This window comes from Ricinus communis, chromosome 7, assembly GCF_019578655.1.
Source record: "Ricinus communis isolate WT05 ecotype wild-type chromosome 7, ASM1957865v1, whole genome shotgun sequence".
Taxonomy (NCBI): Eukaryota; Viridiplantae; Streptophyta; class Magnoliopsida; order Malpighiales; family Euphorbiaceae; genus Ricinus; species Ricinus communis.
This window is the reverse complement of record NC_063262.1, coordinates 25,874,488-26,154,542: the sequence shown is the minus strand read 5'-3', so window position 1 is coordinate 26,154,542 and position 280,055 is coordinate 25,874,488. Positions and strand designations below refer to the sequence as shown.

Below are 280,055 nucleotides of genomic sequence, written 5' to 3'. Positions count from 1 at the left end.
ATTAAAATCATTATCTAATTAAAAATTAATTTATTAGTTAATATAATATTAATATATAATTAATATATTTTAAAATCATCATATTATCTAATCGGAAGACTAATTATTATTTAGTTAGAAAATTAATTTATTATTAATATACTAATTTTATTAGTATTATAACTTATTAATTAATAAAATTATAATTTATAGAATTATATATAAATCTAAATTTTATGTATTAAAAATAAATATATATTTTTTATAAAAATAAAAAATTTATTTATAAATAAAAGGAGACTGATCTTATCTTATGAATACAAAGGGCTGAGCAAAATGGAATATACCATTGCAATTATTTCTCTCCTGAAGATAAGACTCACGTGTTCAACATCCCAATCTATTATATTTCCATTTCTATAAAATCTTCTCAATTATAAACCCCAAATTAATAATTAAAAAAAGAAAAAATGGACGGTGCTAAAAATTCCTGCAGTGCTAATTCAACAGCACAGCACTAACACTCACACTCACACTGAATACCATGTGACCGTTGCTCCTTTTGCACGAATGACAGCCACCAATTTATCATTATTTTATTTTATTTCTTTTCTCTCTTATTTAATGATTATATTTTATTTTTCTTTTAGAAGAAAACAATTGATTTACGGATGCACCCCTGATACTGATGCGGTCACTCTCTCACAGTCCCGCCAAATCACGGCAAACAAACCCGTAAATTGATGCAAAAGGAATGGGCAAAACGGATCCCAAGAACTCATCAAATATCAGATCCTCACTCCACTCCACTCCACAGATTACTATTATAAGGATTTTTCGAGTAACAGCAGACTGATACAAAATTTTACATTCCGTACTGGTTTTTTTTTTTTGTTTTTTTTCTTTTCTCTTGAATCTGTGTAAAGATGGCTAGTATGGCGGCGATCGGTGTTCTAAAGGTGCCGTCCGCGTCTTCTTCTTCTTTTTCCAATTCGTCGAATTGCAGCCGGAGGCTTGGAAATCTTTCATTTTCGTCCTCTGTTAATGTTTCTGGGGACAAGATTTATTGTTCAAAATCGTCTTCTTTTTCTGGTCATTACAATTACAATGGGAGAACTCCGATGATTGTTTCTCCTAAGGCCGTGTCTGATTCCAGAAACTCCCAGACTTGTCTTGACCCTGACGCTAGCAGAGTGAGTCTTTTTCCTCTCCTGTTTTCAGCTCAAGACGCCTGCAGTTTTTAAAATTCTCTTTTTTTCTTTCTTTTCAATATGATCTATTTTAGGAACATAAATTCTGTATGTGATGTATGGGTCTCATTTAATTAATGTGTTTTCTATTCAATACTATTGCATTGGTTTGTGACAGTTTAAATCTATAGACATTGTTTATTTGTGGCTGTTTTAGTCAAATAAATTATTGGAAAGAGAAGGTTTTAGAAACTATTGTTTAATATTAATGGTTAGCTATTTTATTTAATAAACAATGCTGCTGGAATTTCCTAATGTTGATTTTAACCTTTTGCTTTCTATGGTCCCTAACAGAGTGTATTGGGAATTATACTTGGAGGTGGTGCTGGGACCCGACTTTACCCACTTACCAAGAAGAGGGCAAAGCCTGCTGTTCCTTTAGGAGCAAACTACAGGCTGATTGATATTCCTGTTAGTAATTGTTTGAACAGCAATATATCCAAGATCTATGTTCTTACGCAATTCAATTCTGCTTCTCTCAATCGCCACCTTTCTCGAGCATATGCCAGCAACATGGGTGGCTATAAAAATGAAGGTTTCGTTGAAGTTCTTGCTGCTCAGCAGAGTCCAGAGAACCCTAATTGGTTCCAGGTAATCATTCGTTCAGGCTTTCTTTCAGGGGTGGTTGCATTTAGATAGGGAATTCAGATGATGTACATATTTTTAGAGTTTTTCTTATTGTTGTATTTTTAATTTTATGTTCAATTTGTGCAATGCAAAACATAGTTAAAACTTAATTTAATGAGTGCATTTTGAAATTACAGCATTGTAGTAGCTGTTTTAAATTCATACTTATATATGTTATCATCCAAATTCATGAATGACTCAAGTTTAACCAAAAACAATATATATATATATATATATATCATATCTGCACAAAGTAATATCTCAGGCCTTTTTCTTTTCTCTGTTTGACCTGCCTGTCGAACTATTGAAATCTGTACCTATTAATATGGACGTCCTTTCATTTCTCAAGTTTGTTGCCTCTAGGTCTCTCTCATGGAATTTCACTGACTGATTCTCAGGGCACAGCCGATGCAGTTAGACAGTACTTGTGGTTATTTGAGGAGCATAATGTTTTGGAGTTCCTCATTCTTGCGGGGGATCATTTGTACCGTATGGATTATGAAAGGTTTATCCAAGCACATAGAGAAACAGATGCAGATATCACTGTAGCTGCATTGCCAATGGATGAAAAACGTGCAACTGCCTTTGGGCTGATGAAAATTGATGAAGAAGGACGCATCATTGAATTTTCTGAGAAGCCAAAAGGGGAGCAATTGAAAGCTATGAAGGTAGGTCCTTTAGCAAAGATTACATCCATCATTTCTGTAATATGCATTTTATGCTTGATTTTTTGATACCGATAAGAGGGAGGTAATTTTTCTATCTTTTGTTCCTCGTTACTTTCTTTTAGGTTGATACTACAATTTTGGGTCTTGATGATGAGAGAGCAAAAGAGATGCCTTACATTGCTAGCATGGGAATATATGTGGTCAGCAAAAATGTAATGTTAGATCTTCTAAGGGATAAGTTCCCTGGAGCCAATGATTTTGGAAGTGAAGTTATTCCCGGTGCTACTTCCATTGGGTTGAGGGTGAGTATCCTTCTTGCAGTCATATTTGTAAATGTTCACTTGTGAGTTAATATCAAGGATGGCCTATTGTCTTGCAAGCATATAGGCATACACATAAACATTGTGTTTGACCCAGGAAAACCATGATTTATCTTTGTTTGAGCAATAATTTGCAGTAATTGGGGGCTTTATAAATTATAGCTTGCTTAAACTGGCAAAGAATGCCTGAGCAGGACATGCTCATGAGTAGTATAGTCCTTAATCATTTACTTTAAAGCTGTAATAAGATATCATAACTCTGATCTACTTATATTGTTTACATATTAGCATCTTCAGTAAAATCTTATGTTCTAAATAGGACCCTTTTGACTAATCATATACATCAGGTTGGAAGTTTGGCGTGACAATTAATTCATTTTGTTTTGCTGGAGGTTTCAACATCAATGCGTATTCTTAATGTATGTAATATATTTAAAATTCCAGACATTATGAATCCTAATAAAAATAAATTTTACAGGTGCAAGCTTACTTGTATGATGGCTATTGGGAGGATATTGGTACGATTGAGGCATTTTACAATGCCAATCTCGGGATTACTAAGAAGCCCATACCAGATTTCAGGTAGTTTTCTGGTTCTACTCGGTGTGATTTACAAAGATTTGCAATACATTACCATTTGCAGTCTAGGCCTTTCATTATGTGTGATTTACCTTTACATAATTAGGAACTTTGGAATTTTTTCTGCAGCTTCTATGACCGTTCATCTCCAATTTATACTCAACCTCGCTATTTGCCTCCATCCAAGATGCTAGATGCTGATGTTACAGATAGTGTTATTGGGGAGGGATGTGTTATAAAGGTAAGCTCCTGGCTAGAAAGTTTGGCAAATGCCTCGAAGTCTTTCTAGCGAAAGATAATTCATTTGTCATATTCTAGTCCCTTGGTTTATTTGTTTGATGCTATAGTGTTGCTCATTTCCTATTCATTAGACTAATCTGAATACCCATAAAAGTTAACTCTTACACTATGCATGGATGAAGAGTAATTTAAGGGGAATGGAAGGGAATAGATAGAGAATTAGTTTTAATCGTATTTGATTATTAAAATTTTTTAGCAGGGAAGAGAACCATTCCCATTGTCAAAGTTGAAATTGATTACACCCCAAAATTATCATTTTTATCTTTGTTATTGTATTAAAAATTAATTAATTCCCTTTCTTTTCCTTCCCTTTAATAATTATTTTTATGTAACTAAACACTATAGGGTAAAAATTTTCTCTTCCTTTCCCTTCCCTTTAAAATACATTCTCCTCCTCTCCCCTCTTTGTTGCCATGCTTAGTGTTAGAGAATAATCTCTCTCCCTCTCTGTTCTTTGCAGAACTGTAAAATTCACCACTCAGTGGTTGGGCTTCGGTCTTGCATATCAGAAGGTGCCATCATAGAGGACACATTATTAATGGGAGCAGATTATTATGAGGTAAAGCCCCTAAGAATTTACATCTTACTGTCTATTGTCTTTTCATTATATGCTAATCAACTGTTTAGGATTGAATTGGCTGGCAGAAATGATGATTTTCTTTTTATTCCATCTGTATTGGTATTAATGGTCTGTTTTCCAAATGTCTTTCTCCAGACTGATGCTGACAGGAGGTTTTTGGCTGCAAAGGGTAGTGTTCCAATTGGTATTGGCAGGAATTCTCATATCAAGAGAGCTATTATTGACAAGAATGCTCGTATTGGGGACAATGTGAAGGTAATAGATGTAAACATTAGCCTAATTAAAGATCTGCTAAATAAATTAATTGTCTGTTGAAATCTAAAACATCAGTTGCTTTTTTTTTTTTTAAATAAAAAGAATTCTTGATATCACGACAACCCATCTCCCTCGTAGAAGTTTAGCCAATATATATATATATATATAGAAAATCTGCAATTCTGTTTCGTCAATTCAATTTAGCTTTTCAGTGATTAGTAATTTTTTGATTGTCTTTTCAATTGTTGTGAAACTCGTCTTCAGCATTGTAGTTACCATGAACTTGCTGCATGCGGTCATTGTGCATTGAACATGCATTGTTGACTTGATTTGATATGTGTATGTTAAAGTACTTCTGTGGTAGAGTATTAAACTTTTCTTTGTTATTATTTGGCAGATCATTAATAGCGATAACGTACAAGAAGCCGCCAGGGAAACTGATGGATATTTCATTAAGAGTGGGATTGTCACAGTAATCAAGGATGCCTTGATTCCCAGCGGAACTGTAATCTAGACAGTTTTTCTTTAGCATGGGCATGCCAAAGCTTCTTAGAAGTGCTCTACTCTTGCATCTTGGGATGTGATAGCAGATATGCTTTCAGTTTATTTTAGGCTCTGTTCTTTCAATGCATGATGTGTATGTCCTGGTTGTAAAATCTTGAGGAGCAGAGTACGAGAGAACCCCTGAAATTTTTCTATAGAGGTCTTTTTCTGCTTGATTTAAAACTATCCACCATAATTGTCTTAATCTTCGTTCTTAGAGTGTCCAATAATTGACAGAAAATAAAATACCAATAAATACATAGAGAAGCTTGTAGAACTTGTGTCAAGATTTATTCATTTTTCATAAGCTTGTGCTTCTCAATCTTGCAAACAAAAGAGGCAGGAGCTGGAGAAGAGAAATGCATAGCACGAAAGCCATGCTTCATCAAAGGAATTGGGAATCTTAAACTTAAGCTGGATATCTTATGTGAATAGCAGACGGCAAATTAAATGTTTTTTAAATTATGCATTTTTAAACTATAAGTTATGAATATTTATGAATCTATAGTTTATAAATTATAATTTTTATTTTTATTTTTAACTTATGCATATATATTTTTTTTATGAAATTTTAAGCTATCTTATATAAATCTCAAGTATACATGTAATGAATTTATAGTTTATACTATATGAAAATGTTGTAAGCCTATAGTTTTATGATTGAAATTTATGGTTTTTACTAATAAATTTGTGTTCATATCCTATAATGGTATTTTATAATTATGAATATAGAATTATTAATTTTAATATTTTATTATTATTTTATATTATTAAATTTAAAAAATCATAATACTATTATGTAATGATAAAAAATAACTAAAATAATATTTTTGTAGAGTAAAACGTAATATAATCTAAAATATAAATATATACTAAAATATGATTAAATAATATTCTTATAGAAAAATTAAATTACTAATAAAGTCTCCTATTTATATATATATATATATATATAATTTCATTTTAATATATGATATTTTATTATGAAAACACTATCATATTACTAAAGTATAAATTTAGTATTGCAATAAAAGAAATTGAAAATACAAAATAAAAAATTATTTGTAATAATATAGTAAAAGAATAAAAAGATGAGACATAGTAAAAGGAGAGAAGTGTTTGTGTAGTCTAACACAGTCTCTAACGTTTAAAATAGAAATATTAATTTTCACACGTATACTGTAACAGGCTATGATTTAACTTTAAAGAAATTGTGATAAATTATAAGAAATTAAAGATATGTCTAGTGATACACTTCAACAAAAAGAATGGAGCATTAAAATAACGCTATTTCGAAGAGATTTTATAGAATTATACAATAATAGAGTACATATAGAAAAAAAAATAAAAAAGAATTATCTTAACAAATACAAAAATAATTATTTTATATGCTCATATTTTATTTTTTTATAAAAATAGGTTTGATAATTTTTTAACAAATACATTTACCGAGGTTTTAAAGTGCAAACTATTTTATTTAAAGATACATTTATAAATTCTCTTCAGACAAAACAAACGTATATAATTGGTGAGATACAACAAGTATAGCGTGAGAAATTACCTTTTTTAATTTTATAGCATTCAATAATGTGAAGAAGTATGCTAAAGAGAAAAAAGCTTTAGCTAAATTTTTATAATTTATTTATATATTTTTCTTTTTATTATAATTATTTTTATATTATTATATATTTTTTGTAGGTATTAGTTGTAATTATCTAAGTAAAATTTTTATTTACAATAAACAGAGGCAAAAAATAAAATTAGAAGGAGAAAAATTCTTATTCCAAGTGAAAATTACAATTTCGAACTTAAGAATTTTTATTTATTTATTTACTGATATTTTTAATATAATTAATTTATTTAAATAGAGATTGGATAACTTGTATTTACTATAGAAGACAACAGTCGGATGTCAGAACTGAGTTATTCCAAAAGCACAACACACGCCCAGGTGATGAGCTGTAATTTAAGTGGTCTAATTCTAACATATGTTTATCCATTAAAAAGCTGTAATTTAAGTGGTCTAATTCTATTAGAAAGCGTAAGCCTTTTTTGTTAAGCCACGCATCTTATCTTACAGTTGCTTTCCTAATTCCTTGGAAGTCCTAATTGCTTCTGGATTTTTTGAAGCCTTATATATATACATCCAGCTGCTCATTCACTTCTTGCAAACAACAATTAATCTAGGCTTTACGCCACTTTCTTTCATTCACAATCACAGCAAGTAAGACAGTTAGTGGTTCCCTTGTTTCTTATTACCACCAGCAGAAGGATTCTTTCTTGATCATAATGGAAGAGCAGCTTGTTGATTTGTACACAGTTGCATGGAAATCTTCTAGGAGTGCCGCTCTCGAATCTAAATGCCTGAATGCCTTGTCTCGGCTCAGGTGTTTTCCAATCACTTTCGATGTTCTTGCTTCCATTCCGTCTGTCGATGTTTTCAGGGGTTTCAAAGCTCTCACGAAGCATCCTAATGTGAAAATCGTGGATCTGTCTGCTCGTGTTATTGCAGCTTGGTGTAAGAAACTTCTGAAGCAACTTCATAGATACGAAGATTATGTTTCGTCGATTCAAAAGCAGCCATGCACGCGTACAACAGCACCTTCAAAGGATCAAACTTCACAAGTTGTGGCCACGGTGTCTAAGGAAGCCAAAATTGATATCAACGCAAATCCAAGGACTGTCAAGGCTCTTAAAGTTCAGAACAAGAGTTTCAAGAAGGTTTCACGTACTCAAACGCCAAAGATACTGACCCCTCACCCACACTCCAAAGCGGCTTCTATACCTAAGAGCAGCAACTCGTTGAGGGACAGTATCCGGGAACAAATTTCTCAAGCTCTTTCCATGGTGTTTAACGAAGCTAAGCATGATACGCTGAAGACGTGCGATCCAATTCAGATTGCGGCTTCTCTTGAGTCTGCACTTTTTGTCAAATGGGGAGTTTCTAATACTAGAAGTCGCACCAAGTATCGTTCCCTCTTGTTTAACATTAAAGATCCCAAGAACCCTGATTTTCGGAGGAAGATACTTGTTGGAGAAATCAAGGCAGAGGAAGTAGCAGAGATGGATGCAGGACAGATGGCGAGCGATGAGATGCAGCGTAAGAATCAAGGGATCCAAGCAAAATCTTTATGGAAATGCATTGTCGGACGCGAGCAGGAAGGCACAACGGATCAGTTTAAATGCGGGAAATGCGGAGAAAAAAGGACCACCTACTATCAAATGCAAACCAGGAGCGCTGATGAGCCTATGACAACTTATGTTACCTGCACAATTTGCGATAATCACTGGAAGTTTTGTTAGGAAGGAGCAGTATCTATTCTTTAAATGTATTTTATGAATTATACTAACTTTGTTCAAGTACTCTGAGATTAGTATAAACAATATTGAATGGATGCCATTTTAAAAATTTCCCGAGTAGTTTTGAATGATGTTGATGCTATTTGTTAATATTGTCTTCAAAAGCTGCTTCAGAAGCTTTTAACTTTAAAGCCAAAGCTTGGACATTGTCGTCAATGTCAGGAACTCAGTATCACCTGTTCCTGCTTTTCATAATGCAAATATTCCAAAACATTTAAGTGATCAGTTTAATGCATGCAGAGTATAATTTCTGAGGAAAAGGCATATTCTTTGTGGGTCCAGTTTAGTTTTAAGTTTTTTTATCCTGCCACCCCCAATGACCGTTATGCCCTTTTCCAAGCCCCAAACCAAATGGTATATCATCGACATTAACATCGCGTGAGCTAAATTCAATCAATGGCTTCTCTCTCTGTCCAGCTTCAGCTAACTTTCATCCTCCTCATAACGGCATCGTTTTGGCTGATAGAGGCACGATCAGGACAGAGAGAGTTTGACTATTTCAAATTGGCTCTTCAATGGCCTGGCACTTTCTGTCAACGTACTCGCCATTGCTGCTCTTCTAATGCTTGCTGCCGAGGGTACTTCTCCCAACATTCTCTTTTCCTATTTTGCGTATTGCTCTTTCAAGTTTTTTTAATTTTGGGGTGTTTTTTCATGTTTGCAGTATTCCTGTTTTGATTTTATCACTGGTATTACTAATATCCCCATTCTTTATTTATTTATTTACAGTTCGAATGCTCCAGCTGAATTTACAATCCGTAAGTATAATTTTCTCAGATATGTTTTTTTTTGGGGATATCATCAAATTATTATCTGGTTGGAATAAAATATGTCCAAAATCATGTCTATTATGGCATGATTTCATTCTTTCAAAATGCCTTGTGTGTTCTCTTAAGTTGAAAGAATTGAATTCTTGCTAGTATGACCTCTGCAAACATGAGAATTTATTATCTAGTTGAATCAAATTTTTGAATATTTATACTTTCCAAACAAGCCCTATATTCCTCAGATTCTGGCTTCTAGTATCCCTTTACTGGTTTCTGGAACTTTCTTCTTGAAGATGGAATATGGGGCTTTGGGTTTTATTCTTTCTTGTTGCGTAGCTGTATGGTAAGCATAAGTTGCATCAAAAGGATTCTGCATCTTTTAACTACACATTGTTCTGCAGATGGGCTGTGGCCTGACTATAATGATGGAACCTGGCCTGCCTGTTGTAGGCGATCCAGTTTCGATGAAAAAGAGGTATGCTTTCATTATGGATCAATTTTTTGCACACACAATATCCATATGGGTCTGCAGCAATTTAATGGAGTTTTACATATAACAGAATAGCTTGCTGAAATATTTATCTGATTATGGATGATGGGACTGAGACATAGTTCTAGCAAGCAATAAAAATATTGCCAGATCATGATCCGTTTTATGTACATTTCCAAGTCACAGCAGAAATCACGTATACAACATAGTATATTTAATTTTATGCCAGTTGCTGTCCTATATTTTGAACTAGTATTTTTTATTATATACTGGTTGTGAATTGGAAGCTAGTTCTGTCCTGTGTATTGTTTAGTTTTAGTTTTCATAGTAAGATTGTATTGTATCTTAGAACATTTAATTTGATAACCTGCAGATTGCAACATTACATGATGCGCTAGAGAAACATTGGCCATCTTTAAGTTGTGGATCACCATCAACTTGTCATGGTACCAAAGGATCATTTTGGGCACATGAGGTGGTTATTAACTGTAGAAACTCTTTGTAGTTAAATTATCGTTGACCATGATTCAATACTAACATGTTTTGCTTTCTATGCCTGATGATGGCTGAATGGGGAAATGCGCATTGGCAGTGGGGTAATTTCTTCCACTTTTGCTCTGTTACATCGTATAATTGGCTTGTAGGGTTCAAGGTCTAGATTTTATTTTGGACATAAATTGAATGGGATCCATATTGTAAGGATGCACAATTTTATTATGTTATGCATATATCACATCTGAAGAAGTTGAGATTGCAGACGCCAAAGGGCAGTTTGCAATGCTAGCATCCCCACTTTCCTACTAATTTGTTGAAATAAATGATTAGCAAACTGTATCTGCTTTAAAGTTTCTTAATTAACTCCGAGTCTCTGACTATGTTGGGAAAAAGAAATTGGAGGAATTGGCAGATGAAAAGAAAATATTAAGTACATATGTCTTGCTGGAAGAGCGTACTCTATACATGATGGTTAATGATCAGATTGCACATGATCATTAATTATCAGATTGTTTTCCTGCAAAAAGGGGGATGCCATTTGGCTGCCATTTTGTGGTGAGAAAAAGTTGTTGTGCTTAACCTGTGTTCACTTAAAAAATTCGTTATTGATCTTCGATATTGTTATGAAATATGTGAATTATGTTATTCTAATCATGATCTGCAAATCTGTTACGAAATATGTGATTGATCTTCAATGTTCTTATGAGAAGAGTAAAAACTGAGAAAAATGTTTAATATGATACTCTAATCATGATAATGCAAATATGTTTAAGATGATGTTTCAACTAGAATAATTAATGACCTTTGCATGTGCACTGATTTTTCCAGTGACTTTTTTACCTTTAACTAGTGGAACCTTTGCTCTATATCTATGGCTCTTCGTCAAGAAACTGCGGTAACATGAGTTTTTTATTTGAAACTCAAATTATACATTTGTTATTATTTTTTTTGTAACATTGCTCTCTGTTTTCTTTTCTGGCATTGTATTTGCAGAGAAGCATGGGACTTGCTCCTTTCCAGTTGTTCATGATGAATACAGTTACTTTTTGACAACCCTCAATGTGTACTTTAAGTACAATGTCACGGTGAGTTGTGGGAAGCCAATTTTGCACTCTCACTATGGCTTTTAATGTATTTACAGTAATCTATGTTCACTTGTAACATAAGTAAGAATCTTGAAACATCATTTTTTGTGGAAAACAAAGAAGAACAAGGAAAGTACAACTTATGGTGGAAGGCCTCTGAGAAGATTAAATGTGTGTGTCTATGTCATAGTATCACTATTTGCAAGTTCAGGATCTTTTCTATTTCTTTACCATAAACATACTGTTTCCTCAACTTGAAAAATCCCATCAGAGTCTAGACTTCCTAGGTTTTCTTCTTTGCAGAAATTTCCAATCTGTTGTCAATTTGCCTATACATTTTGCGTTGTTGTTGAAATTGTATCCTAGATGGTCAACCCTGACTAGAGTCTGTAGCATATTTGTTTAAGTTGCATGGACTATTTTATGTTATCCTGTAAATTCCTAGTTAGACCTACAAGCTCAAGGTACCTCTTCAATCTGAGCCTGTAATTCTTGAACTACCTACAGTTCAAGAAAGTGAAAATCCATGAATCTTTGGTTGCAAAGGTTTTCATTTTATAAACTCCATTTAAATCTGATTAGGAAGCGACTTCTCTTTTCTTCTGAATGTTTATAATACAGTTAATTGAATATAACACCCTCAAACCCTTGTTCATTTTGCAAAGTGTTAATGGTTAATTCTCTCTCTTTCTATCGCATACACATTGTTGATGTCACCATTTCTTTATACATTCTCCTTCTCTTCATCCTCACAGAAACCAACAAACAATAGAAACAACCATTTATTTTTCTTCCTTAAGTTCTCTTTCATAATCATTTCAACGTTTCATGTTTCTCTTTATACTGACACATTGTAACTCAGTGACAGAAAATTGGTCATGTCCCAAAATTTTCTGTAAAGTGATGTTTCAAAATTGGTTCCCATGAATCTACTAGGTTCTTATCTAACCTTATTATTAAATGTGAATTTGGTATTTTCTATTAACTTCCTCTGTTTTTGTTTCATACAAAAATTAAACTGAGATTTTGTTGTTTCTTTAAAATCTAATCTCTAATCTCTGTGTAGTAAACTCAAGTATAAAATTGTGTTTTTTGATTCTACTGCAATTGCTAATGTTGTTGAGATTGATGGTTAATTTATTAGTAACTTTCTGCTTTTGTAATTCAAAATTATCTGTATTTCATTCCATCTGTTAATTTTATGGTCAATTTTGCCTAAACGAAACTGAGCGACACACAAAGTGCTGATAAAACCAACCTGAATACAGACTTGCTTCTGTTGAGAATTCATTGACTTATCCAATTGACCGATGCTTTTTATGCTCATCTCATACTAGAAAGTACTGAATGAAGCGGGATATGTTCCTTCGAATACCGAAAAGTATCCTCTTGGAGGCATTATCTCCGCCATTGAGAATGCTTTCCATGCTACCCCATCACTGTCTTGCTCAAGAGGTGCTGTAGAAGAACTCTATTTATGCTTCTACAAGGATTTCAAGGTTAGGCTCTTTCAAGCTTCCTAGATTTACTGTTCAATCTTGCATTTTAACCGGCTACAGACGAATATAAATCACGAATTGTCTATAGTGCCAGAAGGCCAGCTAAAAGTTATGACAATGGTTTAATGATGTTAAAAATCTGCAGTTTTTATTGTGCTTAATGTCTGATATCATGATGCAGAGGGGCTCAATAATCTGATCCCAAAGTTTTCTGAATATCTACTTTGTTTTGTTCTATACTTCTGGCAATTGTCGATGGATCGTTGGATAAGAATAATCTGATATTGGTGTTATAGTCCAAACCCTAATCTGGAATGATCATGTACTCAAGTGCCTGTATAACTAACTACCTTGCTTTTGGAACAATATGTGTTTCCAACTGTTTTCCTTTTCACGTAGAACTTTTTTCTTTTTACTGTTATCTTTACAGCCTCGGAACTGTGCTGTTGGATCGATCATTCAAGACAATTTTTCTTCTAAAAGCTCATGTCCAAAGTTTGTTAGCCTACCGGCATATGTTTCATCAGGTAAGTCTCTAATTTTGTCGCATTATTATTATGTCTTGACTCTTGAGTACAGATACATGATGATAACAGTCAATTTTCTCTTTACAGTACTTATTATGGGTCATATCTTTGGAACATATGCCTGTAACTAATTCCTAGAGTTCTCGCAATAGTTTATTTTGCAATTGTCAAAATAGTTCTATCTTAAGACTTCCCATTCCAAATGCAAATACTCGGATGAACTTTAACAATAATTTGGAGCACGGAGTAGAAATATTTTCATTTTTGTTGACCTTTGGCATATATTCTTATGTCAATGCGTATGCACCATATATTCATGATCACTATTTTCCTTCGGTGCTGAAGTTTCAGGAATGACTCTTTCCTATAGTTCTTTGCTGGTATCATATGAATAAGCACCCCGAGACTGGCATTTCTCATTGATGGCTAATGATGGGTTTGTCCTTTTCAGAACATTCTTCATGTTCTGAAGATTCAAGCAATCAATTTATCTTCTTTTTTCATAGAATTTGAGCCTTTTCGTCTCCAAAGTAACTGCTCTAGACACTTATGTGAGGCTTAGGCTTTTGTTTTTTATATTTATTGCAGCAGGATTGTCTTCCTTACTTTTCTCGAATATTGCTTTTTCTAGATTTCTTGGAGAGTGGTAGGCTAAGGAGTCCGGAATATTGTCTGTTCTGTCCTTGAGGCTTCTCTTGTGTAGTTTCCATGGTACTTGGTTGTTGCCAGTCCACGATCTACTGTTGCACTTCCATGAAAAGGCCTTTGTGATATTTTGCAAACAACCTCCATTTTTGTCCATTTCTCTGTATTTGCTATTGTCATGTTTGTCAATATCTGACAGGCTTTGTCTAAAAGACTTGGTGGAATGCAGGACAAAGAGACCACATTCTGGATCCAGTTCTGTGTAAACTGAAGCCGTTTGTTTACGAGTCTTTTTTATTTTAATTTTGAGGGCTATCCAATACAGAATAAATGGAAACATTAAAACTCATGAATTGGTTAGTTGGGCTATATACCCCACCTCGTATTTAATAGGGGAATTCTCATGTGCATCGTATGATAAAATGCACATCATTTCAAGCCCATAGAAGCTAAGGTATAATTTAAGAACTGTAATGCATTTTTACTGTTAATTGTTAAGGCATTGAAGTAGGCGTAGGAATTGAGTTTTTACTTGGTTGGATTAGATTTTTAATTTATATTTAACATTTGTTTGCTCTGTTGATAATGAGATCTGCATCCAAAACAGTAGTTAGGGAGTTGATTTCAGCAGGATAAACTGTTTCAAGTCTGCTCCAGCTAGATAGACGGCAATTACTGCTTAAACTTGTTTATCCACCATATATATTAGTGCATTATCTGTAATCTACCCATACACAACACATGATAACTTGGAAGGATGCTGCCTGAGGTTCAGCTCCACTCACGTGTATGTTTGTTTGTTTATTGTAGGCCTTGATGGTGCTGAAGCTGCTTCATTTTAGATACCTGATACTGGTGCTCCCTAAAATTTTGGCACATGCATATTGTACGCTGCCAATCAGCCTTGATAGTTGACAGATGCTATAAGATTATTCAGAGAATGAGATGCCACTCTATGAGGCGCCAGCAACTCATGTATCGTCATTTACATAATTGTAAATTATAAATAATGGATGAATGGCAGTAAAGCTGGATATAAATTATCAGAAACTTAGGTTGGAACAGTATCCTGCCTCCAACCTCACCAAATTCTTGCAAAGTTGTGGAGGAACCAAGCATTGTAAAATAATTACTTTCTGTTTATATGAGAATGCATGCTCATATCTGCTGACTACCTCTTTGGTGTGAAAGGCATATTATATTATATAGTAAATAGGTAAATTGAGTGAAGTCCAGAGCTTTATAGAAGAGTAAACATGATGTATCATGACAGTTATTTTTAGCTACTTGGCAATAAGTGGTAGTGGTTCCAACCAATCAGGTATTTTTAGCTTTTAGGAACACCTAAAAGCTGTTGTAGTCGCAACACCATTGAAATAGGCAAGACGAGGGAAATTTCCACAGGCGTCACAAAAAGAAAAACATATGATAGCAGTCGCTGACCTGCAGAAAATTATGGGCACGGAAACCTCTTGCAATGTCACAACCATTTTTGGACTCATGAAATTTAGTATCAAAATTGGGACTCAAAAGTTGACTCTTGTTATGAAACAATTGAATTCAATCCTATGCACATCAGGATAGTAGAAGCAGACTGTAAGTGGCTCTATCGGGCTAAGAAATTATACGTTACAGATATAATTGGCATTCACCGAAAGCTGAAGGATGCAATTCGTATGTAATCTGCACAATGAACCCAATAAGCTTGTAGCCCGCACAAAAGAAGGGCATTACATGGATGCTAAAAAAATAAAGGGGCCTCTTCTCCACTTCTGCAAAATCTGATCCACGGTTTTTGAATCTGCAATTTTTTTCTGTGCAAATGCTGCTTGTCCTATTATGTACTGATTAATAGGCAGTCCTATACTTTTACACCCTGCACAGAACCCAAAAAGAAATATGTAGATTCAGTATTCAGAACTTAGAAGGCTAAAATATAGCCGCAAAAGCACGAGGGACAAACCTTACGGAATAGATGATTGCTGATGTATGTTCTTCCAATAAAATCTAAACCCTTAAATCTCCAGCAACGTACCAACATCATCAGGGGATCCCAAGTTACTCAGTTGAGAGAAGATACTACTCATATATGTCCAGAAAGAGTTCTGCTTCCTACTTGAAGTATTGACCCTATGAGAAAGAATTTGATTGAAAAAGAAACTAATGGAAATATACATCCTCCCACAGAATCTGATACTTCCTCCGCAACTTTAACAACTTTGCAAAATGACCAAAATCCTGGGGAGGGAGAAACAAAAGACTTTGGAATCACATTTGCGCTCTAACAAGATAGCAAACTACAGATGTTATTAGATATCCTACCACAGACTGCGTGAACTATGCCACTTTCAGTCAGCAACCACTTCATCCATGTCGAAAAGCAAAACTTTGCAAGGTGTTCAGGCAAATCCACCTGCAAACACATAATGATGATTAGACGATCTGCAAGTGCACCATTATTCCTATACATGTTACCTAGACTAAGAACAGTAGTTTTCATGCACCAAACTACAACAAAGCAAGAATTAGAACCAACGAGGAATAGTTCAGATGATGTACAAAAACCTGTCTACTTAGGTAAAGCTTCAGGAATACTGGTGACGAACTTAGCATTCGGAGAAGATATTGCTTCCTTAATACAGGTACAGAAACAATTATATATGACTATTTTAATAGTCTCTTTCTGTCATAATCTTTAAGGTACTGTCTTACCAAATAGAGATGCAATCCAATCCCGTGATAACTCTCTATCAAATCCTGCTTAGATGCATATTTTCCAGTTTTACTCAAGACCCTTGGGCGAGCAGTTAAGCATTGTTCTTTGCTGGAAACAGTAACAGCACTGGTGTGTATGAGATAAATTCTACGCTTTGATTAATTGAACCCTCAAATGCCATATAGTGATTATATAATCACTGGTAAGAAATTATTGGGTGGGAATGGAATATCAATTCAGCATTTTCAATTTTTGTTACTGTCACTTGAGTAAATATAAGTGTTGGGTAAGCATAGATATAATATCTTACGTACTAATTAGACAATTAAAGAAACTTCTAATACTAAATAAATTCTATACATTGTACTTATTTCCAAAAGTACAATTTAATGATAGAAAAAAGAAATTGAATTAGCATTATAATTATTAATTCATTTTTAGACACTTCAGACAAAAAAATTTCTTATTATATCTTTTTTCTGATTCAAAAAATAACAAAAGACAAGAAGAAAAAAATAAAGGGAGATAAGAAATTAAATTATAAGATTTTCTTCTCAAAAAATAAAATATTAGAAAAAATATATAATATTAAATCATCTATTTTATTTAATTTATTTAATTAAAATATGTCATTTTTGTTATGAAATAAAATAATAATTATAATACTAATTTATTTTATTATTATTATTGGAATTGCAGCTACATTAATAAATTATGACTAATAATTTCATTAAATACTAAAGTAAAAAATTAATGTAAGAAATATCTATATATTAATTTTTGATATTTAAATATTTTTTAATATATATATTTAATTTTTGACACATAAAATTATTTTTTTAATATGTGTACTTTCTTTTTATACGTAAAATTTAAATTTATGTATAATTTTAAATTTTTATTAATTTATTTATTAATAAATTATATTTTTAAGTTAATATCTATTATAATTCTAAAAAATAATAATATTAATAATAAATTGATTTTCTAATTAGATAATGATTAGTTTTCTAATTAGTTAATGATTATTCTAAAAATAGCATATTAATTATATTTTAACATTACATTAATTAATAAATTAATTTTTTAATTAGATAATAATTATTCTAAAAATAATATATTAATTATATTTTAATATTATATTAACTAATAAATTAATTTTTTAATTAAATAATTATTTTAATTATAAAAAATAATTATTTTAAATATTATATTCTGTAATAAATTAATTTTTAATTATATAATACTTTCTAATTTAAAAATATAATAATATCAGTTATATTAATAATATTAATCTATATAATATTTAAATCAACAAATAATTTTTAAAAATAATTTTTATATTATTATAGTAATAAAATTTTTAAAAAATTAAAATATTTAAAAATAATTAATTTTACTATTATTTTTTAAAATATTATAAATTAATATTAGATTATATTTATAAATTTAATTTTATAATTAAAATAATAATAAAAATAGTGTGTAACGTACAAATAAAAATTAATATTATTAAAATTTAAAAATAAAAAATATATAATAAATTTAAAAATAAGTATAAAATATATAATTTATTTGGAAATGAAGCCTTGAAAGGCAAAAAGCACCTGTAAAAGTCGAGCATTGTATAAGAACTGCGATTGCAAAGTTGAAAAAGACAAGCAAGAAATCGAGGCTTTCAATCTCAATTAAAAACCCATAAAATCAACATCTTTTAAATCTCATTGGCCAATAATCATTCCCCTTCACCTAACTTAAAACTAACAATCCAACACTTTGCTTTCACTTGCAAAAGGAAAATCATTTAAAAAAAGTTAAAAAATAAAAAGTCAAATGGGATCCAAGAGAAAACCTTAATCTGATAATCTAACTGAGGATGTCCCAAGCTGACGTCTCTTACAGGTGAGTGATTCTGTTCATCTTATCTTTTTTGTTTCTGGGTTTTGTTTATGTTTTTTTGTAATTTGAGTTCTTTTGATGATGCTTGCTTTTCTTTCTTCTTTTTTCTTTTCTGCCTTCTCGGGCTGTGTCAATGTTTTGGTTTCTTTTTGAGGTCAAAAGGGTTTGAAGCTGCTTGCTGGAATTGTTGGCATTTTGAGGACATTGATTTGTAATATGGGTTCAGTGAGAATTTATTTGTGAAATTAATATAAGGGGAAAGCAGAAGATTTTATCATTAAACAGATCCTGCAATTGGAATAAGGAAATAGTTTGTTTCTGTCTCCATGTTTTTTAACAGCTGACCTTGATGATTAGTCATTTAAATAAATGAATAGAAGATCATGTTGTTTGAAAAGGTTATCTTGTAAAGGTATGTTTTGTTAATGTATGGTTCAACTCCATCTTCTGTTTTTGATGATTTGGATTGTGGATTTACGAGTTTTCTTATCAACTGCCTTGGCCATTGTGTTGCTAATTTTCTTAATGTGGTCTTTTCAATAGAATGAAACAGGGCCTCCAATATATTTTGCAGTTCTGTTATGATGAATTCTATTGAATAATGAAGAACCTTGTCTTTTAGATTCACCGTGAGAAAAATATGGACCTCTTGTCTGTTCTTAATGAGATCTATAGATAAAAGATTCTATAATAAAAGCATTCTGTACAAATCAAGCTACTGTCAACATCATCTACTAATATGGTTATACGAGTAATTCTAATATTTAGTAGTTTTTTCTTTGTTGGATTATCTACAGTCTTTTCCAGAAATTTCTGTAATATATGCTACTGTATACAATAAATACTCTGTTTTCCTATTCTCAGACAGCAGTCGATTATTCTTCTCAAGGGAAGATCCAGAACAAGTAGCCACCCCTAAGTCCACAATGTGTATATTATCATCAGACTGCATCAGAGTTAGCTAACTTGGTTTAAGACAAAGCAGAAGTGATGATGATGTTTCTTGATGAGTGACCATCAATTAGTTTGCTAGTTTTGGCATCATGTTCTAAAATTGCAGACTTTCATGTTACTTTGACTGACTGATTAAGTGATGAATAATGAATCAACTGAGTTGTTTGTCGATGTTACTTTTGTATTTTGACAGTTCTATAATTTGTTGTGAATTACTTTCCCAGTTTTTGTAATTTGAATTTCTAATGCATTGATAATAGTTGGCTGACAGTTTTTCAAAGTTGAGTCTTGGATTCTTCAGTGTGCAATAGATTTTCTACCACAATTCTGGTCCAAGCTCCTCCATCCTTGAATTCTAGTTAAAACGTTTCCAACTTGTAAGAAGTCAAAGCTGAGGTTTTTAGGACACCTTAACATTTGAGATATCCAACACTGGCAAGTAACTCATTTCTGCAGTGCCTAGGAGAAAAGTAATACTGTGCAGTCTCCTTATCTCCCATGTTTGGTAGTTTCATTTTTCTTGTTATAGACTTTTCTTTAGTAACTACCTTCAGGTTAATTGCAGTGGCCCCTTTATCCCTCTTGTGCCAACTGATTTTTCCAGTCTGCCAACAATCACAAACTTTATACCGGAGTATATTTTGTGTCAATTCTATGCAATCCTTTCAGTTTTTCACCTATTAAAAACTTTATTTGTTACAAAGTTGCCCTTTTTTGGGTATTAGTTCTGCTTTTCTTGGATAAATCTTGATTGACCCTGAAGAATCGGGATACTTTGATCAAATTACTTACGAGTCGAAACATGTTAGTGAGATATTGTTCTTTTCTGCTATATCCATATAACCATCATCAATATTGGTGTTTAGTTTCACACTGCTTGTGGTGTTTGTCAAGTGCATATGTTGTTTTATTTCTCTTCCTGTTGCGCACTATGGCTTGCTTCTTGCTGTTTGTTAGTGATAAATGTTTCTGTTCTCCTATGCAGTTGTGGGTCTTGTGGATACCCGTTGAATTTATCGTCTTCCAATCGCATCACTTCCAGCATAGATTCTGAATATCGTAAATCCATAAAGAAAGGTTATATCTCCTTCCTGTCTGTTGACCTTAGTCGATTCACTCAGGTTGACGAGGTAAACTGTATTCCTTTGTACTGGGGCCGCTATCGTTCAAAAACTAAGCTCCTCTGTCGCAAATGTGGGGTTCATATAGGCTATGGTTATGGAGATTCTCCTGCTCTGTGTGGTTTTGACTCTCCAAGCTCATCTAACTCAGCTTATAAGAAGTTTACTATAAAGATTCGAGCTTTACAACCTTCCGAAGAGTGCTAACAGAGTTGACATGGTAGATCATTCAAGTGATGGTCCTACCTCTATCATGCACTTGTCAGATGATTGCCTCTCTATTATTTTCCAATGGCTTGACTGTAATTCTGATCGTGAATCATTTGGGTTGACTTGCCGTCGCTTGCTTGATATTCAAAATATCAACCGTCGATCCTTACAATTCCAATGCTCATTCACCATTTTCAACCTTACTTCATTACCTCAAAGAAGCCTTTTTATAAACTCATTCCATATTCATAGGCTGCTCACCCGTTTTCAGCATTTACATTTCTTGTCACTGTCTGGTTGCACTGATCTACCTGATTCAGCCCTCATCCCATTGCAATTTTATGGCTCAAGGTTGCACTCTCTTCATCTGGATTGCTGTTTTGGACTCACAGATAATGGGCTTTCCCTAATTACTTCTGGGTGCCCCTATTTAACAGTTATCAGTCTTTATCGATGCAATATCACTGATATTGGATTACAAACTTTAGCGAATGGATGCTCAGCTCTGAAGCAGATAAATCTGTCATACTGTCCGCTTGTTTCTGACTGTGGACTGAGATCCATTTCTCAAGCCTGCTGTCAGCTTCAGGCAGTTAAGATATCTTGTTGCAGGGAAATAAGTGGAGTTGGCTTTACAGGGTGTTCACCCACTTTAGCTTATATAGATGCGGAGTCTTGTAACCTTGATCCAAAAGGGGTCATGGGAATTGTTAGTGGAGGTGGACTGGAGTATTTAAATGTTTCTGGTATAAGCTGGTCGATTAAGGGAGACGGTCTGGCAGCAATTGGTTCAGGTTTCGCTGCGAGGCTTAAAATTCTTAACCTCCGGATGTGCAGAACTGTTGGTGATGAATCCGCCACGGCAATCGCAAAGGGGTGCCCGCTGCTACAAGAATGGAATTTGGCACTGTGTCATGGAGTTCAAATTTCAGGGTGGGAATCAATTGGGTTTGGTTGCAATAGATTAGAGAAACTCCATGTGAATCGCTGCAGGAATCTGTGCGATCGCGGCTTGCAGGCTCTAAGGGAAGGGTGCAAAATGCTCTCTGTTTTATATCTCAACAAAAGTTGTCGAGTATCCTCTAATGCAATAGAGCTGTTTAAATTGTATAGAGGTAATGTTGAGATAAGGGAAGAAGAGGTAATGTGTATCGGACCTGCCAGAACATTTAGATAATGGCCGGCCGGAGATCAGTCGATCCTCACGGGCGTCCATAAACAGAAAGGAGCCTGATTGTCGGAATTTCTTAGAGAATACAAAATTTTGTCTGGCACTTCAATATATCTGTTTGCAGTGTTTGATTTTTTTTTTTTCTTCTATTAATTAATACGATAGTTGACTGTATTGTGGACATCCTCTTTGATATTTGATCTGTGCTATGAACAGAGCAGAAATTTCAGTTTTTCTTTGGCTTAACTCTCTGATTTTTCATGCTTTTTAATTTGAAGTTTAATTTGTGCTATTAAGATCATCAAATTTACTAACATACTAATCATTTATATCCCTTTCTTTCTTTACCATAATCAAAATCAAATCCCCTTTTCTATAATCAATTCTCACACTGTTCGACTATTTTGAGGTAGTTTTACTGAAACTTTCTCGAAGTTCATGGCTGTAGCGGCGACAAGAAATGACCACAGGGGGACATTCCCTTGCCAAAATATTATTTTAAAAAATGAACTTGACCATTTTTCAACAAACTAAACTAAATCCATTTCTCAACAAACTAAACTCATCAAATCCTCCACTGTAACCGCCACCAACACAAACCCATCGCTAACGAACTTTAACGGCGATAGTAGACTGATGGCGAGGGGATTAGAAGAGACATCGAAGGTTTGGATCTTGATGCATCAGTGGATGGTTATGGAGGGTTGAAGGTTGTTGCGGGGATGTTGAATCTTAAGTAGTGATGAAAGTTGCTCTTTATCGTCAGCAGCAATGTTGATCCTTTAGCCATGATTCTTAGTTGGGATGGTAATCGAGTTGGTTTGATGAAGCATAAGGATGGATGGTTGTGGAGAGCTGAAGGTTGTTAGTGGTGGTTTTGGCAAAAGTGATGGTGGTCATGGTCGTGATTTTGGCGAGAGTGATGGACGTGTAAAGCGAAGAAGATGAAACCCAAAATAGAAAAGAAATGTAAAATGCCGCCGTTTTATTTTCATGATGAATTATAAGTACGTTGTTAAATTTGATAATTTTTATTTACACAGGATTTTTTAAGCAATTAAAATATATATATATATATATTTTTTTTTTCCGCTAGAGAGAAGAAGGTTGATACTGTTGTTTGTCCCTTGATATTAGCCTATGAAATAAAAGTGAGGTTAAAACGAATTTCTGAAGTGGGGTGTTGCAAAGGAGGAAGTCAAATCACGTTGTTCAAATATATATATATCCTTCATTCATAATTTGAAACAGTAATCATTATTTATTTAAATAGAATAGAATGTTATATATTCCAAATATCTCCCATCATTTCTAACATTTATAATATCTCCCCCCTTTCCACAATTGGTACAACAATCAGGCACGAAGAAAATTTTGGCACAACTATTTTGTTGTGGATGCTTGCCTTCTTTTGAGAGACAAGAGTCTATTATTTCAAGCACACAGTAGACTTGGTTCAGCAAGAAAACCTCCTTCAATGAGCACTGCATCCATCTCAACCCCTCCTTCCATAACACAGCTCTCATCTCTAGTTTCTTCCCTAGTAAATTGTATATGTTCAGCTTAACTGCTACCATTGTCTCCCCAAACATTATCCCATCCACCACTTGGAGCACCCTTAGGCCCCTCTATGTAGTTCTGATTCCCATGGGGGTTGTGAGGAGCAGGAAGTCCATCAGGTCCTGGTCCTTGAACCTTCCTGGGTTTTGTTTTGATTCCTAACAACCTCAACACAAACCTGGCCAACTCTCCATACAACAAGCCTGTGCGATCAAAGAGCTGCACAAGACGAGGCCATGAGTCAGTATGTGATAATTCCAAGGCCACACTTTCAGCCAATATTACATTCAGTTACCAATACATTTAGGTCTAATTTACAGAATAAAGAGCTAAATATTAGTTACAAGAAGCAGAACCTGAAGCATCGCAGTCATGAACATGTGAAAAGCCTGGGTGTTCTGGTCTATCAGAATTGATATACGACCAAAAAAGTTGACAACACCTTGCATCTGCGAGCGTCGCAAACCAGATGATTGTAAATTAATATTTGAAGGTAGTATGAACACTATCCACTATGTAATATAGATTTTCTGCTATTAATTCAGGTAGCAAATTAAACAATATGTACAAAATTGAACATCGGACATAGCTTCTTTATCTGTTCTAATAATCTACTTCCTCATCCTAAATACTTTGGAATGACAACAGTTTCAGCCAACTTGTTACAGAGCAACATTACATCAAAATACTCATACTACGAAAATCAGGCTTGAACTAATCATGGTCCATCAGATCACCCTGAAATATTCTACATCCCAAGTGAGAAGAAAATACAGGCAAGCATTTCTTTTGCTTCCTTCTAGTTCCACCTATTCTTCCCCAGCACTAATTTTAGGGCTTCTAGTCTCATTAAATATTCAAACAAAGGAGATACATGTGACAAAGTGATTTTCATAGTTCCACAAAAGAAACAAGGGACGAAGACCAGAGATCCAGAAATGGTAAATAACTTCCTCATGCTGGAGATTTCCAGTAAATGGGACAAGATATGAGAGAATGGAAGGCATATCAATCACACTTTGCGATATCCATTTCAAATATCCATGAATGCAATCATTTTTAGCAACCTTGCAGAATCAAAAGTTTAGGGAATGATACAACAGCATAGAACGTGCAACAGAAAAACATTGAAGCTTTCCCTTTTACTAAAACCTCAGGCATTGAGCTGGTGATATTTTCCAAAAAGCAACAGGAGATAAAGAGTGAGAGGAAAAGATAAAAGAGAGGAGGAGAGATATCTACCACTCGAAGAAAAGAAATCCAAAATCCAGGAGGAGATGAAGGAGCACCATATGGATTATTCGGATCTTGATCACCATAAGGCCCCATTCCTCCCATTCCACCCATCCCACCCATCCCACCCATTCCCCCCATTCCATAGCCACCACCAAAACCACCACTATACGTTCCCCCACCATACATGCCACCTCCATACAAACCGCCATAACCTCCTCTATACATGCTGTTTCCATACAATCCACTGCCATAAGACCCTCCCAATCCACCATATGAAGAACCATACATCCCAGAACCATATCCAGAGTTATAATTCATGCCGGAGTTATATCCTGCGTTGGACAAAGACGACAATTAGCTCAATCAATAAACACTAAACATGCACCAAGAAAGCTGTAACCCACTCCTATCCTGTGTATTTACATTTACTGAAAGCTGTTTTCAAAAATATTACTTTGCCTAGTAAACACTGCATTAGAAAAGTGCAGGGGCCCATTAGTTTCTTTCTCTAGAAATACAATGTTTTAAGTATCAAAATAATTCAAAGACAACAAACACACTAAGAAACATGCCCAGACATATACAAATAATTATAGAGATCAGTTGATACCTCCATATGAGCTACCATATGTTTGCTGCTCCCACGGCCTGGTGGGTACAGGTCTACCAAGAGTATTAGTGTTGTTGACAGCAGTAGTCCTATTAGCAGCTGGAACAATTTCACCTGGTCTTGCTGTTCCAGATGCCTCAACTACATCACTGGTACTGCCAGGTGTTGGCGGTTTAAAAGGCGTAGGGCCAGACGACGAGGTCCCTGATCTTTCCCAAGGTTTTGCAGGAGGACTCCCACCTACAATAGGATAATAAGAACTGCAATAAATTACTCAACAAATCACATATTTTATTAGGTTAGTCTTATATTCCCTCTAGCAGGGTTAGTTTTACTCCTAGATGTTGTAACAAACCTGCTGACTGGGTAGCTTCAGCAACTCTGAAGCGTTTGATTCCCAGTGGATTGTTGGGTGGCTACCCAGTCTTGTAAAATTTTTTGGCCCTTTAAAGGGAAGATTGCAATAGTATTCAGTTCAATCGATTAAAAAAGAAAACGCATATTATACGTAGCCACAAACACATTACACATGCGTGCAAATAAGAAGATAAAGATTCCCGAAACTGCTAAGCATCAAAATCAAACACTGAAAGTAAAAAAAATTGGTCTCTACAACACCCATTCATATGAATAAAGAAAAGGAATTCCTCAAATTACTTTCATTTAATTACTGATTTTTAATAACGCGGTGTTATCAATTATCACTAAAATTATCTTCAACTTTCATGGTCAAAGTCACAAAACAAGAAAATTGAAATACAAGAACTCGAAACCCTAACGAATCGAGTATAGTGATAAAGAAACCCTGACAAGAACTGGAAAGGGAAAATTGAAATCGAAAGAATAGTCTAAAATTTAAGACAAACAAAAAGAAAAAGATCTTTAATGTTAAGAAAAAAAAGAAAAGATCAAAATCAGAGCGAAAGAGGGGCAGAGAACAAAGAAATCGAACCTGCCGGCTGGGAACTGGAGTCCATAGACGGTGAAAAATTATGGGCTGTGTGTTGATCTCTGTGCCCACCTTACACGAGAGATAGACAGGGAGAGAGAGAGAGGTTCGTGTGAATAATAACGCGTGTGGAAGTTTCGATTTTGGTACAAGCTTTATCTCTATTCACTTTCCTTCCCAGCGTTTTTGACCTTTTGACTTTTCCTTTGAGCACATATATATATATATACGTTCTTGCATTAGCTTCTATTTTTATTTTTAATTTTTTTAAGAAAGCTTTTATTATTATTATTATTATTATTATTATTAATTATTATTGTTATTATTATGATAAACTTGAATTTTGATCTATGAGCCTAAAAATTCTTTTAACATGTCTTAAATATGTTGTACTATAATTTTAACATTTATCTAAGTTATTTTAAATTACATTAATTTATAAATATATTTACCATATTAATTACTAATATAGAAGATAGAAATAGTTTAAAAATATTAGAATTTATTTACATAAGACTTTAAAATATCAATTTTAATTATAATATTATCAGTTATTTCATTTATTAGATTTCAGTATACTAATAATTAATTTATAATTAGACAAATTTATTGTTACAGATTTATGTAAATGAAAAATATAATTTGAAATTCAAACTAAAAAATATTTGTAATCAAAATAATAGTAACAATTTATGTATTAGTATGTACAAAAATTGGATTCTAAAAGTATGTTGACATATACTTAATTTATTTTACTAATATGTAATAATCTTACTAATGTATTATAGTTTTATTTTTTGTTTATATATTTAATTTATTTCGATACTGATTTTTTATTTATTTTAATTGGATAATTATTTTTATTTATATAATCTGATATAATATTATATTAATTTTTTATATAATTAAAAATATATATATAATTATAATAATATTACGACCGAAATAGATTAATTACTAATTAGTTCTATTAAAATTAAAATTAGAATTAGGATTAAAAAATTAAACTAATTACATATAAAATTAAAATATATGATACAATTAGTAGGTATTAATTAATTATAAAAATATTTTAGACATTTAAAAAAAATCCATCATTCGTGCTTTTATTATATTTTATTATTTATCAATAACATAGATCAAAAAAATATTTAATTTAATGCAATCTAAGGAAATTAGTATGACAGATCCTATATATCCCTAGGAGCTTTTCTTAAATCAAAATTTTTATCTACTGTAATTCTAAATTATTTTTCTTTTAGTTATTCACCCATGGATCTAATTTATTATTATTGATAATGATACATTTTAGTAGTGGATATTCTCCTCTTTGTGGGACGCTGTCAAATCTAAAAATATATATTATTTTTATGCAAATCATACACTTTGGAACATTTCAAAACAACCCTACACATTATAATTGGAATTTAGTGTTAGAATTTCTGATTTTATGTTTTCTTACATATACTAATAACAACTTTAATTTCATTTGTGAATAGTTTTGTATGTTAAAATTTGTTTATTGGGTGATGGTTTTGCAATTTTTATTCCTATTTTTTGTATAAAGGAGTACTCTATGTTTTATTTTTTTACCATTTTTATGTAATTAATTTAAATTATCACTAAGTTATATTTTTATAAGTAATATAATATTTAATAATATGTTATAAAATTAATAAATATTTTAAAATTTTATTTTCGAATTTAATTAAAATTAAAAAAATTATATTTTAACAATTTATATCATCACGTATTCATAATTTTAGGCAAAAATTGAAACCAACTGTTACACTAAATCACTTTTTTTTATTAAGCGATTCGAGTATTAGTATGCACTATTGGCCAAGTGAAAAAGTAATTATATTTACCATTCTTTCTCTCCGTGGAAGCCTCCATACCTTTAAGTTATAGCACCCTAATTTGGGGTGTTCCGAAATGGGTAGTTTCCGGCGGCTCACAACGCTGGAAGCTTACCCCATGGTGTTGTTTGCTTTTCTTTTGTCTGTTTTGTATATCTTTTGGGTTTATGTTGTTGGTTTAGTTTTAGGATTTGAGTTCATTTATGTCTTTATCGCTATTTTAGTTTTAATGTTTGGATTTGCTTAGTGTGCCTGGAAGTGTATCTTTTGTGGCTGATCTACCTCGATCTCGGTCTACTCCGGTGAAGTCAGAATCTCAACAGATTTTTGCCCTATAAGGCGCTATGTATGGACGGATATTGACGGAGATAAGGAGATGAAACTGGACTTTTGGCTAATGTTTAGAGAGAGAGTGGCTACAACAACTTTTGAAGACCTTCACCCACCAGATATTCATCTACGACAGTGGATCCTATGCAGCGTTGACATGAAACTCATGTACTTCATAGTCCTAAGCCTAAAATTTTAATGTACTTCTTTCAGCTTGTCCGATGTTGATGTTGGGCTATTCAATCATATTAATACTGGTTTATTTTCTTTTGACAAAGAAAGAGTACGCACTAATAAGCCAATAAAATAAAGGTTTAAAAATTGTAATTATTTTTATAACATTTGATTTGTTAAAATTTCATTAGAAAAGGGCAAAATAGCACAAATTAAATTATTAAGGACTTTACTGACATACTATTTCACTTGAGCGGCTCAGGGGCCAAAAAAGAAATATAAACTTCCGGGGGGGCAAATTATAGGTCCTGCAGAAAAAACAAAAAAAAAGAGATGGGCCTCCGTCACTAATAAATAATAAAGGATGCGTGGCATCTTCCTCACTGAGACGGAATCTCGCGATTTTTACGGCGGATACAAATAAAATTTTCCAAAATACTAAGAAAGAAAAAAGAAAAAAATCTCCGGACAGGGTAAAAAAGATATATATAGAGAGAGAGAAAGCAGCCACTTTTCTACATCATTTCAATTATACGTACCTAAATTTTGTCATTTTATATCTTTCTAATAACGCAAAAGCACTCCACTTCTCTTCAATCGCACAGTATTTTTCTTAATTTATTTTGAGTTGGTTGGTAGTGGCGGCGGCGGCGGCGGCGGCGAAATGGCTGCGAGTGCAAATCCCTCAGCGAACAATAGTAATAATGAAGAAGGAGGTGCTTCAGCGCAGAAAGTAGCGTCTTCAGCAAATGGCGGTGGTGTAAATGCAGTAAAAAATGGGGGTAGTAATTCAGGAGCTGAAAACTCGCAAACGGAAGCCGCCCTGAGACACAGTCCTGGTATTTCCGTTGAGTGGACTCCTGATGAACAGTCTCTTCTTGAAGAGTTGCTCTCTAAGTATAAAGCTCTTTCCTTTTTTCTTCTTCTTTTTTTTCTTTTTTAAATTCAATTGAATAACGCTTAGTATATTGAATTCAAAATTACCTTTTTTTTTTTAATTATAAAAATAAGATATGCATCCGAATCAATTGTTCAACGCTATGCGAAGATTGCTTTGCAATTAAAGGACAAAACAGTTCGTGATGTGGCTCTGCGTTGCCGGTGGATGACTGTAAGTTTCTCATTTTGTTTTTCTTCTCCTAATTGAGGATATGTTTTCAGTTGAAAACTGGAAGAGTGGAAACGAAATTTAGGGCAAACTGTTATTTGGACTACATTTTTTTTAGAAGGAGGAGAATCACAAGGGAAATCTGAAACATGTTCTTGTTAAGGGTGAAAGAGTAACAAAGATTCAAATTATCATATAGATAGCAATTAGATTGCTTAACGGATTTTGATGCCTGCCAATTATGCAAGTATATGTGTCATATATATTTGTCAAATGCTCATTCCATCAAATCTATTTGAATGCAGAATTCATTTATTCTACAGATTAAGCAATTTATTATGGTACAAAGCTAAGCATTTAACCACACTTTAAAGCACCTGCTTTTCTTTTCTTTTTGGATTTTATAATGGGAGTGCTGGTCAGTGTGGTTGGTTATTGGGAAAGATAAGACCTTTATATGATGAATTGATTTTTGATTTATTACAGAAATTTTTTTGAACTGCATTTATTGGAGATATCGTTTTATCTTGGTTTTTTTATCATGTTTGGGAGGTTATTTAACGAGTCTGAATGTCTGTTTTCTTACCCTAATTAGTCCTACGTTGTTTTCAGAATCTTCTCTGAATGATTCCTTGGTCTTTTCTCTCTTTTTTCTTTTTGTTCTTTTATGATGCTGGTTTAACTACAGAAAGATATAAGCTTCTTTATAATTGGGAGTAACTGTCAAACCGCATCTATACTATAATGTACCATTGCATCATGTGGAATGTTTGTGCAATATACTGCAGATGCATGCACGTGTATCATATATGCTGACTTTAGCATATTATGTGTGAAAGTAACGGGCTATATCTTTTATTCTCAGAAAAAGGAAAATGGAAAAAGAAGGAAAGAGGATCATTCAGCTAGGAAGAATAAGGACAGAAAGGTATAATATTTACTTCAAATAATGTTTCCGTGATATATGTATTTGCTAGGGAAGGTTGACATGGATACGACAATTTGGAGGCATGTAACGCAGATTGACTTGAGAAACTTTCCAACTAAAAGACAAACACGACAGTAAACATTTTCAAATTTATGCTAATGTACTTTTACTTATTTCATCTATTTTGCAATATTTGTTAGAACTTCTTTGAATATTTTTTGTCATGAAACAGAAAGTTACTCGAAGGGAATAGAAGAAACCTTCACTAGTCATAGTTCGTTAGTAGCCAATAGAGTACCTTTAACTCCATCCTTAGTAGAATGGAAGCTGCGATTGCTCATGAGTATCTTGGGATATCTAATAGTCCAATAAATGCCTACTCAACGTCTGGAAGTAAATAACCATGAAAAATCATCATTAGATTATGTATATATCTAGACTTGACTGTTGAAGAATTGGCTCTTGATGCATTTCTGGGATGGAGAGCTGTCCTAATAATAGATCACTATCTGGGATTATAATCATACGGAGATGCAATTTTCAGTTAGCCTACAAGGGTCTCATCTATTTTTTGTATGGCTCGGATGATAATTGGCCATAGGCATCTCATTTTGCGGAAAGCTTCTAGTTATGACCATTGTATTCCACATGACCCACCCCCCTCTCACGACATATAGTACTGTTTTAGACCAATTAATTGTGTTCTTTATTTTAGCAAATGTACTTCTTTTCTTGTATATTGCAAAAGTTAAGTTAGATGTGGGCATTTATGTCTCAGGAAAAAGCTGCAGATCCTTCAGTGAAGTCATCATCCCATTTGACACCTCGCCCTAATGGTCCCTCATATGCTCCGCCAATGATCCCTGCGGACAGTGATGATGGCATCTCTTATAAAGGTTGGTTCCTTCCTATACATTAGCGACACCAAAGGAGAGAATTAGGTGACCAATAAAATGATGTGAAATGTTCTTGGATTAGATTGCAGTGCACTCTTATTATGCCTGCAGTAATAATTGGCCAGCTTATTGTGACCTTTACTACCATATCTCTGGGAACTGTTAATTATGAAATGAGGTTTTTTCCATACTGAAGAATGTTAATATTCATGAAATCAAGGAAATATTCTGCTCGGAAGCATGGGCACTAGTATGGTGATACTGTTATGTTTCTTGACCGAACCTGACTGTTGAGTTCATAGTTCACTCTTACTCTTAGCATGGGCATTTAATTGAGCGTCCAATCTAACTCTTACTCATGTTCTGTTGGTGGTTGTTGTAGTGATTAGTTGAGATATACCAGCGAATTTCCTCTTATGATTTTCTTGTTCCATATCCTCTATTCGACATGATTGCTTGTACGGACAAACCTCTGCAGTTTGGGAGTATTGCCATACACAATCTCCTTTAGCTGAATGATGTTGTTCAAATTCAGAATTTTTTTTAATGCCTACGGTTTGCTTAAATGATAGTAAGTTCTATAAAAATTGCAATGATTGCTCTAGCAATCTTTTGGAAATTATTTGGCATTTAGTTGTTGGAGAGCCTTCAAGCCAGAGGTAGCACCTATGCTTTATTGTTCTGATGCAACTTTCTATAAGACTTGTTCAAGATAAAAATGACTTTTCCAAGTACGGATATTGATAGGACTGTTTCGAGGAAATTTGTTCCGTTCTCATTGGCTCTATTACTCATTTATTGTGTGAATTTTCAAGTTTCAGTAGGTGTCCACCTATTTTAGTTTCTTGCTTGTTGGATTTTTTTCTTTTTTTTTTAACTGATGATTGGAGGATTACGAAATAATGCATTTTTTGGGATTGACCACACTTCTCTTAGTAATTATTGAATTCATGGAGGCCTAGGTATTGATGGCATTAATAACTTAATTAAGATGTGCTCCGTTTCTTTCCATTTGTTGCTTGATACTTACAGCTGATGTGCATTTGCAGCCATTGGTGGTGCAACTGGAGAGCTTCTCGAGCAAAATGCTCAAATTTTGAGTCAAATTTCAGCAAACTTTGCATCTTTTCAGGTGACATGTAGATTTTGACACTGAGTTGATGCTGACTAATTTTGATGTCATGTGATCTTTTTACTATTTTAAGTGCACTGGTGCGCATACCACCTATATAACATGTTATTTTGCATATTGTTTAATTTCTTTGTCTTTACAGCATAGAACTACATCTTTTCTAATGAGAGGCACAGACAATTATTTGATCTATGTTAATAGGCCATTTAGACTCTTGTAGAATTTTCTTCCTGCTCGAACCAAAACTATGTGAAATGGTTTTATCACTAGTTTTTGCTGACGACATCATGGAAATATGGAAGGGTTTTGTTTCTATCATGCCAAAAGTTGCTAATATCTTTAGTTGAGTGCTCAAATTCTATGAATGATGCATCATGATTCTGTTTTGCTAAGCTACTAATTATTCACCTTTTGGCAGCTGGAATGAAAATGGGAGGGGATATTTGTGGTCATAGAAGTTAAGGAGTAATGATCTTTTTAGATGTGCTCATTTTGTTACAACCTGATATTTAACAAAGTATTTGAGCCATCTAAAGCCATTTTATTGTTGATATAGCTAATCAACATGATTCACCTAAAATTCTTGCATATGATTCCCCATGATTGCTTTATCTTCTTTGGGCAGCATCATCGTGTAAGACATTTTCCTAGTCATGCCATAATTTTTCTTTTCTGTTTTTTTGCAGATACATGATAACCTCAATCTTTTAAGCAAAACGCGGGACAACATTTTCTCCATCTTGAATGAGTATGTCATTACCTATTTTGTTGTTATACAGGCATTTTGTATGTGGAGTAGCTGTTTTGTGTTTGTGCATCTTATGATCTATTACCGAGTAATATGGTTTGCCAAATATTTTCTCAATCCCATTTTGATAATCTTCATGGTATTATCACTCAAGACTGCGTAATAAAGGTGAAATTTGTAGGTGGTTTGTTTCACATGGGAAGGGCATATACTATAGTACTATATGTTTGCAGGAACTGAAAAAATATATTAAAGAGATAGCAAAACTAAGTAAGAGTCTTTTCAAATAGACAATTACAGAATGAACCTTAAATAATGAGAGAAAACATGTTACAGTGTGTAGTTGCCCTCTCAGTGTCTATAATAGCAACCTGATATAGGATAGTCTTTCTAGTATTAAATAAACTCTGAATACCTCAATTAGATAGGATTTGGGTTTGATGTGGTCATTAGGATCAGTAGGGACTGGTTTAACAAGTTTTGGGGCTTAAATATGAAGCTATCACATTCTGTTCTTTGGGCATAGGATCTATGTGCATGAGATTAGAAAAAAAAAAAGATTGAGAAGAACATATACTCAATTTAAAATAAGTACATAAACTATATATATAGTTAATACCAAAGAAAATAAAAAGAAATTTGGAGGTTAGAAGGATAAATACCAGGTAAACATGCCTTAAAACGATGGTTCTAAGTTGTAGTTTTTATATATCCTACTTCTATAATACGCTACAAAGGGAAAGATGTAGAACTCTGTGTTCTCAGGCCCCAATGTTTTAATTCAACCAAAACCCAGGTATGCCTCTGGAGGCTACAACCATATTTTATGGTGCATAAGGATAAAGTTATTTACCAAGTTTTCTATTACTAAAAGAAGAAGAATAATTGCAAAGGCCATTCTTTTCATCACAAGCTTGGGTCGTGGTTAGCACTCAGGGTGACACCTTGAGAAATGCAAACTACATCATCAACGGATAACCTTAGTTGATAGCCATACCTCTGCCTATATAGGGTGGCTATGAGTTCAATTCCTCCTTACATGACTACCTAAAAGAGGGGGGAAAAAAGGAGCAAATTACAATTCTGTTAGTCAGCTCCAAAATCAAGTCATTATAGCTAGTCATAGACACTACTATTGATTAAAACCTCAAATTAAGAGAACCACAAAACCGAACCTTGTATACTGTGGTAGTTTCAGTGGTAGCACAATTGCACGGACAGTAAATAATACTGCATTACAGTAATTCTAAGATTTGATTAATCATAAATCATGATAATGATTACCTGGACATTTTCAAATCGGTGGTGGACTCGCAAAGGAAAAATTAAAATGAAATCCCTAAATTTATTATGGACCGTAAATAGTGAATAAAAAGTCCTCTTGATTCGTAGGCTCTAATAAGTAGCCTTTTCTAGTGCTTTGTCACAGCCTCACTTAGCTGACAAATCTGCTTCTGGATTAATTACTTAAAGTGGAACATAGTATTTAGATATCCAGACTTCAGAGATTTATACAGAATAGGAACAATTCCATAGTAAAAAGTATTTGCTATTGACCTTCCCAAGCAGCTACAAAAGTCAGGTTCAAGTGATCGAGAGTGAAATCTTCTTTTGTATACAGAACTTCATCAACAGCCCAAACTATTCTCCTCGATGCAAGCAAAGAGCTGGGCAGTCAAAACTGAGAAATTTTGCTCTGTGTCATTCAACAAATGCCTGTTCCCTTTTGTAGGATCACTTCTGCCTTTCTTAAATTCTAAAATCATATAGGTCTTTGAGGCACTTGTATATTATTCTGGGTGAGATTATTAACTTGGTTTGCCACATGGAATTCTTGCATTGAAGCTGTGTGCTATATAGATAGATGCATCTCCTTGCCTCGTGCACAATCCAATCTCATGCATGCCATCATGCAACAATTTCTCATTGATCAATTATATATATTCAAGTTTTGGTTCTAATTTGAATAAGTTGCGCAGCTTGAATGACATGCCAGAAATAATGAAGCAGATGCCTCCACTTCCTGTGAAGGTGAACGAAGAACTTGCAAACTCTATCCTTCCCCCATCATCCCATCACATGAAATCATGATGCATTCTTGCTGAGGGTGCCTTTTGACCTTTTGCCCTCAAGTGGGATCTCTTAGCCAAATCTGATCAAAGACGCCGCTCACTTGGTTCAAGTTCTTCTGTCAATCCGGCAGGTGGTTACAATGGCAATGGTTTTAAATAAGGAATGTTATTTGTTTATTAACATTCTTGTGGGGGGGGGGGGGGGGGGGGGGGGGGTGTTGATTTTAGGAAACCAGTTGTAGCATATTTATACTTAGCTGGCTAGGGGAAATTCTGACTGCAGAAATGATACTTTGTAGGCTTGTTTCAATGGAAAATAATAAATAGTTAAATTGGGCTGCCTGTTACCATAATTTCTCTTTGTTTATAAGCTTTGTTTACTGTCGTTGCAAGTTATTTGTGAAAAAGTTTAATCTATTTATTGATCATGAGCTTTCTCTATCTGCAATCATGTATGTACATTAGCCTAATCTGCTCTGTACTGAAAATGTTTGATATTCACTTCCGAACGATGATGGAATTACTCCTGTTCGGATACATATCAGCCAACTCAACTTTTTCCTAAAGCTATGAATTCTGTGGAACTTTGGTTTTTTAGGATGATGAAGCTGAAATTGGAGAATTTGCTGTCCCAAGGCAAAACTCCATGCTACACAATAGTTCCCTTGAATCAAATTTCCTCTTCATAGAACAGTGAATTATGAATAAACATAAAATACACGGACTTTTTCAACCACATAAAATTGCAGAGTTCTTATTTCAAAACTGGGACTCTCATATGAGAAGACTAAGAAACATTGCTCCAATATTTTTACTAAAATGCCAAATGCTTAGAGCAAGGCAGGACTTCAACATGATATTCACTAATTCATTTCAGCTTCATGTAAGTTCTAACCTTCAACCTGCCGGAGAGAATAAAATCAATAAATAACTTGCTTAATATTGCTGCACAAAAAACATCATGTATATGAAACAATTCTTAAATGCACAGATAAATGTACTAAAACAAACCAACTTTCCCAAATGGACTAGTAGCCCAGCAGTCGAGCCTTGCAACATAGTGTGGCAGGAGGTCAAGGATTCAAACACTAACCTCCCTTGAATTCACCCTGCCACATACCTTTTCAACATACACATGCATGTGGCATTCTTCAAATGTTCTAAAGTAGGTAATTATATTAAGAAAGTTCTCCAGCAATAAAGTACTACGGGAGATAACTAATTAAGGGAGTAGAGTTGATGACATCTGAGGGAAGTAATATTTACACAGGTTTTTGCGTATGCTAGTTTGTGCTTAAATATAACCAAGTTAACCACTAAAAATAGTATAAACCTTGAAAAGTTTTTCAATTTTTTCTAAGTCTGTTGATTTCTGTATTTTATTTGAGAACTTCCATAATAACTGTTTCAATTTTAAGTAATTATTACCCAGAATTAGCTCATGAGCCGGTCCTCTCATATGGCTGTGGAGCCCAACACATGGGATTCAATCACTTTTCACAAGACAAGTTTTAATAATAATAAACCTGCAATTATAAACTCTGCTATGGTTCCAATAGTAAAATGACCATTACATAACTGTGTTGAATGCTATAACCAGGTGATAATTTGTCAGTTAGGACTTCATATAGATAATAGACACTGTGAAAATGCCATAAATATAGTTCTTATACCTATGGTACATAGCAATTGTGGTACCATAATGATAAAGGGCGCATGAGTTTGGCTTGCTTAGCTGAGTTGCACTCTCCCACACCCCAAAAGCAACTTTAACTTTGACCATAGGAGATAAAAGGATCTCATATATTTATACCTTGTAAAATGACACGCTAGAAACATACCCTGACCAGTTCTCATAGATTCTAACCTGGTTGACCACTTAACTGGTTAACGATGGAGTGCACAGTTACTAGTTCTGGGCCATTGAAAAATAGAAGTACTTATCTCAGCTCAAAAGCATAATTCTATAGCTTAGTTATATGAAATGTTAAAAAGGAATTAAGCACACAAGATCATTTAATGACAATAGAATGCATCAAACACTTCTTCAAGATTATGAAAAACAAGCGTAAGAATAGCATAAGATGAACTTCAAGTGTAGCCCAATTCTCATCTACGGGGTAGACTTCTCGTCTCAATGACCTTTTCCCATTTTCCTTTAAGCTGTTGATAACTTTGTCACCCATAAACAAATTGCTATTTGCTAGCTCCATTATGGTATAGCTAGTCTAAATAGACCAGGATTAATGCTATTATTTGCTAGTATCAGGCTACGATGTTTGCCTTTCTCTAGATCAAAATAAGCCACAACTAATTAAATCCTACTGATTAATGTATTTGCATCTGCATAAGCCCTAAACTCCAAATCCAACATTTACATAATTTGAACAAACAAACGCTCAATTATAATTCTACGAATACCACGAATTACCAATTTTATCAAAATTAACTGAATCAACAAATAACAATATCATCATTGACCACTCGTTTTATATTTCCTATTCCTGGGCATCAAGCTTCAAAATAATTCAATTAGCAGTAGTAATAAATAACTCAAGAAAAAACATAAATAAGCCAACCTGGGCGGGATTTGAGTTGATAGTCTCAAGATTCAAGACTCTGGCTTCAAGTGCATCAAAACTCTGCTTTGTCTATCAGGAAAAGGAAAAAAATAAAAATACAAACAATCAACACTCTTTGAAGTCGAATCAATAAAAGCATTAAAAGAAAGACAACAGAAAAAGGAGAAGAGAGATACATGAGAGGAAAGGGCATATCTATCAACCAAAAGATCTCTCCAAATGAAATGACCAATTGCTGCTGATGACACAGAGAAACCAATTGTAAACCATAGCAGCCGAGTCCTCAGCATATTCTTCTTCTTTAATGCTCGAAACGACAATGGTCACTCAATTCCTATTGACGCTCTTTCGACTGATGAATTTATACATTGACAGAATCGGCCACGGTCCGGCTCTCGGCATGGTCAATAGTTTCGGTTCATAAACCGGCTCAGAACAGTGAGGAGAGGAAAGGTCCCACCAAAAGATGACTAACGGGCAGGTGGAATCGGGTTGGAATAAGATCATTGTGGATTTCAAATTGTATTAGATTCGGTTATCTTAGGTCTGGATTTTTTCGGATTCAGGTAATTTCAGGTTTTGGCTTGGCCCGGTTTGAGTCTTTGTGCCCTGTTTCTTTTTTGGATACGGATTATTTCAGGTTTGGTTCGAGTCAGTTTCTGACAAAACCTAGTTTGAATTGCATCGAATTTTAGATCGAATTTTAAATTAACTTATCAAGTTTGGATTAATTTATTTGATTTTATTTTTTAATCTCATAATTTTATCTAGTAAAAAAATTTATATATTTAACATTTTAAAATTTCTTAATTGAGAATTCAAAGTTTAAATTTTTTTATTGTAGTAGACCATTTTCTGCCATATATTTGCATGACCGTCTCTTGAATCAACTATCATTTTTATTTATTTTTTTCTTTATAAACTAAAAAAAAAATACTAGCTTTATTAATTTTAAAATAATTAATTTAATTATTTAATTTACTTATACAAGTGATGTAAATTAAAAAAATTTAAAATGGTATCAAGATTAAATATTTATCTAATTATTTTTCATTATCAATTGAATTTTTTTGACATATACAAGAAAACTGCTTAATATATTAATTTAATTTTTTACTTAAAATATAATTTTATTTTCAGTTTTTCATAAACATAACATAAAATAATGTTATTTTTTAAAATAAGAATTAAATTAAATTACAAAATTCTTAATTTCAATTATTTAATTGGATCACTTTTTAATTTTTTTATTTTTTAATTTTATATATTTAAATTCAAGCTAATTATTTTATTTAATGACTAATAATTTATAAAATAATAATTTTAATAGATTAAAAATTTAGAAATAATATTGCAAAGCATAATTTTTTAAAATTCTAATTAAAAATAAAATGTAACACCCGGAATTTTTATATATTTAATAATGAGTTTTTATTTAAGTTAATTTTAGCTTCATTATTATTGGGTTTAATTTGAAATGATTTAATGAAAAATTTAATATTAATCAAATAAATGAGTTATTTTCTATACCCAATTAGTTTGAAATTTTAAGAAATTATTCAAGTAAATTATTTGAGAAATGATTATATTTTGGTTATTCAAAATTTTCCCAAATGCATATTTATATAAGTAAAATTATATATTGAAAAATTTTGGAATAAATTATAAAGGATGTTTTTATAAAAGAATTTTGGGAAAATCGATATTATAATTGATTAGTAGTATTAAATTTTAAGTTGGAAATTGATTATTTAATTTAATTGTGTGTTAGGACTAAATTGGAAATTTATTTTGGTATAAGGATTGAAAGTATAATGTTATTTTTTATGGGATTTTAATGGAAATTTGTGAGCTTGGTATTTTTGCAAATAAATATGTCGGTCAGGGGTATTTGTGTAATTGTGTATTTTCAATAATTCGGTTTTGGCCCAAATTAATTAGTTAAGGGCTTAATTGAAAGGCTAAAGAAAGTTTGAGGGTTAAATTGAAATTCTGCAGGATGAGATTATAAGTAATTGAGAAAGTTGAGGGACCAAGTTGTAATAAGGAAAAGTTCGGGGGCCTAATGTCGATATTGAAAGGAATGGAAGTCGAGGAAGAAGAAGAGAGGAAGAGAGATGTCGGGGGAGAGAGAGGCCGGAGGAAGGAGGGGCCGTCTATCCGGCCGGCGGTGCGGCGGACAATGCAGCGAGGAGGAAAATGGCCGAAGCTTCCGGCTTTCACGGTGGTCGTTGATCTTGGTGCCGATCGACTCCTCTCGGCCTAGCCTTTGTTTTGGCGGCGGCGGTGTCGACAGTGGTGGCCGGAAACGGAAGATCCGGTGGAGAGAGAAAATGGAGGCAGCCGAGGTTTTTGGGTTTTTCCGGCGAGCTTCGGCGAGCTATGGAAGATCGGAGGACGTATCCCGACTCTCCTCAGCTCAAGCTTCGAAATGGCACCGATTTGGTGGCGATCGGGCTCCGTTTGCAAATCGACGGTCGAGATCGTCCGTAAATCTCTCCGGATGATCGGGTGTCAGATTGGAAAATCGAAAGCGGGGATCGTCTTCAGCGCGTCGTTGTGAGTTCGATGGTGTGTTTGGATCGTCGATCGAACTCCGGCGGCCGGAGGCGAGTCGACCGAGCGATCGAGCGTCTCGGTAATTATCTTTGGCCCGTTAATTTTGGAATTCTTGGTTTAATTGTGTCTATTGGATTATATTGAGTATTTAATGAATTTGTGAGTTAAGAATAATTGTCTGTCAGTTTGCCTGCCTCGTATTTTGTACTGTGTGGCGGAGTCGGGAAATAGTGAAGTTTGGGGACCCGACTCCTGTTGTTTTAATTGTTGGATATTTGGAGTGTTTTTCTGGCAGGTCCTGAACCCGTTTTTACGGGGGGTAATGTTCGTGTTGTAGGGGAGGTTCTGCCGAATTTTCGGTAGAATTCTCCCGAGTCGAGATTCTTAGACAGTTAGTCCTAGGAGTCTAGACCTAGGATTAATGATCGATTGTTTCAGCGTTTTGATAAATTATTTTCCGTGATTAGATGATCTGTCTGTTCGGCTCGCTCCAACTGAGGCACCGGAGCAGAGCTAGGAGGTCGCCCAATTCTGTGAGTTAAAGTCATTTAATCATTGCGCTATTGCTAAGTTTGATTTTAATATGCTATTTTGAAAGTTCATGCTTAATATGGTTATTAGTATCGGAACGTAAATAATTTCACTGAATTATTCATTATTAAAGGTAATATAAGTATTATTATAGTAATGTTATAATAATACCAAATATAGTCAGTTTTCCACATGAGTTGCCTGATGTCATACTCTTAATTGTTAATTGTTATTTTGATATGGTTGAATGATTTCATTATACAATGATATTTATTTAATGTGATGATTTCGATTTGGGGATGTGGCTTTCGTAGAACATGCCACTTTGATGGGTTACATCGGGACGGCGTCATACCGGTAATGATCATGGACATGTAATCGGATTTTTATGGGTTTGCCACGGTCGAGCATGGCTCTCCGGGCTGTTTTGTGTAAATTGCCTGGAGGTAAGGTCCCTGGTCGAGCATTGCTCTCGGGGCGCCGGCTTATTTGGATATTTAAGTGACCAGACTGGAGGTAAGGTCCCTGGTCGAGCATTGCTCTCGAGGCGCCAGTCTTATTGGATTAAGAGAGCCGAATGGCTACTAGATTTCTTATTTGGATACTTAAGTGACCGGAAGTAAGGTCCCTGGTCAAGCATTGCTCTCATGGCCTTGATCTTATTGGATTAGGAGAGCCAAAATGGTCATTAGAATTTGGGGTTAGGGTTCTCTTGAGCCACTCGTCCCGTAAAAGTAAATATATATTTTTATTTATTTATTTATTATGGTATTTGATTATAATGTGATTTGTATTTACGTGCATGGCTTGATATACTGATTTGAATAATCTATATTTTCCGAGAAGAATGCAATAGTCCCCGGATTATTTGATTTTAACTCACTCTAGACCCATACCTCATTTTACTGTTTTCGATTCGTGATCATAGTCCTCTCGCTCTTATTCAAACTCCTTCATCATCGGGTGATGTATTTGATTTGGTATGTAAATTGGTAAATCTTAGATTCTCCGCAGTAGTGATAGTAGATGTATCAGTTGTAAATTTTCTGAGTTTCAGGTCTCGCCTAGTTTTTCTGGCAGACCGAAGTATTTATGTAGAATGTAGCTGTTAAGATAAATTGTGGCTTTAATAATATTAATTTGAGATGAGATTTGTTTAAATCAGTGAGTGTCAGGCTTACTACGGGTTTCGGTGGCCTTAAGCCTACCCATTCCCTAGTGCCGGTCACGGGCCCACGGGTGGAATCGTGACAAAGTTGGTATCAGAGCTTAGGTTTAGATTTCCTTCTACCTAAATTAAGATTTTTCTTGGTACTGCGGAGTTAGGATCATGTCTGTCTTGTTGTTTTTATTGACTCCAGTGTCTCAGCCTTCTTTGTTGGAGAGTCTGTCATTCTTTTCTTGTAAGCTTGTCTTTGGTGCTGTGCTGAGAATGAGCTTGTAGCGATGGGAAGATCCGAAGCGCGATAGACTCGTGCTGTTTCTTCAAGTGATTAGTGTAGTCCGCCTTTAGAAGCTTTGATTGTTGTTTCGATGGTGGGCACCGCAATCAGTTTTAGTGTAGAGCGTGGTTGCAGTTGTGTCATGGACTGCCTCGTCATCGCACCAGGCATCGTCTTATTGAGTAGCGCCTAAGGTAGTGCCTGGGAAGTCGAGCGGAGGTCGGCTGTTATGGTTGAGTTGGTGATTGTAAGAAGCTTAAGAAAGGTGGCAGGAGTGTTTTCGGATGCTCAGAATCCAGAGAAACTTAAGCGAACATTATTTATTTTTCTAAGTAGAACAAGTGTTTTAAAATACAATATTGCGCCCAGTCCCGTAAGAATGCATTATGGCATTTCACTGTTAGGCATGCATAAATTCATTTTAGGACATGCATCATACATCGTGCATTGCAACCCTTGGTGATAGGGGCATCATCACCCTGGTGCGCGATATTGTAGAATTTTATATATAGAAAAAAATGGCTAGAGATTTTACGATTTTGTAAAAGTGTTTTTCAAGATAATAATAATTTCTATCGGTGTTGATTATAAAGTAAATAAATAAGTAAATTTTTTCAAAGTAAATTGTGTTAGCTTGAGAATTCTCTGGATGACAAGCTGAGTTGATGTGGGAATGAATCTGTGGCGTAGTAGGCCCCATGTTAGATAATATAGGACGCTTTTGGATTTTAGTCAAAGAGGAATCTTGTGTCAGGATGGCATGGTTTATATCGGTTGATGCGATCAGATGGATGGTATGTCGTGGATGATGTGATGTAGATGTTAAGGATTTTTCTGTTCGTCCAAGGGACACGTCATTAGGAAGGAAATTAGGTGAGTGGATTTTTGGCAGGATCAGAATTGGCCCTTCTTGTGTGGAAACCCTTGGTTTTGTCGGCAGGTTGGTGAGGTGGAATGTAAGTTGGACTTGCCGCCAAGTATTAGTAATTTTCTCTGAGGTTAAATCCAGTTGTTCGTAGGTCTGAGTTGAGGAAGTATATTTCGATCCTTTGCTCATGTTGGATCCTCAGTGTGTGAATGTAAGTAAAGATTTGGTTTCCGAGGAGTAGTAAGTGAGGATCGCGGATTTTTAGGTTCGCCAGTTTTATTTAAGGGTTTTGTCGATGAGTCTTGTGGTTTATTTCTGCCGAGAAAAAGTTTCCGAGAAGCCGGGTTGGAGATGAGAGGTTCCTAATTAGTTTCAGTCTTAGAGTGTAGCCCCTTTTCTTTTAAAATTCGAGGTCGAATTTTTTTAAGGGGGGGAGAATGTAACACCCGGAATTTTTATATATTTAATAATGAGTTTTTATTTAAGTTAATTTTAGCTTCATTATTATTGGGTTTAATTTGAAATGATTTAATGAAAAATTTAATATTAATCAAATAAATGAGTTATTTTCTATACCCAATTAGTTTGAAATTTTAAGAAATTATTCAAGTAAATTATTTGAGAAATGATTATAATTTGGTTATTCAAAATTTTTCCAAATGCATATTTATATAAGTAAAATTATATATTGAAAAATTTTGGAATAAATTATAAAGGATGTTTTTATAAAAGAATTTTAGAAAAATCGGTATTATAATTGATTAGTAGTATTAAATTTTAAGTTGGAAATTGATTATTTAATTTAATTGTGTGTTAGGACTAAATTAGAAATTTATTTTGGTATAAGGATTGAAAGTATAATGTTATTTTTTATGGGATTTTAATGGAAATTTGTGAGCTTGGTATTTTTGCAAATAAATATATCGGTCAGGGGTATTTGTGTAATTGTGTATTTTCAATAATTCGGTTTTGGCCCAAATTAATTAGTTAAGGGCTTAATTGAAAGGCTAAAGGAAAGTTTGGGGGTTAAATTGAAATTCTGCAGGATGAGATTATAAGTAATTAAGAAATTTGAGGGACCAAGTTGTAATAAGGAAAAGTTCGGGGGCCTAATGTCGATATTGAAAGGAATGGAAGTCGAGGAGGAAGAAGAAGAGAGGAAGAGAGATGTCGGGGGAGAGAGAGCGGAGGAAGGAGGCTGTTGGGGCCGTCTGTCCGGGGGCTGGTCAGCGGCAGCAATGGCGACGGCAGCCTCGCGAGGAGGAAGATGGCCGAAGCTTCCTTGCCGTCATGAGCGTTCCGGCGTCGGTGGTCGCTGATCTTGGTGCCGATCGACTCCTCTCGGCCTCGGCTTTGTTTTGGCGGCGGTGGTGTCGACAGTGGTGGCCGGAAACGGAAGATCCGGTGGAGAGAGAAAATGGAGGCAGCCGAGGTTTTTGGGTTTTTCCGGCGAGCTCCGGCGAGCTATGGAAGATCGGAGGACGTATCCCGACTCTCCTCAGCTCAAGCTTCGAAATGGCACCGGTTTGGTGGCGATCGGGCTCCGTTTGCAAATCGACGATCGAGATCGTCCACAAATCTCTCCGGATGATCGGGTGTCAGATCGGAAAATCGGAAGCAGGGATCGTCTTCAGCGCGTCGTTGTGAGTTCGATGGTGTGTTCGGATCGTCGATCGGACTCCGGCGGCCGGAGGCGAGTCGACCGAGCGATCGAGCGTCTCGGTAATTATCTTTGGCCCGTTAATTTTGTAATTCTTGGTTTAATTGTGTCTATTGGATTATATTGAGTATTTAATGAATTTGTGAGTCAAGAATAATTATGCATCGGTTGCACGCCTCGTATTTTGTCTTTGTGTGGCGAGTCGGAAATAGTGAAGTTTGGGGACCCGACTCCCGTTGTTTTAATTGTTGGATATTTGGAGTGTTTTTCCGGCAGTCCCTGGACCCGTTTTACGGGGGTAATGTTCGTGTTGTAGGGGAGGTTCGGATTTTCGGTAGAATTCTCCCGAGTCGAGATTCTTAGACAGTCCTGTGAGTCTAGACCTAGGATTAATGATCGATTGTTTCAGCGTTTTGATAAATTGTTTTCCGTGATTAGATGATCACGGCCGCCCAACCGAGGCACCGGAGAGCTAGGAGGTCGCCCAATTCGTGAGTTAAAGTCATTTAATCATTCGCTATTGCTAAGTTTGATTTTAATATGCTATTTTGAAAGTTCATGCTTAATATGGTTATTAGTATCGCAACGTAAATAATTTCACTGAATTATTCATTATTAAAGGTAATATAAGTATTATTATAGTAATGTTATAATAATGCCAAATATAGTCAGTTTTCCACATGAGTTGCCTGATGTCATACTCTTAATTGTTAATTGTTATTTTGATATGGTTGAATGATTTTATTATACAATGATATTTATTTAATGTGATGATTTCGATTTGGGGATGTGGCTTTCGTAGAACAGGGTAATGATCATGGACATGTAATCAGATTTTTATGGGTTTGCCCTGGTCGAGCATGGCTCTCTGGGCTGTTTTGTGTAAATTGCCGGAGGTAAGGTCCCTGGTCGAGCATTGCTCTCGGAGCGCCGGCTTATTTGGATACTTAAGTGACCAAACTGGAGGTAAGGTCCCTGGTCGAGCATTGCTCTCGAGGCGCCAGTCTTATTGGATTAAGAGAGCCGAATGGCTACTAGATTTCTTATTTGGATACTTAAGTGACCAGACTGGAAGTAAGGTCCCTGGTCGAGCATTGCTCTCGGGGCGCCAGTCTTATTGTATTAAGAGAGCCAAAATGGCTGTTAGAATTTGGGGTTAGGGTTCTACTGAGCCACTCGTCCCGTAAAAGTAAATATATATTTTTATTTATTTATTTATTATGGTATTTGATTATAATGTGATTTGTATTTACGTGCATGATTTGATATACTGATTTGAATAATCTATATTTTCTGAGAAGAATGCAATAGTCCCCGGATTATTTGATTTTAACTCACTCTAGACCGTCTCATTTTTACTTTTTTCGATTCGACTTAGTCCTCTGGCTCTTATTCAAGAACTCCTTCATCATCGGGTGATGTATTTGATTTGGTATGTAAATTGGTAAATCTTAGATTCTCCGCAGTAGTAATAGTAGATGTATCAGTTGTAAATTTTCTGAGTTTCAGGTCTCGCCTAGTTTTTCTGGCAGACCGAAGTATTTATGTATAATGTAGCTGTTAAGATAAATTGTGGCTTTAATAATATTAATTTGAGATGAGATTTGTTTAAATCAGTGAGTGTCAGGCTTACTACGGGTTTCGGTGGCCTTAAGCTTACCCATTCCCTAGTGCCGGTCACGGGCCCACGGGTGGGGTCGTGACATAAAATATATTAAAATAATTAGTATTATGATTAGTTACACAAAATAATTGAAGGTCACTAAAATGTTATATTTATTTTAATAAGAATCTATATTTCAGGTTATTTTAGATTTTGAATTGGACTGTAGCGATTATTAATTCAGATATTATTGGGTCTCAGGTCGTATCGGTTTCAGATTTGGATCATTTCGGATTTAGATTATTTTTAGCTTTTACTGTTCCATATTCGAATTTCGAATCACTTCAGTCTTGAATTGCTTCGAATTTGAGTCATTTAAAATTCGGGTTGTTTCAGTTTCAGATCATTTCGAATTCGAGTCTTTAATTTTATATTAAAGTTCGTGTTTGAACAAATCAAATTTTAGGAGATTCAAATAAGTTAATCTAAAAAATTTATAGGTATATATGGCTTTTATTTGGTTTATTGTAAGTCATTACTAAATTAATTTAGTGGTATCTTTTAAGAGAAAAATTGATTGGGTTCAACTTTGTTATATACTTTTAGAATAGTTTTATTTTTGTAATTATCACTTGGAGAGTTAATAGCCATGTTTCTCTTCTAATCATATTCATACATGAGATTTTGAAATTCTAAAGTCATTAATTTTAAAAGTAGACTAATGATTTGATTTTGAGCTACTTTTTCATGCTTATTGGAAATTTTGTATGTTTGTATTAAATTCTAGTTTCGTATTATCATGATTCTTTATGAATTTTTTGGTCGTTAATTCATTAGGTTTTACACAAGTTAAAAAAATATATAATTTAATTTAAAAAAAAAATTATTTTACCAGTGAAAATATTACACAAGTTTTTCGTCAGTCTAATTAACAGGAATTGACATATAAAAATTTATTATCATATAAATAGAAATTCAGAGAATTTATTAATATAAATTGAAATTTATGTTACTAAGAGGAACAGTGAAGGTTATTTAGCTAAATATTCAAAAAAAATTATTTATTAATCGTACTAAAGAAGCTCATGTTTTGAGTAAGTTATCCACTTAATATCATATTTTTCTCTATTAGAAAGTTCTATTAATTAAGAATCTTTTATTATTATATATAAAATTTGAATATTTCATAAATTATTAAAAAGGTGAGTCTAGCTAAAAATGAATAATAAGATCCTAATATTTTAGAAATGAGGAATAATATTCTAATATTTATTTCTAATCGAAATTCTTTTATTTGATTGCAAATTTTCAGTAGCTTTGTCATTTTAGTCATTGAGAATTATACAGGCAAGAAAATTAATTCCCTTTCTTATAGAACTCTCTCTCTTTGGAAAAAGAAAAGGAAAAAGAAAAAAGAAATAGTTACTCCCAAAAGAAAGAAACCAAATACTTGATAATTAACCATCCAAATTGTCCTGAAATTATAACTGGAAAACAAAAACAAACCAACTAGTCCAGTTTAATTCAAATTAAAGGACTAAACAGCACCAGGCTTTTTTTTTTTTTAAGAAAAAGAACATACATGAATTCCATTAATTAGGAGTAGTACCCATGTTGATGGCTGTACTTTGAAATTATTAGCTTACACCCCCCAAACTGCAGTAGTTATCATTGCTTTCTTTATCATCACTTGAATAAGGAGGAGGGTTTGCAATGTTATTAGGATCTTGAGCAATGACTGGTTCCTGATCAGAAAATGGTGAAACTTCTTGATGCTGCTGAAGATAATCATAAGGGAGCAGCTCCTCCAATTGATATTGTAGGTGGTGATTCTGCTCTTGACTTTGAGGTTGCTGCTGCATCAGGTCTTGATATGGGGTAGCTTGCTGAGTTTGGGGATGATCAGGTTGAACTTGCCATGGATAATATTGCTGCCCAAGATTCATCTGCTCAACTCCATTCTGAAGTTGATCCATCTGATATGGATATGGAACTTGGTTCTGCAGGTGAAGGAATTCTTCTCTGCCCAAAGGCAAGGATGCTTGATCCATTGCAAGATCAGTGCTGTTATTGTTGTTTGTAGAATCTCCATTGTTGTTGAGCATCATTTCATTTCTTGGAATCATTTGTGTTAAAGTTCTCAGCTGCATGATCTCATTTCTTACCTCTTCGTTCAATGCTGCAGTCAGGATAACTTTCAATATCTAGAATTGAGAATGAGATTGTGAAAAACAATCCTGCTTAAAATCATATTCAAATCGATAAAAGGCCAGCTAACTTATTTGTAAATCATGTCTTTCCTGATCTAAATAGCTAGCTGAAATATCGTAATTCATTAAGAAACATCATTACTGATAAAGGTTGGGACTTGGGAAGAAAAAAAAGAAACCATTACTAATACATGCAATCAATAACTTTTCGTAAAGCTTGTTATCTTATAAAGTGGCATGTATATATGTTAGTCAATCCAAAATTAAGATATTCATGTGAAGGAAAATCCTTACATTCTTGGAAGTGAAGCTGATGCAAAACCAAATCTGTCTGTTCTTTAAGCTTGACATTCTCAGCGTTCAAGCCTTTACTTTCTGTCTGCTCGATCATCCATAGATAACATGAAAAGTTCTGTCAGCTATCATTGATAGATTACATAGTATAGCACTAAGCCTTGTTAAAATGGAAAAGGGTCCTTATTCAAAACCTGCAAATTCTTATATATACACTCTAAATCACTAGTATAAAATTAAAGAAATCCTGAAATTAAACAGTAATGGTGACTTAAATTTACCTGCAATAAGGTCAAATGAGCCTTTAGTGCAGCTCTTTCAGAATTCAATGATTGTATTTTATCCTCAAGCATACATATATACAACTTCTTCTTCTCCTTAGCCTTAACAGCAGACGTTCGGTTTGCAATAATTCTGTAACAAATTCCAAAGAAGAGAAGAAAAAAAAAAGCACAAGTTATTAAGTGAAACAAACAATAAACCATTAGATACACTATCAACAAATACATACAAGAAGATTTTATATCTATCTTTTTACATGAATTTAAATAAATAAATAAATAAAAAATCCCTATCATTATAAATAACAATTCATTTCATAAGGAATTATCTAATGCTGAAGATTTGAAAGAGCATGTGTTTATATATTCAAATTAAATTTAATAGCAAAATAAGAATAAGTAAAACTTAGAAAGTGGTCTAAATGTTATTAATTGCAAGATCGACCTTTTACGTGGAGTTATTAGATTCATTTATTTATGAAAGCTCAAATAATTAAATCACGTATAATATATATCATTTTCTAAACTTTATTTAAGATATAATAATAATGTTGATCGAGATTATTATATAAATGTATACAAAAGCCGACAAATTTCAATCGCCATTGCTATATTTAGAAGCCAACAATAGAATTTGAGATTCTAAAACAACACTAGAATATCTCTCACAACATAAACGTAATATATATATAGTTTTTGCACATTATTATAGTTAATTAACACCCAAAATCCTGCAAAGTAGATATATGCAAAGGGAAACTTAGAAGCTAGATGAATTTAGTTTATCTTGAATCATAAATAATTTTAAAAGTACACATTTCTTTTCAAAAACACAAAACAATCAATCAAATACAAGCAATGATGATCAAAAGCCTCAAGAATTATTTGATTGATAATGTGGTGGGAAGATTAATGAATAATTTAGCATATGATGAAAGTGTGTATATATATATATATATATAAAGAAGTAGGAGTAGTGGAAAAACCTCTTTGCCTTCTTTGGATCTTGCATGGCAAGTTCTTCAATCTCTTGAGTAGACATGACCTTTCCTTTTGCTCTTCGTAGAGCTGATCTGTTGGTTGCTGCCGGTGCCGCTATGGCCGGTGGATGCACAGCCACTTCTGGCGGTGCAACAATCCTCAAGTCCATATCATCATCAGCCACATTTTCAGTTGCCGGTGGCTTGAAAGATTCATCAGCAAGGACAGAATCCTCAGTGCTCATGGTCAACAGCTTGAAAAAGAAATCATCATCATCAGCACCCTCCAGTTTTTCTTGTTCTCCTAGAGCAGAATCTTGTTTTGATGATGGTGAACCTGATGACGATGAAGATGATCCTTGAAGCAAAATAGTTTCACCAGAATTATTGGTTAATAAGCCGTTTTGGGTAGCCCAGAGAGGTGACAAGGGTTGAAAAGGTGATGAAACATCAGGCTGATTAATAAGCAAAATACCGTCATCGGACACATTTTTAGTTACCGGTGGGTTGGAAGATCCAGCAGCAGCAAGATGGAGGACAGAATCATCAGTGCTCATGGTCAACAGCTTAAAAAAGAAATCATCAGCATCGGCATCCTCCAATTTTTCTTGTTCTTCCAGAACAGTATCCTCTTTCGATGATGATGACGAAGATGATCCTTGAAGCAAAATAGCTTCACCAGCATAATTGGTTAATAAGCTGTTTTGGGTAGGGTTTCTTGCCCAGAGAGGTGACAATGGTTGAAAAGGTGATGAAACATCAGGCTGATTACCATGATCCATCAAAAGTTTCAGAAGATCAACATCTTCTGCTTCATACATTGCTCTCTTTCCCTTGTCCTTCTCCATGATAATAATCTACATGTATCAACAATTTCTTCAAAAGGTCACAAAGAATATATATATGTGTTTATGTATATAATAGAGAAAAATGATTTGAATATTAATCAGAATTATGTACTGTATATTTGCATCTGGATTTCTTACTATATTAGTTAGTATGTGTAATGTCAAAAAATAGCTAATGCAATTAGTAACTAGACTTAATAATGATGCAAAGCAAGATAACAAAATCTTCAATTGCAAAAACAAAAACAAAAGAAGATTTTTGTTGTGTGTTCTTCATTTCTTAAAACACCAACTTATCTAATTAAAAGCTTAAATACATGATAAAAGAAATGTTTAAAAAGAATGGTGTCTCTAAAATAACAACACAAGAGTACAGAACTACAGCTTAATTGGTCTGTTAAGTTGAAGAACTGATTAAGGAAAGAAAAAAAAAAAAAGAAAGGCCACATTCTACATACCAAACATTAGAAACAACAAGAGAAAGAACTAAAGAGCTCCCCCTACATAGAAAATTGAACCTGATGTAAACCCCCAACAAAAACACAGTGCTTAAATAGTGAAGAAATGGCATCTGCCAAATAAGTAAGTAGGAGAGACAACATGGCAATGTAAAACTGACCAGGAAATGGACAAAGTTTGACATATATATTGGGCAGAGAAGTGAAGAAGGATGACATATAACTTGCCTTTGTATAAATCCTCATCATCATCATCGGGTCCACTGCAAAACCTTAAGCCAAGTTTATTGTAGGCCAGGATATGGATGAACTCTTCCTCTCTTCTCTTATTCCTTCTTGGTTTATTTCTTAATAGTCTTTGGAATAAAATAGATAGCCATATACAGTACTGGTTTTTTTTAAATTTCTTTTTTATAGATGGCAGAAATTAAAAAATCATTATTAATTCTTAATCCAGCTAGTTTTCTTTTTGCAGTATTGCAATTCAAGTAACTTATTTAATTTGCCACCAATGCTATATAAACCTTTCTTATTTTGTGTAATAGAATTTGTCCTTCATAATGCTTTTATAAGATTGTTAGCAGAGCTGCTCAGTGGGGTAGGCTACCAAGATAATTGCATAAGGCTCCTCAAATTATAAAGATTTCATATATTATAGTCTATAAATTAAAAAAAAATACCCTTATTAAATTAAAATTGAAAAAGAAAAATTTTAAAAACTTAACTTAATAAGTCGCCAACAAAATAACAAATCTTTGAATAAATTATTAACACCAATTAACTTATGAAAAGATTTTTCTAAGGAGAAAAAACCTTATCTAAATTAAAACAAGAGGATATCATGTAAATATATAAAATGAAAAAATTTAAGTTCTAAATATCTCTATCTTAACTTCTCAAAATATTTTAATAAAAATAAAGAAACTAAATATCTCTAAGAAAAAAACTAGCCGCAAGCATTCTTTTTTCTATTTTTTTCCGCTGCCATCCACAGCTTTTTTTGCCGTCGACGGTAATTAATTTTAATTATTTCTTTCTTTCTTAGTAATTTTATATGATTCATCTTATTTATATGAATTGGTAAGAATTTATAGATTTTGATTGTAAATTTTTATTTTATTTTTTTATTAATGAATTTGGATAAATATATGATAAATCAAAGATGTATGGAAGAAGATTCCATGACTGCTAAAGTTTCAACAAGCCTTCTAATAATGAAGATGGATTTATTTGGTTAAAATTTTGTTTAGGATCTTATTTTATATTTAATTTTTTTAGTTATTTGTTAATTTTATTGATTAAGTATTATGAGTATTTTATTTTATCTTTCTTTATGCGAGTTAGGTGAATTTGATTATAATATTCAAAAGATTGGATTTTTTTAAAGACTCATCAAATGACGATAAAGTAGATTTGTGGCTCAATATAGCCACCAAGTAGAATGTATTTCTTGCCGATGAGCCAAATACAGCTAAGGTGTTGTATATAATTGTTCTGTCAACACAATTAATAAAGCTTACAGAAAAAGTTTATCTTTATAACAATATTAGTATTTATTTCTTGAACATAATCGTATTTACTCGTCCATTATAAGTTGCATTTTTTAATTTTTTTTAATAAAATACTCTTTTTAAAAACATAGCAGATTTGGTAGAGGTGTTAATAATTAATCCATTTGTTAAACAAAATTATATAAATTAAATTTATATTATCTAGAAAATGAAGAAAAAAATTCATCACATCTTGTCAACATAATTGAAATTTTGATTTTTAAGTTCTTTAAATGTATAACAGTGCCTGTTGACAGAAATTAATTATTTTAGTTTTTATAATTGTCTTCAATTATGTAGCCTACAATGTGTTACTCAGTTTAGCCTCAAACTTCTTCTTTTTTTTAGTCACCAATTATTATTAAATACTTTAAATATATCATATAAATTAACATAGTAAAAAATCTGGCAATTAAAAAAAATGTAATTTAAACAAAAATTTTATGGTGAATTAATTTTTGGTTCATAAATATTCATGGAAATTACACATTGTATTTTACTAAATTTATTTTTCTTTTTTACTTGTTTTTCATGTTTTTATTTTATTTTTCCTTCTAGAAGAATTGCTCTGGAATGATTTTAATTTAACAATTTTATGCAGGGCAATTGAAACTCTGTAAATAACTATCCACCTAAACAAGAGAGCAAAAAGAATAGAAGTGCTTGCCATTATAATCATAAGGAATTTGAAAAATATATTTGCTGTTGTTGCTGTCACAGAGGCTGTGACACAGTTCATTTATATGGTAATTATTGACACCCATAATCATTTCCAAATTTGAGAGAGACCAATTAAGGTACATGCAATCATGCATTTTTACTCCAATTACCTAATAAAAATGTCACATTACTAAAAGAATTTCATGTTCCGGTCCACATCCCCAACTACTCTTTCAAGTGTATAGACTTAAGAAAAGAGCCCTCCAATTCTTAGGTGGTAAGAATGGTAACAAAAAAGAAAGTACATAAAGCAGCAGTACAGGTAGTTCGTTACTTTCTATTTCCTCATCCAAAGCCTAATTTCTAAAATCAAAGAAATTATGAACAAGATAGCTAGAGTAATTCCATATCCAGCATTCCATCCAGTTCCTTTTTCACCCAAATGGATTCCATAGAACACATTTGCTATTGCAAATACCATCAGTATTCTCCCAACAGTATGGTGATACCAGTTCCAGTACTTGCGCACCTTTGATGACTTATCCGGTCGTGCCAAAATTGCCATCACCTATACAACATTTAATTACATTAGAATCCACAGTCAATAAAAGATCGGAACCCGTTCGACTTAGTAAAAACTGAATCGGAATAAAATAATAATAACTTTGATTTGAATTCGCTTTTAACTTATAAGAAAAATCTAATTTTTATTTTTTTTAATTAATAAAATGATATAGGCTACCAGGCCCTATCCTTATTCATAGTTTAGAGGTTAATGTGCAAACCTGAAGGCATCCAAGAGCAAGAATGAAAATTCCGAGGCCTTTGTGAGTAGAGACATGAGCACTGAGACGATCTTCCAAGACAAATCCACAAATTACACCTGATAATCCTAGTGTAAATCCCAGAGATTGAATCCCAACATGAGCATAGAACCAAACTGGATCCCATTGCTTGCAGTAGCGACCAACCATTCCTCCAATTATCATCAAAACACCCCAACCAAGCATGTTCAGTATTCCATGGCTCTTTCTTAGCTCACTGTGTGGGTTCTGGTTGCTCGTCTGACCTGTTTCATACAACCAAAACCTTAATTAGAAAAACCAACTGATTAAATTACAATAAATTGAGTTACTAATCTTTGTAACTTGCTGACGTTTTTTAAACAAGGGTGGTTAATTTTTTTATTTTTAACGACGTTTTTTAAAAATATTATTAAATTAACGTCATAATATTTTTCTTTTTAATGTCGCCTTAATTAAATTCTAATCAAGCATCTCTCCTACATAATAATTATTAATTTATACCTAAACCTCACATTTGATTCATACTTCAGCAATCAACTGAAATTTTCTAGCTAGATAATTGATGACTATTGATTAACATTCCAACCAATCTAGAATATTTAATTTGTTATATTAAATATACTTAGCAAATTAATGGGACCCGGAGATAAAAATATAATATGTTGTTATACTTGAGTTGATTGTTTAAATTGAAACACGTGTAACTAATTGATTTGCGAATCAATGAATAACGAAAAAGATGAATTAAAATTAATAGCAAATTGACATTTTATAATTATTTGCCTTTTAATCTGCTGCTAACAAAAAGAACATAATAATGCATTCAAAGTCTTGGTTTCTTTTTTCTTTTCTTTTTTTAATATATGGGTGTATATTTTATTTAAATAAGAAAAAAGAAAAGATAAACGAAAACGTATATTTATCATGGCACAATTGTTCATGTTGGCAAGCAACCTGGAAGCATACCTGTAATTAATTATGCAGTACTCAAGTCATGAACTAAGATTCTTGGTTGAATAATAAATTTCCCTCATGTAAAATGTTATTATATAAAAAAAAAAAAAAAGTAGTCTCTCTTTAATTTACCTGTATTATAATTCAAAGCAGTGGAGACCTTATCACGATGCTCCGTCAGCTGGTAGCTTGGGGCGGAGGGCAACCTACCAACCGGTCCGACAGAGTAAATCAGCCGCGAAGATGGCTGATCGATGAGCAACTGGAAGGCTAAGTAGAGGCGTGAAGATTGAGACATGGCCATGGAATATGTGATATTTAAGTTTCCAGAGTCGGGCAGTACTTGAGTTGGAGATTGTTCTCTGAGAAAATACTGTTTTATTTGTGCAGAACCATCAGTGGCCGAAACCCAACCCACAACTGCGCTCGATCCCACCATGAAGCCGTTGTTTGAAAACCCTATTGCCACGTACGAATTTGCATCCGGTGCAGAGAGAACAAAGCTCCATAAATTCGGAGACGTTTGAACATACTGTCCGAAAATTAAAAAAGAAAAATATATATCCAAATTAATAAAGACTGACAGGACTGGAGTTATACACGTTTACAGTGAGAGACATGTAACAGGATTAGCTTGTTGTGTAGCCTACGGTTAGCGAAGGAAAAGCAGCAAGGCATGAACTTACTCGAAGAATAAAATTGTGGGAATTCCATACAGGAGCGCAGTGGAGTGCTGTGGGATCAAAAGGCAGCTGCCTATTGAGGTTAAGATTGGAGGCGCAAGAATCCGTCTGTGAATTTACAGGAATTGATGAAAAACAACAGAAGATGATGATGAAGACGATGGAAATGGAAGATGTATTCATATCTCCCTATCTTTCCTTCTTCTTCTTCTTCTTCTTTTTTCTTTTTTCTTCTGTTCTTTTGTGTGTGTTGTGGGTTTGGTGATGTGGGGAAAGTAATAGTGGTTGATCAAAGACAAAGAAATTATAATGAAGCAGTTGAACTTGAATCAGTCTATACTTTTTCTTCTTTTGGGTTTCTTTAAAAATACAAGTTGTTGGAGTGATCATGACATGTTGATGTAGCCAGGTAGTTCTAAATATGAAACATGGGCGCAGTGGCCAGCATGTTAATGATGAATTAATTGGTTGAGAAAATTATTAGATATGTATAAAGTTTGCAGCTATAAATTAAAAAGTAAAAAAAAAAAAAAAAAAAAAAGACAAATATTTACTCTGCTTTTTAAAATTCATAAATGTGACAGAGAAAACATATTGGGTAGGAGAAGAGAAGAGAAGAGAGAAAGAAGACCAATATGGAATTTCATGCGGCCAAGCAAAGGAATGGCTTACTAATTTGGAGCTTTGACTCAATGTTTTCTCTATTTTTTCTTTAGTAAATGTTGTCTGAGTAAATATCCATTAAAAAGATATTCATAGAGGTGCATAATTAACGAGGGAATATAGCCAATTGTTGCTCTCAACTCATATTCAGGGCTCTTTGGTGCAATTACTTGACAACCACTTGAGAAAACACAGAAAAGTTCAACTTAAATAACCTAGATCCATATCTAGTATATGCCCAATAACAACAACAACAGAAAGAAAAGAGAGAGACACACCATGAAGTAAGGTTTTGGTGGCTGAAGCCATCAGCAGCTTTTCCTTGATGAAAAACACATAAAAAGTTTGGAGAGAGTAACCCAACTTCTTCTAAAATAGATAATTACTAAATCTTAATTTTGCAAAAAAGAAAAATAAAATGGTGCCCAAATATATTAGGCACTTTTACATATATAGGGAAAGAATGGGCAAAATTTTATTTTTATGTTCAAGATATTTTTTTATGATTGTTTTAAAAAGATATCTTACACTGTTTTTTAATTTTTTTTTTTTTAATCCGTAGTATGTTATTTTTTAAATATTTTATCAGTATTTTCTTAGTATATTTTTGTTATTATTATTTGACTTTTTAATTTTATTTTCATATATTTTAAACTGTATTTAGTATTTTTTGGCAACATATTATAGTATATTTTTTGGCAACATATTATAGTATATTTTTTGAAACATATATGTTCATTTTATCAAAATACACTAGTTGGTAAAGAAAATATAATCATTCAATTCGCCAATACCAAATATAAAAGATATAAAATAAAAACGATAAATCAATCTTATTTGGTCAATTTCACAATTATACAAATTAAAATATTATCATTTAAGTATTTTATAGATATATTTTTAATATTATTTTGGATTAAATTCGAAAAAGAAAATTTCATAATAATACAAATAGAATAATAAATTCTTGGTATTTTTAAGTATATTTTTATTATCTTTTTTTTTATAATATTTAAAAAAATAAAAAGATATAAAATATAACTAAAATTTACAATAATATAAGTTTAAAATAATTTCATTTCAGTATTTTTTAAAATATATTTTTTTGACCAAGATTTTAAAAAAAAAAATCATTAATAATACCGACTAAAATAAATAAATTTTTAATATTTATACTTTTATTAGCTAGATTTTAAATAAAATAAAGTAAAATAAAATTTGACTTTACAATAATATAAATTAAAATAATATCATTTTGATATCTTTTAGATATATTATTAGTATCTTTTTTCTAATAAAATATTTAAAAAATTGTACAAATAAAGATTTTAAAAAATAAATTGACCGTGAAATCTTTTTTTTTTTTTTTTAGAAGAAATAGTTGCCCTGAATATATTAACTTATGAATCTGATGTCTGGTCAACAATTCTTTGTAGAGTTGGGCTGGCCCAGAGGAAGAAGGAGGACAGCTTGGCAAAGCCTGTCCCATTTGCACATAAGAAAGTCAACATTATTTTACAGAATCTAAACATGTAAGAAATATATATCAAGAAAACAAAAAGTAAAGGGAATTTTCTTTTGTCTTTTTTGTTCTTTTTGGTCATTGTTCGAGTGTCCAATGAAGAAGTTGTTGTTATTATATACTGTTTTAAGTGAATGAAATAGTAGGGTATAATTATGATATATACTTCTTAAGTTTGTATCATGTGTATGTTCGTATTCTATTTGTTGGAATGTCAGTATGAACATTCATCTAAAGAAAACCACTGTTTTAGTAGAGTTAGCTTCAATTCTAGGTTTATTATTTTCGCCAGTTTAATATTATGGTGAAATTGAAGAAGAAGAAGAAGAATGGTGAAACTGTTAGTATTAATACGAGTGCTAATAGAGAAACATGGATATGTTTGGTAGAACGGTAAATCTAAACTCATGAATATTTTCCTTCATTTTGTCATATTTTTTTGGAAATGGAATAAAGTTATGGGAATTGAGGAAGTGGAGAAGGCAGAGAGAAAGCAAAGCTTTTGAATTATATTTTATGTCTTTTGCATCAAGAAAATTTATAAAGATGGACGATGCTTAGCTTCTATAATGCCTCCCTCACCAAAACCATGTCTAACTCCTTCAATTTCACGTCAAAGTCCTTACATCTTTTTTTCAAAAAATTTTATTCATTTGAGTAAAGCTTAGAAAGAAATGGCTGAAAATTTATTTCAAATCCATTTGAATATTTTATCAAACACTTTACCTACAATCTGAAAGAATAATCTTAAAACTAAAACAATATGAGAGTAACATCAATTGCGACTGACCCTCAAATTAGTTTTCTTCTTTAGATGTCGAAAGAGAGATAAAATGAGAGATTAGTATAAATTCATTTTGCACATACATCAAATTTAAGAAGATATCAATGCCAAAAAAAAAAGATATAAAATGAGAAAGAACAATATGGCGGCAGTAGTAGCTAATCCAGATGGCGTGTCTTATGTCAAGTAGCCCTTTATTGCCTCCACCTTCGAGCTGTGGAGGAAGCTTGTTCAACTATCGCCAAGCAGTCCTCTCTTTTATGAAGTGGTGATTGGTTTTGGCTACAGCAGACTGCTTGGAGCCACGACGCCGAAGTGGGAGGCGGAAGAGGAAGCAGATTGTGACTGAGAAGAACTCCTGAAATATTTTTGAAGCGTTGAAAGAAAATAAAGGAAGTAAGAAAATGAAAAAGAGTACAGAAAGAAGGAAATTTATAAAAGAGATATTGATTAACCTTTAACGGTCATTTTTGGTAAATGAATAAGATATACAACCTCACCATTTAGGTTAAGAGTTAAATTTGTCTTTTTTAGTAATTTCATACACTACTAACACTATAACATAGTGCAATTAATGTGAGATATGAAAATATACATTATTAAAAAATAAATAGTGCAATCGGATCTATTCATTAAAAAGAATTTGAGTCAATACAGTTTTTATATACTAAGAGGTACTATATTAAATTTGAATCATATGACTGCCTCTATTACGTTGTTGTTAGCAAATACCACTATTTTTTATTTAAATCTTTAAAATTATTCTCAAAGGACATTTGTAACCATTTTTTATAATCTTTCGATACTCGCGGTAGAAATATACATTATTAAAAAATAAATAATGTAAAACCTCAAATATATTTATAAAAGATATATGAACTATTATTTTTATCAATATTAAAATCTTTCCTTCTTACTATTTACAGAAATACGAGTTGAAGGACCTTTTAAAATACAAATAATAATTTCAGAATTCAATGCTCAAAAATCAAATATTCTATTATGGATTCATTTATCATTGCCTTATAATTGTTTTAGATATTTATTAAGACACATAAAAGTTTCTAACATTACATCTATATTTAAGTGCTCTAATTGCTATTAAGTAAAATCTAGCAACAAATACATATAAACATTTATATTTTTTCTTTATAAATCAAAATTGGTCAAAGAATAAGTTGGAATAATAAAGCCAAATCGAGTTTCAATTTGCGCCTAAATTTCCAAGCATGATTAAGCTTATCTGAACTCAATTTCTTTTTCTATTTCTATGCTCTTTTTTTTTTGGTATAATGTATATTTAAATATTTGAATTTTAATTATTTTTTCAGTTTGACACTTTAATTTTTAAATTGCCTAACAAACAATTGAATTCTGCTTTTTTAATATTTTAAATAGATTCAAATTATTATCTGATCAAATAGACACTTAAACTTCTTTTTAATAATATTTAAGCATACATGAACGATATATGAGAACATATTGAATAAAGTAATAAGTCATAAAGTGCTTAAATATTTTAAAAAAATAAATAGAAATGTCTATTAGAATATCATAAAGTCAAAGTATTAAAATAACTAAATGAATAAAATTTAAGTATTTAAATATATATTTAGCATTTTCTATAATGGCATGTGATAAAAGATTGAATTATTTTTGTTCCGAGTAAGTTGTTAGATAACACTGAAAATTCAAAAAAAAAAAGTTGCTTTTTGGATATGATAATTATCATATAGTAAGATGAACTAACTTATATACATATAAAATTTATATGGGATACTCATTTTATTATGTTTATGTTACTGGAAAAAGAATTAATTGTATTATCAATTTTATAAAAGATTTATCTAAAAGGTAAATAATATATATTTATCATTTAAGTGTTGTAAATCTATAATTTTGAACATTTTGAATTGATTAGACTATTACATAAATTGATTTTTCATAAATATAGTCTCATTTATTTATCAAATTATTTACATTTACCATATTGAATTAAAGTTTTAAAATAGATTCAATTTTATTTAGATTAATCCAGAAAAAAAGTTAGAATTAAAAAATTAACAAAATTATAAAATAAAATATTATAAAAAAAGAAAGTAAAAAGAAGTCTTAGCAAACTCTTTCATGTGGCTTTAGTCTATCCATGGAGCTATCATATATGATAGATTCACTTTTTCTTTTCTTTCGATATTCATGCTTTGTTGGGTACACTAATTATATAAAAGGAAAAAAGAAAAAGTAATTTACAAATTAATATCTTCTTTCATTATTTAAATGCAGCAGAAAAGATAAGAAACTCAAATCTATTTTCCTTTTTTAGATAAATTCCTTTTTTTCTGATTAAATTAATTAATATTTAACTTATTTATTTTATGTCTCCTAATTTCCTCCTTATTTTTTTCTTAAAATGATACTTAAGAAATATAATTCTTTTTCTTTCTTTTTCTTTTTATTTAGTCCCAAGTATGATTCTATTTTTTTTCTTTTACTTATTTTTTATTTTTCTTCTCACTTCATCTAAATAAAAGAAATTAATTAATAAAATAATTATAAAAATAATATTTAAATTTATTAATATTTGACAATTAAGTATTAAAATTTTTAAAAGTTATAATTTGGTATATAAATCTAATAAATATTTACTATTGAGTGTACGTAACAAGTCAACAATATGTTATAAACTAGCTATATCAACTTATTTTAAAGATAATTATAAAATGGTGTACCAATTTATTAAAATATAATAATTAAATATTTAAATTTTTAAAAGTTATAATTTAGTATGTAAAATTAGATATTATTAATATTTTAATGTGTAAAATCAATCATTATATATATATATATATATATATATATATATATATAATATGTAGAAAAATTAAATTTTATTATATTTTTATAATGAAAGATAATATTTATATGGAGAGTAAATATTTCATTTGAACAATAAAAATTAGATAAATAAATACTATACATGTTATAAGAAGATGTATCTGTAATTAAAATTATAGTTAAGATTATCATCATAAGTAAAAATTGATTTTCCTTTAGATGTATGTAGTGATGAGTTGAAAAAAATAATATGTTGCTCAAAGTGAAATAGAAATTCTTTAAAAAGAATTGATAAAAATATAGTAAGAACAATGTAATGGTAGTCGCAGTGCGAACTTGTATTATTCTATTAAAAATATATTTTTAAGGATTTTTTCATTATTTTATATTTTTAATAGCTAAATTAATAATATGTGTTTTAAGATTACAAGTCCGTAATTGCTATTTACATATTATATACATTCAATTGTAAATATTTATTAAATTTATACATTAAATTATAATTTTAAAATTTTAAATATTTAATTTTCAAATTGTAATAAATATATATATTTTTTAATTATTCATTTTTTTAAATATGTGATCGGTTTTATATATTTAAATGTTAATAATTTTTGATTTCATTCACTAAATTATAATTTTTAAAAATTTAAATATTTATTATTAAATTTTTAATAAATTTATACACTATTCTTACATTTATTCTCTAATTAATTAAGCTTCGATAATTAAAGGGTGCTATATTCTTTAATATTTCCAAATTACAAGTATCCACGTAAAATTACAACAATCTGGCGGGCCTTTCACGGTAAATTAAACAGAGAACCAAAGCCAAAAAAAAAAAAAAGAATAGATAGAAAAAAGAAAAGAAGAAGAAAAAGCAAAGAAAGGCACACACAGAGAAACAATCTCAGAGAAAAGAGAGATAGAGAGAGAAGAAGAAGAAGTTGCAGAAACCCAAAAATTTCAAGATTTGATCGTCTCTCTCCACAATCTCTCTAAAGAACAGAATTCTTATTTTGTATTTCATCCATTATTACTATTCATATACAAAATATCATTTTTGTTTTTAAATAAAATTAAATTTAAATACCTTATTTATTTGATTATTGACCAGTCACCCTTTCTCTTTATTTGGTTTCCCCTGTTGTTGTTGTTGTTGTTGTTTTCTCTTTCTTTTTTACCATTTTCCCTCTCCTCCTCTTCCGTGTCTGCTTCCTTTCCTTTCTTAGATCTGAAAAAAAAAAGAACTTAATTAAATTTAATTCCCAGCAAGCACCAATACCTGTCACCAAACGGCGTCACAGATCCAATTTATAGAAAGATCTATGGATGATGATTTCAATGGTTTATTAAGCCGTGACTTCGGTTTCAAACCTCAAGGTAAATCTGCTCCCATGGCACCACCTCGCAGCAGCAGCAGCAACAACAACAGCAGCAGCTTCTCTTCCGTGGATTTTGGTCTCGGATCCGGTGCTGTTCCTACCAAATCTGCTCCTATTTTTGATGATCATCATCATCATCATCGCGGCGGTAGTGACGGACTTTCGTTTAGTGATGTGTTCGGTGGGCCGCCTAAGCGATCATTTGATTATGACTCGGTTTTTAAGGACCAGCAGAGTAAAACGTCGTCGTTGCCGGTTTTTGACAAGCCAGTCTATGACGACGACGATGATATATTTGATGGATTGCCAGGGTTGAAGAGTACATCTGTGACTCCAAACTCGTCTAACTTTGATGATGTGTTTGGTTCGATCGGGACGACTACCACTACTGCTACTTCGCCGCCTAAAACTAGGTCGCTAAATAATAACACTTCCTCGTCGTCGCCATTTGACGATCTCTTAGGCAATTTTGGTAAATTAGAGACCGAATCGAAGAGAGAGACTACTCCTGAAGTGGAGAAGGATTCTGCTATGTTTGATGATTTGCTTCCTGGTTTTGGTCGCAGTAGCTCCCCTAGTATTGCCAGGTAATTTCTTTTTTCCGATTTTACTCAATTTGGATATTGTGCTGTGGTTTAGATTTCAGTGACTTTTGCCAAGATCAATTAGTTCATTTATCTATTTTTGACATTTGCCTTTATATAACCAGAATCGTATCTATATGTAATTGGTAGCTAAGATACTGTCGTCAGCAAGCTTGATCGGATTTCGGACAATGAGACTAATTTGATGTACAATTTTTTTTTATTGATTATCTGCCCAACATTTTCATTTCATAATATATTTAAGTGTCTTTAAGTATTGATTGTGTTGTGTGTGTATATCTTAGGTGTCAATGGTAACGGTTAGAATTAATGTAATTTGTGTTCTGCGTGTTCAGGGTCGATCAAATGCGAAAGTGACCAAGTAGATTTGGTTAAATTACTGAAATTGAGACTCCGTTTACACTGTTAAAACGTCAATTGCTTGCAATCCTAAATACTGCATTCCATGGCTTTTCCTTTGAGTTTCTTGTTGTGACTAGATACTAGCTGGAATGAGCTCAAATGTTACTAAATTTTGGTGATAAAGAATTTTAACTATTATCTCATGATAAAAGAGAACTGAAAAAAGAAGAGAAGTGAAGTCTCTGGTTGCTTATGGTAGCAGTAGCATTTCTAGTTCAGAGCTAGAATTGCTGTGTGTTTAGTGATCTTATGATGCATAATAAGTAGGTGATGACATTAGCTAATGTGATGAAAATTAAATCTTATCAAGTTGGTCTTTGATTTTAGGCCTGGTCATGCTCCCATTTATTTCAGAGGAATGCTATGGTGGTGAATCAGATGGTCATGACCCAACATGGAAGTTGTTACTATTGCTGATTCTTTTTTATTTTAATGATAATAGGATACTGTTCAACCTAGTGTGATTCTTAATTTGACATGCCTAAACTTAGGACTTGTAGTTTTCAGCCAGTTGCTATGTAATTTAAAAATTTTCTTTTTTCTAATTATTATCTCTTTTTGCTGCTCCTGTAAATAAGCTTCTCCTTCATTTTCTTCTATTTATTATTGTTTACAACCCAACTTGATAAAGTTGAGGGATATAGTCTGCGCAAAAGTTCGTACTTAACCAATAGGTTGTTGTTTTCATTTTGTTTCATTCCTTTACTTGTCCTAATTCCTAATGCTAATTCTTTTTGAATTCTAACCATAAGCAAAATTAGGAGCCACTATATGAAATCTTGGTTACATAAAAAGAGAACTTTGATCCACATTATGACACTTCGTTTCCACTGGACTGGTTAAATAATCGCACTTGTTTGTTTGTGCCTTTTGTTTATGAAATAAATATCAGTTGATATTTTTGTTGCATAAACTGCTCTGGCCAGATCAACTTCAGAGTCTACTCGGGCCCAAAAATCATCTACAAATTCAGTGAAGACAGCTTCCAATATGATGGAAGACCCCTTTGTGATCTTACAGTCAACTTCAACGCCTGCAGCTTCATCCTCAGGGTTGTATACAGATCCGTTGGACGAAATTAGTAAATTCAGAAGCACTGGAAGCACAAAGGTTGATAGTTCATCAGTTAATAGGGGAATATTTGATGATATAGACTCTTTTGATAATCTTGGAAAATCTGTTCCTCCAGTTTCATCGGGAATCAATAAGAGAGGAAAAGATAGGAGCCCTTTAAGAACAGGACCAAGCACAGGGGGCAATTTTTCTGCTGCTAGTAATGAGTCGGTTGACAAATATCCTGTGGATGAAGCTGCAGCTCCCTCACAGAAGAAGATGTCTAATGATGATTTCCAAGAATATCATGAAACCTTGTTTGATATGCCTAATGCTACAACTGATTTTCATAGATCCGTTGGTCAAAATGTCTCTTCTCCTTCATATGTAAATGCTAGTCCTAACGAGACAAATTCACCTCCTAGATATGAAGATATTTCTGAATCATCCAATGATATATGGCTTACTGTATCTGAAGTTCCTCTTTTTACTGCACCAACCAGTGCTCCACCCCCTTCAAGACCCCCACCTCCTAGACCACCTCGGATTTCAAAGACAGATACAGGTTCTTTTTCATCAACAAACTCTAGGAAGAAGGTGAATGAATATTCGTTCTCAAATTCTGCTTCCTACTCTCAAAGCCCTAGATCAGCACGTGCAGGTAGAAGCATGGTGCCTACTCAAATAGAAGAACTTGAAGATTTTGCTATGGGTAGAACCCCAACCAATGCTAGCGAACATGCAGATGTTGTTTATGGGGAAGATATGGATGCGAATGCATCTTCTGCTGCAGCATCTGCTGCTGCAATGAAGGAGGCCATGGATAAAGCAGAGGCTAAATTCAAGCAAATGAGAGAGAGAGAATATCTAAAGGCTGCTAGAAGTAGAGAAGGTGGTCAACTAGATAAAGATATGCAAGAAGCTCAGCCGAGAGAATTAAGAGAAAGACAAGAGAGATTGGATCGTGAAAGGTTGCAAAGGGAAAGGGAGGAGCAAGAGAGAGAACAGAGGAGACTTGAGAAAGAGAGGGAGAGAGCACATGAAATTGAGAGGGAAAGAGAGGAGAAAGAAAGAGAGCAGAGGAGGCTTGAGAGAGAGAGAGAGCGAGCAAGGGAGATTGAGAGGGAAAGGGAAAAGGCCAGACAAGCAGTAGAAAGGGCTACTAGAGAAGCACGTGAAAGAGCAGCAGCCGATGCACGCCTAAAAGCTGAAAGGGCTGCTGTAGAAAAGGCATCTGCTGAAGCTCGAGAGAGAGCAGAAAGGGCTGCAGTTCAGAGGGCACAAGCTGAAGCCCGTGAAAGGGCAGCAGCAGAGGCAAGAGAAAGAGCCGAAAGGGCTGCTGCAGAAGCAAGAGAAAGGGCGAACACAGAATCAAGGGAGAGAGCTGCTGTTGCAAGGGCTGAAGCTGATGCAAGACAGAGAGCAGAACGAGCTGCTGTCGAAAGGGCTGCAGCAGAAGCTCGAGAAAGGGCAGCTGCTGCGGCTAGAGCAAACCAACAAAAGAATGAAAATGATTTTGAATCTTTCTTCAATCCTCGAGCAAGCAGTGCACCTAGGCCTAGGAACACTTCGGTGAGGATCAAAGGCTTTTAATATTTGTGTGATCTACCAACTTCTTGTAATATAAGTGGTTAATTCCTCAACCTACATTTGCAGGAGCCTTTCTTTGATACCCAGACTAAGGGAGGGTCTGAAGCTGCCAGAAGGACATCTGTTGGAACTACCCCTAACATGAAGAAAGCATCTTCAACTACAAATATCGTTGATGATCTATCTTCAATTTTTGGAGGTAGTTATTCTTTTTAGTTAGAACATGATTCATAATCATGTAACCAGCATTCACTTTTCTGTTGGCTTAAATAAAATATTATTTTTGCTGGCAAAAGGGACTGCAACTGGGACATCCGGAGACTTCCAAGAGGTTGAAGGGGAGACTGAAGAAAGGCGAAGAGCTCGGTTGGAACGCCATCAAAGGACTCAGGAGAGGGCGGTATGTTCTTTTTTTTTTTGTTTGGTATTTGAATTATGAGTTATGGAATGCACTTCTTTGAACAACATGCGCATTGGGTTGGCCTCTTTTGATAGTAAAGTCTGTGTATTGTATTGTATGTTCAGGCAAAAGCTCTGGCTGAGAAGAATCAACGGGACCTTCAAGCTCAGAGAGAACAAGCAGAGAGACATGTAAGTACTGCAATGAAACTTTCTTAGCATCATTGCTGTTCTGATTCTTGTTGTAACCTTTCTTTTCCTTTTGGAGTTTAAGAACGGGTGAAATAAGCCTGTCTAACTACCTTCAGGTTGGATTCTCATCTCTATATGAATAAACGGATTAATAATGTGATTAAATAATTATAGGTGATATTAGTTTCTTAGGAGCTCTATTCTTTAACAGCTACGATTTGTTTTTTGGACATAAAATTGAGGTGCCACCCATCATCTATGTGCATTCAGAGTATAAACTGTATTTTGAATCAAACTAAAAGGCCCATAAAACAAGAGTCACAATGTCAAAGTAATCTGTAAAAAATATTCCAATCATCTAAAAATGGTTTCCTGTTCAATTTTGTTTACCCTTTTAGGTTTTCTTTTTCTTAGTAATGGCTTCCGCTTTATCATAAAACAACCAAAGTAAGAGCCTACATTTTTTTTATTATATTTTGACTTACAAAAAGAACCGCTTTGAGCATTATGCTCTTCCCCTTTGTGCTCCATTTATTACCCAATTTGTCGCTAGAGCCGCTTATGCCTACTGTCAAAAACGCTATCACCCATTTGCAATACATATGCAGATGGTTTGTGTAGGTTCTCTGGTGGGTTAGTTGCTTGCCAGTAAAATAGAGTGAGGCCTCCATAATATTTACAAGTTTTATGGTGGATTATGGTTGGATATGTCTTGTGTTCACATGATGTTTTACTTGAAACTAAATTTAGTTCGTGTTGGTTGTTAATATTTCATTCTTCTATGAACCCTGCCAATGATGGTTGTCTGAATCCAATTACATTGTAATTTTTGTTACCATTGCAAACTGGCAACTAATGCAGTTTAACTTGAGTCTTAATTTGATCAGATGGAGTCAGTTTTCCCCCCTAAGTTTAGCGCTAAATTTACTGAAGGGTGCAATATTGTATATTCCTTTCGTCTTGTTGTCCCAAGTGATTTTGGTGTATGGGTGATTATAATTTGGTTATAACTGAAATTCGGACCGAATGGAGGAAATTCTATCTTCTTGTTAACTTTTTGGTTTTCTGTTCAGTTAGGTTATTTGAAAATTGTAACTAACACAATTATGTAGAATTTGTATTATATCAGTAGCACTTATTTTACATTAATTGTTGTGTAATTTATAAGCTTTTTTTTTTTAATTATTTTTATTTGTAACCAAGTAACCAAACTGATATATTGGTGTGGTACGATTGGATTTGCTAACATATTCAGTCTGATTTATTAAACCACCCATATCCTTGATTTTAGGTTCACACAACTTTCACTTGGTTAAGCACAGACTTTTGTGTTGGTGCACCTGCTGCATTGGACTTGCCCAAACCATCTTAGCCTCTTTCTATTAAGTCATCTTCAGTAGTCACCCCTTCTGCCTTCTTACAAGTTAAAAATTTTCTTATATTGTCATGCATCCATTTAATAATTCTCATATTTGTCACATTTGATTCTATAAATATGTTTCTTCACTGCCCACATTTAATATCCACATTTAAGGATATTCGTTATAATATGTTAAATTATAGTCTTGTAGAGATTGCTATTTAGTTAGCTGGAACATACTACATTATGATTGCATATGACTTACTTATTTAAACTTGTCAACATGCTTATACCCGCCGTCATTTTGTACAATAGAACCAAGTATAAAAATTGTGCATTGTAGGACCGCTACACTGTTCAAATAAACATAACTTACTCACGTTACTGAAATTGGAATTTATGCTCCATTATCTTAGGGCTTAGCTTGAAAGCCCTTGTATATACATGCTAAAGTCATGAATGCTCCATGAGGCGGTGTCTATTTGAACTATGTCATCAATAAATCACATTCACCAAGGGGGTAAACTCTTGGATAAGCTCAAGGCTTATTGCTGGTGCAAGTCTACTCTTTACTGTGATAGGAAGTTTCGTCTCATCACCCCTAATAGCTTGCATGCTAATGGTGTGGCTGGCTTTTAGATAACAATTTATCAATGAACAAATTTTTTTGTTAATGATGAGCACTTATCTCCTTCCATTCATTCAAAGGCTCAAATTAAGGGAAAAGAAATCAATTTAGTTTTGTACTGTTTGTGCTTGCCTTTTGTGTGGGTTTTGATCTGGAAATGGTCCTTGGTTAGATTGTTTAATTAAATGTTGTTATACTGATATTATTGAATGCTGATTCCAGAGAATTGCCGAAACATTGGATGTGGAGATCAAGCGTTGGGCTGCAGGGAAAGAGGGGAATCTACGTGCTCTGCTCTCAACATTGCAATATGTGCGTTTCTTTTATATATATATATTTATATATCATCTGCTATGTGTTATTCATATACAGGCAATTATTGATAAGGATCAGTTGTAGCTCCATCATCTTTATTGCAATGAATTTTGCGTGGTATCTTATGCATCAACCTGCAATTCTATATATCTCTATATTTTATCATTTAGGAGTTAAATTCCATGTGCTACACAGTTTTGAGATGGGCAATCATAGGCCTTCTGACATGATATCGCAGAGGAATAAAGTTGAATTTGTTGCGAGCGTTCGTTGCATCATTCTCTGTTACCAATGTTTGGTTGTCAAGTCAATTATTATCACAACCATGCAGTGCCTAGCAATAGAATTTCTATTTCATCCAACTATAAACTTTGTTTCACTTGCCTTGTAACAAATGAACAATATTGAGAATATCCAATGCTTAGGGTAAATATCTGAGTTGGAATATTGGACCCTTCAGAAAATGCTTCTGCATCTGTTTTTATTTGTTAGATCTCTTTCTCTGTCTTGCATGCGCATGCGGACATAGATTCTTGTTTTATTTTCTACATACTTTAAACCTTTAATATTCCTGAGAGTGAGCACTGAATCTGTGTGTGTGGCATTAAGTTCATACATTTTTATACTTATCAGTATTGGTTATACCTATTTTCTATGATTTCATTTATTTCCTTCTAACACTCATTGTACAATGATCAGGTGCTGTGGCCTGAATGCGGTTGGCAGCCTGTTTCATTGACCGATTTGATTACTGGTGCCGCTGTTAAAAAAGTTTATAGGAAGGCAACTTTATGCATCCATCCTGATAAAGTGCAACAAAAAGGTGCCAATCTCCAACAAAAATATATTGCCGAGAAGGTGTTTGACTTGCTGAAGGTAATTTCTATCTCTTTAATGCCGCAGGAAATGTAGCCCTGGAATCATATTTTGTGTTTACCATTATTCCTGTACAGTTACTCTTGTTGGCTTGTTCTCATTTTGTTTATTATATTGAAATAGGAAGCATGGAACAAGTTCAACTCTGAGGAGCTATTTTGAGTTCAATACAGTGAATATTTTGCGTCGAACTACTTGATTTGGCCTATTACACTATTCATTGGGAGTGGGAAATGCGCAACTGTTCCAGCAAATGTATTCTCATGTATGTCGCCGACGGTATTGCATCATTTACGCTTGCTTGATGGGAGTCGTGCGGAGGAGATTTTTTCTAATGCAACTGTTGAGATGCCCAAGTGTGAAATATTCTCCTGTAGTTCTGGTTGTAAACCGAATACCGCCTGCATAGAGCACCTGAAAGCTGGAATTTCTGCTCCCTGTAGAGTATCATCCTGCATACCCCCATTTGCATTAGATAAAGGGGGGGCTTTTTTTGTGTCAATTCTTTCCTATAGTTATATATATATATATATATATATATATATTTTTTTTTTGTGGGTTTTCCTTTCGGCGGTAGAGCATGATATGTTGATCGGATACAAATGTCTATTGATATGAAAATGACCTTTATTGGCTTTGTATGATTGTTGGGCTGATAATTCTGAGCTGTAAGTCTCATACATAAATATATATTTTTTTCCTTCCAGGTGTTGTTGCCAGCAGAACTCAGGACATGTAATCTGTTTTCTTATGCTTGATTTATAAATTCTTTCATAATTATTGCAGGGCTCCTGTATTTTGTAACTAGGTGACTTGTCTTGGGACAGGGAACAGGTGAAAATGAGTAAGCAGAATGGAGTATCATTTTTTCCTTTTTAAATAGTAATGTTTCCTCACTTTTATTTTTATTTTTCCAACTATGCTTGATTGCTTCCTATTAATTCTCAGTATTATTTCTATCTAGCATGCCACATCAGAGCTTCTAAAATATGAGAATAAATCATTGCAAAAATAATCAAATATGAGAACAGTGCCATCCAAATATACAAAGATAATGAATAATGATAGGAGATGACGATTCAGTATTTACATTTCCCTGGCATAGATATTTCCATATTAAACACCATTAACAAACATGCGTGGTAAATGTGACGTGAAATTAAAGGAAGAAGGCTAGTATTTACAGAAGGTTGTGCTATGATCAACAAATTAACCAAAGCACCTTACAGTTCAATTAAAACTTAAGAAAATCGGCTTCCAGGAGTATATTATAAAATTAAATCCTCCCGAAGAATGATAACAGTGATGTAATGTAGATATTGTTTCTTCTGACCAACTATAAAATGAAACTACATAACAATCTCCAGCGTTTTGCAGACCTCACAGGAAGCGTATAGTGCAGTTAAACCAAATCTAGTTTCAACAGAAAACTTAGGTTTTAGTCTACAACCCCGATCAAGATGTTCTGTGTGCACTTCGGCCAGTCGAGTCGGCAATGTCTCCAAATTAACCTGTAAGGAACAAACCAAGGTACAGATGAGGCATTGATGGTGATGGTGGTGACATCCCCAAGGATTTCAGTTGTTCAGCTATGTTATTATATGCTTCTTTCAATACATATTTGGCGTTGTGCAAAAGATGGTGAATATAAATATTGACATTCCAATCTCTGAGCCTTACATAAAATACAACAAACTGTCAAGATGGTCAACATTATTTTTCTGATGTCAAAAACAATTGGAACTGCTAAACCAAGGGTCAGACAAGGTGGATATAGAAAAAAAGAAAAAGAAATAGGAAAAAGAAAAAGAAAAGAAAGAAGAGAAATTTAAGTTTTCTGAACACACAACATATCCTAAATTTATGAAAGAAACTACAAGAAAACTACTTATTCACAACTTTAAGAGCTTTCTTCCAATTAATTATGCAAATAATCATAATTCATGTTAGGTTAGGAATGTGGTTTTGAGTGCACCTAGAAGAAGAAAAGTTTATTGAGGCTATATACTTGTCAGTATAATCTTTTAGAAATTTAGTGAGGGAGTCGGAGAAGTTAAAATCATCCATAACCAGATAGCATAAATTTGACAATAAAAGTACTAACTTCCTTTTGCCAACAATGGACCAAAAATTAGTTCTTGGCACTAGCAAACCCCTCAATGTATAAGCAGAAAGAGATGCATTCAAAAATGTATTCTTTCTTCATATGTTGCTTGGACAGCCAAAGAGATAAATAGCAGAGACAATATATAGTGTGCAAGAACAAAAAGATTACAAAGTGGCAACAGTATAACCTCATCGCCTTTACTGAGTTGTAATTCACAAAGACTACAATATATAAGTTGGTAGTTCTCTTGCAATTGTCCTTGCTTACAGATAGGACACCAGGTCTCCTTGTGCACCTACAATCAACATCAGAAAGCTTTGCCAATTTAATTTCTATTAGATAGAAACCAGTAGCAACAAAATAAACTTCTACTTCTGACATGTACTGAAGCACATATCTAATATTTCAAATACGAAAAGAACATTTTAGAAATTCTTAATCTCAGCAGTTTTACCCATTCTAGCAAGTTTAAGTGCAGAAAGCCAGAGGCTACTCAAAATGGGTGGGCTGTTTAGGCATATATATATGACTTACCAAAACAAGTTTTGCAATTGAGCATATACTGAACTTGAATGAGTTATTTTTTATATTTAATTAACATATTACCAAGTCAAACCTATTAACCAGATATTTATTCATCTAAGCTGTGCACCTTCACGTGTTTGGACCAAGCAAAACGGTCAAAATATGATAGAGAGCAGTATACCAGCTTATCATTCAATCGCATGTTCTCAAAAACAGCACGAGCCAGGTATTCATCTTCTTCATCCTCCCAGATTTCAATGTCGTTTTCAGGTTCTGCAAAGAGCTATAGTGACCATTTAAGCTCAAAAAGGATGATTCAAATAATTATAACCTGACAAAGAAACAGGCATATTCAAAGACTGAATTGTTTAAGAATTCAGTTTGTTATCACATTTATTAGTTATATGCACTCTTCTCTTGTGCTTTAAGGAACAAGGAGATAATAACAAGAGATCGTGAAAAATCCTTCCCAACTGGATTTGCACACACAAAAACACACCACATGGATTTCCTTTTCTAATTGATATACGTAAAAGTCCTTTAAAAGTTATATTTGTTAATGAGCGACATTATACCTTTTCTAGTTGGTTCTGCCCTGAGATCTTCATAGAAGATCCTCTGCATCTCCAACAACATGTCTTCGCATTCGCCTTGATAAGCATCATGAAGGCCATCATATTCCCATAATATATCACTTGGATCGGGGGCAGAAGTTGGAATCTTCAAATCAGCATCTAATGACGAGTGCCTCATTTTCTTCAGTTCGTCAGAAACTATGTTCTGGAAAGCAGATTTGATAAAATCCTGAAACACAAAAGGGTATTAATAAATAGATGATTGAATCAAGACTTGCAAAAAAATAACATAAAAAGTACTGAATTCAAACCCTTCAAAAATAAGATAGACATAAAGGGGAAAATGACAATCATTGTCAACAACCGCATAAAAATCCTTTTAAGTTCAAGGTAGACCTCTAATGAATTAAACCCAATCAAATGTCCTCAATCCAGGGTTCAAACAAGTGTAAAAATGTATTAACTTAATCCCACACCACACAGCAATTATTTCCCAGCGAGTAAGACCAACAAACATTGAAAAGCAAATAAACAAATCTTTGAAGTCCCAAAACGAGGCATCAGATGATCAACATTAAAAAAAAAAAAAAAACACACACACACACACACACACACACACAAGAAGACCAGTAAAAAACAGCATATGATTCCAACACAGGAATTTAGTTAAAAGAAATAAAATAAAAAGAAAAAGACCTTGTCAGAAATAGATTTATTAGGAGTAGGTAACCTCATTTTCCAGAGCAAGCGATTCCTGTCTTCTCTAACCCTTTTGTAACAATTTTCCCTCAGCTAAAAAGCATCATAAAAATCAACAAAAACAAAACAAAAACATAATTAGTCTTATAATCACATACAGAAGTAACAGCGTATTTCAATAAAATTGAACCAAAACACAACAAACAAAACCTTGTCTTTCCAAAGAGGGTATGTATTAAAATGCGACTGCGTCTTAATTGACTGTCGTTTTGGTGGTGGCGTTAAAAGCTGACAGTCTTTCTCCTTCTCCATTCTTTTCCACAAACTGCAAGGTTTCAGCTTTTCTCTACGAAACCAAACACCGAACAGACCCACAAAAATACATATACATTCATATATGTGATAGATGAACCCGACCCGACCCAATGTAGGTGGCGCCTATTCTTTGCTTGGCGGGAGATGAAGTTGGGTTTCCATGGAATGGGCTTGGGTTCTCACAAGGCCCAAAAAATAGCAAGAAATGACTGAAACCTTTTCAAAAGTGAAGATATTGAGAGAGAGAGACAGAGCTAGCAGCAATAGATATTTTTAGAAAACTTACAAATAGGTCCCTAGAATTTAGCATATTAACAATTTAATCTTTATACTTTCGTCTTAAAATTTATAAAATCATTTGACACTTTAATTATTCGTTAATCTAACATTAAGTCAAACCTATTTTTGCAAGCTGGAAATTGAGATGTTAGACTAAAACTAAATAAAATGACCAAGATTTGTTTTTGACAGAAAATAATTATCTATTATTATGCACTAATTTATGTCTAATTTAAGTTAAAAAGTATTATTTCAAATTAAATTGTCAAAAGCGCGAAACCTCGGGAACTTGATTGTAAATTTCCTTTTCTTTCGATTTTTTTGAATAAGTAAAACAATTAATTAAAAAAAATAAAAGAAAATGGGAGAAATAGAAAAAGATGATAAAACCCAAAACCCTACAAAAACATTTTGGTAAAATCTCTCTACTGAGAACTAACTCCTTCTTCTTCTTCTTCCAGCTGAAACCTCTATCAGTCTCTCTTTCTCTCTGTGTTTTTTTTACCATCTTCTCTCATTTCCATAATCATCTCTAAAGTAAGTGCTCCTTTTACTCTTTCTCACACTCACACACTCCACACATAAAATTCACTAACCTCTCTTTGTCAACTATAATTGCTTCACTCTTTGCTACTAATCATTATGTGATGATTGTTGAAGTACAGAGTGGCGGCTTAGTGTATTATAAGAATAGTTCTTGCTTCATTTTCTTTATAATCTAAATTTTGTTCATTGATTCTTCGTTTTTGGAGTGTATTTGATTTTTTTTGTTTTTAGTATTCAAATTTTTGGTTTTGGAATGTGAAGGATGGTTTACTTGGCGTGGTTTAGGTTATGGAGATTCCAGTTTAAATAACTCAAATACGGCTGTTAAGTTGACTGATTGATTGAGAAATGGAAATGAAGAGAAAATCGCCACTTCAGCTTCAAGCCCTTGAGAAATTCTATGCTGGTACTTTCTTTATTTTTGTTATGTTTCTCTCTTCTTTTTGTTTATTTTTTTCTTAACGTTTTTGGTGAATTCCAATTTATAGTTTCTAATATTTAAATCTGTAGTTAATTTTTCCAAAAGCGATATCTGGCCTTTTCTTGGGATAAAATATGAGCCTGTTGAATTGAGTCGAATTCTTGCAAATTCATGACACTTTTAAAAAATTGAATTCTAGCAACTATGAGCTTATAGTTTGTAGAAAGCTAGTTTTGTTGCGTTCATTTTGCCTATTATTTTATTTTTATTTTTGGTATTTGGCTTCTAATTGATGAGGGTAAAAAAAAAAATTGAATTAATATTGAGTTACTGAAATTTTATCTCTTGTTGGATGGGTGCCTAAGTAATATATTGTAGTTATGTAATTCATTTTCTAAGGTAGTGGTGTTTGTATGAAGCAGAGCAGAAGTATCCTTCGCAAATGGTTATGGAAGAACTTGCTGGGGTCTTGGACTTAACATTCAAGCAGGTTCAGGGATGGTTTATAGAAAGGAGGAGGAGGGATAAAAGTAAAGATATACCACCCAGTTTGAACAAGGAACACTCTGTTATTAAAGGAAGAAACTGTCTGGGAGTTGCGGCTGCTACTAGAATGATTAGTAAGACTAAGAGGAAGAAGAAGAAATTGATTCCTTCTCAGGATTTGTTGACGCCAGATTATGTTCTATGTAAGATTTTCCGTAAAGATGGTCCGCCCCTTGGTGTCGAGTTTGATTCACTTCCTTCTAAGGCATTTCTCAATTCTATAGGTACGGAAGTGGAGTTCATGATGATGTTCAATTTTGTTTCGTTATTATATTTTATGGTTGCAAATGATTAGTTGCTGCTCATTTAAAATTATATCCATCGGTAGGATTTTTTTGTTCTGTTAGATAATTACAATTGTCTTCTGTTCACAACAAAAGGAAATATGCACAAAAACCTTAATTTTTTCTATTGATTCTTTGTGCTAATTTTGCAAGTAAGAAATGCAGTGACCAATATTGTTTCACACTTTCTCTTTCTTGTTGCTCTTGAAGGATTTTGATAAACTTTATGACTTTTTTTATTCTTTGAACTTTTTTCTTCTTGTTACATTCGTTTTCCTCTAAATTTTCGTGGCACTAATACTTTTTTATATATTTAGATTCCAGAAATTCTAATCTTGCTAGCCAAGAGAACCAAAGAGCAAACAGAAAAAGAAAGGTACTGAAAGAAATTTGTAATAGGCATAACATGGTCAATTTGTGATGAACTTTTTTTATTTTATTATTATTATTATTATATTATTGTTATTATTACTTCTTTTCCATCTTGGGATGTTGGTTATGAGGTTTTCACGTGTATTTCACACTTTGTTTTGAGGTATCCAAGCAGGACACTTCAACTTGTCAGGATTACAATAACAGTGATCCAGCAATGAAACATGGTATAGGGAAAGGTTTGATGACAGTATGGAGGGCGACAAATCCAACGGCTGGACATTTTCCTCCGCGAATCCCATTCTCTCAGAAAGAAATAGTACCTCAAGTACCTACTCCTACACCACGAAAGTCACTGTGTCGGAAAAAAAAACAGCAACTGGTTTCTATAATGGTTAGTGTAATTTATTCCCTAAATCTTTTTCCCTTGCGACAGATAGAATAGCTGATTTTCTTGGGTATATATCTATGGGTCTGATAAATTCTTACTTTTGTGGTGTTATGAAACACTCTTGACTTGGGTGTTGTCTTTCAGAAACAGAAAAGATTGGAAAATAAAACTCATCATAAGAGGAAACCTTCTGTCAAACAAAGAGTGGTAATAATGAACTTATTGCTGCATTAGTGTAGTTGATTTGTTTTCTGGTGCAGCAGTTTCAACTGTTATGTTATTTGCAGGTGGAATCTCAAAGAGATGAGTTCCAGAAGCTTCCCCTCAAGGAAAGATGTGAACTGGCTTTGGAAGGAGTGATATCTCAGGAGCGCATCAATCAATTTGCAATGCTAGCTGATGATGAAGAGCTGGAGCTGAGAGAGTTACAGGCAGGACCAAATCCACTTTCATGTTCTGATAATTGTGCAATCAACAAGTTGTATGGCTGTTCACTTTGCAAAGGTTAGCTTGAACTTATGTGTTCTAAAATGCTTCAAGAACTTTTGCGGCATTTAATTGTATTTAAGATTTACTGAAGTTCTGTTTATCATAAATTCGTGATTTTTAGATTTGCTGCCTAAATTTCCTCCAAATTGTGTTAAGATGAAGCAACCATTTGCCAAGCAGCCTTGGGATTCCTCAGCAGACACTGTTAAGAAACTATTTAAGGTAATAGAGGATAACTAACTTCTCAGTGAATAATAATGCATTATGCATAGACTTTTTTTTTTTGGCTGAGAATTCAGTTTCTTATTTGTTAAATTGCATTTTTTGAAGTAAGCAACTTGCAGCATTTCTCTATTGATTCATTCTAACTATTTATGCTTGGAGAATCATATTTCATATAGCTCTTTTTTCTTTTCTTTTCTTTTTTTTTTAAAAAAATAATTCCTGACTGCTTGTTGTTTAGTATGTTTTAATGATTTCGCCAATAAATTTTTATTTTTTAAATAAAATTTAATTTGTGAAGATATGGTGCTTGAACTTGAGTTTTCTTTACAATGACTTGCTCCTCTGAACTCTAAATTTTATTTCGTTTATACATAAACGCTTTATTACCTTTATGTTTAGGCCACTCTCTCTCTGTTTTTAGAATGCATAAAGAGAAGTGATTGATGAAGTATGATTTTTACTGCTCTATTATTTATACTTTAAAATGGAATCCAAGAGAGTGTGATATCTCCTCTTAGCTAAAATTTCTTCTGTTAATGTTTGTATTGTCATTTTCTTTTTTATATTGGTTCTGGCACTTTTCTGGATTTGCTTCATGATCTAAATCTTAGGCTTTGTCTTTTATTAGATAGGTTCCCCTATACTTTATTAATAAGTCTCTTGCTCGCGTCTCTTAGGATGCATGAGTGAGGGGGAGAGAAACTTCAATATAACGGTCCTCACCTGGTTTATGACCCCAAAGAGAGAAGTGGATTCTCTCAGCCCTTAAATTTGCACCCTTCAGTTGCAAGCCCAAAAAGTTTACCATTGCACTTGACACATCCCCTTACATGATTTACCTAAATGCTCTCTTCAACAATTCTACATTAACCATTTTGAAGTCAGTCTCTCTTTGCTCATGTCTCTGGCGCATTATCCTTATTGTAGTGCACCTCTTTGCTGACTGGAAAATAAAGCCTGCTTAACAGCAGATTCAATAATGTTAATTTGGCTATAACAATCTTCACACATGTCAAGACCAATGATGGCATTTTCTCAGTTGTTACTATTGGTTTAAAAATTATTTGTAAGAGCAGAATAGAACCTTGTTCTTCATGATTCTAAAAACATGCGAAGTGATGCATGATTTATCACAAGAATTTGGTAATTTTTCAGTTTCCTTGATGTTTATTTTTCTCTCAGTTTTCCCCCATCTCATACTCTTGAAGTTTTTAGATTCTCACTGAAGTTAGTTTGACATTTTGTGTTGCAGGTTTTCCATTTTCTTTGCACTTACTCTGTTGCTATTGATATTTGCCCCTTCACTCTTGATGATTTTGCTCAAGCATTCCATGACAAGGTCAATTCTCAGATCATGTCTTTTGTTTACCTTTTACTTTAACTTAGTTTTTAATACCAGTTTTGGTGGCAGCGCACTTGTATTTCTCTTTGTTGGATTCATCTTTCTCTATATTCTTTTCAGGATTCTTTGTTACTTGGGAAAATTCATGTCGCCCTACTGAAGCTTCTCCTATCTGATGTCGAAACAGAGATTAGTAGTCGATATCTGCCTCATTCAAGTGTATCTTGCAAATTTCTTGCACTTCTTCATTCGGTGAGTATATGACTCTGCTACTGTTGGTTATAAACTTTATTTTCTTTTTATTAATTATACAGTTTGTGAACATTATCCATTCCTAGTTGCAGCAATTTTTCCTGGAGTCTGAAACATGCAAATAAGTCTATGTTTAGCCACATTATGTGCTCTATGTTCTCCTCTTTGTTGGTTTCTTTGAATAAAAGACTGACTTGTTAAATTTAAGCGGTCATTGTTTAATTAAAGCAAACTTGGTATCTTTTTTTCCTTAAAACATTACTTCTCCAAGTGATATGTGTTTCCTCAATTGCTATTCTTTGGTATATGCATTGAGGTTACTCATTGGACTAGAATGATAAATGTTTCTTCCATTTCTTTTTGAGCTCGTTTCTTTTGGAAAATTCAATTATGACAAATTGTCGTCCTGAGCGATAATGTCTCTTGTGGTTTAGGATGGTACTTTCCGAGTGTAAAACTGATACAACTAGCTGCAAAAGATTTTGATATGGTTCCTATTCTGTATGCTGTCAGTGAAAAATGTGACTTTTTTTTGGTAGTTTTGCAAAATTACTTTCTGGCTGCAGCAAGTTATATATTTGTTTCTATCTATTGACCTGCAAGTGCAAGTATGCATAAAAATCAGCCAAGATTTTTGAATTTGGGCTTTTTGCACAGAGCTGACTGTGGGACCAGTTAATGATAATTGAAGGAAAATTTTGCAAGATTTTGTTAGTTCTACAAGTCATTCTAATGTTAACAAGTATCAGTTGACATTCAAAACCATCAATATGCATATGGATGAGGATTTATTCTGTGTTTGAGATTGTGCTCCATTGTACAATAGGGATGCATTTGAAGGTTTAGGGATTTTGAGGGTAGTACTAGTAGATATATAAGGTACTCTGAAGGGAATTGTTAAATAAGCATGGGAATTTTAGAATTGACATATCCCGAATGTCTAGGGCTTCTTCGGAAATATGGGGATCTGAATCTCACATCTTACAAGTTAGGAATCTTTGAACATGTACACATGATAAAGTTGAAATAGACAAGTTGATGTGTCTATTTTACGTCTTCCTATGTGTTGAATAGTGGATTTTTATGATGTTCAATACAGTTAAAAAACTTGCTTTTGACTAAAATTCCAAAAATCCCTTCTTGTGGTCCTTTGCAGACCCTTCCTTTGTAATATGTGATCACATCATGAATATGGTGAAGAAGAAAAATTAAGAAGGTTCATATACTTGGTACACAAGGCATTTGATTTCCTATTGCTTTTGTTCCTGCCAAACAACTATTTAAATTATTTTTCTGGTCCTGGGTGAGGTTGGTGGGAGTTGCAAAAGGCAATTGCCATATTTATTGTCACTATAATAAGAAACCATTACATGTTTATATAATTATATCCTTACTTTGGCAGGTTGAAGATCAAGAATTTCTCATGGAGTTTTGGAAAAAGTCTCTTAACCCTCTTACATGGATAGAAATACTGCATCAAATCTTAGTTGCAGCTGGTTTTGGTTCAAGGCAAGGTGCATTTCGTAAGGAGTCTCTTAGCAAGGTAACATTTGATTAGGTTTCAGTATTTATATTTATATGCATCTTTTATTTGTTTATATGTAATATGATCTTTCCTTTATTGCTATTTAGTCTTTGTATATACCAATATTCTTAAGAAAAATGAAAGCTTAAAAAAGATCTAAATTCCTTTTCCCTCAGGAGATGAATCTCATGATGAAGTATGGCCTACGTGTTGGAACTTTGAAAGGTGAACTGTTTACACTTTTATCAGAGAGAGGAAATAATGGACTGAAAATTCCTGAGCTTGCAAAGTCTTTGCAGGTAAGTTGCTGGAATTTGAAGAGATCCTGATTTGCTATTTTTTTTGTCTTTGATGCTGAATGCATATTATGTTTCTGCTTATCTATAATGACGAGTTTTGGTTTTTGTTTTGAAGATTGCTGAATTAAATCTTACGAATACGACTGAGGAACTGGAACTTCTAATAAGTTCTACTCTTTCAAGTGACATTACTTTATTTGAAAAGATCTCACCATCTGCTTATCGTCTGCGTATTAGTACTCTTTCAAAGGAAGCTGATGATTTTCAATCTGATACTGAGGACTCTGGAAGTGTTCATGATGACTTCAATGATAGTGGAACGTGCAGCAGCAGTGACTCTGAGTGTGAATTAGAGAATCCCAACTCAAGAAAATCTAAGCGGAGTAACTCTCATAAAAATAAAAGCCACATGCTGACAGTTTACAATGAAATTGATGAGAGCCATCCAGGAGAAGTATGGTTGTTAGGACTCGTGGAAGGTGAGTATGCAGATTTATGCATTGAAGAAAAGTTGAATGCTTTAGTGGCTTTGATTGATCTACTCAGCGCTGGATCCAGTATTAGAATGGAGGTAATACAACTAACCTTAGCCCAGAAGATTTTGAGGCCTAGCATTTTGATATTCAGGTTTAATAATTTCTTAAATTCTAGCTTCCTACAGTTACTTTTTTCTTCAAGTGAATATTGGATTTTTTTTTTAAGAGTTGCTACTGTACAAGCTGTGTTGTGACTTATGATGGATATTAGATTCTCTTCCTTTTTTTTTGTTTTTTTTTTTTTTTTTTTTTCCTGAATATTGGTGGACAAACTGGTATTGTATGTAAGGATTTCAATCATCAATCTTCATTGAACTAAATCAATTTGTTTTCTTCTAACATGGCGTTTCACTGTCTTTACCTTTGTTTAACTGATTCCATATCCTTATTAATTGTATAACTATGATTTTCTCATGTGTTTGGAGGAGATGATCAATCACACTTGTCACATTTTAACTTGGAGACAAGTCTAATTTTTTCATAGATTTATTGACATTTGACTTTGGTTTTCGCCCTCTTTTCAGGATTCAACAAGACCCACTACGGAGTCTGTTCCTAACACGCTTCATTATGGTTCTGGAGCAAAAATTAAAAGATCATCATCAAAGCAACATAATTTGCCCAGGCCATCGTGGATCCATGTTGGACAAATCAATAATGCAACAGAACTACACACATCTTCGACATCTCGCCCAATTGATTCTTCAGTGTCAATCCTAAAGTTTAATGAAAGGGAAAAATCCTCCAGCAAAGGGAATGACACACAAGAGACAGAACTTGGGGTCAATTTGCATCCAATGCAATCCATCTTTTTGGGTTCTGATCGTAGGTACAATAGGTATTGGCTTTTCTTGGGCCCTTGTAATTCACATGACCCTGGACATAAAAGGGTTTATTTTGAATCTTCTGAGGATGGCCACTGGGAGGTGATTGATACTGCAGAGGTATCCTTCTCAAGTTATGTTATGATGCGTATTGAATATCAACCCTTGAATTTGTCTTCTGATTCAGAAAATGGTTAGCATTTATATTAACCTTGATGTGCTTGTGCAGGCTTTGCGTGCCTTGTTATCAGTTTTGGATGACAGAGGAACACGGGAGGCTCTTCTTATTGAGTCTTTGGAAAAGCGGGAAGGGTTTCTCTGCCTGGAGATGTCAAGTAGCATTGCAAATGATTCTGAAAATAGGCATTTGACACTGCCAGACCATTCTGAACTGGAAATAGTTAGAGAAGACAGCACTTCTCCAGTTTCTGATGTAGACAACAACCTAAGCCTGAATGAGGTCACAAATGATTCTTCCCCTCTGTGTGGTGCAATAATTCTTGCTGCAGGGAAGAAAGAGGAAGATGAAAACCAGAAGTGGTGCCGCCTTCAAGAGTTTGATGCATGGATATGGAATTACTTTTACTGTGATCTTAATTCTGTGAAACGTAGTAAAAGATCTTATTTTGAATCGCTTGCCCGATGTGAGACTTGTCATGATTTGTACTGGAGAGATGAGAAGCACTGTAGGTTTTGCCATACAACATTTGAACTTGATTTTGATCTTGAAGAAAGATATGCTATTCATTCAGCGACATGTAGACATAAAGGAGACCATGAAATGCTCCGAAAACATAAAGTTCTGTCATCACAGTTGCAAGCACTGAAAGCTGCTGTTCATGCAATTGAGGTGTGTTGTTACTGTCTTTTTATCACTGTTTTATGTGCATTTGTTGCTATCATTATATGCATGAGCATCTTTGTTGTATACAAGTTGATTGTGAAGATTAGATTACTGTCTCAGTTTCTGATTATGAGAAAGATTTACTTGTGATATTCTCCTTTTGATACTCCCGAACCTGCAATCAAAATTAAACCTTAAGTTTTACTAATTTCATCAAAGTCTTCTTTAACAATCAAAATGGTTCCTGGATGTGAATCCTCTAGAACCCAGATTACTTTCTTCGTGAATGAGATCTACATTGGTTAAACATTTGAAGATTAAGCATTTCTAAACTGAATTGATCATGGAGAAGCTTGAATTATTGAAGTTGTCTTGTATTGTCATAGGAATGTGAATAATTGAGTTGCCTTGGAAAGTCGATGAAAGCTGTGTAATTATAGTTCTTATCAATCGACTTATTTTGAGGAGAAAAAACACTGAAAAGTTTTGAGACTAACCAGCTTTATTCTCATGGGTGGAAACGATATTTGTATTACGAGTGTTGCTTCAGAGAATGGAAGAGAATTAATATACATGAAAAAGCAAATCAATACAGCGAGTGGTTCACCTGTGTCTGTCTTGAGTATTTCAATGTGTTTTCTTTTTCCCTTCCCTTCATGTTTAAAGCCTTGAATGCCAAGATACTTTCAAGGCTAAGACACCGAGGATGCATGCCAAACTAGTAAGATATTGATACTACTGAAAATGAGGTGATACTTTTTTGGCTAAGGAAAAAGCTAATAGGAGTTATGCAGGCAACCTGAATCGTCGGTGAACACTTGTGGTTCTACCAGAACTTTTGTTTTTCTGTTATGATCTTCTCTTGTCAATGAAATTATTTTGCATGCCTCGGGTGATAAATGTGGAGAAAATTATGCATACTAATTTATTACATACCAATGTGGTATTGTTGTCTTTCATTCGCCAATCTGTAATCTGACATCGCATGCAGTCAGCTATGCCGGAAGATGCGTTACGGGGTGCTTGGACAAAGTCTGCTCATAGGTTGTGGGTCAAGCGGCTCAGGCGCACCTCATCTGTGGCAGAGCTTTTGCAGGTATGTTTTCATATTACCTAGAAACATTTTGTCAAAGTAGCAAAATGACATGATGTTTTCTAGGTCTAGCCCTATTTATTTTCTTATTGCTGCCAATGCTAACAGAAATCTTTATTTACACTTGCAGGTTGTTGCTGATTTTGTTGCTGCAATTAATGAGAACTGGTTATGCCAAAACAGTGCCCAAGATTCCAATAACTATCTGGAAGAAATTATTGCATGCTTTCCAACAATGCCTCAGACATCATCTGCATTGGCTCTGTGGTTGGTGAAGTTAGATGACTTAATTTGTCCATATCTGGAAAGGGTTCAATGTGAGAACAACCAGGGTACCAGAACTAAATGTACAGGTATCCTTCTGTTATCAATAGCATCTTACTCTATTTTACGCAGCAATGTGTTTAAGCTGAGATAGTGGAATTATTTTTTTTTTTTAATCTTAATTGGTGGGTAACATGTCTATATTTTGTCTGGTTTTTAACTAAAATATGTACTTGATTATTAATTTGATTTTATGTAGTTTATCTGGGACTACTACTAAGTAGATACTATACTATTGTGATGGTAAACGGCATCACAAGTTGATCTCATTGCATATGATATAGAACAACAGAAATTTTGATTAAATGTTATCTTGAGTAGTTTGTGTGGCATAAACCAAGAGCTTGAGATCTTGTCTCGGTTCTGTAACTATTATCAAAGAAAAGTAATTTGTTTACTGTGTAGTTTCTACTAGGAAAACATTTGCCTAAATGGTAGAACATTAGATCAAATGACTTGATTGCTACTGCATAATGAAAAGCAGAAGGCGCTAGTGTTAAATGACTATCAGATATTTAGTTTCTCCATGCAGGAAAATAGTAATTGGAATATGATTTACTTATTTCGTTGTTTAATGGGGTTGAGAAATGCAAGCATGTTATCCTGATTGAAATATTAGGTATGATATTTTTTGGCTTCTAATTTGTAATTCCATTTGTTGAGTTTCGCCGACTTTAGGATGATGTACTGCATTTCAGGTGAGCATCTGTCTGCACAGTAGATCCAAAGAATGGTTGGAGCTCATGCACGTTGCTCTTGATATTTGCATATGGAGAGTATAAATGGGTGCTTCTCTGTTGTATTTGTCCACGTTGCAACCTTCACCACCTTTTTGTTTTGAGGATGATTTTCAGGGTTGAACGGAGAAGAGGAAGAAGGCAATACAGCAGAAAAGTTTGTATAGAGCAGAGCTTTGTTTATTTCCAATTTTTTTTACTGTTGCTGTACTAAGGCAATGGAGTGATTATATGTTTGTACAGCATTTAATAGACGTCAATTTTCAGGAAGAGATTTAGTTTTAGTACATATTTTTACTATGACCACTTAGCAGCAAAATAACCTCCATACCCCTGTTTTCATGTAGAAAAAGGATATGTTCTTGCTACCCCTGGTAATGGAGGAATCAGATTTTGTCCACCTTCTGATGAGGGAGAATAAGATGATGTACACTGTCAAACAATACAGATGCTGAAATGAATTGAGGTTACTTTTTCCTCAACTAGGTTTTCTCGTCCCTTTTTTTTGTTCTTAATCCAGTTGATTATAATGTATATAAAGAGCAGGGCAAAGAAATTCACTGTTAAACTTCAATTCATAAAAGGGCATTTTTTGAATCATGGTCCTTATGCACCATTATCAATTGGACAGTGATCATTCAGTGCAAGCTAATAAATTATTGTATTCCATGTATTATATGTTGTGAGGCATCTTTACTCTGCCGTCATATCTCTGTTCTGCTCACTCCCAGAAGTTGACGATAGGCAGGTGCCTGCCACAGTCATGGTATCCACCTGAGCTTTTGATGGATTTTGTTGTGCCATGCTAAATGATCCTGGAAAAGTAGGTCCCTCAAGGACATGAAACTACATCTCTACTTGCTGGTTGGTTGCCTCCTGTGCTTTGTAACTTTTTTTCCACAAAAAGGTCTAAAATTTCCAGTGTGGCTGCCACGTGGGATAAAGACATCCCAATTACTCCATATATTTAGGATAGAATTGGCAATGAAATTAGGATTAATTGATACTACCTTTTTGAGGTTTGTACAAATTAACGAGTCCGGCCCTATTCTTTTTGGAAGGTAATCTATTATAATATCCCTTTGAGATTTGGTTTCCTTAACTATTATCCCTTTTGTCTCTTTTTTTCTCTATGTAAGTCAACTTAATTGATAAAATACAAGTTCAAGTTGATTTTTATATTTATTATAAATTTAATTTTATCTAATAAAAAGTTCAATCTAGTCTTTAGATTTATCGAGTTTTAATCTTGTTCAAAATATTATTTTTATCAAATTTAAATAAAATTAATTCGGTTTTTAGATCAATTTAATCTCATTTTTGGACAAAATAATAACTATATTTTTTTTTATTTACTCACAAAACTTGATAATGTGAAACCTCATTATTTTTTAAAATAAAATCTGTTCTTAGTTAGTATTTAAAGAAAAATAAAGAATGTTCATCTCAGTTTTATATCTAGATAAATAGATATTTAATTTTTTTTCTTAAACTTATGTTTTGAATTATAATGAAGAATAATAATCTATAACTTATTCATATTTGAACAAAAAAAAAAACTATTATTCTTTTGCTGTCTTTTATTTTATATAATCTAAAGTATCTCAAGTTTCAGTGTAGCTACTTCCAATACTTGCTACCATCACTATAATCATCCTATTTTAGTCACTAAAATTGCTAACTAAAATTCAGTTTGAGGAACCCACTATCGTATGTTGAAAAGAATTAATTTCATATTGAATTCATTAATTAAGTTGCATAAGTTATTTACATTATATGTATTAATTAACTTTGAATTAGTTCTTATCTTTGAATTAAGTTGTATGAATAATTTCCATTATAATTAATTATTATTTAACTGGGGTGGACAAATATAATAATTTTTTATATTGATTTTGATTATGTATTCAGATTCATTCTTAATTAAACTTTCGCTAAAACATACAAATAAACCTTCATATTTAATGCACTTACTCCTATCTTTTACAGATTAAGAAAAAGAGCTATCATGATTTGTTTGAAATTAGTAAATAAAAGAATGAGCCACATAATTTTTTGAAAAAAGAATCAGTAAATAAGAAAGGAGCTATTTATGATTCTTCTCATTAAAAAATCATGCTAGGAAATCATAGCAATTTTGTAAATACTAGTTTAATTATTTTATAGGAGTTTAATACTTAATTTGAACTTTTTATTGGGTTAAATTAAATTTTTAATAATCAGAAGGATCAGATTGAACTTTTATTTTATCATTTTAGTACTTTAACTCTTTGACTTATAAAAAAATGATTGGAGATTAACAATCACGGAACCAAACGTTAAGGAATTACTAGTTCACTTTTGAAAAATCAGGGTTAGATTGTTAATTTGTTCAAACCTCAAGGGTAATAGTAATTAACTCATGAAATTATCGTATTAAGATAGAATTGTAAAAATTGAAGAATTTGGCTAAAGTTGGAAAAAGTCGAAAAAGGTTTTTGATTATTTGGATCATCAGACCTTATAATTTCACTTCCAAAGAGTTGCAGTTCTAAAGGAACTAAAATATGCAGAATAGTTCTACATCACAGGGGACAGCCAATGCTGATAAAATATTATTCACAACCTCATCACACTGTTCTTTAGTTGTGCAAGAACCACACCAGTGAAGTTTTAAGAAACATTGTGTTCTGCAACTCTACCTACAGTAACCAAGATTAGTCCTTGCGCATCTTCACAATCTCATAAACAGCTGAAAAGTCAAGGTCCCCTAACCCCATGCTCCTTGCCTTCTTGAAAGCCTGCAAGCACATTTAAATTGATAAATTTCAGTACAATGATGAATCTAGCGTTTGATCGCTAGCATCAACATGAATTCATGGAAGCTGACTACAAGGAACATTTAGCAGATGAATGAATCCAGGGTTACTGAACTTAAATGTAGGATTCAAGAAGAAAAGTTTTAAACCCTTATCAGGAATTCTGTAGGAGACTTGAATGATTTCAGGAAATTTAGATAGGACTGTTGGAAAGTTGCAAATTACAACAAATTCAACCAAAGCCATCCTTCACCATAGGATAGAGCTCATGAACTAACAGTTGAAGACTGAGGAACATTTCCATGATATTTCAGTTCTCATTTTTTGCATTTATATGTTCAGTTAATCAAGCGTATTCAATTAAAAACATTTTATAGCAAATCATATGACTTTTCTTTTTAAGTTCATTGCATCATGCTAACTCAAATATTAATATAATACTCAAACATTTTTCTTATTTTGTCTGAAAACAGGTAACTAGATTGAAAAGAATGGTGTAACCTCGTTTGCTGCAGCTGCTACTGGCATTGATACAGCATTTTCATCCCCAAGTGCGAGAGCCAACCTCATGTCCTTCTGCTGATGTTTCAGAGGAAACGAAGTGGAGTGGTTTCCCTTAAGCATGGCTGGTCCTTTCCCCCTGAACATTGGATTGGCAATTCCGCCAAGATCCTGCAAGAAAATAGGTCATCAACAGTTTAACCCCAAATCCAACTTAGGTTAATACAAAACTTCCCGTTTTGCCATCTCACCACAACACCAAGGAGATCATAAGGGTCCAGTCCACTCTTTTCTGCCAGCACCAGTCCCTCAGAAAATGCATTCATCATACTGCAAAGAACAAGATACTACAATATATTAACACTTTCCACTCCAGATCCTGGAAAACAGGAGTAATTTTGCTATGTCAGCTCACAAAAACCAGACCATTCCATCATACAAAAGTTTTAACGTTACAGGCACTTTATCACAAAGACATCCTCATCTAAGAGTGACTTGTTTAGCCCACTTATGCTCATAAAATCAAGCACAATAAAATGGCTTTATCCATATTTACAAGTGCAGATCCAACAGGTCTCTGTTGTAGGGTTAACTCTGTGTTTAACAATAGCTAAAGACAGAATATTATCACTTGATTACCTGCCCATTATCATGTTGACCACAAGTTTCATTTTTGCTCCATTCCCAACCTCCCCTAAGAAGAAAGACTTTTTCCCCATCACATCAAAAGCTGGGATTGCTGCATCATACAATGCCTACAATTTCAAAAATGGGGAGAAATAGCAGTTAACAATAGAGGAATACAAAAGTATGTATGCACCTTGTGCACAATAACACATAAAATATAGGAGAAGCCTATAATTAATCACAAGTATAGTGACATACTGACACTCAGAAAATATATTGCCTAATAGTCCATACTCAGCAGTCCCAAGATAAGGAGTCGGCTGGAAATTAATTTCTTTTAGAATCTTGTATGTTTCTCACTTTTCCTCTCTATTGAGAAAAAGCAAGAAAATCACTTGCATATCACATGTGATGTGAGCCTATATTGTCATCCAACAAAAACTCAAGAAATATTATTTTCGAAGAGCGTCTGCAGTGATAAATAATTTCTAGCAAGTGCCTTCTGATCAGAGTAGGTAGAATAATGATCAAATGATTCAAAAAATATTTTAACTAAAGAAAGTAATAGAGGTAAGCAAGTGGAGAAGATGATGATGATGGAGTCATCTGAGACTTGAAACTAATATTCAACTTTCTACAATGGGCTTATATCCATATCCCCAAAGCATTTGTCATACGACGGCCAATAACATGTTATACCCTTGTCATCTGCAGAGGAAGTTAACCATTCTACTCTCTTCAATATTTTTTATCCTACCAAAATTAAGTATAACAGCTCGCACGTAAGTTTACCAGACACTTTACATGTGACAGGTCTAAAATGTAAACCAATCTGTCAATTTACCTTGTCCCCAGCAGCAAGGATTACTAGTTGACCAGCTTCAGCAGGCTGCTTGCTGCCTGAAACAGGAGCTTCAAGAAAGGAACCACCCTTTGCTGTAATTGCCTGTAGAAATCAACAGCATCAATAATACAATTTTGGCTCTAAGGTTTCTTGCTATACTCAAAAGAAGCTACCTTTTTCATATGTCACATTAACAATTTAGATATGTCATGGAAAACCTTCAATAGATTTTAGCAATAGTAAGATTTTTCTTTTTTCAAGAAAAGATTAATTATTCAAAACTGGATTTGCTCAAGGTCTCCAAAGCTTTTTCTTCACGCATCGTTAGCCTAGAGAAAAGGTCATGAAGGTAGAACAGATCTATACAACAGCACAGTTCAACCCTGATGTCAATGGTATAAGCAAGAGAAGATACAGAAGCAAATAGAGAGAATATTCCATGCCATTCCTACAGATTGAAAAAAAAAGGGGAAAAGAAAAGAAAAAAAGAACGCACCCTGTCATCTGAGCTCTAACAAAGATACCATATCATTTCCAGGTAGACTAACATGAGCATTTGAAAATCTCTAAATAAGTGTAGCAGAAACATATGGCTGCAGATCATAGAAAAGCACATGAAGAAAGGAATTGAGTACAAACCGAGCTGATTTTTATGGAAGTCTCAGGAGAAACAGTTGACATGTCAATATAACCTTTTCCACTGCAAATTTCTTCAAGAACTCCATCTTTGTCAAAAGCCACCTAAATAATCACCACTAAGTTAAAAAGTTCGAATATTTTTTTCCCCTTCTTGAACTGAAACAAAGACCAAGAATCAATAGCACTGACCGAAAGAGCAGCAGCAGGATCAGAGATCATAGCAATGGTAGTCTTACATTTCTTGACCACAGCTGCAGGACTTTCTCCAATGGAAGCACCTAAATTTACCAGTTCACTACACTGCAATCCAAGCACAACCCGAATTTGAAAATCTCAAACAAAAAACAAACAAATAAAAAGAAAAAAAATATATCAATCAAGAACAAGATATAATAGTAGTAGTAATGGAAATGGAGGCGACCTTAGAAAGTGTTCTGTTCCAAACAGTGACCTTAAATCCACTCTTAATCAAATTAGTGGCCATGGCCTTCCCCATTATCCCTAACCCCAAGAATCCTACCTCCATTTTTGCTGCTCTCTCTCTAAACTCAAATTCCTCTCTCCTCTGTATCTCCTTCACAGTATGTAATACTAATAATACCACTCTCTATATTGTATTAGGACTAAGCCATTAAACAACAACTAATAAATGATTTTTTTTTCCTACCAATAAGCTTTTCCTGGACAGGTAAGGTAAAGAGAATATAATATTGAAAAACCAATTAGAGGTTTTTTTTTTTTTTTCCTTTTTTCTTATTCTTTTGAGGCTCAACCTTAAATTTGCAGATAAATCAATATCCATTTTATACAACTTTTACCAAAAAAGAAAAATTATTTAATATTGATAAATATTTTAATTCAAAAGCTTAGTTTTTCTTTTAAGTTCATTAGTGATAGTTTGAATTTAAACCTGAGAACTCATAGCTTTGAAAACATATGAAATTGACGAAATAGTTTAAATCAAATTAATCTTTTCCAAAAGAAAGGAAAAATAAATGTAATAAATAAATTAGTTTTATGATAATTCAGAATCATAATATATATTTTTATAAAGGATAAAGACAAATGAATTATTGAAAAATCAATGTCATTATCATCGCCACTAACCTAAAACCTAAAAAATACTGTTTCAGATAGCGTTCACATGCAAATAGGAAATTATTATATAAAGATTGTACTAATTTATGGGGTTCATTTTCCGTGTTAGACACTAATACTATACCACAAAAATCCACATGAGGAATCCGTTTCATGATTTCATCATTTGTACTGGGTCAGATTAATTGACGGATGGATGCTTGCCACGTAGGTTTTATACGCGTGTCTTTCCACATATATAGGAGCAGCCCCCTATCTGGAAGTGAATCAGAAGCCTGCCCTTATGTCGTCATTGGGCTACGTCTTTACCCAATTGGGATCTCCCACGTTTTTCCTTGTCACCGGTCAGTGTCGGTGAGGCTTAAAGCCTTAACAAAATATTTTGGGCCATTTTATTTGGCCCAAAAATATTTGAAACCTCACTGAAAAAGGAGAGAAGATTATTAACGTTATAGTTTTATCACATTAGATTGTTAAAATGCATAATTTTTAAATAAAAAGTATTTTAATAAATATTTATATATAAAAAATAAAATATTTTATTTAAATTTAATAAATTCTTTATATTTTATTTTATATCTTACTTCTATTTTCATAAGTATTGATAGTTTTAATTTTTTTTTACTTTTTTATTTTTACAAATAGAAAAATAAAAATTACAAATATCAATTAAATTAAATGTATAAAAATTTAGTATATTTATTAAATATAAAATAAAAAGTGAAGTCTAACTTTCAATATCCAGAGAGCCAAATTGATTTTCTATTTAAAAAATAAAAAGTACATTAAAATATCATTTTATGACATAAATCTTTAAAATAAAGAGTTTAACATATATAAAAGTGTATTAGAAATACTCTCAAAGTAGGTTTTTTTTTTTAGATTATTTAGTAATATATTTCTCATATAGTGAAATTAATTATTACTTCTTTCTTCATACATACTTTAACTTTTTTACCTAAAATATTAATTATATTTATCTATTTTTAATAATTAATTACAATACTTTTTATTTAATAAAGTTAATTGTTATCTCTTTTTTCTAATAATAAAACATCATTTTTTATCTAAAAATAATAATTGTACCATTACAATTTTACTAAATTATACTAATAAGTCCTTATGCTTTTAACTTTCAATTTAATATCCTCCTAAAAAATTGTCGGGATAAATTAGTGCCATACAAAAAAAAAAATTATCTGAAAATTTACCATTAAAAAGAAACCTTGAAAAAAAAAAGGATGAATAAATTGCTTGTTATGATATATGCATGTAGTGAGGAGATGGAAATTGTAGTCGTCATATTGTCAGGGATTGTAAAATTATTTTTAATTTAAGAGATTTAGTTCAATTTTAAAAATAACATCTATTTGGAAATTTTGAAATAAAAATTTAAAATAAGTTAACAATAAGCCAAATGCATCAAATTTTAAACTAAATCGATTATAAAAATAAGAAAAAGTAAAGTTGATTCCAGGATGACTAAATTAAATTTCATTCTCTTTATAAAACCGTTTATATATTTATAAAGAAAACATAAATTTATGACAAAGAAACACACACGGACTCATTTTCTTAAAAAGAAAAAATAAATGCTTGACTTTTGTTTCAAAATATAATTAATTAGACTATGTAGAACTCAAAGTTTTTAAAACAGTAGAGTAAAATTCAAAACGTGCAACCATCATTGGTGGTGACCATTAAAGTGTGCACAAATAGCATATGTAGAGTGAGTGGCTCTACAGTAACATAAGAAGCTCAACAATGTAGCTAATTTATAGATAAATGACACAAATAAAAAAGAAACAATGATTTAAAGCCTTCCATTTTAGTGATTGAGGCAAGCAAGGGACCTGTCAATAACCCATGATAATCGAATTAATGAAGAGAAGATCGATCTTCAACTTCATTGAAAAGACGATGCTTGGACTTCATGTGCTAAGGGCAAACAATGGAGGTTAGCTTTTAGGATGTAATTGAACTATTTTAGTATTATTTAGGGCTTAATTGAACTGTATTATAAATATTTAAAACTTAAATTAAAAAAAACTTAATGATGAGTAGTTAATTGTGGTTTGAGATAAAAATCAAGAGCTTATCTGTCATTTTTCCTAAATTTGCAAACTAAACATTGGGACTAAAATGTAATTTAACCGAGAGAGAGCAAGAGTCCTCAAATATTGCTCTTCCATGTGTAGCCTAGTGAAACCGAGATTGAGAGTGCGCGTCTTTGGCAGATTCGAATTCTCAAAGCCAAAAGTCACTCCAACTCCTATTATACTTACCCGAATACCTCATTTTGCTCCGATTTCTGCAGCAATGGAGGACTCGAGAAAGTTAAAGAACAAGAAAAGAAATGTTCAACTGATTAGCAAAGAACAAGAAATAGTAGTTGACATTGAAGATATATTTATTGACAAAGAGACCCAGAAAATAAGGGAGTCATTACTTGAGTGGTATGACCAAAACCAAAGACAACTCCCATGGAGAAGGCAAAAAACAACAAACCCATCTCAAGAAAGTGAAGAAGAGAAAGAAAAGAGAGCCTATGGAATATGGGTATCTGAAGTAATGCTTCAACAGACAAGAGTTCAGACTGTCATTGATTACTATAATCGTTGGATGTTAAAATGGCCCACTATTCACCATTTAGCTCAGGCTTCTCTTGAGGTATATATGCTAAAATTGAAATCTTTTTTCTTTGCATGGCTTTAATTCGATGATTCTATGAGGCTGCGTAATGATTTTGTGAAGTTTGTGTTCACGGTTTGTGCAGGAGGTGAATGAGATATGGGCAGGTCTAGGGTATTATAGGCGGGCACGTTTTCTGTTGGAGGTGAGACCTGATTAGTAGCTTATGCTTTTAAAAGTATTTGCTTTGATTTCTTACTGATGGTTTCGCTTCTTTATGCAAGAATAATTCTTTGTAATATAAAAATAAGAATTTTAATTTAAATGTGAACAGAATGTTTGATTGCTTTATGTTAAGCTTGTTCTCAATTTCTTTAGATGCACAAGATTGAATATTTTCTTTTCTTTCATTTTTTGCATGGTAATCTACAGTTTTTTCTTCTTTTTTTTTTTCTTAAAGTTCTGATTCTGATTGTTTAATTATGGAAACTTTATACTCAATTATTAAGTTATTGCGGAATTTAAAGGCAAATCAGGAAAAGTAAACTGAAAAGGGCACATGTGCTGTCTCAAATTCAGGAATTAAAAGAGAGGGGAGGTGTTTTGGGTGGAGAGTAGAAGCTCCAGTCTTGGTGCACTCTTCTTGTGTTAGAAAAAGTGGGCAAAAGAAAAAAGAAAACCTCAAAAAGTCTTGTGTTTTACACTTAAAATTATTTATTTAAGATGACTAATTTCTAGCTGATTTTTGTTCATACAATTAGGGAGCTAAAATGATCGTCGCTGGGGGTGGATTTCCTAATACAGTGTCTTCATTAAGGAAGGTCCCAGGAATAGGAGACTATACAGCTGGTGCAATTGCTTCTATAGCATTTAAAGAAGTGAGTAGGTTCTGCATTTTGTCCTTATGAATTATGCAAGGGGGAAATTTTTCAAGGTCTGATATGCCAGGTGGTACCTGTGGTTGATGGGAATGTTGTAAGAGTGCTTACTAGGTTGAGAGCTATTTCTGCAAATCCGAAAGACTCCATGACTGTCAAGAAGTTATGGTAAGCCTTTGTTTTTGTGGAACTTCTTTTCTACAATATAGAATTTTATCCTCCTGTAGGGATTTGGAGACAGCATTATCCATCTTTTTGGGTCCATCAGCATATAATATGAGTTAACAAAAAGGGTGTCCCTCCCCTTCCAATGGCCCCTCCCATATAACCTCAGACCTCCTATGGAGTCCCCGAGATATTACTACTTGACAAATGATGCTGTTTCATAGAGCATGATATCAGTTGTATACTCTTGCATTTCGAAAGAATGTAGGTAGATCAATAATCATCTCCAATGGAATTAATTACTTTGCAAGAAATACTGATATGAGTATTCATCAAGCACACCTTCGCAAGACAATTTTTTTGCTGCCAGCTTTTTTATCTAGCGAACTACCTTTTCTTTTTTCTAAATCTCATATTACCGGCATTTAGTTGCCATTTTTGAATCAGGTGTCTAGCTAATTATCGGGTCTTCTGATTACATACAACACCTGCAAAGTTTTTTCTGTTCTAGGTTTTGGGATTAGATTGTACTTCTTAGTGCTTTAAGCGTTAAAAAATAATGTTTGTGGCTTTACATATTATCATTAAGCACTTGTAGTGGTATTCATGATTCAGAAAAATGTGCTGATCTTTGATAAGAGATTTTTTCTGCAATTGCTATACTTGTTTATCTGGAATACTGTGGATCAGGAAACTAGCAGCTCAACTAGTTGATCCTTGCCGTCCTGGGGATTTCAATCAGTCTCTGATGGAACTTGGTGCAACTGTCTGCGCTCCGTCAAACCCAAGCTGCTCTTCATGTCCTGTTTCCAGCCAATGTCGTGTACTTTCAATTTCCAATCAAGATAAGTCAATTTTGGTTACAGACTATCCTACCAAGGTTGTAAAGGTGAAACCAAAACATGAATTTTCTGCTGTTTGTGTGGTGGAGATACTAGGAAGCTGTGGTCCAGTTGACAATCAGAAAACTGATAGCAAATTTCTTCTCGTAAAGAGGCCAGATGATGGTTTGCTTGCTGGTCTCTGGGAGTTCCCAACTTGCAGGTTGGATAAAGAAGCTGATTTAATTACAAGGAGAAATGAAATTGATCACTTTATGAAAAAATCATTCAGACTTGATCCAGAAAAGACATATAGCATGGTTCTGAGAGAAGATATTGGAGAATTCGTTCACATTTTTACTCACATCCGTCTCAAGGTTTACGTGGACTTGCTGGTAATACGTCTTAAAGGTAAGAAACCTAGCTTAGATTCCTTCCTCATTTTCACCCAAAAGTTTGTAGTATAGACCAGAAGCAAATATGAACCCTCATGCATTTGGCTACTGTATTCATCTCTAATGTTTAGATTGTATGTAGTAGAATAACCTGGCATATTCACAAGAGAATTGTTCTTGTTTTCTCATTAAAAGCCTCAACATTACCTTTGTATCATTTGCTTTCTCTTGACGTGAAGGTGGGATGAGTCAGCTCTTCCGTAAGCAAGAAAAAGAAGCTACAAACTGGAAATGTGTGGAGAAGAAGGCCCTTCCAAATTTGGGATTGACATCTGGAGTAAGAAAGGTAATATGGTGCGATGATTTAGATTTACATGATATGAACTGATGACCAGTAGAAGAGTGTTTAAGATAGAACTTTTGGGGGACTTGAGGGATACTGAATAGTGAATGATATCACTTCATACGTCAAATTGGAAAATTATTGGATTAGAAAATGCTTAATGTTACATGATTTTTGAACTTAATATAATTACCATTCACCATGGCTCTCAAATTCAACTTGCAACATAATATCCAGTTAATCTTAATTTGTGTTTCAATGAGATCAACTATTAATTTGACCAGAAATTTGATGTACCAGTTTTAAATTTATAAAAACTGAACTTGCTTACTATGTCAGAAATTCAGTTGAAAATTCTACCAAGAATTAGAAATAGTAACCTTATTGAGATGTGATACAAATTCAAGCTGAATGAATTTTTATGCTATAAATTGATCTAAATTGACAACGCTGAGAAATATGAATCAAGCCAAGACAAAAAAATCGCTTGTTTTCTTTATTCCATAAAATTGTATGGAAGGCATGAATTAAAATTTTGACATGCTTGTTTGAATTTGCTCTAGTCTTCAATGGTTATAACATGTAAGTAGACAATATGAGCACATGAATTGATATTTTAAGAGGCTGATATACTGGCTGGTGAAAAATAGTGAGGAATCCTTGTGAGCTGTGCAGTTTTGTGATCAAGTTTCACCTTCAAGAATCTCATGTTAAAAATGAATTAGTAGTGGCAAAATAGTTTTAGAATCTGTCAATTGCAAAATTAGCACCCAGTGAAAGGTCATTCTGGCATCAATTCTTGAAAACTGAAGAATATTCCTTAAGCATTGTTCTTTCTTGTTCTGTTTCCTCTTTCAACTCCTGTGCAACTTTACCATTGTTTCATAAGTTTTTGCCCTTTGCTTCTAGAAAACCTTTTTTTTTAGTAAATGTTTGATTTGCCTATTACATACAAAAGGCATTAATTACTTTACAACTTAAGGCATTCTTTGATTCCACTTTTTGCCTTTTGCTTCTGAAAAAGACAATCTCTATTTTACTATACTTGCACAAAGGCAGTGATTTCCTTACATAAGCAATTTGATTTCAGAAAAGTTATATATTAAAAATATTTATGCTGGTATTGTCTATGCTAGTGCAGGTCTACACTATGGTTGAAAAGTTTAAACAGCAGAAGCTATCAACTGATTCTGGACCACCAAGAAAAAGAATGAGCTCCAGGACCAGGAACCATTGAAAATTAGATCTGATTTACCCATTGTTTGAAATCAGCAAACAAAAATATTAATGCTAGAACATCTTTCCTTTCTTTCTTTCTTTCTTTTTCTTTTCTTTTCTTTTTTCTTTTTCTTAGTTCCCCTGACAACTAACTACCACTGGCATAATGACATATAGGCTTCACGTCCCACCTACCAGTCTATTGGCTTCACCTTCCTTAGACTTTCAGTTTCATACACATCTTTATTGCTTTTATATAGAACCTCCTTCAGATAGCTCACACAAGCAAAACTCGCCTCTCAGTTCTCCTATGGCTTCAACCACTAATGAAACTGCCCATGAATTTCCACCCTTTTTCAAAGTCTTTAAGGATGGCCGCATAGAGAGGTACATGGTCATGGACCATGTTCCCGCAGGTCTAGACCCAGAAACAGGAGTCCAATTCAAAGATGTTACGGTCTCCATTGACACCGGTGTTAAAGCTCGAGTCTTCCTCCCTAAACTCGATGGTTCAAGTCGTAGGTTGCCACTCCTGGTCCACTATCATGGGGGAGGGTTCTGCGCCGGATCAGCATTCGACATTGTCACAAAGAAATTTCTTACTTCTATGGTCATTCAAGCCAATGTCATTGCCATTTCAATTGACTATAGGTTAGCTCCAGAGCATCTTCTACCAATTGGATATGATGATTCATGGGCTGGGCTCCAGTGGATTGCTAGCCATTCAAACGGGCTAGGACCCGAACCCTGGCTCAACGAGCACGTTGATTTTGGGCGGGTCTTCTTAACAGGCGAGAGTGCCGGGGCAAATATCGCCCATTACGTTGCAGTCCAAGCTGGTGTGATTGGACTGGCTGGTGTCAAGATTAAGGGTTTACTTATGGTGCATCCATTCTTTGGAGGCAAGGAGGAAGATAAAATGTACAAGTATCTGTGTCCGACGAGTTCCGGGTGCGACAATGACCCAAAACTGAACCCAGGAAGGGATCCGAATTTGTCAAAAATGGGGTGTGATGAAGTGTTGGTTTGTGTGGCAGAGAAAGACTGGCTGAGAAATAGAGGGGAGGCCTATTATAAGAATTTGGATAATAGTGGATGGGGTGGGAAAGTGAAACTCTTGGAGACTAAAGGGGAAGACCATTGCTTTCACTTGTTCACAACCAACAGTGCAAGCGATGCGTTATTCAAAAGACTTGTTGATTTTATAATCCAGAAGGAGTAACTGTTTGTTATGAAAATGGATATGTAATTTGTTTCTGCCAGTATTAGAGGCTTGGGAGTAGTAAAATAATAAGTTATTGTATCTTTGGCCATTAATGTTGTCTCAGTAAAATAAGATGTAATCTAGGTTTAGTTTTGTTATAGTTATTGATGAATAAAGATGAATGCTTGGCACATTATTTATGGGGCTTCCTCTCCATCCTGACCACCCCTTTGTTTTTTTCAATGAAAAGGAAGAGGGGCCGGCCATGGTAGCCACCAACTTATGTGGTCTGTCAGCAGACATAAATGTCTCAGGAATGGGCTCTCTGAAATTTGGACCCGAGTTTCTGTAGTTTGGTGAAAATACGGTCTTACAGAAGACATAAATAAATGTCTTAAGGACCGGCATCTTGAAACTTGGAATCAGATTTTTATAGTTTGGAGAAAGCACTTCTCTACCACAAGACTTTTTGTATTTATAAATTCGGCTATTAAAAAAAACTATTTTCTTTTTTTAAATAAATTTAAAATATTATTTTTCTAGAGTAAATTGTTCATATATATATATTTTTAAAAGTTAAATAATTAATTTATAATTTAAAATAATCACTAAATGGGGGCATATTTTTTACCAAATAATAAGTTATAACACTATAATTGCAATTACAAAATATAAAAATAAAATTATTGTCTTTCAAATGAAATATTTAGATTAATGTTTCTTGTTTAGATCTATCATTCTTAATTGTGCTAGATTATCTTTGAAGAACATCCCTCAGACTTTCTTTGGATCACTAAAGAAAGAAAAGAACAGAAGAAAAATTAGATTCCCTTTATATGGTATGAATGTGTTATTAAAGAAGAAGCAAACTGAACCTCTTTTTTTTTTTTATTATGAGATGGATTTTGTTTGTTCAATCTTATCAAAAAAAAAATTTAGTATAATTTAATTGTAATGTCTAATGATAATCATAATCTTAATTAGGAGTATTTGTTTTATTTAATAATGGTTAAATAAAACATACAACAATTTAATAATATTGCTACAAAATATAAGAAATTTTATTAAATTTTTAGATTAAATTATGTAAAAGAAATAGAGCAAATAAAGAAAATGTAACAATTATATTTCAACACTAAATTTTTTTATGCTAGAAATAGATTTTATTCTAATTAGATTAAAAAAAAGGTTTTATTTTAGATGAATTTAATAATTCATAGTAAATTTAAAGCTTAAAATGTAATTTTGAATTATCAATTTAATCTTTAACTATATTAATTTTATATGAAAAAGAATAATAGGTAGGATTGACAATTTTTGACATAACCTGATTAAACAATACAACGCGATACACAATTAAACGAGTTTGCATTTAGAATTAATGAGTTCGGATTATAAATGGGTCAATCCATTAATGATACAAAAGTAAACTAATTTTAAACGGATTGACTTGTCTAATCTGGGAGTGACATGAATAAACATATTTGTTTAAATGGATTCATAAGTTAATAAGTATATACGATACATATAAATATGTTTAAATATATTTATTCTCTTTTTATATATTTATATAAATAAGTTTATTATTTACAAAGACATAATTATATTTTAAAATAAAAATAAAAATTTAAGTTATTTTATAATTAAATAAATATATTTTTTAAAATTATAATAGTTAATTTTTTGAAAAAACATATTTAAAAAAATTAAATTTATTAAACAGATTATATAGGTCAATCATTTTAACGTAGTTAGTAAATATGTGCATGTTTAGATTTTGATATTTTGATACGATTAATTAAACGGATCATATATTTAGAATAATTCTTTTTATGTTATATACATATTTTTATACGATACGATTATATACGATATGTAAGGTGGTTCTTAAAATTTTAGCTGTAACTCAAAATATTAAATAGTAAATAGAAGTGGCTAAAATAAATAAACGCATGGAAGTGTTTAAGAAAAAAAGAAAAGAAGTGGAAGAAGCTGACAGGCAGTGGATGGTACTGGACCAGCAAGGAGTCAAATATTTCATTTGTTATTGATATTTTATAATATTTTATGAAATATATGTATAGGAAAGGAAAAATAAGAAACCAGTGGCATATATTTTACCAAACTTTGTGTGGATCAGAATGCTCTCTTCTCTTCTCTTCTCTTCTCTTCTTGAGTGCCTCTCTTCCATTTCTGAGTTTCAACTTCTGCTCCTCCTGTCTGTTTTGCTTCTCATGTTAAATAAAAAGAATCTCACAGAAATAGGAATATGATTGATGACTGAAAAGAAGAAAGGAGAAAAAGGAAGTACATAAGTTTCTTGAATGCACTCAATATTTAATAACATGGCAGCTAGAGGTGGGGCTATGGGAGTTTCAAGCTTCCCTTCATCACCTTCTTGTTTTAATAGGAAAGCAAGAACCACTTACACACTCTCTTTGGTATGTATATATATTTCCATATTTCATGCAAATGTTATTTTCTTTTTTGAATATGTTGGCTCTGTTCCAGGAGAAGAAAAAAAAGACAATCATGAGCAGAAGTCATGCTGTCAAACAATTCTTGAATTATCCATGAAACAGAAATAACAAGTTCAGTTCAAGAGAGCTCAAATTTTTTATTGGTTTTTTCAACTGTCTCAAGCTGTGCGTGTCTTGTAACATATCCAATATCTGGGACCTTTACAGGAAGACAGCTTCTGTTAATCATAGACTGCTACGACTAGATGGCTTTCCTATAAATGCAGTTTCTTTCTTTATCGCATACGATTTTTAAGGATCAAGATGCAGGAACATTGACTCAATTTCTTTTTATTTATTGGAGATTAGTTCGACTGGGTATACGATTTTATTAAAATTAGTAATATGGTATTAGTAGATAATGAGGACCGAGGAGAAGACTTGAACTCAAAAGTCCCTAATTAAGTACAACTAGCCTACTCCCTAACTGGCACTCAATTTACTTTGTGGGTTAATTTCATTTCAGTAAATAGTACATTATCTTCCATAAATGTATGCAGCAGATTGCTAGCAAGTCAGCAATATCAAGGAGAAGTATCACCTGTTCTGCGGTGCAAGAATCATCTACTTCTACTTCCACTTCCACTTCCACAGGTAAGTTCTCGCACTGCCTGCAGTTTGCACTTAATTATGCTGCCATTGCCCAAGAAAGTTCTAGCCCAGTTTGATATTGATTTGCTAGTTGCTGCTGATACAAAAGAAGTAAAGAAAGCTGAAGAGAAGACCCCAGCAGCAAAGCCCAAACCTGCAGCAAAAGCTCCTGTGAAGCCACTGCCTCAGTTGATGGAAGAAGATGTAATCCCTTCACTCAAAGCAATTTTTGAAACTGAACAAGATATCACTGAACTTGAGCTGTCTTTTAATGACAACAGAGTAAATTTTCTACTTCCTAATTATTTTTAATTCTCCCCTATAAATCAGCCAAATTCTTCTTGTGCATCACTCCTTTCCTTTTGAATTAAAAATGACAGTTAGAAGGCTCCTTCAGAAAGAAGGGCAATCCCTACTCTTTTTGGGCATTCTTTCCCAGTGGAGTCCTTACAGGTACTTGTTTTCTTGACAATTTGGTACTATGCCCAAATGTTCTTTTTCTTTGTTATTATTTTTTCAATAGGTCGTCATCTCTTTTTTTACTCGCTTGATAGCTCGCTCACTATGAAAAAAAAAAGACTTAAAATCCCACCACTTGAAATGTCTCATCACTGTTTACTCCATGCATAATAAAATAGCTGTTTGATTGTTTTGTCTGAACTTTGAACAGGTACAAAGGGGTTTTCCCTATCCTCCTATGGATTAGGAGCAAGCACTGTTGAACCGTTTCTTATAGACGAGAAGAAAATCACAGCAAAACATATTGTCTTCTGGGTGGAAAAGCGTTTGGCAGCTCAAGGAATTATACCTGTGTGGAAAGAATGATATTAAAAAGTGTTTAAAAGTTTCATATTCTTTCCAAATAATGTAACATGATCGACCCCTGTATCACATTTTCGTTCAATGGGTATGACATAAAGCATCATCATTGTATATTTTGATCAAAATTCGTATTACCATCCCCTTCTACATAGATAGAGATACCAACATGAATAAATCAAATAAAATACAACACAGAGATATCGAGTTCCTCCACATTTGCACTCTTAAGAAGTCCTCTGAACATAAATCACATGACTATATATAAGTATCATATGCAGAGTCTGAGTATACTTTGGTCACATAAATCACATTTTTGTTAACAAAGCAGCACAATTCTGGGGTGTTTTAACAACACAGTAGAACATGTAATTCTGACTCCTAGCGCCAGTACAGATGAGATTTTAACTTAGAGTAGAGATGTGGAACTTAGTTATCGGAATTGGGACTGGCGTCCCGAATTGCACGGCGGAGTTCGCTTAAGAAGTCCATCTGTGATCCAGAGGAGGGTCCACTGTTTGCTTGCAGCATAAACTGAAAAGGCAACCAGCAGCATATCAAGCGGGAGGAAAGGAGGAGAAAATGATATAGCAGGGGAAGATGTGTTCACCTGATGAGGAAGCCTCGAGTGTCCCCATGCTGATGCACTACTTCCTGAATACATTGCTGGTCTTTCTGGATAATAGTAATCAGTGATTAGTACATGCAGCACATAAGATATTTGAATAAACTAGATAGCTACAATAGATTCTACATATTGTGAATTTGCAATCTAAACATTCTTCTTATTTCAATATTTGAGATTTTAAATAGATAGAGACTGAAACTTTGGTTGCTCTAATCCAACTCTGGTATGGGTTTTATCAGTTTGACACCTAGATTGGTCCCAGAAGAATATATATTGAAGAAAAAAAAAATTGTGCAGAGTTTTAAAGATTTCCACATTTCCAGTAACAAAGACTGGAGAGTGTGAAAAGATTGCCACGTTACAAATGAAAAAGACCTCACTGCAGATGAAATGTTGACAAAATAAATACCTGAAAGTTACTAGCAAAATCCAACATCTACAAGCAGTGTTCCTAAATTTAAAACTGGGTTGGGTTTTTACCATATTTCAGCTCAGAGTCCAGTAACAGAGCAAAAAGGCGAAAAGGAGCACCAAATTAGAAACTGAGCAAGCCAAGACAATAGAGCAAAAGTGTTGACACAGGACATACCCAAATAGTTACTACTCAGATGTAAAATCTTTAAGCAGCATCCATCTATTTAGTAAATTTGGGCTCAATGTGTAACTTTACCAATATCTATTCCAGTTTATAGAATATAATATCAAGGACATTAAAATGTATTGGCAATTACTAATATGTCCAAGCAACACTACAAATACTAAAAGAGGACAATAGAACACATGGCCCACACATTGTATCCAACTTTAAGTGTATCCCGCATTGTTTTTCACTAGGACCAAACAAAAGCTTTACCCGTCTTTTCAGTCTTGATGAGAGATCTTACAGTCTGTACCTATCTTAGAATCCAGTTCACCACTGATGAATATTAAAATATGATCATCTCTTTTAAGAATCGACACAACAGTAAATTGTACCCCCAGTCATGTCAATGACATTGCTTCTCATATACAAGCAAACATGCAAAGCAACATGGAGGAAATGCTACTGCTTTTACATAAGCAAGCAGTTCAAAAAATGACAGATGTCCAAACATCATAGGTAAACCAGTCAAATCGGTGATGGGATGAAAGAGTTCCGAGAGAATTCCACTCACCAGATAAATCTACAGATGTATCATTGTAGTTATGCATTGCCTGTGCCCAACCTGCACTTAAATAAAATGAAGCATGGAGGTAAATGGGTCGCACAATATCATATTTAATGCCTTGCAATTGTCAAGACAACTCGAGCAATAAGCTATTTTTCAAATTAAGTCACTAAAGCATGCACAAATTTTAAACCAACTATGATGCGAATCAAAAAATATAAAGCCGCAATAACTGCAAACTAGAAAGAATTTCATTAGTAAGTGAAATTTTCTACTAATTCACAGCAAATAGGATCAGAAGGGAACCACAGTAGACAAGGAAATCAATCCAAATTATTCTGATATCTAATGCCAACAAACTGGGGGTTCAAGTCCATCAATACCATTTTATAATTCCACTGCACCAGAAACCATGCTTTTCTATCCATCTAATTATCATGTTTGCCCTGCTAGAGGACAAAAACCTATCTCTTGGGAATATATTCAAGTTCGTCCATGCAAGACACTTTTACACTATTCAATAGCAACTTCATGATTTCATACTTTTTAAGATAATTTTGTAAGCTTACATGCACTTCGACTCACTCATTAAATGGCTAACGTTGTTTTCATCGTCATACATTAGACTAAAGTCAGATTAAAAAAATTGCTAAAACTAAAAAACAAAAAACAAGAAATGCAACAGTTTGGTAATTTTTGACAGTAGTCCTATATTTACTTAATATAGGAAGTCAAACATATCAAGGTACTAATTGACCAACATATGCGCAAGGCCTATTGCCTTTTGAATCATATAAAGAGTTCAACCCTTCTCCAGGGAACTGTGTTATTGTAAATGTTGCAGAGATTGGTACCCCAAACATTTTAACAGCATGATTGAGATACCAACAAGGTGATGAATTTAATTGATTGATTAACATAAGAAACTCTTTTAAAAGCAACTGCAGCATGCACTTACGTTCATTCAAAAGCTGGGACGCTTCACTGCGATAACACCCCTCCAAAGCAATCAAGCGTGGATGAGAGTTTTCGTGCATGAGATTGCTGCTCCCTATATCAAAATGATCTAGAACAGGAATATTCCTTGAAGGAACATGTTGATTCTTCTCTGCATCATTTGCAAAAAGACTGTTACTTCGATCTAATCGGTCTGCAAAATGAAGAAAAGCTAAACTCCTTCAATGTTTAGGGTCCAAGATATATTAGGAACATTAACATAAAGAATGTTTCTACAATTTGGAAGCATATACGTGGACAGAATCTTCATTTTGGCAGAATGTTGGGGTACATAGAAGAAGAATAAGGAATATCACATTCAAGAATGGGAAGATGAAACAAGTCATGTAATAACCAGCAGTGCCACCAAACAGAGATTGAGATAACAATCACAATAAACACCACAGCGAATTTAATTCGCACCAACCAGCAGTACCTTCAAATGATTCAATAGAAGAATTTGGGACAATCGATGTACATAAAGCATAAACAAATACATAAAATAGCAGATTCAGTAATAAATGTAATTCTTCAATATGGTATTTTGGTCCAAACACTTAAATATGGCCTACACTTACTAATCAAGGAAGAAATGGAAAAAGGTAGTGAGACACGACCAAACTTGGTAATAGGATGAACACCAAGTGATCATATTATGTTCTATCTTCTAATAACTAATTACCAAAGCTAAGCTTCTACATTAGAAATGCTTTTGATACATTATCTCCTATACTGTCCTAGTTAATGTATTCCAAAAACTCACTTTTTTCCCATTATAGTAAGGAGTTCCTCCCAGACAATTAAAGAGCTGACTCCTCCTAAGTCCAAGATTCTTATACAACAAAGGCTGTTATGAAGCAAAGCATTGTATGCCATGGCAATAAGATTTAAATATAGCATATGCGCAGTGGTCCACCAAGCCACCTTACAACAATCTATGTCCAAGATATATGAAGAAACCAGATTTAAATGGAGTAAGCTTCGTATTATATCATTCCATAAGCATATATTCTTGGACATATTGCATACAGAAACTTAAGAAATTACAGATCCTTAAATCACAGCCAAACTGTTAAGAGCAATGTCCTTATGAATAAATTAACACTGCTGGTTCCAAATTCCATAGACAACATGTATTTCAATTGGGAACTAATATTTCCTTAATTTGATGCTTCGAGGCAAAATTCACAGCTGAGAATAATACATATTTTTGGTACAAGACAATTGAGAAGCCATTTTCTAACAAAGGTGGCAAAAAATAAAATAAAACAAAAAAAATAAAGAAACACACACACACACGTCCATTGATCAATTGCGGTTTATTCCCCCTCATTAGAGATGATAAACAAACAAAGAAAGAGAAGCCACAAAATGAACAAAGAAGCAAAGGTATCAAAAAATGGTCTGATATATCTTCAAATTGAGCTATACAAAGCACCATAACTTTTCTTTAAAAAAAAATACAATGAGTAACAAGGAAGTCTCACGTGAGAAATTAAGCTAGTTAGCTGCAAAATTAGCAAAATTGTAAAGTGCATTTCAACAATACTTCTTCTTGATATTTTAAAAGTATAACACTTAACTTAGACAAGCTGCATATAAAGAAACTTAAAGATCTAAAAGTAATAAGAAAAGAAATAATCAAATGAATGGAAAAAAAAAAAAAGAGAAGGAAAAACTGACCTCCCGATTTGCGCCTGTTAAGAGAACGATTCCTGTAAATTTTTTGAGTCCTTAATTAAAAGGCTCATGTAACACCAAAATTCAAAAGAAAAGAATAATTATAAAAAGAAAAAGAGAAAGATACCTTTGATTGGGAGGAGCATAGCGCTTGACGACGGCGCTAGAATCAGGCTGAGGAGGAGGAGGGTTTTCCAGCATCTCGAGCCTCCTTCTCTCAATCGGACTGTCTACCGATGTGGTGCTAGTCTAGCTTCTGGATCCACAAGGGCTGCGCTGCGGGTTAGTCTCCCCTACCCGCCTCTTTCTAAAACGCTTGCCTGGCACTTGGCCCGATCATTTGCTCACCTTGTAAAAATTGCATTTTCACCCACTTTTTTACGTCTCTTATTCCTATTTACTAGTCTTCCTCAATCTCTAACTAGTTGCATTTTCATCCTTATCCATATGTTATCTTTCCTAATTTTCTAAAATAAATTCGGGCTAAATTACTTTCACTCTCCCTAAATTTAGAAAAGATTAGCATTAAAACATCCAATCTTTCATTTGCAACACTAATCTCTGTAAATTTCAATTTCAGTATCATAAAACTTGAACATATTGAACACTAAACTTTCTTGATTTTGATTATTATAAAAACTCTCTATCGTTAATACAAATTAAACATATTGATAGAATGCTGACGTGACAGTATATGTGTCAACTTTTGTTTAAATCCGCATTCATTTAAGTAAAGCATAAGTAATAATGTCTTACTTACTTCCCCTCTTCTTTATTTTCTTTTCTTCTCACTTTATTGCAATTTTTCCTTCTTGGCAAAAGTCAAGTTTTTGCGCAAATAGCAAAAAGCAATTTACAATGCAAATAGTAAGTTTCAAATACTCTACAAAATGGCACAAATAACTGACTTAAATTAAATTAAAAAATTAGTTAATTTCAGTTTAATATAATCTATATTGGATATGATACGATGCTAATCTTCCCCTTTAAGAAAATTACAGTTTGATTTGGCCCTATTTATTTTCAAATAATCGAATTGAATCAAACCATACCCACCACTAACAGTTTCTAAAATATATGACTGCATTTGAATAATTTCATTTAGAAACATTAAAAAATCTTTTTTTATCTTAAAGTAGAAAGTTAGTTTTTTTCTAAATTACTTAATTACACTTTCTACAAAAATATTTTTGACTTCATAACTTTTCTACGCGTACTAAATATTAAAAAAGAAATGATTGCAAAAAATGAAGACACTTTCTCTAAAATAAATAAAACCATGTATGTAAGATTATAGAAATCATCATAACTTGATAAATAGTTTAGTTAGTATGGTATGTTCGTGCAATGATTTGATATCCTGATCACATTGATATTGCAAGCAATATATCCATGTCGTTATGAAATTCTTATGCTTGATTATGAAATTCTTATCCTATCATTGATAAATAGGTGTTCAATCCACTTATATACACTTCCTCGCTCTTAGCTTGTCATATAAATGGATCGGATCCAAACCTCTCACGCTTAGTGTCATATAAATGGGTAAAAAGAGTTTGTGCATACCACAAACTAATGCTGAAGCAGGTGGAAGTTTATACATATTGCACCTAAAACTCGATAAACCGTGAAACGTGATTTTGAACTGCTCCACTTGCATCGTCATTGAGATGCCAAAACTAGATTATGATCGAAGCCGGACACTATTTGTAGGACTTCATAACCTTCTAAACTATCAAGCAAGATTGGCTCAGCTTCGTCACTCGAACTCCCTAGCCCAAGTCTGCCATTCTTACCACAGCCCCAAACCCACACCTCCCCTTTGGATGTGAGAGCAATGGAATGTACTCGCCCTCCGGACACTGAAACAGGGATCTCCCCCGCCAAACCCTCAATCTCCAAGGGGATGCCTTCTGGCCCTAGTCTTCCAAGCTGGGAGCTCTGATTCCATCCCCATGAGACAATGTTTCTAGCATCTCCTTCAGCATCTGATGATGCAGCCCTGCAAATTGCCAAAGAATGGCCCAGGCCAGCTGCTATGGATGAGGGATGGATGTTTAAATCAACTGGAAACAATCCTATTTCATGATTTGCTCTGCCCAATTGGCCATATATATTGCTTCCAGAACTCAATAATGTACCATCACCTTAAATAAGACAATCAGAATAAACAAACAGATTATATTTGGTTAGTTACTTTGGTGATCTAAATCTCTAGTACATTAATTCTAGCCAACCTACTAGCCAAGGGAGTATGTAGCATTACTTACAGCAAAGAACCAAGGAATGATCAAGCCCACAGGCAATATCTACAACTTTAGTACCATGCAACTCTTCTACTAAACAAGGATCCCAAAGTATTGGCATATCATTTTCCTTCTCCATCCCTTCTAAAACCAGCCTTTCAGAAGCTTCCAGCATTAATTTTGGCACTTGTTGATTAGCATTAGAATCCAGAGCTGACACCTCTAGAGCTCCCATGATTTTTCCTAACCTGCCATCGGCCGAGTAACCCCAACCAAATAGTTTTCCTTCCTCAGAGAGTGCAAGAGCATGGCCCCAGCCAAATGATACCTGTTGAAACAAAGAATGCAATCAACCCCATCAACCAATTTAAAAGAAGACTCTAAACCCACTACATCTGAATCAATGTAAAGTGTAAGTTCAAAGAAACGTTATCTACCTTTTCTAAGTGTCTACCTTAGCTATCTTTGTCCCTGCAAGTGCCTCAATTTTAGAAGGTACGAAGGCCTCTGTAATTCCTTTCCCAAGACCAAGCTGACCCCTCTTAGATTTACCCCAAACCCATAAAGAACCATCATTTGCAATGGCTGCGGAGACAACACCAGATGCATACGCGGAAAGGATGTGAACCTTATTCAACCCTTCTACTCTTTTTGGTTCATTCCATGTATCTCTGCTAAAATCAAGATTTGCAGTCGGTAATTCACTCTTCTTAATTGTTAATTGTAAATGATGAGAAATCAATGTGTCAATTTTGGCATCATTATATTTCTCTCTTTTTTTTTTCTCTGGAGTTAAGAAGAAATGAATTCTAGCAACTATAAAAATGACAATTGAGTGAATAGAACTCAATCATTTAGTTTCAAAAAAAAAAAAAACTCAAGCATTTAAACTTTCCAAACAAGGGGAAATCACGAGATTCTTGAATTAGTTGCTGCAGTTTACCGTGTTACTCATAGCGACAATTAAACAAACAGTTTGCAGGCAGTATAATAATTTAGTGCAGATGACAGTTTTTCAATTAACCTCGGGGCAGGAATGCAACGGCCAAGTTGGGCTTCGTTGTTGCGACCCCACGCCCATAGCTGACCTGTGGAAGTGACAGCAAGGGAGTGGTAATGGCCAGCGGTGACTCCCACAATATCGGAAGGAAGGCCAGAAACGATGGTGGGCTCATAGGCATCGGTTCCAAGGCCAGTAAGTGAATTGGGTAATCCAAGAGCGCCATGGCTTCCATCTCCAAAGCTCATCACAATTGTATCCCTATGATTAAAAGAGCTAATACATCTTCGTGTTGCATTGAGGAGGTTTTGCTCCTTTCGTAGGAGTGCTCGAATTCTTAGCATCTTATATTTGTACCGTTTGGAGGCTGACCATCAGTTTTGGTTTTGTTTCAAATTCGTCAAACAAAAGTACAATGAAGTACCTTATATTTTTCACTGATCTCTTCACATTAAGGATTGCAAATTTTGTTTTCTTATGCCACTTCAGCACCCTATATTTTTTATTTTAAATAACAATTTCTTATATAACTCCTTATATTTTTAAATCTGTAAATTGATTTATTAAAATTTAAAATAAATTTACATGTATCTTTAGTTAGTTTTTCTTTATTTAAAGAATCAATCTCAACTCGAACGTACAAATATTAAAACTAAAGATGAGTAGATAAATTAAAGAATATTAATAAACTAATATGAAATATTTCTTATTTTGAACTTAAATTTTACATATTCTTAAAAAATTTAATTACCATTGGATTAATATTTGAATAATTGGATTACTATCTAATAATGCAGCAATATGAATAATTGCATATAATAATATCAAAACATCCTTCTTAGAAAAATGAAGTGGAATGCAATCTGTATTTTGAGTGGAAGTGGAAGTGTGAAAATGGGATCCTGGAGCTATCTTACCAATAAGCTTACTTAATCCAAAACCAAAAAGCATGTGAAATGAACTATTTCCACTATGAAGCAATTGTCTCATAATTCTTTTATTTTAGCAATATTTTAAAGAATATGTATTTACTAATTTACTTAGTGGAAAATACACATAATTTAACCTTTAAAAGGCTAAATATATATTTTTGCTTTTAGATTTTGATCATTTAATCAGTTTAATGCTAATTTAATAAATATTTAAATTTATTTTTTTAGTTAGATTTTAATATATTTTTACATTTAATTATTGCACGAAAATATATAAATATTACTAAAAAAAATTTATATATTTTTTAAGTTAAATAAAAAATTTAAAAAATTTAAATATTAAAAAAGTTTTAAATGTCTATTAAACTAAATTAAAATATTAAATTAACTAATTAATATAAATTCAAAAGTATAAATATATCCTTTCATAATTATTTACCAAAGAAATCTTTAACTTTCAAAAATTAAGTGATAATTATTAAAATAAAATGTAAATTTAAATAACTTGTACAATATTATTAAAGTAATTAAATTTTAATTATTAAAATAATAGTGGACCTTTGCGCTCATCCCCAGCTTTTATTTCTATTTTCAATTAAAAGGAAAAAGAATTTCTTGTTTTCCTATTTCAATTTCTGTTCCGTATGGTTTTCACAGAAGCTTTTATTCTTAAATATTACTGAAACCATCTCTTCAAATTTTCAGTAAACCCTTTAATATTATTTTACTAATATATATTATTAAATTATTCATCTTTAGAAAATTCTATCTTCCAATCACCAAAAAAAGAAAAAAGATTAAGAAAAAGAGGAGGAAATTAACCTTGTTGTTATTAGCATCTTCATTATGATTTTTTTTTTATAATTACATTTTAATAATTAAATTTTACAATTATTATTAATATTAATAAGTACGAATATCATATATTTTCTCTCTATAATGTTTCTCATGATAAATACGAGACATGCAATTAGTATGAAGTTACTTTTGTAATACTTAAATATTAAAATGTATATAAAATGATTTTACAGAATATTGTAATTAATTTATTATTTTTATTTGAGATATTTGTGTAATTTAAATTATTTTACTTTTAAGGCAAGAGATTTTGAAATCTATTCATTTAGCGGCAACAATTCAAAATTCTAAGTTAATTGTGATATTAATATATATATATATATATATATATATATATATATATATATATATATATATATATATATATTGGATCCCAATAAACCCAGTGATAAAGGATTAAAATAGTTGATAATTATCCACTAATGAGAAATGAAAGTATGTGTGTAATTTGAGAGGTTAATTTAATTTAAGCTCTCAGCTTCTCATAACCCTGATAATGGCTTTCTTAGGCTTCAAATATTTTGTACTCTATTTTTCATTGTTTGATGAATTTACAAAAATTGAGTCCAAGAAAAATAGTCATTTTTAAGTATTTATTGTAAACAAAAGAAAGGATCATATAAAGACTAACTAAACATATGTCAATTAATTAATAAATCAGCTACTGCCTTATATTTTACTAAAAGGGATAAAAACACATAATTCAACTTGTATTTTACTAACTTATATTTTACTTTTTCACATTTTACATATTTTTATCTTTAATAATTTAATGGCCAGATTTTTATTTTAAAATATAAAAGACCCGTAAATTCAACCATTCAATTCCATACTGAGAGAAAACCCTAAACACCATGTCAACTGAAATTACCTCTCATACTTCCACCCTTCAATTATCTCCCTCTTGTAAGAAAACCATATCTAACAAGATAGATCATCTTGTTGAGATCTCCCATATTTCTGATAACGTACAAATAGAAGATACTCTAGTACCTATCATCAACCCTTACAATATATTCAAGAAACAAAATTTTGTCAGAAAAACCTTTAACCAAATCATCCACAAAAAACCCCTCACCATAAAAGAATATGTTCAATCCTCCTCCCTTTCTCAGTGTTCACTTACTGCTACTTCTCAAGAGCAGTATGTTACTTTAGAAATTCCCACCTCTTTCATAGAACAATGGCGGAAACAAGGCTATTCTCATCTCCATCTCGGAACTGTGAGACTTGTCCTTTCCTATCATGGAAGGATGGGATTGCCTGTTACAGCACGGATGTCGCTTCTGGACACTCGTTATCTCAAGTACGAGCATGCAGTGATTGGAACAATAGTCACAACACTCAACACTGGTAGTGTTGTTCTGACTTTCTTCCCAAACTTTAACCTCTCTTTGAGCGATCCTTATCTTTCCACTGCCTTAAAAGTACAAGTCCAAATCACGGGAGCTAGTCAAGTTGAAAATGCTCTCTCAGCGACTCTTCACCATCAGATCGTTTATCGATTGCAGGATCATGCACTTAACTTGCAGATCCCAGGCTTCCAAGCCTCATCAGATGCTTTGTACATCATGGCTGATTCTGGTCAAACCCCTACAATAGTTCAAGCCCCTCGACAGCTTGACAAGGAAGATCTACAGAAACTAATTCCTATTGAATGGGTAACAAATTATGAGAAGCTTCAGGCAACTCAATCAAAACCAGTACAAGCCACAGATCCCCTCTTTATTCAGCAAAAGGATGGGACTGTTAAAACGATCTTTACAAGAACTGAGGAATCTTCCTCAGCACCGTCAATTTTTCAAGCATCAATGATACAACCTGTATCACGGCCTAGGGAGAAGATCCCTATTCACTCCTTTCAAGTATCTGGCAACCAGATCTATGCTGCACAAGTCAGAGGACACTTTGTCTGGGATGTAGCCCCAGAAATGTGCAAGCCAGAATGCCTATGTCATGATGATATGGATTATGCTGAACCCTGCTTTCAGCATCCACAGAAGAATCCAAAGAAGATGTCTCTGGATACTTCTTGTTCAGAGATTCATCCTAAGCCAGATGATCGGGATCCAGATGGTTCCCAGAGAAAGAATAAAAAACAACTGCCAATGTTCGATGAGGCAATTGAGTTTCTTGCCAAAGAAGGAAAAACAGTCATTGACGTTTCTTATGATGAGTTCAAGGAAATTATGGCACAACTCAACATTGAATATGGCAAACCCCTTCCGCGAGCGGAATTGATCCAAAGGTTTATAGGCTGGAAACCCGGTACCCGTCCAGTTTAGTACAGGAGGTACAAAACGTTGGGCCAGGTATAACAATGCCACGAACTTTTGGACCTACTTCATCTCTGTCACCTATATCAGCGGTACAACCCTTGGTTCTAGAATGTTTCATGTTACAACCAGAGGATTTTCCTCCCTTGGGAAAAACAGAGAACAAAAGATCTGAAATCCTTCCTACACGGATTTCACCCTCTGGAAACTTAGAACCGCTGACACCCCCTGAAGAAGTTCTCAACTGGCAGACATCTAATTCTATTGTCCAAAACACTTATTTAAAGAAGATAGATGGCAAACTGGATCAAGCACTGCACTTGGTTCAAAACATAGATCACAAGCTGGATACTTTTTCACAAGAAGTCCTACAACTGTACTCATCCCTGACAGCAAAGTATCAAGCTCTGGACAAAGAACTCCGGATACCTCAGCCGATTACCCACTCTTTTATGCAAAAGCAAAAGGAGATTTCCCGGCTGAAGAAGCAAATAGATCAAATTGAAAATGATCTCCGGAAAGACCAGTCTGCTGCAATTCCAACATTCATATCGGCAGCTTCAACCTCATCAGCTATTACTCCTTCATACTTTTCTTCTTTCCCTTTTCTTTCACAACCAGAACAACCACAAGAAACCCTTTATCAGCCCTTTGGCACATTTTCTCACCTTTACCCAAAAAGCTCAGAAACCCAGCAAAAGAAATCCTCTCATCCTCTAGCCTCTAAAGACAAACTTCCAGAGCAATCTCTCATCAGTCCGTATGATTCAGAATCCTCTTCAGACAACTCAGAGATGGCGGATATCACTGAGATTCTCATGAACACTTCTGCTACTGATCCCAGTCCAGAAGTAGTGGAACCTGAAGATGAAGATGCTCAGTCATTCTTTGCTCCCACTGGAGCTCCAAACCCAAGGTCAAAACCAGCTAGCGCAGGACCTTGGTTCACTTTTGATGACTTGCCACCATCAAAATGGAAGGATAAGCTTTCTGAATTCTTGGCATGGATTGATCTCCAGATGACCCTTGAAGGGGCCACACTCAAAAAAGTTCTTGCCGAATTTGTCACAAGGTTTACCGGAAGCTTAAGAGATTGGTTTCAGTCTCAGCCTGAATACATTAGGCTTCAATTTGTCACTCTGTCGACTCCATCAGCAGCAGTAACGATCCTCCATAACCAGTTCCTTGGAAGTTATGACATTGTCATAAGACAGCAGAAACAAGAGTTCTTTGATCGAGAATGCTGTTCATTCAAGATGAATGATCTGGAAAAGCACTATTCAGCTATGTCCAAACTCTACTATGTCATTGGAGGACACGATGGTGATGATACTCTAAAGTATACCTTCATCACCTCTCTGCCGGATGAAGTACAACCTGAGGTTAACAATATGATTGCGGCTACAAAGAGACCAGTCACCTCTATTACACTTGGAGAAATCTGGCAATTCACACTCTCTTCCATTAAGAGACTGTGTGATCAACAGGAGTTATTCAAAAGGTTTTCTCAAAGGGACTTGATAGTCCAAAAGGCTTGCAACAAAAACCACCTCAAGATTAAGTGCAAAGCCGCCAACTGCGTCTGTACAAATCACAAGAAGAAATCTGGACATCATTTCCAGAAATACACGCGCAGCAACAAGAAGTTCAGGGAAAAGAACCCAAAGAAATTCAAATACTTCCGTAAAAAACGGAACCAGGGGTACAAGTCTGACAGATGTTTCATCTGCAAAAAGAAGGGACACTATGCAAAAAATTGTCCTAGGAATCCAGAAAAGTCAGCAAAGATGATTCAACAAGTCAGCATGTCTTTATCTCTTGCAGACCCTTTTGAAGAGGAAATAGAATCTCTACTTTCAGAGCAAGAAGATCTTACCCCAGAAAGCTTATTTGGGTTAGAAATGGAGTTCTCAGACTCCACAGAGTCTTCACAAGAATCTTCTTCAGATTCAGATGATAGTGAAATACCAATCTTGATGATTGGTCTGCATGAAGAAAGTCAGAAGAATATTCTGGAAGATGTAATATAATATCCTCTCTCTCCAACCCTATTATCTTCCTTCTTTGTTTCTCCTCCACCTCCTGAAACTTTTCAATTTACTACAAAACCCCCTCCGGTCCATATATTCCCACATGAGATCTGTCCTCAAAATACTCCAAGCCCGGTAATAGCTTTCTTTGACACTGGAGCTCGGAGAAGCATGATGAACCCAATGGTTCTCCCATCGAGTATTGGAGGCCCCATGATCGATTCTTTAGGGCGGCAACGGTCAAACCTTCAAAACCACTCGATCACAAGATGAAGATTCGGTTCTTTCCCCGATTGCGTTGTATGGACGCACATCATTGGTTCAGATCTTCCAAACAAGGATATCCCGATAGGATTTGATGTTTATCACCAAGCTCAAAAGCTCCAAATCCTTCCAACCGGTATAAAGTTCAAGAGACAGTTTTGGCCATACACTCAAACTTCAAATCATTTCGTGATGATACTATTCCTCCATTCCTTCCATACACAGAAAAATTCCTTCAGTTCTGTCCGAAATCTCATTCACATTTCCAACATCCTCTTCCTCTGTGGAAAAATCCACAATTCTATATCAGCCTCCCCTTCAAACTTAATGAAGACATTAACCCTACTAAAGCCACACACATGGGAATGTCTCCCATGACCTAGCCCTTGCCCGATCGGGAATGCCCGACACTACATGAAGGTCTAATTGAGCCCACTACTTCACAATGGGCTTGCCAAGCCTTTTATGTGGAGAAAAGGTCTGAAAGAATCCGAGGAAAGAAGAGGCTTGTCATAGACTACAAACCCTTAAACCATTTCCTTCAAGATAACAAATTCCCTCTCCCTCGAATCTCAAATCTCAAGGTCCACATCCAAAAGGCCCAGTACTATTCCAAATTTGACCTAAAAGCGGGCTTTTGGCAACTCGGTATCCGACCAGGAGAGATACAAAACTGCATTTTGTATCCCTAATGCCCAATACCAGTGGACTGTTATGCCTTTTGGGCTTAAGACGGCCCCATCTCAACTCCAGAAGACAATGATTGAGATTTTTGGACCGATCCTTTACTCTTCTTTGATCTACATCAACGACATCCTTCTATTCTCGGAAATGAGAGGACCATCACCAATCGTTACAGCTTCCTTGCCATCATCCAAAAATATGGCATTATGCTATCCGAAAAGAAGAGCTTTATTGGCCAACGAGAAATTGAATTTCTCGGAATGCATTTCAAGAATGGCCAAGACATATGGTCCCCACTGACAAAGGAACTTGATAATTTTCCTAAGAGAATTTATCGAAGAAACAAATTCAACAGTTCCTTAGAATCCTGAATTATGTTCGAGAGGCCATTCCACACCTGTCTAGTTACACGTGCCACCTCTCAAAGATGCTCAAGAAGAACCCTCCTCCATGGGGAGCGGAACAAACAACAGCTGTCAAAAAATTAAAAGAGCTGGCCCACAATCCACCACCTCTTACAATCCCGTCAGCAGGAGAACTTATTCTCCAAACAGATGCATCTGACTATGCATGGGGGGCCATCCTCCTAGAAAAACTCCACGACAAGGAACAATTGTGTGGATATGCATCGGGTCAGTTTTCCTCTTCAGAAAAACATTATCACACGACCTACAAGGAAATTTTGGCGGTTAAGTACGGGATAAAAAAGTTTGAATTCTTCCTGATTGGACAGCACTTCCTGGTTCGGATGGACAACTCTTCCTTCCCAAAGATTCTTGAATCCAACCAGAAGACCTTGCCTGAACCCCAACTATTGAGATTAAAGTCATGGTTCAGCAGGTATGACTTTAAGGTTGAGCATATAAAAGGGATAAGAAATCTAATCCCGGATTTCTTATCCAGACTTTCCAAGCCTCAGAATCAGCCTATAGTTCTTCTCACCTCTACAATAAATCTTCCCATAATCTTTATGGCTTCCTCATCCTCCAGATCAAACCTGCATCCTCCTTCACCACCAGATCTTTCCAACAACCTTACAACCAAACAAGTCACAGACTTTGCCCGGAACATGATGTTCCATTATTTGGCAACTTTTCAACAAACCTTCTCACTCCCAATACGACCCAATTTCTTCTTTCCAGACTACCCTTGGTGTTTGATTTACCACTTATCCCCTGAACATCCAAAGCATGAAAGTGAGTTATGGTTTCTATGGTGCCTATCTACAGTATGTCATCATGCTATAGAGGTGCCTATTATGAATCTCTTACACTTCTTCAACAATGAAGCTAACTCGGGGTCTTATCCATGGAGATTCCTTACCTGGTTCAAAACTCCATATCAATGGACAGGAGATCTCCTTAAACTTATTCATGAGCACCAGTTATTCTCAGTCAACAATTCCAGAGCTTCGGAATACAATGCTATTTTCATATTGCACAGGCCTTATCTCCGACTATCAGAAGACACATATGCAACTCAAAATATCTGTCACTATTGGAGAAAACTTGATAGTCCTTTACATCTTGCTCCTCCAGCAATCACAGAAGAACTAAAGCGGGCCCTGCAATACAGGAATGAATTAAGGACAGCTAATGTCTCTGCTCCATTAGTCTGCACTTTCAATGGACATCAATCAACTGGACAATCCATTGAACATTTCTATTTCTCTGATCTTCCAACTCCTCTGGATGACCCTACCTTAACCAGGGCACAGCAAGAAGCTCTCATGCAAGACTCCCAGCCAATGGATGATGACTCATATGATGACGTCTTCTGAGCACATGCAATTGTCGGCCACTCTTCTGTATTATTGAGTTTATCCTTCACATGCAACTGTCGGCCACTCTTTTGTATTATTGTGTGTATCTTTATCCACTCAGTAAGTAGAATGTATTATTGATAGTGGTAGGCCGCCGTAGGTCGCGATAGTTGTGGTGTATTATTAGCCTTAGTGGAATATCTACTAACTTTTGTTTGTTAGTTTAGTGGGATATCCACGCTATAGTTGTGGTGTATTATTAGCCTTAGTGGAATATCCACTAAGTTTTGTTTGATAGTATTAGTAGGATATCCACTAACTTTTGTATGTTTCTACCGACTCTCCACTCTATATAAGGAGAAGTCTTTGGTAATAAAATCCAAGCAAGTTTCTCTAAGAAAACCTCTCTATCTTATATACTCTCTTATGGCTTTCTAACTTTCTCCTTTCTCTTCTCTTGATCCAATGGCAATGTTTCAATAGTTCATGATCGCTTCACAGTAATCCAAAATTTAACTCAAAGAAATTTAAAGATCCGAAAGAGTAGAAAGACCGCATGGCAAGAGCATGTCTTAACTTGAGGATCATGCTTTGAGTTCTGAGGTTATCGGCATTTCTACTACATATGTAACTACATAGAAAAATATTTATTTAACACAAAATTTAAAAATGTTATACTTTATTATAATATGAAATTTATTTTTATTTACAGATTAAATTAGGACTAAAGTGTTTTATAACTATATAGAATATTGCTATAAATAAGTTTACCATAAAATTTAAAATGAATGTATAGCTTTACTTATAACCAAAACATAGAACAATTTATCCTTATATGCTAGATATTGAAATCTGAAAAGCAATAGATTTTTTGATGGCTTGATCAAACCAATAAGAGGAGTAATGGTGGGAAACTTGCCATGTGGCAGAGGAGCTGATTAAACCAATTAAACAGAGATGGCAATATCCTTTATCCAATTCTAAAGCCAGGTGTGAAATCCTTGTTGGCCAACCAGATCCTAACCTAATCTGAAGCTTCATACCAGCCAAGATTTTCAAGCTCGCAACTAGTGGTTTAGCTGAGCCCTTATTTGCTGCCATTTTTTGTTTATTGTAGGCACTGCTACTACTTACTATCTTTTAGTTCAGTAGCACAACAGATTAGAAAGGGAAGACAAAAAGAAAAAGAAAAAGAAACATATTGAGAAATGGCAACACAAGCACTTGTGTCATCTTCTCTTACTTCTTCAGTTGAAACTGCTAGACAAATTCTAGGTGCTAGATCTTCCTTTGGGTCTTCAAGGAAGAGCAGCTCCTTTGTTGTTAGGGCATCTTCTACTCCTCCTGTCAAGGTATTTGGATTTTTTTTTTTCTTACCTTGAGAATGTTATTGCAGAAAAATAACATGCATGCGGTGTTTGAAGTTATAAAAAGAAACAAATCAAACTTGATGCCATAATTTGTCCTAATTGATGAACTTTGATTATGTGATTTTTCAGCAAGGAGCAGACAGACAATTATGGTTTGCTTCAAAGCAAAGTCTTACTTACTTGGATGGCAGGTAATTGTGCAAGATTAAGAGTAGACTCTGTTAGTAAGCACTTAAGTAACTCAACCATAAAACTACACAAAACTGTAATGGTCAGATGTTGGCATTTATAGTTGACTTTCATTCTGTTATACAGCCTTCCAGGTGACTTTGGATTTGACCCACTTGGACTTTCAGACCCAGAAGGTACAGGAGGGTTCATTGAGCCCAAATGGTTAGCCTATGGTGAAATCATCAATGGAAGATTTGCCATGTTAGGAGCAGCAGGTGCTATTGCACCAGAAATTCTTGGAAAGGCAGGCCTAATTCCACCAGAAACAGCACTCCCTTGGTTTCAAACTGGAGTGATCCCACCAGCAGGGACATACGACTACTGGGCAGACCCATATACACTGTTTGTATTTGAGATGGCACTCATGGGTTTTGCAGAGCACAGAAGATTCCAAGACTGGGCCAAACCAGGATCAATGGGTAAGCAATATTTCTTGGGATTGGAGAAGTTCTTGGGTGGTTCTGGTGACCCAGCATACCCTGGAGGACCATTGTTTAACCCACTTGGGTTCGGAAAAGACGAGAAATCAATGAAAGAATTGAAGTTGAAGGAGGTGAAGAATGGAAGATTGGCTATGTTGGCAATCTTAGGTTATTTTGTACAAGGTCTTGTGACTGGAGTTGGACCATACCAAAACCTGCTGGATCACTTGGCTGATCCTGTTAACAACAATGTCTTGACTAGCCTCAAGTTCCATTAGAGATCATATCTTCTCTCCTTCCTTTTTATCTCTTTGCTTCTCTCCTACCCATTTGTAACCACTGTGTGAAAATGCCCTTTCCTATTATAATTTTATGTAAGAAAAGCACATTTCATGATCAAGATAGACCTGTTAATGTTACTATACTCTTGTTTCTATAGGAATAATCAGGCAGTTCCATGACTACCTAACTATAATGGGGTGAACCAATGACAATAGAACCTGAAATGAAGCTTAACATCCTCAAATCCTAAACTAATGTATTCCTAGTTTTAATTAAGTTGCATCTTTTTAATATGTTCGTGGATAAATAGTAGCTTTCATTAGCCCGCCAAACGAACCAAACATATCTTGAGCTATTTAGAGTTTGATTTGACATTGTTTATTAATTTAATTAAACTGAGCTCAAGCTCACTTTTTAACTTGGTAATTTCATCAAGGTGAATATGAATCTGACAATATTTGATTTGGTAGCTAGATTGTTTTTCACCTCGAGCAGGTTTGCAACCAAGTTTGTAGGTTTGAATTTCAACTAGATTTGTTTAGGAATCTTGCAAACGAGCTTGCGACATGACTCATGAGTATATCCATTTATGAGCTCGTTTATTAATTCAAAGTCAAATTTGAATTAATTTTATTTTTAAATATATATATATATATATATATATATATATTACATATATTATCTATATAATATATACATATATTTATATATAAATAATAACTATAATTATTTATTATCTAATATAATAAATATTAAAAATACTTAATGAGAATTCATACTTTTCACGTTTAGTATAATAAATGAGTTATTTATGAATCGAGTTTTAGCCACTCGTGAGATCATTAATCTTAAAACAGAGTTAAGTTTGAGCTCGTAGAATTTCAACGGTTCATTTATAGCCATAATTTTCATTAGACCATAATTCTTTTGCCAAAAATACTAAAACAAATATATGTTTATTTATTATTAAATAAGAATTGGCACTACAATAATAAATTAATATGACAGTAATTAATAATTTTCTGAAACTTAATAAAATCTTGTAAAATCAATCATATTTTGTAGCATAATTAAATATTTCTACTATTTAATAATCAATCAAAATATGAAAGAAATCAATTTCCAGAATCACATTTTTTAAGAAAACCATCTATCTAAAGCAATTTTTTTTTTTATTTGTAGTAATCTCAAGCTAATACCTTGAAATGCCTTATGAGCTACAACATGGTGTCACTTGAAAAGTCAAGAAGATAAATACATGAAGAAAGGACATCTAATTTACATACTTGCATTTAATTTTTTTTATTGGAGATGTATAGATGTATATTAAGGTAATTAGTAACTTAATAAACATATAATATTACTGTAAGAAAATATAAGATTAAATGAGCATGATAACTTTCTAATTAGCAACAATATACATGAAAGTAATTATAATTATCTTCTGATTTTTTGTTAAATAGAACTTTTCTATTTTATAAAATTAATTACTACCCATTTTCTAAATCGTCAATGCAGTAAATAAATTTTAATTTTTAAATTCGTTCAAAATTATTATTTTTTATTAAATTAGAGTGAAATTATTAATTTTAGTACAACTGAATCTTAATTATCTAAATATTTCAAAAATATTTACATTTAGAGAAATATTGTTAAATTATTATAGTGAAAAATTATTAATTATTATGATTATTTTATTTATACTAAAAGCAACATTTTTCCTGATCCGATAGGAAAATTAATTTCAAAAATCAAATTACAATTTTTTTCTCATCAGTTTAATACTTTGACTGCATTGACTATAAACAAAAGAAGAACGAGAATATATAGTGATTACTTTCGCAAGAACACCAGAAATCTTGATATACTAAAAACAACACAAGAAGCAAGTCATATAATAGACCAAAAATCAAAAGCTAAATTGTAATTATCCCAATATCTTTTTAAAATAAATTTGTCCTATAAAGTAATAATTTATAAAACAAAAAACTCAATAACAAATAGGTAGAAAGACCATTGAGGAGCAATTTTGGGCGGGGACTACAGAATAGCTCAGGCCTCAGTAAAACTTTTCTGAAGTAAGTAGGATTACTCAGTTCTTGCGAAATACTTGTTTGACATCTCCAAACAAGCAGTAAAAGATGAACCAAATTACAAATGTCACTGAAGTGATTATAGGATATCATTTTTCTTTTTTCCTCAAATTGCAGAAGAGTTCCTATAATAAAATCTAAAACAGCAATTCATTGTTCCAAGGTGATATCAAAACTCTTACAAAAAGAATCGGCTGGGTATTGCACTAGCTTGGATGTCTGATTCCAGAAAATTTCCCTGAGATCATCAAATGATTGTAATCTAAATATGCCCTCAACTTCAGAATGACATTGTTAAGACTAATGCCTCCCGACGTAGCTGAAACGAACTAAGGAGCACAAGCACCTCAAATTATGCAGCCTGAGCCACAGGTTCATCTGCACTTGTTGCCTCTAGCCTGCAAACCACATTTCTCAGTAACAGATACAAAAGATTACCCCCAAAATCAGAAAAGCTGACTGTTGTTTCTGCTGGCTATATACTAGCTCAAAGCTAGAGCAGGCACACATTTTACAACAGCCACCAAAGAGAGAAACAAGGGACAAGAGCATATCGGCAGAATACAGACTCACAGCAGGCATATTATTAAATACAACATTATACACTATATTACGATCTAAATCGGTGCACCCTATGAAATATCACCAGACTTGCTGACAAAGCTTTGAAAAGTTTATACTGGACAAGAAATTAAATCCCACCTCCACTGGGTTTTGTTTTAAGCATAGGGAACAACTCTTCGTTGCTGAGCAGCCTTCTGAAGAATGGTTCAGGCAGCAAGCACGTAGCAACGAAAGATTAAGGCATAATTATGGATAGAGTTACTAGCTAGTCTCTATTTCTTATCTATTCAGCCAAGTAAAACAAAATGTGTTACTCCTACCTTTGAATTCCTTCTCCAACCTCCATTCTGAAAAAGCTCCCTATCTTCACAGGTGAGCCCACTTCCTTGGATAGATTGTTTAGTACTGTCTGTAAATAAAGCAGAGCAGAGAGCGCAAATTTTATAACAGCATTTAATACATGATGCATAATCATATGAAGATGTGAGCCTGCAAACAGACTCAAGAGGGAGATGAACAGAAAGCAGACCAACACACATGCAGAAAGATTTTATGCAATGTTCTCCACCATACCTTCACATTTACAGCATCATTTATTATAAATTTCTGCTCCATAAGAACAACTTCCTCATAGTATTTACGCAAACGACCTTCTACCATTTTCTCTATTGCCATTTGAGACTTCCCCGTGCTTTCTGCCTGCCGCATAAAACTAGATTGATGATTAAAATCCTTAAATAGTAAAATAAGGTCATTAAAATCAACAAATAATAAGGTTACTAGAAATTTAGAATTAACCCCAGAAAAGGTCACTAGAAGTAGTTAGACTGAATAACATCCTCATAAAGACTAATACTTAAAGAACCTCCCCACCCCTGCACCTGGCACAACCTCCTCATCGAGAGACAGAGAGAGAGAATATAAAACCCTTCAGCATAACCAATATCATTCACTAGATCTCCTTGAATGAAAAACAGATCTAAGGCAATTAACACCTCAATCAATTTATCTTAAACAGCACTGGTGAATTCAAGGCTTTTCATATTTAAGCTGCTGTAAATAGGCACGCATCTGCCAGAATTGGTAAACTTGAAACTACATAAAATCACAATGTCAAATAAAGACCTTGACATCAGTGAGAGGGAGGAACAACTCTGTAATAGCTGCAGCAAACTAGCACCAAAGAAAAATAACAATTGAATATTCCTTTTGCCAACCATTACTTCGAAAAAACAAGAAGAAAAATAAAATATTTCCCACAAAAATTTTTGAAAACTGTAGTGATGAAAACTTAACTAAGACAATCATTTACTTAATATAAGCTATCCCAATCCTCTAGATTATATCTGCTTTGAGGTGCAATCTTCAATTGATTCAATTCCTTTCACCTACTCGAACCCTTAATTCTTTTTGGCCTGAAATTCTTCTTCTTTATTGGCCATGGCATCACCACAAAATAACTTCCCCGCCCTCTAGCTAATAATTGATAGCTAATTCCATAGTATCATGTTTCATAATTTTCTGCTGCCATATTATTACCATGATTTAGAATTTCTAATAGGACTCTAAGCTTCACTGATTGCATATAGCATTAAATCTAAAAGTTCAGTCATTTCTCCAGTTTGGTAGATGCTATTGATTGATTTTATCATGCGACATCCAATGGCAAGAGGTAACCCTGAAGGGATAAGAACAGCAGTCACCAAAGCAAGTATTTCTGAAAGGCTCAAAAAAGATAATAATAATAACAACATTGAGAGATATATGATGACCAATTGTGCAGAAAAATTAGCATTGGATTTTTTAGCAGTCTTCATCTTTACTTTAATAAGGGCAACTAACAGCTGATACTGAGTCTTACTATACCTGAGACTTGAGAATTTCACGTTCGCTTTCTAAAGCGTCACTAGAAACAAGTTCCTTCGTCAAGAATAATGGTTTTGCTGCCACCACATGCATTGCCAATTCCGATCCAACATGATGGAGCACATCCAACTGCGAATTTCCATCCTCTATCTCAAGAGATAGAAGTCCAGCAATACGGCCCAAACCTACATACATGCAATGATGTAAACCAGATTAGATAAGACTCCTCAGTTCTAGATTCTCTGGTACACAGTATTAGCTCGACATCATGGTGTTTCCCCTACACAAATAGCATTCAACGAGCTAAGGACTGCAGGTCTGCACCATCTACCTGCATGAGCATAATCTTTCACAAAAGAGAAAAAATGCAGCTCTTAAACACAGTTTACCTGGTTGCGGACTTGTATGGAGATAGGTAGACAGAACACCAGGCAAAGATGTAGACATGACAAAACCCCTTCTAAGTTTCACATTCTCACCCATCATAGCAGCTACTTCAGTAATTGCATTTTGAACAGTTGTTTCTCCACTTATTTTTGGATGTTCAAGATTTATCATCAAGTCCTGATTAAGATAATATATTAGAACATAGTTACCCACAAATCCAATTTCAGTTAAAAGTTCTAAACTGGTGGAAGACTGATAAGGACCTGCTTGCATTAGCCTCACTGCAAGCTCATCAATACAAATTTATCAGATTAGCCAAATTCTTCTATCAGTAGATGAGACTAGGAAACTTTCACAAAGAGAATTGAAGGTTAATATTGGCAGATTGTTGGAGATAATTCTTAAAATCCAGGAAGATGGAGAAATAATTTACGTGAAACTCACTACATATTAAATCAATAAAATGAGAATAATTTACGTGAACCTCACTACATATTAAATCAATAGAATGAGCTTCAAAAGCTCCTTAACAATGCAATTGTATAAGGCCCTCAAAACATAATTGTTCTTTCTAAAAGGGGTTAAGGGCATACTTAAGCCCCAGGCAGGTATTTGAAACATGACTGATCATTTGAAAGAAACATCTGTATTATGATTGCTGTAGGTGAGATAAAACATTATCAATTAATGCATTAAGAAATAACAATTAAAACTGCAGCAACAACAATCAAGACAAGAGAAAAGAAAGGCTCACCTCCAAGCACTCAGGTCCAACAGGATGGATTCCAGAAGCCTGTTGAGCAGTATTCTCAGTCAGCAAAGCTTGCTTTGCTAAAGATAGTGCCTGCAAGAGAAGTCAAAGTATACAGTAATTAAGCATGTGCAAGGGAAAAAAGTATAAATTTAAAAGATAGAAGTACAACTTTTAAGCAACATCAAATGGAAATGGCAGCATAAAGGAAAAGTCTTAATACCCACTGACCAAGCACTGAAATATATCATTTCTGGCAACAAAGTCAGTTTCGCAATTAAGCTCAATAAGAGCAGCCTTCCCTTCATTCTGTGCCAATGCAAGTAACCCTTCAGTTGCAGCTCGGCCAGACTTTTTCGAGGCCAAAACCTTCCCTCTTTTCCTCAAATCCTTCTGTGCAGCCTCTACATGAACATCCCAAATTCAAGAAAACTGCCAAAGCATCAAAATCAGAAAATCAAATCAAACTTCTTGATCCATACCAATGTCCCAATTGCAATCAACGAGAGAAGCCTTGACATCCTTGATTGGAGCACTAGTCCTTTCTCTCAATTGCTTGATGAGACTCATTTGCTCTGCTGCAGCAGGAGCATGAGCACTAAATAGCCTAACAAACATTCCAAAAGCAGATTGTGAAGCATCTTTACGTGCCCAAGAAGAATAATTTTGCTCAGGGTTACCCAGTCTACTAAACAGCATCATTTGAAGTGGACGCCTCGCAGTTCTATATAAAGCCATTTCTATATATGAGCTCTGTAAATAAACACAACAAAAATCAAAACTTTTCGAAAAAAGAAAATGAATGAAAAAGTTAAATAAATAAGCAATTTACAGTGCGCAGCACAGTTACTAGGGTTTAACAATAAAGGTTTTTTTGTAATAAAAGTAGATATATTTACTGAATCTATAAGAACAAAGTTTTCGACTTTCTAGTCAGGTGCTTACCTTAGAATAATGTATCAATTGAAATTAAATTAGGAACTGATGAGAAGTGCGGCTGATTACAGATTTCAATGGTGTAAAATGTAACTGGTATGCAAAGCTGGATGCTTTCTCTGTTGTGATCTTAACATTTCAGCGTCTGCGTGTGACTGGAGATCGGCAGCTGCGGTCTTCGGGCTGGGCCACAATCACCGAACTGTATAATCAGCCCACCACATGCTCAAAAAATTGTCACTGTTTTTTCTTAAAACTTTTTTTCTATAAATTTATTTTCTTACATTTATATTTATACAGTGTAAAAAAAAAATATTTATACCATAATTTTATCTTTATCTTTTATGTGTATTTTTTTTTTGTTAATTTAAACACCTTGTTTTGTACGCGTTTCTTTTTTTTCCTTTCTACTCTTCTTTTTTTCTGTTAATATATCTATCTTTCAAATTAAAACCTTATCTTTTTTTTTTTTTATCTTTTTTGAAATTGAAACTTGAATTTTTTCAATCTATTGTATAAAATTAGCAGTTATGATGAGATTTTAGTAGATAATAGTTCTATAAATTCATCTTTGATAAAATTATAAAATATTTAATTAAACCTAATTTTTGTTGAAATTAAAATGGGTGAAGTAATAGAAGTTGGATTTTAAAAGAGAATGATGCCGATGAAGAAGTAAACAAAAAATCTATTAAAAAAAAAGCACATGCCGCTAAAGATTCTCTTGAATCGTTAAGAAAAAAAAAAGATGTTGCGTTGGAGGAATACTAATATTACTTCCATTTATAGAAAACATAATTTTAAATAAAATTAATTGCAGTATATCAACAATATATTATTAATATACTATTAGTTATGTATTTATGATTATTTTAGTTAAAGTTATAATATATGAAATAATTACTTATTTGTATAAAATATACAAATGAAGATATTTGAAATATATTTTATTGCGTATTTAAAGTTTTTATATTAATTTAATATGTGTAAAATCATTTATTAATACACATATGATTTTAGAGAAATAATTTTAATATATTTTATGCCCATTATTGTAAATATGCAAAAGATACTAATAAAATAATAAAAAGATTTTGTTCATATACCTATAATGATATACAATTTTGAAAAAATACAGTGATACATTATTTTTAAAAATTTAATTAAAAGTCACAATAAAATAATATTGTATGATAGTTTTTTAATATTTTAATATAAAAGTACACATATAGTAGTTGCTTTTGCTGTTTTTGAATAATAGAAAACATATATTTTTCATTTTTAAAAATAATAAACTTTAATTGAAGTTTTTTAATATTTATCTTGATTTTGATAAATTTTGCTGAAATTTTCTAATGATACACTGTATGAGCTTCAAAAATATCTGCATAGTTACTGAATTATGATTGTAGCTTGATTTGAATTTGTTCAAAATTGAATATATACTTTAGTTTGAACTCGTTTTCTTCTTTGTTGTTCTATTCGGCAATCACAATGATACTTTTGTTAGATTAATGTATGTTATTCTTTGATTTTTTGTTTTTGTTTTAGTCTGAATGATGCAATGAAGTTAATTTTATAGCTGATTTATTTACTTTATTTCTTGTTTTATAAGAGCAGTAGTTTTATAAGAGAAGAATTGTTTTCGATAAAAAGAAACTGTAAATTTGGAAATAACATAAAAAAAAAAAAAGTATCCGGCTATAAATTTTGAAAAAAAATAATTATTTTTAATAGTAAAGAAGCTGAGAAATTAAAAATCATATAAAGAAAATTCTTTAAATTAATGTTCTATATAAACAGATTTTATCAATTTATACCGTTTATTTTTGTGCTTTTCCCAAAATTGTTGGCATAAAGGTACATAAGTCACATAATATTTGACTTAAATCCTTGAATTTTAAATAATTTAATTATACTTTTAAAATTAAAAAAGTTTAATCCAGTTAGTTTTATACAGTAAAAGAATTATTTAACTTTACTTTTTAATATGTAATAATTATTAAATTAATAACCTACTTCTCACTTTTTAAAAAAAATATACTGTTTATTAGTATTACTATAATTATTCCGTTAATATTACTACAACTCTTTATTAAGAAGAGCCAGGCTTAGTATTCCACACATACATATATCGCGAATCTCTGCATCTTCTTTCACTACTCTTCGGTTCAACTGCACATTAATAATAAGAAACCGTTTGTTTCTTCTGCTTTTCTGCTTCCTCTTCACGCTACTCGACCCGCTCTTCTCGGAATCCGGATCCGCTCCGTTTCTACCCGAACTATACTTCGCTTCTCCAGATCTACTTTAGGTAATCTCCTCTTCGAGTGTACTATTTTTATACCTTTGATTTTTAGTTACCTGTTTAGATCTGCTGTTCTTTAATAATTTAGTTTTTTTTTCTTTTTCTTTTTGTGTTTTCTCTTGGGAAGCTTATGTTTATTCCTTTGATCTGCTATCACTATAAGCTTTGATACGATTTTTATTTTTTTAGGAAATGTAGTTATGTTCTGTAATTTTGCATTTTTATGGATTTTTTGTTGACTTTTGTTAATGGATCTATTGCTTGATAGTTGCATATTGATATTAATTTTGTTTGAACTATTAAATATATGTGATTTATTTGCGAAACTAGTTCACTCAGACTGATAATTTAGGTTTCTTTTTTCTTCTTCTAATTGGTGTATTTCTGCTTGTCTGTTAATGGATCTTGATAATTTTGTATTGACATTATATGTAGTATGTAGGCTAAATTTTTAATTTAGTTGCAAAATTAGTTCATTGAGACTGATAATTAATTAGTTAAAGTTTTCTTTTATATTCTGTATCTAGATTTGATTTCTAATGTATGTTTTGTATGGTCAGCTTAAGTTAGATCGAGCAACTGATTCCAAGGATTTGGTTTAAATTTGGTGCCTTTCTCCTTGATGGTGAAAATGAGGATGCCCACAGTTCACTGGGCTTCCCTTTTGGTGGTGCTTTTTGCACACACTTGCAGTGCATTTTATTTGCCTGGTAGCTATATGCACACATATTCAACTGGTGAAAAGATCGTTGCCAAAGTCAATTCATTAACTTCTATAGAAACTGAGCTTCCATTTAGCTACTACAGTCTCCCTTATTGCAAGCCGCCCGGTAGAATTAGAAAAAGTGCTGAAAATCTTGGGGAACTTCTTATGGGAGATCAGATTGATAATTCTCCATACCAGTTTAGAATGAATATCAACGAGTCTGTTTTTCTTTGCACTACACCTCCATTGAGTGAACATGAGGTAAAGCTTTTGAAGCAGAGAACTCGTGATTTGTATCAAGTGAATATGATTTTAGATAATTTGCCTGCTATGAGGTATGCCAAGCAAAATGGAGTTAATATTCAGTGGACTGGGTTCCCAGTTGGGTATACACCGCAGAATAGTAATGATGATTATATCATCAATCATTTAAAGTTTACTGTCTTGGTTCATGAGTATGAAGGGAGTGGGGTGGAGATAATTGGTACTGGGGAAGAAGGTATGGGTGTGATTTCTGAAGCTGATAAGAAGAAGGCTTCTGGTTTTGAGATTGTTGGTTTTGAGGTTGTACCATGCAGTGTTAAGTACGACCCAGAAGTGATGTCAAAGCATCATATGTATGACAGTATCTCATCTGTTAACTGCCCCATGGACCTTGACAAGTCTCAGATCATAAGGGAGCAAGAGAGAGTTTCTTTCACATACGAGGTTGAATTTGTGAAAAGTGATACTAGATGGCCTTCTCGTTGGGATGCTTATTTGAAGATGGAAGGTGCTCGAGTCCACTGGTTCTCTATTCTAAATTCTCTTATGGTGATATTTTTCCTAGCTGGAATTGTTTTTGTCATCTTCTTGAGGACTGTGAGAAGGGATTTAACAAGATATGAGGAACTAGACAAAGAAGCTCAAGCACAGATGAATGAGGAGCTTTCAGGCTGGAAGCTTGTTGTGGGTGATGTGTTCAGAGAACCAGAGTGCTCAAAGCTTCTCTGCGTCATGGTCGGAGATGGAGTTCAAATTACAGGGATGGCAGTTGTCACTATTGTTTTTGCAGCCCTTGGTTTTATGTCTCCAGCATCACGAGGAATGTTACTGACCGGAATGATAATTCTTTACCTTTTCTTGGGTATTGCTGCAGGCTATGTTTCAGTACGTTTGTGGAGAACCATGAAGGGATCTTCTGAAGGGTGGAGGTCAATTTCATGGTCAGCTGCATGCTTCTTCCCTGGAATTGCCTTTGTTATCCTCACGGTGCTGAATTTCATTCTGTGGGGAAGCAAGAGTACCGGTGCTATTCCCATTTCCTTGTATTTTGTACTTCTGGCCCTCTGGTTCTGCATCTCAGTTCCTCTCACCCTCTTGGGAGGATTCTTTGGGACACGAGTTGAGGAAATTCAGTATCCAGTTAGAACCAACCAGATTCCAAGAGAAATTCCTGCTCGCAAATATCCATCATGGCTTCTTGTTCTTGGTGCTGGAACTCTTCCATTTGGAACCCTTTTCATCGAGCTGTTCTTCATCCTTTCTAGCATCTGGCTTGGACGGTTTTATTATGTCTTTGGTTTCTTGCTTATAGTTTTATTGCTATTGGTAGTTGTTTGTGCTGAAGTGTCAGTGGTACTAACTTACATGCATCTCTGCGTTGAGGACTGGCGGTGGTGGTGGAAGGCTTTCTTTGCCTCTGGTTCAGTTGCCCTCTACGTGTTTCTATACTCCATCAATTATTTGGTTTTTGACCTACAGAGTTTGAGTGGACCTGTATCAGCTATACTCTATCTTGGCTACTCACTGCTTATGGCAATTGCAATCATGTTGTCTACTGGCACTATTGGCTTCCTCATGTCCTTCTACTTTGTGCATTACCTTTTCTCATCAGTAAAGATTGACTAGAAGCAGTTGGTATGTTTTAACCAGTCGGAGAAAACTGCAAATGCAAGTGCATTAGCTTCTTGCCATAATTCACATTTTTTTCTTGCTTTTTTACTTAATTGTTAAATTTCATATGATAGCTGATCTTGTTGTGCCCTACTGAAGACTCCAGATTATATTATGCTAAATGCATCAAGGCCTGTCATGTCAGTTTTTCTATGCTTCTGAGTTTAGGACATTATAGTAGTCCTGAGCTTCATTCACATTACGGGTTCTGGTCATTCCATCTTTTACTCTAGATGCTGTAATTGGTGACCTTTCTGTTCTGTACTATTTTTATTTTTTTTTACTTCTATTTTATCATTAAAAAGGAGAAGTCAATGGCATATTTACTTTAGGTGAGCCTTTCTTAAATTCTCCCCCTTGAGTAGCAGATCATTTTGGTCCAAGGCCGAATGGTAATAATGTGAACAGTGAATACCCTAGTAAGTTTTTTGTCCTTGTACAGGGATGGCAGCCCAGTGAGGCTTTATTTTTAAATTTTGTTTTATTTTATAGTATTCAGGAGGAAAAACTGTTCAGTAATTGGGGAATGAAAGACTGAGTCGCATGAACAATTTTCTTCAATTTATGAGGCCATAACTCATGAAATTAGCTAATAATTGGTCTTTCACTGAAGTACACTAGCTTTTTTCTTCGGCCTATATATATATATACTGAACAGTACACAACACATTCAATAGCTCTGTTGTGGTAATTGATCATCCAAGTCAGTGGTTGTGTATCTGTCCCATAATACCGATTAGTTAGTCTTCCAATCAGTCTTTTTTCCTCAAACTAAAATAGATAGCCTCACGTGTTTATCACAATTTCTTCGGCTATATCTTTTGGCAAATGCATAATAGAAAACTGCTGAAAGCCCTACTTAAGCATGAAAAGCATCCACATGAAACAGAGGTAGGAGAAAACATAGAAAGCTCACTGCTGAAAGTTTTACACGAGGGGTGGGGGTCAAAGTTTAGACGCTTTATTTTATATTTACAGACAACACCAAAGGTTAGCCTCTCTAAACCAACCTGCACCCGTCGATCTTGTTGCGATATTTAGGAGTCCCAGCACCACAATCATTGTGGTTGAAGGAACAATAGTTGTTATCCTGGATAGCTGGAATGCTGTAATCATGATTCAGAGAGGCATTCACAGGGGCATTATCCAGGATGCTTTGACATCACATCCGCACCCTTCTACTTGCTTGTCCAGGATTTGCATTGAAACGTTGCCGAGATGAACTTGCTGAATTCATGGGTGAACGGAACTGGCCTTGAGGACCGGCAGCAAATGGAGCTTGAGAGCTCCGACTTCGCTGTTGAGCTGAAGTTTGTGCCCTGCCAGCCTCCATTGAATTATATTCATTATGTATATTTAGCTGATTTCGGGAGAAAGTTGGCCTCGGTGCTATAATTCCAACAGTAGGGGGGTAACTTCCACTGCCTATAGTTGCATTGATTCCATCACCTGAGAGGTAGCTTCCACTGGCTATACTTGCATTTGTTCCACAATTAGAGGGGTTGTGACGGAAGTAGCTTCCACTGGCTATACTTGCATTTGTTCCAACATTAGAGGGGTTGTGAGGGAAGTAGCTTCCACTGGCTACAGTTGCATTAGTTCCTCCACTAGTGGAGTTCTGCTCGTAGTAGCTTCCACTGGCTATAGATGCATTTATTCCTATACTACTGGGATTCTGCCTGAAGTAGCTCCCGCGGGGTATAGTTGAACTAATTCCTACACCAGTGAGATTCTGCCCGAAGTAGCTTCCACGGGGTATGGTTGATCTAATTCCTACTCTGGGGAGGTTCTGCCAGTAGTAGCTTCCACTGGGTATAGTTGCACTAATTCCCACTCTAGGTGGGTTTTGGCCAAAGTAGCTTCCACAGGGTATGGTTGCACCAATTCCTACACTAGTTGGGTTTGGCACGAAGTAATTTCCATTGTTAGTAGTTGCACTAGTTCCTGCACTAGTAGGGTTTTGGCTGATGTAGCTTCCTCTGGCTATAGTTGCACCAATTCCTGCACTAGAGGGATTTTGGCTATTGTAGCTTCCGCTGGCCATGGTTGCACCTCCCGAAGACTGATCATAAAGCATATTAGATGCATTGTGCATTGCAAGATCCAGGAAACTAGAATAGTCTTCTCAGATTGGACAAGTATGAAAATGGATGAACTCTTCCAGTTCATTACCAAATTCACAACGTGCAACTAAATCTGAATTTCTTTAAGAACTATGAATCAAGTATCTTCTGGCAATTAAACTATACATTTCAAATATCTCTTTAATAAGCGACAAGCAGCCACAAAACCACAAATATTATGGGAAGGAGTTGAAATTTATAAATCAAGTTCATTTTTTAACACTCAAAATTTAGACTCCAACATATTGATCAAAACAAAGTATGCTCAGGCTAAAAGCTTTATTAATGCGAAAGTATATTCCTTTGTTAATTAAAGATCCAAAAGTTGCTTCATATTGAAGAAAATAAGCTTACCTGCATTTGCATTTTAGGACTGCCTTGATTATCTTTTTTGGCTTTTGCTTTGCCTTTGGATTTACTGCGCGTGGAACTGCAGCACCGAAAAAAAGAGAGTTGCAGCTGTTAGCTTGATTGCAACTTTAAATTAAAAATTTTAAGCACTCATTTAAGAAAACTGCTTTTGTATATTTTATAATGAATAGTCTTTACTCTTTTTTGCTGACTGGTGATAAGCTCTGAGGGTTGCTTGACCTTACTGAGACTCCATAACTTTTTGTGCTTTTACCTAATGGCATTCCAAACACAAAATCATCTTCAAAATGAGACACGTTATTCAAAATCACATACGTATATGTCTAGGAGTATGACCAAGGTTTAAAAGACTTTTATTTCATCCACCAGGGTGTCCCTAACGTTCTACATTCTTAAGCTTTCTAGTTTATTCTTTGTCCTTTTTAATAATTGTCATACATTTGAATTTCAAAGAATATAAGTAGTAATTTGATTCTGTTACTCACAGGGTCACTTCTGTACTAGGAAACTTTTTAAGATATTACACCCATTATGGGCTACACAGAAAGAGCTTGACCATTGTCAATATGTTGCAGAGAACTGCATGCTATTGGCAATTAAAATAATCATGGCCAAAATAAGGCATTTCAAGTAGAAGCTTGGAAGGGTCATTTGCACCTTCAGTACTGCCTAGAAGTAGTGGGATTAAAACAAGTTCAAACTTAGCAATCAGGGCCTTCCTTTCCCAAACATTTACCTCTAAAACTGAACTAGGAGAAAGCATCTGTAATTCTTCCTCTCGTTCCCATCTAGTGGATGAAGTGAAATTAAAGTCCTCCTAAGTCCTTTATGCTTAAGGCTTTTAATTTCCATTAGTGTGACAAATAATTCTTGTATGTCCAGGGTAACTTTCTTGAAATGGAACCAGAAGCAAGTTGCCTCTAGGTAATTTCATTCCCTTCATCCTCTCTCTCTCTCCGTCTCTATGTACAGACAGAGATGCACACTTTCTGCCAGGCTCGAAATAGTATGCAACTACGACACTTGGATTTATATGGTAGAAATTCTAAGTTCCTCAAGTTTTATTGCTTCCATCATCAGTGTTCAAATCATAACTTGGATCTGTTATTTATATCATTATGAATGCAACAATAATATTAATGCAAAGAGAACAAAGGTTGTTTAGTCTTACAAAAGCATTTCATGTTGTAATTGATCTCTCATCTTGTGGGATGGAACAGAAATATTTAAAAGAAATACAATTCAGCTTGCACCAACTATACACGAAGGTCTTAGTTGGTAAGGCCTTGTGTCAGTTATCTTGTTAATTTTCTCTGTAAAGTGCAATTGAGTTATACACGAAAAACAAGGTTATGGGCACTAGAGGTAAAATAAAAGGTATTGGAGACAAAAATTACTCCCAAGGGATAGTCACAAGGTAGTTCAGACAATTAATGATACTGCATTGAGAATCAGTGTCAAACATTCAATATGCATTAAACAAATATTTGCATACACCACTTTGACACTGATTCTATAAAAGACCTCTCCTTCCACTTGTCAACAAATAAAGCAGTGCAAGCTCAGTTTTAAGCTTAGAGCCCAGGTTATCAATTGTCAAATATTGTCTAAATACTACAATGTTCAAGATAATCCTGATATTCATTCTAATTCATAATTTTTCTTTTTCATATCACTTGCCATAAATTTCAACACAGTTCTATTATTTGTCTATTTGTTCTGATCAGTAGACCATCTTCTTCTGCAGTTTCCTGGTATTGTGGATGATCTCTATTAAACTTCTAGATGTTATGATTGTTATCATTCCTCTGTTTGTTCTGATTAGTAAACCATCTCTTTCTGTAGTTTCCTGCTATTGCAGAAGATCTCTATTAGATTTCTAGATGTTCTAAATAAACGATTCTTTCTCCTTTTCCCCTAGATATATGTCTGTTTATAATTTAGTAAACAAATCTTTTAATGCACCTACCTTATTGTTGCTCTTCTATTAGGACTTATTTTAAAAGCGAACTCTAATGCTTTAACTTATTTGAGATGGTCCTTTCATGCATATATTCTCAACCAGGAATTGTATAAAAAAGCGCACCATTTTTTATGATCCGACTCCACCCCCTGACTGTTTGTCGACCTTGTCTGTATTTCTGCAAAATGTCACACCCATAAACTTAGTGCTGCAAAGTAAATTTCAGATTTCCTATTATTTTAAGCTGTTAGCATTTCAAAATATCTTCTAAAATGGTAATATTCATGTCAAGTCATTGAAATAGACCTGGAGGTGGCTCTTCACATGGAAAAGATTTAAACCTTTAACAGCCATTACGTACTGAATAGACCTTGGAGTTGCTTCTGAAAACATGCACAAGTCATGACAGGAGAAGCTTTGAGTTATTAAATATTAGAACTTTCAAAAAGAAGGTATGCTTTGCATAAATATAGCAAGTTGCAAGAATGCACTGAAATATTACAGAAATCACTTATAACAGAAAGAACAACATGATTCATTCACCAGATAATATTCTTTTCCTGATTATTTACACACATGAGTACATAAACTGCTACATAGGAACAACATAATAACACAAGTCAACCACTGAATGGAAAGCTAAAACAAATTCTACCGTTGATGATGCATATGAAGAAGATAATACATGTTAACTTTAATTCAGATAGTGGTCATGCTGCATCCATCACTCTTACCATATTATGTTTATAAAATTTATAATTGAGTGACAGATCATAAATAATCATCACAGTTGCAGTTTTCCTTTCTGCTATTAAGAAAACCAAGTTAGGATCCGCCTTTACATTTTGGACTCCCTCCTTGTTACGTTAGATGCCTTAATTTCATTGAGAGTGTAATTACCATTATATGGTTTAGAGACTTCTCAGTTATTTACATTATAGAAGCTTTAATTTCATTGCAAGTATAATCACCATGATATGGTTTAGGGACTTCTTCAATTATTCTACTCAAAGGCTACAAGTATCTCAATGACATCCTTCCATGCATTTCATTCATCTCAAACATTTAACTACTTGAATGTTCTACCACAATGACTGACCATCAGTGTACTTCATACCACAATGTTCTACTGTCTTCTATGTAATGTTCTATTTCTATTTTTAATTACCTTTTCTTACTTCATAACTAATTTGCAGTGACATTCCACATAATAGATATGCTCCTCCTAAAAGGAAACGCAGTGATTTGCACTATAGATAACATGCATTCTAAGCTGTCATCTTTTACTATCTCCACAATAATCTACCATGCATTAAATTCCCTAACAGTTTCAACTAAAAAATTTAACTACTTGATGCATCAGTTGCTTACTCAAATTACAAGAACCCACTAATCTCTTAGTTTTCTAAGTTGGGATATGTCTATCGTCTCGCTTGCTGTATATTATTACCAATTATCTTCTCTTGTTTTATTACTAATTTGCACCTATATATCAACAGTACTTGGACTAACATGCAGAATAGCATATACAAATATGCTTGTTAACATTATCAGCTGAAAACTCTAATTTTAAATAGCATAAAATTAGAATTGCACAACAAGTGAATGCACACTAAGCAAGATTTACAAATAACTGAAAATATGAAAAAAAGAATTAAGAGATTGGAGAAAGAAAAGACGCCAGGAACTCTAGTTGATATATAATGGACCATTTGGGAGAAAAGCATTAAGCTGAAACTCAACTGGTTAGAAACACAAAAGCGAAAAGAAAGCACAAAAATGGTCGTGCAATGCTGGATGACTAAAAAGATGATATAAAGGAGTGTACTAATGATCCAATATGGAAAATTGTCGTTTTCGCAATCAATTACTAAGCTTTTCTAGCATATAATCTAACCAAAACTACCAGATCATCTCCCGAAGAATGTGCATGACGCAACACAAACCGACAAATATACAATCAGTATCTAGAAATGCTTTATCAAGGAAAATTTTTCTCATAATTCACGACAACAACACGACAAAGTATTTAAAAAGGAGAGGAAATATGCATATAAATAGAAGATGACAACTTTCCTTACGTGCATGGCAAAGAATCAACGATTTTCAATGAATGTAGTATAACAAACTACAAGAATATTCAAAATCCATAAATGAAGATCCAATACAACCCAATAGAAAAGAAAAGAGAAAGAATAAAAAGCTAAGCAGCCGCCAAAAAACTACTAATTTCCAATAACTATCAACGGAAAACAAATATGACATGGCCCTCTATGAAGGGAGAAAAGTCTATGAAACTGAAATCAGAAATGTTGTTGCATATTAAGAGAAGAAAAGGAGAATCTCAATAAAACCACATTATTAGAACTTTGATAATAGAGAAAGAAAGAATACCGGTACCTCATTGCTAAACCAAATTTGAACGTTCTTTGGAGAATGATAGAATATAATAAAAACAACTAGGAGAATACAATAAGAAAAATGTAAATATTATGTGTACTGCAACTAATCATACAAGATAAAAATATAAAAGGGAACAATATCTTAGATTCTATTGACCTAACCTGAAAAATTATGAAGATGAAACTCAAAACTAATAAGTATAATACAGTTCAAACAGAGAGAAAATTCACTTGCATGCTAGGAAGGATCCAAAAGATAAAAGAAAAGAACATTATGATCTTAGAAAGTAAAAATCTCAGGGAAATTATGATCTCTTTCAACCTATCACCTCAATATGGAATCTCCCACAACTTAGCTAATAGGCATTTTGATGTGTATGTTGAGTAGTTTAAATGGTAGGATAATGAACATGGTTCCATATGCAGCTATTTCCTCTTAAGGAAATAAGCTAATACAACGATTAGAGTATGTATAAGTGAATGCAAAGGAGAATTCAAACATTCATCAGAAAAATCTAATGAAGCAACCTGATATCTAGATACAAATAAATGCTGATTCAATAATACAAGATCTAGCCCTCAAGTCATTTCCACCCTTCTATGAGCAGAAGAATTAGTGATCCTCCAAGCATAAAATATTGTCCAAAATTGAAACAGGAAAATAACTTACTTTCAAAATTCAATTCTAAGTCTCTGCCTAACTTTATGTCAATAACTTTGCCTTGTTAACAAGAGGGAAAAGAAAGGAAAGAAAATCTCTCTTTGTTGTTAAAAATAAGGAAAGTTCAATTAAGCTAATAGCCTAGTACCAAAATCAGGTTGATCAATCCATCAATTCAAATGCATGAAAAAAGGTATAAAAGTGTCATAGTTATAAAAATGGTTACTGACTTATGGATCCACCAAGCTGTCTAACAGCTCTAACAAAACATGCATGAAGTTCAGGGGTCCACCGAAGACGAGGTTTTGGATCAGTAGTGAAAACAGCACTAGGAGGAGGAAAATACCCAAGGTCTTCCTCCTCCTCCGACAACACACCATATCCTTCAGATAAAACAACATGGTCATGAACCATGTTATTAGGAGTTGCATTTAATTCCTTCATCACTGCAACCAACTTCCCATCCTCAGATGAAGCAACATGGTCCTGAACAATGTTATTAGGAACTGGAGCTTCAAGAATTTCTTGGAGTTCAAGAAAAGCATCATCAATGTTTTTCCATCTCTTAAGTAATGTAGCCAAATCGAGTTCAGGGTCAAATTCAAGTTGTAGCTCAAGCTCATTGGAGTTACCAATCAAATTACCTCCATTTCCACCTCCATTTCCCCCTCCATTTCTAATGTCAGGACCATCTATAATCTGTTGGGAACTCACTGGGACATTTCCAACTCCTCCTCCTCCTCCTCCTTGAAATTCCTCCATCAATTTTCCTCTCACTCACTACTAACAAAATTTAGTGTATAAGCAACTCAAAACGAAAAGACCCTGGTGATGAAATACTAAAACCAGACACCCCAAGAGAAAGACTGACACATTGGACCCCATAGAAATTTCTATGGGGTCCATATAAATTTTACACGCTATAGCCACATTCACATAAAGTAAAAACTGCCCATTAAATAAAAGCAAACAAAGAGCCAAATTCAGACTCAACGGCCAGTTTGTATGCATTATACAATACAAATAAGAATTGTGCACTGACTACTGAATACTGATACATTAAGGAGATGAAACCGAGGTATAAAGAAGAAGAAGAATTAAGACTTACACGAGTGATAATTGAGGGTGGACCATGAAATAAAGTGGCACCGTGTGATTGTTGCTGATAGTGATTGAATAGGGTATAAATAAGAAGAAAAGAGAGCGCTCTGCTATGGTCTGTTCTGCTGCATGTAAGGAAACGTGGATGGCTACTTTTCTGGGCTTATTTGTCTCTTGCACTGATAGTTGGGATTTTCGAGGTAGATGTCTGTATGTATATAATTGTGTCATTGCCATTGTTCATAAAAGAAACAAAAATTCTCGGGTGATTTTTACTTCTTTTCCTCTGGGGTTTTACTTCATCTGTTTTAAATTTAGCACACGAGGGACTTTGATTTTTCATGACCCAACAAAGAAATCAAACTCTCTCTCTTTTCTTCTTTTTGTTTCCTTTTACGTTTTAGTCCTTTTTCTTTAATATGGCCAAGAAAAAGATAAACTTGAATACGCTACCGGTACTTGTCTCCTACCTGGAATAGATAATTCCTGCACAGACACCTCACCTCACACGATGAAATATCTGAGTCCCTCCATTCAATTCTACATTTAATCAAGAATGCTGCTTTTGCATTCATTTGATGCACGTAGGAAACCAACACCACTAGACGTATTATTATCATTAGTGTGGTGAAGATAAGAAGAAGAAGAAGAAGAAGAAGATTAGAACATGTGTATAAAAAACTAATTTAACGCTCTCATTTTTACTTAAAAGCTTGAATGTTTCATCTTCTTAAAGTTTTTAAAGGTCCTTTTGATAATTGTTTAAATTCTAAATTAGTAACAAGATAGGAAAGCCACTGCACCTCATTGACGATGATCACATAAAAGAGAAATTGAATTAATGTTGTTAAAATTCTACTATTGACTGTCATATAATATTTAATTTTATTAAAATTTATAGATTTATTTATAAATTTTAAATTGATATAGAATGAAAATTAATTTAAAATTTAAAATATATTATTTATAATTAATTATATTTAAATTAAATTATATAATAAAGATAAATAAAATTTTTAAATTAATTTTATATTAGAAAGTTAATATAAATTATGACAATATAGTATTTTTTTAGTATTTTTATTTTTTCTTTTTAAATAAAATATTTTATATATATAATTAAATACATTATTAAAAATTATTCAGATATTGCTAAATAACTAGAGCTTTTGTTATATTGCTAGTTCTTTTTTTTTTTTTTTTCTGACAGACAATAAATTTATTGAACAAAATCAGCCCTTAACATAGCCACAGTATTAAGAGGGTCCAACCGGGAATAGAGTTTATGTAAAACTTTGGTAAAATGTGATATTTATTTTAAATAATATAATTTTTATAATAAAAAATATTCTAGAAATATTTAAACTTTTATTTTTTATTTTATAAAATTAATAATTTTAGTTTATCTTTTTCAAAAAGAATTTTTACCAATAAAAATCTAAAAATAACAAATATAATTAAATTAAATATATAAAAATTTATAGTATATTTATTAAATATATAGTAAAAAGTAAAATTTGGTTCTCCGCATATGGAAAGTTAAATTAAATTTTTATTTTATATTTTAAAAATAAAAATATATTAAAATTTTAATTTATATTATAATTCCGTAAATAAAGAGTTTGAGATATATAAATAGTATACTTAACGAACAAATAAAAAGAATAAGGGCAGTACCCCAAGGACAACAGTTAACAGCTTTAGCTAAAATAAGACTGTTAAAATCTAAAAACTGACTATTATTAAATATTTTTAATTTTTTAAAATTTTAAAATTTTATTATTACAGTAAATAAAATTATTTATTAATTAATTTAAATTGATATATTAATATAATTAGTATTACTACTTTTTAATATTAAAGATTTATTATATAATTAAAAAATTAATTTATTATTAAATAAAATATTTAAAATATAATTTAAAATGTTATATTTATATTAGAATTATTATCTAATTATAAAATTTATTTATTAGTTAATATAATATTAAAATATAATTAATATGTTATTCTTTAGGATAAAATTAATATTATTATCTGATTAGAAAACTATTTATTATTTAATATAATATTAAAAAATAATTAATATTTTTTTTTAAGATTAGAATCCATATTTAATTAGAATATAACTTATAAATTGATAAATTAATTGAAAAAAATTATAAAATTATATATAAACTTAAATTTTATGTGTCAAAATTAAATACACGTATCAAAATAAAAATTTCATATATCAAAAATTAAACATACATGTCAAAAAGATTTTAAGTCTTATAAATTAATATAATATATATATATATATATATATATATATATATATATATAGAGAGAGAGATATCGAATTTGACAAAGGTATTTACTAATTTAGCTAAGTTAATCCTGATCATACTAATTTTATCCGACATACTTATTATCTATATATTACCAATAAGTTTAACATATATCTTTAATGAAAAAATAAAAAACAATAATAGTACATATGTCCGAATATATAAGGGTTACAATAATTGTAGTTAAAGAATAATTATTATTACTACTTTAAATGATAATTTGTATGGATGAATATAAATTAAATATTATATGTATAGCACACTAACTGAAAAAACTATATGTTACAGGTGTACATTTAATTTTTTATTATATATTTAATTTATATTTCCTTTAGCTTTCATATTTAAATAATCTTAAAATTTAATATCATCAAAGAAAATAATCAATAAAAAGACATAGTGAAAAGTACGAAAAGTTACTAATATTATCTTTAGTTTAATTATGTATCTCATTTTCTAATTATATTTAATTATTATTTTATTTTAACTAATGTTTAATATTATCATTTTATTTAATTAACATATAATATTAAAATACAATTATTATTATTATTTTATTTATCAGCATCTATTATTATAATACGATTAATATTATATTATATTTTTATTATAATAATTTAATGCAAACATGTCATATCTAACTCGTGAACATATATATTGGAGATATCTCTAATTTAAATTTACTATCTATTATATAATATTATGTGATTTTACCACATATGATGGTGTAAGAATATTATATTAATTTTTCTAGATGTCAATAAAGGGATTGGTAATCTTTTTATGAGAATTAAAATTGAGCTTAAATTTATGACAGCATTTATAATAATTATATTTATTTGAGTATAAGAGAGTGATTAGTAGGGGAGGAAAATCCATCAATAACTTTTTTGGAAAAAGAAAAAAAAAAGGATTCGCCCTTTGTATTATGAAAGGGTTTCTTTTTTCTTTTTTTTCCTTAAGAGAGAAAAAATGCCTTTATTAAATAATGTCAAAACTAGCCGTTACCTTTTAAAAATCCACTACTCTAAAACGCTCCCTTTTGTTCTTCAACTCTCTCTGGTCACAGCTCAGCCATTTGTTACACTTTCTTATTATTGAATCAAGCTCTTTCTCTGCTAATCCAAGACAAAAGGGAAAAAAAAAAAAAGAGAAGAAAAAAGGAGAAATGTTCACTGAAGGTCTAGATGAAAGCGCAATCAACTGGATCAAGCAGGCATGATCATCTTTCTCTTTATAAATTTTCAGTTTCTTGATTATATCTTGTGGTTCTTAGATTTACATGTTTAGCTTTAGTCTGGTGAATTTATAGTGCGATTGAGCTAATTTTTCATTTGTCTTAGAGCTTGATTTGTAATTCTGCACAATTGTTGCGCACAGGGATCAGATTCACAAGAGCCCAGAATTCGGTCACCTTTATCTCCATTAACAGAGAAGCAATCTCCACATGACCCATTTCCAAAATCTCCAATAAACCCACTTCCAAAATCTCCACTTCTATATAGTACTAATAGTTTTAGTTCTACCCATTTCTTGCCTCCGCTTAAATTCCACTCTGGGTTATTAACCCCTCGTAGTTTAGTAGCTCCATGTCTTGATGACAATGATAACGAAAGCATGGCGTCAGTTTCGGACTGTGTTGGTGGACAATATTCTGAGGAAGAGGAAGAAGATTTTGATTACTTAGAGAAGCCAGTTATGCAATGCTACGAAGAGGAGGAGGAGGATGAGATGTTTGGGAATAGACCTAAAATTAAGTTGAATAGAGGGTTTCTGAAAGAAGATTTGAAAATTGAAGTTCCTGGTAATTTTAGAAGGTTTACAACAGATGGTGAAGTGGGTGTTAGAAAGGGTTTGCTTAAGGGTTCCACTCCAGGTAGTTGTCCACTGAGAGAGAGAGTCCAGCTACGCAATGCACACATGGAATTTAATGTAAGTTCCATCTTTAGAAAATGTGGGATTTGTTTTAAAATTTTATTTGGATTTTGGATTTTGAGTTTTAGCTTTTGATAATTTTATGGAAACATGGGTTTGTGTTGGACATGATTGATTGCAGGGTGGTTCCAGTAAGTTCAAAGAGATCAGAGATTTGGGGACTCCAAGTGCTCCTCCAATTGCAGAAACTAGAGGAGAAGAAAAGAAATTTTTAGTTGAACATGAAATTGAGCAAATTGGGACTGGGGTTTCTAATTCAGGAGAAACAGAGATATTTGATGGAAGCAAAGAAGGTTTATTAGATCGAACATCTCAGTCTATGCCTACCAATGAATTTGTTGAAAGGTATTGAAATCTTAGCCCATTAATTAGTTTTAAAATCTGCAATTTCTTTGTTATACTCTGTAGTTAGAGTCTACTGAAGCTTTTATCACGCAGACTAAACAATAACATGGCTGAAGAAGCAGACGAGAAGATGCCTTATTGGCAGACAAGCTCTTTAGATCATTCATCTTATTATAACACAAGGTATAATTCTTTCGACTTACTAGTATCAGAATTTTATTTGGTAGTAGCTATATCCTGTCTGTTGTTTGCATTACATGTGTTGACCCTTCTGGAATGTGAATGGAAGAATATATTCTAAACTCTAGATGAATATTGAATGATATATTTGTGCAATAATTTGAGCGAGGTCAACTGTAGATTTACATTTGAAGAATATGGTCAATCGTAATTTATCAATTTTAACCTTCTGATATTTGGAATGGATGTGCCTTTGTTTGCATCATTGTCTATAGATTATTTTCTCATGGATTTCCGATTTACTAGTTGCAGTGGTCAATATGCCTGGCAAACTCTAATTGCCTATGATGCATGTATCCGCTTATGTCTCTATGCATGGGCTAGGGGTTGCACCGAGGCTCCTGAGTTTCTGCGAGATGAGTGTCTGCTTCTTCGAAGTGCCTTTGGGTAAACTTTATGCTTGCAAATTGTCATATAGCTGCTGGAAAGTTGCGAACTGTCTTTTAAGTTTACAGCTCTGAATGTTATCTTCTCTTGCATAAAATAGACTACACAAGTTCTTGTTGCAACCACGAGGTGTACAAGCTGTAGAAGTCGCAACTAGCAAGAATGCAGAACAAATATGCCCTTTGAAGGTAAAAAAGGTGGTTGGGAAGATAAGAGTAGAAGGTACGATTTTCTAAGCTAGCTAAATTAGGATATTGATAGTTGTAATTGGTTACCATGTTTTGACTCCAAATCTTTCTTTAACTTATTGAATGACTTTGTTCTCAATTAATGGTGTGAAAATGATAATGGATAGAATCATGGCAAACACAAGATCGAGAAAGATTAGTACTCCTTTAAAATTGAGATTATGAAAAAAAATAATTCAGTAATTAATGCAAGCTGTATTTGTTGACATTGACAGTGAGGAAACTTCGAATAATACCTAGGCGGAGACTTATGAGCACATACTCTCAGCGTAGTGCAATCTACATGCAGGTGGGAAAGGAGTATGTCCAACAAGTTTCATCACTAGTGAAAAATGGAATGAGTTCTCTCAAAATAGCTTCATTTCCAGTGACATCAGAAGGTTTGTGTTTAGCTTTGCCAAATTGTATATTTGCTAGAAACTTTCCTGACTAAGATTCTATATGTAGCTAATTTAAACCTCATTTCAATCTTGATTACTGATCCCATTGTCAATCTTTTTTTGTTTGAAAAATTTTGACAAGTTTATTCCAAATTCTATGATGGAAAATTAGAAAATAGTATCTTTTTCCCATGTCTGCAGAGAAATTTTCATGCTCGTTCCAACTGAAGAGCACCAGTGATGATACTCAGGTTGAATCAGGCTCTACCATTTGCTTACACCCAGGGAGTGGGGAGTATCATGTCTTGTAAGTCTTCTATTCTGTGCCTTAATATTTTTTATTGCCATGATATTGGCTGCCATTGTACTTTTGTCACATCATAAAGTGATAACAATATTAGGTGGTATCAGTAATAGAACTCCAGCAAGGAGAGGATCCAGATTATAAACCATATAAGTAGGATATCTTTCGGTCAAATACGGTATGTAATTAAGTGATAGGTCATATATATGGACAAAGAGATGCCTTATTTCTGCTCATATATGCAATTGAATTTTATACTTTATTATACATCAGTCTTGTTTATAAAGTTAACACATAGACCACCCCAATTTGAGGACTACTTATAGTTTTGGATACACTTGTTAATTGTTATGCCAGGGATAAAAAATGGAAATTTTGACATGTGAAATTTAATCAGTTTCCCAGAGAATGAAGGAGATGCTCTTTTAGTGGAAGTCCAGGACGCAAAAAGATCAGTCCAAGGCCGAGCTACAATTCAAATATCGTCACTGAATGAGAATCTTGTATGTACATTTCCTTCTATCTTTCAGTATCAATTGTTTATTACATTTCCTTCTATCTTTCAGTATCAATTGTTTATGGAGAAATATTTTCCTTCATAGTGACTAGCTATTTTATGTGATTGTCCAATTCATATAGAGTGACAGAATTAGATGGTGGCCCTTGTATCATGATGATCAAGAATGTACTGGGAAGATAAAGCTCTCAATTGGCAGTACAATTACATGTGATGAGGCAAATAATATAAAGGTCGCATGCAAATCTTCCAACTCATTACTTGAACTTTCAGAATCTCATTTTTCCCTTTTGAAGAGAAGTTTTGTGATAAAAAAAAAATTTGTTTTTGATGTGTATATGTTTGCAACTGACTTCTTGAGTTGCTTGTTCCTTTTCTTCAATAGATCTGTGAAGTTGTTTTGATGTGATTTGAAATTCTGCTGAGACTTGAAAGTCATTAAGATCTATGAGTACCGAATTCAGCTATTCACAATTGCGACATATTAATTGTAATCTTAACATTTATACCCAAGGAACTGATTAACAAGTTTTAATTGCACTTTGGACATAGGATGGGTTCGTTAGAAGATCCTTATTCTTCACTCTTAATTAGAATTCATATCATGATGAGACTGTGACTGTTCACTAGTGTGTTGCTGGTTTTCCACCAATTGCAACCCTCTTCTCCTCATCTATTTTAAGCTTAGAACTTGTGGCACAAATGCAAATGCAGCATGATTTACAATTAGTTCAAAAGACATTACAAATTTGGATCATTTGATCTTTGGTCGGACTTGATGCTTGTGTGCGTGCTGCACAGTGTCCAGCTTAATTCACATTCATTATGGGCTGATTTTGGAATAACTTTATAGTTTGGAAAAGTTCAATACTGAAGGATAATAACTGCACGCATCAAAATAAACAATAAACAGGTTGGCATGCTTGTTTGCTTGTATGGTACATATGGTTGAGTAATCGCTTACAAGTGTGATTGCATGTTCTAATGTATATTATTATTTATATCTGCCCTCCTTTATTTATACTGTCATGCAGAGTGCGGCTGTTGTGGAAACTCTAGCTTATGACATACTATTGGAGGCTGCTATGCGTGCACAACATTTTCATTCTCGAAACTTGAGATTACATGGACCTTGGAAATGGCTATTGACTGAATTTGCAGATTATTATGGTGTTTCTGATTCATACACAAAATTAAGGTACTTCAAAACAAATGTGTTCAATGTAGCCTGATTATTCCTTTTACACATTACCTTCACTTTTCTTGTAGATATCTTTCACATGTCATGAATGCGGCAACCCCAACCAAAGACTGCTTAGAGCTTGTCAATGAGTTGCTTGTGCCCATTATAAAGGCTAGAGGAGAGAAAAGTTTGACTAGACAAGAGGTAGGCCCTCCAAATTGCAGATGCATCCGTTACCTTTGAAATAATCCTTTAAACAAGATATTTGTGTTTCTTAATGCTTTGGGATGAAAGCAACAAATGTGAGATAAATTTTTTACTAACAAGTGGTGAGCATCTCTTGATGCCAGTTTAAGGCAATTTTTATCATCATTTTCATTTAAATGCCTCTCATTACTTTGTTCTCGAACTTTATGCTGTGAGACCTGTTGCTTGTAAGAATATGTAAGTAATGATTGACAACAATGTTAAGCTTGGGCCGTGCTGATAATGAGAAAGGAATTTACCACTCAACGGATGTTTATATTAATAATATATTAATTGTTTAGGCAAATATTCCCAGCCTATTTTGATATTAGAACATATTTTGATGTGAGTATTGGTCAACAATTTTTATTTGCTACAAGAATGCAGTGGAAAATCTAATTTTCCTTTAGTTATGTGGATATTTACGTACTTGGCAAAGTTACAGTCAGGTTGAAAAATACCACATAGATCTTGAAAAATTGAGATTTGGCCGTAGAAGGATCGAATTGTATGATCATGGCCGATGTAGTTGATTTTGGCCATACTATAAACCAATTGGCATGCTTAAATATTAGAATTTGCTGGCAGCCACTATGAACAAGAGATTTTTTGAATCTAGCTGTGTTTTCCTATTTGCTATTTGCTATTTCCTACAACACCATGAGCAGAAGTTGGCATTGTTAAGCTAATTTATGCTTCAATTAATATTATTATTATATTTTTCTGTAGTTTAAGGGAATTGGTCTTGTGCTTTTGCAGAAGAGTTTGTTATTAGATTGTGAGACACGGATAGAGAGCCTTTTGGCGAAAGTTTTTGAGAACTACAACTCTCTGGATGAATACTCTCCCACAGGGTTGGCAGACCTGTTTGGTCCAGTGCAAGAGTCTGTAGCACCAGCGTTAGCTCCGGCTGTTGAGGTCTACATTCTTCTCCATGATATACTATCTCAAGATGCACAGAGCATGCTGAGAAACTATTTGCAGGTTAGCCTACTATGGGATTTCTCAACAATTCTACCTCTTTTGACCTACCACTTGGTCATATTGAGTTGTAGACCTTCACTACAGAATTTCTAGCCTCTTTGTGCATATATAAGTGTTAGTAACAGTCATTTGATTCAGCCTAGAGTATCCATGCTTAAGAGTCATTATATTTTCTCAACACATCTTACATCCTGATGATATTAACAGTCTAATTCAGATAGTAATTTTATACAGACTGCAGCTAAGAAGAGGTGCCGGAAGCACATGGTTGAGACTGATGAGTTTGTGTCGAGCAGTTCTGAAGGTTTCGTCATGGATTCCATTACAATTTCCACAGCTTATTTGAAAATGAAGAACCTGTGTGTTGGTATTGGAAGAGAGATTCAGACAGACATCAAGATCCACAACCAGCACATATTCCCAAGGTATTTGAAGCTTTCACATAGAAATAAACTTACATCTTTAAAAAGCTTTGTTGCCAATGAATCGGGAGATGATATGGCAGAGAAAATGATTTGAATTCTGACTGTTTAACTCGTGAGACCTGCATAATTGCTTCAACCTGTAATTCTCAAGTCCTAACTGCAAAAGAATGCAATTAAATCCCTGTACAAACTCAGCTTAATCACACACACAGCTTTTTTATCTTTTTCATAGTCAAATATTTCTTCCTTGGTTAGTGTCAACTTTCATTCTTAAACTAATTGAACAAATGTAATCCTCAACTACAAACCAAAAGGAATGCAATTAAATCCTAATACAAAATGAGTTTCATCACACACAACTTTCTTTTATCGTTTTTGTAGTGAAATATTTCTTCCTTGGTTAGTGTCAACCTTCATTCTCGAACTATTGAATATATGTAATTACTAGTCAAAGCATAAAGTTCTTGATTTGGATATATTAAATTAATCATTTTTGTTTCTTTTGAATTTTGAACTTGTTTATCATTTTCAGTTCAATTGACTTGTCAAACATCGCTGCCGCTGTCTACAGCACTGAGTTGTGTAATAGGCTTAAGAATTTCCTTTCTGCCTGGCCTCCCTCTAGCCCACAACCACATGTAAATGAACTTCTAATAGCAATTGCTGATTTTGAGCGGGATCTAGAACTGTGGAATATCAGGTTTGTGATATTAACAGAATTCACAAATATCCTTTATTGACAATTGCTTCTCATATATTCGAATAAATGATGACAGATGTAACAATTGAATCTGTCTTTCTGACATGACATTTTCTGTCTCTTCAGTCCAGTGCCAGGCGGTGTAGACTCTAGGGGCTTATTCCACAGTTACATAATGGTGTGGGTGCAGGAAATGCAACTTAACTTGCTTGAACTTTGTAAAGCAGAAAAGGTATGCCTCTCTCTCTCTCTCTATCTCTCTCCTGCCTGCCTCAAAATTTTCTCCTTTATACAAACGTCAGAGGAAATGCATACCAAAAAGGGTTTTGAACGGAGATGTCCATTTAACTATGTTATCAGTAGAACTTTTCTCTGATTTTTATCTCTGACTTTCAGGTGCCATGGGCCGGAGTGACAACAAATCATTCCACATCTCCATTTGCTGAAGAAATGTATGAGAAAGTCAAAGATTCCCTTGTTGAGTATGAACTAGTGATCAACAGGTGGCCTCAATATTCATTGATTTTGGAGAATGTAAGTCTATTATGTTAGTATGTCGCCAATAAAAAGTTAACAGACTCTTCTTCACATGCATGTGTAAATCCATAGTTCTTCTATTTTTCATTTTATGCTACTTTTGTGACAACATAATATCATCCTTCCTTGACTTCTGCAAGGCTGTGGCTGATGCGGAAAGGGCAATCATTAAGGCGTTGGAGAAGCAATACAATGACATATTAACTCCTTTAAAAGATAGCATCCCGAAGAGGCTTAATATGCATGTTCAAAAACTAACAAGAAGACAATCTATGGCACTCTATTCTGTACCTAATCAGGTCAGTGAATGGCCTATGTACATATTTAGGTTTCTGCACTCCATGCTTGCTTATACCTTTCCGTGATTCTTCTTGTGCCAGTTGGGGATTTTTCTGAATACAATCAAGAGAATTCTGGAGGTCTTGCACTGTAGAGTGGAGGGCATCTTGAAGTCATGGGCATCATATCTGCCTGTCATGGGAGATAGAAAGTCACTCTTTGGAGAGCAGATGAATGGAATAACAGTTCTTTTGAGAACAAAGTACAAAAACTATTTGCAGGCTACAGTTGAAAAGCTTGTTAACAATGTAAGCTCTACCTTAAACCAATTCCCCTTTTTATTGGGTGACTATTCCACCAAAAAAATTGCTCATACAGTGATATGTTGTGCTTGCATAATTAACAATCACTTTAAGCATAATACAGGCTGCCCAGATGATTGAAAAAAAAAAAAAATTGAAATAGATTGCAAAATGTGGGAGTAAAAACACAGCATAAAACATTACTCAATCTGATTTATGTTTCAGATGCAAACTAATCGTAGCACACGGCTGAAAAGAATCTTAGAGGAAATAAAGGAAGAAGATGGAGAGGCTGAGGTCCGTGAAAGAATGCAGATGTTGAGTTCACAGCTCATTGACTCCATATCCAACTTGCACTCTGTCTTTACAAGTCGGATATTTGTTGCAGTCTGTCGTGGATTCTGGGATAGGATGGGCCAGGTAAAGCAACACATGTTTATTTTCAGCTTCAGCCTCCGATGTAATTTAAGGCTTTCATCACTCTAATGTTCTTTTCTTAATTGTATTATTATCGTAGATTGTTTTAAAGTTTCTTGAAGGAAGGAAGGAAAATAGAGTGTGGTATAATGGCTCTTGTTATGCTCTTGGGGTAAATATCATTCTTAAGACTTTATTCGGACTCTCTGCATATGGTTCTTCCTAGTTAAGTTATAGCATTTCCATAATTCATGGTGAACAATCCAAAGCGTTTGATATGTTAATATCAGTAGTCTTTCCTTGTTCTGTTGTTTTACAGATACTAGATGACACCTTTGCTTCGCAAATGCAAAGACTGCTTGGAAACTCATTGCAAGAGAAGGATATAGAGCCCCCTCGGTCGGTTATTGAAGCTAGATCCATTCTTTGCAGAGATACAGCAAATGAAGCGGACACATCTACTTACTTCTATGTTTAGTAGCTGCTGCTTCCCCAATATCGAACAGTCTATGATAAACTCGGCAATTGATTCAATGGTTAAGGGGGAGTTTATTGGCGTTACACATGTTTTGATATTTCACTTATATGCATATACCCTTCTAGTGTAGGTTTATACAGATGCTTCTCTGCCATCAAATTTCATTGTATTCTTTTTGTAAATGGTTTAAACACTGTGTAGTATTCAAATTCTTTAGGGTTGTAACTCAACAAACTGTTCTGGTATATTTCCATATTGAAATCTTTTGTCTTTTAGTTTTGCTAAAGAAGGAAAAGGTGAGTACAGTTTCGAAGTTCTGAGTTGTAATTACAAATGCAATCATAAGATAAACTGCTTACTCCTTAGTCTGGGATTTTACCCAGTTTTAAAGTTTTTAAGATTTCTGGTTTTAGGATAGTTTGAGCAAGAAAAATTCCATTGTAGAGTTATGTTTTGCTGAAGTGGAAAGCTGGGTGTTAAAAGAAAAATATGTTCCCTGTACATATTGCTGATACCATCTGATTAAATGATATACATATAGTTAAATGATTTTGATTTTGGATGACCCAAGTCAATCAGTTTACGACACAATAAAAGATTAGATCTAAATGGACTAATATGTTAACCGGTTATAGACAGAATTAGACCCATTTATTTCATGGTTAACATGTAATATGTTCCCTGTATCATTTTCTAACATAATGTGTTAAGATATGCTATAATCTATGCAACGTTAAACAAATTACGGAGTTTCATATAACCTGTTTAATAAACACATCAAGTCAGAATTTAAAATTTATTATGTAGAATGATTAGTTAAACGGATTATATTGGACTTGAATATTTCTGTGTTAAACATATGTCTCACGTCACCAAATCATGTTTGACACTACACGAATTGTCAACTCTATAATATATAATATTATAGATTCTTAAAGCCCAAAATTGAATCCATCCACAGGACCCTGAGGATTATTTTAATGTGCACTTTGAAACTTAGGACAACTGTAGTTCTATTTGACAAAATTCTAATTATGAAATCTAACGAACTTTAGGGTGAAACTAAAACAGAGAGTGAAAGCTCACGGTGCGAGGAGGCACAGTGCACAAGGAGCATAGTAGCTTCAATTTTCCAGGACTCCTGATAAAAGACTAGATAGATCTCATTCCTTAAATGAAGTCAAAGGAAAATACTACACAAGAACCACATCTCTGCATAAGATGCAGCAAATAAGTCAGTACAGCACCTGCTGCTCAGGGAATCCCCACTGATGAAGTGTAACAGTGCTCGTTTAATTCATAGAACTACTTGCTGGGTATTCTGAGCCATTCTCTTCAGGAAGCTGCTCACTCCACCCACATGGCAATGAATGAAACGAGTTAAGTTCCTTTTCCTTGTTGAATCTGCTGAAGAAGAGCTGCTGCTAGCTGTAGTGTTGCTTGCAGGCGTTTTTGTGGATCTCCGTCCGCTTCTTCTTGTGCACTGGTATTTTGCATCTGAGAACTCACTGACTGAACCTCTCTTTGGACTGCGGTTGGCACTGGTTTAGGCACATTAGAAGCTTGGTGCTGCTGTTGCTGGAATTTTAGTGGTTGACCAAACTGAGATGTTGAAATATCAGAAACCATGCGACTATTCTGAAAACCATGTGCCTGTGCTGTTCTAACCTGGTTCTCTGGCGGATTCATTGTGTTTGTTTGCCGAATATCTTCCCCCATAGATACATTTGGATTGCTCCCTGGTTGTCTCTGCTGCCCGAGAAGAGATGATGCTAACTGTGCAAGTTGTTGTGGTTGCAGGCCAGCTATAGGCAAAGATGAAGGAATTGAAGGTTTGTTTTCCTGAAGAGACGATTGCCTGTTTCCAGATAATGTGTTACTTGACATGCCACTTGTATAATGAGCTAAGGCATCTTCTTGGACTGCCCTTGGTATGGCCGAATGATGCTCCTGTGAAACAGGATCAATTGCAGTATTGTATCCTTGTGATGGTGTATTTCTATTACCAGAAATCTGTGGGTGGTGAGGAGACCAATTGGGTCCATGCATGGGGTTCCGCTGTTGAATTGGATAATCATGCCTGCTCTCATTGTAAGAATCGGATATCCTTCCAACTGCATGGGATGAACCTGAAAATGCTGCAGGGGTACCTGATGTAGCTACATCCCTCAAAAGAGATGGATCGCCTACAGATCTGCCCAATTCTGTAAGAGACTGCATTGAAGGAAAATGACCTGAAGGTGTGGGTGGTGCATCTCCATGGAAGGACAATAAATTTGTATCCCTCCTTTCATTTGGATGGTGAATGGGACCAAGATTCGGACCAGGAAGCTCCAACCTCAGAACCACACCAGAAATACAGAGTTTCCCAGGTACTCTCAATACTTTCTCTGAGAAATCAGATGGGGGTACAAGAAACAAGGTGGTCTTATCATCCAATTTAGCCACTGCAGCACGCTGCTTCTCACCGAGATAATGCATGAATTCATTGTAATACCCAATGTCAGCATCGCTAGCAGGGGCAAAGAAAACAACCCATGCAGAAGCTGCTTGATAGTAGTGCTTTGCAAGCATGTCCAGACCAGTTCTTGCAGTGCAGTCGAGAAATTCGGGCCTGGAGCATAAATTCAGTGTTAAAATGCCAGTCCAATTAGAAGAACAAAATGAGGCTGTACACTACAAGCTTTGCTATGAAAATTACGAATACTCACAAAACTGCTCTAACTGTGCTCACAAATAATTGCATGTTCAAATGTCACACTCAACAACTATTTGGAAACATTTGGAGTAAATTAATAGTCAGATAAGATCCAGGAACAAAATTTGGCATCAGAATAAATTAAGCCTCAAAGTTGGCACGTCTTTGACAAAGAGCATGACAGAAATGAAAACATCAAAATCAAATCTAGATTAATTTGGGGGTTCAATCAGACTTGGTCGAGCAAAAAAAGTTTATCAATGAAGTCCTGGTAGATCAAAGGTCAAACATTGCTGGATAAGGGCATAATTGCAGTCTACATGCAAACTTTGTCCCCTTATGACAATACAGAAGCACTGTGATTCTCAGTTACTTCAGTCACCTTATTAATGCATCTTTTAAAATGAGGAAAAATTCATGTAAAAGGAGAGGGACAGCCTGCAAAAATGGCATATAGATAGACAAAGTGAGAAAAGTAAAGGGATATTGCTCATGTTTCACAACAGAAGTATTAGCATTCCTGGATGCTTCAGCCATCTTACTGCATATTTTCTTTGGACCAAAGGTGAGATAAAGAACAAAATAATGAGAACATACTGCAATCATGTAAAATAAAAGGCGAGCCAGCCAAAAGAATATCTTTCTTTAGATAGACAAAATGAGCAAAAAAGAAGAAATCATATTGTTGATCTTAAAGCAGTCCAGTAAACAATTGAAAGCCAAAAGTAAGGGATATTCACTACTTACAACATGATGTCCAGGGCTTTTCCTACAGGAAAGCCACGAGCATGACAGACAGGAGTTCCACCCTTTGCGATAGTTCCTTCCCATTTCCACAACCTTAACGAGGATGGTTCTGGCTCAGGACTGAATCTTTTCCTCACACCAGGATTTGAAAGCACAGTAGCAGAGACAGGCTGGAAGTTGTCATAAGATGCTTTCCAGTGGTCAGTCCTTTCTCCATGAGGAAGAGTAGGGCGATCAGAGTTTGGTTTATATCCATAGTTTTTGTCAAAGACCTCAGGTTGGGGAAATTCAGAAAAGGCTCTTGGAAAAGCATGTTTTTCCTGTTCTAGGTCTGAGAAAGGATACTCCGGAAGCTCTTTGTCAGGAAGAAAGGAGCCAGTCTTCAGTTTCTTGGCTCCATGGAAGAGATAGGACTCTTCCGGCAAGTCCCACGGTTCTTCATATAATGAAGCCTTCTGAGGAAGTTTTAGGGAAAATTCATCAAAGTGAGAGCCCCTTTCTCTTGGACTGCCATGGCATTCATACACATCTGGTGGTGGTCGTAGTTCTTCCCCAAACCTCCAATCATCAAATGTATTGCTTCCACTAGGATGCAGCATGCTCTTTCTTTTAGAGCCATACACATCAGAATCCGCATCCAAATTAGATATAAGAGAAGGAGATCTGGAATCCGAAGTTAAGTTTCCAAAAGTCCTATCCTGTCGGAAGTTCTCAGAGGCTCCAGGGTGACCATTGGACTTGAAATGTGGAGAGAGGGGGGTCCTTCCACTACCTGATGAGCCACCTTCATTCCTGGCAAAACAAATGTGTACACGAGGATTCCCAAACAATTTTCCCTGAAGGGTTTCTTTTGCCCTGCATGCTGACATTACATTCCTAAACCGAACAAAAGCATAACTACGACCCGGAAATACAGTGATCTTTTCAATGTCACCAAATGGCGAAAAAGCCTTTCTTAAGATCATTTCATCTACTTTCAGTAAGGCTGGAAAACCTATCCATAATACCTCACTGGGTTCTGCACTTTTATCGCTTACCTTGGATTTGTCAGCATAAAAAGGTTCAGGACTAGCAGCGCGCAATCTAGAGTCTCTCTGTGAGAAAGGGGATCCTTTCATTGCAGAGCGTTGTTCATCTCGCCGTTGCAAGTAATCTTCATCACGTGATGGCACTGATGATTTATCCTGAGATGAGAATCTCATCAAGGTGAGAGAACTCTAACTGTTATTTTAAGTAGTCAAATGTTATTTGGATTTCCATTGGGAATTCATTGAAAAGGAGTGAATAATTTGAAATCAATCAAGCTTCATTGCAGGTGGTATTGTCACTGACCTAGGACAAACCACATGCATCAAGGAAAGATTAGAAAGAAATATGCCATCAAACTTCTGCTTAGGAAATTAAGATAATTGGCACTTCTTAATCAGTGTAATGAAGTCAATAATGGCCAGATAAAGCCTCAATTTGATGGAGTGGTTACACCAAACGTATGGCTTACCTTGCAGAAAGAAAATTTTCAGAACTTACTATATCTTGTAAAAGCTTTAAAGCCTCGTAGTTGCATTTTCTTTCCAAACCAATTTTATACTTTCAAAAATACCAAATTATCATCTCCAAGTGAATAAAGAACAGGCTAAGTATGAACAAGGAATGCGCAGCATTGACTAGATTTTCTAATTCGACTAGTCAACATTTATATGAATTAGTGAGCAAGATATTGTTTAGATGGTATTTACAAACTGCTAATAAATAAGCTAACCAATTAACCAAAAGCTCCAAAGTTGTTTGTCATAGAATATGACCTAATTTAAGCTCCAACTAGCACAAAAAGAACACGACTTTAAATGATTAACATCTCACCAACATCATAAACCTATTAAATGCTATTAAGCTTATAATGGTAAGCAAACAGTTGTGCTCTACTACCATCATAAGTTCACCAAGCAGACTGGCTGGTAGGGGCAACCCCCTAAAACTATCATAGTCCAGCCTCTTCTCCCCACAATCAGAAGTATCAACAATGACTGAAATGATTTGATAACTAAAAAGATAAGCTCTCAGGCTAAAAACCAAGCATTAGGCATTGTTCTTGTACAAGCAGGAATAGCACAAGCATGACTATGGCCATAATTACATGAACATGAATGAAAAATGAGGGCACTATCATATGACATTCAGTAGAAGGAGTAAGCTAGAAAATAATAATTTTGTTCTGTACAGCTATGATCATTACTAGTTCATATCATTTATCTTGCAAAGGAACAAATCCCTCCATTTCAAAGAGGCTCTTTTAATCTACTTAGTGAATGCAAAAAACGTTTTAAATTTATCCTGAATTTAGCACCTCTGGAGATGGATCTCTAATGATTGGCACTCAGAAACTATTGTGAAACATCATACATCCTGATTTTTATTACTTTTGACAAGTAGTTAATTGATTACATATTATTAGAGAAGATAAAGGAACTCAAAGGCTTAGGTCAAATACCAATTTTTAAACCTTGGGCAAAAAAAATTCTTCTCCACAATATGCTTCTTATGTACAAAAGTTAACTGAGGTGCCCAGAGAAGCTCACCTCAGTTTTGCTGCTAGACTTAGTTGGTAATTTTACATTATATATGTTGTTGAATACACCAAGAATTGCTTACGATCCAAGTGAAAGATGATTTAATAAGATTAACATCATGAAGCCAAAGACACTGAGTTGCACTTTAACTCAATTCAGATATTTCTATTTTCGAAGTTGCCATTGAGTTTTACCGCCATGTTAATAATTGTATCATAACTGAATATCACAGTTGCACTTAAACTTATACTGTAATGGCTTATGATTCGCATCATTTCTCAATCTAAGAACAGTTGTCTGAATGATGTTAGCACACATGAAGATGTGTATGTTAGCAGGTAAGATATATGGAATAATAGTATAAACAATTGATATGTGCAAAAGACCTGGTACTCATTTCAAGAGATTTTGCTTATGAGGTTTTCTCTCTAAGCAACATCATTGAAGCTGCAGTGACATGAATCTGGGAGGAAAGAGATTATACAATATATCCTTGGAAATTATTTTGGAAGCCATTAATGATTGGCATGTTCTTCTATGCAATGCTACTCAAGATTATAGTTTCAGAGTCTTTTCTTACAACATATGCATTTAAGGCAATTTGGGAAGTATGTTGAAAACATGATGCTTGTGTTGTTTGCTTGGCTTAAAGGAGTTAAGAGTTGCAACCATCTCATCTAATGTTGAAAAGTGAAACAACAGATTGTTATCATTGGATACATGATAGATAGAAACCTTGTGTAATGAGGTTGGTGATATTTATCTAGCATGCCTACTTTCCGTTAAAGACACTGCTGAGAAATTGGACAGAAATGTGACCTGAAGATAACCTATAACCCATCGGAATTAATTAGCAAAGATTTTCTTTTATCTACTTCTAATTCTTGACAAATCCAAGTGTAATTGCTCACCAAATATGAAAAGCAATAGTCAGATCAATCCATAAATAAGTCAGCTGCTGGATGGAAAGTCAATAAATTTACTTGTGCCTAAGGTTTTATATCAATACTAACGTTGGAAATTAGAATCTGTACACAGGATGAAATCTGCTAAGTCTTAACAACAGTAAGATAACAATCAATATCTTTCACACACCAAATTAGATATATTTTCAATATTTGTTTGGCAGCTGATCTTGAATATGCTGTATTCAAAAGTGGAAAAATAGGAGAGACATGTAGCAAAAGAAGAGCCTCCACTTTGAGCCATATATTGGTTTCAAATCTCTTAATTTATTACATAAACCTTAATTTCTTTGAAGCTTGACTACTCCAACGACAATATTTGTTTCCCCACAAACATGATGATTTCGCAACATACTTGTTAAGATTACTTCCCATCACCAGATAGATTCCATCAATTTATATGATTTAATGTAATATCATATTTATGAAATTATTAGAATTTAACTCCAAGGTGTGAGCACTCGAGAACAGAAGTGGCAACTGGAAAGCCTGGAAGAAACTGTAAACTTGTGCTGAATTGAGTAATACTAGAGACCACTTCAAGCCTCAACAAGAAAATGAAAATGCTGTAGTTATGGGATACACACAATGCTGTGGAGTGAAATGCATCAGGATTGGAGTGAACTTGAAAAGTAACTGCTATGCGGTCAAAGATGGTTTAAGTTACTGCAGCCGCTTATGCAAACTGGAAAATGTAAATGCACTTGGCTCAACACTGTTATTGCTATGTGGAATTTCTTTCACAATACGAGATTGTTTTTAACTTGTAAATATCATTTGTTTTATCAGTACTGCCCTTCTTTTTAATTGGGGTATTTCCATTAACCCTAAAATTTTTGGGCATCACTTGTGTTAATGAAATCTCAACCCTAAATTCTGAATCATTATGATATTCACGTTCATGTCGAATTAAATAAATCAGCTTAAATTTAATTTTACATAGAACTAATTAATTTAAATTAAGCGTATTAACCAGTGTTGCTTCTTTCCCATTTTGATTAAATAGAAGTTAAGCTCAAGTTGCAGTTAAGGACAATAATAAACAATGAATTAAATTAAACAACTCATGTAACAAATATATAACTACAAAATAACAAGTAGCAAAAAAAGAAGGTGGGCAAAAACTAACCGCCTTAGCAAACTCAATCCTAAGAGGATTGCCGGCGAGAGGAAAACCCTGAAGTGCCTTCAATGCGGCAATAGCCTCGTCATCATTTTTAAAATTAATAAAGGCGTAGCTACGCCCAGGCTGGAAAGCAACACTATCAAGCTCACCGAACCTTACAAAATGATCTGTCAAGTCGTTTTCCATTATACTGTGAGATAAATTTCCGACCCATAGATGCCTTGATGGTGGATTACTACTGCTTCGTTTGTTACTGCTACTGTTACTGTCTTCGAATCGAGAATAATTTGATGTAGAAGATACAAAATCTCTTCGAACTCGGTCTCTGCTTCCTCCTCGGCTAGCCTGTAAATTACATTAAAAAAATTGTAAAAAAAAAAGTGAGCTATTGAGTATATACCAATGGAGTTACTAAAAGAAAACTGACCATGGCAGCGGTGACTGCGGTGGCGGTGGAAACTTTTTCCTTCTTTTTTTTTCCTGAGAGTGATAAAGAGAGAATGAGATAGGGAAAGAGATCGGATTGGAATATTATCGGACGTTAAAGAAAATGATGACCTTTATTTATTTATTTATTTATTAGGGTTTGGAACTGCGATTGAGGTGTAAAAATGAAGAATCTTTCAAAAAGTCAAAAAAATCCCGTGGTAACTTTTCTCACCGGCGATTATTTTTACCATTCAAACTACGTGTTTTACTCTCTTAATTTATCAATTACAATTGTGACCAAATTAGGGAAAAGTTTATAATTTAATAAAAGTGTGGTCATAGAAAATTTGTATTTTAATTTAATTTTTTTAAATATAAAAATGGTGTAAAAATTGAATACATCGTCATTTTAATATAATTAATTAATAAAATATACAATAATGAAAAATATAATTATAATTAAAAATATTGTAATACAATATTAGAAAGAGACATATAACTTTTAAATATATTTTAGCTAAAATATAGAGATATCATACTAACAAATTATAAAACACACACAAATTCAGAAACATGATAAGAACTCTAAAAATAAATAAATTATTATACTAAATTACTTTATATAAATAATTTATATTTTTAATTTTTAATATAATATAGCATATTTTTTAAAAATATATAATCATTATGATATAAAAATAAAACAATATTCTAAAAAAACTATAATTTTATAATATAGAATTTATTTTTATTTATTATGTACAGATAATATTTATTATATTATACATTAAAGGAAAAATTATTTTTTTCAAATGGCGAAACTACATTTATAATTATTATATAAATTTAATTCTTATATTACATGACATTACAAAATAATTTTTATAAAATGAAAAAATAATATAAAAATATTCTTATTAATGATTTTAAAATGTAAGCTTGTGAGTAGAAAGAGAGATAAATAAGAGTTTTAATAAATAAAAGAATATATGGATGGCATAAAAAAAAAGGGATGGCCCTTAGTCTCATATAACATTATAGCACATACTTTATTTACAAGGTACCAAACAAGACATATCTTATAATGAAATATTTAAGCAAGAGAATAATGGATATACGTTACAAAGGTTAGTAAAACAAAGAAAAAGAAGAAGAAAGAAATTTTCTTTTCCCTTCAGATTTCATACATTTTGACCTTCACTATTAATTCTACACTCTAATTTTGCAAGATAGCAAGCTAAAGCCTATATCTAGCCATCTCCCTCGCACCATTGTAGTCATACACAAGAAATCCCATTGTCAGCAGCTGCCAAACTCAGATACAACAAGGTGAAACTGAAAAAGTGTTTTTTGCAAAGGAGGACTCTCAGGCTACAGCAGAAACACCTGGTAGAATTGTTCCCTCTGATGACAGAGTTTGATAGAGCTGAGCTTCTCTGCAGAATAGCTGCATTTTATGTATCAGTGTCCTCAAGCTCAAAGTATATATCTCCTAACTAGTCCATTTTCTTCAATCACTAGGTTTCGGCGGATCCTCTGCAGAATCACATGGAGGACATGTTAAAACATTATATAAAAAGTTCATGTGTGCATCTTCGCATGCTTTGCTTCTTGTGTGTGACGTGCGGGCGTGCGTGATTGTAAAATACTTAGCCATATGGAGAGCTTATTTCAAGTAATGATATTCAATATCCTATATAATAACACAAGATGTCCACAGGAGTTGGAGACGAATTGGTTTTGCAACTAGTGAGCTAACTGAGGCTACATGAGAGACAGGCCATACCTATTGAAGTAGGGTCCATATGTACGAAGAAACTTGCAGCAACTATCAGGTAGCAGAGGATGAGCATTAGTCCTTTAAAGTAATTCGAAGTTCCCTCCTGCAAATGCAGTGAATTAAAACATATAAAGACCAAACGAACATGCATGCCCATGTGAGCTAATGCTGAAACAATACGTGCAGCTCTGAACTTTGATCCCTTTGCAGCTGAAAAAATTATAATGTTGTAGAAGATTCTTTGAAAGATAAATATATTTTTGCAATTGCAGTTTTATAATTGTTGAACTGTCTGTCCCTATTACCAGTATAATTGGTGTAAAATAGATGGAAAGCAAACCTGCAACATGAAGGCCACCACAAGAACAGTTATAAAAAGCGTTGCTGTCTCAAAAAGTTGAAAATTTAAGTCCATGGGGCGCCCGATGATCCACCCAACGACCACGAGGAAGGGTATCTGCAGTCATCAGCAGAGAGAAATGAGTAAGAAGGTAAAAGAAAGCAACAAACTCACAGTTTGTGGGCAGAGTATGCCTAGATTGTATCGTCAGAAGATAAAAGAAAATACTTGGTCAAGAAACAGGTATACATTTGATATGTTTAGGACACTGTTAACAATAAGGTTTTGATACTAATGATATTATGATGAGAAGGGTAAATATTTATCACAAGTCTAGAAATATTATTAAAAAGTCTTGCAGAATGCATAAGGATTTCATTCCTTTTGCACTAGCCCAGTGGAAGAGACAGACCAGAATAATACAGGATCCCAATTATGTTTCTTAGTTCTTTTAATGCTCTTCTCTCTTTCTCCAGCCTTAATAACATAGAATATGAATTTTACTCGACAAGGAAAATTCAGGAAACACATATACAGTTTCAATTATAAAAGACAAAAGGTCTATAGGCCAGGGTATCTACCCCAAACATAGATATCTGCGTTGATGAGCCTATTGCCACTCCCAGAGATATATCCTGCACCAGATTGATTGAATTAGAAAAAAAGCAATAGATTGTTTCCTCCATGGAGGTTGCGGCGGGTGCAGTACTGATTAGCCATCTACAGAAGTTGCAGGATAAGAAACACTTACAAGCTTGTCTTTCATGGCAAACATAATAGCACCTGCATGTTCTGCTGCATTTCCAACAATAGGGAGCAAGATAACACTAATAAATGCTACTGGTATTTTCCATTCACTAGATGCACCCTGCAATATATTATATTGTTATAAAAACAAAAGATTTTGTACAAACCCATAAATCTTGGCAAACATAACACTAGGAACTTTGCATCTTCTAGGATATAAGGGTACATGTGAACTGTGAATTGTTTTAGCAAGTGAAAGATTATTTTCCATGGCTAAGATTTGATAGGCTTTAGTGTTTAGCAAATATTCCTATACTGACCCACTAAAGAGAATAAGGAATATATTATAAAGCTTTCTTTACATGAAGAAAAGGACAAAACAAAAGATATGGACCTGATCTTGACAATTGCCCTTGTCATTGTTTTGGTAAAGATACAAAAGAGATGTGTAAAATTACTTGTCAAGAAATAACGACATAAACTAACAAGAGAACTTTACCTGTATGGCATCAACTAAATATTCTGAGAGGACTGATATCCATATGGTTAGAAGAAATAGCCATATGATCGCTTCCCATTTTGAGATCTCGGGAGCTTCTTCATCATCTGCATTCCAAGTTTGACTCTCTTGCTGATTTTAGGCCATGAATACATTATTATCAGACAAAAGAAAAAATAATAAAACTAGAACGGATTGAGTTCAAGAGAGATCAACTGATAAACAACAGAAAGTTCATTAAATTATACAGTCATTCCATTTGTATAACTGATCATTGAACTAGAATCCATTCAATGAAAAGTTTTAATTGACTATGCTCATGCGATGAAAGATCTAATAAAGTCAACAAGATACGAAGTCTCATACTCTGCTATAAAAACAGACATCAACACATATCTCAAGGAATGTAAACATGGTAGTTTATTGGATATATCTGAGGGATAAAAATAGCTTCTCCTGCTGAGTATCCTAAGCCAGCCTTAGAGAGCTAAAAATGCTATCCTGCCTATAGAAAGACTAATGGTCAAAATTTGCATTGCCCACTAGTTATTGATCAAGTTGTATGTTAGGAAATGCAGAGGGACTCGAGAAATGTATAGTTCATATAATAATGTATACTAGAGAGGATGAATGCATCAGAGAAAAACAGGTACCATCTACTTTTTTATAGAACAAAAAAGAGACTAACCTCATCATTTACTGGGATGTAAAGATTTTTCTGGCTCTTCAGCTGAAAATAGAGAAATGCAGCATATGCAACCAGCATGACACAACTACTAAATCTTGAAAGAGCCAACTCAGACTTTCCAAAATGCAATTCTGTTCGTGTAGAATGGAGTACAGCAGGGAATAGAAGGCCCATGACTGCCATCAACAGCAAACCAGAATTCATAGTAGCAGTTCCCTAAAAATGAGAGTTGAACAATTTAGAAGACTTTGTCAAGTAAATCAGGAAGGCTGGAAAAATTCAGTGAGAACAAATAAACAAAAGATATGCTTCTTAGAATGACATACCTTGTTAAAAACTTGTTCCCTCTCAGCAACCACAAGTCCACCGCTGAAGAATGCACATCCAAGCACCAGCAACATGTTCGACAAGATTGATCCAAGTAATGACTGTTGAACAACACGGATCATCCCATTTCTTAATGCGTAAATTGATATTATTAGTTCTGTTGCATTCCCAAAAGTAGCATTTAATAGACCTCCAACTGCAAGGTTCATTTGGGATCATTATCAGTTAAGAAGAGGAAAGGAGTTACTTAGCATGTGAAAACATTAAACTAACAAATTGACTGGTACTTGCTACTGTATCAATATATTAGATCTTAGACTTTCTTTCAAGAAACCTAATGCCTTATGCTAAAATTTAAATATGAGCATGAACAAAAAATGAAGTTGATCTTTGCTTAAACAATATGTACCTGTAGGTCCAGTAAAGAAAGCCAGCTGCCTACATCAGAAGCAAGCCAATGTTGCATTAGGTACTAGTCAATCCACAGAAATGCTATAATAACAGAATGCAGTTTAAATTTAGGTGCATTCCCAGATTTTAAATCCTTGAATCCCATGAATTTAGGCATCTAAGCAGAAATTAAATTTTAAACAATTTCACTTTTTGCAAATTATTCAGTATGATATTTAAAACACGCGGACAATACTCCTTCCCAGTTTTTAGTGAAACAAAGGTATCTAGAGAGCAAATAATATGTTGCCGTGTCCTACCACCTCACAAGGTGGGAAAAAATTTATAAGTACATGTGAGACTTATCTAACAGAAATGATAGTTAAAATGCCATTTAATCAGTAGCCTATTGGACAAGTGCATGTCTTGTAGTTCAAAAAGTCCAGACCTTTTGGAAACAAAATTGAAAACAATTGCAAAATGCATGAAATCTTACTCTGTCACAAAACCCAGACGCTCAGCCATAGGAATAATTCCCAACAAGCAGAGAAGAAAAACCCAACCCTGAAACAAAAAGAAACAAATGAACAGAGGAAGTACAATCATCAGAAAATCCAAGTGAAATCAGCAGACAAAACGCAAACAGAAATAGAAGCTAACTCACATGATTGCCAGAAATTGCATCAACCAGGATTGCTAATGGACCAAAAGGCATAAGTAAGTTAATTTTGGCAGAGAATACCACAATCTTTATGCTATCAAGAACACTATTTCTTGGCACATCAAAACTAGTGCTCAAATCCAAAGCAGATAAAGACCCTTTTTCAGAGCCATCAAAAGATTGTTTCTTACTGCCAATTGAGTCTTTATTATCATCCTGAAAGTCAAGTACAGCTTTATCCTCTAATGATTCCATCTACAGAGCAAAACCCATTTACCAAATATCAACATGAATATCAAGAAAAACTCTACATGCAAAACCTCATAAATTTGTTCAGTTTTTAACATCAGTAACAATACAAGGAAAGAAGAAGAAGAAAAAAATAAACCTCAAGATTAGAATGGATTCGAATGATGGGTGGGTCGTCGTTAGTCTTGTGGGTATCCATTTAATGGTTCTAAGCAACAATAATTCCATCACCCAGAACAGGCACTACTGTTGATTCAAATTGTTCATGAACAAACTAAACAACTGCACTAGTAATATATATATATATATAACCCAGATATATCTTATTATCTTCTAAACTGAGAAAACAAAGGCCAATAAAAATGTGCAGAAAAGAATGACTTTTTTATTGCAAGAATTTGAGAAATTTCCAAGAAAGTGAAGAAGTGAATGGAAGTCAATGATTTTGATATTTTCGTTGATCAAGAAACAAGACAAACCGAAAAAGAAGAATAAGAAAAGAAAAGTGGGCATCAATGGTTTGAAAAGAAAGATACGGTTTCAACGGGAAAATTTGATTTCGTGAATTAATAACCACTGGATAGCGCCATTGTAGGCGATATTTATCCCTTTCTTTTCTGCGTGAGAGAGAAAGAGGCGGGATAATGGGAGATAGTGAATATTCTCCATATTTACCAACTAATATGAATGCAAACACTTTAATTTTATGAATTTTTTGGTCTGAAAATGCAAACGCTTTACTAATTATGCCACATATTCATAATTAATCAATTGCGAGCTTAAAAAACAAATCAGTCAGTCTCGATTCATAATCTAAATTAATAACTACAGGTATATGCTCATTATGAGAAAGTTATTTAAGAAAATTAAAAATTGTACGTAAAAACTAACTTAACTAGCACCCAGCATATTATATGGCATGCGGCTGGGTTAGACTAAGGGATATAAAAGAGTCATCTTTGAGGCAGACAAGACAAGTAGGTAGTGGTGGATTTAACTGAAAACATTCGGGATGCATCTCAGTTACACCAACAGATGCTAAAGGAAAGAAGGATAGTTCCATATGGAATTGGAAATATGTTTCTGACATTCATATAGAGAAGGAAACAGATGTGCAGACTTTCTAGCTAACCAGGGTATTGACTACCCTTTAGGATGTCATTTACTTGAGAATCTTCTTGATATAGACTTCATGAGATTATTCTCCAAGATGTAATGGGGGTGTCCTTACGTTGCATGTGTGCTTCGTAACCCAGTACTTGGATAACGTGGTTAGGAGAAGTTTAATTGCCTTTGAGATAATAATTAGAAGATGATCACAGAAGTTTCAAATTGTTCATCCATATTATATACACCAGTGCTGTTATTTGATATTCTTCTTCATTTCTGGTTACTGTTTCCAGCAAAGAACAATTCTTTACTGCTCGCCGAAGGTTCTCGAGTAAAACTGGAAAATGCATCCAAGCAGCATTTGATACAGGATCTGCTAGAGTTATCACAGGATTGCATCTCTATTTGGTAAGCTGTACCTTAAAGATTACGAGAGAAAGAGACTATTAAAATAGTCATATGTAATTGTTTCTGTACCTGTATCAAGGAAGCAATATCAAGTTCACAAACCTCCTTCCTACTAGAAAGATTAATATCGCACTAACATGTTCTGACTCTCGAGTAAATTGATTAAAGTATCTTGACTCTTCAGGGTCAATCAAGATTTGTCCAAGAAAGGCAGACCTAATACTCAAAAGGGGCAACTTTCTAAGCAATAAAGTTTTTAATAAGTGAAAAACTGAAAGGACTGCATAGATTTGACACAAAATACACTCCGGTATAAAGTTTGTGATTGTGGGAAGACTGGAAGAATCAGTTGGCACAACAGGGATAAAGGGGCCACTGCAATTAACCTGAAGGTAGTCACTAAAGAGAAGTATATAACAAGAAAAATGAAACTACCAAACAAGGGAGATAAGGAGACTGAACAGTAGTACTTTTCTCCTAAGCACTGCAGAAATGAGTTACTTGCCAGTGTTGGATATCTGAAATGTTACGGTGTTCTGAAAACCTCAGCTTTTTCATCTTACAAGTTGGAAAACATTTTAACTAGAATTCTAGGATAGAGTAGCATGAACCAGAATTGTGATGGAAAATCTATTGCACACTGAAGAATCCTAGACACAACTTTTAAAAACTGTCAGCCAACTATTATCAATGTATTAGAAATTCAAGAACACAAAAAACAGGGAAAGTAATTCATGGAACTGTCAAGATACAAAAGTAACATCGACAAACAACTCAGTTGATTCATTATTCATCACTTAATCAGTCAGCCAAAGTAACATGAATGTCCGCAATTTTAGAACATGATGCCAAAACTAGCAAACTAATTGATGGTCACTCATCAAGAAACATCATCGTCACTTCTGCTTTGTCTTAAACCAAGTTAGCTAACTCTGATGCAGACTGATGATAATATACACATTCTGGACTTAGGGGTGGCTACTTGTTCTGAATCTTCCTTGAGAAGAATAATCTACTGCTGTCTGAGAATAGAAAAACACAGTATTTATTGTATACAGTTGCATATATTACAGAAATTTCTGGAAAAGACTGTAGATAATCCAACAAAGAAAAAACTAGTATATATTATAATTACTCGTATAACCATTTTAGTAGATGAGGTTGACAGTAGCTTGATTTGTACAGAATGCTCTGATTATAGAATCTTTTATCTATAGCTCTCTCATTAAGAACAGACAAGAGGTCCAAATTATATATATATATTAATATTAATTTTCATATTAATTACTACTTCCTATGCAAATTGAATTTAGAATTATGTTTCATCAAACTTTTAAGATATTGGATGAAATAAAATTCACTTGGTTTAGAGCTCATATAACAATGACACATAATATAGATAATTCATGTTAGTTGACTCAAAATAATAGGTAATTTTTATATCCATTGCACATCACAATAAATAAATAAATATGACTTATATATACGAATTTTAAACTTTAATATTGAATTATTATGTATTAAATTATCTCAAATTAATAAATAAATATTATTTATTTTTTAATTTATTATATAAATAAAAATATAGATTTAAAGTAGATTTCTAAAAAAAATTAATGGACTCAAATTTCATAACAATTAATATTAATAATTCTTTTATTACTAAAAATAATATACAGAGAAAATATTTTTATATTGATAGTTTATATATGAATAACTTCAATATAGCAATAAAAATTTACAATTTCAATTTCAGTCAATCATAAATAGAAATAAACTTCTTATTATTATTAAGTTATTATTTTTTAAGTTCCATTTTAAGAAAATACTCATCCATATAATAATATTTATATACATAGCTTTGAAAATATATGTTATATATTTTGTATTTCTATAATATTATTTTATATTATCAATCTTATTTATATAATATGATAATATATTTATATATCTTATTTATAGTTCTATCATTTTACGAACAAAATTAAGTATTAAATTTAATGAAAAATTATAATATTCATATTAGAGTATAATTTTCACATAGTTATAATTTTTATTTGGTCCCATTGTAATTGAGCATGTGAGGATTTTAACGTACCATATATTTTCCAAAAAAATAAAATACCCTAATAAGAAAAATACAATAATCAATCAAGAACACGTGTCTTTAGTATGAATAAGGTGCACTGTTAAAACAATACACCACATCACTGTTCCATAAAAGATCCACAATCTCAAACGAAACAAATCCTAGCCGTTGATTTAGATGACACAGTTCAACTAGGGTTTTAGTATTTAACCGAGCAAAAGCACCAGCTTCGCTTCTCTTCCTAATATCTTTCTCTAGCTACTGGTGCTGCTGCTGCTGCTGCTGCTGCTGCTGCTACTTTGAGCATCACCAATGGTAAATCCATACGCTCAAACCAAAACCCATTTGCTCTTGTTTTATGAATGATCTTTTCTTCTTTTATTTGTTTTAATTCTAGTTTTTTGCTTAATTTTTGAGCTAAATGTAACTAGTTTTTAGCATCACGTGTTTGTTAAAAAGTTCATTTCTTTTCTGGGTTTCAGATCGTTCATTAAGAATTGGTGATTTGGATTCTCATTAAATTGATGAAATGACAAGTTTTTAATCTTTTATTTGGTAGGCGTTTGTTAAAGCCCAGAAAACGAGAGCTTACTTCAAGCGTTTTCAAGTTAAATACAAGAGAAGAAGAGGTATTATATGTCAATTCCTCTTATAGGTTTGTGTTCTTTTCTTGGTTATTTTCTTAATTGACGATCTCCTTTTTTTGGATATTCTTGTGTAGAGGGTAAGACTGATTACAGGGCAAGGATTCGTTTGATCAATCAGGATAAGAACAAGTATAACACTCCGAAATATAGGCTTGTTGTTCGATTTGTATCCTATTTTATGGTTGATATATTTATCCTGTTATTGGGGACTGTGCTCTTATAATATTTCATAACTCATGTTTTTATGTGAATTATCATCTTTTATGTTAAGCGGGTTGAGCTTGTTTTCATGCTAGAAGGTCTTTGGGGCAGGATGAATTGTAGGATAACTTTTCAAGAATTAGAACTGTTCAATTTTTCTAACTTGGTTAGTTGATATTGCATCAGGGTAAATATTGTAATTCGATTTGTATTGCGCTGATATTGGGTCAAGTAAGGTGTCTGGTTTTAAGGTGAATTGAGCTATTGCTGCTGTTAGGTTTATTCTTAGATAAGCGGCTTCTGGAATTGAATTTTATTGTACCATGTTTGATTAAGGTGTCCTGCAAGATGTTTCTTTGCTTCACTTCCTTGGTGCTTTTTTTTTTCTTTCTCCTTGATGTGTTTTACAAGACCAACAAAGATGTAATTGCACAAGTTATACATTCTCGCATAGTTGGTGACATAGTTCTTGCAGCTGCTTATTCTCATGAGCTCCCTTGCTATGGCCTTGACGTGGGACTTACAAATTATGCTGCAGGTATAGCATTTGTCTTGTATGTCTTTGTTTCTCTTCTTCTTTAAAAACTGATGTTCTAATTGACATTATCATAAATCTAGCTTACTGCACTGGACTTCTTTTGGCCCGAAGAGTACTGAAAATGCTTGAGATGGATGAGGAGTACGAGGGTAACACTGAGGTATGTGATTTATTTGTACAAGTCCCTTCATCAAGATTATCTACTGTTATATGTGGATTTTTTTAGATGTGCAACTCTTCCTATTAACAGGCAACTGGAGAAGATTATTCTGTTGAACCAGGTGAGAGCAGGAGACCTTTCCGTGCTCTCCTTGATGTTGGGCTTTTGAGGACAACAACTGGGAATCGCGTTTTTGGTGCTCTTAAGGTAATCTAATATGCTCCACATAATGTATTTTTCAAAATCTTTTCTGATGGGCTCTTCTCTCTGCATTATGTTGTCAAATACTCGGTAGTTTGTTTTGCTTCACTTTTGTATTAGTAAAGTCTATCATCCACAGTATGGTTTTGATAAATGCTTGTGATTTTTATTCTTCAGAATTGTGTTGGAACTGTAATTCCAATTCCAATGGGTGTACCAAGCAGTGGAATTGGAATTCACTAGCCGAATTCCAATTTCAGTTGCACCAAATGGTGCCTTATTCATTATTCATATCTAATGGAAGTTGGCAATGATTTGTTCCTATATTTTGTTGCATTTTCGTGTCAACAGCATTTATAATGATGCATTTATTGCCTCTTTGATTAGGGAGCTTTGGATGGTGGACTTGATATTCCTCACAGTGAAAAGAGGTTTGCAGGATTCAACAAGGAGAGTAAACAGCTTGATTCTGAAGTTCACCGGAAGTACATCTATGGCGGCCATGTTGCTGCATACATGAGAGTGAGTTAAATTTATGCTCATATTCAGTGGTGTTACCCAGCATACTAACCTACACAATGATTGAGACTGCTCATATTTGTACCTAATTTTGCTGTGGTTTTCCCAGATGTTGATGGAAGATGAGCCAGAGAAGTATCAGTCTCACTTTAGCGAGTATATAAAGAAAGGTGTCGATCCGGATAACATGGAAGAGATGTACAAGAAGGTTCATGCTGCTATTCGTGCAGATCCATCAGCAAAGAAGACTGAGAAGCAGCCTCCAAAGGAGCACAAGAGGTGCGATTCTTCTCCACTTCTATCATCTCTCTCTCTCTCTCTCTCTCTCTCTCTCTCTCTTCCCCCTGCTTTCTGCCCTTTCAACTTATAGGGTATTCTAGAGGTAGTTGCATGATTTTCATTAGGACAACTTCCGACTTGGTGCATTGAGAATTTTGGTAAAACTGCCATTCCCCTGTGCAAATAAATCCTGGCGGGACAATTTGCCCTCTTGATATATTTTTATTCTATGAAAAGAAAGTTCAGGTCTTTAAATAAGAGAATCTGTGGTTTTTATTTGCCCTACAGATACAATCTGAAGAAGTTGACCTATGAGGAAAGAAAGGCCAAGTTGATTGAGAGGTTGACAGCTCTCAACTCTGCTGCTGACGACGAAGAGGATGATGAATGAAGTTGATATAATTTTGGCTGCTTATCTCGCAAGATGAAGATTTTGGTCTCTTTGTTTAATTAGGATGGATGGATAGGTTGAGGATTAGCTATTGTTTTGGGAAGAAATTCAGTTTGTTTTTGGATTATTAATTGAAACTGTTGCAGTTTCTAAGTAGCAAATGATTTTCTAAAATTTTTATGTAATGAAATGGGAGCTGCAGTATGTAAGGCAAATTGTGTGGAATTGAATGTTTGCAGAATCACATGACATTATTTTTGGTAAAATGCGCATGTACGAAGCAGGTGGCCTACGACTACAGACCTCCGGTTCTTTTACCTCTTAACTCTATGGTCATGTTGCTCTCTTTACGTACAATGTTGAATTTCATTTGTAAATTTGCATTATTTGAGGCATAAAATTGAATATATCAAAATGACAATGAATTTTCTTTCTATAGAAATATGCAACTTCCGAACCAAAGAAATGCATAAGATATAAGTACTACAACTAAATGATGGATGCTCCTATTTTATAAAAACTGTCATATTACGCTATTTGTCTTTGTTTTAGTTGTAATACAGACCAAAAATTATAAATAGTTTTATGTACAATCCTGCATTCAAACTGATCAATCGCTTCTTCCTTTCAGATTCTTTAAACTGATGGAATTGCCTTAGCATCTTTCACCTGAAACGCTAATCCTTTTCTTTCTTTTCCTGTTTTTTTGTGGGCTGTTTGAATTGTTGTTTCAATGTTAGAATGCTCCTGTTCGTGTTGTGAAAGAAATACTATGCCTGTACATTTCACCACCATTTGAGGCTTTTTAGTAGTAATGAGGTAAAGAAAGGGCAAGAATCCTTAACCCTGAAAGATGACGAAATTAGAAATGTGCAACACAAGCACATCATATATTTCCAAACAAGAAACAAAGGATATGGCAGCATTTTGAAAGGGGGGCCAGAAAGACAGTCGATTGTCAGCTTAGGAACACCACACAAAATCTTGGCATAAGCCAAAGCGAAACTTTTGCTCGCAGCTCAGTTCTGTCCTTTACATATCTACAAAGTGATATCTATAAGTTCTTTTTTTTTTTTTTTTTTTTTTTATAACTCCCAGGAATAGCTGCATCCAGTATACATCTCCAATAACAGTTCATGTGCTTGAAGTTGTAATTCTACTCATCATCCTCCGGATCAAAATCTTTGATCTTCACATCTGCATCTTCTCCAAATTGGATGCAGTTGTCGATTTGAGCCAACACATATTGTATACTGCAAGATCAAGCAAACAAATGTTTATTTAAGATATCAACCTAGATAGAACTCGTTAATAACCCCTTCCCGAAGCAACAACATCAATGGCTTTATACTAAAGTTTTCAATGAGCAGAAAAATAAACATTCTCACTTCTGTTCCAATGGATTTTGTGAAATCGTAAGTGGACCAGCCTTATGCTTTTCTGCTAATTTTTCCCCATTTGATTTATTTATTTCAAAAGTTGAAAAACATAATCATTTGAAGATACTCATAGCAAAGCAAAGGCACTCAGCTATACTTAGAGAGATCATACAAAGTAGTTATTAGATGTCATCATCACATCAAAAGTGATGGATCATACAAACCCGTCAATGGAATTGGACAAATACCTTGGAAATAAGCAATAACTCTGTAAGAATATGATGGATTCACACCAAGATCATTCTGAAATAGGGATAATTAATACCAGTGCAAACATATGCACAACATTCATGTGATCAAAATAAATGCAGAAGACTCTTTACCAATGATTCAGATGTCAAATTTATAGTAGAACTAGAACAGGCATCATTGCAGTTGTTATGAACTATGCAAAATAAGAAGGAAAAGCAAAATGTTATTATTAACATAAATAAATAAAGTTTGAGATAAAGAGATAGTACCTGCTTTCCTTCCTCAAGTCAAGTGGCACAAAACTGACCATGCTATACTCATCCACCTAACAAAAGAAGTTAATCAGAGAAGAATATGAGCAGTCCCAAAAAGTAATAAGAGTAGTTTATCTAACCTCAAGTTGTAAAAACTAGTATCATGTGACAATGAGACATAAACCGTAATTTTATTGGTAGGCTAGATGCATGATACCCAGCAACATCATGGTTAAGAATATGATGTGTTCCTCTTTTCTTTATTACCATTTCTTTAAACAAGTTTTATCATTGAAGGTTTAAGATCAGCAACCAAGAGGATTATGATCATGAAACAGGAAAACTGCATTATGTTATATGAAGCAACTTTAGTTGATTAATCACTCACCAGTTCAATCAAAGCCTTATTTAGCTTTACAAACTGAGGAGCCATGCGTTTATTCAGTTCTGACAACAAAACTCGAGACTCTGGATTCAAGTAGCTGAAAGCAGTAAAGAAGAAACAGACCAGAATCAGAATGGTATAACAGGTGTAAACAAGCTGGAGAGAGCAATAGAGAAAAAAGGAGCTCACTCTTCAATATCTTTTTTGTTGGTTACAAGATCCATTTTGGAGAGGATGTTAACATGAGGCAATTCAAGTTGAATCATTGCTGAAAGAGATGCCATACACCCACTGATAAACTTGGTTACATCAGTGATGAACTATTACAAATACAACGAAAAAATGTAAGAATTCTGGCGAAAATGAGTAGCCAGCACATTATAAGAAATAAGAAAACTAAGTAGCAGTATAACACACCTGTGAATCGAGCAAGTACACAGCACAAACATTGAAATTTTTACGCTTCAAATGCTCCACAAAGTTCCGAAGTACTGACACATGTGAAAAAAGTTCTATCTGGCCTATAAAGCATATGAAGGACATGAGAATCTGTAACAGATTTTCCAGTTGCAATGAAATATACATGAAAATAGCATAGCTGACATTCATAGCAAAAGTTACATCTCAGAGCATATTACAATTAATGAGAAAACTTTAACTCATAAAAAAAATCAAATTTAGGGAAGTTCGCTAGATTCATTCTCAAACCTCTCCATAACAAAATGATGATGTATTGCCATTTCATTAAACTAATGCCAAGACGAGAACAAAAATCTATTGCAAGAATTTCATATTATATCCAAAAAAGAGTGTAGAAGCATCCAGCGATATACGTTTTCTTTATTATCTGTAACAAGAACTTCCATTATACTTATAATATCAGGTAAAATTGACATGAAATTTGAGTCTCATGATGCTAATCAATTCTACCATAATCACATTCTGTCCGGTGGCAACCATGGCCAAACAGGGACAACGGAATATAAGCAACCCTTGCAAAAGATATTAACAAAAAGTTTACTAGTTAGGCAATACTTTGGGACCCAAGACCAAAAACATAGCGCTCATGGAGGGAGGAGTATTGAACAAAAGAGCTATGTCTTTACTATTGCAGCAAAGTTGCATATTCTTGATGTAACATCTTTTCCATTTTCATGCTTGTCTAACTATCACATGCCCAAAATAATTAATGGAAAAACTAATATTTATTTGAACAAAAAAAAGGGTTTCCACGAAGCTAAAATGAGAACACTGGTGCAATATCATATTTCAAACTTCAAAAAGATATTAGTTTCGATGTGAATGTCTGGACATGTTCACGCATATCTTGGGACAGGTCCATGAGGCATCATCTCACAAACATGCCCTTTAGAAAAGGAGAAGGACAGATATCTTTTTGGTCCCTTTTCCCGTTATTCATTTCAACTTACAACTTAGACTATGTAGGTATGTTTGCATATGCACACAACATGTGCACACACCTGGACAGTCAAAAACTAGGTAGTCGTCATCCATGTAATTGTCCAGCTCTTCTGACAACCAGTCATCCAAATTGTCCTCAAGTTCACTATCATTCAGGTTAAGGCCCTTCAAATTGCTATTAAAATTGAAAGGTTGGAAAAGAGAAAAACAGTCCATGGAATATTAAAGAACCAAAAATTTCCAAAAACAAGCATCAAACGATGAGCAATTACAGAGTGATATTCGTGTGCACTCTACCTCCATGGGCCTAACAACACCTTGAATATTTTTGACATGGATAATAAGCCCTTGTAAAAATACTACATCACTAAACAAAATTTAGTTAACCATTAGCACAAAGTAAAAGGATACTCCATGCAATACATAAGGGCACCATTCGGACCAAGACCAAGCTCCTCCATAACATCATCCAAAGAAATAAGTTCCCTGATATCTGCAAAAGAACAACGTTTGAAACAACAACCTACATCACAAAGAAACGAAGCAACATATGGACTTTTAGTCTATTCACCCATTGATACAGGATAGTCAAAATTCTCAGCAGCAGGGTCTAGGTTCACAATGTGTATTGACCGGCCAACCGTTTCACAGTGTTGATACAAACTAGAGCAATAAGTGGACTGCATCAAAACAAAAACAGACACACAAAACGATCAGGATCAAAAAAGCATTAAAACCGAACCCAGAAAAGAAAATGTCCAAGAAATCAGTTTTTGAATCATGGTTATGACATAATTAGCAATAAGATAATAATAAAACAAAATACAATGTGAAGAAAGAAAAGGAAAAAAAAGTACCTTTCCACTACCAGCAGGGCCAATTACAAGTTGAGCATAACCCATTTGTAGCTTTTTTTTGGATGAAATTAAATGGTAAGGGAATTAATCAGAAAGGACAGAGAGAACTGAAGATGCGGAGATAGGAGATGATTGCAACGGTAATATAAGCAGTACACCAAACACCAAAGGAAAACAATAAATTCAGGGCATAACTTGAGGCCATAAACATCACTATCTCAGGTATTACCCTATAATTTTATTAAAAAAAGAAAAGAAGAAGAACAAAAATTGATTCTACAAAAAGCACACTCTAAACGATGAACCGGTAGAAAAAGAAACTGGCAAGTAAGATAAAGGACGATTATAGTCTAAGGTCTGAGTTAAGAGTTTTACCTTAAAAAAGAAGATTGAGTGCTAAGGCAGCTAGAGTTTTCTTTAAAAAAAAAAAAAAAAAAAAAAAGAAAAAAAGAAAAAGAAAATTTGTTCAATAAAAGGTGACTCCAGAGAGACGACTATTAGAAGTAAAGTAATAATCAGTTGGCACTTTAATTCGCGCTTTTTAGGGCTTCATCATAACCTCAAGGACAAGGGCAAGGGCAAGGGCAAGGCTCTTCAAAACGCATCGTTTATTATTTCTCAAATACTTATTTGTAAAAACGGTGCGTTTTAAGCTCTGTCTTTTATAGATTTAGCACATGTTGTGTTGTTTAACCTTTTCGTGAGAACCCCGAGAAGAGAAAGATTTTTAATTGTATAAATAGCTTTGCTAATCTAAGGCCGTTTAAGACTTGTAAAACGAAAAGAAAAGTAACCCAGCACTGTTTTTTAGTTTTACGGGCTTCTTTTGAATTTGCTTATATGTTCAATATCTGTATAATCTTTGATTAATTTTTCGTTCGTCGATTGTGAATGTGTAAAACCCTTTTCTGGGTATAAGAAAGAACAAAACTTTGATACAAACAAGCAAAAATGGTTCACTTGCTTTTGTCAAAGCCTAACTGGAAAGAAGAAGATGGAGATAGAGATAGTGACCTTGGCAAGCAATGGGTATTGCTTTTGAACAAATTGGAATCTATAATCTGGTCATTGATTAATGCTGGTGGTGGTCGATCAGAAGCTCGTTTATGGCTTTGTAGTTCAATAGCAGCCATTTCTTCATTAACTTCTCGCCAGCAAAAGGATTTGTTTGTGGGGTTACTGAGAAGAAAACCTACTAATAGGAGTTTGGCATCTCAGCTCTTGCAAATGATGTTTGAGAAAAGGAGGCGGAAAGTGGGGGCTATTGTTGCTAAGCGAAGTTATTTGCTCGAGAAGTTCTTTGACGGTAAGCGGGTTTCATTCGTTTTGTACGGTTATTGTCGTTTTTGGAGTTTTGTTATGTTTTGCATGTTTCCCTTTGTACTCCTTACAAAGTTTTCATCTTTCTGAAACAATCATTTGCTAGCATGTGGGCAGGGTCACTTTTCCACTTTGAACTGATTCCTGGTTCTTCAATGATGTTAATGATGTTCTCCTTGTAGCTCATATGTGCTTGTTTACTTGGTATATGTTATTAAGGTTTTATCTTTTTGAAAGAACTCATTTTGCTAGCATGTGGGCAAGGTCAAATTTTCCACTTTGAAGTGATATCTGATTGTGCAATGATTAATAATACAGGTAATCCTATGCATATAATGCAGTGGTTTTCTAACTTTGCTGATAATGGTGGATTAGATCATAAAAAAGGTGCTAAAGCATTATCCCAATTTGCTTTTGTAAATCGTGATATATGTTGGGAGGAGCTTCAATGGAAGGGAAAACATGGGCAATCGCCTGCTGTGGTTGCTACGAAGCCTCATTACTTTCTTGATTTGGATGTACAAAAAACAGTGGAAAATTTTCTTGAAAATGTACCTGAGTTTTGGTCATCCAGTGAGTTTGCCGAGTCCTTGAGGGATGGTGATATTTTGTTTGTTGATACAAAATACTTTGTGGAGTTTTTTGTTGGCTTGATGTATGAAGAGGATGCAAAAGATGTATGGAAAGTCATAAATGAGTTTCTCATGGAGGAATACTTTTCTTCTTTGTGTAAGCACCTTCTTATCACTCTTGAAGAGGAAGAATTGTGCACTGTTCTGGAATTATTACGTAAATATTTAGGCCTAAGAATGGAATCAATAGATTTTGGTAACTCATCTTGTTGGCTTGAGTTAGTGCTCTCTAAATCCAAAGATTGTAAATCCCTTGACCAGCTACTTCTATTAAATGCATTTATTAACCAAGGACGCCAGCTTCTACGGCTTTTGCATGATGAAGAGGCAGCAAAGGAACAAACAAAAATTAAGGATATTGTATCACAGATATGCACAGTGTCAAGCAATGCAAATTACCTGGTCCCTTTGTTGAGTGAATGCTTCAAGTTGAAATTCGCAGAAACAGTTAAGTTCTTGGGGCTCCAGTCTTGGGTTATTCATTATGCATTATTAGAGGAGTCCAGGACTTCAGAGTCATGGGAATCTTTATTTTCAAATAATGGAATAAGCTTCCGAAAATCTGATAAATATGCGCTGGTAGTTTGTGATGGATTCTCAGAAGAAAATGATTCTGAATTAGATAATGATGCATCAATTAGAAGAAAGGGCAGGAGAAAAAAGAAGAGTAGGAAGAAAAGGAGGAGGAATTCTGATGATGATGACTTCAACGAAAATGAGCTGCTGGATTTTGATACATCAAATAACTGGCCAGGGCTGCAATCTAGGGCTACAAGTTGGTTGCTTTCTACAGATGGGTTTTCTGCATCATGGACCAATGTAAGTTCAGTAATCATCTTTGTTCATATCCTTCAACTGCAATGCAAGTTCCTTTACCACTGCAAAACTGCACATTTTGCTGTATCATTGTAGAATGTTGTATTATTAATTTGACATTATAAAACAACAGTCTAGAAAAATTGTTAAACATGTGCATGGCACATTTTTCTATAATGAGCAAATATGGAAAACACTTGATGATCACCTGATAATAAATTAAATAATGGCTGGTATGTATTTCTAGCTAATCCTGGAATTTCCTGTATTGAGATTTAAATTAGCTATGAGACCTGTAGTTTTAATGAATCTTTTCCAAATGCTAAGTTCGCCACCAGTATTCCTGAAGCTTAACCATGATAGACAGGTTTTTGTACATCATCTGAACTATTCCTTGTTGGTTCTAATTCTTGCTTCGTTGTAGTTTGGTGCATGAAAACTACTGTTCTTAATATAGGTAACCTATATAGGAGTAATGGTGCACTTGCAGATCGTCTGATTATCATCATGTTTTGCAGGTGGATTTGCCTGAACACCTTTCAAAGTTTTGCTTTTCGACATGGATGAAGTGGTTGCTAACTGAAGTGGCATAGTTCATGCAGTCTGTGGTAGGATATCTAATACCATCTATAGTTTGCTATCTTGTTAGAGCACAAATGTGATTCCAAAGTCTTTTGTTTCTCCCTCCCCAGCGTTTTGGTCATTTTGCAAAGATTATCAAAGTTGCGGAGGGAGTTACAGATTCTGTGGGAGGATGTATCTTTCCATTAGTTTCTTTTTCAATCAAATTCCTTCTCATAGGGTGAATACTTCAAGTAGGAAGCAGAACTCTTTATGGACATATATGAGTAGTATCTTCTCTCAACTGAGTAACTTGGAATCCCCTGATGATGTTGGTACGTTGCTGGAGAGTTAAGAGTTTAGATTTTATTGGAAGAACATCCATCAGCAATCATCTCTTCCGTAAGGTTTGTCCCTCGGGCTTTTGCAGCTATATTTTAGCCCTCTAAGTTCTGAATACTGAATCTACATTTTTCTTTTTGGGTTCTGTGCAGAGTGTAGAAGTATAGGACTGCCTATTAATCAGTACATAATAGGACAACAAGCATTTGCACAGAAAAAGAATGCAGATTCAAAAACTGTGGATCAGATTTTGCAGAAGTGGAGAAGAGGCCCCTTTATTTTTTTGGCATCCATGTAATGCCCTTCTTTTGTGCGGGCTACAAGCTTATTGGGTTCATTCTGCAGATTACATATGAATTGCATCCTTCGACTTTCAGTGAATGCCAATTACATCTGAAACATATAATTTCTTAGCTCGATAGAGCCACTTACAGTCGGTTTCTACTATCCTGATGTGCATAGGATTGAATTCAGTTGTTTCATAACAAGAGTCAACTTTTGAGTCCCAATTTTGATACTAAATTTCATGAGTCCAAAAATGGTTTTGTGACATTGCAAGAGGTTTCCGTGCCCATAATATTCTGCAGGTCAGCGACTGCTATCATTTGTTTTTCTTTTTGTGACGTCTGTGGAAATTTCTCTCGTCTTGCCTATTTCAATGGTGTTAGCGACTACAACAGCTTTTAGGTGTTCCTAAAAGCTAAAAATACCTGATTGGTTGGAACCACTAACACTTATTGCCAAGTAGCTAAAAATAATTGTCATGATACATCATGTTTACTCTTCTATAAAGCTCTGGACTTCACTCAATTTACCTATTTGCTATAAAATATAATATGCCTTTCACACCAAAGAGGTAGTCAGCAGATATGAGCATGCATTCTCATATAAACAGAGTAAATATTTTACAGCGCTTGGTTCTTCCACAACTTTGCAAGAATTTGGTGAGGTTGGAGGCAGGATATTGTTCCAACCTAAGTTTCTGATAATTCAAATCCAGCTTTACTGCCATTCATCCATAATTTATAATCTACAATTATGTAAATGACGATACATAAGTTGCTGGTGCCTCATAGAGTGGCATCTCATTCTCTGAATTTTCTTATAGCATCTGTCAACTATCAAGGCTGATTGGCAGCGTACAATATGCATGTGCCAAGATTTTAGGTTGCACCAGTATCAGGTATCTAAAAGGAAGCAGCTTCAGCACCATCAAGGCCTACAATAAACAAACAAACATACACGTGAGTTGAGCTGAACCTCAGGCAGCATCCTTCCAAGCTATCATGTGTTATGTATGGATAGATTACAGACAATGCACTAATATATATGGTGGATAAATAAGTTTAAGCAGTAATTGCCATCTATCTAGCTGGAGTAGACTTGAAACAGTTTATCCTGCTGAAATCAACTCCCTAACTACTGTTTTGGATGCAGATCTCATTATCAACAAAGCAAACAAATGCTAAATATAAATTAAAAATCTAATCCAACCAAGTAAAAACTCAATTCCTATGCCTACTTCAATGGCTTAACAATTAACAGTAGCAATGCATTACAGTTCTTAAATTATACCTTAGCTTCTATGGGCTTGAAATGATGTGCATTTTATCATACGATGCACATGAGAATTCCCCTACTAAATACGAGGTGGGGTATATAGCCAACTAACCAATTCATGAGTTTTAATGTTTCCATTTATTGTGTATTGGATAGCCCTCAAAATTAAAATAGAAAAGACTCATAAACAAACGGCTTCAGTTTACACAGAACTGGATCCAGAATGTGGTCTCTTTGTCCTGCATTCCACCAAGTCTTTTAGACAAAGCCTGTCAGATATTGACAAACGTGACAATAGAAAATACAGAGAAATGGACAAAAATGGAGGTTGTTTGCAAAATATCACAAAGGCCTCTTCATGGAAGTGCAACAGTAGATCGTGGACTGGCAACTACCATGGAAACTACACAAGAGAAGCCTCAAGGACAGAACAGACAATATTCCGGACTCCTTAGCCTACCACTCTCCAAGAAATCTAGAAAAAGCAATATTCGAGAAAAGTAAGGAAGACGATCCTGCTGTAATAAATATCAAAGCCTCACATAAGTGTCTAGGCCAGTTATTTTGGAGAGGAAAAGGCTCAAATTCTATGAAAAAAGAATAAAAATTGATTGCTTGAATCTTCAGAACATGAAGAATGTTCCGAAAGGGACAAACCCATCATTACCCCCATCAATGAGAAATGCCAGTGTTGGGGTGCTTATTCATATGATACCAGCAAAGAACTATAGGAAAGAGGCATTCCTGAAACCTCAGCACCGAAGGAAAATAGTGATCATGAATATATGGTGCATAGGCATTGACATAAGAGTATATGCCAAAGGTCAACAAAAATGAAAATATTTCTACTCCGTGCAAACAATCATCCAGTTACTCTTCCACCATCACTTTTGCTCCAAATTATTGTTAAAGTTCATCCGAGTATTTGCATTTGGAACAGGAAGTCTTAAGACAGAACTATTTTAACAATTGCAAAATAAACTATTGCGATAGGAATTAGTTACAGGCATATGTTCCAAAGATATGACCTACAATAATAATGTGACAAAATTAGAGACTTACCTGATGAAACATATGCCGGTAGGCTAACAAACTTCGGACATGAGCTTTTAGAAGAATAATTGTCTTGAATGATTGATCCAACAGCACAGTCCCGAGGCTGTAAAGATAACAGTAAAAAGAAAAAAGTTCTACATGAAAAGGAAAACAGTTGGAAACACATATTGTTCCAAAAGCAAGGTAGTTAGTTATACAGGCACTTGAGTACATGATCATTCCAGATTAGGGTTTGGACTATAACACCAACATCAGATTATTCTTATCCAACGATCCATCGACAATTGCCAGAAGTATAGAAAAAAACAAAGTAGATATTCAGAAAACTTTGGGATCAGATTATTGAGCCCCTCTGCATCATGATATCAGACATTAAGCACACTAAAACTGCAGACTTTTTAACATCATTACATCATTGTAATAACTTTTAGCTGGCCTTCCGGCACTGTAGGCAATTCGTGATTTATATTCGTCTGTAACCGGTTAAAATGCAAGATTGAACAATAAATCTAGGAAGCTTGGAAGAGCCTAACCTTGAAATCCTTGTAGAAGCATAAATAGAGTTCTTCTACAGCACCTCTTGAGCAAGACAGTGATGGGGTAGCATGGAAAGCATTCTCAATGGCGGAGATAATGCCTCCAAGAGGATACTTTTCGGTATTCGAAGGAACATACCCCGCTTCATTCAGTACTTTCTAGTATGAGATGAGCACAAAAAGCATCGGTCAATTGGATAAGTCAATGAATTCTCAGCACAAGCAAGTCTGTATTCAGGTTGGTTTCATCAACACTTTGTGTGCCGCTCAGTTTCATTTAGGCAAAATTGACCACAAAATTAACAGATGGAATGAAATACAGATAATTTTGAATTACAAAAGCAGAAAGTTACTAATAAATTAACCATCAATCTCAACAACATTAGCAATTGCAGTAGAATCAAAAGAACACAATTTATACTTGAGTTTACTACACAGAGATTAAAGATTAGATTTTAAAGAAACAACAAAATCTCAGTTTAATTTTTGTATGAAACAAAAACAGAGGAAGTTAATAGAAAATACCAAATTCATAATAAGGTTAAATAAGAACCTAGTAGATTCATGGGAGCCAATTTTGAAAAACCACTTACAAAAAATATTGAGACATGACCAATTTGCTGTCACTGAGTTACAATGTGTCAGTATAAAGAGAAACACGAAACATTGAAATGATTATGAAAGAGAACTTAAGGAAGAAAAATAAATGGTTGTTTCTATTGTTTTGTTGGTTTCTGTGAGGATGAAGAGAAGGAGAATGTATAAAGAAATGGTGACATCAACGATGGGTATGAGATAGAAAGAGAGAGAATTAACCATTGATAACACTTTGCAAAATGAACAAGGGTTTGAGGGTGTTATATTCAATTAACTGTGTTATAAACATTCAGAAGAAAAGAGAAGTTGCTTCCTGATCAGATTTAAATGGAGTTTATAAAATGAAAACCTTTGCAACCAAAGATTCATTGATTTTCACTTTCTTGAACTGTAGGTAGTTCAAGAATTACAGGCTCAGATTGAAGAGGTACCTTGAGCTTGTAGGACTAACTAGGAATTTACAGGATAACATAAAATAGTCCATGCAACTTAATCAAATATGCTACAGACTCTGGTCAGGGTTGACTATCTAGGATACAATTTCAACAACAATGCAAAATGTATAGGCAAATTGACAACAGATTGGAAATTTCTGCAAGAATAAAACCTAGGAAGTCTAGACTCTGATGGGATTCGTCAAGTTGAGGAAACAGTATGTTTATGGTAAAGAAATAGTAAAGATCCTGAACTTGCAAATAGTGATACTATGACATAGACAACACATTTAATCTTCTCACAGGCCTTCCACCATAAGTTGTACTTTCCTTGTTCTTCTTTGTTTTCCACAAAAATGATGTTTCAAGATTCTTACTTATGTTACAAGTGAACATAGATTACTGTAAATACATTAAAAGCCCATAGTGAGAGTGCAAAATTGGTTTCCCACAACTCACCGTGACATTGTACTTAAAGTACACATTGAGGGTTGTCAAAAAGTAACTGTATTCATCATGAACAACTGGAGAGGAGCAAGTCCCATGCTTCTCTGCAAATACAATGCCAGAAAAGAAAACAGAGAGCAATGTTACAAAAAATAATAATAACAAATGTATAATTTGAGTTTCAAATAAAAAACTCATGTTACCGCAGTTTCTTGACGAAGAGCCATATATATAGAGCAAAAGTTCCACTAGTTAAAGGTAAAAAAGTCACTGGAAAAATCAGTGCACATGCAAAGGTCATTAATTATTCTAGTTGAAACATCATCTTAAACATATTTGCATTATCATGATTAGAGTATCATATTAAACATTTTTTTTCAGTTTTTACTCTTCTCATAAGAACATTGAAGATCAATCACATATTTCGTAACAGATTTGCAGATCATGATTAGAATAACATAATTCACATTTTTCAGTATTTACCCTTTTCATAACAACATTGAAGATCAATCATGACTTTTGTAACAGATTTGCATTACCATGACTAGAGTAACATATTTCACATTTTTTGAGTCTTCACTCTTTTCATAACAATATCGAAGATCAATAACGAATTTTTTAAGTGAACACAGGTTAAGCACAACAACTTTTTCTCACCACAAAACGGCAGCCAAATGGTATCCCCCATTTTGCAGGAAAATAATCTGATAATTAATGATCATGCGTAATCTGATCATTTAATCATTATGTGTAATCTGATCATTAACCATCATGTATAGAGTACGCTCTTCCAGCAAGACATATGTACTTAATATTTTCTTTTCAGCTGCCAATTCCTCCAATTTCTTTTTCCCAACATAGTCAGAGACTCGGAGTTAATTAAGAAACTTTAAAGCAGATACAGTTTGCTAATCATTTATTTCAACAAATTAGTAGGAAAGTGGGGATGCTAGCATTGCAAACGGCCCTTTGGCGTCTGCAATCTCAACTTCTTCAAATGTGATATATGCATAACATAATGAAATTGTGCATCCTTACAATATGGATCCCATTCAATTTATGTCCAAAATAAAATCTAGACCTTGAACCCTACAAGCCAATTATACAATGTAACAGAGCAAAAGTGGAAGAAATTACCCCACTGCCAATGCGCGTTTCCCCATTCAGCCATCATCAGGCATAGAAAGCAAAACATGTTAGTATTGAATCATGGTCAACGATAATTTAACTACAAAGAGTGTCTACAGTTGATAACCACCTCATGTGCCCAAAATGATCCTTTGGTACCATGACAAGTTGATGGTGACCCACAACTTAAAGACGGCCAATGTTTCTCTAGCGCATCATGTAATGTTGCAATCTGCAGGTTATCAATTTAAATGTTCTAAGATACAATACAATCTTACTATGAAAACTAAAACTAAACAATACACAGGACAGAACTAGCTTCCAATTCACAACCAGTATATAATCAAAAATACTAGTTCAAAATATATGACAGCAACTGGCATAAAATTAAATATATACTATGTATGTATACGTGATTTCTGCTGTTACTTGGAAATTTACATAAAACAGAACATGATCTGGCAATATTTTTATTGCTTGCTAGAACTATGTCTCGGTCCCATCATACATGATCAGATCAATAGTTCAGCAAGCTATTCTGTTATATGTAAAACTTCATTAAATTGCTGCAGACCCGTATGGATATTGTGTGTGTGCAAAAAATTGATCCACAATGAAAGCATACCTCTTTTTCATTGAAACTAGATCGCTTGCAACACGCAGGCCAGGTTCCATCATTATAGTCTGGCCACAGCCCATCTGCAGTACAATTTGTAGTTAAAAGATGCAGAATCCTTTTGATGCAACTTATGCCTACCATACAGCTACGCAACAAGAAAGACTAAAACCCAAAGCCCCATATTCCATCTTTAAGAAGAAAGTTCCAGAAACCAGTAAATGAGGCAAACTTTGTGAATAAAAGAACTACTCTCACATATTTAACATGAAAAAGAAAACAAGAAAAGGGATACTAGAAGCCAGAATCTGAGGAATGTAGGGCTTGTTTGGAAAGTATAAATATTCAAAAATTTGATTTAACTAGATAATAAGTTCTCATGTTTGCAAAGGTCATACCAGCCAGCATTCAATTCTTTCAACCTAAGAGAACACACAAGGCATTTTGAAAGAATGAAATCATGCCATAATAGACATGATTTTGGACATATTTTATTCCAACCAGGTAATAATTTGATAATAACCAATATATATATATATATATATATATATATATATATATATGTGAGAGAAAGTTATACTTACGAATTGTAAATTCAGCTGGAGCATTCGAACTGTAAATAAATAAATAAAGAATGGGGATATTAGTAGTACCAGTGATAAAATCAAAACAGGAATATTGCAAACATGAAAAAACACCCCAAAATTAAAAAAATTTGAACAAGCAATACGCAAAATAGAAAAAGAGAATGTTGAGAGAAGTACCCTCGGCAGCAAGCATTAGAAGAGCAGCAATGGCGAGTACGTTGACAGAAAGTGCCAGGCCACTGAAGAGCCAATTTGAAATAGTCAAACTCTCTCTGTCCTGATCGTGCCTCTATCAACCAAAAAGATGCCGTTATGAGGAGGATGAAAGTTAGCTGAAGCTGGACAGAGAGAGAAGCCATTGATTGAATTTAGCTCACGCGATGTTAATGTCGATGATATACCATTTGGTTTGGGGCTTGGAAAAGGGCATAACGGTCATTGGGGGTGGCAGGATAAAAAAACTTAAAACTAAACTGGACCCACAAAGAATATGCCTTTTCCTCAGAAATTATACTCTGCATGCATTAAACTGATCACTTAAATGTTTTGGAATATTTGCATTATGAAAAGCAGGAACAGGTGATACTGAGTTCCTGACATTGACGGCAATGTCCAAGCTTTGGCTTTGAAGTTAAAAGCTTCTGAAGCAGCTTTTGAAGACAATATTAACAAATAGCATCAACATCAACATCAACATCATTCAAAACTACTCGGGAAATTTTTAAAATGGCATCCATTCAATATTGTTTATACTAATCTCAGAGTACTTGAACAAAGTTAGTATAATTCATAAAATACATTTAAAGAATAGATACTGCTCCTTCCTAACAAAACTTCCAGTGATTATCGCAAATTGTGCAGGTAACATAAGTTGTCATAGGCTCATCAGCGCTCCTGGTTTGCATTTGATAGTAGGTGGTCCTTTTTTCTCCGCATTTCCCGCATTTAAACTGATCCGTTGTGCCTTCCTGCTCGCGTCCGACAATGCATTTCCATAAAGATTTTGCTTGGATCCCTTGATTCTTACGCTGCATCTCATCGCTCGCCATCTGTCCTGCATCCATCTCTGCTACTTCCTCTGCCTTGATTTCTCCAACAAGTATCTTCCTCCGAAAATCAGGGTTCTTGGGATCTTTAATGTTAAACAAGAGGGAACGATACTTGGTGCGACTTCTAGTATTAGAAACTCCCCATTTGACAAAAAGTGCAGACTCAAGAGAAGCCGCAATCTGAATTGGATCGCACGTCTTCAGCGTATCATGCTTAGCTTCGTTAAACACCATGGAAAGAGCTTGAGAATTTGTTCCCGGATACTGTCCCTCAACGAGTTGCTGCTCTTAGGTATAGAAGCCGCTTTGGAGTGTGGGTGAGGGGTCAGTATCTTTGGCGTTTGAGTACGTGAAACCTTCTTGAAACTCTTGTTCTGAACTTTAAGAGCCTTGACAGTCCTTGGATTTGCGTTGATATCAATTTTGGCTTCCTTAGACACCGTGGCCACAACTTGTGAAGTTTGATCCTTTGAAGGTGCTGTTGTACGCGTGCATGGCTGCTTTTGAATCGACGAAACATAATCTTCGTATCTATGAAGTTGCTTCAGAAGTTTCTTACACCAAGCTGCAATAACACGAGCAGACAGATCCACGATTTTCATATTAGGATGCTTCGTGAGAGCTTTGAAACCCCTGAAAACATCGACAGACGGAATGGAAGCAAGAACATCGAAAGTGATTGGAAAACACCTGAGCCGAGACAAGGCATTCAGGCATTTAGATTCGAGAGCGGCACTCCTAGAAGATTTCCATGCAACTGTGTACAAATCAACAAGCTGCTCTTCCATTATGATCAAGAAAGAATCCTTCTGCTGGTGGTAATAAGAAACAAGGGAACCACTAACTGTCTTACTTGCTGTGATTGTGAATGAAAGAAAGTGGCGTAAAGCCTAGATTAATTGTTGTTTGCAAGAAGTGAATGAGCAGCTGGATGTATATATATAAGGCTTCAAAAAATCCAGAAGCAATTAGGACTTCCAAGGAATTAGGAAAGCAACTGTAAGATAAGATGCGTGGCTTAACAAAAAAGGCTTACGCTTTCTAATAGAATTAGACCACTTAAATTACAGCTTTTTAATGGATAAACATATGTTAGAATTAGACCACTTAAATTACAGCTCATCACCTGGGCGTGTGTTGTGCTTTTGGAATAACTCAGTTCTGACATCCGACTGTTGTCTTCTATAGTAAATACAAGTTATCCAATCTCTATTTAAATTAATTAATTATATTAAAAATATCAGTAAATAAATAAATAAAAATTCTTAAGTTCGAAATTGTAATTTTCACTTGGAATAAGAATTTTTCTCCTTCTAATTTTATTTTTTTGCCTCTGTTTATTGTAAATAAAAATTTTACTTAGATAATTACAACTAATACCTACAAAAAAATATATAATAATATAAAAATAATTATAATAAAAAAGAAAAATATATAAATAAATTATAAAAATTTAGCTAAAGCTTTTTTCTCTTTAGCATACTTCTTCACATTATTGAATGCTATAAAATTAAAAAAGGTAATTTCTCACGCTATAATTGTTGTATCTCACCAATTATATAGGTTTGTTTTGTCTGAAGAGAATTTATAAATGTATCTTTAAATAAAATAGTTCACACTTTAAAAACTCGGTAAATGTATTTGTTAAGAAATTATCAAACCTATTTTTATAAAAAATAAAATATGAGCATATAAAATAATTACTTTTGTATTTGTTAAGATAATTCTTTTTTATTTATTTTTTTCTATATGTACTCTATTATTGTATAATTCTATAAAATCTCTTCGAAATAGCGTTATTTTAATGCTCCATTCTTTTTGTTGAAGTGTATCGATAGACATATCTTTAACTTCTTATAATTTATCACAATTTCTTTAAAGTTATATCATAACCTGTTACAGTATAGTATACGTGTGAAAATTAATATTTCTATTTTAAACGTTAGAGACTGTGTTAGACTACACAAACACTTCTCTCCTTTTACTATGTCTCATCTTTTTATTCTTTTACTATATTATTACTAATAATTTTTTATTTTGTATTTTCAATTTCTTTTACTGCAATACTAAATTTATACTTTAGTAATATGATAGTGTTTTCATAATAAAATATCATATATTAAAATGAAATTATATATATATATATATATATATATATATATATATATATATATATATATATAGGAGACTTTATTAGTAATTTAATTTTTCTATAAGAATATTATTTAATCATATTTTAGTATATATTTATATTTTAGATTATATTACGTTTTACTCTACAAAAATATTATTTTAGTTATTTTTTATCATTACATAATAGTATTATGATTTTTTAAATTTAATAATATAAAATAATAATAAAATATTAAAATTAATAATTCTAATATAAAATATTAATAATTAACAAAGCCTAAAATAAAATGAAAGCATATCTGCTATCCCATCCTAAGATGCAAGAGTAGAGCACTTCTAAGAAGCTTTGGCACGCCCATGCTAAAGAAAAACTGTCTAGATTACAGTTCCACTGGGAATCAAGGCATCCTGAACTCAGTTCTGACACGTGACTGTTGTCTTCTATAGTAAACAAGTCTTGTTGATTCTTGTTTGATGTACTTCTCAATAATTCTGCAGAAGTTGCCCTGCAAACAGAGTGTTTCTCTAATTTGTAGCATGTATGCATAATACTCTGAGTTCCTCAGGTTTTTCTCTCTAAATTCCTTTGCCTCATCTGAATTGGAAGTGAGTAGGAAAAGCAAATCTTCTGGTATTCCTTTGCCTCCATTTCTGCAGCAGCGGCTCATGTTCAAATCTTTTCAGTTTATGTAAGGGTGAGCATGCAATAAATAATTCGCCTGGAAAAGTATTCGAGTTTACCTCTTTTTGGTTGTAAATTGCTTTACCTTCATGCTCATAGGACTCTAATGATATTGTGCTCGACATAACCATTAATTCTACTCTTGCTTTCTTCGCTTTATTTCTTCTAGTCTAGTGCTAACTTGTCGAATATAGGGTTTTTTTTTTTTTCTTTCCTTTTTATACATATATGCAATGCTTGTATTGTAGGACCTTTATATTTACCACCTCTCTCAAAAGTTTTAGTACATATATATATTAAAATAAAAATTAAATTTATGCACTCTTGAATTATTTTTCTTTTAAGAACAAACAATTCTAAAATTATAATTAATCGAAACACAAATCTGATTAGTGATTTAATTTATTTGTTTAATAATAGTTAACAAGCTCAAGTCAATAAATTATTTCTTGAATAAAGTTTTAAGTAGTTGATTATTATTATTATTGTTATTATTATTATCATTATTCAACTTAATAAATAAATAAATAAAATCACACTTCCATTAAAATAAAAAAGATAAAATAGAGGGATAAGGACAAAAAGAATATCTAGTGATTTTATTATTTGATAATTTTTATTATGTATTTATCTTCTTAAATAAAAATATATATGTAATTAAAAATTATGACAAAAAAATATTTCACTCATAAAAAGTATCATTTGCAAATGATTTAATCATTTTTATTTCGATTAGTCATTATTATCATATTTTCTATGTTTGATAATATGAGTTTAGAGTTTGACACGCAAAATGTCATTGTTTGATAGCTAAATCGATCTCATTAAATCAATAACTTCTTATACCGTGAATTTTTAATAATTAATTATAGAATTATAAGTTGTTAATCTTCAAACTCATACTATTAAGCCCAAACAACATGATAATAATAATGGACCGAAGTTAAAATGACTGGGTCCTTTCAAATCAAATTTAACAATAAGATATTTATTTTTATCACAATTTATAACAATGTATTTTTTTTGGTGTGCAAAAATCACATACTAAAAACTGTAAGATATTAAAACAATATATCTATAATCTATAATCATAACATATGTTAAGGTACAAATGATGAAGGACATATAAATTTACTTAAAGGACCTTATTAATAATTTAGTTATTGAGTTAATTAGATAATTTATTAATTTATTAATTACATGCCCAATTCTAGAAATTCAAACCAATATTAATTAAAAAAATTTAATAAATATGCTTTACTTTCATTAGTCTGCTTATGCTATACATTGAGATTAATATAAGATTATTAATTATCCATATAAGTCATACAACTATTTAATATATATTTTTTAAAAGTAAATTATATATATAAAAATTTTTGAGACTTAAAATTTCTTTGACACGTTTACTTAATTTTTGACATGTAAAATTTTAATTTTGATATGTATAATATTTTTGATACATAAGATTTAAGTTTATGTGTGATTTTATAGTTTTTTCTATTAATTATTGATTAATAAGTTACATTCCTAATTAAATACTGACTCTAATCCTTAAAAATAATATATTTATTATATTTTAATATTGTATTAACTAATAAATAGTTTTCCTAAAATATAGCATATTAATTATATTTTAATATTATATTAAGTAATAAATGATTTTATAATCAGATAATAATACTAATTTTATCTTTAAAATAGTATATTAATTATATTTTAATATTATATTAACTAATAAATTAGCTTTTAATTAGATAATAATTCTAATTCTAAAAAATAACATCTTAAATTATATTTCTAATATTATATTTAATAATAAATTAACTTTTTAATTGTATAATAAAATTTTAATCCTAAAAATAGTAATATCAATTATAATATCAAATTATATATATACTAAAATTAATTAATTAATAATTTTAAAATAATTTTTATAAATTATTGTACTAATAAAATTTTAAGATTTTAAAAAATTAAAAATATTTAAAAATATTTAATTTGCTATTATTTTTTAAAATCTTATAAATTAATATTAAATAATAAACATTTTATTAAATTGTATCCATCAATTTAATTTTACAATCAAAATAATAATAACGGTTATACAACGTACGAATAATAAGTAGCTAGTAACTAATTAATTATGGAACTCTGATCAAGAATAAATTTCATATGTTGTTCTTAATTTTTCCAAGTCTAGCCTGTGATTACATTGACTTCCACTTGAAATTTTATTTCTATGGTGAATAAAAACTCAAAATTATTCAAAATTTCATTTTTTATGATTAATTATGCTTAGAAGTTTAATATTAATTAAAAATTAATGGGAATGCTAAAAAATTTACTGAAAAAATATAGAGCATATAAATTGCAAAAGAAATTAAATTTTTCTATAATTAATTATGATCAGAAGTGTAATATTAACTATAGCTAAGTGAACATTAAAAGGCTACATATTGTATTTATCATTCACACACTTAAGAAAATTTACTTTGTAATAATGAAATGAATATAAGATATTTATATAAATGTAATGACAAGACATGATTGAATATAAAATATTTATAAATGTAAAGACATAATAGAGTGATTTTGTAGTGTATATTAATTCATACAAATGGAAATAAATAGAGAAATATGTAATATACTAACTATATACTTGGGTTAATGCATAATTATTGATAAATTTATTATATAAATATTTAATTTAAAATGTCTTATTTTAATAAAAATAATTACATTACAAAAAATAATTTTATTTAATTATTTATTTTATTTTAATACCATTTAATATTATCATATTACTTATATAACTTTAAAATTTTATAGTTATAAAAATAATTAGAAAGTTCATAATAAATATTTAATAAATTAATGTCATTATAAAATTATTGAGTTTTTATTATATTTAATTGCCATTTTATTTTAATAAGTATTTAGTAATATTATTTTATTTACTTCGCTAATGCACAATTACTCTAATTTTATGATTTAAAATTTTAATTTAATGTAACATTTTTAATTATAAATATGTTATATTATAAGAAAATAATTATATTTAGCTATTAAATAATTATATTTAGCTATTATTTTACTTTAATAAGCATTCGATATTATCATTTCACTTTAATAATCTTAAAATTTAATTGTCATAAAATAATAAGAAAATAAATATATAGTAAATTAGTGACATTATATAATATTTAACTATCATTTTATTTTAATAAGTATTTAATTATATTATTTTATTTGATTAGTATTTAATATTAGAATACATTTAATATTATTATTTTATTTAATTAGTATTTAATATCATAATAAAATATTATATAACCATATTAAAACTATTTTTTTATTGAAATTCTACGTGATATAACTTTATAAAATATTGCCAAGTGGAGTCTCATAGGAAAACTGGTCTACTTTATATATATAAATAGAATTGCGAGATGAGTATTAACTTAAGAGTATATAAATATTTAAATTTAATGAATTATATTTTATCAAATAAATATATGATGACAAGCTTGGTGAAATAAAATTCAGTAGTGATTATTGAGATTAATAATAAATTAACCTATTAATGAGGTTTTATTAGTTTTAATTTAATTATAAGAACTACAAGTCTAGTTATTTCAATATTCATGAATTAACTTAATTTATGTTCATGAAAATAATAAATCAAAATAAAAATGCAATTGCAAAATAATTATACTATTAAGTTTAAAGTATAAAGGGATAGATAAATTTACTAAAAATATATTATAATTAGTGTTGTTTATAAGTTAATATAACTTAATAGAAAAAATAATAAATGGTAGTAGAATTAGGGCATAGCAATTATTATATAAATACTACTAATAAACATAATATATATTTGTTATTTTAGTTACTTTGGTAGTATTTGTTTTACATGAAGCATAATAATAAATATGAAGGAAAGAGATGGTTAGTAATTCTTTTCTTCTTTTTATATTTAATTTATGATTTTATATTTTCTGATTATGTTCTTTGTTACAACATTTTAGTGTAGTACTCAATGATGTTACAACTATCGTTCGTAAGATATAACTATCATTTTCTTTCTCAAATCAATTTTACTTAGTAAAAATATTTTAGGATGGTATAACTATGAGATATAAATTTTTATTTGGCTTTATTAAATTAGTAAAAATGACTATTGAGTAGGTAATTTAAAATTAGAAAAGCACTCATTTAATCAATTTAATTAATGACTAGTCCACTGCCTACCCATTAAGCCAAAATTATTGTACATAAATAAAATATTTATGTAAATTAAAATTAATATAAATATTTACAGTACTATTAAAAAAATTATTTTTATATTATTTATATAAAAATATAAAATTAAAATCTTTATATATAAAAATTATTAAAATTTTAATTTAAACAAATAAATGATTATGAATTATCTTATAAATTGAAAAATTCCATTAAATTGAGGATTATAAATTTTTATAACAAATTTTTGAAATAATTTTTTTTATTTTTCTCACTTGTATTTTAATTATATTTGGAGATGGAACTAGAATATATAAATAAAAAAGACATTAGTAAATTGATTATAGTAATAAGATAGTTTAGTGTCCATCCTTTGGATGAAAGTTAAAAAAGGCATTAGTAAATTGATTATAGTAATAAGATAGTTTAGCGTCCATCCTTTGGATGGAAGTTATTTTATACTTAAATGGAACCCTAAAATTATTTCATTTTTACAATTGGTCCAACGAACTCAAATTTAATTCAATTAGACTTCTCAAATTTACAGGTTGTTATTTAACCCTTTTAATTACATATATTATGTGTGTTTTACGCCATCTAAAAATGTGTAAGTTTGAATAAAATAATAATATATTTAAAATATAAAATAATAGCTAAATACATAATACCCCGTAAACTTATCTCATTTTTGCAATTGGTCCTCCGAACTCAATTTTGATTCAATTGGACCTTTCAACTTTACGGGTTGTTATTTTTAACTCCTTTATTAATCATAGATATTATACGCGTGCATTATACGCCATCTAAAAATGCATAAGTTCGAATAAAGTAATATATATTTAAAATATAAAATAAGTAAATAAAAAAAAAAAGAGCAAAACAATGAGTTTTAGTTCTTAAACAAAACTTATCGTTTTTTGATATCTATTACACATTTCCTTACTATGGTTACTAGTGTGGACATAGCCTCTGAGAATAAAAAGAAGTACTTGGTAGAAAAACTTAAGGATTACAACGATTCATTTTAGTCCATTGGGAAATATATTTTTTATATTATTTAATAAAGTTAATAAAATAATTTTAATATACAATAAACACTACATTAAAACTAATGGAACATATTTTTCACAATAGATTAATCCAAAGCGCTTAACTTCCATCTATGAAGGGTTTAAATATAACAACTCATAAAGTTCATATGCCAATTAAATCAAAATTGAGTTTAGGAGGCCAATTACAACATATGACAAGTTTAATAGTTCAATTATGTATTTTGTCTATTATAAGTAATGTCGTTAGTGAGAATATTAAGTTTTTATTATTACCGTTAATGGAGAAGTTAAAAATAACAACCCGTAAAATTGAGAAGTCCAATTGAATCAAAATTGAGTTCAGAGGGCCAATTATAAAAACGGAACAAGTTTAGAGGACTATTTATGTATTTAGCCATAAAATATTTATGTAAATTAAACATTATCATGGATATAGTGGTTTACTAATCATAAGTTATTTAGATACATATACAAATTTTTAAATTAAAACATGAAATTGGAGTTTTTTTATGAAATCGAATAAAAAATTATATAAAAATTAAATTAACAATATATTAAAAATTTTATTATAATTCTTATGAAAGAGAGTGAGAAAAAAATTTGAAGCAATTAAATGATAATTAAATGATTGAAAGCAAAATTATAGAATTCTTTTATAAAAATTAGATTAAATTTACAATTATAAAGAGTGAATTAAAATTTTTAAAATAATTCTTATGATAATGAGGCGAGAAAAATAATTTAAAGTAATTAAATGGTTGAGTGCAAAATTATAAGTTTTTAATATGTATTAATATATTTATTTTTAGAATAATTAATGTACTTTTTTAATAGAAACACTTATTATTTTTTAGTAGTTTTTTTATGTAAACTCATGACAGTTTAAAGAAATAACTTAAAAATCATAAAAAAATTATTGTGAAGAGAGAAACCATTTTAAAATTTTGCTTTTTTTATATATATTTGTGTTGTCAAGAGAGTATAATTTTTTTCCTTTGGGTTATTATCATATTGCTTTATTTTATCTTAAAATTATTAGTACTATTAATGATCATATAAACTAAAGTCAACATTTTAAGTAGATGTACTTTTTATTAATTTTTTATTTTTATTTAATATTATTATTAATTGAAACTATTTTAAAAATTATTTTGTAATAATTAGTTTAAATAATTTTTATTTAATTTTCAAAATAATGTATACAAAAATTACATGAGAAATATTTATAATAACTAATTATTATGAGTTCAATTATTAAAATTCACGTACAACACACTTAAAGAAAAAATTAGTATTTATAAAAACACGAAAAACAAAGGAACTTTTGAACTGATTAAAATATTTTTTCAAATAGTGATTTATAAAATCAAATTCTAATCCTATAATAATTTCATTTATATTCCTAATCTTATATAAAAAATTTACAAAATACTTATTGTATATATTACTTATGATAATATTTAAATAATTCTATAAATTTTTATAAAATTTGAAAATAATAAGTTAGAGAATAAAAATATGATATTTTTAATTTTATTTTATTAATATATTAATTAATACATTGATTGTTATTATAATACTTTATTAATAGAATTATTATAAATGAATTATTTTATGTAGTCAATATATTGTTATATATTTTTATGTGTTTTTACTATACGATAAAGAAATACTTATAAAATAATTAAATATTTTTAATAGATATTATATTATATACTAAATTATAAAATATTTTATAATATAATTTTAATTATAATAATTTATACGCATAACAATACTAGTTTTTTTTATACTAATCACTAAAATAAATATTAATTGATAAAAATAAATAAATAAATAAATAAATAAATAAATAAATACAAACAAGTAAAAAGAGCAACAGGAAACCAAGACGAAAAGACCAAAGGCTGAGGAGAAAAAGAAAAAAAAAACATCAAAAAGTCCTCGTTCGCGTGAACTCTCCTCGCCTCGGCTCTCCTTCTGTCCAAACCCTAGCCATTGCCTTTTTCACAGGACCACATTAAAATTACTACTCCACTCTTCTTTGATCTCTCTAATTCACTTTCTCTCTCTCCACACTCGTTATTCAATTTCAACAATTTTTCATCTTTTCAATTCAATTCAACTTGTCGCGATATCCAACAATTCTTTTTGAAACAGAATTTTCAGGTCAAAACCTCAACATTTCTTCATTAAGCCAATTGAGAAAAAGAACTTTGTCTATTAAAAAGAGTGAGGGTTGGTGTTTAAACTATAGGAGAAGTGAGTAGTGGGGAGTGAAAAGGTACAAATATTGGGTCCTGTGATCTTTAAGAGGATTAATTGGCAAGAGTTTTTGTATCCATGTCAAAGGTACGCTTCTTGACCTAATGTTTATTTTGGTATAAGAATTTGCTAGAAGTGTTTCTGTAGATTATTTTGTTCTTGAATCTTGAAAAATAAAGAATTCAAGAAAAGGTTTTACTTTGTGCTTGCACAATGTATATATATATATATATATATATATATATATAGAGAGAGAGAGAGAGAGAGAGAGAGAGAGAGAGAGAGAGAGTAAAAATGTAAAGAGTTCCCTAAACAGAAGAGCTTTTCCACAGTTTGGTGGAGGAATGATGAGAATAGCTATTCAAATATTGGGTTTTAGTTTTCAAATAGTAACTATGGTTGCCCTAAGGGGCTGATATTAGAAAGTTCATCAACTAGAAACTAACTCATCCATCACTACTTTGCCCTAATCTGGTAACTATAGCCATTAGGGTAGTCGGAATAAAGGTTATAGAGTTGAGTAAAATTTGAGGAAACCTGTGAGCTGTAGTAGATGAGTAAACCTTAAATATCAGAGAATTGACGAAACCTGTGATTACAGTTGACAAATGATTTTGGATATCAGGATATGGTTGTAAGCCGTTTTCAAGTTATTGGCATGAGCAGAGATACTGGGATTGCATGTAAATTAGACCATCTAATTGTTGATACCTCTTGTATCCTACTAAAATTACTTAAGCTCTTTTTGACTGGTGATCAATTTAATTCAGAGTCAATACCATCTCATATGTTGGCAAGGTTAGAAGTAACTTTCATGAAGCATATCCGACCTGAACTAACAGTAACAATATTAAATACCTAGATGAGGAATCTCTAACATGTGTAAAAATGAATGTTACACATGTTGCATTATGCTTGAAGTATAATCTGGAGAAAAATGGCAAGTACACAATAGTTAGTATTCATCCTTGATAGGGATATGGTTGTTTAATTTATCAGCAATGCTGAAGCTAGGGAATTGTAAACAATAGTTGATGTGTATGGAGGACAGGGTTATTCAAACCTTGATCACTATCATTTGTCACTACTTTTGCTTGGCATCAGATCTTATGTGCCCAAGAAGCAGTAATAAACAAAAATGTTGAATTAAATATGAGGATTGAGAAATTAATCTTTCTGAACAAATGTGTTCCAACTTTTTGATTTGATACAATTACCTTGGACTATTATTCAATGTCCAGTAGTATCTAATTGGTAACCACGGCATGCAAACACAATTCTCCTGTTTAAAACATCAGGATTGGCCATCCTGGGTGCTTCGCTATGTGTTTGATATGTCTATATCAGAATAAAAATTTGCTTAGCTTTCTATATACCTGGCTTCTTTTTTTTTTTTTTTTTCTGGGAATTTAAATTTTATTCGTATTTGATTGTTTATGGTTATGAAGCACTTTTCCACATGTAAATGTATTGCAGGTAATGGTTCACCATCTCATAAAACATTGATTATGGATCCTGAAAGCAAGAAGTTTGGAAGTGGTAAGAATTCATTTCTGGTTGTGTGTGTGTGTGTGTGTGTGTGTGTGTGTGTGTTCCTCTTCCTTATATGCTTAGTTGCTGGTCCTTAGATCTCATAGTCATAGAACTATTTATTGCTATGAAAGATCAAAAACTCTGTGGATGGATCGTTCTCATTTTGAGCATTTACTTGTTTTAATCCAAAACTATAAATTTGATCTCCATATCATTTATTCATTCTTTCATCTTCCATGCAGATGCTTTATTTAAATATGTAGGAGAGAGGTTTTTGTGTTTCTACCTGATCCTTGCCGAAGTGCTGTCTTTTTACCCAAATCATCAATGATTTTCACATAAGAGAAGTGTTACACTTGCATTGTTTCCATGCGAAAATCTGGATTGAGCATTAAAATTTTCTAATTTAGTACTTTTGGCTTTAAAATGGAAAAGGCTTGGAGTGGTTACTGCTGACTTTCTCATGCTGTCCTTTAGGTCATGTGCGTTGCCTGGATTAGCTGATTGAACCACTCTTTTTTTTGTTCATAATGAATACATTTCTTGTGTATGTTTTAGAACAGCCCGACCCTAGGGCAAAACTCTTTTTTACTGTCAACAAATATTTAGTTGTTGACAGTTAGATACTTTATAGTAGTTGGATGCTGTAATGAATGAATCTCTCCAGTGTCTGTTATGAATGAATCTAGCATATCTAAGTAGTTTTATTAGCACATCAACTTATTGGCATGCATGTAGATATTGGAATTGGCATATAAATTACCACACACGTATTCAATCTTAAGTTTTGTCGTACTTTTATCACTTAATTTTTGAGAAAAGTTGAAAGATTTGGATTATCTTTGTTAAATTATATTGGTTCACTAGTTTAATGATTTTATGTGGTTATTGTCCTAAATATCTAAATCATATACCTTTATCCATATTATTGGAGACAGTGAATAAGAAGCTAATACGTTAAAAATTAATAGATATTTATTAAGCCTTGAGGATAGTGATAATGTTTTTGTCATGTTTTATTTTTATTTATGACATGCTATCCTGACTGAATATTCAGGACCAAGAGAGCTGACTGGTGCTGTTGATCTTATAAGTCATTTCAAGTTGGTGCCTCACCACGAGTTCTTTTGTAAGCGGTCACTTCCTTTGTCAATTTCTGACACACATTATCTTCACAATGTGGTGGGAGACTCTGAAATCAGAAAAGGGGATGGTATGCAATTGGATCAGCTTATCCAGAATACCTCCTATTCCCGAGATAGCAATGCACGTATTCAACCATTTGATTTAGATGTACTCAGAGAGGCCTTCCAACTGAAGGAAACCACTCCTATAGATTTGCCTCCTGTAAGAATCATGCTACCTGGAAAATTGTTTGTCTGTTGGTTTGATTATATTCTGATATGATAACAAACAAGCTGCGTGGCCTTAGGTCCTGCAATTATTGCTTTTGATGGATGTCTTACTGTAACCATTGTGGTTGAGATGATTAATTTTGTTATTTTCTGTTGCTCTTTATTCTCATCTTCCTTAGGCTGAGAAGGGGACACCTACTATTGCAGCAAAATCAAAAAGTGAGTCCAAAGACAAGGAGAGGAAGCATAAAAAGCACAAAGATAAAGATAAGAAGGAGGATAAAGAGCATAAGAAGCATAAACACCGTCATAAAGATAAAGATAGAAGTAAAGATAAAGACAAGGAGAAGAAGAAGGATAGAAGTGGGCATCATGACTCCGGTGGTGATCACTCTAAAAAACATCATGATAAGGTTGGGAGCCTATACCCTTTTTAAGCTACCGCTTGAACATTTTTTGAAGTTTGTGGAACTTGGGAAACAATGAAAACTTTTGTACTAGTTGGTGATTATACTTAGTTTGACATAAAAGTAAGCTATTGAATTATTAATTTGCAACAAAGCTTATTTGCTCTCCAAGTTAAAAGGCATTTCTTTAGCTATTGGAAATAAATAAAATGTTCTGGTCGTGAGGAATGAAGCATGTCAAATGTGATTTAAGGTGAAGGCTTTACAATACTGTTTGTTTCTTTCCCTTCCCCTAACACCAACATGGTCCCACCATCCTCCCTCCTTTCTTTTTTTCTGTGTGATTGAATTTCCATTCATTATGATTTCAGAAAAGGAAGCATGATGGAGATGAAGATCTTAATGACGTTCACAAGCACAAAAAAAGTAAGGTAATGTAGATTAATCTCATGTTTGAATTATTGCATGTTCTTTCAGCTCGTTACTTTGTTTATCATTTATGTCAATATGCTGCTTTCCATTTGTTAGCCTTTAAGTTCCTCTAAACTAGCCTCTCTTACCTCTTATTTCTTTTCTTTATTTTTTAATTTCTTCCAGCATAAGAGCTCAAAAATTGACGAAATTGGGGCGATAAAGGTAGCTGGCTGAAGTGGTCAAAGTACTAGTTGTTCATTTGTTGTCTGAATGGTTGTTGAGAGTCTGGAAGGGATTTTCACTTTAGCTAGTCAAATTTTTTGAAGTAAGCATCTTTTTTGCGCTCCTATAACTTACTCTCTACTTCTCATTTGCCTCATTCCTTTTACAACTAATGCTGTGAATATACTGAAAAACAACGAATCTCTGCTTTTCTTTCTAAGCTTTACCATATTGTTAAAACCAATTCCTTTAGCCTGTTTTCTGCCCTTTTTTCTAGCCAAGAAGAAAAGTTGAATTGTTTTTGCTCTTTTAAAATATGTTAGACTTGAGTCGAATAGAGTTTGAATATGCATATACGAAGCAAGTTAACAAACTATCATAAAGACTGGTCCTAGCCGAGTATGTTTTCACTTGCTAACTGTTGATTGTCAATGGCACGTTGTCTTCCTTGGACTCGGTTATCTTTTCTATTAAATTCACTTTTAACTGTTAGATTGAAACTCTAGATTATTTTTGTGATCTTAGGAAGGATATAGAGAAAAGTTACTGCCAACATATATAGTTCAATTATAAATATGAATTTGCAAGTTGTTTATTTTAAAGTATTGAACAACTTTTTTTTTTTTTTGTGTTTCCTTGGGCGAATTCATAAATTTAATGGAACCTCGCAGAGATAAAGCTTCTGGCAAAAAACAACAGTCATGAGCTAGCATTGAGGATTCTTAAGGTTTCTTATTTTTATGCAGGTTAGGTTCTGAACTGACTGAAAAATGTGAAGATGGTGAATTCACCTGACAAAGGATTGGATGCAGGTTAAAAATTTCTGAAAAATGAACTTTGTATCATAACTACAATTATATATTGCTGGTAATAGGAGAAACTTTAATCCTTTCTTTTTTCTTCTCAGTTTTAATGGTGCATTGGATATTTCAGCGTGTACACATTATTGTAATCATTGTGCTTTTTGGAGTAGTCCAAAGCTTAGTCCCATAATCTGTCTCAAGTAGAATTTGTAGTCTTGAATTTGTAGGAACTAGGAATAGCAGGTTTGAGAAAGAGGATTTTGTATATTAATTCCTTTGTTACTCCATTGTTGTGACAATGACCGATTAATCTTAGTTAACTCCAGGGCCTAGGACTGTTTTTTACTCACTTGATGCTCTTACTTTTTTTATGGGGAGATGTTCTTAAAGCAGCAATAGTTAGGCCACAGAGGGATCATTATTGCTGCTAATTAATTTTGAGATGAAAATTAGAGCTTTTGCTAGTTTGTCTTTGATTGTACTCATTATTCGGTTATTCGCCTTGTACATTTTTATCCTTTGAATTGACAATACTTTGATCATAGGATGTATCCATTACTCCAATTACGAGATGATTATGCCAACAAGGGCAATTTTGAACAGGTGTGTATTCCATGAACACTTGAAATGAGGCCCAAATTATTCCAGAATGAAATGAGTGGCTAATACGTTCAGGTGGGTCCTCTAGTTTGCCAGTGCTTTTGTCAGATTTATTCTAGCATAGCAATGGATTCTAGATTATCTTGTATCTTGCAAGGATGAGTTTTGCCATGACAAACAGGACTGGAAGAGCCCTCTGATGATGGATTTGGACTGTGTAGTCATCTTGTCATCGTCTTTAACTGTTTTGTAGGCTGTGAAATCTGTTTAACCAATTAGCTAGTTTTTCCCACTTATTGGTTTCTGCCTTTCGGTCCATTCGTTGTCTAATGCATCAGCAGCACCAGTTGGTGGCTTTAGAGTTTGTGCAAATTGGTATCCTGGTATAGGGAAATAGGTACCCGGAAAATCCGAGCTTGGACATAGGTATCTGCGTAATGCTCTGCCCGGTTTGATTTTATTTTTAGTATTATATATACATGTATTTAATTTATATAATTTATTTCTTAAAAAATATTTTTCAATACTGTTGAAGCATGTGAGATTGACTTTAAACTTGAAACTGATTATGCATGGAAGACTAAAGATGTTAAGTTGCATATCTGAAAAATTGAATATTTTTTTGACCTATTTATTTTATTTTAAATCCTTGATGGTTTAATTCAAATCTGTATCTAAAATATGTTTAAATGAACTTGAGAATTAGAAGTTTTTATCATTGTTAAGCGATGGATCTCTTAGTTATATGCAAAGTTATTAAATTTGGTGTCATTTTTGTCAAATACAATTAGAATTTAGAGTCCAAGTTGTTTTATAGGCTTGTAATTCTCTATTAAAAAAAAATGTCTAGCATCAGCTCTGTTTTGCAATTCTCTAAAGCTCCCAATCTTAGCTTTTTGGATGGTTATAAGAAGAATATAGAGGATATAAGATATTGTTAATTCTGTATAAGTCATGCTAATGATAAGTTCTTACTAAATCAATTTGATTTGCTAAGGCTTTTATTTCATTTTTTCTTTTTTTTTGGGTCTCTAGAGTTTATGAATGGAATCAGAGCCTCATTTCTTTGGGCTGTGAGGTTTAAGTTGGAGAGATTTGAGTATGTTGGGAACGAGCGTAAACACTGAAATTGAATGTAGTATGTTGGAGACGAGCGTAAACACTGAAATTGAATGTAAGAGATGTACAAAGTTTTCTTGATGTCTCCAACTAGTTCTGCTTCTTTTGTAATTTTAATATTTTTAGGAGACTCTTGCTTTATTTGGGTTGTCAAAATGAGGTTTTATTTGAGATCTCAAGAGCTTTGGCAAAACGCAGATATGCCCGCCTTCAGGGTCAATTCTAATCTTGGCTCAAATCAAAGCTCATAAGAAAGAAAAGCTAATGAAGGACAAAGCCTTGGTTTATCATATATTTTCACTAGCATTATCGATCAGAAAAATCTAAAAAAGTGCTCGAGTGAAACATTTGAGGTTAATGACAGAGTCAAAGCTCTCATACTCCTCACCACCCTTAAGAGGGAAATTTGAGCTATTGACAATGAAAGAGTTTGAGTTTGTAAAAGATGACTCGAGCAAGCTGATGGATTTCATAAACCAGGTTAGGCTTCAAGGTGAGGCAATACTTCAACAGATAAGTGGTGGACAAGATTATAATCAATGTGCCCAAGAAATTTGAGGATAACGTCTTCGCGATTGAAGAGTCTTGTCAGATGGTGCATCTCAGGCAAGAAGCTTGGAAGTAAATATGGAAAAGAAATGCCACTTACCTCCATTCTTATTTGTGAAATATTTGATGTTTGAGGTATAGATTTCATGGGTTCTTTTCTTCATTCTAATGGCAGTATTTACATACTTCTTGCTGTGGATTATGTTTCAAAGTAGGTAGTGGCCAAAGCTACTCGGACTAATGATTCTAAATTTGCTGTTGATTTTTTTAAGTCTCAGATTTTCTCAACATTTGGCACGCCAAAAGTTTTGATTAGTGACCGTGGCACTCATTTTTGCAATAGAGTGGTTGAAGCCTTGTTGAAAAAGTACAATGTCACTCACCGTACTTCTACAGCCTATCACCCACAAACAAGTGAGCAAGTAGAAGTCTCCAATAGAGAAATCAAATCGATCCTCAAAAAGATTGTCAATCCTAATAGAAAAGATTGGAGTGCACGACTTGAAGATGCGCTATGGTCTTATAGAACGGCTTATAAAACCCATATAGGTATGTCCTCTTATCGTCTAATCTTTGAGAAGTTGTGCCACCTCCGGTTGAATTGAAATATAAAGCATACCCAATACAATATGGAGATGAAGCCGGTTCACAAATAAGATTGCAACTACAAGAGCTAGAAGAAATTCAGATGCATATGAGGTGCAATTTACAAAGAAAGATAAAGAAATTTCATGATAATGTGATTTCTAAGAAGAGCTTTTGTATCGGACAAAAAGTTCTTCTCTATAATTCTAGACTCAAATTATTTCCAGGTAAGTTGCGTTCCAGATGGAGTGGTCCTTTTACTGTCACTAATGTTTTTTCTCATGGTGCAATAGAAATTCAAAGCCAAGACACTGAAAAGATATTCAAAGTTAATGGTTAACGCTTAAAACCTTTCAACTTGACAATATTGCAGAAATTAACTTGGAGTGTCCAAGTTATACATAGCGTGCGACCATGTCTAGCCAAAGACATTAAATAAAGGCGCTTTTTGGGAGACAACCCAAATTTATTTTTTAGTTTATTTTACTTTCTCATTATTCTGCGGTTTTTATAGTTGATTTTCGTGTTCCCTTACTAAATGTCTTTTTATGAGTTTTGGGGCAGAAAGGAACTATGTTTAGCACAGGGCACACTATATTTTGAGCTAATATAAAAATAACAGAGCGTGCCCACGCTCTAGCAAAGAAGATCTTCTGTATAAAAAAGATCTTTTTATTTTTAATTTAATTATCATTTCTTTTAATTATTTTATTTCTATTTCTTTTTATATTTTTTATCTTTCATTATTATTATTATTTTTACCCTAATTGTTTTAGTTTACCTTCTTTTCAAATTTGGCCTTTCTATTTGTTAAACCGCAACAAGCGAGCGCCGCGCATCATCTTCTCTGTCGCGCTTTTCTCCAAACCCGCTTGCCGTTCGTTCCGTCGTTCGTCCTCCTTCTCCACAAAAATCAGTCCAATGGTTAAGAAAACGATGGGTCACAAGCCAAAGCTAAAGGCAACTCCACAATAATCGCGTAAAGTCAAATCAAATGTTTCAAGCTCACGAGCACGAATTGGAAAAGGGATGCATATTTTGCCCCCATCCGAAACTGAATTAAAAGGATATTTGATATTTAGTAAGCAAGTCCACAAAGAAGGTATAAATTTTTCTCTCAACAATCTATTATTCCTTGCAAATATATTGATTGTTTGACTTTGGAAAGATTGAATATTAAAGAAGATGCGGATAAGTACATTGATAATATTGGATGACAAGTATACTTTTTAATTAATTATCCATGTTATATTGAACTTGTGCGTGAGTTTTACACTACTTTTGAGTTTGACAAGAAAGTTGATATTATATTGAACACTCCAGGAGTAGTGTGTTTTAGGTTGTTGGGAAGGGAGTTCAAACTCTCTATCACACAATTTAACCTCGCCTTTGGTTTTATCACAAATGATTATGCTAATGAGAAGTCTGTTTGTGATTTTTTACCTGAATTTGAACTAGTTCCTCTGTATAAGCAAATGTCTACAAGCATCAGATATGACCCTAGTAAGTCACAAACTAGTTATCTATATGACCAAGCCTTGAAATATATTCATAGGTTTTTAGCTTTTATTTTTTCAGGTAGGAAAGATAATTCTGGCATACTTTCAAAAACTGAATTTTTTTTTTCTTGTGGTGCATGCAAAAAGGAATTAAAGTGAACCTTGGATTTTGGTTGGCTTCTCAATTTGACAATGTTATTATGAAGAAACGTCATATGATTTTAGGTTCTTTGATTACTCAATTGGCTATACGCACAAATTTGCTTGATATTGATAATAATGTCCAGCATGTTGCTTATGATATGCTTCCTTTGGATATAAAATGCTTAATGAGTATGGATTTAGTGTGGAAGAAGTAAGGTGTGCCTTGTTTTCAGTTTACAGGTCCTATCGCGAAGAACATTTCAAAGCGAAAACTCTGTTAAGACGAGGATGAGAAGGAGAATTTAATTTCCAACAATGAACCATCTTCTCTTGGATCATCCTCCTCGGGGCGATATACTGAACAAATCCAATGCCTTGAACAACAATAAATAGAAATGGAATTGAACTTGATGGCTTTCTTCAAGCACATGGGTTTTACTCCACCATATCCACCTCGCTATTAGACATTTTCGCTATGCACAACATACTCAGGGAAGTTCCACCATTCCTATCTCTTATTTCCAATTTGATACGTTAGGCATTATATAAATACATTGCGGATAATGTATGAGATAAGTGTAGGGACAATACAAAAAAAAAAATTAAACAAGGTTCACTTTAACATGCATGTACAATGCCCAAAAATAGCCTATAAACACCTTACACTTATCTCATACATTGTCCCCAATGTATTTATATAATGCCTAACATATCAACTTGGAAATAAAAGATAGGAATGGTGAAACTTTCTTGAGTATGCTAGGCATAGCGAAAATGTCTAACAACGAGGCGGATATGGTGGAGTAAAACCCATGTGCTTGAAGAAAGCCATCAAGTTCAATTCAATTTCTATTTGTCGTTGTTCAAGGCGTTGGAGTTGTTTAGTATATCGCCCTTGGGAGGATGATCCAGGAGAAGATGGTTCATCGTTGGAAATTAAATTCTCCTCCTCATCCTCGTCTCGATGGAGTTTTCGCTTTAAAATGTTCTTTGCGATAGGACCTGTAGACTGAAAACAAGGCACACCTTCCTTCTTCCACACTAGACCCATACTCATTAAGCATTTTATATCCAAAGGAAGCATATCACAAGCAATATGCAGGATATTATTATCAATATCAAGCAAATTTGTGTGTATAGCCAATAAAGTAATCAAAGAACCTAGAATCATAGGATGCTTCTTCATAATAACATTGTCAAATTGAGAAGCCAACCAAAATCCAAGGTTCACTTTAATTCCTTTTTGCATACACCACAAGAAAAAAAACTCAGTTTTTGAAAGTATGCCAGAATTATCTTTCTTACCTGAAAAAGTAAAAGCTAGAAACCTATGAATATATTTCAAGGCTTGGTCATATAGATAACTAGCTTGTGACTTACTAGGGTCATATCTGATGCCTGTAGACATTTGCTTATACAAAGGAACTGGTTCAAATTCAGGTAAAAAAGCACAAACAGACTTCGCATATTCATTAGTTTTAGCATAATCATCTGTGATAAAACCAAAGGCAAGGTTAAATTGTGTGATAGAGAGTTTGAACTCCCTGCCCAACAACCTAAAACACACTACTCTTGGAGTGTTCAATGTAATATCAACTTTCTTGTCAAACTCAAAAGTAGTGTAAAACTCACGCACAAGTTCAATATAACATGGATAATTAATTGAAAAGTATGCTTGCCATCCAATATTATCAATGTACTATCCATATCTTCTTTAATATTCAATTTTTCCAAAGTCAAACAATCAATATATTTGCAAGGAATAATAGATTGTTGAGAGAAAAATTTATACCTTTCTTTTTGGACTTAGCTACTAAATATCAAGTTTCCTTTCAATTCAGTTTTGGATGGGGGCAAAATATGCATCCCTTTTCGAATTCGTGCTCGTGAGCTTGAAACATTTGATTTGACTTTGCGCGATTATTGTGGAGTTGCCTTTAGCTTTGGCTTGTGATCCATCATTTTCTTAACCATTGCACTGATTTTTGTGGAGAAGATGATCGCCAGAAAAGAACGCGATCGATTCTAGGATGAATGAACGGCAAGGTGTTTGGAGAAAGGCCGCCCGCTTGCCGGAGTTGCACAATAGACGGTTCTTAGGGTTTAACAAATAGAGAAGGAGCTGCTTATTAAATTAGAGAAGAAGGTAAACTAAAACAATAGGGTAATGATAATAATAATGAAAGATAAAAAAATGTAAAAAGAAAATAATCAAAAAAATGATAATTGAAAATAAAAAGATTTTTTTTAGACAAAAGATCTTTGCTAGAGCGTGGGCACGCTCTGTTATTTTTATATTAGCTCAAAATGTAGCGTGCCCTTGTGCTAAACATAGTTCCTTTCTGCCCAAAAACTCATAAAAAGACATTTAATAAGGGAACACGAAAATCAACTATAAAAACCGCAGAATGATGAGAAAATAAAATAAAATAGAAAATAAATTTAAGTTGCCTCCCAAAAAGTGCCTTTATTTAATGTCTCTGGCTAGACATGGTCGCATGCTATGTATAACTTGGACACTCCAAGTTATTTTCTGCAATATTATCAAGTTGAAATCCCTTATAAAAAGATTTTGAACATCTTGACCATTAACTTTGAACATCTTTTCAGTGTCTTGGCTTTGAATTTCTACTGCACCATGAGAAAAAACATTAGTGACAGTAAAAGGAGCACTCCATCTAGAACGCAACTTACCTGAAAATAATTTGAGTCTAGAATTATAGAGAAGAACTTTTTGTCCGATACAAAAGCTCTTCCTAAAAATCACATTATCATGAAATTTCTTTATCTTTTCTTTGTAAATTCGTGCACTCTCATATGCATCTAGACGAATTTCTTCTAGCTCTTGTAGTTGCAATCTTATTTGTGAACCGGCTTCATGCATCTCCATATTGTATTGCTTGACCGCCCAATATGCTTTACATTTCAATTCAACCGGGAGGTGGCACAACTTCCCAAAGATTAGACGATAAGAGGACATACCTATATGGGTTTTATAAGCCGTTCTATAAGACCATAGCGCATCTTCAAGTCGTGCACTCCAATCTTTCCTATTAGGATTGACAACCTTTTCGAGAATTGATTTGATTTCTTTATTGGAGACTTCCGCTTGCCCACTTGTTTATGGGTGATAGGCCTGTAGAAGTATGGTGAGTGACATTGTACTTTTTCAACAAGGCTTCAACCACTCTATTGCAAAAATGAGTGCCACGGTCACTAATCAAAACTCTTGGCGTGCCAAATGTTGAGAAAATCTACAACAACTTTAAAATCATTAGTTCGAGTAGCTTTTGCCACTACCCACTTTGAAACATAATCTACAACAAGAAGTATGTAAATATTGCCATTAGAAGGAGGAAAAGGACCCATGAAATCTATACCCCAAACATCAAATATTTCACAAATAAGAATGGAGGTAAGTGGCATTTGATCTCTATGTCCTAAGTTTCTCGTCTTTGACAATTTTCGCATGCTTTACAAAACATGTATGAATCACGAAACAAATTGGACCAAAATAATCCACATTCTAACACCTTATTAGCCGTTCTTTTGGGGCCAAAGTGCCCACCACATGCATATGAATGACAAAATGTTTGAATGGATGCAACTTCATGTTGTGACACACATCTTCTAATGATTTGATCGGAGCAAAATTTCCACAAGTAAGGATCATTCCATATATAATATTTGGCATCACTCTTAATTCGATCCTTTTGAGCTCTAAATAAATCATTTGGTAACGTTCTAGTAACTAAGTAGTTAACTATATCGATACACATCTTCTAATGATTTGATCGGAGCAAAATTTCCACAAGTAAGGATCATCCCATATATAATATTTGGCATCACTCTTAATTCGATCCTTTTGAGCCCTAGATAAATCATTTGGTAACGTTCTAGTAACTAAGTAATTAACTATATCAGCAAACCAAGGAATAGAATTATGAATAGAAAAGAGATGCTCATCTGGAAATTCATCCTTCAAAGGTGATGGTTCTTCATTTGTGATTAGGCGACTAAGGTGATCCGCAATCAAATTCTCGGTTCCTTTCTTGTCTTTTATTGTTAAGTTAAACTCTTGTAGTAAGAGTATCCAATGAATAAGCCTTACTCTTACGTCCTTCTTGGAAAGCAAATACTTGAGAGTTGCATAATCAGAGTAAACAATCACGCTAGTTCCAAGTAAATATGAGCGAAATTTCTCTAAAGCAAAAATAATGGCTAAAAGTTCTTTTTCCATTGTTGTGTAGTTGCATTGTGCATTGTCTAGTGATTTTGAGGCGTAGTAAATGACATGTGGAGCTCTTCCTACTCTTTGCCCAAGGACGGCACCCACGACATGGTTGCTAGCATCGCACATGATTTCAAATGGAAGGGTCCAACCCGGTGGTTGAATAATTGGTGCTGAAGTTAGCACATCTTTCAATTTATCGAATGCCTCATTGCATCACTCATTAAGTATAAACTCAACATCCTTTTGTAGTAAACGACACAACGGTTGAGCTACTTTTGAAAAATCCTTGATAAAACGTCGATAGAATCCTGCATGACCAAGAAAAGAACGAACTTCCCACACACTAGTGGGGTAAGGCAAGGATTTGATCACATCTATCTTAGATTTATTAACTTCAATTCCTCTAGAAGACACAACATGACCTAGAATAAGACCTTGATCGACCATGAAGTGACACTTTTCATAATTTAAAACTAGGTTTATCTCTATGCACCGCTTAAGAATTTTAGTAAGGTTAGCTAAACATTCATTAAAAGAATTACCATAGACCGTAAAATCATCCATAAAAACTTCTATGATATTCTTTACATAATATGAAAATATACTAACCATACACCTTTGGAAGGTTGCGGGTTCATTACAATGACCAAACAGCATCCGTCGATATGCAAAGGTCCCAAATGGACAAGTGAAGGTTGTCTTTTCTTGGTCTTCGGGTGCCACCGAAACTTGGTGTAAGCCTGATTGACCATCAAGACAACAAAAGTGAGAACGACCGGCTAAACGCTCAAGCATTTTATCAATAAATAGGAGAGGAAAATGATCTTTCCAAGTTGAAGTATTCAATTTTCTATAGTCTATACAAACTCTCCACCCATTTTGAATGCGGGTTGGAACTGACTCACAGTCTGAATTCTCTACAACTGTTATACTCATTTTATTTGGGACAACTTGAATTGGACTTACCAATTTGCTATAAAAAATTGGGTAGATCATACTTGCATCGAGAAATTTTATAATTTCTTTATTTACCACTTCTATCATAGGAGGGTTTAGTCGGCGTTGGGCTTTTCTAGATGGCTTGCTCTTCTCTTCTAGTATTCTATGCATGCACAAAAAGGGGCTCAATCTTTTGATATCAACTATAGTCCACCCAATTGCTTCTTTGTACTCTCTAAGTACCCGAATCAACGCCTCTTCTTCTAAAGTAGTGAGTTTATTAGATATGATAACTGACAAGGATTCATTTTCTCCTAAAAACATATACTTTAGATGACTAGGTAGAGCTTTCAATTCTAACTTTGGTGCTTGTATGGTAGAAGGAATAAGCTTTTTATGAGAATAAGATAAATCAATATAAGCAACATTATTTTTCACAAGCTCGAGTGCGTCCAATGCAAAAATGGTGTCTTGTAGAGACGAATCTATCATATAAAGTGCTTCAAGGCGTACAAGTTCTTTTGGATTGAGGTTGTTAGTGAGTGCAACTTGTAACTTGTCTTCATGTTCCAACTCAAAAGTTTCCTGCACTAAAGTGTCAATCGCATCTAAAATAAAAAATGAGGATACATTACTAGGATATCTCATGGCATCATAGATATTAAATTTTATGATCTCATTATCAAATTCCATGCTAAGTGTGCCATCATGTACATCAATTTTTATTTTTGAAGTTTTAAGAAATGGTCTTCCTAACAAAATTGATGTTGAGTAGGAGAATTATCTTATTCCATGTCAAGTACATAAAAATCTGCAGGAAATACCAATGGATTGTGCCATAAATCCATTGATTCTATATGACTTATAACCACCCTTTCCCATTTTATGCCCATTTTATGGGGTCAAGAGTCGTTTTTTACTTCACAAATGGTCATGCTAGATTCACTTGCACTAAAACATCCTCTAAGACACCTTCAGGATACACAACCGACTTATCCGCAAGTTGTATAACAACATCCGTTTCTTTTAGTTTACCACATTTTAAAGATGCATAAATTGAAAGAGGCATTACATTTATTGAGGCTTCTAAATCACACATCACCCTCTGAATTTCAACATTGCCTATCTTACAATGGATAATACACGTACCTGGATCCTTGCACTTGAGAGGTAGCATTTTTTGAAGAATAGCCGAAACATTCTCACCCACACTTATCTTTTCCATACCTTATAACTTTTTCTTATTAGTGCACAATCTTTGAGAAATTTAACATAACGAGGTACTTGCTTAATTGCATCGAGTAAAGGAATATTTACCTCAATTTTGCGAAATGTCTCAAATATCTCTTTTTCCTCTTCTTGTTTTTTAGATTTGGCAAATCTTTCGGGAAAAGGAGGTTTTGTCACCAATACCTTTGTTTCTCGTTGTTTGGTACTTGAGATTGGTCGGTTTCTTGCGATGAGGTCGCCACTTCTTTTTCAACCTCCTCTTCTAAGGCTTGCCCATGCCTTTTTGCATCATTAAATTCTTTCAATTCTTTTCCGCTTCTCAAGGTTATTGCACTAGCATTGTGCCTTGGATTGACAATTGTTTGTGATGGCAATTTACCTTGAGATTCTAATTTGCTCACTGAAGATGCCAATTGCCCTACTTGAGCCTCTAAATTTTGAATAATTGCTCTCGTTTCCTGTTGAAAAACATTTGTATTATTAGCAAGCTCTTTAACAATATCTTCAAGAGACATACCTTGCTTTATGGGAGGTGATTGTTGGAAATTTCCTGATCTTTGATGAGATTTTTGAAAATTTTGATTTCTTGATCCATAGCTAAGGTTAGGATGATCCCTATATCCTGTATTATATGTATTTGAATAGGGATCATACTTCTTGTTTGGAAATTCTCCAACCATGTTAACTTGCTCATTAGAATCCTTTTGAAGTGTTGGACACATGTCGGTTGGATGACTTGGATCGATACAAATTCTGCAAACTCTGGCTTTTAGTGCATTTCCTAAGGCCAATTATTGAACAAGAGAGGTTAGTTTAGATAATTGAGGTTCGATAGAATTGCTACTTACCTCATTCACTCTTCTTGGTGTTGAGTCTTGACCGAAGCCAAATTGTTGAGAGTTGGCAGCCATGATGGAGATCAATTCCCTAGCGGCTTGAGGAGTTTTGTTCACTATAGCGCCTCCACTAGCGGCATCCATAATTTTTCTCTCTATGGGTAACAATCCCTTATAAAAGTATTGGATGAGAAGTTGTTTGGTAATTCCATGTTGAGGGCAACTTGCGCATAATTTTTTGAACCGTTCCCAATATTCATGGCGAGTTTCCACATCTTTTTGCTTGATTCCACATATTTCCCTCCTTATACTTGTGGCTCTTGAGGCGGGAAAGAACTTGTCAAGAATTGCTCTTGCCATATCCGTCCATATGGTGGTAGAACCGGATGGTAAATAGAATAGCCAATCTTTAGCTCTATCGGCTAATGAAATGGAAATGCATGCATTTTGATTATTCTTCAGATACCCCTTGTGGTATCATACTCGAACACACCACATGTAATTCTTTCAAGTGTTTATGAGGATATTCATTCTGAAGACCGCGAAAAGTAGGTAATAAATGTATCAAACCTGATTTTAGCTCAAAGGCTACCTCTAAATTGGGATATTGAATGCAAAGCGGTTGTTGGCCTACATTTGGTGCCGCCAATTCCCTTAGAGTTCTTCCTTGATTTTCCATGGTTTCTTTTAATTCAGAATCACTTGAAGAATCAACCAAGTCAAAATCTGTTTCCAATTCTGGAGGTGTAGAAGGCGAAGAAGATTTTGAATTCTTACGACGTTCGTTAGTCTCTTTCCTTATTCTTTTTGCGGTTTTCTCAATCTTAGGATCAAATTCAAATTTTCCTGTATGAGAAGAACGAGACATAAAAGAAATAAATCTAATTGAGTGACACCAATCCCCGGCAACGGCGCCAAAATTTGATGGGTGTCAAATCTAATAAAAATAAATTCCTACTCTTCAAATAAAAACAACTTATAAATGGTGACAAGTAGGGTCGAATCCATAGAGATTAGTAAGATTTATTTCTTTAACAAAATTCAAATAAAATTAGGAGGGATTTTAAATTTGGAATCAAAACAAATTAAACTAAAAATCAATTAGAAGCAATAATAAAATTTGAGAAGTTAAATCAATGTGAGAAAACTCCAACCCAATGTATAATCTTAGTTTAATTCATTGAACTGATCATTGATGCAAATATAATTTCCAAATCTATTAATAAATTGGTTATAGTTATTGAAAAGCTCTAACAACCTAATTTCTCCTTAATTTTTCGTTAATCAATGGAAGCCATTTGATTAATTCTATTATTAAATAAATAACCCTAGAAAAGCTTCTAAAATTTAATTTACCAATAGCAATGCAATTTAGAGAAACCCAATTCTAGCCAAAAAATATATAAGATGAATTCATTTAGACTAGATCATGTATCCATATAACATGGGTATGTTATTCTACCACTAATCATTAGAATAATTAATAATTATAGATTTAATATTCTAATTTGGCGTAGACTATCTTGATAATTAAGTAATAGGCATTTTTACACAATCAACAAAAATAGAATTCCTAATAGACATAGAAGATACATGAATATTAATAAATTTGAGAAAATAATGAAGAACAATTAAATATCATAATCTATATGAATTCAAACCTTAATTAATCTTGAGTTGGAAAGAAAAGAGTTTAGCCACACATAGAAATCATTCATTCCTAAGGAGTTTTAGTGAATAAACACTCCCAAAAACGAATTAAAAAGCCACATGACAAATAATATCACTTTAAGCCTCTTTCCACAAAATTCAGATTTCTAGAATATGCCATGGGCACGCTCTAACTGAAGAGATCCTCTGCCATCTTTTCTCCCTTTTATCCGAAACTCTCCAAAGAATCAGTCTTTATGAAAACTCATCAAATATCATCCTTTTAGCTTCATGTTGCATCAAAACGTTCCGTCTAACATAAAAATTAATAATCACATTTAAGATCCACAATTAAGCATAAATACTCAATAATAACCAAGAAAATTGTTGGTACAAAGATAGCCCTTCCTATCATTGCAACTTTTGCAATAAGCTTGGCCCATGCCTAAGGAATTTTATAGGACACTAGTGTTACTGGGGAGAACTATCAACAGGATGAAAACTGAAAACTTGTTCATGGCTTCACAAGCCCATGAAAGCCTCTAAGGATCATAGATAGTGGCTGCACTGGTCATTATCACAAATGTTATGTTCATTTCCAGTTCATTTGACAAGCCAGTTTAAGTCAAGTGTGAAGTTGGGGAGGAAGAGGTTCGATTTGTGTCAACACTAAGAAATGGTAGAAAGGTTATCTATGATGTGCTTTTCATACATGAAACTTGATCAGAACTCACTGCTCAAATAATTAGAAATGGTTTTGTCGTGTATTTCAAATAAAATGTCTGTTTCTTTATTGATTTGATAATATAGCTTTTACTTGAAGCTTGATTTGATTGAGGATCGTGTATATAGCTTGGAGTTTCTAAGGCAATTCTCAGGAAGAAATATTGAAGCCTCTTCGATTTACTTTAAACTTGAAACTTATTCTGCATGGAAGATTGAAAATGCATGTCACTTAAGTTGCATGTAATATTAAACAGACTTAAGAATTAAGATTTTTTATTATTGTCAAATAAAGAGTCTCTTAATTATTTAAAGAACTTATATGGGTGAGGAGTTCTTTAAAGGTAAGGCCGAAGGAATTGGTCCACACCATGATCATGTCTGTATGAAAACAAAAATACTGTGGTCATCCATCATAAAGGAATCTTCATGCTAACAAGTGGGTGGGTGGCAAAAGAAAATCTCTCTGTAAATAGAACATAAAAGAAGAAAAAAGAAGAAAAGATTACATGACAACTGATGCACAAAAAAGGAAAAAAAAAAAAAAAGAGCCAAAGCAAGAGGAATATGATGTCGTGGTTTGTTTATGGTATAGGCATTAGGTAATATAAAATGATTCTCGTCCGTTATTTCTTTCATCATTAAGAAGATAATGGGGATATATCTAGTACTGGGGAGAGTTGAATTTCTCAGATTTTCTTCATTTCTAGAGATAAACAACCTCAATGGAAACATAAAGCTTATTATTAGTTATGAGCAGCAAAAGGGTGTTCTTTCTGTAGTTCAGTACTTTTCTTACACATACACACAGACACCCGAAAAAAAGAAAAAAGTTTAGTGAAAATTTGAAGCAAAAGACAAATCTAGAAAATGTGGCCAGTAATGACCACAAGAAGAAAATAAAAAAGAAATCGATTATCTGCCTAATTAATAATTTAAAAACATAAGATATATCCTAATTATTATGCATGCAGCACAACTACAACTGTACAGATTCCAGAGTTCCAAATTCTCCAGAGCAATGCCTAAAAGAAATTTTTGTCCATATGCCTGCGGCTTGATACATATATAAATATATTATTTGTACTGGGAAAGGGTAAGTAAACACTAGACTAATGAACCCTTCCAGGGATGGAAAGTTCTTAGGACCCAAAAATCATATATAAATGTTACAGCAGATGGCACATTTTATTTAAGAAAATGCCTCCTAAAAAGGCAGCATACCCATCTACTGAAACTTCAAGAACACCACGTAAAGACAAACAAAAAAAAAATGGAAGCAAATGCATAAAAGGAAAAAGGGAAAGAAAAACAAATAGGAGGGTCTTTGGGTAGTGCATGGTGCATTATAAAAAGAAAGAAAGAGCATAGTTGTTACCCATGTGAAGAAGAGGGGACTTGAATGATTAATTTAGCAAAAGTGACGAATAAACGGTCAAGACAATCATTACTCCTTACTATAGCTACCACATTTCATCTATCCATTTGTTTTAGTTTAGATGTATCTATCAATTATTATCTATTTTGGTGAAGTATTATTACCTTCTTCTCTTATGGGTCTTATGCACCAATCATAGCCTAATAGACCTTCATGAAGCAAATCATAGATTGCTTCTCCCAGTAACCTCTTTTTAGACAAAAATAATATTACAATTTTCTTTTTCTTTTAACGTTTGAATTCTTATGTCCGTTCTTAAAATAACAGTGATTGTTAACTTTGGGTATTTGTTGTTTTTCCTTGGACATTCTTTACTTGGTTTACATATATGAAATGTGAAAATTATGCTGTGGTAACTATTACGTACTACCATTATAATAATCATAAGCACAGAAGAGAACAACATATGATTGGCCAATAATGTTGGTTATGATACTAAGGAATTAATTGGACAAGAGAAACAAGGTCTCTATGGAGACATTCTATTAGAAAACAACCCATGTAGCATGCCACACACAAACAAAAATAACAACTCATAAACAGGGAATCAAGAAAAGCAACACACTAATTTTAATGTGCTTCAACAATGGATTTTCGCTTTTAAAGACAAATATCTAACTAACTAACTTGTCAAGTTTAAGGGCTTTTTTTAGATATAGAAATTTTAAAGAAATTATTTCCAAAATTACCATTACGATTAAAATCACTCTAGACATTTAAAAATGTGCAGATGAGATTTAATTAAGATCGAATTTGAACCTTGAGCAGTGTTTTACTAAGAATTCTAATCGATAAGCTCCAAACTAGATATTTGATTAAACAAAAAAAAATAGTCTAAACTTAAGGGGCCACTTTCCTTGTCTAATTGATAAACCATTTAAGAAAATCCCAAAATTGTTTACACAAACAGGTTGGTAGCATGCCACAATACTGGCTTATTGCTAAAGGAATGAATCATTATAAGATTAATGCCATAGTCCAAGAAGACATTATTTGGACTTTTGTCGCTTCCTTTTGTTTCATTTTTTCTTCTCTCTTTTCTATCTTTCTTTTACGGGTATCAAAAAAGTTGGCTCCTACAAGATGCTATATCATAATTTACTGAAACCTAGAGATAGAGGTAGAGGGTGAAATAGTGCGAAACCAATTATAGATTCCAACGCTCCACTATCAAGCTAGAAGATGTTAACTTACCAATCCAGGCATACCCTGATTTTTAAATATTTTTATCTTTGAAAGTAAAAGTATCGAGTTTGAGATTTCTTTTCATTTTTTACGGGATTAATTTCTCGTTTGCCATTTAAAGTGTGGAATCCATAGTTGTCTATTTAAAAAAAGATATGTTCCTTGATGTTATAGTGTAATCAAGACTTCTTATATATGTTTAGGGTATGTTTTCATCTCTGATAAAAAATTAATATATATTAATTAATTTTAAAAAATAAAACAAATATCAATCATTCAATATCAAAATATAAAACACCAGCATGTATATATATATTACTTATCTATTTAATAAATCAATAAAAAAAACTTTTCCTTCCTGAAAGCAATGTCGGTATCATCCCAGTTTTGGAACTTTCATTTGGTTGTATACTATCTCAGTGATTCTCATTTTATATATTCTACATATCAAGTGCATGCATGCAGCTTTAGAAATAGGATCAAAGTTATTCTTAAGAGTCTTTGCTTATAATATCGAGCTCTTAGATTGAGCAATTTTCTCAATATGGTATCAAAATTTCTTCTATAAAAAAATTAAAAGTGTATTATTATTCTCTATCATATTAAGAATTGCAAGAATCCAAAAAAAATAAAAACAATAAAAATATATGAAACAATCTATAATAATTCTGGACCAAGAGACGTCCCAAAATTCACTTTTTGATATAAAATGTATTAGTCAAAATTTAACTTGAAGTTCAAATAACTTTTACACAGGGGGAATATACTAGAAATTCTAAACTATTCTCTTAGGTTTCAATGGAGGGGTTATTTTATTTGCATTCTTTAAGTTAAGGCTTCATTATGATGTCCAAAAGAGCAGGAAATTGATTAATAGAGAAAGCATAAAGAACAAGACAAGAAAGGGGGAGTCTTTACCCTTCATGCTTTAGAAAAAGAAAGAAAATGTAGGTGGAGACCTCACTTTGAAGAGGCTTTTGTAGTATTCTAAGTTTTAAAAAGGTCTAAAGAATGAGAATTTGGTTGCATAAATATCAAAGTTAATGTTAGAAAGCTAATAGTATAAGAAATAAGAAAAGTTGAAGAAATGAAAAGGTGTGCTAAATGCTAATACTAGTGATTAATGGAAAATGGTGATAACACTTTAATCAAAGCCTGGACTGGAGGAGTCTCGCGTGATATGTATTCAATGGTACTATGAATATCTTCACTTTCTTTCATTACAATGGTCTCTTTATTTCCTTTCATTGGTCACTTGTGTTTATGCTTTAAGGGTGCTGCTGTTAATGTTGCCGGTTCTCAATTTATAAATTGGAGAAAAATAAAATTGTATGGCGGTCAATTTTAAGAAATTTTTAGGTAATTTCTGTTTATTATGTTATATGTATAAAAAATTAATTATATAGTGAAATGTGATATTATCTATTAGTTATTCTATTTATATTGGTAGATTTTTCATTATGAGTATATAATGGTAATAAATATATCAACCAATGCAAATGTAATACTTAACAAAAATGTGATATATCAATATTTAATTTAATTTATCTACGAATGACATAACGTGATAGATTGAATATATCTAAAATTTTCTCGTTCAATTTGAAATTTAGGTAAATTATTATGGTAGTACCAATTCTTTACTACTTGCTTCCAATTGATACCAAACCTTCAATTTGTTTCTTTTTAGTATCAACACTTTAATTTATTTTTTTTATCAATTTAGTGCAATTAATCAATTTATGACCAATTGATGGTAGGTGGCAACCAGATATATTTATTTCTTATTTTTTAACCACATAAGCACTCCCATGTCAATACACACTAAGGCTAATAAGGAAGTGGGTCTAATGTACAAAATTTCTCCAAATTAAAATCTAATTAACCCTATTGTAAATAAAATCCCAAGCCACAAATTTACCACACGTCTTTCCCTTTCAGGCGAACATCAAGTTTAGGGAGTTCTGATTTCCATCTTCTATTGTTATTTAAATGGTTGGTTTTACTGAATGGCTTTTCATTTTCAATAAGTATCGTGCTTGATTCTGGTGATGATGGAAGTTACATTGTGCCAATTTACGAAGGTTATGCTTTCCCACGTGCCATTCTCCACCTGGATCTTGTTGAATGTGATCTTATTGATGCTTTGATGTAGATTCTTACAGAGAGGGTACATGTTCACCACCACTGCCTAATGGGAAATTGTCTGTGACTTAAAGGAGAAACTTGCCTATGTTGCTTTTGATTATGAGCAGGAACTTAAGACTACCAAGACTGCTCTTGATTACGAACGAGAAATTGTCTTGCTTTCTATCTTCTTCTTGAAATTTACCACACTTCTTTCTATCTGCAGTAGAGTCTTGAGTTTATGGTTGTCAAAGATTATAAATGCTCCACTTTATGAAACCTTAAAACAAGAAGAAAATGAGAAACAAACTTGTGAAATCAGATGACTCAAATATCTGAAACTTATGAAAATCAAAAGAAGGGAAGAAGATATCTATACAATGAGAGAGAGTGAATACAATGTAAATTAGGGTTAAATTAAAATCAATTGGAGGAAATTTGGTACATTGGACCCACTTGCTAATGTGGAATATTGGTGGCATGCTTAATTAGACAATCGGCTGTCAAATCAGTAAATTTTAATTAGATTTCATTTTAGTATCGTCGAATGAGATAAAAATAGTAGAACAGGTAATAAAAAAAAATTAAAGAAATTAGTACCAATTAAAAGAAAGTGGCAAAGTGGCAAAGAATTAATACTAGTACGACAATTTACTCCTTAAAATTCTTTTTACATTGAAAGAAATTTGAGGAATTATTTATTTCACAATGAAATTTGATTTCACCGAATTCTTGAGGTTGAACCATAAAACAACTACATTCTTTTTTAAAGAAAAAGAAATGGAGGTTGTTGCATTTGGTATTCATTAAAACAAATACAAAGAAAATTCATAAATTAAAATAAAAAAAACTTGGTTTCAGAAGAGTCTTAGTCCTGACAAGTCCACCAGACTGAAGGTTCATTGGGGGGATTGTAAAATTCGTTTATTTAGTAAAACATTGCAAGAGTCAGGGACGCAAGCACCAGCTTTTCAGTTAATTCTACCAAAAGAATGAGAGAGCGACGGAAGAAGAAGAAGAAGAAGAAGAAGAAGAGGAAGAAGAAGGAAGAGTTTGAGACCAATACAAGAGTGGTGGAACTTTGTACTTTCGATATCAAAATCAAAGAGACAATTAATGTGACAGAAGAAAGAAGTATGTAAGAGTGTTTAGTTGAGACCATTAGAAGATTTGATGGACCATTGTAACAGCATTTTCAACCGTGTTTTTATAGTAAATAATATTTTAAAAAATATTTATATATAAAAGTAAAATATTTCATTTAAATCTGATGTATTTTTATTATTTTTATTTTTATAACTATTAATAATTTTAATTTTTTTTTCAAAAAAATTTGTAATAAGAAAAAGAATCACTAAGTATTAATTAATTAATTAATTAAGTGTATAGAATTTTACAATATATTTATTAAATATAAAATAGAGAGTAAAATTCTGCTCTTCATATGTAGAGAGTCGGACTAATTTTCTATTTTATATTTAAAAAATAAAAAATACATTAGAGATTATATAATATATGCATTATAAACTTGTACATATTTAATTAATTAATATTTATAATTTTTATTTTTTATTAGTAAAAATTAAAATTATTAGTACTTATAAAAATAAAAATAAAATAAAAAATAAATTATAAAAATTCTAATGTAAATATTTTATTTTTTATATTTAAATATTTTTACGATGTCTTTTATTATAGAAATTATATTTTTTAATATAAAGAACAGTAGTAGGAATACTCTAATATTTATAACCCTTTTTAATTTAATATTTAGAGTTAGTTTAATTAATATAAAATATTTTAAATATATTTTTTATTCATATATCCAATATAAATAATAAAATACTATTTGAGAAATTTAATCTAACTACATATCTTATATCTTTTCTTAATCCCTTAAAAGAAAGAAAAAGATGTTTAAACTACAAACATGGATTAAGATCTTCTCCTCTACTATTATTCCTATTTAACTTTGATTTATTTAATCCCAACTCAAATCTACCCACTACAAGTACCAATAATACCAAGAGTGAATTATTTTATTTTATTTAATTTCCAACAATAAATTTCACACTTCACACCTAAGCGTGTTAAACAAGGCCATTGGCTGATGTAAAATTTGACTCAAACAGACATTTAAAAAAAAAAAAAAAAAGTATATAATAAAGTGAGACATAATGTATTGATCACATAGCAACATGTTTTTTATAATATAGTGTTGTCGGTCGAATAATATACCATTAACTAATGACATCAAGCCCAAAAAATCCCTCATGGTTAAATCTTCTTAGCAATTATAATACCATCATTTACCATGAATTATTGTCCCCTTTATTCTAATAATTGTTTTAATTATATGGACTGTGCACACTATAATTTATAACAAAGGGATTGTTTTCTACGAATGTGCACTACTTCCATATCCTTGTGTGATGAAAATACTTTATTTATATTATTCTTATCCAACGGTTAAGTCCATGCATCTATTATTATTTTTTATTTACTTTATTGTATTCGATCTAGATTTAGAACTCCTTTAATATATATTAAGTAAAGAAAAAAAATAACACCTTTTCGAAAATAAATTTTTTAATTTTATTTGACTTGTATGATAATAAAATTTTTATGAGAAATAGTAGAATTTGATTGACTAATATATTTTTATTTAAATATTTTAAAAAATAAATATTATTTTTATTATAAAAATTACTTTTAAAATATGTAATAAATAGTAAAAATTATATATTTTTAATTTCTAATTCTCAAAACTAACTTCCGACTTTTTAGAAAATATACTTTCCAATAAATAGATTATTTGTATTAATAAGTTATAAGTATACCTTCCCATGAGTAGGTTATTTATATTAATAAGCTATAAACTATCCAATTGAAATAGTCGTTATTTATCATTAATAAAAGTAAATTTTTAATAAGCCAGCCATTTTTAGTTAAATCTTATTGTATTTTTGTTAATTAAAGAAAACTACTTGAGGTTGATCTAAAAATATTAATAAAAAAGAATAGTGACCCCACAAAAGGACAAGTAAACAGAAATAAAATAACCCAAAAATACATGTGGAATTGGGTCCCAAAAGGTCCTAGAAATGAACAAGTAGTCGTACACTTGTTCATATTCCCAAAGTTTGGAAGTCACAATGCTTATTCCTATTTAAATGTACTTGTTCGTTTGGTCATATATTGCTGTAAGAATTGGAAATTGTTTTCTTTTTCTTTTATTTTATTTATTAATGAAATAAAAATATTCAACTAAAGTTTATGATATATGAAGTGTCGGTGGGTGCTCCTCAATCTCTTCACATGTTCTTCGTGGACTTGCACATTTTATTTTATTCTTTTTTTCTTTGTCTTTTGGTATTATCATTGGTTAAACTCAATACAATTATTTATTAAATTTTATTTATCGTGTTTTTAATTAGATATATAATTTTAATTATTATTAGTGATTGAATTTATTATGAATTAACATATAAGAGGTTAAAAGATCTATTTAAAATATTAAAATTTAAATTCAAATCGACTTTCGAATTTTCAAAATGAAATTATTTTTTTTATAAAATAGAAATATATAGATGATCGGTCCAAATTATGTATAGATATTTAAGGGTATTTTAAAGTTTTAATGATTTTTTTATATATAATATGGTGAAAATATGTGTTTTTACCTCACTTAACCTTAATTGTCTATTTTTAAGAATATTAGCAAAAACAGAAAAATATGAAGCTAAAAGAAGCTTAATGAGACATATTTGTATCAAAGCCCGAGATTAAGACGCATGGACTACTAATTACAAAGCCCAAGGGACATTTTAGTCATTTTGTATAATTATTAGGATTTATATTAAGAATTATTTATGGGATAATATTTGGTGGAGATTAAGATACCTAAAGTCTTATCTATTAGATAGACTTATATTAGTATACTTATCCCTATGGAAATTTATATAGAGAGGACTATTATCTATATAAATTTCTGCAAAACCTAATACAAATGAGGAAGTACGAAGGGGAGGGGAATTTTCTCCTATATGCTCTTTACACTTGCCATCATTATTTTCTCCATAATTTTTTACAGTTTTCCATAAACATATAATTTTAGTTTTCATTATTCTTTTAAAATCTAAGGAGTTTTTCAAGAAGTGGAGACTAATGACCAATCTTCTTTCTACTTGAAGAAATTCTGAATCTAAAGAGAACTTTTTACTTTATTACTTTTTGTATTTCTATTTGATATCATGATCATTGAATTAAATATGTTAGGCTAGTTTTTCTAAGTGTTTAGTTTAATCTCTTTACTGAACCTTGTTATTTATTTATTTAATGAATGATTTCTTTATCTTTATATCTTTATTAGTTTTAATTATTATTATTAGTTAACCATCATATTAATTTAGCAATAGTAATTATTATGAAAATCTTTAGGTTTAAAAATATTAAAAACATCATCTTTATTTTAATCTATGTTGGTATAAGAAACCTAGGTTGCATCTTTAGTTTGAGTGACTTAGGAAAAAAGGCACATCACCATCTTATTCATTAGATCTATGCTTAAAGTAAAACAAGGATATTACTAAGTAAATGGCTAGATTAAATACTATCTTTAGCATATAGTTTTATATCATAAGCATTGCATTTGTATTGCATATTTATTTATTGTTTAGTTATTTTATTTTATAAATATTATCCTCTCAAACATACTGATTTAGAGTGTTTAGATTTACTTTTATTGTTTTGTGTTGATAATTAGACTTTATAATAAGTAGCCTCATGGTTTCTTGAGAGATCGACCTCATGGTGACTTCCTTGAGAGATTGACCTCATGGTGACTTCCTTGAGAGATTGACCTCATGATGAACTTACTCTTACTATAGGAATACTTGCAAGTATTAAAAAAGACACATCAATAGACGATATTAAATGAGCTTATATTAGACTATCTATATTGTAATCTTTTTAATTGGTAAAACCAATAAAGAAAAAGAAAATCCAAACTTAAAATAAAATTCAATTTAAAATTATATTTATGTTAATGCATTAATAATATGATTTTTTAAATTATGCATTTGCCTAAATATATATATTTATTTTCTTGAATTTATAACAATTAATTAATTTAATACTTCAATTTTAAATTTAATTTAATAAATATCTGATTTTTTTAATATATAAATATATTTAACACTCAATTTAACTTAATATATCTAAATGTTATTTTTTGATGATATTTAAATATTTTTATATAATACATATAGATGTATTGAATAAAAAATATGTCAAAAAATATTTTAAAAAAAGTTTAGATATTTATTAAATTAATTTAAAAATTAGAATATTAAACTGATTAAATGACCAAAATTAAGATATAAATATACATTTTGCTTATATATTTTATGTGTAACTCTATATTGTCAAAATTTATAATTTGCTATTTAATATCAGAATTCCACTCTAAAATAAAGACTAATCACAATTATATATCCTTTTTGAATGATTTTCTTTTTCAGATTAGTGAGGTATGCAATGTATAAAGAAAAATATTTGAAAGAATAAATAGACGTACTTATTGCATTTTGCCCTCTCCAATTTCTTCTAACCCATTCCCATTACCGTTCCTTTATTTCTATTTTTTTTTAAATAACATCATTTATTATTGGAAAAAAGTTTTAAATAACAATATTACTTGAAAAAACTATCAAAATATAAATGAAAAATTAATGAAGAATATGATTCATGCTAGTCAATTGCCTTTTTTTTTTTCTTTTTTATCCTTCTTAATTATTTTCCCTTAATTTGAACCAATATATAGTTTAACGATAATTACTAATTCAAGTTTGGTAGTAGAAAAAAATTGATTTTGCATATGTATAAAAAGAAAACAATAGAAAAAGAATTGAATTTTGCAAAATCATAATAACTTTCTGCTTTTCCCCCCCCCTTTTAAACCAATAGATATTGATTTTCAAAACACTAGTCTACCTTGTCCCCTCATAAACTAAAAAAAAGGGGGAAAAAGAAAGAAAAACCCTTGTGCCCTAATGTGAAAAGTTGAACTCCTTGGTCCTAAACTTTGTATTATATCATGATACATAAATATATTAAATTTAATTATAAAAAGATTTAATATTTTATATTTGTTGTCAAAATCTAGAATATAATTGCTAAAATTTAAACTCTAATATGATACTTTAATATTAATTTTAATTTTAATAAGTTAAATTTATTGATTAAGCATACTTTTGTTTTAGCATTCAAAAGAATCAAAATAGAAATAGAAAGAAATGTCATTACTTTGAATTGGGTACCACACCTCCTGCCACTGTGGAAATGGGGTCAAAGGGTTGAATACCATACTTACAGGTGGACACCATAATTCCCATAACCACATTATCATTTTGAACTCATTTGGGAGGGCTTCTCTAAAAAATCAATTTATTTGGATAATATATAATTATTTATTGATTATCCAAATCATCAATACTATTACTAATAGAGGTTCATTACCATTTATTTCTTTTATCAATTAGGAGAGGTTCATTAGACTTTTTTAATATGAAAAGTGTGTTTTATACAAAACTAAAATTGTGTTTGAAATGATAATCCAATTTTCTTTTGCTTTTCTCCTTTTCTGTGTGATGTGATATAATAAATATTAGATAGTTGCTTTTATAAGGCTTATCAATAATATTATACATAATCTCAAAATCCTTTTAGGACTAAATTGTAAAGGTTCCAAAACATATTATTAAATTCAAGAAAAAAAATTAAAAATCATTTTTACAATAATTAATAAATACTTTAAGGAATAATCATTGAGATTAAAATATTGTATTTAGTGTATTACCCAATATACTACTGAGATACATGTTTCCTTTTTTTAGTAAGGGTGATTACAGTTTAATTAACCATAATTAAATCTAATTATTTTACCGGTTAATCAATCAATACCTTATCTTCTTTTTAATAGTCAAGTTCAGTTTATTAATTGGTTTTCTTTTGATGATTTATTATTATTATTATTATTATTATTATTATTATTATTATTATTATCATCACTTATTGTTTGTTTTAATTATATTTAGCAATTAAATACTCTAACCATAGTGAAATATAAAAAGAAAATATGAATATTATTGTATTTATTTATTTTTATATAAATAAAGGTATATGATATTTGTATTTTTCCATTTGATTAACACTATAAATATTACTATATGCAATTGATTTTTTTCATTTTATATAAATTAAAAGATGAACTATTATTTTGTGACGGGAGAGCAGTTTTCCTTGAATAACTGTATAATTAATAAGATCAATATTAAAGCCAATAAGGTGATAGCCTAACCGATCTTTTTCTGAACTTAATTAAATAGGGGGAAATAATACTAAATTTAAATCAGTATTACTTGATTTATCACTTTTATCAATTATGGCATCAAGTCTTAGTGGCTAATCTATTTCCATGAAATGGTAATCAACCATTTGACATAAATTAGACTTAAATGTAATATAAAAAATGGAGATAGCAAATATTGAGGGGTGTCTTGAGTTGAGTGAGGCTGCATTGCATTGGCACCACCCAATAATGGTTCATACAAAGAAGTCACAAGGGTGGGTCCCTAGAATAAGGACCAAAATTGCACATGGGTCCATAACCGATTTCTTTCCACTCATGCGTCCCATATGCCAAAAATATGGACCCATCTCTCATCTCATGATCTACATTCATACTTATGCACACAGTTCCAGCCCCCTCCTCCTTTCTTAAACCTGACCAAACCCTCCTCTCATCTACTGCACCCCTCAGCATACCACTAAAGTTGAGTTTCTGTTAAAATACAATTAAACCCATAAACTTTAAAGTCTTTCAATTACACCTCTAAAGTTTGAAAAACATAAAATAATTATATTTTTTTGAAATTAGCTTTGTTTATTTCACTGTTTGATTACATGAGATTCGGTTAATATTAAATATTAAAAAAATTATTTTAGTTCTTTTTAATTTTACTTTTTTACATCCAGTAACTCTGTGTTTTTAGTAGGTAAAAAGCATAAAGTGATAATATTTTTTTTATTTTAACAAAAAAAAATCAGCACCATCATCATTAAAAAAAATAGCTATAAAATATTATTATTTTATTTTTAAATTTTGAAAATATAATCGTGCCATTTTAGAATTAAAGGATTTAATTAAACTTTAGCTAAAAAATATGGTACCTTTTGCGTAAATAAAATAAAATATGCAAATAATATTGACTCTCGCAAAGCAAAACAGACATAAGTGCAACACTGATCAACTACTTCCCTAACACAACCCACCAGCAGAATCTTAGCTGGATGCACCCTCCCCTTCCTTCCTTCCTTCCTTCCTTTCTTCTTCTTCTTCTTCTCATTCAACCCTTTCCCATTTTCTTTTCTCCTTTCACTTTCTTTCCTGGAAAAACAAAAAGTGGAAGAAAAGAAAAGAACAAGTCCCCACTCAATTTACACACACACTACCACTGCCATTGATTCTTTCTTCCACTGAAACAACTGGACTGAGCTGAGCTGAGCTGAGTTAACCACAATGCCCAGCTCCTTCTTGCTCATAACATTCTTGATCTTATCCTTCCCTCCAAACCTCTTATCCTCCACCCCAAATCGCAGAATCCTACACCAGCCATTCTTTCCTCTTGACAACATTCCTCCTTCCGAACCACCTTCTCCTCCTCCTCCTCCTCCTCCTGCTCCTTCTACTCCTCCTACTAAAATCCCATTTTCCACTACTACCCCTAATCAGTCTCCTTTTTTCCCTTCTTACCCTTCTCCTCCTCCGCCTCCTTCTCCTGCTACATTTGCTTCTTTCCCTGCCAACATCTCCTCTCTCATCCTTCCTCAATCCCCTTCTCCAAAACCCAAATCCCAAAAACTCCTCGCTGTTGCTATCTCCGCTGTTATTTCTGCTATTGCTGTTTTGGGTTTCATAATCTTTTACTACGCCCGCCGTAGGCAACACCACCACAGTGGATTTTCCGATGACAAGGCTTATAGATCGGATAACAGTAATAGATTATATCAAACAAATGCTGATGCAAAAATCAGTGCTAGTCGCAAGCTAAGAACAAGAACTAGTTCCACTAGCTCTGAGTTTCTTTATCTGGGCACTTTAGTTAATTCCCACAGTATCAGTGAAGCTCATGAGAATGGTAATGTTGGGCCGGATCCTCGGAAGATGGATTCGCCTGAGCTACTCCCATTACCACCGCTTAACAGGCAGCAGAGTTCCAGGCAGAATTATGGAAATGGAGAAGTGAGTTGTTCTGGTGATGAGGATGAGGAATTTTACTCTCCGAGAGGATCATTAGGAGGTAGAGAAAGCTCAAGTGGTGCAGGATCGGGGTCTAGAAGAGTGTTTGCTCCCGTGGGTGGTGATGATTTTGATGCAAGGAGCAGTGATTCAAGCTCTTATACATGTTCTAGTTCAGGTTCTCCAGCTCGTTCTCAGTCACTAAGTATATCTCCACCAGTAAGTTTAAGTCCACGACCAAAATCCCCACAATCTAATGCCGTTCAGGCTACTGCTGCTTCACCTCTACCAGCATCACCACCACTGATGCCTCTGCAAAATGAGCGAAAATCTCCATCTACTTTATCTGCTTCCTCTCAAGATGGAATAACATTTAATTTAGAGCGAAATGTTCAGTCACCTTCACTATCTTCAGCTTCTTCGTCGCCCAAAAGAAGTTTGGAGAATAGCGCACATGCATCTCCAAGAATATTGAATGATTTGGACCGAAATGCACGGTCTCCATCATTGTCCCCAGCAAAGATATTGAATACGAAGTCCCCTGTGTTATCCTCTGCTTCTACATCACCTGACACATCAATTGCTTCTTCTCCTAGAATATCAAATGCTTTGGGTCGAGATGTCAGGTCTCCTTATCTCTCTTCTGCTACTACATCGCCAGATAGAATTTCTGAAAAGATCCCATCTCCAAGAATATCAAATGATTTGGATCGAAATGTTTCTTCTTCTTTCTTGTCTTCTGCTTCTCCCTCACCAGGAAGAGTTTTGGACAATAACTCACTTGTCTATCCCAGAATTTCAAATGTGTCTTCAGCGTCTCCTTCACCAGGAAGAGTTCTGGATAATAACCCACTTTTTTATCCCAGGATTTCAAATGTGTCTTCAGCTTCTCCTTCACCAGGAAGAGTTTTGGACAATAACCCACTTGTTTATCCCGGAATTTCAAATGTTTCTGATCAAAGTAAGAAGTCTTCTTTAGTGTCTTCAGCTTCTTCATCACCAGATAGACGTTTGGAAAAGGCTAGTCCAGATGAATCACCAAGGATTTCTTCTGGTCTAAATGCAAAAATTAGCAGTGTGTTAGAGCAGCCTATTTCTGTCACTCCTCCTCCACCACCACCTCCTCCTCCACCACCGCCTCCTCTGCAGCAACAAAGATACTCACCACCCGCCCCACCAGCACAGCAAAGACATTGGGAATCTCCAGTTGCATCAACACCCACAGGGCAATCGATTTCCAGGCCACCAGTACTTATACCACCATCAAGGCCTTTTGTATTACAAGGTACATCATCAATGATATCTCCAATTGAATTGCCACCAAGTTCGAAACCAACTGAGGACTTTGAGGAGACTCCTAGTAAGCCAAAATTAAAGCCTTTGCATTGGGATAAAGTTAGAGCAAGTTCTGATCGTGAAATGGTTTGGGATCAGCTCAGGTCAAGCTCTTTTAAGTAAGATACACATCCTTTCTCATACTAAATCCTTTATCGCTCACTACTTACCTTGCCTATATTTAATATGATAACTGTTGATTTCTTTCTTTGACTATACTCTGCATCTCCTATTTAGATCTATAAAATGGGTTTTTTTGCAGATTGAATGAGGAGATGATGGAAAGTTTGTTTGTTGTAAACACTCCATATCAAAAGCCAAACCAGACAACTCCACGTTCAGTTGTTCCATCACTAAACCAAGATAATAGGGTACTTGATCCCAAAAAGGCACAGAATATAGCAATTTTGCTTAGGGCACTCAATGTGACAATTGAGGAAGTTTGTGAAGCCCTTTTGGAAGGTAACTGTTTATTTACTGTTGGCAGTCATACTTTAGGTGCTTACATATATTAGTGCCATAAGTCTGTTTCTATAAATGTAAAACTTTTTGTCACTTCTCATATGTATGCCTGAAATTATCATTCCATGCTGTAGCTCGAACATATTGGGAAAACTAATATTTTACTATCTGGGTCTCTTTTGCCTTTGTTTGCAACTTTCATTATTGGATATCCTTTTGTTTGCTTCTGGCCCCAGGAAGTACTCTATAATGAGCTAGTTTTCCTGTATTCAGTTAGGGCTTATGATGGTAGCTTGCAGTTAATATACTGACCTAATGATATATCAGTTATTGAGGGTAGCTTTTATGTTGAGTACATATGGCATTTCCATCAATTTCAGTTGAATCTTATCCTACTTCAAAGTTATAATTCAGTTAAACTTTTTCCAACTTTAATGTTATTATTATCTGTCAACAATAGCTTACATGTAGCAAGTGATTAAGGTAAGTACATTGTTGGTAGCATGGCATTGTCAAAGACTGATACATCTTCCTACTTTGACATCTTAAATTTTATGAAATTTTAGAAGGTTTTTCGTTCTCTCTAGTTTTATTTTCTAATTAAGATATGTGGTCCTTTAAAAAAGGCCCTTCTACATAAATGGATCTATAATTGGCAGTGAACTTATGCTCTAAGTTTATCCTTGAAATGGACTGTGCAACTAAATAATTGCCACTTTGTGCAGGCAACACTGAGACGCTTGGAACTGAACTTCTGGAAAGTTTATTGAAGATGGCACCTACCAAAGAAGAAGAGCGTAAACTAAAGGAATATAAAGATGACTCACCAACAAAACTTGGCCATGCTGAGAAATTTCTCAAGGCTGTGCTTGATGTACCTTTTGCATTTAAGCGAGTCGATGCAATGCTGTACATAACCAATTTTGAGTCTGAGGTTGAGTACCTGAAAAGGTCTTTTGAAACTTTAGAGGTAAATACAAATCTTTCTTTCCTTTATCTTGGATTCCCTTTCGCTGTTACTATGCTTGTGGTAAAATCAAATGTTGTTGAATGATGATTTCCTTTGAACTTGATTATTCCTAAACAGTCAAAAACATATAGATAGAAATCATTTTTTATTCAAGTACTTAATAGAATTCCTGCTTGAGCTTAAAAATGATGGCTGTTGAATGGCATAATGCTTTAGCCATTGCCACGCCGCCAGTGTGTACTGGGAGGTTGGCACAAATAGCCAGTGCTGGGGAGAGTTACTACATAGATCCATGCAATCTGACATTATTGTTTGTCGAAGCTGATCTCTGTAGTGGATCTATTTACTTGTCAATTTCACTCCACGTGCGTCTCACATATTTTACCTTTTCACAGGCTGCCTGTGAAGAACTACGAAATAGTCGGATGTTTTTGAAACTTCTAGAAGCTGTGCTCAAGACAGGGAACCGCATGAATGTTGGCACTAACCGCGGTGATGCCCATGCCTTCAAGCTTGACACGTTACTCAAGCTTGTTGATGTCAAGGGTGCAGATGGAAAGACCACACTCTTGCATTTTGTTGTACAGGAAATTATAAGAACTGAAGGCGCCCGTCTTTCAGGGCTCAACCAAACTCCAAATTCAACCTCAAGTGAAGATGCTAAGTGTAGGAAGCTTGGGCTGCAAGTTGTTTCTGGTTTAAGTTCAGAGCTTACCAATGTGAAGAAAGCAGCTGCTATGGATTCTGATGTGCTTAGCAGTGATGTCTCCAAACTTTCTAAAGGCATTGAGAATATCAATGAGGTTGTGAGATTAAATGAAACCATGGGGTTAGATGAAAGCAGCCAGAAATTCTCAGAAGCAATGGAAAGATTCATGAAAATGGCTGAGGAGGAGATCATAAGGATTCAAGCCCATGAAAGTGTTGCCTTGTCTCTAGTGAAGGAGATCACAGAATACTTTCATGGTAATTCAGCCAAAGAAGAAGCTCACCCATTCAGAATCTTCATGGTGGTCAGGGATTTTCTAGGTGTTCTTGACCGGGTCTGCAAAGAAGTTGGTATGATAAATGAGCGAACCATAGTCAGTTCTGCCCATAAATTTCCAATTCCAGTAAATCCGATGCTGGCACAGGCTGTTGTTGGACACGATGCAAAGAAGCAGTATAGTTCTTCGGATGATGAGAGTGGATCAGGTTAAATTTTTGTGGGATTTAGCCTGAAACTACTTCAGGCTGGTAATTTGGGCCAGCTGGGGTTTGATCGTGGTTGCCTGCCTGATTCATGTAATTTATTTCTTTTGTTTCTTTTCCAATATTTGTATAAAGTTTTGGGATTGCTGTTGTCTTATAGATAGCATATACAGAGATCTTTGGGAGGCATAATGCAGAATACTGAAATGGGTGGGATCATGAATGTTGCAGTAGCCTGTCAAAGACTTTGATAATAGGAACTCTGTCTAGTTACATAGAAAGTAAAGCTCTTAACTATAGGCTTCTCCTGTTATATAGAAGAATTTATGCATATTTTTCACTTTGTTGTCCAGAAATTCTCATCTCATTATGCTTCCATTGCAGTAAGCAATCGGCTCCTTCTTTTCAGCAAGCAATCATGGTTTAATATGTTCCTTTCTATACGACAGCAATTATATTTTTGGATTCTGTTGTTCCAATAAACAAATACAATCACTATATTTCGACATAGGCAGTTGCACAAACAGATATAATCTGGAGGCAGGCTATTTCATCTACCTGTGGTATCAATAGTACAATTATTTTAAGCAGGTAGTCAATATTGTCTCTTTCTCTAATAAACAGAAGGTGTTTCAGGTTATGATATTAGTCTTTCTACTATCCCTTCAACAGTTAGGAGATATTCTTTTTGGGGAATGTCTTGCTTGACTGCAAGGTCTCTGCATCTATACGTTCTAAGATGCGACGGGCTTCTTCCTCTGTTGCTGGAACCACGTTGCGTATCCTAAATCCGTTCTTCATGGCTTTAGCCTCGGAACGAACAGTGAATGTGAAGTAAAATGTATTTGATACCTGTTTCAAAGCAGACGAACACAAACAAGAGCGTGCAAATAAATAGATAGGAAAATATCAAACAAAGAACCACATTTTAGGAACCGTCCGACTGCGGATCATTCTTTTAACAGTTTATATTTAAGAGAGCAGTGTGCAGAGACTCACCTCACTGGATCTCAGCTCAGGTCTGGTAACATGAGCAACAACTTCAATGTTAATCAAAGGCTGCTCGGGATTTTCAAGTTCTGTGTATAGAACACATGACTTCAACCGCAGGAAGTCTCCTACGTCCACCTGTTCATCAAACATGTATATTTGATGTGAACTTTTATATTATGGGACTGTGCTTTAAATGTGCATCTTCTGCAATCTGCTAATTCAATTTCTCCCAACTCCCCTCCCCACCCAAAATGCACACACCTACTACAACAGTACGACTATCTACAATGCAAAAGTTAAAGACATATATGGTCACTGACAATACATGCAAATACTTCATTTGAGAGAAGCAATCACAATCGAGTTAATGCTAACTAGTGAAAAGGGATAGAGAAAAATATATGGTGGTACTCACTGGTCTTAAAAAATCAACATGATCAACTTCTAGAAAGTATGGGACCAGTCCAGCAAATGCGTAAGCAGTTGAGAAAGCTAATTCAAATGCGCGATGCATCAAAAACCCTCCAAAGATTCGGCCGTGAATGTTCCTCTGCTGTGGCTGGCAAATCAAAGAGTTTTCGAGGCGGGTATCCCTCAGAAGAATGCTGTTTCGGTCTGCTAAGGCTGGCATGTCGCAGAAGATTCGTCCCTCAGCAAGCAGTGCTTCAAGTCTATTGACCTCTCCAGTCTCACTTTCCTTTCTCTCATCCACTCTCTTTCTTTTCCTCAGTTTACTCCTAGCTTCAGCTTCTTCAAAAAGCAGCTTTTCTTCTTCAGTTTCAGGTGACAACCGGTTCACTGGAGCAGCTTTCCCTGTCTTGGAGTCACGAGCCACAAATATGAAGTTTGCAGTCAGAGCTACTGAGTCCGGAGCATCAGAGCCTTCTGCAAAACAATATTAAGTCTTTATACGCAAATCAACTCAATTAAGCCCTATTCCCCAAGTTAATTGGGTGCGGCTTTAGTGCTTCTCTTTTTCCACTGGAAATGATTTTGGGCTACATCTTCAGAAGGATATAAAGCCACACAATGTTTAAGTCTTTATAAACTTGACAAATAACATATCAGAAGATAAGAAAAAATACATATAATTTAATTATAAAGAGCACATCTACTTGCACATCAAAGATACCTTCAGTGAACTGAATAACATCCAATTGAATTTCGATTGATGACCGGCCAACCCATATGACAGAACCAACAATTTTGAGATCAATGTCAACACTGATTGGCTTCTTCAGAACTATCTTGTCAACAGAAGCAGTGACCAGCAACAGTGGTCTTGTTGTGCTATCATCATCAGAACAATGCTAATGCACACACATACAGATAATCAATAAAGGAACAGCTTTCAACCACAAAACAAACTACTTACAACTAAAAGATGCATAAAATGCACCATGGCCATTATATACCATACTACTGAAAAATAAAAAAATTCATTAAAACCCAATTCGTATAATTAACTTCCAATAAAAACCCAGATTTTAGTGAGGGCCAAAAAAGAAAGAAATTAAAGAAAAGAAATGAAAGATAGTACCTTGACAGAAATGGTGCCAGCTAAAGCATCAAGATCTTCAAGCAATTTCCCAATCCTAACTTCATTCCAAGGATCTCTATACTGTTCTCTAAGAATATAATCAGAAGAAAAGTTATACAAAATGCTGGTACGGCTTTGTTTTGGAGTTTTAGTAAGCAATTCACTTTGTGGAGGAGCATCTTTAGGTGGGTCAAGGAGTCTTTCAAAGATTTTAGACCTGGCTTCCCACAAAGCATTTGTAACTGGTGAATGGTACATTCCTGGCCATAAAGCTATTGGCTTTCTAGTTTGATGAGAATTGTCGTTGACTTGGAGAAGAGGAGAGGAATTGTTGTTGTCGAAAGGATTGGCAAAAGTTGAAACTACTGGGATTGTTTTGGGTGAGGAGGAATTAAATTCCATGGTTTTGTGGGAATTGGAATTGGAATTTTATGGGTATATTTGTGGAAATGATGAAGAAATTAGACTATGATCAAAAGATGAAAGCTTAGACGAGTGCGAGAGCGAGAGAGAGAGCTTTGTTCTGTTGAATCAACCGAGTAGCATTGGAAAGTACAAAACTAGAGGTAGTTATTTGGTGGGTGAGTAACATTCCATACATGTGGGAACTGTAATAATAAAGTAATTAATAAGACTACATATATGAAAAAGCGTGCTTAACAATAAGCATTCCGTTGTAGTCTAGTTGGTTAGGATATTCGGCTCTCACCCGAAAGACCTGGGTTCGATTCCCGGCAACGGAAATATTTTAATTTTAATTTCCTTTTTTCAGGTAAGTATTATCTATTTTGATTAGAGTTTAATTTTCAACGGTGCTTTCTATTTAATTTCCAATAGTGCTTTCTATGAAAATTTTATTTATATTTAATTTGTTTAAATTTTATCCATTTTTTACTTTTAATTTCTTTTTTTTGGATAAGTATTATTTTAATTTCCAATGGTGCTTTCTATTTAATTTCCAATAATACTTTCTATGAAAATTTATTTAAATTTTATTTATTTTTTACTTTTAATTTTTTTTCGGATAAGTATTATTTATTTTCATTAGAATTTAATTTCCAATGATACTTTCATTGAAAATTTATTTAAAATAAACTTATTTTACTTTATTTTAAATATCATTGATATTTAATTTATTTAAATTTTATCTATTAAATTCTATAAACAAAGATTACTAGCAATCTATTGATTCATTTATTTTTTTACTTTTACACATAAAATGAATAATTACAAAAAAATAATGATATTATAAAAAAATAATTACTTTAGTAAAATTTAATAATTTATAAAAAAACTGACAACTTTACGAAAGATACTAAATATTTTCGTAATCGTAAAATATATTGCTAAATTACAAAAAGTGACAATCCTTTTCATATTTTCTCTAAAAGGTTAAATACTATTTACTTCATGTGGTTTGGTCTAATATATGAGTCAACCCTTGTATTTTTTTTTTATATAAAAATTTTAATAAAATTAACTACTATCATCTTCTGTATTAGTTAAAGAACTAAACTTGTGATTTTAAGATTATAATTTGATCCTTAAATTTATTATTAAATATCAAATTCGTCCAAAATTAATTTTATTATCAAATTAGAATAAAATCTTATTATTAGTACAAATTAGTTTTAGTGCCTAATTAAAATAATAAATTTAATATTCTTTTTCTTGCTCTAATTTTTTTATTTTTAATACAATTTAATTCGAACAATTTAAATATTTTAAAACTACTTATATTTGCAATAATATTATTAAATTACTATATAATTTAATCTTAATTATTAATATAAAATAAACATTTATAGTTAAAAATATTATTTTATTATTATTTTTATTATTTATTATAGTTATACTATATGAAAAATTAAAATTTAAATTAAATTATCATGTCTTAATTTAGTAAAATAATCTAGACACACCAAGTTGACAAATTTATTATCAATGAAGAGATTATATGTTAATCTTGTATATTAAAATGAATTCTTTTATCAACTATTCAAATGAGATTAATATAAATAAATTATTTATTTTTAATATATTTTTATTTTAGTATCGAATAGAAATTATAGCTTGTAAGTATTTATTTTATTAAAAATTTAAGACTAAACTACATAGTAAATTAATAACATAAAATAAAAAATAAAGATTTTTAATACACTTAAATTTTCTTAGAATTAGATTATATTAAAAGAAATAAAAAATATAAACAAGTAAAATTTATTATTTTAATTACACTAAAATTAACTTGTACTAAAAATAAGATTTTACTCTAATCTCATAATAAAATTAATCTTGGAAGAGTTTGATACTTGATAATAAGTTAAAAAATCAAATTGTAACATTAAATTACCAAAATTAACAAGGAATGGGGTAGTAGTTAGTTTTATTAGAACTCAATGAGATTTTAATATAATAGAAAAAATGCAGGGATTGAGTCATATATTATGCCAAATCATAAGGGGTAAATAATATTTTACCATTTTCAAAAATTATACTAATATTTTTGTAAATGTAATTACTTGTGAAAAAATGATTAGTTTGAAGAAATTTAATTACAAAAGAATTAAAAAATTTACGAAAATTACTAAATTCTTTTCGTAATCATAAAATATATTGCTAAATTATGAAAAGTGATAATTCTTTTTATATTTTTTTAAATTATACTAATTTTTCATAAATGTTATTAGTTGTGAAAAAATGAATGATATTATGAAAAAATAAATATTTTATAAAATTTAATGATTTACAAAAAAATTGATAAATTTATAAAAGAATTAAATTTTACATAATCGTGAAACTTATTGCTAAATTACAAAAAAGACAATCATCTTCATATCTTTTATAAATTATATTAATTCTTCGTAAGTGAAACTAGGTGTGAAGATATTACAGAAAAATAATAATTTTTACAAAATTTAATAATTTACGAAAAATTAGTAAATTTACAAAAAGTATTAAATCTTTTCGTAATTATAAAATTTATTGCTGAATTAAGAAAAAGTGACAATTATTTTTTTCATATTTTTTTACAAATTAAACTTATCTTTTCGTACATTTGAAAAATGTATAAACTTTTTAAACTACTTTATGTTAATTTAGGTTACCAAATCTTTTTAAAAAAGAATTATATCAACAAAAATTAATTGTTATTGCTTTATTAATAGATTAAAATAAAGTACACTTATTTTATTTAAAACAAAACAACCATAGAATTCCTCATTTCCAATATAACAAGTAAATATATGATCTTTAGGACCTTATAAACTCACAACTTTATATGCTAAAAAAAACGCACGATATTTGGCTCCTTTTTAAGTTCACTATCTAACAAATTTAATCAAAAATTATTCTTTACATAATTTTTATTCATATGGTAAAACTCTATACTTATATTATATATAAAAATAATCTCTATAATCATCAAAACTATTATTCCTAATTTATGTCATCTAAACATAAAATATACTCTATATAAATTATAGTAAATTATAATCTTTTAAATATGTTTCCACATAGTAATAATTATATATAATTTAAAATAATATATTATGTAAAATTAAAAGCTTATGGCTAAATAAATTATTTATGTAAATTGATTTAATATAATAATTCAATCTTTAAAGTTGTTTTTATATTTTTTAATTTGTGTATACCGATGATTTTTTTGAAACTTATGAGTCTCTTTTTTCATTTCAATATAATAATTTTTTTGATATTATATCCATTTTCTAAAACTTAGTTTTTAACATACTATATTAATTAGATATATCAAAATAGTATATGCTTTATTTCTATATCATTTTTGTAATAAATATTACGCCTCTATTAAATTATAATATATTTAGAGTAATAAAACTAATCTAACCTTAAAAATATATCTATAAGGAATATAGATTGTAACATACTAATAAGTTAAAGTATTTCTAAGATGCCATTTCAATTTTTTTTAATTTAGCTTCATAAAAATATAAAACAATAAATTTCCTTTTACGATTTGATGGGCTTACATGTGTCGAATTTTGCAGAACTAAAGTGAGCTTTTGTTCTTTGTTATTTTATCTTAAAATTACTGATTTCTTTGGGAGATAAAACCTAGAAATTACACAAGGGATCCAAGCTTTCAATTTCAATTCCTTCCTTTCCTACCTTTTTTTTTTCTTTAAATAAAAAAGATTTCTTTTTTCCTTATAGTTTTAAATTTCAAATCAATGTTTCCTAATCGATCACATTCTTAACTAGGTCAATGATAAACCTAAAAACAACTAGACTAATTCCTGAAGCTTCTCCTAAATCATAGTGAGCTGCCATCTTAGTTTCTCACATTGACAAAGAAATCTCAGGATTTTCCCTTCTACTAATAAGGCAAACCTTAATTAATATCCATTTTTCCTGGGGCTGATTTTTGTCAACTCTACATGAATTATTCATCAGAACATATCCAAGACTATAACTCATTCACATGCCATCTGAATCTCCCATTCTTCCATCTCTAATAATACATATACATTAACCTAGTAACCCTTCTCAATTTTCCACTCACATTCTTCACTAGTCACCATGGTTATCATAAAGAACCACCAGAAGAGAACCAAAGGCCGCCAAAAGATTGAGATCAAACCCATTGAAGGGAAGAGCAATCTTCAAGTTACCTTCTCGAAACGCCGTGCCGGTCTATTCAAGAAAGCAAGTGAACTGAGTCTCCTTTGTGGTGCACAAGTTGCTGTTCTTGCTTTCTCTCCAGGCAAAAAGGTGTTTGCATTTGGCCATCCTAACGTTGAAACTGTGCTCGATCGCTATCTAAATGAAGGAAATCCTGATGCTAAAGAAGATACGGCACAGACTGTAACTAGCGATAGCCCACGAGTGCAACAATGGAATAAAGAGTATGAGGATGCAATGAAGGAGCTTGAAGAAGAGAAGAAGTGTTTGGCAATGGTTGAAGAGTGGAAAAAGGTCAGGGAAAGTAATGTGAATGGAGGGTTTTGGTGGGATGAACCTGTTGATGATATGGGTGTGGAAGAGCTGGAAGAGTATGCGAAAGCTTTGAAGGAGTTGAAGAGAAACGTCGGGATTAGGGCTAATGAGCTGATGATGATTGGTAATAATCATCATATTGTTAATAATAATCAAAATAATTTGGGTTACGGTGTTGGTACCAGTGATTTAGGTTTTGGTTTTGGAGATGGGCCTTTTCTGAAGTTTGATGGGTAATTTGCTTTAATTATTTAGAGATTTGATTATGATATAATGATCCTACCTTATGGAAACATGAAATAAGATTAACAGAGATGTTTGCTTGAGGGATGATTATTTGGAAGGTTTAATTGTTATGATTAACATTAATAATAATTTCTATATATATATATTAGATAATTATAAATTTGTATGACTAGTATTTTTAAATTTTTTAGAACAAATAAAAAAAGTTTTTTTTATCTATTCTCAAAATAGAAAAGTGTTTTGTCACATATATTTAAAACTAAATTTAATTATGATTAACTTTTCATTCGTGTATTATACAAGTTATTACTATTAATTTATTTATAAATATATTTCCCATGTTGCGGTTCCCTCCGGTTCGTTTCCCGATTGGGTTAGGGGAACATCCAAGCAATTGCCTTCGCGGATCCAAACGCGCTCACAAGGCGCACAATAAGAATAAGACCAATAGAGAGTTCATAAAAGATCATTTGAGCTGCAGATCATAATGCTCCCAGAAAGGTATATTTCGAATATAGAGTGAAAGTTCCCAACAATCAACGAGTTGATCATACCCTTCTATGAACCGTACGAGCACGTCCTCTGTCACCCCCCATCGCGCTTACGGCTCTATACTCCAACCCAACTTGCTCTGGCAGCTGACGCGCGAAAGAATTAACTAGAAAAGGGCCTTTACTCAACTCAAATAGGGGCACAATAGTACTTACAACTTTCTATAAAGGGGGGGCGGGGACAAGATCTTTTCTCAATTTAGTCTGAGCCCGAATCAATAAACTATAAAGACGTGCAAAGGGTGCCATGAATCCTGATTGTCAATTGAGTGACCCACTTCTGCGACTTTTGGGTTATTAGGTTGATGGATCGCGCCTTCATTGCTCTTGTTCTAAAGGTTAATGCCTTCCCTCCAAGACTTTGTGGAGGCGACTGAAGTATTACCTTCTTTTCTCTCGCATGATGCTAACAAAAGCTCGTACGACACTCTGTCTTGTGTGCTCAGACAAACTCCAACTTCAAACTAGACTTTGTCTTTCACACTCCATAGCTCTAAGACAATGATTGAATTCTTTTAGATAATTATAAATTTGTATGACTAGCATTTTTAAATTTTTATAATAAATAATTTTTTTTTTTTGTCTATTCTCAAAATAAAATAGTGTTCTGTCATATATATTTAAACTAAATTTAATTATGATTAACTTTTCATTCGTGTATTATACAAGTTATTACTATTATTTTATTTATAAATATTTTCCAATCTAAAAGAATTTGTACGCATAAATGCTTAATGCGTGTATTCAAGTTTGGTAATTTAACAAGATTTTCAAAATTTTAATTTCTTTTATTGTATTTGTAAAATAATAATAAATAGCAATCCATACTACAGTTTCAGATATTTTAAAAGTAATAATAATATTAATAATTAATAATCACTTAATAAAATTTTCAATACTTTAAAATTATATTGTTATTAAAGTTAATTTATACGTAGAAAGAGACTAACTTATTAATTTATCCAGTAAATCCTCAGATGTTAATAAAATTAATTAGACGTATTAAACGAAATGCTTTTAGGTCACTAACTTACGTATATAGACTAAAGCTTGCATCCATGTCAAGTATTAGGTAATGTCAAATATATATATTATATATAACATGTTATTGTCATCAGATAAATTTAATATATTCATATGGTTGTGGCATTTAATTTGTGAATAATTATTATTTATATTAGGTACATATATTGTAATAAACAAATTAAATAATACTAATATATAATACTTTCAAGTATTGATACATTACTAAATTAATTAAATTAATGAATTTGGTCACTCATTTAGATTTTTCCTTCTTTCCTGGGTAGAAGAAGTACATGAAGAGAAACATTAATTTAAGAGCGACCCAACTTGACAACAAACTCCCTAATGTTCTTGTCGGAACTTCCACCTTCACCGGCAGCCATCTGAGCTAAATTCCTCCATTTCTTAGCATTTACATCCATCTCTGTTCTTCTTTCTCCCTCCATTACTTCCCTTATGCACTCTCTTATAGCATCTCGCCTTCCAATTCCTTTCTCATCAACTGGAACTCTAACTCCCATTTTCCAGACATCCTCAATATACTTTGCATTAGTTGTTTGGTCTGTCCACTGAGGCATTGCCACCATTGGAACTCCCAAACTCAAAGCTTCCAAGGTAGAGTTCCACCCACAATGTGTAAGAAAAGATCCGACTGCTTCATTTCCTAACACTTGTAGCTGTGGACACCATTTCACCACTAATCCTTTCTCAGTTATCTCTGACATGAAGTTCTTTGGGAGTTTAGCCTCTTCTGGTGCTCTCACTACCCATAGGAAATAGCTGTCACTCATCTTTAATCCCCAAGATAGCTCTTCCATCTGCTCAACCCCCAGAGTTGCCAGACTTCCGAATGATACATATACTACTGACCCTTTTGGCTTATCCTTCAGCCAATTCATGCAAGCATCATCATTTGGCTTAAAGATATTGAATCCATAGTCTCTGTCATCTTGAAGCTGCTTGTCTAAGTACATAGATGGAATTGTTGGTCCGATTGTCCTTAATGGCCATAGTTTTGCAAGCCAATCTGCTGCCTGGATTAAAAAATAATAAATGGTATAACACACTGTAGAACAATTTATACAAAGTTAAAATGGCCAAACTGATTAAATTTATTGACTGACCTCATATTCCAGCTCATAGAACGTATTGCAGAGAACCCAATCAGCCTTACCAATATTAGAGAATTGATCAACAAGCATTTCAAAGGCGGCAGGGTAGGTTCCAAATTGATAAAGAAAAGACGGCAGATCTTGAGGTTGAAGTGGAGGCAACCCAGGAACCGATATTTTAATCTCCTTCAAAGGAAGTTCAATCAGCCCTTGATTCGCATGATAATATATGATATCAACAGCACAAGATTGAGTGAAATAAACAGCACCGTAGATCCCAAATTTCTTGGCAACTTCAAGACACCAAGGCAAAAATGCATCATAAACAATGCAGTCCACAGGGCAGCCAGAGATACTCAACTTGTGGACTAGATCTGTGAGCGTTTGAGAACCCACCTTTCTGAAGGTATCAAGATACACCTTGATGCTTTCTGCATCATCTATACCACCATCATCGTAGCCATCGGATATGGTTTCAAGATCAACAGAAGTAGAGGGTGGTTTATGCATGAGGGTTTTGTAAATGAAGCGAGTGGTAACTAGAGTGACCTTAACTCCTTTATGTTGTATCCGCTTAGAGAACTGAAGCATTGGGTTTATGTGGCCTTGGATTGGATAGGCTAAGACTATGCAGTGAGATGTTCGGCCTTTCTTTTCTTGCTCCATTTTTGGTTGCAAGCAAAGGAAATTGCAACTTCTGAACTGTGTATTAAAGTGCTTTTATATATGCTGGTTTATGTGAAGTGTAAAACTTGTTACACACGGAGATTTTTGGCAGCCAACTAACAAATTCTTTTCGAGATGGAATTGACTCTTGCTAAGGTTTTCTTTTCGAAAAAATACTTGCACGCATCTCAAATAATTACAATTGGATAGATATTTTATTATTTAAAATTAAAAAATATATTAATAATTTATTATTTTAATGTATAGTGATATATACCAAATTTAGATAAAAAGATTTTTTATCAAATTTTTTTATTATTTTTAAATAGTACCAAAGAAAAATCTCGCATTTCTTTTGCATGAAAATAATCTTATATTTATTTTATTCTGAGAATTAAATATTATATTTTAAATCATAATTTTCTTCAAAAATTGTAAAATTTAGATTACCAAATTGGATGTATAGATAACTTATTCTTTTTGCATTACATTCATCACAATTTCATATATAACTTTTTTAAGTTCGATGTATATATCGCTTATACATTAAATTTATAAATAATTGATATATATTTATTAATTTTAAATAATAAATATATATTAATTATTTAATATTAAAATATATATATATATATATATATATATATATATATATTATAATTTTTATTTATTACAGTATATACATAAAATCTTAATATGTGAAATTTTGTCCTGCATTAAATAGAATGCCCCATATGCCCCATTATCAATTTTTATTCATAACATCCAGTTGGAAAGGCTGTATTTTTTTTATTTTTTTTTTAATCAAATGGTTAAAAGATTCCATGTCAAATACGAAAAATTCAAGAGACTTCAGGACAGCTGATGCATGAAACTGTAGAAAGTGCAGTGTTTTAGTTTTGTAGTCATTAAGTTTAACAAAACAATAGGAATAACTTTTACTTAATTATTGTTTCTTTTTGGAACCAGTGATCAAAGAAAGACGCTCTCTTTTTGTTTTACTTTTAACTATTAGATACATAGTTTATATTTAATAATCATGAAACTTAAAATATGTATTACTTGCGATATATAAATAAAAATTCATTTTTTCTTTGTCATGCATTAATTTCTTTTAAGGAAATTCTTATATACTTTTAATATATTTCTTTGTCTCCCAAATACATTATATGATCTACTATATATTAAATATTTAATTGGTTTTGAAGTATAATGGAAATATACAGCAAAAGTAGGTGATTTTTCTTAAATCTATTGAATGTCAACTCGTTCATATTGGGTTCAGGAAATTGGCAGAGGAAAAGGAGAATATTCCCATACACAAACCAGTACAAAAGTAGACTTCAGGTATTTTTAGTGCAAAAACAAAAAAGGAGATAGGAAGGAAAGCCTACCGAGGTCACCGCATAATCTTATGATATATCCTTTTCATTTCAAGGCCACATAAATCCAATCTCTACACCGATACAGCATGAAGGATTTAAGGTCACTCTAGTTTCAGGGTTCGCTTCACTTTCGATGATGTCCAAAAATAACCCAAGAGATACATTTTCAGGTTGCCGAATGCCCTGCAAAGATAGAAGAGCAGCGTCAAAAGACCTGGATTTGGTGTTTAAATTAAGTCAGCAATGGGGAAGTAAAAGAAATTTAGAGTGAGAGAACTATGTAAAATAAAATGTGTATATAATTGTACCTGGCCAATATATATATAAGTGTATAATGATTGCTTCTTTTATGTGCTCTACAGTCTTTATTTCTTTTATAACGGTCCAATAACGATACTAGTTATAACTCCATATTAAATACTTTAAGTGCTTATTTTATAACCATTCATTATTTAAAAAGTTTAATTTACTCCCAACTTTGGAAGAATTAATTTTTCGAATCTTTACCCCTTATCTTAAGGGATAAGTGAATCGTTGAACTAAGACATCATCAATTCCTGACAGTCCATCATGCATAAACCATTGGGTGGCCATCAAGGTCTTCTTGAAGTTGCTAAAACATTTGGAACGGTTGATGCTGTTTTCTATTTTCAATCTTGTAATGTTGTATCATATGTTGTCATGTTAAATCAGGACGACTGATTGACCTTCTCCTTTCAAGGAGACTAAGATTTTGGCTCCAGGGTTACCTCCGCTTCAGCCTCAGGATCTGCCATCTTTTCCTTACTAATTTGTAACTTATACACTTCTGCCTTTCACTGGCTTGTGGATCAATTCTCCAATATCTTAATAAAGCTGATTGGGTTCTTTGGAACACTGATTATGAGTTAGAAATAAGAGTTTAGCAAATGCATTTTATATTGCAGGTATAAATATAATAGAAAGAATATTCACTTTTCGCATTTTGATTTATATCAAATCAAAATATCTTCAACTCCTTAATTATGGAACTTATAAAGCTTATTAAAATCAATTAAATATTAATTGTGTGATTTATTTACTCTTTATGATATAGAATTTTATTATAAATATGGTTCAATTATAACAGTTCAACACCCAATATTAATGAATAATAGGTAGCATTTGAAGCTTTTGTGTCCATAAATGTACGCTATTAAACCGAATTACGCAAATGATTATTTTTGTTTTTCGCATCACTATCATGATATTAATAGTTTAGACAGCGGACTGATTAAAAAAATAAACAAAACAAAAAAATTTCAATTTTAATTTCAATCTAATTTGAAACTGTAAAGAAAACCAGTTTACTCTTCCCAGCAAGCATGATCGGAACTAGGCTGGAATCACGGTCCTAATTATGGTTTGAAAACGTGATACAAAGCTTTTAGATATCGGTAATTTGTTTAAGAGAGTGATATGTATGTATGAGCGCTTTATATTTTGATATTTGATAATTGACGCAATACTCTATCATTTGAAATGAATGAATATTATATCAATTATTTATTAATTTGATGTATAGACGGAAAGATAAGTAAAAAATTTTCTTAAGTTGTAAATTAAAAACGATAATATATATATATATTAAAGTTGGACTAGTTACTATATTAAGAATTAATTGGAATGAAATCTAATCTATTATAATAGCTAGAGGTTATGCTTGTTATAATGTGTTTGCAACACATTGATTGTGTATAACTTTAGTTGATTTGATTTGCAAGTGAAGTAATTGAATATATAAAAGAATTTACTGTACAACACATACAGATCCAAAGAAGGGATAACTTAAAATATGAACGACAATAATTTTTAATGAATCACTACGTTAATAATTCACATAATTAAGAGTGGTTGTACTGTCACAACCCATTGATTATTGTAGTGTACCTTTTCTCTTTGCTTAATCACGTGATTATAATAATAAATTATGATTAATTTTCCTCCACTTTCATTTCAATCTTCGGCATAGCACAATAAGGGCAGCCATGCCAATGAAAATACTTGAGAATCATGTACGTATAGTCATTGTTTTAATTTCTTAACTTTTTGTTATCAAATTATTATTTTACTTGTAAATGCATGTCAATTTATGTTATTTATTTACTTAAAAGTAATTTAGTAAGATTGTATAAACTGCATCCACTAAAATTTTGTGTTTGTGTCTAATGATCTTTAATCATATCAATAGAGGACTCAAAATTAGCTATTAAAATTTACTTCACTTAAAAATTAACTCTTTAATCTTTAAATTAGCATGATACGTTAATAAACTTTTAATACTTTCATAAAGGTAGACCAAAAAGATTCAATGCATATAATGAAAATTTGACCCAACTTTTACAGAAGAAAGCTTTAAAGAAATTCAACTAAAATAGTAGGAAAAAACATAAACATAATGGCTACCACCAAAATTGCTGATGGCAATTTCCCACTTAGCGTTAGGAATTTTTGGCAGTATTTCTTGTACTCTCTTTACACCTGTTGTATTGTTGATCCTTGATTCAGAAACCATCAAATATGAATTGATGCGACAGATTTTCCTTTCATCTTTTTGGTCTTGGTTGGAAAAGGGCATCAACCTTTTTTGTCTGGTTTAGATTAGCAATAACTTAAACAGAACAATCATCAAATCGGGTTTTGAATTGGTGATTACTCAAATAACAGTATAAAAATCGTAATTTATGAATAAAGGGATAATATGGGTTGGATCCCAAAAATTGTTTTAAGTAACTTTCACAAACCTTAGTCTAGGAATCTTGTATCTGTGTAAGGTTTGGATTTAAGTCTGCCTGCAGAAGACATATAAACATATTTATTAAGGAGGGAGACCTAATATGGTATATTTAATACAGATCAGATCAACGTAGCACTTAATTGAAAAAAGAAAAAGTAAATTATATATGGTAAAATACTAATGGGTTATTATGCATATTCAAGTGTTTCAATGCTGTATTATTAAATAAGGTCACTTCTCCATATTCAACTGAAAATGAGCCGAATCAATTTAAATATATATATATTTATATTTAAATCAAATTTCCAACTACATTATTAATTGAAATTAGTTTAAGATTGAAATATTTGGACAAATTTGAATGAATTAAATAAAAGTCAAGTTTGAAGTATTTGAAATACTTTTAAAAAAAAAAAATTGTCTTACATGCTTTGTTATATAAATGAAAATAGATTAATGATTTAAGAATAATTAAATTCTTGCATACCCCCACCTGCTACAGAAGTGAATCAAACTTGAACCATTGGGATCATTTGACACCTCTACCTGCCTCATGCTATAAAAGACCAAGAACCTTAATTTTTAATAGTCTTATTTCCTTTCAGAATTTGAATGTCTCAAAAAATTGAGTCTATAATATCATATTTATATTCTTCAATCACATTTATTTATTGTAGATTGCAACTTGACAATGAATGTACTTTACTCTATGGTTAATTAAAACAACAAATTAATTCTTTGATTTCTAAATACATTTAACTGTACCAACATCAAATAATAAAAAGAATTTCATTGCCATTACTTCAAATCTATTAAATCTTATAAATACATTTATAAAAGAAGATTTTCAAATGTCAAAGAGAGTATTATCACAATAAAAGCAAAAGAAAACATCAGAATATCCAGGGAGAAGATTTAAGACATTCTAATAATAAATAAAAATAAATAAACTGACATGATATAAGAAAGAAAATAGACCATGCACCCCAAAGAAGAGAATTTGATCAAGTAAAAAGGGAGAAAGAAATAGGAGAGGCACTTAGTTTTTAGGAGAGAAAGCAAATAACAAATGCAAGAGTAAAATGTATTGATTTAACCAAAATCATATTACTTTCCCTGCAATAAGTAATCCTCATGCGCCATACTGGACAATGTATATATATATATATATATAAGACAGCTTCTGTTGTTGGGACTGTGACATCCCAAAGTGACATCTCACAGCTGATAAGAGGAGAGTGCTAGCTAGTAATTGAGCCCAACGAAAAGACATGCACGTGAAAATTCTACACCAACGAAAGGTAAAATGTACAGACAATACCATATGTACCAACAGATTGCTGTCTTGTTGTAACAACAAGATATAATTATGTGTCTGAATTAATTACTTCGTGCAGGTATTATAAACCAATATACGAAGACGCAAAACTAAAACCAGAAAGAGCTAGAAACTTGAGAATAACAGAAATATATGGAGGAGAACATGAGCAAGAAATCCTCTACAGCACACTTGTAGTCTTAGCCTACCCAGTCCAAGGCCATATAAACGCTATGCTTTAATTCTCTAAGCGGCTAGAGCATAACGGACTCAGAGTCACATTCGTTACAACTCGAGCTGCCTTCAATACCATACATATTAGAGCTGCACAGTCATACTCTTCTACCTCCCTAGGCTCCATTGAGCTAGAAACCATATCCGATGGCTACGACGAAGGTGGTATAATCCAGGCAGGAAGTATCAAGGCATACCTAGAATGATTTTGGCAAGTTGGACCGATGACTCTTGTTAATCTTTTAAACAGGCTAAGTAGTTCAGGTTGTCCTGTTGATTGTATAATATATGATGCATTTATGCCTTGGGGATCTTGATATAGCCAAGAAGTTTGGGTTGGTTGGTGCTGTTTTTTCTTACTCAATCTTGTGCTGTTGATAGTATATATTATCATGTGCTAAGCAACTTATCAGATTTCCTGTTTCCAGCACAGAGACTTTTATTCCAGGATTACCGCCTCTTAAATTACAAGATATGCCTTCTTTCATTTTTAACTTGGGCTCTTACCCTACTTTCTTTGACATGCTTGTGGATCAGTTCTCCAATATTGATCAAGCTGATTGGGTTCTTTGCAATACATTTTATGAGTTGGAAAGAAATGTAAGCATAAATTTTCTTTTAATGTCATAAATAGAACGAGAAATTTAGAAAAAAAATTTAAATTGTAGAATGAAACTAATAAATATATATATCTTTAATTCTAAATTACTATTACTCTAAATCTAACTTAATTTTAGTTTATTAACTTTGTTAGTTATTAATGTGATTTTTTGGGTTATAAGTATTTAATATGAAATTCTTGACAGGTTGCGGATTGGCTTGCCAAGCTCTGGCGATTTAGAACAATTGGGCCATCTATACGATCCATATACTTGGACAACCGGCTTGAGAACGACAGAGACTACGGATTTAGTCTTTTTAAGCCGAACAATGATAGATGCATGGGCTGGTTAAATGATCGGACAAAAGGGTCGGTAGTATATGTATCATTTGGGAGCCTAGTCGATCTTGGAGCAGAGCAAATGGAAGAGTTTGCTTGGGGATTGAAGGGGAGAAACCGCTATTTCTTGTGGACTGTGAGAGCATCAGAAGAGGCTAAACTACCAGAAAATTTTTTGTGGAGGAAAATTCTGACAAAGGATTGGTGGTGACATGGTGTCAACAGTTAGAAGTTTTGGCACATAATTCAATACGATGTTTTGTTACACATTGTGGGTGGAATTCCAGTTTGGAGGCTCTGAGTTTGGGAATTCCAATGGTAGCAATGCCACAAAGGACAGACCAAAGCCCCAACGCTAAGTATATTAAGGATGTCTGGAAAATGGGACATAAAAGTCTCGATTGATTAGAAAGGGATTGCTAGAGACGAAGATATTGAGTATTGCATAAAAGAAATTATGGAAGGAGAGAAAGGTAAAGAGATCAAAAGAAATGCTAGCAAATGGAAGGAATTGGCCTACGAGGCAGTGGATGAAGGTGGAAGTTTTGATAAAAACATTGATGAGTTTGTTGCTAACTTCGCTCAACATTAAAATTTGAAACAATAATATAGTCCTATGCATATGATTTCGTATTGGAATCCTACTGCCTGATGTTTATAGTTTGCGAAATGGCGTTGCTGGTGGGAGCTGCTACACCAAACAAATTAACAACAATTACTTGCCCATATATAAGGGCTGATAGACCCCTGTTCTGTTTTAATTCATGAATGAATATTTCCTTTTAAAAAAACAATTACTTCCTAATTTAAAGCTAACAAGAAGCTAATAACAATTAACAAACTGTAGATGTGCAGATGAGTAGTTGAGGAAGAGAGAAAAGCACCAACATTAGAATGGAGGGATTAAATTCTTGGACCATCCAACAAGTTACAAATATGGTATCATCCATGTCCAGTTAAATTGCAGGACACCAAAACAAACATTATCTAGGCCAACCTGGTCTCTGCTTTAGGTATATGTTGGCTCCCCAAGTTCTTGTTGTTTAAAAATCTAAGTCATTTTCTTCCTTTCTAGGCTAAAAATGGAGGTTGGTAGGTAAGCTAAATAACAACGTTGCTATATAAGCACTTTGCACATGTGCGTAGCATACGGAGATCCAACGAAGTAATTAATCATACTGATGCCTAATTAGTTTCATCTCAAGAATATTTATAACTCGTGAAGGCTCTAACTTACTCCCCCATTCACATTCTTTGTATGACAGATTAAAATAGCTTACTCATTGTTAAAGTCATTATGTGTTCTTAAAGATATAAGGTACTAATCTTGCATAATTTAATTATCTCTTTTTTCTTTTAGTTAATTTTATGCTTAAGCTTAATTCCATATGGTTAATTGTTATGTTTGATAGAAAAGGAAGAAGAAGAATTATATGGAGATGTTAGGCCAAGAGGAAATCGTAATCATTGGAGGTGGAATTTGTGGGCTTGCCACCGCCCTCGCTCTTCACAGGTCCACTTTTCTCTACCCACAATTCCTCATGCTCATCCATCTTCTTTTCAATTATTTCATTATTTTATGTACTTTCGTGTTTGTGTTTGTCTAAGTGTATTACATACATAAGCTTTGAAAACAAACATTACACCATTGAACGTTTTATTCAATGGAAAAGAAAATTAAAGGTCCGTTCCTTCATGTTGGGTAGATTGTTAACCAACTGGCCACCTTTAAGGGAAATTACTGATCAATTACTTGTCTACAGGCAAGGTGTTAGAAGCAAAGTACTTGAAAAATCAGAGACATTGAGAACTACAGGAGTGGGAATCATAGTAAGACCAAATGGTTGGCGAGCACTTGATCAGCTTGGTGTTGCTGCAATTCTTAGGCAGACATCTGCTCCTATTCAAGGGTGAGATGGATTTCCATCTAATTGAACATATTGCAAGTTTCACTCTTTCAATTTACATTAATGTAGTGTGTTTTTTTCTATATAATTAGTAACTTTATAATGATTTATGCATGCAGAGGGCAACATATATCAGTTCATGATGGAAAGCGAAAGAACTTGCCAGGGTAAGTCCTATGCATTGCCTTGAAGACGACTAGTACTTTCAATATAATAGTTCTAATAAATTATGTTAATTGCATAAAACTAAAAAATAAAGCTAGGAGGGCAGAATATAAAAAGAAAAGTAATTTGAAGGTTGGGGCCACAATAGAAATACCTATATTTATAGATTAGGAAATTAACTAAATATATACTAGAGGATGCAATACCTCTTGCTGCTAGATAAATTTTCTAGTTGATATTAAAAATTTTTCATTTATATTCGAATGGTATCAATTTAAAAAATTTTACCAAAAATATCATTTTAATTTAAGTGAAAAAACTTTAATACGAAAAGAGTAATTTGTGTTTCGTTTTGTGAGAGAAAGTGTCCTCTCAGTATTTTTACGAAGACAGATTAATTATATGTAAATGCATAAAGATCAATTCTATCAGTGATAATAATAATGAATGATTGTTCACGATGAAAATTATATATTTACAAGCAAAAGCCTCTGGTCAAAAAACGTGTCAGACCGAATGCTATCAGTATTATCATAAAACATTGAAAGTACTCGTGATTATTTATTCCAAACGTTGTATAGGGATGGAGAAACTCGATGTTTAAGACGAAACGATCTTATCAAAGCATTGGCCGATAATTTGCCAGTGAACACTGTACAATACGGATGCCGAGTTGAGTCCATACAAGTGGATCCAATAACCACATACCCTATACTCCATCTCCATGGTGGACGTGTCCTTAAGCCCAAGGTAAAATCGATAACACTACTTTGTTTTTCCTTTTTTTCTCTTTTTTTTTTTTTAATATTTTATTTTAATAATTTCGACAAGGCGGGATTCGAACTTTTAAGTTTCTTAATCATGCTGGGAAACAGATACTCGACTATGAAACTATTTAATCTCATGCCACTTTTTTTTCTTCTTATGCATGCTTACTTTCTTGTTCATCTACGTATCCTGTAGATTGTGATTGGTTGTGATGGTGTGCACTCTACCACTGGAACCTTTCTGGGCTTAAATTCACCAAAATTTTCTCCAACATGTGTCATAAGAGGCTTCACATATTACCAGAGTGCGCATGAATTTGGTAATGAGTTTCATCTAGTGAGCAGCAAATGCGTTCAGCTTGGAATAGTGCCCGTTAATGAAAAATTGATTTACTGGTTTGTAACTCGGGAGTGGGGTTCTGAAGGTAAATTAATTCCAATCCTTTTAATTTTTTCAATATGTTTGGCATTAATTAAACTGCTAAATTCCTGAAACACCAAAGCCTGGACTATTTCTTCTAAGAGTCTCAAGTTTGAATCTCGTTGATTAATTATTGAATAATATATGAAATCAAAACTTGCTGTGACAGATCCAAAGATTTCAAGAGATCAAAAACGTATTAAGGACTCAACACTAGAATTACTCAAGGGTTACCCTGAAAACACAGTGCACTTGGTGAAGAATAGCCACCTAGACTCCTTGTACCTAACAGGCTTGACCTACCGTGCGCCATGGGATTTACTGACATCAAACTTTAGAAAAGGGACCGTGGCATTAGCCGGAGATGCAATGCATGCAATGGGTCCATTCCTAGCACAAGGAGGCTCGGTCTCACTGGAAGATGCAGTAGTGATTGCCAGATGTTTAGCACAAAAGTTGAATACTAGAACAATGAAAGATACAAGAATAAAAGTTTTGATAGAGGAAGGATTAGATGATTATATGAAACAAAGAAGAATGAGAGTGTTTTGGATGTGTTTGCACACATACTTAATTGGATCAGCATTCCATTCTTCGGCATCGGTAAAGCAACTGTTGAGCATTGTCCTCCTAATAATTCTTTTTAGAGATTCAAATAAGCACACTCGATATGACTGTAGCCAGTCTTCCTAAGTTATTATTTTTTATTTTCTTGGCTGTATTGTTCGGATAATTGAATTTGATATAAATGTAATAAGACTCTAATATTGACTATAGGGTATGTCATTTTCATCACATTATTGATGATATTAAGTGGCTTTGTTCTAATCTTAATTCTGTGTCATTTTCTTTTGTTAGAAAAACTGGCAATCAAGTGGGTCATCACTTGGCCAAATTAACTGTTTCTAGTAATTGTTCTTGACAATTTTGTTTTGGCTGATATTATTTTGGTAGTTTACAAGTAGTATCCCATTTTCATTAAAAAAAAAAAAAAAAAACTAAATTTTCAGCCTCTAAAGCATACAATATAAATAGAGAATATAAACAGAAACCACAATCCAACTCTTAACAAAAAAAAATAGCTGGCCAAATTAGCTAAAAAATTAAAACTTTACTGAAAATGGTAAATTTAAATTAAATAAATAGAAGAAAAAAAGATATTTAATTAGACTAACATAATATCACGAACATTAATGGTGTGCTAATTTGATTCTCTTACTAACAAAGAAATTAAAGAATTACAAGCTGCCAAATACGGCAAAAAAAGGCGTTTCCGGAGACTAATTGAAAGAACTTAGCCGAATTAAACACCTCTTCTTCTTCTTTCCTAGCAATGTTCAATGAATGCAACTGTTCTTTTGTTAATTTTTTTGCTGGGCATCAATAATCTATTTCCTACATGTGAATTTCTATTGTTGTTTTAATATTAAGAAGAATAAATTAACAAAAATGATGAACAAGATTAATTGATTTATAAAATTAGGAAACCTGTTAACAAGAACTTAGCTTTTAATTGTTAAACATTCATATTAAATATTTCATAAAAATTAGTTAACAATAGAAGTAATTACAGGGTCCAATATAAGAATGTCTTAAAATGAAAGGATTTTAAATTCATATCAATTATAAGAATAATAAAAGAAAATAATGAAGGGGTAATCCCTTGTTGCTGACCAAAGTTCTGATGCTGTTTTATTGCAATTTTTATATTTTTGCTCTTTTTTTTTTTTTTTTCAATCTTTAGCTGTTGTGAGTGTATTTGGTCGGCTGTATGGCTTCAGGTATTTTTCTATTATTTTCTTTTTAATACATTTTACAGTTCTTTTCTTTCTTTCTTTTTTTTGACATTTAAGAGCTCTAGTACCATATGCAGAGAAAATAACATTTTTTCCCTATTTTCTGGGACTAGAATTTGACAGAGCTAATTTGAAAACACGTATACTAACAATTTGCTTTCAGTCCTAGCCGCTGGTTGTATGAGAAAGTTTGATGAACTTGGGCTTCAAGTTTAAGAAGACCATGGTCATATGTTCATATGTTTTTGTTTTTCAAGTAGGTGAAACTTTTATGTCGTTAAATATTTAATATTGTAATTGTTGAAGAATCAGGAAAAGAAACTGTAGTCTCAGAGGGAGCATCCTTTCCTGCAAAGCAGTAAATGTCACTTCAACCCATATCCTATTCAGAAAGAATCATTAGGCAACCGTTAGGATAAAAACTCAATAAGCAAATTATATATATATATATATCATCCTTCACTATAAAAGACTCAGAATTCTTATTTTTCAATATACAATATTTTTCATTGTCTTTTCACATGGTATCAGAGCCTGGTTCTCACCAGTAATCATCATATACCTCTTTTAATCTCAGCCATGTCTCAAAATGAAAAACTGACCAATATCATTCTTAAAGGCAACTCCAACTATTTCGAATTGTCCCAAACTGTGTATATTGCCCTCAGTGGCAGGAAAAAATTAGGATTTATCACTGAAACAAAACAACGGCCAAAACCAGAAAGGCCAGAAGCCCCAACCGAAGAAGAAATTGACAGAATAGAGGAATGGCAGACATCTGACCATTTGGTCATGTCTTGGCTCACAAATACTATGGAGCTCCAAATATCCTGTTTCTGCATCCTGATGGAATCATCAAAATCAATTTGGGAAAAAATGTAAAACCTTTACGACCACTAACACAATTTTGCACATATATTCAGACTCAAACGAGAGTTAGCGCAAATCACTCAGGGAACAAAAAGTTCCTCATAATATGCAACAAAAATTCTCACTCGGTAGGAAGAGTTACAGAACTATATTCCACCTTCAATCGACCCACTAGAAATTCAAAAAAGGAACGAACAAGATCTGGTATATACTTACCTTGGAGGACTGGATTCAAGCTATGAAAGCTTAAGATCGCAGATCCTCCTCACAGCTGAGCTTCCTCGAATAGACGAAGTAATAGCCAGCGTCCAGCACGAAAAAATGTGGAGGAACACCATGAGCATCCCCTTCCCCCCGCAACTCATGGAAAATCACACCTACAGCGCTCGTCGCGAAGGCGCTCGTCGGCGCGGAGGGCCAAGCATCGCGCGCTGTGACTACTACTAAAGGCAGGGTCACTCCCGCGAGGTCTGCTGGCACATACATCCGCACTTGAGGCCTTCACGGGGGTGGGACGGAGCTGCAGCATTATGGAGAGGGGCAAAGGGAGAAAGGAAAGGGGGCGGCGGCAGGAGAGAGATTTTTTGGACAAAAGAAAATATGGGAGAAAGAGGGGATGTAGGATTAGGAAAGGGTGCATATGCTGGGTCGGGTGTCTTTAATCAAACCCGATCCGAACTCGGCCTACTCACCCGACCCGACCCAACAACCTCAGCCCATCCAGGCTTCGGCCCAGTCCACCTATCAACCTCAGCCCATCCAGGCTTCGGCCCGTTCCAGATTTCGGCCCAACAGTCTTTATGGGCTCCTCAAGTCCAACAGTCTTCGGCCCAGCCGGCCCACCTTGATCCAGACTACCAGGCCCAATCGACTCCCACGGCCCACCAGCCTTCTTAGGCCTAAATGGTTGACATCTTGGCCCAACTCTAGGCCCTTGTCCAGCAGCCCAACCGGTTCGGATCAAACCTATCCGATGGGTCAGGTTCGGTTCAATCACTATTAAACTTCTCAAATAACTGCCATAATGCTTGGATTATTGACTTTGGACCACTGATCACATGACTTGGGATCCCACTCAATTACAAAAAATTCATTCCATCAATGATTCTCATCATGTGACAGTTGCTAATGGAAACAAAGTCAAAATTCAAGGATATGGCACCACAATTTATTTCAATCCAATATTCATGATATTTTATTTTTGCCTGATTTTAAATCTAATCTCTTAAATTACTCGTGACTTAAATTACAATGTTATTTTCTCACAATCTTCAGTCATTTTTCAGGATCAAATTTCCGGAAAGACGATTGGTGAAGGTCAATTAGAAAATGGTCTTTATTATCTGCATGACCCCACCAAGGCCTATTTTGTATCCACTAATTCTTCCCAAGATATGTTAATGCACTAAAAATTTGGGCATCCTTCTGACATTATTTTAAATAAATTACTTTGTTCAAATTTAAATTCTAGCAATTGTGACGTGTGTAAATTTTCAAAACACACGCGACTATCTTTTTCCTTGTCATCTAGTGTGTCTGAAAATGCATTTGATTTAATTCATTCAGATGTTTGGGGACCTGTCCCCGTTACTGCTTATAATCATTTTCGCTATTTTATCACCTTTATTGATGATTACTCTCGTACTACTTGGATATACTTATTAAAAGGCAAAAATGAAGTTTTCTCTCGATTTCAAGATTTTTTCAATTTCATCAAAAATCAGTATAATGCACAATTAAAAATTTTTCGCTTCGATAATGGTACGGAGTATGTAAATCAAAATTTTTTCACCTTTTTTAAGCATCATGACATCATACATCAAACCACTTGTGTTAATACCCCCGAGCAAAATGGAGTGTCTGAACGCAAAAATCGACATCTTCTCAATGTCGCTCGCACTCTCCTTTTTCAAAGTTATGTCCCCTCTATATTTTGGTCGGATGCCTTGTTAACTGCAGCCTATCTCATAAATTGGCTGCCTACCGTCACCTTAAAAAATCTTAGCCCTCTAGAAGTCCTCAAAAGCCGCAAAATAGAAGTAGGCCACCTTCGGGTTTTTGGATGTGTTTGCTATGTTCATATCAAGCGCTCACACAAACTAGACAAAAGTTCAGTCAAAATCATATTTCTAGGCTATTCCTCCACCCAAAAAGGATACAAATGCTATGATCCTTTAACCCACAAAGCTTATGTTTCCCGTGATGTCACCTTTGTGGGAACTGAACCCTACTACTCACCCTCCACCGATGCTGTTTTTTCTCATATACCGTGTTAGTCTTTATTTTCGCTTAACTCTGATTCTTCTCTTAGCAGCTCAGAACTGGACCATCAGCCTCAGGGGGAGTCTTCTTCTGTCTCAAGGCTACTTTCTTCAGGGGAGAAACTCAGCCTCACGAAGAAGAAATTGCCTTGAGAAGATCCACTCGCCAATCCAGACCTCCTGTAAAATTTAGAGACTATGTGTCTCATATGGTAACATATCCAATTCAAAACTTCATTTCTTATAATGTCTTATCTAATCAGTATCGCAACTACCTCTATCAGATCTCAAACCACACTGAACCCACAAATTTCTACGAAGCCAATACCGACCCTAAATGGTGTAAGGCTATGGAAGAAGAACTTCGTGCCTTAGAGAAAAATGATACATGGAGTATTGTTCCTCTTCCAAAAAATAAAAAACCCGTGGGATGCAAATGGATATACAAGATCAAGTACAATAGTAATGGCACTATTGAGAGATATAAGGCCAGACTTATAGTCCGAGGCTTCACTCAAACTTATGGAGTTGATTATCAAGAGACATTTGCTCCAGTGGCCAAAATAATTACGGTCAGAATTCTTCTCTCAATAGCAATCAATCAGGGCTGGAACCTATTTTAAATGGATGTCAAGAACGCCTTCCTACAAGGTAATTTAGAAGAGAAAATTTACATGAGACTACCTCCTGGTCATAAGTCAACCTCAGACACTTCCATGGTATGTAAACTAAAGAAGGCTATTTATAGCTTAAAACAGTCCCCGAGAGCATAGTATGCCAAACTCAGTCGTTTTTTATTAAGTATTAATTTCAGTAAATGTGAATCTGATTCATCCATGTTCGTTAAAAATACTCTTAATCTCACCATTGTTATCTTAGTGTATGTTGATGATATTATAATAACAAGGAATGATGATCAAGGTATAGAGGATGTCAAACAAAGTCTAAAACAAGAATTCGACATCAAAGATCTTGGTCAACTGTCATATTTTCTAGGCATAGAAATGGCAAAGTCCAACAAGGGCTTATTTCTATCTCAAAGAAAATATACCCTCGACCTCTTGAAAGAAACTGGAAAAATAGGCGCCAAACCTGCCATCACACCTATGGAAACCAAACTTAAACTCAATTTAGAAGATGGAGACCCCTTAACCAATATAGGGCACTATCAGCGCTTGGTAGGAAAATTAATTTATCTTACTGTCACTAGACCTAACATTTCATTTGCAGTTAGTGTAATGAGCTAGTTTATGCATGCCCTCGCACCGGTCATCTAGAAGCTATAGATCGAATCCTTAGATATCTCAAGGAAACACCTGGACAAGGAATCTGGATGATGAAGAACAATACTACTAACATAGTTGGTTTTTCTGATGCAGATTGGGCTGGAAGTTGTGGCAGGAAATCAACCACCGGTTACTGTATCTTTGTAGGAGGAAACTTGGTGACATGGAAAAGTAAAAAACAGAGTGTAGTGGCTAGATCAATTGCCAAAGCTGAATATCGTGCAATAGCTTCCACTGCAAGCGAACTCATTTAGATCAAACAAGTCCTCAAGGATATGAAAGTTAAAGGTAAAAAACCAATGCAAATGCACTGCGATAATCAAGCTGCTCGACACATCGCATCAAATCCGGTGTTTCATGAACAAACCAAACACATTGAAGTCGATTGCCACTTCATTAGAGAAAATGTTCAAAAAGGAGAGATTGAGACCCCCTACATCAGAAGTCAAGACCAACTGGCAGACATATTCAAAAAGGCCCTTGATAAGCAGAATCATCATTCGATCCTTCGTAAGATGGGTTCCATAAATTTACTCAAATTCACCTTGAGGGGGAGTGTTGAAGAAACAGGAAAAGAAACTGTGGTCTTAGAGGCTGCACAAACTAGGTTGCTTGTGTAGACCTATCATCATAGACCACCTCAGGGTAAAAAAGGAGCATCCTTTCCTGAGGAAAGGCCATTTCCACCCATACCCTATTCAGAAAGAGTCGATAGGCAACCGTTAGGATAAAAACTCAATAAGCAAATTATGTATATATATCATTCTTCACACTGTAAAAGACTCAGAATTCTTATTTTTCAATATACAACATTCTTCATTGTCTTTTCACAGTAATAGACAAACATAATGCATAATTTGTCAGAAATCATGTGATCCGAAAATGTTCTTCTTTGAGGCGTTTCTAGCGACCACTTTCGTCCGTTTAGTGTTCATAATTTATTTTTTTAAAGGACACCTTCTAATCTGTGCATAATCTATCTATTTATGTAGCATAGAAAGATGGACAGGTAGATAGATAGATATAGTGCCTGTCCAAGAAAATTCTCTAGAGTGAAAAATAGAGAAGGAAGGAAGTGGCTGCAAAGCTCATGTTCTTGTCCTTCCATATCCTATGCAAGGCCACTTAAACCCCATGTTACAATTTGCTAAGCGCTTGGTCTCAAAAGGAGTCGAGGCCACTCTGGCAAACACCATAGCCATCAACAAGTCCATGCATTTTGACCCAAGTTGCCAAATCGATATTGAAACAATATCTGACGGCTTTGATGAGGGTGGCTCTGCACAAGCAGAAAGCACAGAGGTTTACTTACAAACATTCCAAGTTGTGGGTTCGCAGTCTTTGGCAGATTTAATCAAGAAACTGAAAGATTTGGGGCGTCCTTTAACTGCTGTTACCTATGATGGGTTCTTGCCTTGGGCACTTGATGTAGCCAAGCAGTTTGAACTGATAGGAATGGCTTTTTCCACTCAGCCTTGGGCTGTTAATAACATTTATTATCATGTCCAGAGAGGTCTTCTTCCAATTCCATTATCAAAGCCAACTGTTTCGTTGCCTGGATTGCCTCTGCTTCAAGTTTCAGAGATACCATCTTTTGTGTTTGATCATTCAGGATCATACCCTGGTTTCAGAGATTTGGTAGAACCAATTTAGAAACATTGATGATGCAGACTGCGTACTTTATAATTCCTTTTACAAAATGGAAGAAGAGGTACGTCGTATGTATATAATTCCTGGAATATAATTACTGTAGCGAGTCATTGCAGTGAAGTGAAATAGTTGTAATGATTAATTAGTACCGTTAAGAAGAATAGACAATGAAATAAACTAAGTGATAACAGGCTCCACAGGTATTTTGGAAGTGACGAGGTATTTTGGTTTATTTTATATTAATCTATGAAGGATTTTGATAGAGTATTTGCTGATTTTTCTTTTCAGGTGGTGGATTGGATGGCTAGAAGGTGACGATTAAGGACGATTGGACCAACTCTTCCGTCTATGCACTTGGACAAAAGACTAGAAGATGATAAAGATTACGGCGTCAATCTTTATAAGCCAGACACTAGTACCTGATCAAATTGGCTCCATGATAAGCCCAGTGGTTCAGTTGTGTATGTGTCGTTTGGGAGTGTGGCAGAACTTGGAGCAGAACAGATGGAAGAGCCGGCGTGGGGATTGAAGGGAAGTAATTGCTGCTTCTTGTGGGTTGTTAGGAAATCAGAGCAATCCAAGCTGCCTGGAAACTTCATGGAGACATCTGAAAAGGGTTTGGTGATTACGTGGTGCCCACAAATGGAAATGCTAGCTCATGAGGCAATAGGATACTTGTAACACACTGTGGGTTCAACTCTGTTCAACTCTGTGCGTATCCCCATCATTTTTCGTGAATAAGTAATTACATGTCCTTGCATTTACATGGATAAGTTCCATATTGTTTATTGAATTTGAGAAAACTTCCTGATGCAAGTCATTAATGTAGGCTAATATCTTTATTTGTGTACCTATTGTATTATTACGTACCTATTTGTATTAACTAAGAGCGATTGTTTTAGCTAAAAACGGGATTCCGACAGTAGCCAAGGAAAGAGGGGTGAAATCTCCCAAGCATCTATCTTTCAAGAAGTTTAAGCACCCTTAATGTTGATAAAGAAAAAGACTATAAGCAAACAACCACTGAAAACCTCAAAAGATTTCTTGTTGTCGCCATAGGTAGATCTGAGTTGTAAAAGCTTGAAGGTAATGAGAAAAAGCTGCAAAATTGGATTATTCAACCCTAAAGATCAAGAACAAGGATAAAGAGTGAAAAGAAAAGAATCTCCCAAGGAAACACACTAGAAACCTGAAAAGCACTACAATCTGAAACAACTAAAAAATTATGAAAACAAACATGAAAAATAAGTGGAGAGAGGGCGGTGGTCCGCCATCTTTTGACCGGCTGTAACCCTAACAAAAGTTTCTTTAGTGGCGTTTGGTTTAGTTGATGGGAGCTAGCTAATAGTTATTTGTTTTCTAATAGTAAACTTTAAAAATCAACAATTTATGTCGATGTTTCATAAACTACCCAACAGTTGTTGATTGTGTATCGACCCTATTTTGAACCACTTCTCTAATTTAATTTTTTCTTTTTGAAATATACTATCCTTATTAAAGATGATTAATAATGAAACAATATATTCTAAATTAATTTTTTATGATTTCTTAAAATAAAAATTAGTTTTTAATTAATTATTATTAGTGAGATTTAATTATTACTTAAAATACTCTAAATGCTTTTTGATAAATATATACATAGTAAAAGTAGGTGCCATATATTTTTGTGCGAAATACCAGTTCAGAGAGCATTAGCTGTCTTGAATTTCATAAATATTTGCTTAATTTGGAAAGTAACTTTAATCATTAGATTCATCTACGGATAGTGTCTTTTTCTTTTGATATAAATTATGAATTTAATTACCAAAATAAACAGGAATACAAATAGACGAAAAAGCCAATTACGTCCAGAAAGTCATGGCATTACCATTGTGATTCCTGTACAATTTGGAAAGAATTGAACGCTCCGGACGCTATTGAAAACTCTTATCGGCATTCGGAGGAAACTGTTAGCACATATCGTAAAGAATTACGTATTCAACATTTTCTCTCAGAGACAGAGTCCCCCATAATTTATTCTATCCTTTCCTTTTAAAACTTTGCCTCCGCCGACCAGTCACTTGATTCCTGCACAGCCATTTCATGAATCTTGGCCCCGTAAATGTATTGTCCACGTTTCCTTAGGCTTCTTGTTGATATTGAGGGATTTGTATTTCTCCCACATTGTTAAGTTATTAATTTTTAAGTAGTATTTCTCCCACATTGCTAAGTTAACAATGTTGAGGTACCTTTCAAGCCTATATAATAGAGGTCTCACCTTGTTATTCAATCATCCAAAAAATAAGAGAAAAATATTAGAGAGTTAAGCAATTATTTTTCTCCTATTATAAAGAGAGAATTTTAATGTTTTCTCCTTTATAAATAGAGAGTTTGTAACTCCTATTATTTTCTTATAGTAAAATTTTTCTATCCTTGCCCGTAGTTTTTACCATAATTTGTTTAGGGGTTTTCCATATAAATCTATGTGTTCTATTGTGTATTTTGTCTTTTTTTATCTTTATTTTCTCAAATTATTAGCTGTGATTTTGCTCTATCAGATTCATATTTTTCTACAATTGGTATCAGAGCCTGGTTGATAAGAATTTTCTTAAAATTCAGTGGTTGCAGCTCAGTCTGATCTTTCACATCAGAAGAGGATTTTTTGAGGTTTCTTTGGTGCAAAAGAGCTTCTGTGGAGTAGTAAGAATACTTACAATTGAGGGAAGGTTATGTCTAAGGAGATTGGTATTTAAGAGGTTCGCTTGTGACCCTCCAGTCTTTCCTGGGAACTTACCTAGTGAGTTGTGTTCATTACTGCGGTTCATTTTACAAGCTAAAAGGCACAGTTTGTGATAGAAGCAAATGGCGGCAAAATCTGAGATTGAAAAGTTCAACGGGAGTAATTTCTCACTGTGGAAATTAAAGCTAAAGGCTGTATTGAGAAAAGACAATTGTCTTGCGGCTATCAGTGAACGACCGACAATACTCATAGATGATAATAAGTGGAACGAGATGGATGGGAATGCTATGGCAAACCTTCATCTGGCACTTGCAGATGGGATCTTGTCCAGTATAGAAGAAAAGAAAACGGCAAAGGAGATTTGGGACCACCTCACTAGACTGTACGAAGCTAAGTCATTACATAATAAAATTTTCCTTAAGAGGAAACTTTACACATTAAGAATGTCAGAATCTACTTCAGTGACAGAGCACCTTAATGTCTTGAATACTCTATTTTCTCAACTCACATCTTTGGGCTATAAAATAGAGTCACAAGAACGTGCAGAACTTCTACTCTAAAGTCTACCTGATTCGTATGATCAACTCATCATCAGTTTGATAAATAATGTTGTTACCGAAATTCTAGTCTTTGATGATATAGCAGCCGCTATTCTTGAAGAAGAAAATCGGCGGAGGAACAAGGAAGACAAGCAGGCAGGTTCACAACAGGTGGAAGCCTTGATGGTGATGAGAGGGAGATCAAAAGAACGTGGTCTAAATGGGAGTCACAATCATGGTAGATCAAAATCAAAAAGTAAGAAGAATTATAAATGCTACCATTGTGGTAAGAAAGGTCACCTGAAGAGGGATTGTTGGAGTCTGAAGAATTTCAATCCTCAAGGAAAGTGGCATGCATTTCGGATGATGAAAATGTATTGTGCTGTGAAGTAGCAATATCAACTGAGAGCAGGAAGGGATTTGTTGATGTATGGCTTCTTGACTCAGGAGCAACTTATCACATGACCTCTCAAAGAGAATGGTTCCATCATTATGAACCTATCTTAGGAGTCTGTGTATAGTTGTGAAGATAATGTCTTAAAATCATAGGCATTGAAACTATCATGTTGAAGATGCATGACGATACAGTCCGCACTATTCAAGGAGTGCGACATGTGGAAGGTCTAAAGAAGAATTTGTTATCTCTGGGATAACTGGATGATTTTAATTGCATTATCAAAGTTCAGAAAGGAATCATGAAGATTAGCCGATGAGCGCTTATAATTATGAAAGGAGAAAAAATTGCTGCTAATTTGTATATGTTTTTGGGAGAGACTGTGCATGAAGCAAAAACATCTGTTGCTTCAAGTAATTCAAGTAAGAGATCTGCACTGGTGTGGCATCAGAAGCTTGGACATATGTCTGAACAAGGCATGAAGGTTCTTGCTGAGAAAAATCTATTTCCTGGTCTTACAAAGGTGTCATTACCTTTTTGTGAGCCTTGCATAACAAGCAAGCAGCATCGACTACAGTTCAATACATCTAATTCTAGAAGCAAGGATGTTCTAGAATTAGTTCACTCTGATGTATGGCAAGCACCAGTTTCATCACTAGGAGGAGCTAAGTACTTTGTGTCCTTCATCGATGATTACTCCAGGAGATGTTGGGTGTATCCTATCAAGAGCAAAGGAGATGTATTTACAGTTTTCAAAACTTACAAAGCGCGGGTTGAACTTGATTCACGCAATAAAATCAAGTGTTTGAGGACAGATAATGGAGGAGAATACACAGGTAATGAATTTAATAGCTTTTGCAAGCAAGAAGGCATCAAGAGGCAGTTCACTACGGCATACACTCCTCAACAAAATAGAGTGGCAGAGCGGATGAACAGAACTCTATTAGAAAGAACTAGAGCATTGTTGGGAGCTGCAAGCCTAAATAAGGCATTCTGGGCTGAGGCAGTTAACACCGCCTGTTATGTGATTAACCGGTCTCCATCTACAGCAATTGATCAAAAGACACCGATGGAGATGTGGACTGGGAAGCCAGTTGATTATTCAAACCTCCATATATTTGGAAGTCATGTGTATGTGATGTATAATACCCAAGAAACTACAAAGCTGGATCCAAAATCCAAGAAGTGTTTGTTCTTGGGATATGCTGATGGTGTGAAGGAGTATCGCCTGTGGGATCCCACTGCCCACAAGGTTATAATCAGCAGGGATGTAATCTTCTTAGAAGATAAATTGAAGGGAGAAGATGATAGCACTTCAAAAGAAAATTCAGAGACTACAACTATACAGGTGGAAAGAAAGTCTACAGAAGAAGATTCTTCTGAAACAGCACCAGAGCACGAAGAGGAAGAACCAATCGAGTTTGAAGAGCCAGCCGAGTTTGAAGAGTCAGAACTTGGAAAGGGAAAACGTATAAAATTTACACCAACCTGGTAGAAAGATTATGATATAGGCAGCAATGTCGCATACTGTCTTCTAACTGAGGAAGGGGAGCCATCAACTCTCCAAGAAGCAATGAGCAGTTCAGATGCATCTCAGTGGATGGCAGCAATGCAAGAAGAGATGGAAGCTCTATATAAGAACAAGACTTGGGAGCTTGTGCCATTATGACAAGGAAGAAAGGCCATTGGCAACAAATGGGTCTTTAAGATCAAAAGAAATAGTGATGATCAAGTGGAGCGGTTTCGTGCAAGAATGGTGGTGAAAGGATATGCTCAGAAGGAGGGGATTGACTTCAACAAAATATTTTTCCCTGTGGTTCGATTAACAACTGTTCGAGTAGTCTTGGCGATGTGTGCTACATTTGACTTACATCTAGAGCAGCTAGATGTAAAAACAGCTTTTCTTTATGGAGATCTTAAGGAAGAAATTTATATGCTCCAGCCAGAACGTTTTCAAGAAAAAAGAAAGTGGAACTTGGTTTGTAGGTTGAACAAATCTTTATACGGTTTAAAGCAGGCGCCGAGGTGTTGGTATAAGAGATTTGATTCCTTCATCATGAGCCTTGGATACAACAGACTTAATTCAGACCCTTGTGCATATTTCAAGAGGTTTGGTAAAAGTAATTTTATTATCTTACTGTTGTATGTAGATGACATGTTGGTAGCAGGCCCCAACAAAGATCATATTGAAGAACTAAATGCACAGTTGGCTAGGGAATTTGAAATGAAGGACTTGGGACCAGCAAACAAGATTCTAGGGATACAAATTCACCGAGACAGAAACAATAGGAAGATTTGGCTTTCTCAGAAAAATTATTTGAAGAAGGTCTTGCGACGCTTCAATATGCAAGATTGTAAGTCAATTTCTACCCCACTTCCTGTTAGTTTCAAATTATCCTCCAGTATGAGTCCTAGCAGTGAAGAAGGAAGGATGGAAATGTCTCGAGTATCGTATGCATCAGTAGTGGGGAGTTTAATGTTCGCGATGATTTGTACACGACCAGACATTGCACATGCAGTGGGAGTAGTAAGTCGGTACATGGCGAATCCTGGCAAAGAGCATTGGAATGCTATAAAGAGGATCCTAAGATATGTTAAGGGAACCTCAGATATTGCATTGTATTATGGAGGATCAGACTTTATTATCAGAGGATATGTTGACTCAGATTATGCAGGTGATCTTGATAAAAGCAAATCTACTACAGGGTATGTGTTCACACTTACTGGCAGAGCTGTGAGCTGGGTATTAAAACTGCAGTCAGTTGTGGCGACATCAACAACAGAAGCAGAATATGTAGCAGCTACACAAGCTAGTAAGGAAGCAGTATGGTTGAAAATGATGATGGAGGAACTCGGGCACGAACAAGAGCATATTCCTTTGTTCTGTGACAGTCAGAGTGCCTTGTCTCTTCCAAGGAATCCAGCTTTTCATTCAAAGTCAAAGCACATACGAGTCCAGTATCACTTCGTTCGTGAAAAAGTAGAAGAGAGCACTGTGGATATACAAAAAATTCATACTAAAGACAACCTAGCAGATTGTCTGACGAAGGCAGTTAACACTGATAAATTTATTTGGTGTCAATCCTCTAGTGGCGTGATAAAAGTATAAGCAGCATGGAAAGGCAAGAAAGAAAGAACGGTGTGAAGATCTGACTAATCCTCAATCAAATCTTCAAATGGGAGATTGTTGATATTCAAGGATTTGTATCTCTCCCACATTGTTAAGTTATTAATTTTTAAGGAGTATTTCTCCCACATTGCTAAGTTAACAATGTTGAGGTACCTTTCAAGCCTATATAATAGAGGCCTCATTTTGTTATTCAATCATCCAAAAAATAAGAGAAAAATATTAGAGAGTTAAGCAATTATTTTTCTCCTATTATAAAGAGAGAATCTTAATGTTTTCTCCTTTATAAATAGAGAGTTTGTAACTCCTATTATTTTCTTATAGTAAAATTCTTCAATCCTTGCCCGTAGTTTTTACCCTAATTTGTTTAGGGGTTTTCCACGTAAATCTGTGTGTTCTATTGTGTATTTTATCTTTTTTTATTTTTATTTTCTCAAATTATTAGCTGTGATTTTGCTCTATCAGGTTCATATTTTTCTACACTTCTGACTCCTTGTATTTTCTCCAAGAAAATTAAAATTATAAGATTTCGAGTTCAGGTTTAGAAATATTTATTTTGTGATTTTCAAAGTGATAATATTCTCAGGAACCCATACCTTTAATCCTGCCAAAGTTATTAGATAACAATACATTATTCATAAACTTGGAGATGCGTTGATACGGTGATTGCCTAAAAATAATAGCCTTAATATGACGACTATTTACACAATTATCCTGAGATCTTTTCTCTTTTCTAAAAATAATAATAAAAAAAAAAAACCCTGAGGTCTTCTCTCTTTCCTAAATATAAAAATCTGAAATCTTCTTACTCATAATTGTTTAAAAAATAGAATAAAGATTACATGGGAATTTAGATAACCCTAATTATTATTTAAATATTTATAAGAGATAATTTTTGCAATTTCACTATAAAAAAAATAACGTGGCAAGTCGAATGTGCTTATTGAAAAAAAAAATTTAAAAATTAATAAAAAGATTTATCCTAAATTTGATAATTTAGCTATTAAAGGTTTTACACATGTCCATTCTTTCACGCCTTTTGTATCCAACTGCATCAAACTTTTTGTTAATTCTCATATTTCTTTTCTTTTAATAAGCACATTTGATCTATTTTTTTTCATTATAAAATTACAGAAATTATCATTCGAAAGTGTTTTTGAAATTAAAATGAAAGTATATGTATTTATTTTTAAATTTTATTAGATAAAATTTTTAAAAAGTGTAAAATTTAGAATTTAATTAGTCATTATACCTATTAAATTTGGGCAAAAACTTTCTGAGGCAAGTCATAAATTTCTCTAATATTTTTATTTGTGACTGTTTGTATTAATTAAGAGAAAGTCTTTAGATAGATTAAGGAGAAATACAAATTTTGATTATATAGTTTTTAATTCTTGACATAAAAAGCTCTGTAATTTTTTGTCATATTTTATTACTCTGAGGATTATACCTTTAGTAATTTATATCTAGATTCATTGGCATTTTCAACTATTGAATTACAAACGAAGTCTAATTGCTGCAAAATTGGTATTATTGAATAAATAGTGCAAATAAAGTTCTCTAATATTGTCGACCATGCCAAACTCAATGAAATTGACTAAATGAAAGAAAAACTGAACTATAAAACTATCTTCTTTTCTCTTTTTTTTTTTCACTTCTATACTTTATAAAAGTTGATATGGTTGATTTTAGATAAATGCTAAGTTGGTATAGAACTAAATAGTGGTAGAATTACAAGTAATTAACATCAAATAGAGGAGATACATCTATTAAATTTAATAATATTAGTGAATTTAGATATTAATTACTAAAACATCATAAAAAATTATAATTTTTTTTATCAAAATGTCAAATCACATAATCAAATTTCATATTTTTCTCCATATTTAATCTCATAATATGTATAAAATAAAATAATAATAAGAAAAGTACAAAATCATCTAGTCAATCCATATAACCAATTTGATTACAAACTCTCTTCTTATTAATTAAGGAAGAAAAACTTGGTGCTTTAACCATAATTCAAACATTACTAAACTTGAAAAAAGAAAAATAACGTTCTTTCTGTTAGCTTTTTTGAAAAGAAATATGGTTAATTATAGATCTAATTGCAAATCTAAACACAGCCTTTCGCGCTTTTTACAATTTTAACATCACTTTTCAATTTTGGCAAATCGAGTCACCAACTATTATTTTTTCTGTAATTCGAAGGAGTGATGTAAATCCCTAGTGGCTGCTTCCTATGTGTCAGGGAAATTTTGGCCACGTTGGGCAGAGTATCTAATCTCACGAACACGTCAAATTCACCTTGTGTATACATAGAACGCACCGTTTAATGGAGGTAATAATCCCTAAAATCAAAACGATGTCGTAATGATTATAACTCTATAAACAAAAGTAAAATTCTCAATTTGATTTAGGGTTCTAAAAACTTCATTAACTACCAATATTCGAAAAACTTACAACTCCCGCTAAAATACCCTGAATTTCTTACTGAATTGAAGTGTTAGAATTGTATAATGAACTTTTTCATGTGAATGCACTTCCATTTGACAAGTTTTAGAGTAAGTTAGGTTATAATTGTCTGTTGTTCAGGATTAAATATAAAAAGTAGCAATAGTCCCGAAAAATCAGTGGTCCCAAGTGCTTCCTTTGGTGTGACAATGGCAAACATGAACGTTCATTTTCTTTATTTTGATAATATAGTGGTCCCTTATAATCATTTTGATTTTTGTTCCTTCTGTATATTATTTGGGTTTTTAAATATTTTTTCATAGTAACTAAGTAGGTAGGTTTTGAGTTGAGTTAGGGTTTTTTTCTTCTTAAGTTTTCATGTTCATGGTTTTACTTGCAATAGTTAACTTAAAAGAGTAGCTAAGAAATTTTATGGTTATTTTATAATGCAATAATATGTTCTTCATTCTTTTCCACCATGGTGGGAGATTAGTAAGTGTTGGTACTGAAATGGCATATGTTGGAGGTGATATTATTTCAAGCATGGGCTAGATGTAGATAGATTCGGCTATCTTGATTTGGGAGACGAAGTAGAGACTCTAGGATATAATTGTTGGGATAGATTGTCATTTAGGATACCAAGTTCGAGAACCAGTGAAGAGTATAAGACTTTAACAGATGATTTTGGAGTTATGAAAATGATATAGTATATTTCCAATGGGAATGGTATAATCAATGTGTTTGTAGAAGGTAGAAGGATGATGTGCGTAAAATACACACATCTAAATGAGATTTTTAAGACTGATTTTATGGACATTTGGATGTAAATTGGTCCTAACACTCACCCTATGCGTCTGTTTATGTGCATTAGGTTCAAAAGAAGTCAAAGAATGATAAAGGGAAGAATTGGAGCATAATTGGACGTCAAAGCTGCCGAAACAAGCTAAGTATGCGCATGAGGAAGCTAAACATGGCCGTGTTGGTTTCAACACTGGCCGTGTTCCCAACACGGCCGTGTTGGGTGCATCAAACATCAAAGAAAAAGAAGTTTTTAGGGAGCACGGCCACAAAGAGTAACACGGGTATAAACACCAGCCCGTGTTGGGAATACGGGCATTAACACGGCTCTGTTGGTGGCGACAGGGGGAATTAATTAAAAGAAAGAAGAGAGGAAAGAAAGAAAAGAGCAGGGGAGAACGTCCCAAACCCTAATATTTCTCTCCCTAAAGGTTTTTTAAGCTGGAACTAAGGGAAAAGAAGACTTGGATCATGGTTCCAATCGGATTCCCTTCAAAGATTGAAGATTGGGCGAGGTTCATTGATTGGTTTTCAAATCGAGCAAGAGGAACAAGAATTGATTCAATTCGAGTAAGAGAAATTGGGACTGTTTACTCTTATCCAATGGTGTAATCGGGTTACTCTACCTTTACTCATTGTTGTAATTGAATTCTTGTGGATTTTGATAATGAACATGATTAGATAGATTGGTTAAATCCATTGGGATTTTTTTACTATGTTGGCTTAGTATTATATTATTGGACTGTTTGGGTTAGTTTTGTATTCTTCTCGCTTTCAGTATTAATAAGATAATGCATTATTCATGAGACGTTGTGAATTGTATGTTTAGATTGCTTTGTGTGATTGAGAAGTCCATTTGGCAATTGGAA

At 33.1% G+C, this 280,055-nt stretch overlaps 37 protein-coding genes, 1 long non-coding RNA gene, 2 other non-coding genes and 2 pseudogenes across 67 annotated transcripts; 24 read left to right on the top strand and 18 right to left on the bottom strand.

Moving 5' to 3' along the window:
* The first annotated feature begins 660 nt into the window (after positions 1-660).
* LOC8288319 (glucose-1-phosphate adenylyltransferase small subunit 2, chloroplastic) lies at positions 661-5,378 on the top strand. The gene is made up of 9 exons (XM_002524537.4): positions 661-1,172; positions 1,524-1,820; positions 2,255-2,524; positions 2,647-2,826; positions 3,323-3,426; positions 3,553-3,664; positions 4,184-4,282; positions 4,439-4,558; positions 4,956-5,378. Exons 1-9 carry the CDS (start codon positions 906-908, stop codon positions 5,070-5,072), a joined length of 1,566 nt encoding a protein of 521 aa, XP_002524583.2. The 5' UTR covers positions 661-905; the 3' UTR covers positions 5,073-5,378.
* Positions 5,379-7,390: 2,012 nt separating this feature from the next.
* LOC8288318 (transcription elongation factor TFIIS) lies at positions 7,391-8,404 on the top strand. Its single transcript, XM_002524536.2, has one exon. It carries the CDS (start codon positions 7,391-7,393, stop codon positions 8,402-8,404), a length of 1,014 nt encoding a protein of 337 aa, XP_002524582.2.
* Positions 8,405-8,820: 416 nt separating this feature from the next.
* On the top strand, positions 8,821-15,143 carry LOC8288317 (ribonuclease 2-like). Its single transcript, XM_015722629.3, has 9 exons — positions 8,821-9,039; positions 9,191-9,219; positions 9,630-9,703; positions 10,092-10,193; positions 10,311-10,314; positions 11,207-11,298; positions 12,636-12,797; positions 13,228-13,324; positions 14,780-15,143. The coding sequence occupies exons 1-9, from the start codon at positions 8,858-8,860 to the stop codon at positions 14,809-14,811; spliced, it is 774 nt and encodes a 257-aa protein (XP_015578115.2). The 5' UTR covers positions 8,821-8,857; the 3' UTR covers positions 14,812-15,143.
* A 3,049-nt stretch (positions 15,144-18,192) lies between these two features.
* LOC8288316 (uncharacterized protein At4g08330, chloroplastic) lies at positions 18,193-20,866 on the top strand. Of its 3 annotated transcripts, XR_007216629.1 has the most exons (3): positions 18,261-18,587; positions 19,449-19,571; positions 20,524-20,661. XR_007216629.1 is itself a non-coding variant. In XM_002524534.4 (2 exons), exons 1-2 carry the CDS (start codon positions 18,562-18,564, stop codon positions 20,864-20,866), a joined length of 369 nt encoding a protein of 122 aa, XP_002524580.1. In that variant the 5' UTR covers positions 18,275-18,561. The 3 variants fall into 3 exon arrangements, 1 of the variants encoding a protein (XP_002524580.1); XR_007216628.1 differs by lacking the exon at positions 20,524-20,661 and having other exon boundaries at positions 18,193-18,587; positions 19,449-19,806; XM_002524534.4 differs by lacking the exon at positions 19,449-19,571 and having other exon boundaries at positions 18,275-18,587; positions 20,524-20,866.
* A 10-nt stretch (positions 20,867-20,876) lies between these two features.
* LOC8288315 (F-box/LRR-repeat protein 12) lies at positions 20,877-22,286 on the top strand. The gene has a single exon (XM_002524533.4). The coding sequence runs from the start codon at positions 20,877-20,879 to the stop codon at positions 22,044-22,046; it is 1,170 nt and encodes a 389-aa protein (XP_002524579.2). The 3' UTR covers positions 22,047-22,286.
* A 992-nt stretch (positions 22,287-23,278) lies between these two features.
* Positions 23,279-26,578, bottom strand: LOC8288314 (peroxisomal membrane protein 13). The gene is made up of 5 exons (XM_048376641.1): positions 26,399-26,578; positions 25,447-25,686; positions 24,843-25,168; positions 23,957-24,049; positions 23,279-23,819 (listed from the first exon to the last, which is right to left on the bottom strand). Exons 1-5 carry the CDS (start codon positions 26,421-26,423, stop codon positions 23,604-23,606), a joined length of 900 nt encoding a protein of 299 aa, XP_048232598.1. The 5' UTR covers positions 26,424-26,578; the 3' UTR covers positions 23,279-23,603.
* Positions 26,579-29,151: 2,573 nt separating this feature from the next.
* Positions 29,152-36,083, top strand: LOC8288313. Its single transcript, XM_015722631.3, has 7 exons — positions 29,152-29,655; positions 29,770-29,869; positions 30,732-30,794; positions 31,573-31,690; positions 32,740-32,822; positions 33,509-33,570; positions 35,550-36,083. Exons 1-7 carry the CDS (start codon positions 29,423-29,425, stop codon positions 35,659-35,661), a joined length of 771 nt encoding a protein of 256 aa, XP_015578117.2. The 5' UTR covers positions 29,152-29,422; the 3' UTR covers positions 35,662-36,083.
* Positions 36,084-36,302: 219 nt separating this feature from the next.
* On the bottom strand, positions 36,303-38,581 carry LOC107261679. The gene is made up of 3 exons (XM_015722606.2): positions 38,401-38,581; positions 38,222-38,293; positions 36,303-36,544 (listed from the first exon to the last, which is right to left on the bottom strand). Exons 1-3 carry the CDS (start codon positions 38,512-38,514, stop codon positions 36,533-36,535), a joined length of 198 nt encoding a protein of 65 aa, XP_015578092.1. The 5' UTR covers positions 38,515-38,581; the 3' UTR covers positions 36,303-36,532.
* A 9,525-nt stretch (positions 38,582-48,106) lies between these two features.
* On the bottom strand, positions 48,107-51,602 carry LOC125370694 (bZIP transcription factor 29-like). The gene is made up of 4 exons (XM_048377174.1): positions 50,659-51,602; positions 49,673-49,805; positions 49,392-49,476; positions 48,107-49,066 (listed from the first exon to the last, which is right to left on the bottom strand). The coding sequence occupies exons 1-4, from the start codon at positions 51,498-51,500 to the stop codon at positions 48,525-48,527; spliced, it is 1,602 nt and encodes a 533-aa protein (XP_048233131.1). The 5' UTR covers positions 51,501-51,602; the 3' UTR covers positions 48,107-48,524.
* A 2,704-nt stretch (positions 51,603-54,306) lies between these two features.
* LOC125370518 (cytochrome b561 and DOMON domain-containing protein At3g07570) lies at positions 54,307-57,436 on the bottom strand. Its single transcript, XM_048376344.1, has 4 exons — positions 56,615-57,436; positions 56,061-56,460; positions 54,954-55,237; positions 54,307-54,736 (listed from the first exon to the last, which is right to left on the bottom strand). Exons 1-4 carry the CDS (start codon positions 56,792-56,794, stop codon positions 54,506-54,508), a joined length of 1,095 nt encoding a protein of 364 aa, XP_048232301.1. The 5' UTR covers positions 56,795-57,436; the 3' UTR covers positions 54,307-54,505.
* Positions 57,437-59,374: 1,938 nt separating this feature from the next.
* On the bottom strand, positions 59,375-60,170 carry LOC125370696. The gene is made up of 2 exons (XR_007216742.1): positions 60,036-60,170; positions 59,375-59,938 (listed from the first exon to the last, which is right to left on the bottom strand). It is a non-coding gene; the product is annotated as an uncharacterized LOC125370696 (long non-coding RNA).
* A 3,091-nt stretch (positions 60,171-63,261) lies between these two features.
* Positions 63,262-71,926, top strand: LOC8288310 (auxilin-related protein 2). Its single transcript, XM_002524528.4, has 8 exons — positions 63,262-64,387; positions 65,734-67,432; positions 67,517-67,649; positions 67,747-67,850; positions 67,976-68,041; positions 70,252-70,341; positions 71,044-71,220; positions 71,344-71,926. Exons 1-8 carry the CDS (start codon positions 63,744-63,746, stop codon positions 71,380-71,382), a joined length of 2,952 nt encoding a protein of 983 aa, XP_002524574.1. The 5' UTR covers positions 63,262-63,743; the 3' UTR covers positions 71,383-71,926.
* Positions 71,927-72,360: 434 nt separating this feature from the next.
* Positions 72,361-75,581, bottom strand: LOC8288309. Its single transcript, XM_002524527.3, has 6 exons — positions 75,337-75,581; positions 75,124-75,219; positions 74,428-74,656; positions 74,034-74,125; positions 73,515-73,622; positions 72,361-72,731 (listed from the first exon to the last, which is right to left on the bottom strand). The coding sequence occupies exons 1-6, from the start codon at positions 75,436-75,438 to the stop codon at positions 72,570-72,572; spliced, it is 789 nt and encodes a 262-aa protein (XP_002524573.1). The 5' UTR covers positions 75,439-75,581; the 3' UTR covers positions 72,361-72,569.
* A 518-nt stretch (positions 75,582-76,099) lies between these two features.
* Positions 76,100-87,446, top strand: LOC8288308 (homeobox-DDT domain protein RLT3). 7 transcript variants are annotated; one of them, XR_007216635.1, is made up of 19 exons: positions 76,100-76,257; positions 76,552-76,672; positions 77,110-77,457; positions 77,835-77,893; positions 78,053-78,283; positions 78,425-78,487; positions 78,568-78,784; positions 78,891-78,991; positions 80,247-80,333; positions 80,457-80,588; positions 81,991-82,131; positions 82,290-82,412; positions 82,528-82,983; positions 83,473-83,892; positions 84,002-84,622; positions 85,608-85,712; positions 85,840-86,062; positions 86,732-86,927; positions 87,118-87,446. XR_007216635.1 is itself a non-coding variant. In XM_048376665.1 (18 exons), the coding sequence occupies exons 2-18, from the start codon at positions 76,615-76,617 to the stop codon at positions 86,752-86,754; spliced, it is 3,396 nt and encodes a 1,131-aa protein (XP_048232622.1). In that variant the 5' UTR covers positions 76,100-76,257; positions 76,552-76,614; the 3' UTR covers positions 86,755-87,446. The 7 variants fall into 7 exon arrangements, 6 of the variants coding, with proteins under 6 accessions (XP_048232622.1, XP_048232621.1, XP_048232620.1 ...); XM_048376665.1 differs by having other exon boundaries at positions 78,065-78,283; positions 86,732-87,446; XM_048376664.1 differs by having other exon boundaries at positions 78,062-78,283; positions 86,732-87,446.
* A 1,773-nt stretch (positions 87,447-89,219) lies between these two features.
* On the bottom strand, positions 89,220-92,950 carry LOC8288307 (glyoxylate/succinic semialdehyde reductase 1). Its single transcript, XM_002524525.4, has 8 exons — positions 92,601-92,950; positions 92,369-92,479; positions 92,180-92,281; positions 91,541-91,642; positions 90,709-90,824; positions 90,321-90,399; positions 90,070-90,240; positions 89,220-89,550 (listed from the first exon to the last, which is right to left on the bottom strand). The coding sequence occupies exons 1-8, from the start codon at positions 92,703-92,705 to the stop codon at positions 89,467-89,469; spliced, it is 870 nt and encodes a 289-aa protein (XP_002524571.1). The 5' UTR covers positions 92,706-92,950; the 3' UTR covers positions 89,220-89,466.
* A 2,502-nt stretch (positions 92,951-95,452) lies between these two features.
* Positions 95,453-99,827, top strand: LOC8288306 (adenine DNA glycosylase). Its single transcript, XM_015722595.3, has 7 exons — positions 95,453-95,947; positions 96,054-96,113; positions 96,670-96,786; positions 96,857-96,954; positions 97,642-98,183; positions 98,407-98,513; positions 99,652-99,827. Exons 1-7 carry the CDS (start codon positions 95,468-95,470, stop codon positions 99,745-99,747), a joined length of 1,500 nt encoding a protein of 499 aa, XP_015578081.3. The 5' UTR covers positions 95,453-95,467; the 3' UTR covers positions 99,748-99,827.
* On the top strand, positions 99,745-101,128 carry LOC107261678 (2-hydroxyisoflavanone dehydratase-like). Its single transcript, XM_015722596.3, has one exon. The coding sequence runs from the start codon at positions 99,895-99,897 to the stop codon at positions 100,948-100,950; it is 1,056 nt and encodes a 351-aa protein (XP_015578082.1). The 5' UTR covers positions 99,745-99,894; the 3' UTR covers positions 100,951-101,128.
* A 1,908-nt stretch (positions 101,129-103,036) lies between these two features.
* On the top strand, positions 103,037-104,975 carry LOC8288305. 5 transcript variants are annotated; one of them, XM_015722621.3, is made up of 5 exons: positions 103,037-103,373; positions 103,952-104,045; positions 104,152-104,324; positions 104,423-104,495; positions 104,713-104,975. In XM_015722621.3, the coding sequence occupies exons 1-5, from the start codon at positions 103,257-103,259 to the stop codon at positions 104,865-104,867; spliced, it is 612 nt and encodes a 203-aa protein (XP_015578107.1). In that variant the 5' UTR covers positions 103,037-103,256; the 3' UTR covers positions 104,868-104,975. The 5 variants fall into 5 exon arrangements, with proteins under 5 accessions (XP_015578107.1, XP_015578108.1, XP_002524569.2 ...); XM_015722622.3 differs by having other exon boundaries at positions 103,039-103,373; positions 103,955-104,045; XM_002524523.4 differs by having other exon boundaries at positions 103,042-103,373; positions 104,134-104,324.
* A 126-nt stretch (positions 104,976-105,101) lies between these two features.
* LOC8288304 lies at positions 105,102-109,716 on the bottom strand. Of its 2 annotated transcripts, none has more exons than XM_015722625.3 (6): positions 109,441-109,716; positions 109,317-109,348; positions 107,596-107,745; positions 106,644-106,694; positions 105,472-105,536; positions 105,102-105,395 (listed from the first exon to the last, which is right to left on the bottom strand). In XM_015722625.3, the coding sequence occupies exons 1-6, from the start codon at positions 109,512-109,514 to the stop codon at positions 105,291-105,293; spliced, it is 477 nt and encodes a 158-aa protein (XP_015578111.1). In that variant the 5' UTR covers positions 109,515-109,716; the 3' UTR covers positions 105,102-105,290. The 2 variants fall into 2 exon arrangements, with proteins under 2 accessions (XP_015578111.1, XP_002524568.1); XM_002524522.4 differs by having other exon boundaries at positions 107,596-107,787; positions 109,441-109,706.
* Positions 109,717-110,732: 1,016 nt separating this feature from the next.
* LOC8288303 (ultraviolet-B receptor UVR8) lies at positions 110,733-112,967 on the bottom strand. Of its 2 annotated transcripts, none has more exons than XM_015722608.3 (4): positions 112,584-112,967; positions 112,014-112,233; positions 111,584-111,887; positions 110,733-111,460 (listed from the first exon to the last, which is right to left on the bottom strand). In XM_015722608.3, exons 1-4 carry the CDS (start codon positions 112,901-112,903, stop codon positions 110,976-110,978), a joined length of 1,329 nt encoding a protein of 442 aa, XP_015578094.1. In that variant the 5' UTR covers positions 112,904-112,967; the 3' UTR covers positions 110,733-110,975. The 2 variants fall into 2 exon arrangements, with proteins under 2 accessions (XP_015578094.1, XP_002524567.1); XM_002524521.4 differs by having other exon boundaries at positions 112,014-112,230; positions 112,584-112,966.
* Positions 112,968-122,454: 9,487 nt separating this feature from the next.
* LOC8288302 (chlorophyll a-b binding protein 8, chloroplastic) lies at positions 122,455-123,788 on the top strand. The gene is made up of 3 exons (XM_002524520.4): positions 122,455-122,717; positions 122,865-122,926; positions 123,051-123,788. Exons 1-3 carry the CDS (start codon positions 122,574-122,576, stop codon positions 123,664-123,666), a joined length of 822 nt encoding a protein of 273 aa, XP_002524566.1. The 5' UTR covers positions 122,455-122,573; the 3' UTR covers positions 123,667-123,788.
* Positions 123,789-125,686: 1,898 nt separating this feature from the next.
* LOC8288301 (elongation factor Ts, mitochondrial) lies at positions 125,687-130,614 on the bottom strand. 2 transcript variants are annotated; one of them, XM_002524519.4, is made up of 9 exons: positions 130,277-130,602; positions 129,814-130,084; positions 129,563-129,735; positions 129,335-129,424; positions 128,583-128,757; positions 128,194-128,378; positions 126,901-127,026; positions 126,648-126,736; positions 125,687-126,161 (listed from the first exon to the last, which is right to left on the bottom strand). In XM_002524519.4, the coding sequence occupies exons 2-9, from the start codon at positions 130,067-130,069 to the stop codon at positions 126,116-126,118; spliced, it is 1,140 nt and encodes a 379-aa protein (XP_002524565.1). In that variant the 5' UTR covers positions 130,070-130,084; positions 130,277-130,602; the 3' UTR covers positions 125,687-126,115. The 2 variants fall into 2 exon arrangements, 1 of the variants encoding a protein (XP_002524565.1); XR_007216754.1 differs by lacking the exon at positions 125,687-126,161 and having other exon boundaries at positions 126,901-127,039; positions 130,277-130,614.
* Positions 130,615-132,369: 1,755 nt separating this feature from the next.
* LOC8288300 (transmembrane 9 superfamily member 12) lies at positions 132,370-135,369 on the top strand. The gene is made up of 2 exons (XM_002524518.4): positions 132,370-132,581; positions 133,136-135,369. The coding sequence occupies exon 2, from the start codon at positions 133,198-133,200 to the stop codon at positions 135,169-135,171; it is 1,974 nt and encodes a 657-aa protein (XP_002524564.3). The 5' UTR covers positions 132,370-132,581; positions 133,136-133,197; the 3' UTR covers positions 135,172-135,369.
* A 680-nt stretch (positions 135,370-136,049) lies between these two features.
* On the bottom strand, positions 136,050-143,643 carry LOC8288298. Its single transcript, XM_002524516.3, has 6 exons — positions 142,968-143,643; positions 139,981-140,057; positions 139,798-139,852; positions 137,889-137,964; positions 137,694-137,769; positions 136,050-137,278 (listed from the first exon to the last, which is right to left on the bottom strand). The coding sequence occupies exons 1-6, from the start codon at positions 143,497-143,499 to the stop codon at positions 136,379-136,381; spliced, it is 1,716 nt and encodes a 571-aa protein (XP_002524562.3). The 5' UTR covers positions 143,500-143,643; the 3' UTR covers positions 136,050-136,378.
* Positions 143,644-147,185: 3,542 nt separating this feature from the next.
* Positions 147,186-156,388, top strand: LOC8288297. 3 transcript variants are annotated; one of them, XM_002524515.4, is made up of 22 exons: positions 147,187-147,384; positions 147,549-148,100; positions 148,225-148,448; positions 148,542-148,631; positions 148,941-149,075; positions 149,176-149,297; positions 149,539-149,703; positions 149,905-150,010; positions 150,405-150,510; positions 150,647-150,757; positions 151,559-151,722; positions 151,794-151,911; positions 152,713-152,937; positions 153,172-153,362; positions 153,895-154,062; positions 154,189-154,294; positions 154,459-154,596; positions 154,740-154,898; positions 154,980-155,186; positions 155,406-155,600; positions 155,698-155,769; positions 155,917-156,388. In XM_002524515.4, exons 1-22 carry the CDS (start codon positions 147,337-147,339, stop codon positions 156,073-156,075), a joined length of 3,561 nt encoding a protein of 1,186 aa, XP_002524561.3. In that variant the 5' UTR covers positions 147,187-147,336; the 3' UTR covers positions 156,076-156,388. The 3 variants fall into 3 exon arrangements, with proteins under 3 accessions (XP_048232483.1, XP_002524561.3, XP_015578120.2); XM_015722634.3 differs by having other exon boundaries at positions 148,935-149,075; XM_048376526.1 differs by lacking the exon at positions 155,698-155,769 and having other exon boundaries at positions 147,186-147,384; positions 148,935-149,075.
* A 585-nt stretch (positions 156,389-156,973) lies between these two features.
* LOC8288296 (flowering time control protein FPA) lies at positions 156,974-164,766 on the bottom strand. Its single transcript, XM_015722619.3, has 4 exons — positions 164,606-164,766; positions 164,182-164,523; positions 159,521-160,704; positions 156,974-158,689 (listed from the first exon to the last, which is right to left on the bottom strand). Exons 1-4 carry the CDS (start codon positions 164,606-164,608, stop codon positions 157,456-157,458), a joined length of 2,763 nt encoding a protein of 920 aa, XP_015578105.2. The 5' UTR covers positions 164,609-164,766; the 3' UTR covers positions 156,974-157,455.
* Positions 164,767-165,606: 840 nt separating this feature from the next.
* Positions 165,607-171,018, bottom strand: LOC8288295 (vacuolar cation/proton exchanger 2). 2 transcript variants are annotated; one of them, XM_015722599.3, is made up of 13 exons: positions 170,428-171,016; positions 170,231-170,294; positions 170,043-170,074; positions 169,875-169,942; positions 169,398-169,426; positions 168,988-169,184; positions 168,662-168,877; positions 167,974-168,105; positions 167,479-167,595; positions 167,309-167,362; positions 166,728-166,844; positions 166,394-166,490; positions 165,607-166,143 (listed from the first exon to the last, which is right to left on the bottom strand). In XM_015722599.3, exons 1-13 carry the CDS (start codon positions 170,485-170,487, stop codon positions 166,118-166,120), a joined length of 1,209 nt encoding a protein of 402 aa, XP_015578085.1. In that variant the 5' UTR covers positions 170,488-171,016; the 3' UTR covers positions 165,607-166,117. The 2 variants fall into 2 exon arrangements, with proteins under 2 accessions (XP_015578085.1, XP_015578084.1); XM_015722598.3 differs by having other exon boundaries at positions 170,043-170,294; positions 170,428-171,018.
* Positions 171,019-174,062: 3,044 nt separating this feature from the next.
* LOC8288294 (60S ribosomal protein L5) lies at positions 174,063-177,097 on the top strand. The gene is made up of 9 exons (XM_002524512.4): positions 174,063-174,210; positions 174,455-174,524; positions 174,617-174,708; positions 175,155-175,281; positions 175,362-175,441; positions 175,532-175,648; positions 176,030-176,164; positions 176,271-176,440; positions 176,729-177,097. The coding sequence occupies exons 1-9, from the start codon at positions 174,208-174,210 to the stop codon at positions 176,829-176,831; spliced, it is 897 nt and encodes a 298-aa protein (XP_002524558.2). The 5' UTR covers positions 174,063-174,207; the 3' UTR covers positions 176,832-177,097.
* Positions 177,098-177,693: 596 nt separating this feature from the next.
* LOC8288293 (GPN-loop GTPase 3) lies at positions 177,694-181,891 on the bottom strand. Of its 2 annotated transcripts, none has more exons than XM_015722628.3 (10): positions 181,756-181,891; positions 181,381-181,431; positions 181,095-181,203; positions 180,935-181,016; positions 180,583-180,668; positions 179,519-179,622; positions 179,291-179,421; positions 179,105-179,198; positions 178,732-178,787; positions 177,694-178,084 (listed from the first exon to the last, which is right to left on the bottom strand). In XM_015722628.3, exons 2-10 carry the CDS (start codon positions 181,423-181,425, stop codon positions 177,988-177,990), a joined length of 804 nt encoding a protein of 267 aa, XP_015578114.1. In that variant the 5' UTR covers positions 181,426-181,431; positions 181,756-181,891; the 3' UTR covers positions 177,694-177,987. The 2 variants fall into 2 exon arrangements, with proteins under 2 accessions (XP_015578114.1, XP_015578113.1); XM_015722627.3 differs by having other exon boundaries at positions 181,381-181,487; positions 181,756-181,818.
* A 202-nt stretch (positions 181,892-182,093) lies between these two features.
* LOC107261680 lies at positions 182,094-185,603 on the top strand. 4 transcript variants are annotated; one of them, XM_048377195.1, is made up of 5 exons: positions 182,094-182,686; positions 183,076-184,151; positions 184,667-184,756; positions 184,841-185,116; positions 185,204-185,603. In XM_048377195.1, the coding sequence occupies exons 1-3, from the start codon at positions 182,332-182,334 to the stop codon at positions 184,739-184,741; spliced, it is 1,506 nt and encodes a 501-aa protein (XP_048233152.1). In that variant the 5' UTR covers positions 182,094-182,331; the 3' UTR covers positions 184,742-184,756; positions 184,841-185,116; positions 185,204-185,603. The 4 variants fall into 4 exon arrangements, with proteins under 4 accessions (XP_048233152.1, XP_048233151.1, XP_048233150.1 ...); XM_048377194.1 differs by having other exon boundaries at positions 183,019-184,151; positions 184,968-185,116; XM_048377193.1 differs by having other exon boundaries at positions 183,019-184,151; positions 184,950-185,116.
* Positions 185,604-185,908: 305 nt separating this feature from the next.
* LOC8288290 (ribonuclease 2) lies at positions 185,909-192,422 on the bottom strand. Its single transcript, XM_048377196.1, has 9 exons — positions 192,190-192,422; positions 192,010-192,038; positions 191,435-191,508; positions 190,940-191,041; positions 190,819-190,822; positions 189,694-189,785; positions 188,201-188,362; positions 187,674-187,770; positions 185,909-186,270 (listed from the first exon to the last, which is right to left on the bottom strand). Exons 1-9 carry the CDS (start codon positions 192,369-192,371, stop codon positions 186,239-186,241), a joined length of 774 nt encoding a protein of 257 aa, XP_048233153.1. The 5' UTR covers positions 192,372-192,422; the 3' UTR covers positions 185,909-186,238.
* Positions 192,423-192,730: 308 nt separating this feature from the next.
* LOC8289775 (transcription elongation factor TFIIS) lies at positions 192,731-193,298 on the bottom strand. Its single transcript, XM_015722601.2, has one exon. The coding sequence runs from the start codon at positions 193,293-193,295 to the stop codon at positions 192,837-192,839; it is 459 nt and encodes a 152-aa protein (XP_015578087.2). The 5' UTR covers positions 193,296-193,298; the 3' UTR covers positions 192,731-192,836.
* A 9,753-nt stretch (positions 193,299-203,051) lies between these two features.
* Positions 203,052-208,521, top strand: LOC8262339 (mediator of RNA polymerase II transcription subunit 19a). Of its 4 annotated transcripts, XM_015727405.3 has the most exons (8): positions 203,052-203,525; positions 204,915-204,977; positions 206,029-206,318; positions 206,506-206,739; positions 207,105-207,164; positions 207,331-207,472; positions 208,116-208,181; positions 208,277-208,521. In XM_015727405.3, the coding sequence occupies exons 2-6, from the start codon at positions 204,947-204,949 to the stop codon at positions 207,379-207,381; spliced, it is 666 nt and encodes a 221-aa protein (XP_015582891.1). In that variant the 5' UTR covers positions 203,052-203,525; positions 204,915-204,946; the 3' UTR covers positions 207,382-207,472; positions 208,116-208,181; positions 208,277-208,521. The 4 variants fall into 4 exon arrangements, with proteins under 4 accessions (XP_015582891.1, XP_015582892.1, XP_025015449.1 ...); XM_015727406.3 differs by having other exon boundaries at positions 207,105-207,159; positions 208,116-208,521; XM_025159681.2 differs by having other exon boundaries at positions 208,041-208,521.
* Positions 208,522-220,112: 11,591 nt separating this feature from the next.
* LOC112536803 lies at positions 220,113-220,219 on the top strand. Its single transcript, XR_003080741.1, has one exon. It is a non-coding gene; the product is annotated as a small nucleolar RNA R71 (small nucleolar RNA).
* Positions 220,220-235,324: 15,105 nt separating this feature from the next.
* On the top strand, positions 235,325-240,629 carry LOC8262337 (formin-like protein 1). The gene is made up of 4 exons (XM_002532408.4): positions 235,325-237,785; positions 237,929-238,128; positions 238,854-239,098; positions 239,494-240,629. The coding sequence occupies exons 1-4, from the start codon at positions 235,612-235,614 to the stop codon at positions 240,295-240,297; spliced, it is 3,423 nt and encodes a 1,140-aa protein (XP_002532454.1). The 5' UTR covers positions 235,325-235,611; the 3' UTR covers positions 240,298-240,629.
* A 133-nt stretch (positions 240,630-240,762) lies between these two features.
* On the bottom strand, positions 240,763-243,398 carry LOC8262340 (acyl-coenzyme A thioesterase 2, chloroplastic). The gene is made up of 5 exons (XM_002532407.4): positions 242,823-243,398; positions 242,415-242,592; positions 241,698-242,167; positions 241,289-241,417; positions 240,763-241,141 (listed from the first exon to the last, which is right to left on the bottom strand). The coding sequence occupies exons 1-5, from the start codon at positions 243,222-243,224 to the stop codon at positions 240,962-240,964; spliced, it is 1,359 nt and encodes a 452-aa protein (XP_002532453.1). The 5' UTR covers positions 243,225-243,398; the 3' UTR covers positions 240,763-240,961.
* A 94-nt stretch (positions 243,399-243,492) lies between these two features.
* On the top strand, positions 243,493-243,565 carry TRNAE-CUC. The gene has a single exon. It is a non-coding gene; the product is annotated as a tRNA-Glu (tRNA).
* Positions 243,566-247,382: 3,817 nt separating this feature from the next.
* On the top strand, positions 247,383-248,973 carry LOC8262335 (agamous-like MADS-box protein AGL62). Its single transcript, XM_002532406.2, has 2 exons — positions 247,383-248,032; positions 248,898-248,973. The coding sequence occupies exons 1-2, from the start codon at positions 247,383-247,385 to the stop codon at positions 248,971-248,973; spliced, it is 726 nt and encodes a 241-aa protein (XP_002532452.2).
* An 816-nt stretch (positions 248,974-249,789) lies between these two features.
* On the bottom strand, positions 249,790-251,461 carry LOC8262334 (UDP-glycosyltransferase 74F2). The gene is made up of 2 exons (XM_002532405.4): positions 250,747-251,461; positions 249,790-250,656 (listed from the first exon to the last, which is right to left on the bottom strand). The coding sequence occupies exons 1-2, from the start codon at positions 251,398-251,400 to the stop codon at positions 249,934-249,936; spliced, it is 1,377 nt and encodes a 458-aa protein (XP_002532451.1). The 5' UTR covers positions 251,401-251,461; the 3' UTR covers positions 249,790-249,933.
* Positions 251,462-255,201: 3,740 nt separating this feature from the next.
* On the top strand, positions 255,202-258,774 carry LOC8262332 (annotated as a pseudogene).
* Positions 258,775-259,073: 299 nt separating this feature from the next.
* Positions 259,074-262,126, top strand: LOC112536802 (monooxygenase 1). Of its 3 annotated transcripts, XM_048376417.1 has the most exons (8): positions 259,074-259,197; positions 259,298-259,350; positions 259,445-259,545; positions 259,796-259,942; positions 260,059-260,106; positions 260,686-260,854; positions 261,068-261,296; positions 261,462-262,126. In XM_048376417.1, exons 3-8 carry the CDS (start codon positions 259,466-259,468, stop codon positions 261,983-261,985), a joined length of 1,197 nt encoding a protein of 398 aa, XP_048232374.1. In that variant the 5' UTR covers positions 259,074-259,197; positions 259,298-259,350; positions 259,445-259,465; the 3' UTR covers positions 261,986-262,126. The 3 variants fall into 3 exon arrangements, with proteins under 3 accessions (XP_048232374.1, XP_048232373.1, XP_025015446.2); XM_048376416.1 differs by lacking the exon at positions 259,074-259,197 and having other exon boundaries at positions 259,237-259,350; XM_025159678.2 differs by lacking the exons at positions 259,074-259,197; positions 259,298-259,350 and having other exon boundaries at positions 259,374-259,545.
* A 5,654-nt stretch (positions 262,127-267,780) lies between these two features.
* Positions 267,781-270,005, top strand: LOC8262329 (annotated as a pseudogene).
* The last annotated feature ends 10,050 nt before the right edge of the window (positions 270,006-280,055 follow it).

Coding starts and splice junctions, on each gene's coding strand:
- LOC8288301 (XM_002524519.4), bottom strand. CDS start 130,069: ATGGCTTTATATAGAACTGCGAGGCGTCCACTTCAAATGATGCTGTTT. Junction 128,758..129,334: donor TTGGACCTGAGTGCTTGGAG/GTGAGCCTTTCT, acceptor TATCTTAATCAG/GACTTGATGATAAATCTTGA. Junction 127,027..128,193: donor GTGAAATTCTCAAGTCTCAG/GTATAGTAAGAC, acceptor TTTATGCGGCAG/GCAGAAAGCACGGGGAAGTC.
- LOC107261679 (XM_015722606.2), bottom strand. CDS start 38,514: ATGCTGAGGACTCGGCTGCTATGGTTTACAATTGGTTTCTCTGTGTCA. Junction 38,294..38,400: donor GATATGCCCTTTCCTCTCAT/GTATCTCTCTTC, acceptor TTTTCCTGATAG/ACAAAGCAGAGTTTTGATGC.
- LOC8262339 (XM_015727405.3), top strand. CDS start 204,947: ATGGATCCTGAAAGCAAGAAGTTTGGAAGTG. Junction 206,319..206,505: donor CTCCTATAGATTTGCCTCCT/GTAAGAATCATG, acceptor CATCTTCCTTAG/GCTGAGAAGGGGACACCTAC. Junction 206,740..207,104: donor CTAAAAAACATCATGATAAG/GTTGGGAGCCTA, acceptor TTATGATTTCAG/AAAAGGAAGCATGATGGAGA.
- LOC8288308 (XM_015722614.3), top strand. CDS start 76,615: ATGGAAATGAAGAGAAAATCGCCACTTCAGCTTCAAGCCCTTGAGAAA. Junction 77,458..77,834: donor GGCATTTCTCAATTCTATAG/GTACGGAAGTGG, acceptor TTATATATTTAG/ATTCCAGAAATTCTAATCTT. Junction 82,413..82,527: donor AGCTTGCAAAGTCTTTGCAG/GTAAGTTGCTGG, acceptor TTTGTTTTGAAG/ATTGCTGAATTAAATCTTAC.
- LOC8288313 (XM_015722631.3), top strand. CDS start 29,423: ATGGCTGCGAGTGCAAATCCCTCAGCGAACAATAGTAATAATGAAGAA. Junction 31,691..32,739: donor TGATGGCATCTCTTATAAAG/GTTGGTTCCTTC, acceptor GTGCATTTGCAG/CCATTGGTGGTGCAACTGGA. Junction 33,571..35,549: donor ATTTTCTCCATCTTGAATGA/GTATGTCATTAC, acceptor TAAGTTGCGCAG/CTTGAATGACATGCCAGAAA.
- LOC8262337 (XM_002532408.4), top strand. CDS start 235,612: ATGCCCAGCTCCTTCTTGCTCATAACATTCTTGATCTTATCCTTCCCT. Junction 238,129..238,853: donor TTGTGAAGCCCTTTTGGAAG/GTAACTGTTTAT, acceptor CACTTTGTGCAG/GCAACACTGAGACGCTTGGA. Junction 239,099..239,493: donor GGTCTTTTGAAACTTTAGAG/GTAAATACAAAT, acceptor ACCTTTTCACAG/GCTGCCTGTGAAGAACTACG.
- LOC8288293 (XM_015722628.3), bottom strand. CDS start 181,425: ATGGGTTATGCTCAACTTGTAATTGGCCCTGCTGGTAGTGGAAAG. Junction 181,204..181,380: donor GCCCTGCTGGTAGTGGAAAG/GTACTTTTTTTT, acceptor GTTTTGATGCAG/TCCACTTATTGCTCTAGTTT. Junction 181,017..181,094: donor TGACTATCCTGTATCAATGG/GTGAATAGACTA, acceptor GTTCTTTTGCAG/ATATCAGGGAACTTATTTCT.
- LOC8288318 (XM_002524536.2), top strand. CDS start 7,391: ATGGAAGAGCAGCTTGTTGATTTGTACACAGTTGCATGGAAATCTTCT.
- LOC8262334 (XM_002532405.4), bottom strand. CDS start 251,400: ATGGAGCAAGAAAAGAAAGGCCGAACATCTCACTGCATAGTCTTAGCC. Junction 250,657..250,746: donor TCTATGAGCTGGAATATGAG/GTCAGTCAATAA, acceptor TTTTTAATCCAG/GCAGCAGATTGGCTTGCAAA.
- LOC8288302 (XM_002524520.4), top strand. CDS start 122,574: ATGGCAACACAAGCACTTGTGTCATCTTCTCTTACTTCTTCAGTTGAA. Junction 122,718..122,864: donor CTTCTACTCCTCCTGTCAAG/GTATTTGGATTT, acceptor GTGATTTTTCAG/CAAGGAGCAGACAGACAATT. Junction 122,927..123,050: donor CTTACTTACTTGGATGGCAG/GTAATTGTGCAA, acceptor TCTGTTATACAG/CCTTCCAGGTGACTTTGGAT.
- LOC107261680 (XM_048377194.1), top strand. CDS start 182,332: ATGGTTCACTTGCTTTTGTCAAAGCCTAACTGGAAAGAAGAAGATGGA. Junction 182,687..183,018: donor GCTCGAGAAGTTCTTTGACG/GTAAGCGGGTTT, acceptor TTAATAATACAG/GTAATCCTATGCATATAATG. Junction 184,152..184,666: donor TTTCTGCATCATGGACCAAT/GTAAGTTCAGTA, acceptor CATGTTTTGCAG/GTGGATTTGCCTGAACACCT.
- LOC8288315 (XM_002524533.4), top strand. CDS start 20,877: ATGGTAGATCATTCAAGTGATGGTCCTACCTCTATCATGCACTTGTCA.
- LOC8288290 (XM_048377196.1), bottom strand. CDS start 192,371: ATGGCTTCTCTCTCTGTCCAGCTTCAGCTAACTTTCATCCTCCTCATA. Junction 191,509..192,009: donor TCCAGCTGAATTTACAATTC/GTAAGTATAACT, acceptor ATTGTACTGCAG/ATGGGCTGTGGCCAGACTAT. Junction 186,271..187,673: donor ACCGGCATATGTTTCATCAG/GTAAGTCTCTAA, acceptor TGTTTATTGTAG/GCCTTGATGGTGCTGAAGCT.
- LOC112536802 (XM_048376417.1), top strand. CDS start 259,466: ATGGAGATGTTAGGCCAAGAGGAAATCGTAATCATTGGAGGTGGAATT. Junction 259,943..260,058: donor ACATCTGCTCCTATTCAAGG/GTGAGATGGATT, acceptor TTATGCATGCAG/AGGGCAACATATATCAGTTC. Junction 261,297..261,461: donor TCGGGAGTGGGGTTCTGAAG/GTAAATTAATTC, acceptor TTGCTGTGACAG/ATCCAAAGATTTCAAGAGAT.
- LOC8288305 (XM_002524523.4), top strand. CDS start 103,257: ATGCACTCAATATTTAATAACATGGCAGCTAGAGGTGGGGCTATGGGA. Junction 103,374..103,951: donor CCACTTACACACTCTCTTTG/GTATGTATATAT, acceptor AAATGTATGCAG/CAGATTGCTAGCAAGTCAGC. Junction 104,046..104,133: donor TTCCACTTCCACTTCCACAG/GTAAGTTCTCGC, acceptor TTGATTTGCTAG/TTGCTGCTGATACAAAAGAA.
- LOC125370518 (XM_048376344.1), bottom strand. CDS start 56,794: ATGAATACATCTTCCATTTCCATCGTCTTCATCATCATCTTCTGTTGT. Junction 56,461..56,614: donor CCCACAATTTTATTCTTCGA/GTAAGTTCATGC, acceptor ATTTTCGGACAG/TATGTTCAAACGTCTCCGAA. Junction 54,737..54,953: donor TTGCTCTTGGATGCCTTCAG/GTTTGCACATTA, acceptor AATGTTGTATAG/GTGATGGCAATTTTGGCACG.
- LOC8288319 (XM_002524537.4), top strand. CDS start 906: ATGGCTAGTATGGCGGCGATCGGTGTTCTAAAGGTGCCGTCCGCGTCT. Junction 3,665..4,183: donor GGGAGGGATGTGTTATAAAG/GTAAGCTCCTGG, acceptor TGTTCTTTGCAG/AACTGTAAAATTCACCACTC. Junction 4,283..4,438: donor TGGGAGCAGATTATTATGAG/GTAAAGCCCCTA, acceptor GTCTTTCTCCAG/ACTGATGCTGACAGGAGGTT.
- LOC125370694 (XM_048377174.1), bottom strand. CDS start 51,500: ATGGAGAAGGACAAGGGAAAGAGAGCAATGTATGAAGCAGAAGATGTT. Junction 49,806..50,658: donor GATCCAAAGAAGGCAAAGAG/GTTTTTCCACTA, acceptor AATTTGTTACAG/AATTATTGCAAACCGAACGT. Junction 49,477..49,672: donor CTCATTTGACCTTATTGCAG/GTAAATTTAAGT, acceptor ATGATCGAGCAG/ACAGAAAGTAAAGGCTTGAA.
- LOC8288304 (XM_002524522.4), bottom strand. CDS start 109,514: ATGCTGGAAAACCCTCCTCCTCCTCAGCCTGATTCTAGCGCCGTCGTC. Junction 106,695..107,595: donor GTCCCAGCTTTTGAATGAAC/GTAAGTGCATGC, acceptor ATTTAAGTGCAG/GTTGGGCACAGGCAATGCAT. Junction 105,396..105,471: donor ACTCGAGGCTTCCTCATCAG/GTGAACACATCT, acceptor TTGCCTTTTCAG/TTTATGCTGCAAGCAAACAG.
- LOC107261678 (XM_015722596.3), top strand. CDS start 99,895: ATGACATATAGGCTTCACGTCCCACCTACCAGTCTATTGGCTTCACCT.
- LOC8262335 (XM_002532406.2), top strand. CDS start 247,383: ATGGTTATCATAAAGAACCACCAGAAGAGAACCAAAGGCCGCCAAAAG. Junction 248,033..248,897: donor CCTTTTCTGAAGTTTGATGG/GTAATTTGCTTT, acceptor TTGGGTTATTAG/GTTGATGGATCGCGCCTTCA.
- LOC8288316 (XM_002524534.4), top strand. CDS start 18,562: ATGTCCCAAGCTGACGTCTCTTACAG. Junction 18,588..20,523: donor CAAGCTGACGTCTCTTACAG/GTGAGTGATTCT, acceptor TCTCCTATGCAG/TTGTGGGTCTTGTGGATACC.
- LOC8288294 (XM_002524512.4), top strand. Junction 174,709..175,154: donor ATAGGCTTGTTGTTCGATTT/GTATCCTATTTT, acceptor GTGTTTTACAAG/ACCAACAAAGATGTAATTGC. Junction 175,649..176,029: donor GCGTTTTTGGTGCTCTTAAG/GTAATCTAATAT, acceptor CTCTTTGATTAG/GGAGCTTTGGATGGTGGACT.
- LOC8288296 (XM_015722619.3), bottom strand. Junction 160,705..164,181: donor GGATTGAGTTTGCTAAGGCG/GTTAGTTTTTGC, acceptor TTCTCATCTCAG/GATAAATCATCAGTGCCATC. Junction 158,690..159,520: donor AAAGCCCTGGACATCATGTT/GTAAGTAGTGAA, acceptor TTTATGCTCCAG/GCCCGAATTTCTCGACTGCA.
- LOC8262340 (XM_002532407.4), bottom strand. CDS start 243,224: ATGGAATTTAATTCCTCCTCACCCAAAACAATCCCAGTAGTTTCAACT. Junction 242,168..242,414: donor TGTTATTCAGTTCACTGAAG/GTATCTTTGATG, acceptor ATTGTTTTGCAG/AAGGCTCTGATGCTCCGGAC. Junction 241,418..241,697: donor ATGTTGATTTTTTAAGACCA/GTGAGTACCACC, acceptor TTTGATGAACAG/GTGGACGTAGGAGACTTCCT.
- LOC8288307 (XM_002524525.4), bottom strand. CDS start 92,705: ATGGAGGTAGGATTCTTGGGGTTAGGGATAATGGGGAAGGCCATGGCC. Junction 92,282..92,368: donor ATCCTGCTGCTGCTCTTTCG/GTCAGTGCTATT, acceptor GTGATTATTTAG/GTGGCTTTTGACAAAGATGG. Junction 91,643..92,179: donor CTTCCATAAAAATCAGCTCG/GTTTGTACTCAA, acceptor TGATTTCTACAG/GCAATTACAGCAAAGGGTGG.
- LOC8288300 (XM_002524518.4), top strand. CDS start 133,198: ATGGTGAAAATGAGGATGCCCACAGTTCACTGGGCTTCCCTTTTGGTG.
- LOC8289775 (XM_015722601.2), bottom strand. CDS start 193,295: ATGGTGTTTAACGAAGCTAAGCATGATACGCTGAAGACGTGCGATCCA.
- LOC8288295 (XM_015722598.3), bottom strand. CDS start 170,487: ATGGATACCCACAAGACTAACGACGACCCACCCATCATTCGAATCCAT. Junction 169,427..169,874: donor CGTCTGGGTTTTGTGACAGA/GTAAGATTTCAT, acceptor CTTCTGATGTAG/GCAGCTGGCTTTCTTTACTG. Junction 168,106..168,661: donor ACATCCCAGTAAATGATGAG/GTTAGTCTCTTT, acceptor GCCTAAAATCAG/CAAGAGAGTCAAACTTGGAA.
- LOC8288317 (XM_015722629.3), top strand. CDS start 8,858: ATGGCTTCTCTCTCTGTCCAGCTTCAGCTAACTTTCATCCTCCTCATA. Junction 11,299..12,635: donor ACTTTAAGTACAATGTCACG/GTGAGTTGTGGG, acceptor ATCTCATACTAG/AAAGTACTGAATGAAGCGGG. Junction 13,325..14,779: donor ACCGGCATATGTTTCATCAG/GTAAGTCTCTAA, acceptor TGTTTATTGTAG/GCCTTGATGGTGCTGAAGCT.
- LOC8288314 (XM_048376641.1), bottom strand. CDS start 26,423: ATGGACTCCAGTTCCCAGCCGGCAG. Junction 25,687..26,398: donor CTCCAGTTCCCAGCCGGCAG/GTTCGATTTCTT, acceptor ATCCTATTGTAG/GTGGGAGTCCTCCTGCAAAA. Junction 23,820..23,956: donor TCATGACTGCGATGCTTCAG/GTTCTGCTTCTT, acceptor CGTCTTGTGCAG/CTCTTTGATCGCACAGGCTT.
- LOC8288309 (XM_002524527.3), bottom strand. CDS start 75,438: ATGGAGAAGGAGAAAGACTGTCAGCTTTTAACGCCACCACCAAAACGA. Junction 75,220..75,336: donor ACCCTCTTTGGAAAGACAAG/GTTTTGTTTGTT, acceptor GATGCTTTTTAG/CTGAGGGAAAATTGTTACAA. Junction 74,657..75,123: donor ATAAATCTATTTCTGACAAG/GTCTTTTTCTTT, acceptor TTTGTGTTTCAG/GATTTTATCAAATCTGCTTT.
- LOC8288298 (XM_002524516.3), bottom strand. CDS start 143,499: ATGGAGGAATTTCAAGGAGGAGGAGGAGGAGGAGTTGGAAATGTCCCA. Junction 139,853..139,980: donor ATGTGAAGAGCCACCTCCAG/GTCTATTTCAAT, acceptor GACATTTTGCAG/AAATACAGACAAGGTCGACA. Junction 137,279..137,693: donor GTCCTAAAATGCAAATGCAG/GTAAGCTTATTT, acceptor CTTTATGATCAG/TCTTCGGGAGGTGCAACCAT.
- LOC8288303 (XM_015722608.3), bottom strand. CDS start 112,903: ATGCTAAGAATTCGAGCACTCCTACGAAAGGAGCAAAACCTCCTCAAT. Junction 111,888..112,013: donor CAGGGACAAAGATAGCTAAG/GTAGACACTTAG, acceptor TTGTTTCAACAG/GTATCATTTGGCTGGGGCCA. Junction 111,461..111,583: donor TCATTCCTTGGTTCTTTGCT/GTAAGTAATGCT, acceptor GTCTTATTTAAG/GTGATGGTACATTATTGAGT.
- LOC8288310 (XM_002524528.4), top strand. CDS start 63,744: ATGGATGATGATTTCAATGGTTTATTAAGCCGTGACTTCGGTTTCAAA. Junction 67,650..67,746: donor TCTATCTTCAATTTTTGGAG/GTAGTTATTCTT, acceptor TGCTGGCAAAAG/GGACTGCAACTGGGACATCC. Junction 68,042..70,251: donor GAGAACAAGCAGAGAGACAT/GTAAGTACTGCA, acceptor TGCTGATTCCAG/AGAATTGCCGAAACATTGGA.
- LOC8288297 (XM_015722634.3), top strand. CDS start 147,337: ATGTTCACTGAAGGTCTAGATGAAAGCGCAATCAACTGGATCAAGCAG. Junction 148,449..148,541: donor ACCAATGAATTTGTTGAAAG/GTATTGAAATCT, acceptor TTTATCACGCAG/ACTAAACAATAACATGGCTG. Junction 148,632..148,934: donor TCATCTTATTATAACACAAG/GTATAATTCTTT, acceptor CCGATTTACTAG/TTGCAGTGGTCAATATGCCT.
- LOC8288306 (XM_015722595.3), top strand. CDS start 95,468: ATGTGTAGCCTAGTGAAACCGAGATTGAGAGTGCGCGTCTTTGGCAGA. Junction 95,948..96,053: donor TAGCTCAGGCTTCTCTTGAG/GTATATATGCTA, acceptor CGGTTTGTGCAG/GAGGTGAATGAGATATGGGC. Junction 98,514..99,651: donor TGACATCTGGAGTAAGAAAG/GTAATATGGTGC, acceptor ATGCTAGTGCAG/GTCTACACTATGGTTGAAAA.